Source organism: Pleurodeles waltl, chromosome 9, assembly GCF_031143425.1.
Source record: "Pleurodeles waltl isolate 20211129_DDA chromosome 9, aPleWal1.hap1.20221129, whole genome shotgun sequence".
NCBI classification, from domain to species: Eukaryota; Metazoa; Chordata; class Amphibia; order Caudata; family Salamandridae; genus Pleurodeles; species Pleurodeles waltl.
Window position 1 is genome coordinate 540,010,935 of NC_090448.1, and position 222,159 is coordinate 540,233,093.

At 45.5% G+C, this 222,159-nt stretch overlaps 1 protein-coding gene across 1 annotated transcript; it reads left to right on the forward strand.

The window, feature by feature from the left end:
* The first annotated feature begins 38,250 nt into the window (after positions 1-38,250).
* Positions 38,251-216,503, forward strand: PSMA3 (proteasome 20S subunit alpha 3). Its single transcript, XM_069207452.1, has 11 exons — positions 38,251-38,384; positions 88,692-88,774; positions 89,574-89,697; positions 93,866-93,967; positions 109,577-109,650; positions 110,055-110,127; positions 118,413-118,478; positions 173,304-173,350; positions 180,930-180,997; positions 191,821-191,885; positions 216,340-216,503. The coding sequence occupies exons 1-11, from the start codon at positions 38,364-38,366 to the stop codon at positions 216,382-216,384; spliced, it is 768 nt and encodes a 255-aa protein (XP_069063553.1). The 5' UTR covers positions 38,251-38,363; the 3' UTR covers positions 216,385-216,503.
* Positions 216,504-222,159: the final 5,656 nt, after the last annotated feature.

A 222,159-nucleotide genomic window follows, 5' to 3' on the forward strand; every position in this document is an offset into this window, starting at 1 on the left:
CCCTCACAGGAGGGTCCAGCACCTCTGTAATCACTGAGGATAGCCTCAGTGAAGATGACCTCCTGCTAGCCAGGATGACCAAAAGATTGGCTTTAGAGAGACAGCTCCTAGCCATAGAAAGGGAAACACAAGAGATGGGTTTTGGTCCCATCCATGGTGGCAGCAACATAAATAGGGTCAGAGATTCTCCTGACATGTTGAAACTCCCTAAAGGGATTGTAACTAAATATGAAGACGGTGATGACATCACCAAATGGTTTACAGCTTTTGAGAGGGCTTGTGCAACCAGAAAAGTAAACAGATCTTACTGGGGTGCTCTGCTTTGGGAAATGTTCACTGGAAAGTGTAGGGATAGACTCCTCACACTCTCTGGAAAAGATGCAGAATCCTATGACCTCATGAAGGCTACCCTGATTGAGGGCTTTGGATTCTTCACTAAGGAGTATAGAATTAGGTTCAGGGGGGCTCAAAAATCCTCGAGCCAGACCTGGGTTGATTTTGTAGACTACTCAGTGAAAACACTGGATGGTTGGGTAACTGGAAATGAAGTGCATGAATATGTTGGGCTTTTTAATTTGTTTATGAAAGAACACATTTTAAGTAACTGCTTCAATGAAAAGTTGCATCAGTATCTGGTAGACCTAGGTCCAATTTCTCCCCAATAATTGGGAAAGAAGGCAGACCACTGGGTCAAGACTAGGGTAACCAAAACTTCCACTGGGGGTGACCAAAAGAAAAGGGTTACAAAGCCTCCCCAGGAGAAAGTGGGTAACACTAGAAATAAAGAAAAAGAGTCCTCTGTAGGCCCCCAAAAACCAGACCAGGTGGGTGGGCCCGGAGACACAACCCAAAACAAAGGTGGGTACCAGGGTAAGAACTGGGATGACACTAAGGCATGGTGGCATAACTGTAGACAGACAGGGCACCACACCAAGGACACTTCTTTTCCCAAAAACAAACCCCCTAGCAAAATCCCAGGGGTGACCAGTGTAGCCATTGGGGATGACTCCTCAGATGAGGAGGTCTTCATAGCCTTCAACTGGAAAAAGGGCCCCACAGGTGAGTTGGAGATTCCAGAGGGAAGTAGACACTTCCACCACCTACTGGTGAATGGAATCCCAGCCACTGCCCTGAGAGACACTTGTGCCAGTCACACTATTGTGCATGACAGGCTGGTGTTCTCAAACCAGTACATCCCAGGTGAGACTGCCAGAGTAAGAGTTAGCCCAGACAGGGTCACTGATAGGCCTGTGGCTTTTGTGCCCATAGAAGTGGGTGGGACGTTTAGCTGGAGAAGGGTGGTAGTCAGTACAGACCTCCCCCTTGATTGTCTCCTTGGAAATGACTACCCAGAGGTTAGTCAGAGCCCAAGAGAGGAACTGGTCCAGTGCCAGTCCTCTCCCAAGGATTCTGGAGGTGCTGCCTCTGCAGTAACTGCAAGTAGGCCCCAGAAGAAAAAGAAAAGAAAACAGTGTAGGAAGGGTGGACAACCTTTAGCCAAGGTTTCAGCAAGCCAAGGAGATTCTGCTCCAGTAGGGGAGAACTCCAAAAGTGGCACTGGTAACGTCCAACCTGACCCACAAGAAGTCCTGGCTAGTCAGGCAACTGTTAAGCCTGAGTGGGTGGCTCCTCAGCTAACAGAAGAAAGAGTGGAAGAAGGGTGTTTACTACAAGATGTGGTAACCCCCCACTCTAATACAGCAGACAGGCACCCTGAACCCAAAGAAGCCTGTAACTTAGCTCCTTCCCTTGCAGGTGAAGAGCTAAAGGTGTGGTTCTGGTCACTGACAGCTGTCAGTGGCCCCTGCTGGGTGTTAGCCTTTATGGCTGCACTATCCTTGGCATGGTGGTCTGACCCCATGCCAAATAGCAAGTTAGGCCCCCTGACCCTCTTGGTCATGGTGGGGGTACTCCAGCCCTGGGTAACCTCTTTGGGTAAGTTAGGGGTGACCCTGGCTAAGATAACATTAGTAGAGGTGGATACCTCTAACCCCAAAACAGAGAGAATGGGTGAAGAAATTAAAGGCACAGACAAGAGGCAATTCAGATTAGGTCCTATCACTGTGGAAGTGGGTCAGTTCCCCAGAGGGAATGACCTGAACAGGAGGATGTAAGGCAGAGTAGGCCCTGCAACAAACCAGGCTATTTCCTCTACTCTTACTCGCCTGACAGACTAGGAAGACTCTCCCAGCTTTGGCTGAGTCTCCTGGCCTGTGGGCTGGGGGGGGCTTGTGTAAGGAAATGGCTCCCTGTTGCAGTTACCCCCCACTTTCTGCCTGATACTGATGCTGACTTGACTGAGAAGTGTGCTGGGACCCTGCTAACCAGGCCCCAGCACCAGTGTTCTTTCAACTAAAATGTACCATTGTTTCCACAATTGGCACACCCTGGCACCCAGGTAAGACCCTTGTAACTGGTACCCCTGGTACCAAGGGCCCTGATGCCAGGGAAGGTCTCTACGGGCTGCAGCATATCTTATGCCACCCTGGGGACCCCTCACTCAGCCCAGACACACTGCTTGCCAGCTTGTGTGTGCTAGTGGGGATAAAATGACTAAGTCGACATGGCACTCCCCTCAGGGTGCCATGCCAACCTCACACTGCCTGTGGCATAGGTAAGTCACCCCTCTAGCAGGCCTTACAGCCCTAAGGCAGGGTGCACTATACCACAGGTGAGGGCATAGGAGCATGAGCAGTGTCTAAGCAAAACCTTAGACTTTGTAAGTGCAGGGTAGCCATAAGAGTATTTGGTCTGGGAGTCTGTCAAAAACGAATTCCACAGCTCCATAATGGCTACACTGAATACTGGGAAGTTTAGTATCAAACTTCTCAGAATAATAAACCCACACTGATGCCAGTGTTGGATTTAATAAAACAATGCACACAGAGTGCATCTTAGAGATGCCCCCTGTATTTTACCCAATTGTTCAGTGCAGGACTGACTGGTCTGTGCCAGCCTGCTGCTGAAAGACGAGTTTCTGACCCCATGTGGTGAGGGCCTTTGTGCTCTCTGAGGACAGAAACAAAAGCCTGCTCTGGGTGGAGGTGCTTCACACCTCCCCCCTGCAGGAACTGTAACACCTAGCATTGAGCCTCAAAGGCTCAGGCTTCTTGTTACAATGCGCCAGGGCACTCCAGCTAGTGGAGATGCCCGCCCCCTGGACACAGCCCCCACTTTTGGCGGCAAGTCCAGGAGAGATAATGAGAAAAACAAGGAGGAGTCACTGGCCAGTCAGGACAGCCCCTAAGGTGTCCTTAGCTGAGGTGACTCTGACTTTTAGAAATCCTCCATCTTGCAGATGGAGGATTCCCCCAATAGGATTAGGGATGTGCCCCCCTCCCCTCAGGGAAGAGGCACAAAGAGGGTGTAGCCACCCTCAAGGACAGTAGCCAATGGCTACTGCCCTCCCAGACCTAAACACACCCCTAAATTCAGCATTTAGGGGCAACCCAGAACCTAGGAAATCAGATTCCTGCAACCTAAGAAGAAGAGGACTGCTAAGCTGAAAAACCCTGCAGAGAAGACGGAGACACCAACTGCTTTGGCCCCAGCTCTACCGCCCTGTCTCCTTACTTCTAAAGATACTGCTCCAGGGACGCTTTCCCCAGGGACCAGTGACCTCTGAATCCTCAGAGGACTGCCCTGCTCTAGAAGGACCAAGAACTCCCGAGGACAGCTGCCCTGTTCACCAAAGACTGCAACTTTGAAACAAAGCAGCAACTTTGAAACAACTTGCGTTTCCCGCCGGAAGCGTGAGACTTGCTACTCTGCACCCGACGCTCCCTGCTCGACTTGTGGAGAACAATCACTTCAGGGAGGACTCCCCGGCAACTGCGAGACCGTGAGTAGCCAGAGTTGCCCCCCCTGAGCCCCCACAGTGACGCCTGCAGAGGGAATCCCGAGGCTCCCCCTGACCGCGACTGCCTGCTCCTCAGATCCCGACGCCTGGTAAAGACTTTGTACCCGCAGCCCCCAGGACCTGAAGGATCCGAACTCCAGTGCAGGAGTGACCCCTAGGAGGCCCTCTCCTTTGCCCAGGTGGTGGCTACCCCGAGGAGCCCCCCCTTGCCTGCCTGCATCGCTGAAGAGACCCCTTGGTCTCCCATTGATTTCAATTACAAACCCGACGTGTGTTTGCACACTGCACCCGGCCGCCCCCGCGCTGCTGAGGGTGTACTTTCTGTGTGCACTTGTGTCCCCCCCGGTGCCCTACAAAACCCCCCTGGTCTGCCCTCCGAAGACGCAGGTTCTTACCTGCTGGCAGACTGGAACCGGGGGACCCCCTTCTCCATTGAAGCCTATACGTTTTGGGCACCACTTTGACCTCTGCACCTGACCGGCCCTGAGCTGCTGGTGTGGTAACTTTGGGGTTGCTCTGAACCCCCAACAGTGGGCTACCTTGGACCAAAACTTGAACCCCGTAGGTGGTTTACTTACCTGCAAAAACTAACAAACTCTTACTCCCCCTAGGAACTGTTGAAAATTGCACTGTGTCTAGTTTTAAAATAGCTATATGTGATTTATGTGAAAAGTGTATATGCTATTTTGCTAATTCAAAGTTCCTAAAGTACCTACCTGCAATACCTTTCATTTAAAGTATTACATGTAAATCTTGAACCTGTGGTTCTTAAAATAAACTAAGAAAAGATATTTTTCCATACAAAAACCTATTGGCCTGGAATTGTCTTTCAGTGTGTGTTCCTCATTTATTGCTTGTGTATGTACAACAAATGCTTAACACTACTCCTTTGATAAGCCTACTGCTCGATCACACTACCACAAAATAGAGCATTAGAATTATCTCTTTTTGCCACTATCTTACCTCTAAGGGGAACCCTTGGACTCTGTGCATACTATTCCTTACTTTGAAATAGTGCATACAGAGCCAACTTCCTACATACAATATCTTGGGATCTCTGGTCTGCACTGAATTTCACCACAGCAATCTTTTCAGGTAACTGTAAAGCTTGAAAAAATCATGTATTCTATCACCATTTCTATCTGGCAAACCAGAAGAGGTCAGGAAACCTCTCTGTGAACATAACGGACCGAAATCATGGACTATTCCAAATCCGTACTGGCTGTCTGTATAAATGGTAACTTTAAGCTATGGGGAGACATGGCATGCTCTAGTAAGAGCCACTGATTCAGCAACTTGTGCAGCATACACTCCTCAAAGCCATGAAGCTTTGAGTATACCAGAAAATGTGCACACAGCATACCCTGTTTTCAGTGTTCCCGTGTTATCTCTTAAACTGGAACAATCAACAAAAATAATTTGGTCATTTTCTTCCAGTCGGGTATCTCGAATATCAGGTCTAGGTTTCATGCACAAATCAGTAACTTGCAGGCAGTCATTTTCAACATCTTTCAATTTATAAATTTCAACATTTTCTTTTGGAAGCAAATTTGCTAGGTTAAGCACTGTATACCTTTTCAGAGTAATATTCGAGGAACTCAAAATTATATTTTCACATCGGGTCAATCTTGCATTGGTAAGGTGCTGGGTTTTAGTTTGTGTAAGCAAAACTTCAATGGTGTGAGGGACCCAAATAGTTAATGGATGTCCCATCACAATGCTCTCACTCTGAGTGAGGCTCAATCCAACCACAGCTACTGTTCACAAACAGCCAGGTAACGCTGCTGCAACTTGATCCAAAGTAGCTGAAAAATATGCTACTGGGCGGTTTACACCACCATGTACCTGTGTCAGCAAAGAACATGCGCTCATGACTAAACAACATAAATGGTTTTGTGCAATCAGGTATTCCCAAAGCAGGAGCTTTGCACAGACTTTCTCTCACCTCAGTAATTCAGCATCACATGGGATCTGAAACAATATCACTGCTGGATTTGGCACCACTGGACAACTCTTAATCAGAATATCATTGATTTTCCTTAAATCCTGAACAAACAGAAATTTCCCACAGGGTTTTCGTAAGCCCATGATAGATGAGTTACATGGGCTGCGCAATACTTCTTTTAGAATACCTTGCCTTACACATTCTGCAATTATAGGTGCAATTCCTTCAATAGTATCCTGTGTCATGTGGTATTGGGGAATCTGGGGGAAAATTGCAAGTGGCTTGACTGGGACTTTACCTGGCTCAATTCCTCTAATTAGACCAATGTCTTTCCCTGAAAAAATCCCATACTTTCATCTTAACTGTTTCCTATAAGTCAGAATGAAGATCTTGTACTGTAAAAACAGGAAAGAAACTGATCAAGGGGTACTCTTCATTCACCGAGTCACAATCTATTACCTCTAATTGGTCACCTTCATCATCACTATTTGTCTGAATGGAAATCCCATCATTTGAACAGGTAATTGAACATCTAGTCTTGCATAACAGATCTCTTCCTAGTAAGTAAAACAGACTTGAGTCACAAACTACAAATTTGTGTAAGTCTTTGAAGTTTCCAATTTTAACTGAAACTGGTTCTGTAATCGGGTTTGTTAAATACTGGTTTGCAACTCCTACACTCTGCACTGTTTTTCCTGAAAGGGACAAGTTGGGAACTTCTGCAGTTCTCACTGTAGAGCGTGTAGCTCCTGTGTCAACTAAGGGTGAGACTTTGTGGCCCATCACCTTTCCCTTTACATATGGACCCTTCTGGTCTACTTCTAATGAAGCTGCTAGCACACATTCTTCTTCGTCTGAACTCTCACTCACCCAGTCATCATTCGATTCATCCTCACTGTGTAATGGATATTGGTGTATTGTGTTATCACTCGTAATAAACCTTTGACCTGTGCCTTGCTGAGGAAGCAGCATCTCCTGCTATTCCATCAGGGTTTGAGGTATCTGAATTGGTTGCCTAGGAGCCATTTGGACTTGGGGTTGCATTTGCTGTGACTGGGGCATCTGCAAACATGGCATTTGCATCTGAGGCGTGGGCTGAAGAACTTGCACATGAGTCTCATTATTTTGGAAATAAAAAATTTGACCTCTCATTCTTGGTCTATTCATGTTTGGAAAATAATTGATTTTGTTTGTTTGTGGAACAACACCTTCCTGTCCTAGAATCGGACACTCCTGCTTCCAATGTATGAGGCATCTGCATTCGTAACAAGGTAATGTCCTTTCATAGCCTGCATATCTGGGCAACTATCGTATTCATCTCAACACGACGATTCACATTTTCATTTCCACCACGACCTCTACCTTTCACCTGGTTCTGAAACCACGATTCCCTGTTGCTGCTGCAGAAAACTCCCTTGCATTTGTGATTGTGCCATTTTAATTTGCATCACCATTGCCTTCTCTTTCAATTTTCTTTGCTTCAATTCCATCTCGTCACTACAGTACTTGGCATATTGCAGTACTTCATCAATCGGCTATGCTTGCCAACAAATCAAATGACTCTTAATCATCTGGCTAATTTCAGGTCTCAATCCTTCAACAAACCTGAATACAAAATTAATCATGTCTTTCAGCTCAATTGTTTCTGTACCACTGTAATATTTGAATGGCTGCAACAATCTCTCATAATACACACGTATAGACTCCTTCCTTCCTTGTGCTGTCCGGTCTATCTTCTGCCAATCTATGTTCTTGGGGGAAATTCTCGTTTTCAAAAACTCAACCACCTTATAGTAATATTTCATTACATCAGGAAAGGGTATTCAAATCCTCCCACAGGCATTTTGCAGTTTCACAAACCTATCTGTTGGTGCCATTCCACTGGTTTCTCTCCCAACCTGGGGTAATCATTTGTAAATGATAAAATGTCACTTCTGCTCCAAGGGACATGGACAAAATTCCCTCATGGAATTTCTCTCATTGGGAATATTTTCACTGCGTTATCAGTCTGCTGCACTCTAGCAGTTAAATTCTCAGAATTCCTTTTCTTCTTATCTTGTTTCTTTACCCATTTGCCTTCCCATTTATCTAATGCTCCCCATGTTTGAATGCTCTCAATTAATTCCCTAATGTGAATTTTAATTCCTGTTATTCTCAAGTTCTCAATGTCTTTTGCGTCAAATTCTAACCTGTAACTTCTTCTCAAATGCTTCATTTTCTCAATCTCTATGTCGTATTTCTCTGCCAGATCTGCTAATTTTGGATGTATCAATCCTGCTTTGTTGGTAATTAGTTTGCACAAAAAGCGCAACTCCTCTTCACTATATGAGTCAATTCAGTCTAAGCCGATTGTTCCCTTTATTAATTCTTCTACTTCTAATTTAAGCCTGGTCAAATTCATTGGACTTCCTCCATTTGAATCTACCCGTGGGCTATTCAGCCTTTCCAGTCATTCAGTTAATTGTTGAGCTGTCAAACATTGTAACGAGATATTGTTATTACTTACATTGGGCACTGGGTACTATTAGACACAGAGGGGGTCATTATGAACATGGCGGTATTTAGCACCATGTTCATGCTGGCGGTCATTTCACTCACCGCCAGCCCGCTCCAGACCCCGCCGGCCGCATTAACAACATTCTGCTGGGCCGGAACATTGGCGGCAGCTCCATGCCGCTGTGCGGCGGCTGCAGCAGCACCATTTGCGCAGATCACAGCCCATAAATCGGACAGTGACCTGCGTGACGGGGCACTGCATGGGGGCCCCTGCACTGCCCATGCCAGGTGCATGGGCAGTGCAGGGTCCCGCAGGGGGTGCCGGAGCACTCCTTCCGCCAGCCTTTCCCTGTTAGGGGAGCCAGCAAGGGAAAAGCTGGAGGAAAAGGGATCATTATGTCGCGGTTCTCAACGGTCTTACCCTCGCAGCGGAGAGGCGTAGGGGAACGGTCCTTGTTCCGACGGGTTCTGCTCTGGCCGAGGTAGGGGCGACCCCTTCCGGTAGCCACGGTGCTGTTTGGTATGAGCGAACCACTACAGTCCGTGCCCTCCAGAAGGAGTCCCAGAGGAAAAACCCCAGTAGGGTAAAAAACCTCCACAGGAACTCCCTGAAACGAAAGGAGGACACCAGGGTATTAGGACCGCAGTTCAGGAAGGCAGAAAAACAAAGCAAATCAGGAACAGACAGGATTCGCAGAAGGATATCAAATAGGAGCGTGACTATCACCAAGGAGTGTTGCAACGCAATGAACAGGCAGTTGGAATCCCCTTAAATACCCCTGGACAGGAAACAGGAAACAGGAAGTAGAACACCGCCATCTTGGATTGGGGAAAAGAAAACAGTAATGAATTAGGTATGTGTGTTAGACAATGCATGCTGGGTAGAGAGGAAGTGGTAAGCATGCTGGGAAGAGAAAAAAGGCAAGTATAAAGAACCCCCAGTGTAAGGGTTCGGTTTGTCCTAGGAACATCGGTAAGTGGTGGTGGGCAGGTGAATACATGCAAGAGAAATAAATGTTAAGCGCATAATGCGCTGTGTGCGGCCATGCCTGAAACCTCCTCGGGGTTTCAGGCTCTGCCGCGTCTGCCTTTAAGGCAGAACTTGAAAAAGGGGGAGCGGCGAGCGCCGTGACCCCCAGACCGGCTCCCTGGAGCCTTTATGGCCCTCGCCGGAGCCGCGGCAACCCCCGCGACCTGGGTGTCTGCCTCGGCGTCTACCGCGGCCCGGGCGTCGGCCGCGGCAAAATTAACGTGCCGCGCCGCGGCAACCTGAGCCCGCGGCCGCAGCGAGCGCTGCGGTGTAACAGTATGCCCCCTCCCCGAGGCCCCGGGTTTGTGAGGGAAGAGCCGAAAAAAGCGGCGGATTAAAAGAGGAGCATGGACTGAAGAGGCATCCTCCCAGGAACACTCACTCAAAGGGTACCCCTTCCAATGAATAAGGTATTGGAGGCGCCCATGGAAAAATCGAGAGTCACAGACCTCCTGCACTTCGTATTCAGGCACATTGTCAACCAACAAAGGAGGGGGACAGGGCAACTGCCTATGAAAGAGATCAGGACGGTAAGGTTTCAGTTGCGAGACATGGAATACTGGGTGGATCTTCCATGTCCGAGGTAGGCGAAGACGCATGGACACTGGGTTGATCTTCTTGAGAATGAGAAAGGGACCATAAAAGCGGGGCTTGAATTTGTTTTGGGTGAGTCGGAGAGGTAGGAATCTAGAGGAGAGCCAGACCTTATCATGGACTTGATATAGAGGAGCCGCACAGCGTCTCCTATCTGCTATTGTCTTCATGCGGGACTTGGTGGACACAAGGTTAGAATGGATAATTCGCTGTATACCCCGTAGCTGTCGAACGAAAGAGGAGATGGCGGGAAGGTTGGAGTTGTCTCTCAGGGGAGTTGGGAAGGCCCTGGGATGGAAACCATAGGACCCATAGAAAGGAGAGACTTTAGAGGCACTGTGTAGAGAGTTATTATAGGAGAATTCGGCAAGCGGTAAGTAGGGAGCCCAATTACTTTGTGTAGCGTTACAGAAGCTACGTAAGTACTGCTCGAGACCCTGATTGAGTCGTTCTGTTTGTCCATTGGTTTGAGGGTGGAACCCGGATGACAAGGCCACCTGGATTCCCAAGATCTTGCAGAATTGGTTCCAGAAACGGGAGATATATTGGGGACCTCTGTCTGATATAATAACTTGGGGTAGCCCATGTAGCCTGAAAATTTCTTGAGTAAAGACCTGACTTAACTCCTTTGCCGTGGGTAACTTTCTCAAGGCCGTGAAGTGGGCCATCTTGGTGAAGGAGTCCACAGTTACCATTATGACGTGGTTTCCCATTGAGGAAGGTAAGGCGCACATAAAATCGGTGGATATGGTAAGCCATGGGCCTGGGGGAACAGGTAATGGGCGGAGTAAGCCCACAGGTCTGGTTCGGGGTGTCTTGGCTTGAGCACATGTAGGACAGGATAACACGTATGCCTCAGTGTCAGCCTTGAGAGTTGGCCACCAGAAAGAGCGAAGCAAAAGATCTTGAGTCGCTTTCACTCCTCGATGACCCGCAATAGGAGAATCATGGCACATGTGTAAGGCTTCGATTTGCACTGTTTTAGTGGGTAAAAACAGGGCCTTATCATGATAATAGTAGTCATGATCTATGTGCAGCTGTGGACGTAACCTCTTTAGTTCTGTTTCGTGTAGACGGGCATATTCAGACTTAACTTGATCTAAAAAGGTCTGTGCTACCCCTATGATTTTATTGTTGTCGAATAAGTTTTGAACCGCGGAATCACCGCACCCAGGATAACGTCGGGACAGGGCATCCGCCAGGATGTTCTGAGAACCAGGGATGTAGGTGATATAGAAATCATACTGGCTGAAGAAGAAGGCCCATCGAGCTTGCCGGCTATTTTGGCACTGGAAATTTCTTAAACACTGTAGATTTCTATGATCGGTCCGGGCTTCGAAGGGCTCCTTTGATCCCATCAAAAAGTGTCTCCATTCAGTGCACGCGACCTTTAAGGCGAGTAATTCGCGTTCTAGCACGGAATAGTTTCGCTCAGAATCAGATAGAATGTGGGATAGATAGAATACAGGGTGTTCTAGGTCATCATCGTCTTGTCTTTGTAACAAGGCAGCCCCAATGGCTCTTTCTGAGGCGTCTGTGACAACAATGAATTGTTTGCTAGTGTCTGGGTGTCGAAGAATAGGGGCTTGACTAAAGGCTTTCTTTAAGTCCTGAAAAGCTGACTCAGCGCCTGGTGTCCAACAAAAACCTTTCTTTAGGTGTTCCTTTTTGAGGGTTTGAGTAATGAAGCTGGTTCTCTGGGCAAAGTCTGCTATGAACTGCCGGTAGAAGTTGGCTAGTCCCAGAAAACATTGAGTCTCCTTGATGGAAGAAGGAGATGGCCAGTTCAATATAGCCTGTACTTTGTCTGAGTCCATGGCAATTCCGGTTTGGTCTATACAGTATCCCAAATATTTCACTTCTATCTGATCAAATTCGCATTTTTCAGGCTTACAGAACAAATGATGTTGTCGGAGTCTTACTAAGACTTGGCGGACGTGTTTGGAATGTTCCTCTGGATGAACCGAATAAATTAGGATATCGTCAAGATACACTACCACTGTTTGTTGCAAAAGATCAGAAAAGATAGAATCCATGAATCTTTGAAAGATGGACGGGGCATTAGTGAGTCCGAAGGGCATTACTCTATATTCGTAGTGACCAAAAGGTGTTCTAAAGGCGGTCTTCCACTCATCACCTTCTCTGACTCTTAGCAGATGATAGGCTCCTCGGAGATCCAGCTTAGTGAACCTCTTGGCTCCTCTGACTGCTTCTAAGATGTCTTTGATAAGGGGTAGCGGATACCGGTCTTTGATAGTGATCCTGTTTAACCCTCTGAAGTCGATACAGGGACGCAGGTCTTTGGTTTTCTTTGGTACAAAGAAAAGAGGAGCCCCGGCGGGTGAAGAGGAGGGAGTTATTAACCCACTTTGTAGATTCTCATCTAGGTACTCCTTCAGAATTTGTTTCTCTGGTTTGGTGAGGGAGTACATCCGCCCAAAAGGAACTACAGTGTCTGGCTCTAAAGAAATGGCACAGTCGTATTCTCTGTGGGGTGGCAATTCAGGTCTTTCTGGCTTCTGGAATACATCGATATAGTCCTGATACTGTCTGGGAACTCCCTGTAGAACATTAATGGATCCTCCCACCTGGGCAGGTGCTGTTGAGAGACTTTTTGGGGACCAATAATCCCCGGCCGGATAGCAATGGTGTTGACAAAAATGGGAGGATAACGAAATGTTTTTTGTTTCCCAGTTGATGTAAGGATTGTGCCGTGTAAGCCATGGAATTCCCAGGATCATGACATGGTGTGGTGATGAGATTAAGTCAAACGAGAGAATTTCCTGATGTTTACCGAACTGTAAACAGAAATTAGGGGTGGTGTATTGTACCGGTCCAGAGGCCAAGAGTGACCCATCAACAGTATGTACCTGTTCTGGTATTTCTTTGGGTATTTGTGTTATTTGTTGTTCTTTGGCCCAGGTTTCATCTAAATATAGGCCACTGGCTCCGCAATCCAATAAAGCCAAAGTTCTTGCTTCGCGGCCATCAGTTAAATGGAGGATAACTGGTAAGAGAAAAAGAGCAGTTCCTTCCTCCCTGGAAGAGCAAATAGAAGGTATATCACGATATCCCGTCCTCACCCTTCCTACTGGGGACGGGAGTTGGCGTTTCCCAAGGGCTTGGTTGGACGAATGGGGCAGGCGCGAATTAGGTGACCAGCTGCACCACAATATAGACAAAGCCCCTTCCTTCGTCTATGTTCCCTTTCGCTGGCGGATAGAGGTCCGCGAGCTGTGTCAATCTGCATGGGCTCTTCCTCGGTATTCCCTTTGGATTCAGGGCGGGCTTCCTCGGAACGATGGGCGAAGGGACGAGATGGTGCTGAGTGAAAAGGCAAACGACTCTTCTTTTTCTCCATTCGTCGTTCATTTAACCGATACTCTATAGTTAGTGCTTGGTCCATCAACCCTTTGAGGTTTTCTATCCTGGCAGAATGTACTAGTTCATCTTTGATGTCCTCTCTTAGACCTCTACGGAAGAGTGTCACCAAGGTACGTTCCACCCAGGTTGTTTCTGCAGCTAATTGTCTGAAACGGGTGATGTATTGTAATACATCCTGACTCCCTTGTTGGACTTCGCAAAGAGCCTCTTCTGCTGACGCCTCGAGTCCAGGGCGTTCAAACATCTGTTTAAAAGTAGTGATAAAGGTGGAATAATTAGATAGACAGGGATCGTTTCTGGTTACTAGAGGTGTGGCCCAGGCCAAGGCTGGTCCTGATAAGGCACTAATCAAATACCCCACCTTGGTCTTATCTTGTACAAATTGCGAGGGGCGAAAGGCAAAGTACACCGTTAAGGCATCCAGGAATTCTTTTAATGTGGTGGGATCCCCGGAAAATCGAGGTGTAGAGGCGGCTACTGCAGGGACATCTGTGGTCCTGGAGGCAAAGGTTTGTCGATAAACAGTATTCTCAGTACGCAATTGCTGGAGTTCTTGAGCCTGTTGTTGTATCGTCGCCAGCAGGTCCTGGTTAGTAGGTTCCGTGTTTACCACTGGGTTATCCATAGTTCCGGACTGCAACAGGAATTGTGGGCATTGCAATCTGTCGCGGTTCTCAACGGTCTTACCCTCGCAGCGGAGAGGCGTAGGGGAACGGTCCTTGTTCCGACGGGTTCTGCTCTGGCCGAGGTAGGGGCGACCCCTTCCGGTAGCCACGGTGCTGTTTGGTATGAGCGAACCACTACAGTCCGTGCCCTCCAGAAGGAGTCCCAGAGGAAAAACCCCAGTAGGGTAAAAAACCTCCACAGGAACTCCCTGAAACGAAAGGAGGACACCAGGGTATTAGGACCGCAGTTCAGGAAGGCAGAAAAACAAAGCAAATCAGGAACAGACAGGATTCGCAGAAGGATATCAAATAGGAGCGTGACTATCACCAAGGAGTGTTGCAACGCAATGAACAGGCAGTTGGAATCCCCTTAAATACCCCTGGACAGGAAACAGGAAACAGGAAGTAGAACACCGCCATCTTGGATTGGGGAAAAGAAAACAGTAATGAATGAGGTATGTGTGTTAGACAATGCATGCTGGGTAGAGAGGAAGTGGTAAGCATGCTGGGAAGAGAAAAAAGGCAAGTATAAAGAACCCCCAGTGTAAGGGTTCGGTTTGTCCTAGGAACATCGGTAAGTGGTGGTGGGCAGGTGAATACATGCAAGAGAAATAAATGTTAAGCGCATAATGCGCTGTGTGCGGCCATGCCTGAAACCTCCTCGGGGTTTCAGGCTCTGCCGCGTCTGCCTTTAAGGCAGAACTTGAAAAAGGGGGAGCGGCGAGCGCCGTGACCCCCAGACCGGCTCCCTGGAGCCTTTATGGCCCTCGCCGGAGCCGCGGCGACCCCCGCGACCTGGTTGTCTGCCTCGGCGTCTACCGCGGCCCGGGCGTCGGCCGCGGCAAAATTAACGTGCCGCGCCGCGGCAACCTGAGCCCGCGGCCGCAGCGAGCGCTGCGGTGTAACACATTATCCAGAAAGCAGCACTGCCTGCAGCACTGCCCTGTCGGATAATGAGTTCCACCATCGTCAGGCTGCCTGTCGACGGTAGGCTAGCGGTGGTGGAAGGCCGCCTGTGGCGGTCCCCACAGCCTTCATTATTTGGCAGCGGAGACCAACATGCCGGTGGCAGTCATTACTGCCGCCGCCGGCACGGCGGTCTCAGCCACCAATGTTCATAATGAGGGCCTGAGTCTCGGGTGTCATGCTAATTGGGTTAGGACCTATGTCTGATTTCCCCAGATTATTCACTGGAGATTGAGTCAAATCAATTAACGGACCTGTCATATCAAATGTCTGTTTCATTGGAGTCATCACTCCTGTATGCACATTGAATCTTTCCATTTCTACACCTGAATTCAAAAATTTGTGTTCACTGCTCCTATTGCTTCCCTGGGCAAACAATGGTATAACCAGACCAATAGTAACGGGTACTGACACAGTGTCCAGACTCAGTCAGGCACTGACACAGTGTCCGGACTCAGTCAGGCTTTTAGATCTATAGGGTACATTACTCCTGTATTCTGACTTGTTAATGCAGACATCTCTGTCTGTGACCCTGTTATAGGGGTGTATCTCGGGATTGTCTGTGCTTGCATTAGAGACATTAAATTAGGGGTAGACTCGATCTGGATCAGGGTCAGCTTCTGATAAACCTGTCTCATCTGTGAAACTTCTCCTGTTGGCATCAATAAACCAGTTGCAGTATCTACAAAAAAGTTTCATCTGCCTTCTCAACTAATTACACTTCACGGTTGTCCATCAATCCATTTGCAGCTTTTCTCACCAATCAACCTATCCCAGCACTGCTCTAGTGACATCACACTAACACGTACAGCGGCTGACAAAGCCCCTCGGCTTGTCTTCCCCAATTCAGAGCCACGTCAAACGAGGTGATAATATTGCGAGCACTAAATAAAAAACAACACACAACTTGTCTGTTCACTACAGGTAGCTAACACAATCGCCTCAGAAACCTTACTGAATGTTCAACTGCAGCTTCTACCTTTCACAGATACTCCTTCTATCTCAGTTTCCCTGACTCGCAAGCGAAATTCGACCATCAAACTTTACTCTTAACTGATCATTGGGTCCTCCTGGTGCACGTAGGTCTCACCAAATCTCCATCAAAAACTATCACTCACTTTAACATGCACTCTGAGTTTGTCAACCATGCCCGATTGACCTATTGAACAGACAAATTACAGCATCAACCCAAGTGCCTCATAAACTTGTATAATAAATCAATACTCCGGAGTCTTAGACCACGCAGGGTCCGTGTATAAACAACCACGTGGGCAATTTGTTTTTAGCACAAAGGGCCACACTCATGTGAAATTCGACAACTTCCTTACATACACTCTGTGGAGTAAGCAAACTCCCTAAACAACTTCATTTGAGTATGCAAACTTCTTAACCAACCTCATTTTGAGTACGCCGACTTCCTTTTCACTCACAAACATCACAATTCACCTGCGATTTGCTTAAGCAATGCAAGCACAAAACCTATTCCATTCACACTCTCACTAGGAACGCAGAGAACATCTTCAAACAAGCATTGGCAAACTCCAAGGTTCTGGGAAAAGTCATGGTAGGCTCCTAGGGATATATTGGGCCTTATTACGACCTTGATGGAGGGGTTTCCTCTATTACAAATGTGACGGATATCCCCTCCGTTGTATTACTATCTCCATTGAATATAATGGGATCATAATGCGATGGTCGAGATATTCGCCTCATATGTGATGGAGGAAAACCCCTCCGTCAATGTTGTAATAAGATCATAATATTTAATTTCCCATACCAAAATCTGGAATGCTATAGCTGTTATCTCTGGGAAATCATAGTGGTCTCTTAAGGAGACGCAACAGTCAGTTACCGCTACTGAAATCTGGAAAACTTATGGTGGCCTCTTAAGGAGACGTTACCATTCTATTCCTCTATCAAAAACTGGGATATTATGGTGGCCTCTTAAGGAGAATAGCCATCTAACTCTGCTACCAAAATCTGTGAGCCCGTCTGGCCTTATTTGATCTCTGGTACCTTATTTATAAAGGGACGTGTTAGGGGTTTGATGGAACTTTTGACTACGCTTAGAGTGATTCCACCATGTTCACAATCTTTACACATAAACTAACCAGCAACCACATAACATGTGCAACTAATCAATTATCGGAAGCTTTGAGTCAGTAACCTTTAAGCACCATGACACATCACCATGAATAACCAAGACTTTTAGTAAAATTAGAAAGTTTATTTCCCTATATTAACAATGCTAATATCACGTAAATTAATCTCAAAACCAAATTATAAGCATATACAATCAAGACAGGCTGACCAAAGTGGCGGAACAACCTCAATTTAACTAAAACATTCATTATTAGACATTCAAGAGTTACAGTACAAATTAATAACATCAATAACTGAACAACAGATATAGCATGCATCTAGATTTAACAGGTGGACAAAATAAATCCTTTGTTAATAACATTTGTCAATACCTTGGACATACTAACTAACCCTCCAATTATAACAGCATGTTCAGGCTTCATGCAAAAGCAATTTATTCAAAAATTAATTTGGAAAACATCTAACGAGGGTTCTATCAAAATAGTGGTTGGTACCTAAGAGGAAGAACAAAATCTACAACAGAAACATTAACATCTTGTTATACTTCTCCTCAAAGGATCAGCAAGCTGGGATTTCTTCGTCAGTTGGACATCTGTCTGGTCAGCAATGGGCATTGAAAGGGATTTGCTGAGCCACGGCTGGGCTCTAAGTTAACTGAACCAACGTAGAAAACATTAAACTAAGGAAACAGCATCAACAGCACTAACAGCTAAGCAATAAAGCTAAAGTTAGGAAAGACCCTAGCAACATTTCAGTTCCCTGAAAGGGACTAGAACATCACTAGAATGAAATAATGACTGAACTGACTGAACAAAAGGCAAGGAAAAATGGGCTAGACCTTCTAAGTGTAGTCGGGCTAAGTTAAAACTCCATAAAGTATCTTCTCATGCCATCATTGGTCAGAATATCGTATGTTCACAGTAGGACCAATAAACACTAAAGCCCTCATTATGACCTTGGCGGTCAGGTGACTGGCACGCCGACGATGGCGATAGTACCGTTGCCAGGCCAGCGATAATGACCACCAAATAATGACCATGGTGGTGATCCCTCCCATAGACAGCCAATGTACCACACCAACCGCCAGTGCGGCACAAACACTGAAAACGGCAGTAGCAATTTCCAGGAAGGTGGGAGACAAGAATCCACCCACCATATTATGGCAAAGCACACCGCCAGGATTTCCGGGGCGGTAGCAACGCCACTAAAAGCCTGGCAGAAACACATCATATAAAAGGAGACACTCACCTCCAGGGACACAAAGGAGTCAGCAGCGGCCATGGAACCTGAGCTGCAAGTCTTCCCGGTGCTGTACCATGCCATAGCCGTTCTGGAGCACCAACGCTGACGAAGACGGTGACTACAGCCGCCTAGTACACAGGGGAGGGAGGGAGAGTGATACACACACGCACAACACACACCATACACACACATCACACACCCAAAACCACCTGCAGAGTTAAACGACAGTAACAGAACCCAAGAGCAAAGAAAGCCAGGACACATACCTCTGTTCCAACCACTGTAATCCTGTTGGATGAAGAGCCCAAATCCACAATATATACATCAATGCATATTCACATGCAGGGCCAGTGGCCAATTCAAAGTTTGAATAAGCCCACAGGGCAAAGTCCAAGCCCCAACTTGACTCCTGACAACATCGGGACTCCACTGTGCAGGGGGATCATGTTGGAAATAGGCAGGCAGGCAGCTCAGGGGGTGGGTGGGGGGCTTCTTTTTGGGAGGGGGCTTCTTATGTTTTGGTTTTGGAGGGGGCTCCTTGGGTTTGGCCTTGGGAGGGGTCTCTTTGGGTTTGGCTTTTGGTTTTGGAGGGGGCAGCACTTTACCCTTCCGTTTTGGGGGCGAAAGAGTGGGCTTGGGGTGGGGGCTGGAGTCGCACTCATGTGCCCCTTTAGTGGCAGCTGAAGGCTTTGAGGGTGGAACATGGTCAGACTTGGTGTTGCAGGTACTGGGCTGGAGTGGGTGGGACCTTTCCCTTATGGGCAGGATGGGGTGGAAGAGTAGGGAAGAGGTCAAGGCTGGAAAGGCTTCTTAGGACCAATGGGGTGGGTTGTGGGAGGAGGGATGGCAGTGGAGGTAGAGGAAGTGGTTGTAGAATGAGGAGGTGTGCTGGACTTGGGTGAAGGTGCATGGACAACGTGAGTGTGTGAGGTGGATGGCTGTTGGGGGTCTGAGTGTGAGCGTTTGTGTGTTTTTAGAGGGGGCAGACACGGTGGGGGAGGTCAAACAGGATGTGTGGATGGATGTTGTGGTGGTCTCTGCAAGTGAGGTGGGTGTGCTGCATGACGTGGTGATGGTGGTGGTTGTGACTGCGCATGTGGTATGTGGGGTGCATGTCTGCGGGTTGTTGTTGTCGTGATTGGGCAAGACTGTGCAGGTGGCAGTTTCAGGGACTGTTGATGCAGTGCATGCAGGTGTGACTGTGAGGGAGGAGGAGGAGGGGGAGACAGTGGAGGTAGTGGATGATGTTGTGTGTGCATCTGTGTGTTGGCTGTGTGAGTGCTTGTGGACTGAAGTGAGCTGCCTGTGTTTGTGTGAGTCTTATCTGTTGTTTTGGGTGCATGCTTGTCAGAAAGTGTGCGTGTAATGGGTCTGGGGTGAGGAGACAGGGAGGTGGTAGTTGGGGGTGTGAAAGAAACAAGGACACTGGCTGCCATCAGGGAGGAGGCCAGAGCCTGAAACGATCTCTGTAGGGCCGCCAAGCCACAGTGAATGCACTCCAGGAAGGCATTGCACTGCTGCATCTGGGATGCCAGCCCCTGGATGGCATTCACTATGGTTGACTGCCCTACAGAGATGGATCTCAGGAGGTCAATAGCCTCCTCACTGAGGGCAGCAGGGCTGACTGAGGCACCCTCCTGGGTGAGCAGGCATGGGCAACTCGGTGGGGGGCTACTGGGAGGGCTGTGCTAGTACAGGGCAGTGGTTGCACCTGTAGCTGGGGTGGTCCCAGAGGGGTCCGCCACCACCAGGGAGCTCCCATTGGAGGAGGTATCAGAGTCAGTTGAAAAAGCTCCTGTACCCCCTTGTGGTGCTCCCCTCACCCTCCGTCCCACTGGTCCCCATGGTATCAGTGGACTCTGCCTCCTTGGTTCAGTGGGCTAGTGCCCCTGCTCCTTCGCCAGATGATGCAAATGCACACATGGACAGGAAGACAAAAGGAGAGAGGGGTTGAAGAAAGGGAGCACAGGGTCAATCACAGCAACAACAGCACAGATGGCATACACATCACCATCACACACAGGGACTAATAATGGGCAGTGTGGACCACACTGGCATACCATTGGCAAGGTACCACATCAGGTATGTGACAGACTGACATTTGCACATCAATTGGACCCAACTAAGCCCTGTCTGACATGGAAAGCCTGCTACCTATCCATGTAAAATGTGCATTACACCCCAAATATCTAAGCTGGACCACACTGCAATGGCTAAGCTGCCATATTGGGGCATCCACTGACTAAAACCCTGCACCAAAATCCCATGCCAGGCAACATAGATGGTTGTCACACACACTGTACTCACCTCCTTGTGGCTGCTGTGATGCCCTCAAGCACCCATCCAGCTCTGGGTAGGCCACCGACAGTATGCAGGCCTTCAGGGGGGTCAGGTTCTGACGGGCAGCCCTCCCACGTTGGGAGGCCATCCCCGGCTGGTCCTCGGTGGTCTTCTGGGCCCAGCCCCTCAGGTCTTCCCACCGTTGTCTGCAGTGGGTGCTCTGCCGGCTATGGACCCCCAGGGTCTGCACGTCCTTGGCGATGGCACACCACAACCCCTTCTTCTGATGGGCTCTGACCTGCAGAGGAAACACAGACAAAAGGACACCATTAGCCATACAATCCAGACTATCAAAGAAATGGCTTACATACTGCATTTGCCCCTCATCAAGCACACACATGACTCATACCACTGAACAAACACTGCCACCAGCCATACCTCCCCCAAATTACATACTGCCAGCACACACATCTCCATGCAGCCATGTTGCATGCAACGTACCCATGCTGTACTCACCTGTTGGTCTGGAGGCCCATACAACTGCCCATACAGGGGTAGGACCCCATCCGCGAGCCACTCCAATTCCTCCGACGTAAATGCTGGGACCCTTTCCCCAGCTGCACGGGCCATGGCATGTTCCAGACACAGGTCACAGCAGTACATGCAGTAGAGATTTCGTCCTGTGGAAAGTCAGGAATCATGTGAAGTGGCAGAAAGAAAATGGCGGTCACTGCCGCGGCGGTGAACACCGTCACCACCGGCATTGATCATCATTGGTTCCTATACTCCAGAGAGGCCCATGTTAACCAATGAGGAATTGCACGGCGGTGCAGACCACCTCCCACCATGACGCCTAACGCCGGTGGAGTGAGATCACTTCCACCTCCCTGTATACAGGACAGGCAGTTGCCATTTTCTACTGCTAGTACATATGTACTGATTTAAAAGTGCATCGTTGTTGTTGAATGTACACATCAAGACAATTCCAGTGTCCAACATACAAACATGCAATGTGTACACTGATGTAGTGTGTCCATAGTTCCTGTTGTCACTAACTTCTTACTTTTGGGTCCCTTAAGTACCAACCACTGTGGAGGAACAGGAGGAAGAGGCAAGCACCCGTGTACAGACCCCTTGTGGACTTGGCTACACTGGAGGACAGGAACATCATACTCACCTGTCATCTGGACAGGGCCACAACCACAGAGCTGTGTGCACAATTGGAGCTTGATCTGCTACCTGCTATCTGTTGCACCACAGTAATCCCCCCTCTTGTGCAGGTACTAGCAGTGCTCCATTGTGCTTGCAAGGGTTTTGACTGCCTTGCTCAAACACATGTGCAGCTACATTGCATTCCCCCAGGTAGATGAATTCCCCACTGTGAAGGCTGCATTCTGTGTAATGGGACACATACCACAAGTGATTGGGGCCATTGACGGGACCCATATTGCCTTATTCCCCACCCCAATCTCCCCAGCGAATGAACAGGTGTAGAGGAATAGGAAGAGTTTCCACTCACTCAATGTCTAGATGGTGTGCCTTGCTGACCAGTACATCTCCCACGTTACTGCCAAATATCCTGGGTCGGTGAATGATGCCTTTGTCCTGAGGAATAGCAGCGTCCCACAGCTGATGGCACAATTACAGAGGCACAGAGTGTGGTTTATAGGTGAGTCTGAGTCCCCACCCAATGTATGTCAGTGTATGCCTTAAGGAGTCATACCCCATGCCATTGTGCAAGGCTAATGTTTGTCTCTCACTTCTTCCAGGTGACTCTGGCTACCGAAACCTGTCATGGCTGTTGACTCCTGTAAGGAATTCTAGAAGAGGGGCTGAGAATAGGTACAATGATGCTCATGGGCATACCAGGAGGATTGTCAAAAGGACCTTCATTATCCTGAAGGCCAGGTTCAGGTGCCTCCATCTGACTAGTGGATCCCTATGCTACTCCCCTGAGAAGGTCTGCAAGATTGTTGTGGTGTGCTGCATGCTGCACAATTTAGCCCTCAGATGCCATGTGCCCTATCTGCAGGAGGAGGGGGGGTGACAATGCACCTGTGACAGCAGTGGACACTGAGGAGAGTGAGGCTGAGGGACAGGAGGAGGATGTGGACAACAGGACAGAAATGATACTGCAATACTTCCACTGCCACTCAGGTAAGACTGTGGAACTATATTTTACATCTTTACGTTTTTTGCTTTGTGGCTGTAGCATAACGCCAGTCACTAACTTTGCATCCCACCTGACTGACACCTATGCCTTCCCTTATTGCAGATGTTGGTGTGGTTTTAACAGTGTAATGCAGTGATGTGTACAGACTGCTGAGACACATATGTAGTATGGATCAACATATCACTGCACATTTTTCTCAGGATCATGCAGTTCAATACAGTACAATACATTGTACATTTCCTTCAGATAAAGCACTATTACTCCAGTTGTGTCCAAGGGTGTTTGAAAATTTGGTAAACTATGCAAAGTGCAATGTAGTGGGGTGATGGTTGGGAATAGTCCAGTGTAGTGGGCCAGTCTTTTTGTAGCACAGGTCCAGTATCCAAGGGGCCATAGGAAGGGGAGCAATGGCAGTTCAAAGTGGACAAGGTGACACAGGGGAACACAATGGGGACATTCAGGAGGGGCACATTTCCTGGCGGTGGTCTTGGTCGTGGCAACGGTCTCTGGTGTGTGTATGGGTTGCAGGGAATATTTGCGAGGTAGTTCACCTGCAGGGGGAGGGGTGGTGGTGGTCTGTGGGTCCTGTGGCAGGGCCTCCTGCCCACTAGCTGCAGGAGATGTGGAGGGCTGCTGGGTGAAGTGACTAGTGGAAGTAGCCCACTGGTGTGCTCTGTCCTCTCGCATGGTTTTGGCCATGTCACTCAGCACAGCTACAATGGAGGCTATGTTGGCATTTATGCCCTGCAACTACTGCATGACCTCCTGGTGGTGTACCCCCTGCAGCTTCTGGTTCTCCTGCTTGATGGTGATCACCTGACCCATCCAGTGCTGGGATTGTTGGATTGCCCCCAGGACATCTGTAAGTGTCTCCTGGGCAGTCGGTTACCTGGGTGCAAAGCTGTCCTCCGAGTGTCCCTGGCCCCTTGTGCCTTTGTCCCCTGAAAGGTGTGCCCACCCTCACTGACACCAGGACCCTCATTGGTGTGCCTGTGTGGTATGGACTCAGGTCCCTGTAAAAGTAGACACACTACTGATTGACATGTCCTGGGGACAGAGGTGTGGGGGCATTGGCTGGCTGCTGTGGTGTTAGATTCAAAGGGGGGCCCTGTGGTGTACTGGCTGTGGGATGGGGTAGCCGACTGACCAGTAGTCCCAGATGGGCCAGAGAGTTCATTCAGATCCAGACCTCCTGAGTTGCTGTCATCACTGGGGGCATCTTCTGGTAGCCGGGGCAACTACTCGCCGCCAACATTGGCTTGGGCACCTGTGGGGATGTAAGTGATGTGTTATGGTACATGTCAGTAACATATTTAGCATTAGCTTTCCCTATGTGATTGCTACTGTCCTCCCTACGTTGGTTGTATATGGTGATTAATTGTGGGATTGTTAGTTCTCCATGCTGTGCATGCATTGGTGGTCGGTGTGCATGCAGAGCTGGGAGGGATGTGCATGCAGTGGGTATGGCATGCAGGGCTTGGCATTTAGGTTTGTTAATTGGGGTGGTGCACTGTGTGGGATGGAGTGGGGTGATGGGAGTCAGAGTGAGGGGTCGAGATGGCATGCAAGCATGGGGGGGTGATAGGTAGTAAATGTTGACTCACCAGCATCTAGTCTTCCGGCTGCTCCAGTGAGTCCCTCAGGATTTCCAAGACTTGCTCCTCCCATGCTGTCAACTGTGGGGGAGGAGGTGGGGAAACACCGACAGTCCTCTGGATGGCGAGCTGGTGCCTTGGTGCAATGGAACGCACCTTCCCCCGTAGGTCGTCCCACCTCTTACTTATGTCGTCCCTTGTGCGTGGGTGTAGTCTCACGCCATTCACCCTGTCCACAATCCTCCGCCAAAGCTCCATCTTCCTGGCAATGAATATCTGCTGGACCTGTGTTCCAAACAGCTGTGGCTCTACCCTGACTATTTCCTCAACCACGACCTGCAACTCCTCATCGGTGAACCGGGGTGCCTTTATGGGGACATGGGTGTTGTGTGGTGTGTGTATGTTGTGCAGTGCGTTATGTGTGAAGTGGTGGGGTGTGTGGTGCATGACGGATGATTAGGTAGTTGTGATATGTGTGTGCAGTTCTCTTTAGGATTGGCGTAGCAAAGTGTAACCATATTCTCGTGTTTGCAGAGGATTGTGGGTGATGTAGGGGGGTGTTTTCATAGTGATGTTAGTGGGGGTTTGGGGGGTGTATATTTGTGTCAGGTGTGTTTTTTTGTTCTAGACAATGTTGTCTTGTTTTATATTGGGATGGCCATTTCTTCCATGGCGGTGTGCACCGCCAATGGTTTACCGCCGCTGAATGTCCGCTGTGATGATTCGTGGGTCATTATTTGGAGGGCGTTGTATTGGTGGCATAATGGTATGGGTGGTAGTAAAAACAGTTTATCACTTTCAGTGGGTCTGGCGGATTAGTGGTTGTGGCTGTTTTCTGTCGGTTTTGTATGTATGTGTCATAATCTGGCCGACGGACGTCCGCCTCCGCAGCGGTATGCTGGCGACACTCAGCACTGTGGTATTCGGTATTTACTGCCAATGTCATAAAGAGGGCCTAAATTCTGAATCTAAAATATAACTAGACAGTTTTTCACACGTCGATTGGCTCCTCTTCTCATCACCAGCTTCATCAGGTAACTTTTTTGTTGCTATCCTAGCTCCAGTCAGTGCGGCCATTGTTCAGGCCTGGGAACAGTATCTTCTCATGCATCAAGTCTACAAAGTATCAACTTCTAGTGCAGGAGGTTTCAGCAAGTAGTTCTCATGAGAAAAGTTTAAGACACGGTTCCCATGTGCCGGGGACGAGACCAGCTCGTCCTGCACCCAGCCCACAGGGGAGCGAGGGCCTCCCTCCCACACACCCCAGTCGGGGATGGAATGGGTATTGCTTCCCCTTCCACCTCCATCCCGCCCCAGTGACGTCTGATGACGTCCGCACGCGATTGCGTGCTGACCTCATCAGAGGTTACCTCCCATTGCACTGGAATCATGCTTCCAATGCAATGTGGAAGAGAAATGCTCAGCATTTCTCTTCCGCTCGGGAGGAGGGGCAGGCAGAAGCATGAAAGGAAAGGAAAGGCCAACTAGGCACCAGGGAAATTTTATTTTTTTATATTCATTCATAAGGGGAGCGGCCCCTTGGTCAAGGGCTTCTTCCCGGTGGGGAGGGGCAAAATATTTTTAGGCCTTTTGGGGCAGATCGGCCTATTATAATTAGGCCGATCTGCCCCGGGGGGCAGAAACCCCTAGACACCAGGGATTTTTTTTTTCTGTTTACTTGATATTTTTATGTATGGGGAACAACCCCTTAGGCAAGGGCCCCTCCCCAGGGGGGGGCAAAATATTTTTAGGCATTTTTTGCCCCCCCGGGGCAGATCGGCCTATTATACTTAGGCCGATCTGCCCCCGGGTTGCAGAAACCCCTAGACACCAGGGACATATATTTTTTTATTTACTTTAGGTTTTTATGTATGGGGAGCTACCCCTTAGGCAAGGGTTGTTCCCCTGGGGGACACATTTTATTTTTATTAGGCCAATCTGCCCTCTGGGGCAGAAACTACTAGACACCAGGGAATTCTTATTTTTTTATAATTGCGCATAAAGGGAGCGACTCCTTGGGCAAGGGCCACTCCCCACGGGGGCTAAATATTGTTAGGCCTTTTCAACTCCCCCTGCGGGCACATCAGCCTATTATAATTAGGCTGATCTGCCCCCGGGGGGGCAGAAACCCCTAGACATGAGGGATATATATATATTTTTTTTTTTACTTTATGTTTTTATGTATGGGGAGGGACCCCTTAGGCAAAGGTCGCTCACCTGGGGGGGCAAATTTATTTTAGGCCATTTCTGCTCTCCTTGGGGGGCAGATCGGCCTATTTCTATTAGGCCGATCTGCCCCTTTAGGCACCAGGGTTTGTTGCCCATGGGGGCACATTACTGTTGGCCATATCTGCCCTACTTGGCGGCAGATCGGCCTATTTTTGAAAGGCCCATCTGCCCCCAAGGGAAGCAGAAAGCCAACCAGAGACCAGGATTTTTTTTTTCTCATAATAAGAGGGTGGGGATATGACCATACTCCCACCCCAAATAAATAGGGCCAAAGTTGTTCTCCCACCAGTGGGCAGATGGGGAAATTACCCCTGATCCACACTCCGGGGGGGGGAAGCAGAAAGTCTACTAGATGCCTGGGAATTAAAAAAAAAAAATAGTGTGGTGGTGGCTACCAACCAGTATGGGCATGGTTATGCCCCCAACCCAACTGAAGGGGGTAACTGTCTTTCTGCTCTCCCCCGCACACTAAAACATCTTATCCCACGGCAAAGCAAGAGGACCTTTGATTATTTTGGGTTTTGGTTTTACATTTGGGCCATGAGAGCTTAGCTAACTCTCAAAATCGTCCCACTTGGAATGGCGAGGGTTGCACTTTTTGGACGTTGGGACGCTTCCATGTAGAAAAATCCACAAGACCTGGACACATCTGAAAACTAAACATGTGGGTGAGTCCAGGGTGGTGTGCTTCACATGCATCCTGCACCATTTTCTTACCCACAATGCCATACATTTTTCCTACATTTTTGTATTGGAACCTTCAGGAATCTGCAGGAATCCACAAAATTCCTACCACCCAGCATTGTCTCATCTATACCGATAAAAATTCTGCCCCACTTGTCAGCCTAAAAATGTTTTTTTTTCAAACTGCCCTTTGTGACCCGCTTTGATTCCCCGTCAATTTCGACATGTTTTTGTCTCTTCCCTGTCACAGGCACTTGGCCCAACTACACAAGTGAGGTATCATTTTTACCAGGAGACTGAGGGAAATGTTGGGTGGTAGGAAATGTGTCCTAGTGCGGTGATCCCACACAGAAATGTGGGAAAATTTGATTTTTTTAGTTAAATTGGAGGTTTGTTGAGGATTCTGGGTCAGAAAACATTGGGTGATCCACGCAAGTCACACCTCCCTGGATTCCCTCGGGTGTCTAGTTTTCAGAAATGTTTGGATTTGGTAGGTTTCCCTATATGGCTGCTGCTCCCAGGACCAAAAACACAGGTTCCCCCTCACCCCTCCCCCCCCCCCCCAAAAAAAAAACAGGTAGGTTAGTATTTGATCTTGATCATTTTGATGTGTCCACATAGTGTTTTGGGGCATTTCTTTTTGCAGGCACTAGGCCTACCAACACAAGTGAGGTACCATTTGTATCGGGAGACTTTGGGGAACGCTAGGTGGAAGGAAATTTGTGGCTCCTCTCAGATTCATGAACTTTCTCTCACCGAAATGTGAGGAAAAAGTGTGTTTTGGGCCAAATTTTGAGGTTTGCAAAGGATTCTAGGTAACAGAACCTTGTGAGAGCCCTACAAGTCACCCCATCTTGGATTCCCCTAGGTGTCTAGTTTTTAAAAATGCGCAGGTTTGGTAGGTTTCCCTGAGCTAGAGGCCAAAATCCACAGCTCAGCACTTTGCAAAAAACAGGTCTGTTTTCTTTGGGAAAATGTGATGTGTCCACATTGTGTTTTGGGGCATTTCCTGTCATGGGCGCGAGGCCTACCCACACATGTGAGGTACCATTTTTATCAGGAGACTTGGGGGAACGCTGGGTAGAAGGAAATTTGTGGCTCGTCTCAGATTCCGGAAACTTTCTGTCACCAAAATGTGAGGAAAAAGTGTTTTTTTTAGCCAAATGTTTAGGTTTGCAAAGGATTCTGGGTAACAGAACCTGGTGAGAGCCCCACAAGTCACCCCATCCTGGATTAGCTAGAGGGCAAAATCCACAGCTTGGCACTTTGCAAAAAAAAGCTCTGTTTTCTTTGGGAAAATGGGATGTGTCCATGTTGTGTTTGAGGCATTTCCTGTCACGGGTGCTAGGCCTATCAACACAAGTGAGGTACCATTTTTATCAGGAGACTTGGGGGAAAGAAGGGTGCAGGGAAATTTGTTGCTCCTCTCAGATTCCAGAACTTTCTGCCACAGGAATGTGAGGGAAAAGTGTTTGTTTGGCCAAATTCCAAGGTTTGCAAAGGAATCTGGGTAACAGAACCTAGTTAGAGCCCCACAAGTCACCCCATCTTGGATTCCCCTAAGTGTCTAGTTTTAAAAAATGCATAGGTTTCGTAGGTTTCCCTAGGTGCCGGCTGAGCTAGAGGCCAAAATCTGCAGCTAGGCACTTTGCAAAAAACACGTCACATTTCAATATAAAGATTTGATGTGTCCATGTTGCGTTTCCTGTCGCGAGCATTAGGCCTACCCACACAAGTGGGTACCATTTTTATCGGGAGACTTGGGGGAACACAGAATAGCAAACCAAGTGTAATTGCCCCTTGTCTTTCTCTACATTTTGTCATTCCAAATGAAAGATAGTGTGTAAAAAAGACGTCTATTTGAGAAATGCCCTCTAATTCACATTCTAGTATGGGCACCCCAGAATTCAGAGATGTGCAAATAACCACTGCTTCTCAACACCTTATCTTGTGCTCATTTTGGAAATACAAAGGTTTTCTTGATACCTATTTTTCACTCTTTATATTTCAGCAAGTGAATTGCTGTGTACGCAGTATAGAATGAAAACCCATTGCAAGGTGCAGCTCATTTATTGGCCCTGGGTACCTAGGGTTCTTGATTAACCTACAAGCCCTATATATCCCCGCAACCAGAAGAGTCCTGTAGATGTAAGGGTATGTTGCTTTCAAAAATCTGACATTGCAGGAAAAAGTTACAGAGTAAAACGTGGAAAAAAATTGCTTTTTTTCACCTCAATTTCAATATTTTTTTATTTCAGTTATTTTCTGCAGGAAAGCCTTGTAGGAGCTACACAAATTACCCCTTGCTGAATTCAGAAGTGTGTCTACTTTTCAGAAATGTTTAGCTTTCTGGGAACCAGCATTGGTTTCACATCCATATCTGTCACTAACTGGAAAGAGGCTAAAAGCACAAAAAATAGTAAAAATGGGATATGTCCTAGTAAAATGCCAAAATTGTGTTGCAAAATGGGGTTTTCTGATTCAAGTCTGCCTGTTTCTGAAAGCTTGGAAGATGGTGATTTTAGCACTGCAAACCCTTTGTTGATTCCATTTTCAGGGAAAAAAACACAATCCTTCTTCTGCAGCCCTTTTCTCCCATTTCTTCTATAAAAAAAAAAAAAACATTTTCACTGTATTTTGGCTAATTTCTTGGTCTCCTTCAGGGGAACCCACAAACTCTGGGTACCTCTAGAATCCCTAGGATGTTGGGAAAAAATTACGAAAATTTGGCGTGGGTAGCTTATGTGGACAAAACGTTATGAGGGCCTAAGCGCAAACTGCCCTGAATAGACAAAAAACAGGCCTGGCACCGGAGGGAAAAGGCCTGGCCGCGAAAGGGTTTAGCAAATACATAATACTAATACCTTAACATGATCCACTAATACATTTATTCCATATGTGTACATTATTTAATTTTAAGTGTGAATTCATTATTAATTGTGGTACAAGTCATTGTAGCCACTAGAGTGTGCACATTCTCCAAGACACACCATTTTCTCTGTTATCCTAATTCATGTAAATTCTTAGCTGTTACTCAATGCAAATGTATTAGTAATTAATGCAGATTTTCCTAATTCTTTGACGGAAAGTCTTAATTTTATTAAAGACACGGAGGCGAGTATTATGCGTTTCTTTTCTTACTTTATTAAACAGCAGCAGTCAAGAAACTACAGTTCCCATAAGGCCAGAGGAAAAAGGGCCAATGGGAACAAACAGTGTACAAATATAACCACCAATGGACATATACAAAGGCATTATGACATCACTTGACTGAGAACAGCCCTCTTTTCTTGCGAGAGGTTAGTCAGAGTTAAACAGTGGAAAAATTGCGAAAATAATTAATATAGCCAGAACAGTGGCCAAAAGTTCTGAGCAAAAGTTCAATACTCCATCAAAAGGAGAACGTTTGTTGCGAGAAGGATCCATGCTTCGAAGAACAGTAGCAGGAGAAAGTGAAGATAAGAAGGTGGAACTTCCTGATGTAGTTGGAATTTTATTATGATTGCGGTACCGCCTGTGTTGAGGCTAGGAAACAAAAAAGGGGGGGAAAATTAACAAAGTTAGACCATAGTGGAGGGATAATACTCGCCTCCGTGTCTTTAATAAAATAAAGACTTTCCGTCAAAGAATTAGGAAAATCTGCATTTTATGACAAGACCGGAGGCTCCTATTATGCGAGTTCAAAGCATATTAATTACATTTAATGAAATATTCTCAACAGGTTTACAGTAAAATACTCTAAAAACGTTATCGTTAGACCAGTCTGCAGATTTAAGAATATCCTCGAGGCGGGATCCTGCCCAAAATGCTTTGGAAGCCATCGCGCCTCTGTAGGAATGAGCCCCAAACATGGAAATATCAATACCCGCTAGGGACATAATCCATTTGACCCAGCGTGCTAAGGTAGCTGCCGAAACAGGCTTGAAAGGTCTCCTGAAAGAGATCAAAAGTTGGGAAGCCGAGGACAGGGGTGTGGAATTTATGAAAATATCTACTTGTCCAGGGGACAGGTTGCTTCTCAAATCTACTTGTCCTGTAAAAAGATCTACTTGTCCCTTTGGTGCCATGTAGTGTGGCGACAAATTATGGCAGCAATCTCATTATGTAAGAACTCTGATAATAGCCTCTCTGATTATGCCAGGGCTACTACCATAGTAGGGCTTGAATACTTGCAATTTCAATCCCTACTGTAGCAATTTCCTTATTTTGCCACCTTTCTGCAGATCTCCATACTGGGGCTGGAGGAAGCAGTAAGCAATAGTTCCAGGGCTGGAATGCCTTTGAGTCTGCAAACCTACTAACCTGCATGTTTTAAAGATTTTCACCAGCTTCTCTCTAATATTTTCCCATAATAAGAAAGGTTGGACATTTACTCCTGACAATGGCAGAATTAGAAATTCTTCCAGGGTTGGGAAGAAAGTGGCTGGAGGGAAAATGAACTTGCAAATGCTCAATAGATTTTCACATGAGCAAATCTACACATGCGTATTTACCCATGCTAAAATACAGTTCACAAATATTTTATAGGGGTACGACATATACCATGGGTGCACTTTTGTGACTTTCTTTAAGAATTTGGGGCCACATGTAGGTAGGTTCAGATTTGCGACTCGCAAATTGCGAGTCGCAAATCCGAATGTAGGATGGTGTCCCTGACACCATCTGTGATTCGCAAGGGCTCCGCAAATGCCCACCTAATGAATAATCATGAGGTGGGTCGCAATTTGAAACCCCCTTGCGAATAGCGGACCTCACAGGGATGGTGGCTTGCTGGAGACAGCAGACCACCATGTCTGTGACTGCTTTTCAATAAAGCAGTTTCTTTTTTTTTTTTGTAATGCAGCCCGTTTTCCTTAAAGGAAAACGAGATGCATTACAAAAACGAAAAATGAAACTTTTTCGTTAAATTTTTGCAGAGCAGGCAGTGGTCCGCAGGACCACTGCCGGCTCAGAATTTTTTTTTACAGTGACATTCACAATGGGGAAGGGGTCCCATGGGGACCCCTTCCCTTTTGCGAAAGTGTTAGCACCCATTTGAAATGGGTGCAAACTGCAAATGGTTTGCACCCACTTTCGCGGTCACAAAACAATCCTACATTGCACTTCAAGTCGCAGTTAGGAAGGGAACACCCCTTCCTAATTGCGACAACCCGTTTTGCGATTCAGTAACCAGGTTACCGAATCGCAAAACTGGGTTTGTGCATCGCAATGTGCTTTTTGCACGTCGCAAACAGCGAAAGTCGTTGTTTGTGACATGCAAAAAGCTACCTACATGTGGGTCTTGGTCCCTAATTAGGTCTGATGTTAAAAAAGACATTTTGTTTTTATTAAACTTCTATTTCTCTCTCTTTCGGCTGGCTTTACTGTGAGTGATCGCATTCTGCTCTTCCACAAGGAGCATATTGGCACACAAAGTAGTTTTGTTCAGTGTCAGGAACTACAGTGGCAATCAGTGACGTAACGAAATTGGAGGGTGCCCCTTTGCAAAGAACATGGAGGAGCCCCCTCTCTAGACTCACTCAGGGCAGGTGCTGTGCTGAAGGGGCCCCCTGGAGGGCGGCTGCGGGCCTTTGTTATGCCACTGGTGGAAACGTGTGCTTTTAGAGTTCAAAAACTTTTTTGGGGGGGTTTGCCAGTGTTTGTTACAATGTTGAGGGCCTGGTAGCTCCCACAACAATAAAGTGTTACAAGAGCCATGTCAAAACAAGACACGCATTGATGAAACTAAAAGACTTATAAAAATATGTCAGATCAGTTGGCTTTGTCAGTGTTTGTTTATTTTCATGCTTCCCATATTCGTGTTGAAAATGGTTACACGAATTTCCCATTAGAAATATTTTTGGGAAATACTAGCATGCATCAACACATTTTACTAAATGACACTTCATTTGCATCTAATCAGAGAGCCTTCTGGGAGCATTATACTTAGCCTCATAGCCTAAACTTTTCAAACATGTGTATACACATTTATTTATTTTTTGTACTGGAACCAACGTCAGTAGTGAAGTGTGACCTTAAAACATTTATTTACAGCACTCACCCTAATAATGAAGGCTTTGAAATAATGAACCATAAATACAACTTCGAACAGCCTTATCTTATGAAAACACATTACCTCAACTGCAGAGAGTTCCACTCTCTGTAAACAAGCAGCCAAAGGGTTTGTGCTGCAGAGGGTTGGGCCTACTTGTCCCAAGGACAAAGTAAACATAAAAACTTGTTGCCCTTGACCCCAAACAAGATGTGTCGGGCGATAGGAATTCCACATCCCTGCGAGGAAGTCCTTAAATCTGCAGTTTTTTGTTCATAAACTTTTAAGCATTGTGCGACACATAGTTTGGGATGGTCTGGGAAGTAAGGATAAAAAACAGAAGTTAAATTAGTCTTTGTACGACGAGTCACTGTGAACAAAACACCGGAATGTGTAAATTGGCGATTAGAAATATCTAAAGCTCTAACATCAGAAATACGTTTGATAGAAACAAGACATAAAAGCATAGTTAACTTGGCAGATAAAAATTTTAAGGTAAGCATAGAATTATCAGGCCATGACAATAACAATTTTAAAACAATATTAACGTCCCATAATTGTCTATATTTTGGCATTGGAGGATTAGAAAATTTTACTCCCTTCAATAAACGGCAAACAAGTGGATGCTCACCAACTGGTTTCCCATTGACGAAGGAATGATTAGAGGAAATTGCTGATCTATATAAATTGATGGTACGGAAAGCTTTGCCTTTACTAGCTTCAGCCGCCAGAAAATTTGCAATGAAAATTACATCCGTCGAAGAGGGATCGATACGTTTTCCCAAACACCAGCTATGCCATAAGGACCATGCAGACTTGTATGCCTTCTTGGTGCCTGGGGCCCAAGATTGTGATAAGTGTTGGGAAGCTTCTGTCGAAATGAGAGGGACAGGTTGGTTATACCTGAAATCTTCCAAACAGCAAGGGTCAGCGAGTCGTCCAAGATGAGGGGATAAGGCCGATGACTGGGGTCCAATAAAAGATTCGGGAAAGAAGGAAGGAGGTAAGGGATATCTATTGTGAGTTCTAAGAGAGTTGGGAACCAAATTTGTGACTGCCAAAAAGGGGGTTATGAGAATCACTGTGGCTTGTTGACGCCTGATCTGAGCTAAAACCATGCTGATCATGAGAAAAGGAGGGAAGGCGTAGTTTACAAAACTCGACCAATCCTGAAAGAAAGCGTCGGCTGCTAATGCTAATGGATCCGGACGCCAGCTGTAGAATAAGGGTAGTTGAGAATTGAGACGGGAGGCAAAAAGGTCGATTTGAAAGGGACCCCACATATTCTGGATGCGTTGGAAAATGTCTGAATGGAGTTTCCAGTCGCTGGAATCTCGGAGGTAACGTGAATGCCAGTCTGCAATCGAGTTCAGAGATCCTGGAAGATATTCTGCATGAACCGAAAGATGGTTTGAAAGGCAAAATTCCCAAAAACTCTTGGCCAGTTCTGCAAGAGGTTTGGATTTTGTGCCCCTGAGGTGATTTATATATCTTACTGCCAAAATGTTGTCCATTCTGAGAAGAATGGCGCAACAAACCCTGTTCTTTGCTAGGCTTCTGATTGCAAAGGAGCCGGCAAGCATCTCTAAACAGTTTATTTGCAATCTGGACTCCTCTAAAGACCATGAACCTCCAGTCGAGATTGGTCCACAACGGGCCCCCCAGCCGGAGAGGCTTGCATCTGATTCTAACACAAGATCTGGGGCTGATGGAAAGATAGTTCTTCCGTTCCATGCGTCTAAATGGTCTATCCACCATTGAAGTTCTGTGCGAGAATCGTGATCTAGGGGAATAGTGTCTGAATATGAAAGGCCTTTTCTTAGGTGGCGGATCTTTAATCGTTGAAGAGCCCTGTAATGGAGAGGGCCGGGAAAGATCGCTTGAATGGACGAAGAGAGAAGACCGACTATACGGGCCAGCGATCTTAGAGAAATAAGAGAGCTTTGTAGAATTTGTAAAATTTCTGATTTGATAGATTTGATCTTTGAAGACGGAAGCATAAGGACGGTTGAGACCGAATTTATCTGAAAGCCTAAGAATTCTATAACCTGAGTAGGTGTGAGGAGAGACTTCTCCTTGTTGACGATAAATCCTAGATCCGATAACAGGGAACATGTGAGAGCTAGATGGGACAACAGTAACTGAGGAGACTGGTTCAGTAGGAGGATATCGTCTAAATATATGATGAGTCTCACACCTTGAGTTCTGAGGTAGGCCACAACAGGTCTCATGAGCTTGGTGAAGCATCAGGGGGCAGAAGATAGACCGAAGGGTAGAGAGGTAAAGTGATAGAGATGATCTAACCAATGAAACTGGAGAAACTTCCTGGAATCTGGGTGAATTGGGACAACCAGGTATGCGTCTTGAAGATCTAGACGTACCATCCAATCGTTTTGAAGCAGAATATCTCTTAGATGGAGGATGGTTTCCATTTTGAAGTGTTGGTAAACCAAGAAATGATTGAAATGTTTGAGGTTTATGACAGGACGCATCTTTTTGTTTTTCTTTTGAACCAAAAAGATGGAACTGACAAACCCTGTTGAATCTGGAGTGGTAATAGAGATGGCCTCTTTGTGGATAAGGGACTGGACCTCTGATGTAATGAGATCTGACATTTCTGCAGAGAAATGGGGAATGATAGGAGGGTGGGATTGACTCGGGGTAGAATAAAGATCAATAATGTAACCCTGAACGGTATTGAGGATCCAAGGATCTGAAGTTAATTCTAACCATTTTGAGAGAAAATGACGAAGACGTCCCCCTATAGGTACGCGACCACAAGCAGGGCTTACCTGTTTGATTAGAGGCTCTGGAACCACGATGACTTCTGGAACGGAAACCCCTGGACCTCTGGGGGTAGAATTGTGGTCTGTAATCCTGGTAGGAGGGACCGTTGTAGCCTCTGGAACCTTGGTTATGATAGGAGCGGCCGGCAAAGCGGTTCCTCCCTCTGCCGGCCCTGCCAAAAACACGCTGGTTAAACATTTTCTTCAACGATTGTTGGGCTTTGTCCAGCAAAGTAAAAGTTGCCACATATTTTCCCAACTCCTTGATAAAGGATTCACCAAATAACGTTTCCCAAGAGACACAGGGAACGCTGTACCCAAAGGGTAAGTTCATCTGGGTCTATTATAGAACCCTCCAGTCTGGCCTCCTCAGCAATATCAAAAATCCGGGAAAGGGGACCAAGAATATCTAAAAGCTTATCTTGGCAACCTGACCACGCTTTGTCTACACCTTTGCGAGGGTCCTTGCCGAGTCTTGTAAAAAAGGTGAGGATAGGTTCATCAATGGTGGGAGTTATGGAGGATTTGTGGGGAAGGGAAGGGCGGGGGCATTCGGATTTAAGTTTTGTTCTGGTCTGTTTTTCTAAGGGACAATTTATTTTGGCTGAAATATACTCGGACACATAGTCAGCCGGGGCCCATTCAGTGGAATTAGGATGGTGAATTAAGGAAGGGTCAAACATGGGTAAACCTTCAGGGTCTAGCAAAAGATGGGTTTTGGAATTTTCGGAAAATCTAGGTTTTTTTAGTAGGTGGGGAAGAGAGGGAGACATCATCATCTTTATCAGATACCACGGAATCAGAGTCCGCATCCGGCATGTCATCATCTGTATCTTGAACAGCAGAAATCATCAAGGGGGTTATAATATTATTAGCTTTTCTTTTGTGTTTTAATGATGACTGAGAATTATCCACATTTTTATTCTCCTTGGGGGGAGCCTTTTGAGGAACCACGTCCTCTGCCACATGTGAGGAAACCTCACTTGCCTTTTGCGCCAATTTTTTAGATTAAGATTTAGAAGGGGACAGGCGCTGACTGCCTTCACCCGCAGCCTGGGCCGATAGAGTCTTAGAGATTAAATTAGTAAAGGAAGACTCTAGGTTCTTGGAGAGTTTATTTATGGAAGAGGTAACAGCCTGTTGTACAGAGGATTTAATAAAGGAATTTAATTCCTGTCTAATATCACTAACATCCTCTAAAATGTCTTGTCTGGAAGGAGAATTATCCCTCTCCATATTGAACTGGGATAGAAGGGGTTAATTGTGAAGGAAAATACAAACCAAAAACCTCCCCTGTGGGCGTGTTGTAGGAAATTCTCTGTAAAGGGGAGTGGTCAGGACACAGAAAAAAGCAGTCAAGAAAAAGTAACCTGAGGCGTTGTGGAGGAATGCGGTTGTCAACGGAGGCAGGTAAAGAAAGATGTTGCAAAGTCAGCTGAGGCTGGAAGTAAGTAAATCTAAACGCGCGCCGAGTGACAGGAACGTCCGTTGCTCGAGCGCGTCTTGACAGGACTGAAGCATTTCCTCAGACGCGCTGAATAGAACGCGCGCATCTGAGGAGATGCAACCGGGAGATAAAGAGCGCGCGCGGCGGCGCTCAAGGAATAAATGCGGCGACTCGCGGGCTCGAATAAACGAGCGTCAAGCTACAACATTGAAATAAAGCCAACTCGATAAATAAATACAATAAATATAAGCAAATATGAACAATACGTTAGAGCAATGAAGGAAAGGTACTTAACTTGACTGCGAGCAGCAAGAAAAGAGGGCTGTTCGCAGTCAAGTGATGTCATAATGCCTTTGTATATGTCCATTGGTGGTTATATTTGTACACTGTTTGTTCCCCATTGGCCCTTTTTCTCTGGCCTTATGGGAACTGTAGTTTCTTGACTGCTGCTGTTTAATAAAGTAAGAAAAGAAACGCATAATAGGAGCCTCCGGTCTTGTCATAAAATTCAGCTTTCACACATGCAAAAATCCTCAACCTGTCATAACTGTTAAAATCCTGCGTGAAAAATTGGCCTTCCATCAATTACGTTTTTTAAAATCGCCCTCTGCTTCTTTCTACATTCTACCTTCCGCTACTATTACTCTAAAAATCTATGTTACGGTCGTATTTCACGTTTAACATTGAACGCCTGCATGTCCGCTTTCTGTCTCTACACATAACCTGGTATGAGATTGCGGACTCGTGACATCAGTCGGATTGATTGGTGGATACACTGCCAATGAGCGAGCACGTTATTAGTCTGTCGGTGTGCCGAATCTCTAGTGTGCAGAAAGTGCAAATTCACCACGAACATGAGTTCCATCGGAACCGGGGTAAGAGGGGGCAAATTTTGATTGGGAGCGGTTGGAAAAAAGCCGCAGGTGAAGGCAAAGTGGGGTGGCCGGGCGGGGGAGTAGTGGCGCAGCAATGTTTGTTAGTTAGTCCCTGTGATAACAGTTTTTATTAAACCTAGCCTGTCCGGCCTAATCTTGGGGTTTTTGGTCGATCCTTACTCATCGTCCATAAGGACAAGCAAAAGCATCATTTTCACACTGTTGCACCTTTTCCCCGCGTGCTTATTATTTTGGTTTTGCCAAGACAACGATTTGGGCCAAAGCGACTCTCTTTTGATATTATAATGTATCGAAACAGGTAAGGATGTGATTGGTGAATAATTGCGCCTCTTAAACATTTTACCCTATGTAGTCTGGATGCCCGTCAAAAAAGACGGCATCGTTTAGCAGTTGACTTTGAAAAAGAAAGTGATTCTAAATAGGGAGGAAATGAACTATATCCAAAGTGAAAGTAATGACAAACCAGTGCAGACCAGCCGCTAAATAAGCAACGGAAACTGTTGATTTTAAAGGACAGAGTGACAGTCATCAAGTGGCTTTCAAAGCAAAATCATTAAAAAGTGACTACTGACATGCAGCTTCGAAAGAAATCAATTACACTTTTTTCCCTACTCGCTATATTAATGGATATAGAGCTTTAACTTCCTTATTACTTACATCACAGTTAACACCACCCATATGGTGGCAGTAGTGCCCCGTTTATTAATGCGATGCTTGAAGATTTTATTGCATCCTCGAGACTGCAAATAGAAGCTGGAGTTGGAAGAGGGCAGTCTATAATCTCTATCAGAGTTTCATCACCATAGCAAGCTCAGGCCGCTGTATCGAGCATAATGTTTCCTTCTGGGTAACTATCAAGTATTAAGTCATAAAATTAGAAATATGCACACAATTGGTGTTTGCAAAACAATATAAAGCATACGTTATAATTCGTGTGTTGCTAGCACCAGGGCACCCCCTTAATGCCCATTTTATTTGTGTAACGTGAGGTAGTTTCATTGTACTGTCAAGAGTGCAGGCAGACGCCGGAGTTGAAAGAATTTATAAACGGCCCTGTTCTCACGCTGGATTTGCCTCCCGAGTTAGTGTTCTATTCAGGCGTGTACTGTGCTTACCTCTTTATTTTGCACAAGTAAAACACGTTTCTTTTAGGTGGAAATGTACTTTCTATTTTTTTTTTTGCTCTGTGGATGGTAACTAATGGTATGGTTTCCCAGATAGAAAGCAATGTAGACTACAGATACCATCTGCTTAGATAATGTGTGTCTGTAAGTTTTTTTTGATTGTTGGATAAGTTATAAAATGTACATCACACCTGTTCTGAAAACTACAAAATTACAAGGCCCTACATGCAAAGTGCCGTTGTTTCAAGAACCAGTACTGAAAGCAGGTGCTCTTTGTGACATGAAATCAATCATTGTTTTACTTTTCTAGTATGCAAGAAAAACAGCAGTATGAATTGAAATGCATGCACAAATTTGAGAAAGAGTGCATTTAAAGACCGCTGGCATTTAGCATGACAATGTCCCTGCTTGCTGTACAAGTGTACTTAGTTACTACCTATGTCTGCACTCTTATTAATGTCGCATTACCTTTGAATAACGTTATTGTCATTAAAATTAGTGTCACTAAAGTCCCCAAAGGCTGGTCTAATTTGCTGGGTAAAAGAGGACTCTTTGCACCTGCCACGCCCACCTTCTGATTGGTGGAACACATTTTACTGTAGCTAGTGAATGTGCAGAAACCGTTGTTCCATTTTGTTCTTTGGACTTTTCGTTAATTGCTGGAGAATACTTGGAAGTTGACTAAGGTGATATGCTGTGTACCGCTTTTATGTATAAAAAATATAGACTGAAAAGTACTGTTAACGTTCAGCAAGAAGAATCGCAGTGAAGTTTGTAATAATCGGATGAGTCGTAGGTGGCAGTTCAGCAGTAAGGCGTTTGCATTTATAAAGCACAGAGTCATCATGGTGCTGCAGCAGTGACAGTCACCTAGGCAGAGACACGGGTTTTAACAAAAGAGAATCTTTTAAATGACTTACGAAAAACATCGTACCTAGTTATGGAGTGCAGAAGAAGGGCATTCCACTTTTAGAGCCTAGAGACTCCGAAGGATCCACATTCAACCACAGCACGCCTTCTTGCTTACCCTGCAAAGCCTCATATCAATAGCTGACCGCTAATTGAAATGCTGTGATTGACTAGTTCGTGGGATTATTTTGTAGGATGAAAGTGAAATTGAGTAATTTGCAAATGTGTGCAGCAGTTACAAAACTAGTATGAGCTGTGTAGTTCCTCGGTCATTGTTAAGCCTCTTATTTACAGTGATTCAAAACCTAAAAGTCTCATATAGCAATTCCATAATTAAAAAGTGTATTATTTAAAAACAAATGTATTGCCAGCCAGTTTACCGTAGTTGGTTTTCAATTGATGTACCAATTACTAAACAGTAATCAGGGAAAATTCAGGAAGTAGAAATAGTCAAGTGTAGTACATTCACAACCTCATGAGCATTGATAGTAGAACAACTTACCCACAAGTCCCCCTGATCCTGCCAAGCCTTAGAGTAGGCTAGCAGCACAGGTAGTGTGAGTGGGTTATAGTGATTCTGATGGTACAGCCTAAGGATAATGAAGATTACCAGTAAGAAATTACGACATTATCCCTACATCCTCTCTTCAGTCATTAATGTTGAGGTATCCCAAAGCTCTGCTGGCCACTCAATACCAATAATAACAACATATCACCATCAACTGCAAATAAGTTTAATAATGAAGACAGATTTATGGATATCTAGAAACCAAATTAATAGCATCATTTAGCTTCCAGAATCCAGGGCTTTCAAAACATTCTGACCAAAATTACAATTGGTTATCCTCAACTCGTGAATTTTATAGTAATTCAGAAAAGTGTGAGGATGTTAGTAGAAGCCCATGTGCCAGCTCTGCACGTTTCCGTCAGAGATATCATTCAGTTCAGCCCAGGAATCAGCCTCACTTGTAGTGGTTCTTGTAATACTCTCTGGCAACTGACCTAAGCAATTGCCTAACAGAAGAAAACATTTCTCTAATCCATCTACTGATAGCAACCTTAGAGGCTCTAGTTCCAAAATTAGAGTTACCAAAGGTGATGGGAAGTGATTAGATTCCCTATACATACAGACCTTCATGAGAAAGTATGGATTTGGGATTACCTCATTTCCATCCTCTAAAATTGTGTGATGGGGAGCTTTGGCTATGAAGGCGCCTGACTTTCCAATTCACCTCACAGACATCATTGCAAAAATAACAAAACCTTTAAGGTAAGGAATTTTTGCCTATTGGGCTTTAAACTAGAGACAGCAAAATCCATATGGAACTAATCAAACAAACATGGTAAAACCATATTCATCTTACACTGCACAGGCGATACCAATCTGCCTGATCACCAAGCCTGTAAACTCTTCCAATGCTTAGAGTAAGCTTTCAAAATGGAAGGATGTCCCAATTGTTTAATTAAAAGGGCCAACTAATCAGAATGCCCTTACTTAATAGCCCAATACTTTCATTTTCCTTACCTATGGCACTAGATTCCAAAAAGAAAGGGATCCCCGTGGTAGAATAGGAGAACAAGATAGAGGAATTTTCCAAGGAGGAAATAGAGCCATGGATAGAAAAAGGGGGGACCATAAAGTTCTGAGCTACAATATGGTATGACCACAATAGCTTCTGCTGCCTCTCTTTGGATTCACAGTACAAGCTGAAGAATTAAGGAAAAGGGTAGAAATGCATTAAAAATGAAGAGTAGTCCAAGCAACCATACCCATCTGCTCATATTACAGGCTCTGTCCAACATTATCTTCTCCTATTTAGCATGGAAGCTTTTCCATCTAAAGACTTGGGGCCAGATGTATCAAAGGGTTTTACCCATTCTGTGTCAGTGGGAAAATGTGTTCGTACATTTGGCCCTTGGTTCCAGCCTGGAAGCAAATTTGCCCTGATCTCCACTGTCCTTTATGTGGCCTGTTGAAAGAAAATATTCTACATTTTTTTGTGCATCTGCCCCTTTGAGAAAGAAACTGATAAGTCCCTCTCTTAGAGCTTTACAAATTATATTCTGTCGCCCAGCTGTGATGGCACCTCTAACCCAACATACAGCTAGCCTCTAGAGCCACAAAATTTCTATTGCAAGTCAAAGGGCTACTCACCTGATAAACATTGCACTTCAGTGTGTTTTAACTTTGGGCTTTATAGGGCTTGTTCCGATCGCTTTACCGGCCGACTAGTTATTTAAGGTGTATGGATCCTACGTGGCTTCAATCTCTTGACAATATCTATTTTAACCCTGCAGGGCTGACACATATCATATGATATGCCGTCGCTCTGCAACTCAATCTTATTTGAGTATAATTATTTATTTTAATGATCAGGGGCGCTGTGTCAACGTATTGATTTTAACTATTGATATGTACTTTTAATTGTTGTGTGTACATGTAATGATTTTAATGAATCTGCGATAAAGTATTACTTACTTAGTCCAGACAACAGTTAGAGCACACGCACCCATACACAGCGGATAAACTTCTCACAATTGGAATTGAGAGGAGAGGCAGAGGGGCATATTACTGGGTTCCCAAACCTATGTCAAATCTTCCAAAACACAGGCTGAGTTAGACACGGCTCCTGAGAAGTTGAACATTTTCAGCTTAGAGATTCAGCCATAAGATTTTCCTTTCCCTTTATGCATTTAACAGTTGGAGATGGAAGGTTTTGTTCTGACCAGTTTCCTATCCTCATTGCCACCACATTCTGAGATGAAGACCTTGTCCCGCCCTGCCTGTTCACATAAGACATTGCAGCAGTGCTTAATTAGTAAACAAATAAGTGCCAGGGTGCTCTTAAGAAGGCCACTACAGATAGTACCAGCACCACCACTAACCATCACAGTCTTACAGGTGCAACAACTCAGACTGTTCCAGGCACCCAAAGTCATAAGAATGTATTGGGCGACAGGGAATAGTAATTTTTAATATATATTGAATTCATAAACAGCTGCTGTTGTGCACATTTCTAAATAAGACAATCAGTGCCACCATTTGGCAGACATTCACAAGTGCTGGTGTTGACAAGTGCTGCAGACGAGTACCGGAAACCAACTCAAACTAAGCACTTCATTGGAAACTGATTGTTCTGATCAGGACATTATGTTGAAGTAGAATTTTCTTGAAATGAGTCATCTTTCCATTTAGCAGTCAATCCCTCGAATTTGAGGATTGTTGCTGTTCCTTTTCAGACCATCTCTCTTGTGACATTTTATCTGACAAAGTTGCGCACCAGCCTATCAGACTGTCATCTGTTGTTGCTATGAGTGGAGTAAATAGTGCTAGAAAAAAAAACCTTTTCAGAGATGCCTTCTTCAGCCTACACTGAAGTTCAAGTGAAATGTGATGAGTCACTGGGATCTGTCTCAAGTTCAATTGGTGATGGTCCACTATATTTCAAAATATGAATCAGGGGAAGTCTTACCTGTATGTAGCCTGATCCAAGGTACAAGCAACACACACAAGACTCTGTGATCTCGAACTTTTAACAAGAACCTCGCTGACCCTTGACTCAGAGACAAGAGTAAAATCAGTGCTTTTCTCATTCTCTGTGATTTCCTGCAGAAAGTACACCATTCCCATATCTGTCTTGAAATGTGCACATACGAATACCTGATTGTGTGAAGGTTTAAGATGAGACTTTTTGGGGGGGAGGGGGGAAACCATGCTGGGATAGGCAGTTCACCATCATCTTCACCCCCTTTAGGGCCAGTTAAGTTGAAGGTGATGCCAGGAACCAAATGTTTAGATAGGGAAAGACTAAATAGCATTGAAGGTTAAACCATGAGACTAGAGGAACCATCATCTTTGTGAAGACTCTTGGGGCAGTGTTTTGCTTTCCCTAATGACCAAGCTGACAATCTCTGGAATGCACTTCTTAGTTCAAAGAAGACATTTTATTATTTCTTCACCAAGAGGCTCCTAAAAAAATGAAGGAGATTATTAGGTCGAAGGCACATGTTTAAAAATAGTCACAGCAATGAAACGAAAATTTATCAAAATGATTCTCAACTGAAATGTACACAGCAAATATATGCAATTATATTATAGCATAATTGCAAAGCAAATGATAAAGTAAAAATTCTTCACCGTACTGCCTGCCAAGCTCTTCATCCTTCTCATGCCAGCAAAAAGATGACCCCTGTTCAACTGTGAGAAAGAGATCATCACCGTCACGGGAAAATGTCAGGCATTTGACGTCCAATCCTGACCGAGGCCTCGGAAATTCCCTCACTACTGAGCAGAACCACCTCTTTTATAGCTTAAACAACCATGGAAAGAGCATTCTGAAAGGCCCTCCCCTCTCAGATGGAAATATTCTAACATGCTGGCTACTGTAGGTCAGAGTTGGAAGAAAAACGTTGAAAACTGGCCAGCCTTTCAAGGCTCTCCTTCCAAGGGCGCACCTTTCCCTGCACTGGAGAAAACAAAAAATATGTACTTTCTTATCGTGAACTGTTCATGTTCGGTGAGAGAAATATGAAGAACCAAGCTTAGTTTACCATGTGGAAAAACACAGCTCAACTGCAATGTCTTAACGCCACGATAAAGCCAATAGGCAGCTAAACTGAATACAAAATGTAATCTGCAACTGGTGAACATTGAACAACTAATATGCAACACAAAGTCAGTGGTCAAAAACATCTAATTTTACTACAGGCAGTGTGATCACAAAGGGAATGACCTGGAAATGGTGATGTTTTCTGGAAATGGTAGATATCGGGAGGAACGTTTGAACCACCCCTCTAGGTATATGAAAGTAAGCATCCATCAGATCTAATACCTTCAAAAATGAACCTGGCAGGATAAAATATCCAATCCTCTGCAGTGTCCCTATCTTAAATGGACCCTCTTCATCGACCAGTTGACTCAACTTAGTTCTGTGAGCAACCTGAGTCACCCTCTATTATGAACCGTGGCTCTGTTGATTGTTGGCATTGCTTGTTATAGGTCTTTTCAGAATTTGTGAGAGAATAGCTGATTGAATTGCTTCCAACTTCATAGAATACTAAGGGTCTGATGCAGGACATGTCCCAGTTGAAAAGGGAAGAGATGAGAATTTAACCTAGTAGTCCTCTTTCACCACTCTTTGAATCCAGGAGTCTGAAGAAGACCTTTCCCGTTCCTATAGGTATCTTAGCCTTCTCCTTGCTGGGCACTCCAGGCCAGCTTCAGCATAATCATGATCGTTGTAAATTTATTAAGAGAAGAAGTCTTATTCTCCTCAGCTGGGGAATGTAAATTTCAGGAGGAATATGCCAGTGTGCAAGCGATGGTGTGTGGGGTGTAGCAGGCACTTCATTGGCCTCTAGGATTGTACAGCCCTGGGCTGCAGACTGAATTGTGGGGACTGAGGATCTACATGGGCAAAGCCAATGGGACACCACACAGATCTTGAGTGTGTTCCTAGAATACTTTTGTGAGCTACATGCCACTACTGGGGGAAGTCTGCCTTGCAGGTGGGAGACTGTCTGTAGGGCATGGCTCGTTTGGCTGAATGAGGTCAGGTGCATTTTGTTGCTGCAGCCATTTACTGTGGAGGAGCTAAGGAACAGAGTTGGTGGGCTCCCCACAGGTGAAGCACCGGGGTCAGATGACCTGCTGGCTTTATTTTATAATCAGTAACCTGGCCCAATAATTGTTGGTGATCTTTGAGGAGGTGCGATGAATGCAGTTCTTCTTCTGTCCTATATGTGAGAATTACGCTTCTTAAGCCTGATAAACTGGTGTGTAGGTGCGACTCCTACTGGCCCTTGTCACTCATAAACTGGGATGCACAAAAATCTTGGTGAAACTGATAGCTGGCTGCCTGACCCTGCTCCTGTTTGAGCTGGTGCACCCTGATCAGGCTAGTTTTGTTGCAGGTTGCTCTACGATCCCAATCTGTGTATTTTATTTGATGTTCTCCAAGATATTGACCCTGATTTGTTCGCTGCATTTGTTTTCTTAGATGCCTCCGAGTCGTATGATTCTCTTCAGTGGGACCAACTGTTTGCAGCATTGGGTAGGATGGGCATTCCCAAGGAGCTTTTAGGTTGGCTCCAGCTGCTGTACGCCACCCTATGGAGCGGATATGAATCAATAATGCCTATTCTCCCCCCTCTCTCTTTGGCGATCACCAAGAGCCTGAAGGGAGGGGTGCTCCCTGTCACCCCTACTCTTCGCCGTAGCCGTGGAGCTGCTGGCTGCCAAGATCTGGTAGCAGTTCTCTGTTTGCCCTATGCTACACGAGCAGACCCCTTTTGATTTATCTATGTGTAGATGACATGACTATATTTCAGAGAGCTGCAGTCAAGTCTTCGTGTCATCATGCGGGAATATATCTGTTTTGGTCTGCTACTAGGGGTTACTATTAACTGGTTAAAGTCTTAAATAATGCCCTTCATGTCCAGCATGCCATGCTTCGTGCCTGATTTCCCTCTGACCTGGTGTGATGACTCTCTAAATTATTTGGTGCAGAAAGAGCGAGAGTTGGTGATTAGAGAAAATTATGGGGTTGCTGTCACTCGAATAACGGAGAGAGAGATGCAATGGATATATCTCCGCTTTCTGTGGCGAGGCTCATGAAGATGGTGATTCTGCCCCAAATGTTAAAAATCTTCCCTAACGGTCCTGCATACTGGCAGAGATGTGTGTCCCTGATGTTGTTTTTTTCTTTCCCCACATGTAGTGGTCTTGTACGCGTCTTACCATCTACTGGAGTCCGGTGTCTGACTTGCTTGATGTTGCCATTGGGAAGCCTGGCTTATATACCTCACAATATGGGGTTTGGGCTTATTTAGGAGCCCAGAAACATGCAGGGTGAAGTCTTGGCTGATCAAATCAAGAGTGCACCAATACAGTGGGCGACTGTGAAACAGCAGTTATCATATGCGGAAGAAATAAGAGGGCTACGCAAATAGTGCATAAATGAATGAGCTCCTTGAACAGTTTCAGATCCAATTAACAAACCTCTTTGAGAGCCCACTACCAGAAATTCCCCATATAGCATTCTCCAGATAAAAGATGCACCCTTTAGACATGTGGAAAAAGCTGCAGGAAGGTTGACATATCTGTTGATAATACAGAGAAAATTGGTGGAACAGGAGAGCTTCCTGCTAGGAACACAGAGAACGGGAGGCCCACTTTCTTAGAATATAGACTTACTCATTATGAGTACTCCTTTTAATTGTTCTCCCTCCCCCTTCCTGTGACGCTGGTGCCAACCCTTCTGACCGTCACACTTGACTACTATTTGCCTGTGAGTGTCAGGACTCACACAGCATTTTCTAAAACGCTATTTCACCACAGAATTGGGATATAAGTTTTGTTTTATTGTTTACAGCACATCCCAATAATAATACTATGCTGGATCTCTAGTAAAAAAAAAAAAAAAAAAGTTACATGCTTACGACTAGATCAGTACTCACAAGATGTCTTTGCCTCAACTGACTTGTACATGCTGATGACAATAAAAAAAAAATGTATTAAATAAAAACAATTTGAAGGGCTTGGAGTCATAACTTTTGCAAGGTTTTCATGAAACACTGCCATTCACGTAAAACATGTTGTAAATCACTGCTTTTTTTCTCTTGGCTCTAGTCTGTGGGCCTTGATAGCAAGGTTGGGGGCAAAAGTCAAAAGTTCAGACCAACCGCTTGAATGTAGAGGCCAAATTGGTCCTGGTAAAACTTGTACCTTCACGTTTTCTAGTCAGCTGGCTTGTCGGTGGGGACTTCTGCAGCTTGGATCCAGTGTTGGGTACAGCATCTGCGGGCAGGCAATGTCCAGCTGTCTCATGGGGATCCTTGGTCCTTGACAGATGTTTGAGGCTGCCTACAGACCAACAAAATAGCTGTAGTCTATGAGCCTCAGACTCTGTGCCAAAAACAATTGGTTTTGCTTTAAGCTCACAAGTAGCAGGTCTGTGGGGAGAAAGAGTACCTTCTATCACCAACAAAGGGTCCATGACCCGTGGAGTACCTCGTGGGAGGCTAGGACATGATCTCAAGGGCTGCACCAGCAGAGTCCAGGGCAAGTTCAGTGGTAGTTTGTCAGCTGGGTAATGTGCAGGTGCAAGGATTCTTTAGTCCCTGAAACTTAACAGGAGGGTGTCCAACTAGCCCTTGTAGTCTACTCACTGGTCCTTGGCAAAAGTGAGAGAAGACAGGCCCATGGGCGTCTCTCCATGTTTTCAATAACGTAAGCAGCCCTTCTCTGTTTAAAGTCCTGTCTTGTTCGGGCATGTGCGATCTTTCTTGGTGCAGCCTTTCTTTCTGAGGTTCAGCAGGTGCAGTCCTTTCCAAGTCCATTGGTGTTCGGAGCTTGGGGAGCAGGGGTGCCACTTTTGTGCCAATATCGTTTGTGGTGGTGGGGGAGGATTCCCTATCCAGTGAGAGTAAAATTCCCATGGGGCAAACAGGGGTGTGGAATTTATTAAAATATCTACTTGTTCATGGGGCAGGTTACTTCTTAAATCTATTTGTCCTGTAAAAAATCTACTTGTCCCTTTGGTGCCATGTAGTGCAGCGACAAATTATGGCAGCAATCTCATTATGTAAGAGCTCTGATACTAGCCTCTCTGATTATGTCAGGGCTACTACTATAGTAGGGCTTCAGTACTTGCAATTTTAATCCCTACTATAGCAATTTCCTTATTTTGCCACCTTCCCGAAGAGCTACATACTGGGGCTGGAGGAACCAGTAAGCAATAGTTCCAGGGCTGGAATGCCTTTGAGTCTGCAAACCTACTAACTTGTATGTTTAAGGATTTTCACCAGCTCTTTCTTCTCTAATCTTTTCCCATAATGAGAAAGGTTGGAAATTTACTCCTGACAAGGGCAAAGGTAGAAGTTCTTCTAGGTTTGGAGGAAAAAAAAAAAAAAAAAAAAGGTTGGAGGGAAAGTGAACTTGTAAGCGTTCAATAGATTTTCACATGAACAAGTCTACACATGCATATTAGCTTCTGTAAAATACAATTCACAAATATTTTCTAAGATCTATTTCTGTAAGTTCTTGTGAATTCATGAAAGCCACTAATTCAAAGACATAGACCATGGGTGTACTTTAGTGACATTCCTTAAGAATTGGGTCCGTAATTACTGGCGTTAACGAAGACATTTTGTCCCAGATTCAAGAAAAGTGGTGCGTCACATCGTAAAGGTCCACTTTTCTTGTGCCCCCTCCTAACGCTACTATTTAAGATATGGCGCACCATGGTGGAATTAGGTACAATAGTGTCAAACTTTTTATTTTATTGTGGCCCTTTGCTCCACTAGCGTCAAAACTTTTGATGCTAGTGGAGCAAATTGCAAGGAGGCCTATTCATTCCAAAGGGTGTGTCCTTTTAACGCCTGCATTAAGCAGGCGTTAAAAATGACACCAATAATGGCACAATGAAATCTTGTAGACTTCATAGCGCCATTTTTGCTGGCCTCCTTGTACCAGAACACCCCTTTGTATACATTACGCATGCATAATGTGGCACAAATGGTCACAAAGTGGCGCAGTGCATGCATTGTGCCACTTTGTAGATATGGTTCAGCATTTTTGGCAAAGTAATGGCACATTTAACGTCATAAAAATGACGCTAATGTGGCGTAAGACGGCGCAAGGCCACCCTTAAATTTGAGCCTTTGTTTTTAATAAACATCTATTTTCCTATATATTGTCTGGCTTTACTGTGAGTGATTGCATTCTGCTCTTCCACAAGGAGCATATTGGCACACAAAGTAGTTTTGTGCAGTGCCAGGAACCACTGCGGCAATCAGTGTTGTAATGAAACTGGAGGGGGCCCCCTGCAAAGAATATGGAGGGTCCCTCCCTCCAGACTAACTCAGGGCAGGTGCTGTGATGAGGGGGCCCCCTGGAAGGAGGCTGCGGGGCCTTTGTTACGCCACTAGTGGCAACGTGTGCTTTTTGAGACCAACATTTTTTTTTTTCTTTTTGTCTGTGTTTGTTACCAATGTATGGGCCTGGCAGCTCCCACAACAATAAAGTGTTAAAAAAGCCATGTCAAAACAAGGCAGGCATTGACAAAACCAAAAGACTCCCCCCCCAAAAATTTCAGATTGGTTGGCTGTGCCAGTGCTTGTTTATTGTTATGCTTCTTATAATCTTGTTGAAAATGGTTACACTGACTTTCCATTAGGAATATTTTTGGGAAATACTAGCTTTCATCAACACATTTTACTACATGATGGTTCAAAGAAATAGCATCTTTCTTAGAAGCGAAATGTTTTTTTTTTTTTTTCCTATTTTTGTCAGAACATTGAATTTTGAAAGCGAAAAATCACTCTTACCTACAAGCGGCTGCAAACATTTACATCTAAACCGAGAACATTCTGGGAGCATTATACTTAGTCTCATATTGTTAAACTTTTTAAACAAGTGTGTACACTTTAAAAAAAAAAAATATATATATTTTACTGTAGCCGCTGCCAGTAGTGCAGTGTGACCTTAAAACGTTTATCTACAGCGCTCACCCTAATAATGAAGGCTTTTAGTTAATGAACCATAAATACAAGTTGGAACAGCATTAACTTTTGGACACACATTACCTCCACTGCAGACAATTCTCTTCTCTGTAACCTGGCAGCCAAAGGGTTTGTGCTGCAGTGGGTTGGGCCTACTTGTCCTAAAGACAAAATAAACATGAAAACTTGTGGTCCTTGACCCCAAACAGTATGTCCTGGGCGTCGGGAGATGGGAATTCCACATCCCTGGGCAAATAGCCCTTCTTGCTTAGCTGCCTATGGGGTTGACGCTAAACAATCCTACAGAGCACCTATTTGCCCAAATCCAAGATGTGAGAAGTTTCCATCTAGTAAAATGAGCCACCCTCTTGGAAAACCGTTTCTGCAACATGTTCACTCTTCTGGGAGAGGTGCCAGCTTGTCTACCTGCACAAACTGGGAGGCAAGCTGAAGTGTTACTAGCATTTGCCTACCAGATGTGGGTGCCTCTTTGAAGCTGGGCCATCTGTGACCACAACCCTCTGGCCATCCTGCCAGGAGATCCTACCTCCTCCCAGCAACTGGTCTTTTGCTCCTTTTTCCTGAGAGTGGTTCACACCTCCTGGCAGGAAGGCAGGAAACTGTCTCGGTAAATCAGAAAAGGATGCAAGAGCTTTGGGGGCAAGTAAGTGATGACTTTCTAAATTATAAAAAGTTACCTTAAATCTGACTTCACCACTAAGTTGAGTTTAATATGATAGCTCAAAGTACTGTATTTGGTGGTCCCAAATGGAAGTTAGCACTTAGTGGTTGGGCTAGTGTAACCCTATGTTAGCCAATCGGACTACTTAATTTGCTGCATGTAAAACAAATTGCGAGTTTTCACTTTGAAAACATGTAAAGCATAAAAAAAATGGCCCTGACTTAAGGGATTCTCCTGCCTGCCTTAGGGTTGTAGGATTGTCCTCATAAATATTAGAAAGGAAGGTTTGTACTTGGCAAAAGGGTATTTTTTTTTTTTTTTTTTTTTTTTGGCAGTGTCAGGTTAAACACTGCCCAGCTAGGCTGCAGTGTCAGCGTAGAGCCATGTTTTCACTTTCATACTGCTGAGGTGACACCATTTCTTTTTCTTTTTCTTTTTTCTTCTAGTTATCAAGGTTTTATTAGTTATCTTTTACAGAACAAAGCAGTCAAAGTTGTCTATATACTGCTTTGGCATACAAAGATACTTATACATCGCATTGCTAAAATTAAGTGTTTTTTTAGAGCATTCGGTTATTAACTATAGGTTATCCCTGTATTCATTGGAACCTGGGAAACAAAGATATTACTCAATAAATTGTTCTGTAAAAGTAACTATACATAAATAGAAAGGGTAATCAATTGATTCATACACGTAACAGCAGGAGAGATACATTGAAAAGGTTGCAATTTGTGACATGATGAAACTCATTCAATTATACACATCAATTTAAATTTCAAAGAGAGTGCTTGTTATTAGTGTAAAAAGTGCTCGTGTATAGCATCAACTTTTGTATGATACAAAAAGGAGAAAGAAGTGTGTATTAAAATGTACCCACAACATTTTAGCAATACTCTAACAATATTTTGGCAATAAAACCTGATTCAAACTAAAGTTAATTGGAGTCTCTGCAGTTGGGAACACCTTCAACAATAAAGTCCCTACTGCGGAGACTCTAGTGAACTTTGCGGCCAATGGACCACTTTCTAGATAAGCTGCTCCATCCTTTCTGAGATTTTGTCCGCAATCTTAAGCCACCGGATGTAAGTGGTTACCGCTCCTGTGGTTGTGTGTATGAGTCAGTTAATTACCCATTCTATATCATTCCTAGAGCATTCACCCCATATTAAGCCCACCAATTCCCCCAAATTCTGTTATGTTACTGTGGGCATCTTCTGGATAATGCATATATATGTAGGTTTCTCCAATTTGGAGCAGCAGTCAATCGCTGTTCACCATGCAGCCAGTCTTAAGGGGGCTCGTAGAAGCCCAGTGCTTGGCAGTGTCTTTCTCAGTGAGGAAGGTTACTCATCCCTACCAGATAGCGGTCTCCTCAACTTCCTCCCAGGTCTTCAAGGATATCTAAAATTGCTACTCGTGATGAGTGTTCCCATACCCCCTCCTCCCAGAACCGTTCACAATAGACTGAAGATCTTGCTCCAGTAAGTTACAATAGCAGGGCAACTCCAGAACCTATGGAAGAAGTCTCCAAGTGCCTCTGTATCATGGAAGCATTGTTGAATGGGGCCTTTTCTGCATGCGTGCCACAGGCAGATAGGAACAAGATAAGACACAGGTAAGTAGTTCAACTCAATGATCTGAAGCCTGGAGGAGATGGCCTGGACCGTCAATGACATTTAAGCTTCCTTCCAGTCGCTATCATACAAAGGTGCCACCCAGGTTTTCCATCTCTACTGCATAGCCTCTTCCGGCGAGTGAATTACAAGGGATTTATAGATTTGTGACACTGCTTCCTCCCTGAGTGGCTCTAGCAGGATTTTAGCTTCCAGTGAATTTTATTTAGGTACAGCTTTTCAGGGATTGCGATAGAACCCAAGGGCATGTCATTATTGATTGTAGTGAAAGAATTGGGACCCGTGGAGAGCAAATTCCTGTTGTAACTCTGTAAGGGATTTAATTTTTGATCTTTGCATTCACCACCAAGCTTGGATGTGCCTGTAAGGTTCCAAGTCCTGAATGGTTGTAGGGACCCTGCATGCCTAAGGCAATTACAATGCCACGGGGGATTTACCCAGGGAGTCTCTTGTCCCATCCTACCCATCGTATTGCTGATCACCACGCAAACAAGGCCTTCAAAGTCACGTCAGGAAGAGTGCAGTCCATACAATAATCCTAGCCCATCTCCTTGGCCTACCTGGGAGACCTCAAGGCGAAAGGCCTTATCGCGCTCCTCCTCCCTGCCTCAACTGGGGGGTGGCACAATAAAGTGCTGCTGTCCACCAGTGACATTTAATGTACAAGCCCTGAGTACCATATATTAGGGACTTGCAGGTTAAATATACCAACCAGGTCTTAGCCTATTGAACATACATTTGTGGGATGTCTGAGCACATGCTGTGGGACCTGATCAGTAGGGCCGAGTGCACTTCAGAGTTGAAGAACCAGTAGCACCAGTCCAAAAAAAAAGGTGTGTGATCATACAGAAAGAGGCATTTCCTTACAGGTAATCCTTAGTAATCAGTTATGCGTTTGTAAAACTGGATTAAAGATAATGAAACTTGGATCCTTAAAGTTCTGTTAAAGTGTACACTCATAGCACAATAAGGGGAAAGCAGCTACCTCCCATGTTTTCTTATTACAAGATGCACTAATCTTGTGGGGAATTTGCAAAGCATGGGAAATTAGTCTGCACTATACTTCATTTAATAAAATGTACTTCTCAATTGAAACTTTATTGAACTGTAACAGATTAGGTGTATTGAATTCCTATTTCCCAACTCCCAGTGTATGATATTTGAAGCCAAGTAAAAACAATTCTCATGTTCATTTTGTCCACTGGACATGTAAGCCCAATCATCTGCAGCACAAATCATTAAGCTGACAGTTTACAGTGCCTCAGTACGGATCTATGAAAGAGATTAGACTACTACGTTTAAATACATAAATATAAATTGTTCAGATCTGTATACATGATTTGTTAACACTAATGCCGTTACAGTTAGTGCGAGCACTCAAAGGAAATGCAATGAACTGTGAGCTCATTGTTCCAATATAAGAATGTGTAAAATGTTTAGAAAACATAACAATTTGTGGCTATTTATAACTCCAATACAATGCACATGCAACAATAAGCATGAACGATTGGTGATTGTCTCCAATTATTCTAACTAACCTTCTGCAAAAACTAACACACCACCACTTGCACTAATAATCACACCACATCCTATTAATTCAATCAGCCAAAAAGAAATTTGAGTAAATTTACGGAATTATTTTCTCGAGAGCACAAGATTAATTCCAATAACTACTGGATTAGCCACTGCCATTGGGGCTTTTGGTGCAGCTTGCTGCATGGCAGAAAGTGCTTCGGAAGGAGTATGTGAACTCAATTAACAGTATAATTACTCTAAAACTAAAATATACACAAAAATAATGCAACCTGGTAGAACATTTTGATAAATTCTTATGCAGTTTGTATATGCCATTATTTAGGTGGAAATCAAAATAAAAAGAATTCTGTATGTGGTACACGGAGCAAGGTCTAGCTGTGTCAGAACCCCTCTAGGGAAGCCTCTGTCCTATAAGACAGAGAGAGCATCAACTTTGACAGAATTAAGCATTCGGATGCTGAATTGCAAAAAGATGAGGAAGAGTTCTCTCTTTTAAGCAAAGCAATATAACATCTAATGAAGCCTGTAGCAATTGGCCAGGCTTCTAGATAATTGTAAGTGGTAGCTTTCTCCAGCTCCCTATTTTCATCAAACCATGTGCAAAATATTTGTGCAATATTTATATCTTGTAAAGATTATAATTTTTATTTTACTGATTCTTACATCTAAATTGGTTTTGGTGTAATAGACCTCAAACTCTCCTATTGCTCTCTGTGTGACAACAGTATTGTAAAGTGTCATCGGAAGAGAGTTTACTATAAAAGATCTCTCTCCACACCATCAAAATCAGGCCTACAGTGAATACAATAGGCCAAATGATTTCCTTTGATTTTGTGGACAGAATGGTGACGTATGATTGAATGTTATTCTAAAAATTTCCTCTATTTGCAATTGAGCCAAACTCCAGTTTAAAAAAAGAGGCAAATATTTTTCACCTATAGACATTGTCTTGAGTGGGATTTAGGAACACGCCGTGACCACAATGTTGGCAATGGATTCAAGTATTAAATGTCCATAATCACCAGATTGCTTTTCTTGAAACGGAGTGGATCCTTGATTCCTGACAGGAATTTGGTACTATTATGTTTCAAAGCAAATGGATGGGAAAACAAGATGGCTTGGCTTTGGAGATTGGACTTGAACAAACTGTGGTTCGGCAAATCGAAAGGATTTGGTCTGCCCTCAAAGCTCTGAAAAAGGTTTGTTCATAGCATGGGCAAACCAGTTGTCACCTAAATTGATTATGCGTTTAAGCAAAAGGAGTAGTGTGCATTACACTCTTTCATATGGGGGTAACAAAGTTCTGTATGGGGGTACACTTTTTTATTTATTTTTATACATGAGCAGCATTTGCATTGTGAAGGGTATTGATAATGGAACAAAATGTTGTTTGGTCATTTTGCTGACAAATACTATGCATAGCCACTAACTGTGGTTTAGTGTAATTTCTCTTAAGCTACCAAATTGATTGCCAATATGCCTTTTTTTAATAGTGAGATTGACCAAAGTCCTTTGTTGTTAAATGCTGTAGTTAGTATTCTCGTCTTGGGCATAAACAGCTTTAAAACGCTTTCAAAGCTGGGGTGAACTTGCTGGTATTGATGACAGAGCATTGAGATATATGGGGGTGTGTGTGTGTGATATGTGTGTATATATGTATGTGTGTGTATGTATATATATATATATATATATATATATATATATACACACACACACACACACACACACACAGTGAAGATGTGACCCAATTCCAATAGGAACAGTGCTCTTTGGCTTTAAACACCCTCATTAGTTCTCTAATTATTTTTTAAAAACCAAAATGGATTGTTTTAATACACCACAACATAAAGATACACTTTGCGATCACAGGATCAAGTTCATCCAAGAGCCAATGCACTTCAGCACAGCACATTAACCATCCAATTGACCATCTCAGTCCCACCCTCGGTCCTAAATCTTGCTGTATATAAAATTGGTAGCCTATAGTCTTTAAATGAACTCCTCAGTTTTCACACACATGTCTACTGCTTTCTGCCATTCAGCGATAGAGCAGGGTTAGAAGATGTTCAAAATAAGGCAGTGCCCCTTTTGGCAGTTCTTGTCCCAATACCAACCAAGATAAGCTCTCCTCTGCTTTTCCCCCACCCCCCATGTCATCCAGAATACCTAGGAGGGAAGTGCGGGAGAGAGGTCAATTGGTCTTTCAGTTATTCTGGAGAAAGTGGTATTTTGGAACAGTATTTTGCAAGAACAGTTCAACTCCAAACAACATGAAAAAGTAAGAACGGAATACATGAAAAGCTTCAGGGTAGAGGGTTTTTGCCAGCATGCCATAAATTATTTGGGTGAAATAAGTAGCATGCCAATACTTTAACTGAATGAGGTGCAGCCGCAAGGAAATAAAAGGTTCCTGTTATACCTTAGAGAGGGAGGAGAGAGAAGAGAGAGATATAGAGAGCTATCTCTTATCCATCAGAAGGCATGGCATCATAATGGTTACCTTGCTTACCTATGGGAGTGAGTGTGGGTTAGGGTCCCTGTTGGACCTTGACCTTTATACAGGGTCATTCCCAAACTTTTTGCCTCCTTCCTCCTATTTTTTTCTGACCTGTTTTTATTGGCTTTAGGACTCTGGGCACTTTACCACTGCTTACCAGTGCTAAAATGCGTATGCTTTCTGTCTAAATTGTATTGGTGAATGGTTTATCCATTATTGGCATATTTGATTTACTAGTAAGTCCTTAGTAAAGTGCATTAGAGGCCCAAATCGTCCCTTTTATTACATATACATCACTCCTAAGGTAGGCCCAAGGCAGTCCCATGGATAGGTTTCAATGTATTTAAAAATTAGGACATGCACTAGTCTGTTTTACATGCCCGATAGTGAAATACTGCCAAATTCGTTTTTCACTATTGCAAGGCCTATCTCTCCATTAGGTGAACATTGGGGCTGCCTTTAAATATCTTTTAAGTGCAGTTTCCCATTGGGAGCAGATAGAGATCAGGAGTCTGGGGACTCTGAACTCACAATTTCAAAGTACATCTTTTGGTAGTTTGTTTTTAGATTGTATGTTTGAAAATGCCACTTTTAGAAAGTGTATAAAGAAAATGAGGCAAACCTAGTAACCCCAGGGCCCAGATATATGAATCTTCTAAGAAACATATGCCCCCAAGGGGGTGGGGGTGGCCCTTAACTCCCACGGTAACAATTCCTTTTGAAAGAACCATATAAACCTAAAAGGTCAAAGGAACTTATAAATATATCATTTTATTCAATTATTAACATGATTTAGCAAAATGAGGTGCTCCCAAGATAACGGCGCAGTGAGATGTGATTAGTGTGAAAATATAAAGTGTCAAGTGTTATCTACAATATATACAGCTTGTGGTTAAAAATATAAGAGAAAGAGTGAACTTCTAGGGGACCCCTTCAGTCCAGGTGTCCAGAAGTCACTTATTACACTCTGAAAGTAATTGTTGCCATGGGAGTCAAAGGCCAACCTCTTTTAAAACCCCCACCCCCTTTGGGGCCAAAAATGTCTTAGAGAGTGGGCATTTTATTGCTTAATCATTTTGTGCCTCTGCCTGCCTGTGGAACCCACGTGTGGGTCAGACTGACAGTTGGGCTGTTTGTGAATTCCCTCTAGTCAGTGACACACGGGGAGCTGAGGAGTGTCCTGCATATCCTAATGAGTCTCCTGGGCTGAGTGGGGAGGGAGTAGCTGACACTTGTACCTAAAAGGGCTGTGCCTGCCCTCACACAATGAAGACTCTGACCCCTGGAGGTTTCTGGGGCCAGGCCTGGGCAAGGCAGGATCTTGTGTACATCAGAGACTTTCCTTTGAATTTTTCCTACTTCAAAGGCAGAAATGAGTATAAGTAGTGGACCCAAAACCCCAGACTTTTAGATTACTTCTGGACCAAGAGGAACCTCTGCCAAGGAGAAGAGCTTGATACTTGAGGAGGACCTGGTGCTGGCCTTCTGCTTCTGCCTAAGAGGGAGAGGACTGGACTCTATTTTCTGCAATCCTGCTTGTGAAGTGTCTACAAGGGCTTGAACTGAGCTTGCCTCCTGTTTAGAAGTCTCGGGGACAAAAAAGGCTTCACTCACCAGCCTCTGGGTTCACTTGCTGTGGATCCTAACTTGCCAGATGGTGCCTATTCTAGTCTCTGGGCCCCTTCGAGTGAAAGCTGCCTGAAAAACAAGAAAAGACAGTTACACTTACTCCGGACACTGCCAGGACAGACACTGCTGCCTAATGCCGCAATGCCATTTGTAACTGAAGCCGTGATCCCCGCTGGAGTGCAATGACCCCACTTGACACCGCATGCCTGACACTGCTGCAGCCCCGCTGATATCCTGTGACTTTGTGAGTCCTGAGTGCTGTCATCGATGACCGACACACCGACTCCGCCCCGGCGCTTGCAGCCTTGTGGTGTGACCCAGTGAGGCCGTTCCATTGCTTCTTGACCCGCTGAACATGGACCCCACCCGAGCATAAGTAACGTGCGCCGCATTACCTCCCCTGCTCTGCAGTAAGGAACCGACAGCTGCACTGGATCCAGTGACACCTCACCTCCCCAACCCCCGGCTTGTTTCTTTGTTAACAAAGTTACTGTACCTGGGGATCCGTGTGATTCAGTGACCGGCACCATTGGTGTTGGATTGTTGGGAACAACTCCGTCACAATGCCGTGATAGCACCAAATTGAAGTATTTGGGTTTTCTAAGAGCTATATTGAAGTTTAATCTTTGAAAATTCATAACTTTGCTTGTTTATGTTAGATTGTTGTTGTTTTGGTCTTGTATTACTTAGAAAAAGATTGGCTGTATATCTAAAATGGTGTTGGGTGCTTTTGTGGTGTTTTCACTGTGTAAGTGTGTGTGTGTGTGTGTGTGTGTGTCTGTCTACTTTACACATTGCCTCTCAGATACCTTGTGCCAAGCTACCAAGGGGGTGAGCAGGGGTTATCCTATGTGTGTATCTCCCTTACCCTGACTGGAGTGAGGGTCCCTGCTTGGATAGAGTGCAAAATGACTGCCAACCAGAGACCCCATTCCTAACAGTCCCCATACATTAAGTCCAGAATGTTATCTCGACCAAATAGTGGAAATGTCATTTGGGACTGCTTAGTTATTATATTCCTGTACAGCAATCATTCAGCAACAAAATTTAAGGTCGGGAATAGTCACAGGTAAGCCATACCCATAGTGTCATCATAGATGGATTGGGTCTTTGTCAAATGTAATGTGCAGGGTTTGATTCCAGGTATGTAAACTAACTCTAGGGACTCGCCAGAGGAAAATTCTGTAGAAGATGTATATGAACCTTTGCAAGACAGATTCCTTTTAAAAAGGACTACTCTCCCAAAGATATTGAGTGGAAGATGAGGCAGAGTTGCGTCTTTGTGTGTCCTGGCTAGTAGTGGGGCTAGATTTAGGTTGCATGTGAGTCCAAGTTCTAATGCAATATGTATGCAAAGATATTTGAAACCGAGTTTGCAGCTGCAAAGACGCAATTGCCACTATACTGTTACCGCATTGGCACAAAAAGGACATGAAGCAACATTCTGTCTAGATAACCTTTAGGCTAGAGGCTTAACCATATAGTTCTAGCACGTTGATTAGTCAGGTTCCTGTATCTAGTGGATGACCCATGAATATATAGGACATTTGTCTGCACAGATTTCAATGCAGCCTTCCAAATCCCTTTCCTTGTTTAACCCAGGCTCCTGGGCATCACATCTAATCCATACATTCAGTTCTGTAATCTGTTGAACGGAATTCTAAAACTCTATTCAAGTGAGATTTAAACTCTGCCAGTCAAAAGGAATTTAAAGCTACTTGAACTTATTTAATTTTGGAAGTTGGAGTCTGAACAGCAAGAGTTTCAAAGGAGCCAAGCTTTGGAAGAGTACAGCAGGGGATTTTCACATGTGGAAAATGGTCAATCTGACCTGATGCTTATCTCCTATTCTACGAACTGGTTGAAAAGCTGCAGTCCCTCAAAAGTTTATTTTAAAACTGCCTTCCTTTTAGTACTGTGCATAGCTGCATGAAGAGCTTGAGATAAAGTGCCCTTTTAAAGATCTTATATGAAACGTATGAAGCAACTTTTAACTAAGTATTGGCTAGTGCAGCTGCAAGTCCACTCTGAGGGAACAGCCCAAACTGTGTCCATCAACTCTTCTTCGCCCTGAAGAGATGCGAGTAAAGTGCGACTAAACTCCTCAGTAACAAGAACCTAAAAGTTGCGCTACTCGGCAATAAAAATGTTAGTCTTACTATGGAGGCGTTGCTGACGTGATGGTATAGTTTAAAATGAATATAAATTGGCAACAAAGTGGACTTATTTTAGCTAAGCACACATCCAATGAACTTTAACTTTCATGCAGGCTGAAATGTTTTTTTTTTGTTGTTTTTTTTAAATATATATATTTTTTTTTTAAATCACCGACGCAAAAATGCTTGCAAAGCTACCAACAAGATGTTGCTAGTGGCTAAATATTCCTGAATCCACAGTACATGACTGTTGGAAGCAAGCATTGGCAAATCCAATAGTCCTCGCCTATTGTTGCTTTATCAACTCTTTTTGAAAAAAAAATTAAGTCCTGCATCATGGAAGCTGGCCACTCTGGCTAAAACAAAAAGTAAAAAAGAAAAGGCATGAGGGTGTGCCCACCAGGTCATTTTGTAAGAGTGTGCATGCGTCAAACACACATGGCCTTGCCTACAGAAGCACATGGGCCTTTTTTGCTTTTTACTCATCTTTCAAACATGGATTAGGTTAAAAAAAAAAAAAAAAGAAAGACATTGTTCTTCTTCTTTTTTTTTTTTTTTTTTTTTTTTACAAATATATGAGTGTGTTATGGGATTGGCAAGCAATATGAAAGAGAGAACACAGGATAGAGGGAGAAACAAAGCCAAAAGAGAGAAACGTGGGGAAAGAAGAACGCGAGAGAGGGCAACATGAGCTCAGGTGGGAAAGAAATGTGCATGAGTGAGAGAGCCAAGTGGTGGTGGGGGGGGCGATGCATGAAGGAGATCTCTGGAAAATACATGCAATTTTATGGAATGCTTAAAAAAAGAAAGACGTAGTTTCCTAAAAGTGAGCAGTGTAAGGACACAAGTTAGCCAGTCAAAGAGATGGATACATTGCTATGGGCAGCTCAATGCCCATGTAGGAAATCTAATGAAACTATCATCATCACTAGAAGACAGCTGTATGTTGATTGAAGTATTCAACAGTTGCTTTTAATTTTACTGTAACTAAGTGAGAAAAAATAAAGCTTGCATGGTGGGGGCGATAATAAAGGGGCGCTCTGAATTAAACATCGGCGCCCTCAAGCTAGTCTGTGGTGAACATTCAGTACTGAATGTGGTAGAGTTTGAAATTTTGATAGGGGAAAGCCTGACACCTCTTTGCATGGTGGGGAATTTAATAAAATATCTACTTGTCCATGGGACAGGTTGCTCCTTAAATCTACTTATCATGTACAAAACAATATACTTGTCCCTTTGGCGCCATATCGTGCGGCGACAAATTATGGCAGCAATCTCATTATGTAAGAGCTCTGATAATAGCTTCTCTGATTATGCCAGGGTCCGTACTATGGTAGGGCTTGAATCTAGCAATTTTAAGCCCCACTATAGCAATTTCCTTATTGTGCCACCTTTCTGCAGCTCTACATACGGAGAAAGCAGTAAGTAATAGTTCCAGGGCTGGAATGCCTTTGAGTCTCTGCAAACCTACTAACTTACAACGTTTTAAGGATTTTCACCAGCTCTTCTTAAATCATTTCTCATACTGAAAAAGGTTGGAAATTTATTCTTGACTTGGGCGGAAATAGAAGTTTTTCAAGGGTTGGGGAAAAAGGGGTTCGAGATAAAGTCAACTTGTAATTGCTCAATAGATTTTTGCATGAGCAAATCAACACATACATATTTGCTTGTGCTAAAATACAGTTCTCACATTTTCTAGGAGTACGTTTTCCTGGTCTACTTATATAAATTCTTGTGAATTCATGAAAGCCACTAATGCAAAGACATGTACCATGGGTGCACTATTGTGACTTTCCTTCAGAATTCGGCCCCTAATTAGGTCTGGCATTAACCAAGACATTTTGTTTTGTTAAAATTCTATTTCTCTCGCTATCCATGTATTGGCTGGCTTTACTGTGAGTGTCGGCATTGTGCTCTTCCACCAGTGCTAGGAACTACTGTGGTAAAGTGTGCTTTTTGAGACCAAAACAACACTTTTTTCTTTTTTCCAATGTTTGTTAAAATTGTGAGGGCCTGGCAGCTCCCACAACAATAAAGTGTTACAAAAGCCATGTCAAAACAAGAGACGCATTGACAAAACCAAAAGACTGACAACCAGTATCTGATCTTTTGGCTTTGACAGTGCTTGTTTATTTTCATGTTTCCCATAATCCTGTTGAAAACGGTTACACTGATTTTTCCATTATGATTTTTATTAAATTCTAGCATCCATCAACACATTTTACTAAATGATGCTTCAAAGAAATAGTATCTAAAATTTCACAGTAACTTAGCAAAACGTTTTTTTTCCTCACATGCATTTTTTTTCTGATTATTTTATTTTGAAAGCAAAGAATCATCAATCTTGCTTACAGGCTTCTGCAGACATTTGCATCTAATCAGAGAGTATTCTATGAGCATTATATGTAGCCTCATATTGTTAAACTTTGCAAATGTGTACACTTTTTAAACTAGATCAAATGACAGGAGTGCAGAATGATGTTAAGTTTATTGTTAGCGCTCACCCTAGTAATAAAGGCTTTGCATTAATGAACCATAAGTACAAGTTTGAACAGCATTAACATAAGGACAAGCACATTATCTCAACTGCAGACAGTTCTCTTCCCTGTAAATTGGCAACTAAAGGTTTTGTGCTGCAGGGGATTGGATCTACTTGTCCCAAGGACAAAATAAACATGAAAACGTATCCCTAACCCCAGACATAGGCGTCGGGTATAGGAATTCCACACCCCTGCTTTTATCTCTAAATGTACATGCATGGGATTATTCACAAGATGCTCATTGGCTCTGGATTGAGGATGAAGGTCAGTCAAGGTGTTGGAGCCTGGATATTTTTAGGTGTCACTTACAAACATCTTTTAGCTGTCTTTTTGCGGAGGACCTCTTGGGAACCATACCAGAAACTTGTGATGGTCGTGAAGCCTTCCCATTGCTTAACATTGATTGGCTTTCTTGTTATTCTAATTTGCTTGCCTCTGACTCAGTGGCTTTACTTCTTCTTTTTGTGTTTGTCCTCTCTGTTTGCTTATAGCTTCTTTACCATCCTTCTTAGTTGGATGGGTTGAATCCTTTTACTGCCCACATTCAGGGATTTACTTTTACCTGTTTATTATAGTGCTTCATGAGAAGGCATTTGGTTCCTTCTGCCCACACTCCGAGTTACCCCTTCCTCTCCGCCTCTGTTTTTCCCCATCCACTGCTTTTTTTCACCTTTTTCCTGTCAGTCTTCCAAAGGCTCCATGCCCCCCAACTCCCTGTTGCTTCCTCACAGACCCCCTTCGCGTTGTCTTCTCCTACCTGAACCTCCTTTGCCCCACTGCCCTTCCATCACTTAAAAAAAAAAAAGAAATCATGTTTATTATTTGTTGGGCCAGACAGTAGCATTTTCAATATATTCTGCTGTAAGATTGCCCCCCCCCCCCCCAATCCTGGAATAGTATATGTTTTAAAATGGTAGCCGTGTGACGTTCTACCCATGCAGCCAGTCATACCCTGGATGTTTTTTTTTTACAATCATGCAAAGCCATATGTAGGTTCATTGCTCCCTTTTACCTGGTCCAACAATTTTGCTATCCCGATCAGGTTTATTCTGCATTGCAGGACTCTGCTTTCCAGTAGGATTAGGACCGCTGCCTTTGTTCACTCATGGTATAGACTAGACCACGATATGTTAAGTGCAGTATTTTAGGCACATCCTTCCATCACTAGAAAGAAATGGCAACAGCATTTAATAATATTAATGACCGAATCAAGAAAGCATTTGATATTCTGTCCCCCTTCTGGCTTCCAAAAATACTAAAGGGTCACCCCTGTTTCCCCCTAGGTATTCGGAAGACCTTTGCCAAGCAGAACGGTCATACAAATAACTGGAATGTTCTTGAAGACATAATTATATTGAGGAATTAAAATCTCACTATAAACTGGCCTTACTGGTATATTAAGCATCTATTAAATCCACCTAAGCTTCCTATTATACTGCCCTAATTAGCAGCTCTAAAGATCCATCTTGTGACATTTTTCAGCTAGTCTCAATTGTCCACTCCGGAAACCCGCATTAACTCGTTAGCTCTTCTCAAGAACTTTGCTAACACAGCCACTTTCTTTTCAGAGAAGATTGTGAATATCTTTACTGAGGCTTTCATTACAGTTCTATATCTATGCTCTCTGATTTATTTACTTAAGGCTCTTCTCTGGAAAACATTTCTTTGATTTGAGGTGATTTAGGGGACTGAGCTTCTTCATTCTCTTGAATTGAGATCTCCTTTAGACCCCTCTGTTCTTCACCAGATAGATGTCCCAATTGTCCCTACACTCACTTTTAGCTGCAGTCTCTCTATAACCTCTACTACTGTGCCACCAACCTGGAAAAAGCCATTATCCTTTCTCTCTTGAAGAAGCCTTCAGGGATCTATCGGCTTATCTTGAAACCCACTAACTACTTGACCTTTCCCAAGCAGACTTTAGAACTACGCGCAGCACAGGATTAGCCTTGTTGACTATTGCGGACAATATCAGGCTGACCGTAGACCAAAGTTATTCATGTGCCCTTAGTCTTTTGGACATTTCTGAGGCGTGTGACAGTGTGTTGCACCGTTCTCTTGTTTAGCATAGCCAAGCTCGGTGTATGTAGGAATGTTAAGAAATGGCTCCATTCTTTTCCCTTGGATGAACCTAAGTGGTCAGTATGCCTCCTTTTCAAACAAAGGCCCCTTGACCTTGGGTGAAGCACCCTTTAAAAGTCCTTCTTTGAGCACAGTGGTTTTTAATAACTACATGTCTCCCTTGGATACAAAATCAAAAACCTTGTTTTTTCATTATTATTATTATATACTGATGATAAACAAATCCTCATGACTATTTCTGAAACTACAGCCCCACCATAAGCCACTTTCAACAATATATGGCCACCATTGCTGAGAGAATGAAATTGAGGTGTCTTCATTTATCATTCGCTACGTAAGGTAATCCTGTAGCAGCCATGTGATTTCTTTTGCTGTGTACTCTGTATAAAATCTTTCCACTGCCCCCTATTAACTTTTAAGATGGTTGTCCAGGCTCTCATTGCTTCAAGACTAGACCGTTGTAACTCTTCATAGCTGTGTGCACTGCAGTACATTGTACAATTTTTTCCGATAGTGCAAAACCTGGCAACTTGCTTTAACCTTGACATTCCTGAAACCCAACTGGTGAAATTTCAGAGGCGTCTCCTGCACCGACTTCTGGTTGGAAAAGTTTCTGCTTTAAACTTCTGTCTTAACCACACCACAAAGCCTTATACAGTTTTCTCCTCTTGTATCTTAAAACTAGGCTCACACATCTCCAGCCTACTCCCTCAGATCAGCATCACACTTTTTACTGTTGAAGAGTTAATCATCCAGATATGGTGGACTATCTTTTTCTCACCTGGCTGCACAATCTTGGAACACCTTTCCCTCTTGGGATTTGGTTGAAGACTTGGCTATTTCAGTCTTCTTGGCTCACATGGACATTGTCTTTAGCGACAAGACACCCTTCGGCTATCAGCTCCTCTATGCAATTTTTTTTTCATTCTTTGAGCAGTGACATAAGCCTGTGCACTTCTCAAAATCTCCTTCCTTTGTGACTTTTCTGGCCATATTAACCGTTGTTTTCTTCCCCAGTGTTACATCATGCATCCAATGCACAAAGATGTACCATTTCTTTATTATAATGCACTGCAGAGAGTGACTGCTGATATAATGCGACAGCAGAACACTGAACACAAGCCAAAGCTGCTTTGCAGAGACATCTGGGGAAAGAAGAGTACCTAGGCTATGCTGGCAGGACTCTGGGAGCCTTCAGAGTTCTTCGGCAGTGCTTTGTACAGGCTATGTAATCGCTGGTTCCCTCACTTCCATTTAAATGTTGTTTACAATCCCTATTTTAAAATGCACTTGGCACAACACCCCTGGACCGAGTACAATGTGCCTTTGCGATTTACTGCCAGCCTCTATTTAAGCCACAAAGGCTTGAAGGATCCTGTTACCTGGCATCCTTAGGGTGGTCTTACCACATACCTTTTGCCTTTACCTCAGTTTTGTTGCTGTATCTTTTTGAGGTCCTTAAGACTCTGAGCACTTTACCACTGCTAACCAGTGCATGTGCTTCCCCCCTAAACATGGTAACCTTGGTGTATCCACAATTGGCATTTTAATTTACATGTAAGTCCCTTGTAAAGTGGTATTCCCTATACCTAGGCCTGTAAATTAAAAGCGGCTTGTGGGCCTGCAGCACTAATTGTGCCACCCACTTCAGCTAAACAGGTTTTCTGCCTGCCACTACAGAGCCCGTGTGTGCAGTCTCATTTCCACACCGCCTCAGCATCTAAAGCCTCTTGCCATGCCCTAAACTCCCTTTTTCTTACATATAAGCCACCAGTAAGGTAGGCCATAGGTTTCCCAGAGGGCAGGGTGCCATCTACGCAAATTGCTGGACATGTATTATGTTTTTTTCATGTCCTGGTAATGAAAATCTCCCAAAGTCGTTTTTCATTGCTGTGAGGCCTGCCCCTCTCATAGGCCTGCATTGGGAATTACTTATAATACCTTTAGGCTGTAAATCCTGACAGGATAGGAGCAATCACATTATGTTTAGTACCATTGGAATGATGATAATAAATCCTCTTTACTAGTAAAGTCAGATAAAATGTATAACTATTTTAGAAATGCCACCTTTAAAAAGTGGGTATTTCTCTGCTCTGACTGCCCTGAGTGCTCACAACCTATCTCCTATACACGTCTGCCCTCGGCTGGTTGACAGCTGCACTTGTGCATTCCATCCAGACACCCACAATACGGGATACTCAACTGCATCTTCATTCATCAGCATACTGATGGGTCTTCCTGAGGAGGTGGCTTCCCTTCCTGCCCCGCCCGCACCCGAACTTCGACGCTTTTCCACTTCAGTTGGCCGGCTGCCTCACACGGACTCTGTTGCGAGTCTCCTTCAGGTTGAAACCTGTGCCACCATGTAATCGAGATACGTGGCCTGTGCTTGCCTTGGCTCTGACACCTTCCTGCTCTTTCACAGCGGTGGCTGCCGCGATACAGCCTACCTCCAGCCAGTGGCTGCCGCAGTGCCCTGACAGCTACAGACCTGAACGGTCTGAGGGCTTCTGTTTCGCTCCCTGCAATTAAGGGACAGTCATCATTGTAATGTCAATCAAATGGACCCTTGGGTCAGTCTCGAATGACCTCAACAAGACTTTGCTGCGCTCATCATAGAGCGACACGCAAACTTCCCCGAACTATCATAAAGGCTCTAATAGGAGCCCTGCATACAATTTGCTTATTTGATACTCTTTAAATGTGAATGTCTGTTGGATGTTTCATGGTTTTGGTCATGATTCGTTCGTTCAGATAAAGTATTTCAATTTTATTTTTTTAAATATACAAACCTGTGTGGAGTCTTTTTGTGGTGTTTGTCACTATATTTACTGTTTGAGTGTTCCACAAATACTTTACAAATTGCCTTCTAAGTCAAGCCTGCCTGCTCCGCGCCAAGCTAACAGAGCGTGAGCACAGGCTGATTTATGTTGTGTAATTAATTTACCCTGACTAGGATTGTGGTCCATTCTTGGACAGGCTGTATACCTTTGCCAACTAGAGACCCAATTTTTAACAGAAACACACTATTTTACCTTCACTTTGAATTAAGAAATGACTTAATGAAAATTAATTGCAGCCAGCAACGACAACACATGAGGGTTGGTATGTGGCGACATTTGAACAATAGATGAGTGTGCGTAGACACATTAATTCAATATTCAATTGGGAAACTGCACTTGGAAGGAGCCAACAAGTGTTTTTTAAGTTCTGACTAGAGACAGTTGACCGAGTGCAATGTAGACCGGTGAGACGACGTGGCTATAGTTAATATCTCTGATATATTTTAAAGCATTGTTACCATTTCTGTTGCATACAGTACTGTTATCTACATTATCAGCTGGTGCGCTAAAAGACAAGCCTGTATGTGCCAGTATGTGCCTGAACAGCGCCCAAAGCCACGACCGCTGGTTCTCCCTCCCCCCAGAAGATACACCATTGCCAAATTCTGCACCCTCAAACCTGGACGCCACAAAAAACATTGCCACTGCGCCGACCCACGCTCCACGTTAGGACCTTTCACCTGCACTCACTGACACTTCACCTGCCACAGCGCACGCACCAGCCCACCGACCAGCCCTACCCCGAACACACCACAGACACCACCTGGAAAAAAACACCAACTCGCGTGGGTCCTTTCCAACACACGCTCACTGCGCAAGGATTCCACCGAATTATGGGACCTCATTGCCACCCTTGCACCCGACATCGTCGTTCTCACTGAGACCTGGCTGTAAGAGACTGGCCTGGTTTGTAGTGGGTACACTAGGTACTTATACCATATACCAAGTCCGGTTATCCCTTTATTAGTGAAATGTAGACAGTGTTCTAGCAGCTTAAGCTGACTAGAGGTAGCTGTAGCAGAGCAGCTTAGGCTGAACTAGGAGACATTCAAAGCTCCTGCAGTACCACTGTAGTTATACAGTGCTTATACACAACAAAAGACAATAGTCGGTGTAAAAATAAATGAAGGTATTTTATTTTAGTGACACAAGGCAAAAAATATTTTGGAGGCAATACTCCTTCTGGAGGTAAGTCTTATACACAATATATACACTAGAAACCAAAATCAGGTAAGTAAATAGTCATATAATAGTGCAAACAGTAGAAAATACAATAGAATGCAATAGGCCTGGGGCAACACAAACCATATACTAAGAAAGTGGAATGTGAATCACAAATTCCCCCCTAGGCAAGTGTAGTGTGTAGAGGAGCGCTGGGAGTGTAAGAAAACATCAAAGGTAAGTAAAATACCCCACCCCAGAGCCCAGAAAAGTAGGAGTAAAGCACTGCAAGTTTCCTCAGGACACACTACAAGTTGTGATTAGAGTATTGCAAGAACCAAGCAAGACTGCAAGCAACAAGTGGTGGATTCCCGGACCTGAAGACCTGTGAAGAGAGGAGACCAAGTCCAGATGTCGCAGAATATTCCAGGAAGGACAGGAGCCCCTGCCAACCTAGAAGATGGTGCAAAAGAGGATTCTCCGGTTAGAAGAAGTCTGCAGAAGAGCACCAAAGAAGATGGCTGCGGGTTCCTGCATGGTGCAGGATATGTCCCATTGAGATGTTGGATGCATGCAGTTTGCAATGCTGGATTTTTCCAACAATCCTTGGTTCAAGCAAGGTCGCATTTTGCGTCAAAATGACACTGCCTGGACCCAGGAGGGACCTGGGGGCCTCAACTCTGACTGAGGGGCAGATGGGGCTCCCAACACTGGAGAGAACCCACAGATGACCAGGCAGCACCCACGAGAGTCCCAGGACACTGGGACAAAGAAGGTGCAAATTGCAGTTGGTGCAGCACACCAAAAGAAGGTCCCAAGCCGCCGGAGAACAACCCAGCGAGTTGAACATTGCAAGATGGAGTGCTGGGGACCTGGGCCACACTGTGCACGAAGGATTCTTGCAAAAAGTGCACAGAGGCCCCAGGAGCTAGAGATGACGCAGTGCACAGGGGTACTGTCGCAAACCGGGAAGGCAAGCTCTTACCTCTGCCAAGTTTGGACAGATGGACCTTAGGACAGTCTGGATTGAAGGGGTCCTCTACCTGTATTCCAGAGAGCATGCTAGTCGCCAGGAGAGGTTTCCCAGAGAAACGGTCGTCGTCTTGGAAGGTGCCTTCGGTTCTTCTGGTGCAGGGTGAAGGAAGGGAGTCCTCAGAGCATGCACACCTTGGAAACTGTTGCAGTTGCTGGCTGCAGCTGAAGTTGCAGGGTCACAGTAGCCTTTCTGGATACTTTGTTGCAGTTACAGCGGTTCCTTGAGCAGTCTGCTCTTGATCCGACGGTCAGAAGCTGAAACAGAGGTTGCAGAGTATTCCTGGAGGATTCTGAAGAGAAACCCTCAGGAGAGAACCTAAATAGCCCTGAGAGGGGGATTGGCTACCTACCCAGGTATGCACCTATCAGGAGGGGACTCTGACATCACTTGCTGCACTGGCTACTCCGAGATCCCCAGGGTGTCCCCACACCTTGGAAAACAAGATGGCTAACGCCTGGGACACACTGGAGGAGCTCTGGGCACCACCCCTCGGGTGGTGAAGAACAGGGGAGTGGTCACTCCCCTTTTCTTTGTCCAGTTTCGGACCAGAGCACGGACTGGGGGTCCCTGAACTGGTGCAGACTGCCTTATGCAAGGAGGGCACCATCTGTGCCCTTCAAAGCATTTCCAGAGGCTCTGGTAGGCTACCCCTTCCAAGCCTGTAACACCTATTTCCAAAGGGAGAGGGTGTAACACCCTCGTCCCAAAGAAAATGGTTTGTTCTGCCTTCCTGGGACTGAGCTGCTCAGACCCCAGGAGGGCAGAACCCTGTCTGTGAGGTGGCAGCAGCTGTAGCTGCAGTGCAAGCCTCAGAGCCGGTTTGGCAGTACTGGGGGTCCATCGTGGTGCCCCCAGGATGCACGGGATTGGCCTCCCAATTCCAGATTTGGAATGGGGGGACAATTCCATGATCTTAAACAACTTACATGGCCATATTCTGAGTTACCATTGTGAAGCTACACATAGGTATTGTCCTGTATGTAGGGCACGCGTGTAATGGTATCCCTGCACTCACGAAGTCTGGGGAATTGGCCCTGGACAGCGTGGGACACCTTTGCAAGTGCAAGGGTGCCCTCAAACTTAGTACCTTTTCACCTAGCCTTCCGTAAATAAAGGTTAGACATATAGGTGACTTACAAGTTACTTAAGTGCAACGAAAATGGCTGTGAAATAGTGTGTGCACTATTTCACGCGGGCTGCAGTGGCAGACCTAAAGAAGAGTTTGTCTGAGCTGCTTATGGGTGGCAAAAGAAATGCTGCAGCCCATAAGGATCTCCTGGAACCCCAATGCCCCAGGTACCTAGGTACCATATACTAGAGACTTATAAGGGGGGTCCAGTGTGCCAATTGGAATATGAAGTCACTAAACTATAGTGTCTAATTTGGAAAGAGAGAAAGCATAAGCACTGAAGTTCTGGTTAGCAGAACTTCAGTGACACAGTTAAGCACTACTGACAAGATACACATTAGGCCACAAACTGAGCACTGGGGTCCTGGCTAGCAGGATCCCAGTGAGACAGGCAAACCACACTGACAAATAGGGTTTTAACCATGAGCTCTAGGGTCCTGGCCAGCAGGATCCAAGTGACACAATAAAAAATACTGACATACACTCAAAAACAGGCCAAAAGTGGGGGTAACCATGTATGCTAGAAAGAGGCTACTTTCTCACACTGGCTCAACCCCACATCCGCCCCAGACATTGCCATAGTGATCCCCAACGGATATGAAAGCACTCACCAGGACTGCACCAACAAGCCGGGAGGAGGAACAGCCATCCTCCACAAAGAGACTGTATAGTGCAGCATCCCCGACAACACCACCACCCCCATGGAAAATTCTCAACTTCACGTGGACAACAAAACAACCATCAGAGGCACTCTCGACACCAACCTTGAAAAGGGAGTGAAAAACTTCAGTGCCTGGGTCACCAACTGCACTGACAGAATCATACCCATAAAGAGCAACAACGACAGAAAACCCTCCAGAAAGGCCATTTGGTACACAAGAGCTCAGAACAGCAAAACAAGACAGCAACAGCTGAAGAGGAGATGGTGCGCCAGCAAGGATTCCTCTGACAGAACAGCCTTCAAGTTTCCTCTGCCGACCCCAGTGAACCCAAAAACTACTGGCCAATCTCCCTGCTCCCATTCCCAGCGAAGGACCTGGAAAAGATCATCAATAGCAACTCGTGACATACCTGGAGTAGCACTGTGCTTCCCAATCTGCCTTCTGCAGCAATCTCAGCACCAAAACTGCTCTGATCGCCGCCACCAAGGACATATGAGCCCTTCTCAGCCAAGTAGAAACAGCAGCTTTGATTCTCCTTGACCTCTCGGCAGCCTTAGACACTGTACCCCACTCCACACTGATAGAAAGACTCCACCATGTCCGCATCCAAGAAGACGCGCTCGGATGGATCACTTCCTTCCTCACTGAAAGAACCCAGAGAATCCACCTATCTTGTCTGAATCCAAGGAGATCACCAACGGTGTCCCCCAGGGCTCATCACTTAACCTCATGCTCTTTAGCACGTATGACCCTATAGCCAGCATAGTCCGATTCCACGGTCTCAACATAAAATCTTACGCAGATGACAGACAACTCATCCTCTCACTCACCGATGATCCCCACCACCTAAACAAACTTCAACCGATGCATGACAAGTGTCACTGACTTGATGAAGAACAACTGAACACAGACAAGATGAAAGTACTGATCTTTGGCAATAGCAGCAACACATGGAACAACTCCTGGTGGCCATCAGACCTAGCACCCGCACCCACTCTTTGACCTTGCCAGAAACTTCAGAATCATCAACAACACTCTCACCATGAAATCAGAGATCCATGCCATCTCTTCCGCCTGCTTCCACACTTTGTGCATACTCCATAAGATATTAAAGTGGCTACCACTATACATTAGACGCACCGTGACACAGGCCCTCATCATTAGCCGATTGAACTATGGCAACACCTTTTACGTAGGAATCCCCGCACACCTCCTACAGTGACTGCAGACCATACAGACAATTCTGATGGATACAACTACCTGTGGATTCCTCACCTTATGAATTCACCCTTGCGCCAGCATCCAACGGAAAATCTTCTTCCCAGCTCTCCACGTCGACGAGGACGTCACAATTGCACGGCTCCACGCGACTCCGTCTGACTGTGCCAATAAGAGGTCCTCACCGGCGTGCTGACGTCCGTTCCCTTTTTTCCGTGCCTTCGACGCTAACAGTTTTCTCCTAGCTCTCACTTCTGTTGGAGGTTGCTATCAGAATTGTTAGTTACAGTGTCTTCCCCCTAGGAAGTCTGGTTTCAAGCCAGTGCTGAGAGTGCGGGGTTGCATGTCGGTCATTGACCCTCATGAAGATTGTCTTTGGTGCCTTAGCTCTGAGCATGACGTTGAGGAGTGTGCGTCATGCCAGAGCATGAATCCAAAGGAGTTAAAGGGAAGGGAGGCCAAAGTCTTTTTGGCTAAGGCGAAGAAGGGTCATAGGAGCCATCATAGATCCTTTTCCCATGCTTCTTCGAAGAAGCATAAGAAATTGCGCCGTCATGACTCCCGGCGTCATTTCCCATGCTTCTTCGAAACAGGTTAAGAAATTGCGCTGTCATGACACCCGGCGTCATTCGGCTCGGAGCCGATCGAGATCTCAGTCTTGTCAGCGACGTGGGAGGTGAGTCCGACGATGACTCCATAACCCCAGCGCCCTGAGGCTTCTCCGGCGCCGTCTGTCTTTGAGGTTGTGGCGCCTCCGGACAGTCTTCAATTTTCACCTGCTGCTCAGGAGTCCGATGTTCAGCAAGCACAAGTGCATCAGGGAGACAAGCGGTATCCTGCCTTCCCGGCTCCAGGAGCGGATCCGGCGGCATTTTTTAATGCCATGTTCTCTATGTTCAATGTGATGGCCCTTGCTGGTGCACCGGCTGGTCCCACGAGTCAATTGGCATTTTCGTTGGGCTCCCCTGCTCTGTACAAGGTGGTGCCGTTTATGCCATTCTAACCGGCTGAGAGTACCGGGTCCCATGACGTCACCTTCTAGATCTATGGCTCCCGTTTCATCACCCCGTCAGCAGGCGCCGATGGTGGAAACGCGAGCATCCTTGGCGCCATTAGGATCCGTTCCGGCGCCAGATCCGAGTGATGGATTTGAACAGAGTCAACTTTCCTCTCCTGTTCCACGCCAGGTGTTGAAGCTGGTGTCTTCGACGTCGGCAAATTCCATGTCGACGCCGAGGTTGGAGGCTCGTTTGAGGTCACGCAGGAAGGCCTTCCGTCTCTTAGAGGAGGAAGAGAATCAAAGGCAGTTGTTGGAGGATGGTTGAGCCCTTGGGAGAGTATCAAGGCCTGGAGTCGGCCAGTGGACTGGATACTTCCCCGGAATGGGACTTGTCTTCACAGGGGAATTTACGGAGGAGGCAGCTTCTTTTCACACAGTGATCAGGAAGGCAGCAGACTTTTTGAACTTCCATTGCCTGCTGCGGAAGTTAAGATGAACATTTTAACGTAGGTCCTGCATCCTCCTTCGGCTTCTGCAGACCCTTTGCTTCCATTTAACGAGGCTCTTACGGAGCCCATATTAGAACTTTGAAGGAAGCCTGTATCGTCGCCTGCTGTGAATAGAGCTGTGGCAAGGAGATACAGAGTGGCGCATGGTGATCTGTTTTTTTTTTATCATGACATCCTACCCCGGAGAGTGTGGTTGTTCAGGCCTCTTGCTCTACACGGTCTGCTCCAGGCTCCTTCCCTGTGATTCCATCAGACAGGGAATCCAAGTGGATGGAGCAATCCGCAAAGAAGACTTTCTCGTCTTTCAGCATGGCTCTCAAGGCTGCAGACGCTACCTTTGTGTTGGATAGATATGTCCACGCCCTAATGGACTCCGTGAAGGCCATGGTTCCTGACCTGCCGCAGGATGTACAGAGACCATTTGGAGAACTCCTGTCTGATGTGCAGTCCGTGGCGAAACAAATAATCCAGTCTGGCCTGGACTCTACGGACTCGGTGTCCAGGGCAATGGGTACATCTACTGCTACCAGGAGGCACGCTTGGTGGAGGTCCTCTGGGTTTTCTTCAGATGTACAGACCACTTTGTTGGATTTACCTTTTTGATGGGGAAAAACTGTTTGGAGATAAAGCGGACTCTGCCCTAGAGCCCTTTAAAGATAACCGGGCCATGGCAAAGTCTTTGGGATTGCAAGCCTCCTCTGCTACCCCTTTTAGGTCCTTTCAGAGGTTCAGGGGGTTTGGACGTGGAGCAGCTTATCGAGGGAGACCCCTGTCCTCGGTCCAGCAGCCCACCAGCCTCCCATATCGTTCCTTTAGAGGGTGGGGGAGGGTTAGGAAAAGAGGGGCCACCCAACAGCACCCTACGTCATCCTCTTCTTCAGTAGGACAACAGCAAGGGAAGCAGCCCTAGTTTTCCCCCCTTTATCGACCATACTTCTCCTGTAGGGGGAAGATTACATCTTTTTTTCCACGAGTGGGAGTTAGTTACATCAGACTCATGGGTTCTAAATATTGTGAGAAAATGATATGCTCTCCCTTTTCAGGAGTTTCCTCCTTCCATCCCTCCCCGTCCCTCGTTTTGTTCCGAAGACCATCTCCTGTTGTTAAAATAGGAGGTTCAGACCCTATTGTCAAAAGGTGCGGTGGAGTTTGTTCCAGAGCAGGAAAGGGGTCAGGGTTGTTAATCAAGATACTTCCTGATTCCCCCACCCCCCCAAGAGGGACGGTCGTTTGAGACCAATCCTAGACCTGATGATTTTGAATTGGTTCCTCAAACAGGAGAAATTCAAGATGCTGACTCTAGTGCAGGTACTTCTGGCGTTGAACAAAGCGGATTGGATGGTGTCTGTTGACTTGCAGGATGCGTACTTTCATATCCCTATACTCAAGTCGCACCGGAAGTATCTCTGGTTTGTTGTGAGGTCGCAACACTACCAGTTTGCGGTCCTCCCGTTTGGTCTTACTTCAGCACCTTGAGTTTTCACGAAGGTGATGGCAGTGGTGGCAGCAAGTCTCAGAATGAAGGGTATATCGGTTTTCCCTTACCTGGACGATTGGTTGATCAAAGCCAAGTCTCCAGAGCTTGTGTTGCGTCACTTGCAGATGACAACTCAGTTGTTGTTCAGACTGGGTTTTTCGATAAATGTGCCCAAATCTCACCTGGAGCCCTCTCAACGCATCCTGTTCATAGGGGCTGTACTGGATACAACATTGAATTTGGGCCTATCCTCCGCCTCAGCGGATTCAGGCGTTGATTCCAGTGTTTCAAAATGGAGTGGTTGTTCCAGTCCTCAAGGTCTTACGCCTGCTCGTTCTGTTTGCTTCTTGCATTCTGTTGGTCACTCATGCACGTTGGCACAGGACGGCTCTCCAATGGTGCCTTTGCAGGCAGTGGTTTCAACACAAAGGGGATCTCGGAGTCGATAACAATCTCCAGAGACGCTGCAGCGGATTTACGATGGTGGGCTGTGGATGGCAACCTTTCTCAAGGAAGGCCGTTTTCACTGCTGCCTCCGATGGCCACGGTCACGACGGATGCTTCCACTCTAGGGTGGAGAACTCATCTGGGGGACCTGGAGATCAAGGGTCGTTGGTCTCCAGTGGAACAGACTTTACATATCAATCTGTTGGAATTGCGGGCGATACGTCTGGCTCTCAAGGCCTTCCTCCCGTCCCTTAGCGGTCAGTCAGTTCAGGTCCTGACGGACAACACTATCGCAATGTAGTATATAAACAAGAAGGGAGGAGTAGGGTTGTATCTTCTCAGCAGAGAAGCTCTGCGTCTCTGGTCCTGGCTTCAGGACCATCAGATTTTCTTGATAGCAAATCATCTGGCCGGGGTGCTCAACATGCGTGCGGACTCTCTCAGTCGGCATCTTTCGGCCGATCACGAGTGGCGTCTACATCCGCATCTGGTCCTGCATGTCTTTCAGATGTGGGGTTCTCCGGTGATAGATCTGTTTGCCACTCGGGAGAACGCGCACTGCCCGTCATTCTGCAGTCTCCAGGATCCGGTGCAAAGAGCTTTGGGGGTTGCATTTCAGATCTCTATGTGCAACAAGTTGCTTTACACGTTCCCCCCCCCTCCCCCCCCCCCCCAATACCCTTGATTCCTCAAGTTCTGTTGAAGATTCGCCAAGATAAGGCTCAAGTAATTTTAATAGCCCCGGAATGGCCAAGAAGGGTGTGGTACACGGACCTTCTCCAACTCTGTTTGCCCTCCACTTTGTCTCCCACTCAGGGCAGACCTCCTCTCGCAGTCGCAGGGGCAGGTTCTACACCCCCACCTCCCAGAGCTTGCACCTTCATGCCTGGAGTTTGAACGGGGCAACCGGAGTTCTTTCTCTCTCCTACCAGAGGTAGTGGATGTTATTTTATCAGCCAGGCGACACTCCACTAAGTCAGTTTATGTTGGCAGGTGGGCAAAATTTGTGGCTTGGTGTGGAGAAAAGCAAATTGATCCGTTGAAGGCCCACCTTTCTGTTATTTTATTATTTGCTTTGGACTTAGCACAGAAGGGTTGTGCACTGGCTACGGTTAAAGGTTATTTAGCTGCTCTGTCAGCTTTTCTTTGTCTCCCGGATTAACCCTCATTGTTCAAATCACCTATTGTGGTTAGTTTTCTTAAGGGTTTGCTTAATAAGTTTCCTCCCACTCCTTTTCATGTGACTCCGTGGGACCTAAATCTTGTTTTAACCTTTTTAATGGGGTCACCTTTTGAGCCTGTGCACTCTTGCCCCTTAAGGTTTTTAGTGCTAAAAAACGATTTCTCGTTGCCATAACCTCAGCTAGGCGGGTTAGTAAGCTTCAAGCTCTTTCCGTTAACCCCCCCTTTACCTTGTTTTTCCCAGATAAAGTGGTGTTGAAAACCAGGGCGGCTTTCCTTCCAAAAGTTATCACTCTTTTTCATATAGCGCAGACTATTACCCTTCAATCTTTCTACTGTCCTCCTCACCCCTCAAAGGAGGAAGAAAGGCTTCACCGCTTCGACCCTAAAAGGGCGCTTAGTTTTTACATTGAAAAGATGAAGGACTTTCGCCTGGAAGATCAGCTGTTCGTGGGGTACATTGTATAGAGGAAGGGCAGAGCAGTCCATCAAAGAACAATCTCCAGGTGGGTTATCCTTTGTATCAAGATCTGCTACTCGTTGGCGAAAAAGGTTCCTCCTGAGGGTATCAGAGCCCACTCTACCAGAGCTAAGTCTGCTACTTCGGCCCTGGCAAGGGGGGTTCTGGTGGTGGATATTTGCAAGGCAGCAACTTGGGCATCCCTCCACACCTTCGCAAAGCATTTTTGCTTGGACTCTGGGGTTCGGAGGGATTGCGATTTTGCACGATCTGTGTTGCAGGATTTCTTGGTGTGATCAGGCAGGCACCCACCTCCGAGTGCGGTCCTGCTTTGGGACTCTATTCATAAGGTGAGGAATCCACAGGTAGTTGTATCCATCAGAAGAACAAGTTACTTACCTTCGGTAACGCTGTTTCTGGTGGATACAATAGCTACCTGTGGATTCCTCACAGTCCCACCCGCCTCCCCGTTGCCTCTCTGATTGCACTAGGATATGTGGTTGTAAAGATGTATGTATATATTGATATTTTTACTGTATATATAAATGATGGTTTTGATTATGTTGCATCATGAAGGTTTTGTGTAGATATGTATTTATTGGAGTTATTTTGGAGTCGGTTTTCACCTGTTCGCCTCAAAGGCACGTAAAAAATGGGTGAAACTGTCGTCAGCACGCCGGCGAGGACCTCTTATTGGCACGGTGACGTCAGACGGAGTCGCGTGGAGCTGTGCAATTGTGACGTCCTCGTCGACGTGGAGAGCTGGGAAGAAGATTTTCCGTCCGATTCTGGCACAAGGGTGAATTCATAAGGTGAGGAATCCACAGGTAGCTATTGTATCCACCAGAAAAAGCATTACCAAAGGTAAGTAACTTGTTCTTCATCCTCTGCCTTACCAGATGAATCCACATCACACCCCACTCAGGCAACTCCGCTGGATCTGTGTGTAGAAGAGATGCCAATTCAAGCAGCTGACCCACGCACACAAGGGTCTATACAACCTAGGACCCGCGTACATTAACCACCACCACCTGACCTTCCACCAACTGTCGAAGCCTACGCTCTGCCTCCCTTTTACTTTCCAATACTCCACTCATCTATTGAAGCAGAAGTGGAAAACACTCCTTCTCTCACATCGCAGCTAAAACCTGGAACAGCCTCCCCACTCACCTCTGGACCATCACTTCACTTCCGGAATTCCGAATGGCCTTCAAGAGCTGTCTGTTCAAATAAGTCTCCAGGACGTGCAAGCACCTAGTTAACCTATCAGGTGATTAGCCACACTTTATAAATCCTGATTGATTGATTGATTGACCCCTGTCCCAGGAGTGACTTTCAGGCAGTCCTGGCTTTTCAATCTGCAATACTGTGCACAATGGGAATTGTATTTCATATGGGAATATCAAAGTACAATAATTTGAAGACTCATCCTGTTTAATGCTTTTGTTGACTAAAGTCATCCTCATGACATGCAACCAATTAAAAGCTATCAAATTATTTGATATTTGTAGGAAGTTGGCTCTGTATGCACTATTTCAAAGTAAGGAATAGTATGCACAGAATCTAATGGTTCCCCTTAGAGGTAAGATAGTGGCAAAAAGAGATAATACTAATGCTCTATTTTGTGGTAGTGTGGTCGAGCAGTAGGCTTATCAAAGGAGTAGTGTTAAGCATTTGTTGTACATACACACAGGCAATAAATGAGGAACACACACTCGGAGACAATTCCAGGCCAATAGGTTTTTGTATAGAAAAATATATTTTCTTAGTTTATTTTAAGAACCACAGGTTCAAATTCTACATGTAATACTTTGCATGAAAGGTATTGCAGGTAAGTACTTTAGGAACTTTGAATCATCACAATAGCATATATACTTTTCAAATAAAACACATATAGCTATTTTAAAACTAGACACTTAGTGCAATTTTCACAGTTCCTAGGGGAGGTAAGTAATTGTTAGTTCTTGCAGGTAAGTAAACCACCTACGGGGTTCAAGTTTGGGTCCAAGGTTCAGAGCAACCTCAAAGTAACCACACCAGCAGCTCAGGGCCGGTCAGGTGCAGAGTTCAAAGTGGTGCCCAAAACACTTAGGCTTCAATGGAGAAGGGGGTGCCCCGGTTCCAGTCTGCCAGCAGGTAAGTACCCGCGTCTTTGGAGGGCAGACCAGGGGGGGTTTGTAGGGCACCGGGGGGGACACAAGTTAGCACAGAAAGTACACCCTCAGCAGCACAGGGGCGGCCGGGTGCAGTGTGCAAACACACGCCGGGTTTTCAATTGGAATCAATGGGAGACCAAGGGGTCTCTTCAGCGATGCAGGCAAGGGGGGGGGCTCCTCGGGGTAGCCACCACCTGGGCAAGGGAGAGTGCCTCCTGGGGGTCACTCCTGCACTGGAGTTCCGATCCTTCAGGTCCTGGGGGCTGCGGGTGTAGGGTCTTTTCCAGGCGTCGGGATCTGAGAGTCAGGCAGTCGCGGTCAGGAGGAGCCTCGGGATTCCCTCTGCAGGCGTCGCTGTGGGGGCTCAGGGGGGACAACTTTGGTTACTCACAGTCTCGGAGTCGCCGGAGGGTTCTCCCTGAAGTGTTGTTTCTCCACCAGTCGAGTCGGGGTCGCCGGGTGCAGGGTTGCAAGTCTCACGCTTCTGGCGGGAAACGCTGTTGCCTTTAAGTTGCTCCTTTGGAAACAAAGTTGCAGTCTTGGGTGAACAGGGCCACTGTTCTCTGGAGTTTCTTGGTCCTTTTAGAGCAGGGCAGTTCTCTGAGGATTCAGAGGTCGCTGGTCCTGGGGAAAGCGTCGCTGGAGCAGTTTTCTTCCAAAGGGGGGAGACAGGCCGGTAGAGCTGGGGCCAAGGCAGTTGGCGTCTCCATCTTCTCTGCAGGGTTTTTTCAGCTCAGCTTCCTCTTCTTAGGTTGCAGGAATCTGAGTTCCTAGGTTCTGGGGAGCCCTTAAATACTGAATTTAGTGGTGTGTTTAGGTCTGGGAGGGCAGTAGCCAATGGCTACTGTCCTTGAGGGTGGCTACACCCTCTTTGTGCCTCCTCCCTGAGGGGAGGGGGGCACATCCCTAATCCTATTGGGGGAATCGTCCATCTGCAAGATGGAGGATTTCTAAAAGTCAGTCACCTCAGCTCAGGACACCTTAGGGGCTGTCCTGACTGGCCAGTGACTCCTCCTTGTTTTTCTCATTATCTCTCCTGGACTTGCCGCCAAAAGTGGGGGCTGGGTCCAGGGGGGCGGGCATCTCCACTAGCTGGAGTGCCCTGGGGCATTGTAACACGAAGCTTGAGCCTTTGAAGCTCACTGCTAGGTGTTACAGTTCCTGCAGGGGGGAGGTGTGAAGCACCTCCACCCAGAGCAGGCTTTGTTTCTGTCCTCAGAGAGCACAAAGGCTCTCACCGCATGGGGTCAGAAACTCGTCTCTCAGCAGCAGGCTGGCAGAGACCAGTCAGTCCTGCACTGAACAATTGGGTAAAATACAGGGGGCATCTCTAAGATGCCCTCTGTGTGCATTTTTTTAATAAATCCAACACTGGCATCAGTGTGGGTTTATTATTCTGAGAAGTTTGATACTAAACTTCCCAGTATTCAGTGTAGCCATTATGGAGCTGTGGAGTTCGTTTTTGACAGACTCCCAGACCATATACTCTTATGGCTACTCTGCACTTACAATGTCTAAGGTTTTGCTTAGACACTGTAGGGGCATAGTGCTCATGCACCCATGCCCTCACCTGTGGTATAGTGCACCCTGCCTTAGGGCTGTAAGGCCTGCTCGAGGGGTGACTTACCTATGCCACAGGCAGTGTGAGGTTGGCATGGCACCTTGAGGGGAGTGCCATGTCGACTTAGTCATTTTATCCCCACTAGCACACACAAGCTGGCAAGCAGTGTGTCTGTGCTGAGTAAGGGGTCCCCAGGGTGGCATAAGATATGCTTCAGCCCTTAGAGACCTTCCCTGGCATCAGGGCCCTTGGTACCAGGGGTACCAGTTACAAGGGACTTACCTGGATGCCAGGGTGTGCCAATTGTGGAAACAATGGTACATTTTAGGTGAAAGAACACTGGTGCTGGGGCCTGGTTAGCAGGGTCCCAGCACACTTCTCAGTCAAGTCAGCAACAGTATCAGGCAAAAAGTGGGGGGTAACTGCAACAGGGAGCCATTTCTTTACAATATTCATTTCTAATTTCTACGTCATCCGCATTGCAGTATTACGGAATTAGGCCATGTAAAGTTTTTGCCTTGAATTTTTGTGAAATTGCTCCATTTTGGGCCTAGGTTCAGGGACAGGTGTTTTGGGAGTTCCTAAAGTTTAGCTTTTTATTATTCCTTTCTAAAAAAAAAGGTAATACTCCCCTTTCATCACAGCCTGAAAAGTACTGCTGCTTATTGATTTATGGCTTCTCGGAGTTCCTTTTTACCAATTATACACTGACATCTCTTATATGAAATAACATCCTACCCCCCCCCCCCCCCCCACCCCACATAAGCTGGGTCTCAGAGTGCTGCTGTTTATTGATTATGGCCACACAGTACTACTTCTTACTATTCATCGTGACTAGTGCTGTATCTTCTTAATTTTTGAAAACTGTGCTGCTGCTCCTTAATCATGGTCCAACAGTGCTAAGTATTAATAATACTAATCCACATTGCTCTTTAATAATAGTTATTGCATGCAAAGTGCTTCTCTCAGTCATAAATTACATCCATAATTTGCTGCTTCTTTATTAATCATTTCACACTCAATACGGCTCCTATTTAGATCTCACCTACAAACTCATTGTGTATATTACTAATTGGTTATCAGTGGTTGACTTTATAGTCCATCTTATTTGCTTGCTTCTAATTTAGCGGCTTTCCTTCCCATGGGGTAACTCTTCTTTACCATCCGTTTGATTGCATGACTCCTGTCCTTCCACTGCTTACATTTAGGGAGCTGCTATTTTTCTTTTACGTTCATCACACCATGTGTAAAGAAATGGCTCCCTGTTGCAGTTACCCCCCACTTTTTGCCTGATACTGATGCTGACTTGACTGAGAAGTGTGCTGGGACCCTGCTAACCAGGCCCCAGCACCAGTGTTCTTTCACCTAAAATGTACCATTGTCTCCACAATTGGCACAACCCTGGCACCCAGGTAAGTCCCTTGTAACTGGTACCAAGGGCCCTGATGCCAGGGAAGGTCTCTAAGGGCTGCAGCATGACTTATGCCACCCTAGGGACCCCTCACTCAGCACAGACACACTGCTTGCCAGCTTGTGTGTGCTGGTGGGGAGAAAATGACTAAGTCGACATGGCACTCCCCTCAGGGTGCCATGCCAACCTCACACTGCCTGTGGCATAGGTAAGTCACCCCTCTAGCAGGCCTTACAGCCCTAAGGCAGGGTGCACTATACCACAGGTGAGGGCATATGTGCATGAGTACTATGCCCCTACAGTGTCTAAGCAAAACCTTAGACATTGTAAGTGCAGGGTAGCCATAAGAGTATATGGTCTGGGAGTCTGTCAAAAACGAACTCCACAGCTCCATAATGGCTACACTGAATACTGGGAAGTTTGGTATCAAACTTCTCAGAATAATAATCCCACACTGATGCCAGTGTTGGATTTATTAAAAAATGCACACAGAGAGCATCTTAGAGATGTCCCCTGTATTTTACCCAATTGTTCAGTGCAGGACTGACTGGTCTGTGCCAGCCTGTTGCTGAGAGACGAGTTTCTGACCCCATGCGGTGAGAGCCTTTGTGCTCTCTGAGGACAGAAACAAAGCCTGCTCTGGGTGGAGGTGCTGCACACCTTCCCCCCTGCAGGAACTGTAACACCTAGCAGGGAGCTTCAACGGCTCAAGCTTCGTGTTACAATGCCCCAGGGCACTCCAGCTAGTGGAGATGCCCGCCCCCTGGATCCAACCCCCACTTTTGGAGGCAAGTCCAGGAGAGATAATGAGAAAAACAAGGAGGAGCCACTGGCCAGTCAGGACGGCCCCTAAGGTGCCCCGAGCTGAAGTGACTCTGACTTTTAGAAATCCTCCATCTTGCAGATGGAGGATTGATTCCCCCAATAGGGATAGGAATGTGCCCCCCTCCCCTCAGGGAGGAGGCACAAAGAGGGTGTAGCCACCCCCAGGGCTAGTAGCCATTGGCTACTAACCCCCCCAGACCCAAACACACCCCTAAATTCAGTATTTAGGGGCTCCCCAGAACCAAGGAACTCAGATTCCTGCAACTTAAAGAAGAAGAGGACTGCTGAGCTGAAAAACCCTGCAGAGAAGAAGACGACACCAACTGCTTTGGCCCCAGCCCTACCGGCCTGTCTCCCTCCTTCAGAAGAAAACTGCTCTAGCGACGCGTTCCCCAGGACCAGCGACCTCTGAATCCTCAGAGGACTGCCCTGCTTCCAAAAGACCAAGAAACTCCCGAGGACAGCGGCCCTGTTCAACAAAGACTGCAACTTTGTTTCCAGAGGAGCAGATTTAAAGACCCCTGCAATCCCCGCAAGAAGCGTGAGACTTGCAACACTGCACCCGGCGACCCCGACTCGACTGGTGGAGAAACAACGCTACAGGGAGGACCCCCAGGCGACTCCAAGACTGTGAGTAACCAAAGTTGTCCCCCCTGATCCCCCACAGCGACGCCTGCAGAGGGAATCCCAAGGCCCCCCTGACCGCGACTGTCTGAATCCAAAATCCCGATGGCTGGAAAAGACCCTGCACCGCAGCCCCCAGCACCTAAAGGATCGGAACTCCAGTGCAGGAGTGACCCCCAGGAGGCCCTCTCCCTTGCCCAGGTGGTGGCTACCCCGAGGAGCCCCCCCCTTGCCTGCCTGCACCGCTGAAGAGACCCCTTGGTCTCTCATTGAAACCTATTGCAAACCCAACGCGTGTTTGCACACTGCACCCGGCCACCCCCGTGCTGCTGAGGGTGTACTTTTTGTGTGAACTTGTGTCCCCCCCGGTGCCCTACAAAACCCCCCTGGTCTGCCCTCCGAAGACGCGGGTACTTACCTGCTGGCAGACTGTAACCGGGGCACCCCCTTCTCCATTGAAGCCTATGTGTTTTGGGCACCACTTTGAACTCTGCACCTGACCGGCCCTGAGCTGCTGGTGTGGTGACTTTGGGGTTGCTCTGAACCCCCAACGGTGGGCTACCTTGGACCCCAATTTGAACCCCATAGGTGGTTTACTTACCTGCAAGAACTAACAATAACTTACCTCCCCCAGGAACTGTTGAAAATTGCACTGTGTCCACTTTTGAAATAGCTATATGTGTTTTATGTAAAAAGTATATATGCTATTCTGATTATTCAAAGTTCCTAAAGTACTTACCTGCAATACCTTTCAAATGAGATATTACATGTAGAGTTTGAACCTGTGGTTCTTAAAATAAACTAAGAAAATATATATTTCTATGCAAAAACCTATTGGCCTGGAATTGTCTCGGAGTGTGTGTTCCTCATTTATTGCCTGTGTGTATGTACAACAAATGCTTAACACTACTCCTTTGATAAGCCTACTGCTCGACCACACTACCACAAAATAGAGCATTAGTATTATCTCTTTTTGCCACTATCTTACCTCTAAGGGGAACCCTTGGACTCTGTGCATACTATTCCTTACTTTGAAATAATGCATACAGAGCCAACTTCCTACACCATGTGATTACATATGTTTCCCTGCTTTCCTGCACCACTTTTGCTTCTTCCCCTTTGCACCTCTGCTCTTTATTTTTTTTTATTTTTTTTTTTTAAACACCCACCCCCAAATGATTTGCTACCATTTGGCAGCTTTTTACTTGCTTACCTCTGCTCCTCCAGTGCTTCTTTTATTTTTTTTAATTCAATAATTTTATTAAACTTTGAGGTCACCGCAGTTTCACATTGCTGCTGGGGCACTCCTTTTTTATAAATGTGCTTTCACACAGTTTATTAAAAAAAATGTTTTAACTTTTTTTTTATCTACTGCTCCATGATGGTTGTCAGACACCTTGAAATGGCGATTAGAAGAAATGGTCATACAGCGCTGTAAGTGGTGACACATGCATGCTCATGCTAGGGACACTAGTATTATTATGCATGTGGACACATGCTTGGTGACCGATGATAATGGTCCTGGGATAGGTAATCTGTCTTTTTTTTTATTTTTTTTACTGATTCTGTTCAGTATCAGCAAAACACGTTGTCAAAACCGAAAATTAAACTAATGTGCTTCAAAGATATTCTTTTGGCTTTGCCAATGCTTGTTTTAGTAAAATTAGAGAATAGACTGCAGAAACAGATAAAGATGGAAAACAGCGCTTCAGATGAACAGCTGAATGTTTTTGTTTGATGTTGGAGCCTGAGGTTTGTTCCATATGTAGCCTGAAGGCAGTTAAATGTTTTATCAGATTTATTCAGTCTTTTTAATTTCTTTATGTATGTTTTTCTCGGGGGGCGTGGGGACAAGTGGACAGGGACGAGTGGAAACCAAATGACTCCTCTTTTGAATGACTGTTGGTATACTCCACTGTTATTGCACGATTCTGGCTTTCAAGGAGTGCGAGGTGTGGTGGAGTAGGTGCATGTTAGGGATGACCAGCTGTTTGCTACCAAAAGATCAGCCCTTTATACTAGCCTACCTTGGGTGTAGTCATCAGTTATTGAAATAAGTCAAGCAAAGTACTTAACGTATAGGGAATAAAAGACCAGTTATATTTCTCTGTTAAATTTGAATATGTCTGTTGAACTACTGACAGTACCTAACCATGCGTCATTGAGGCCACATTAAAGACAGTTGCTTGTAACAGCTCAATTTATTACTCCAGTTTATCACATTGCCAGTCGACGGCCACTATAGTTTTGTAAAGAGACAAATTTAAAAAAAACTTAAGAATTTTCGGTGGAGGGCGTTTATTTGCAAAAATCAGATGCAAGATCAGCCTCAGCCAATGGAGAGATTAGTAATATTGGAAAAAGCAGGCAATGTTAAAATGATATTTGATACTTCAGGTACCAATAAAAAGATGACAGGATATTGTACCCTCCCTGCTACTGCTTGGTATGTGGGAAATTACTCCAGGCAAGTGGGGACAGTATGAAACCAATAACAAATCGAAAGAGCAAAGAGATGGGCATTGGAGAACTTAGAAGGTGTTCTTTTTTCATAAATATTGCTTTCTTTTCATTGGTTAACCCGACTGGAAGCTTGAGTGGTCCTCCTCTTGTACTAACTGTAGAAAGTATGCCTTGCAAAGAAGCTCCTTGCCGGCAGGTGTGGGAATAAACCTATAGCATGGGAAGTCCGCTGGCATTACTGCCAGATGGCTTAATAGTACTTTACGTGTGCTACTCTAGCAAGGCTACAAGTTTAACTGAGCCTCTAGTCAATTACAGCAAGGAGCCAGCGGAGGATGGCATCTGATTATTTTGCAATTACACTATGCATTCCTTAGGGTTGGTCTTCATCCATGGGTGAGGGTGCACCATCAATGTGTAGCTATGAAGCTCTTGGTGAGTTTATGAGCTGCCGACAAGCCCACAGCCACATTAAATAGCTTTAACCAAATTTCACATCATCCATGCAGTCATAGTGTTTGTGGCCCTTTCCAGAACTGCCTTTTCTTATGGAGCCAAAACCTCTGATAAATAGATTATTTTTTAGAATATCCTAATATTTTGTGCTGATTCCACTGAAGTAACAGAAGCCTTTTTTAAATTCAAACTTGCAAAAAAAAAAAAATAGTAACGTTTGTTCACACAAAAGCATTTTTGAATTGTAAAGTACATGGGGCTTATTCTCTTCCATCTGTACATTTGGAGTATGTTTATCACATTTTTTTCTGTCAGTTGTATATTTCAGCCTAAAAATGACACTTTTTAAAAAATATATATATTTTTTTTTACAGTATGACCTGTCTGCTTCCACGTTCTCGCCTGATGGCAGAGTGTTTCAAGTTGAATATGCCACAAAAGCAGTAGAGAACAGTAGGTAAGAAGATAATGCGTTTGTTTCTTTACTGTCAGTACTGCATGTGAGACTACAGTAAAAGTTGTCAGTGTTTTCCCCTGTTCACAGTTGCAATCGTTTTGAGTTGGGACTGAGATGAGGTTCCATATACCAAGGTAGAACATTTCAGACATCAGGTTTCCTTTTCACCCGCAACCCTTTCTTCCTTCTTTCTTAATCACTCATGGTGCCTAGACCTTTCAGTGTTGCAAGCACTACAAGACATCTTTCTACTCTCACCTCCTGGTCTGTAGGAAAAGGGCAACTTCAGGGGCATAAAATTGAGTGGATTAGACAGCAAACCCCGTTGCACATGACTGGTGCACTTGGAACATGTTTGAAAAGCTAAGAGCAGAGATCATACAGTGGAGCTGGAAACAGATGATATGCCCTACTTAGCACACCCGTCGGTATAAGAGGATCATATTTGTCCACCTTGCAGAAGGCAGACATCTCCAAGAAAGATTTGTTCATCAGGCTAATGTATTTTCTCGATAGATCTACGTCTAATCTGAATATCCTGGTTTGAGTCTCTGCAAGCTCAAACAACTTCTAATCCTTCATCCCGAGATGAAATGTGTATCTCGGAGTTTAGTAGTATTTTTTGGGACGAAATTTGTCTTCATAATTTGAATTTATAGTGATTGTAGGACTGAAAGCCAAGGAAATATTTATAGTGTTCTTGTTAAAAATGTATGCACTCTGCCATTGGAATTGTCTGCCCCCCTCGTTATATTTAACCTTTCTATGTTCCTAATATACTTTTAATTATATTTTGCAGTACTGCCATTGGCATCAGGTGTAAAGATGGTGTTGTCTTCGGCGTGGAGAAATTGGTTTTGTCCAAACTTTATGAAGAAGGTTCAAACAAACGAATCTTCAATGTAGATCGACATGTAGGAATGGTGAGTAGTTTGTTTTCCACTTGCATTAATAGCTTTTCTACTCTATAGAATAGCAATCAAATTACAATGGAATTCTTTTATTGTAACATTTCATGAAAATATCGTTACTGTGCGGTCTAATTTTATACATTGGTTACTGTTACCTGTTTACAGGAACACAAATTTGGTTTTTAGCCAATCATTATAGTGTGGTGTTTTCTTCTGCTACTTTCGGGAACACATCCTAGACACATTTTATCATTAATGGATTTGTGAGCAACTTGAGTGTAGATGGTAGAGTACAAAGCATTGTATTAATGGCATCCATTTATGTTTGTGTGTGCTGGAAACTGTCAGTCTGGTTGAAAGAGGCCTAACTCCTACACAACACCTTTTTTGAACATTTGCCGGGATAGAAAATGGCTTCTACTACTTTGTGGGTTATATAAATTGGATTTAACTGGTTAAAAAAAAAAACTTTTATATTCTATTTCATAATAATTGTATTCATTTTTGAGATGTAATAACAGTGTTTCATTTAATGATCCATCCGCTCTTCTTTGACCTGTTACCAAAAGTATGCACTATCAGGGACTTCTACCAGGTCCGAGAAACAGGCATTGATTGTATCAATACCCCTGGACTCATGCCAGTACATCAACACATATCTCAAAAATACTTAGCATCTTAGCCAACTAATATTGTATTTCTTTTATGTATCGCTTACCACCCTTGATAACGTGTTGAAGCACTTCATTCTGGCCAACAATCTATTCCAGGACCCAAGGTTCGTGTTTTGTGCCAGTTATCATGATTAGTCTTGTCAGGGAAACCATTTCATGTACGTACTCCAGCTTATTTGTGATAGATTAAATTAATTGAAGTTATATGTGAATATTTGTGTGGGGATATGTATATAATAGGTAGGATTAATAGATGAGCTAGAGGAGAGTTTGTGATCTTTGAAATAGTGTTGGTAATTTGCAGAAGTACATAATCGGAGAGTAAGTCAAACACGCATGTAAGCTTAGTGTAGTTTGAGAGTAGAGGCATGTAAAGGATGAAAAGTGTAAAGAGAGGGTCATTCAGAGATAAAAGGAGAGATGACAATCGGAGAACGGTTAAGGTCAGTTTTTCATGCAGAGTTTTCGGAGTATAGAGCAGGCTTTGTAAATGGCATGAAATCTACTTCAGCAAGGAGAGCTGGTCTGCTCAGAAGTTGGAAGCATAGGGAAGCATAAAGTAATGGCTGTACACATTTATAGAGAAATATCATAGTCTTTAAACTGGGCTCGTCAGAAGCAGTAACACATGAGGTTAGCAAAGTGGGAGAACATACAGAGTAAATAATGCAAACATCAAAAAAGGAGATTCTGCAAAAACGTGTCATACTGTGGGTGAACAGTAAAATGTGTTTGTAGAGCAAATATTTGTTTTCCTTTTAGCGGACTGGATGGGAATGGGGTGTGACTAGACAATTGTAGGATTTAAATAACTGTGTCAGGGAATGGCAATAGGGTGAACAGATGGTGTTGTAATCTTTCCTCCAAGTGAATACCTGCGAATTCCGGGGAGACAGTGAGGATAGAGGAGGAGGAGTTCAGAATGGAGACTTGCCTCAAAAAATTACTTTCATGTCCTCCACATCCCCAAAATAATGAAAGAATAGGGAGAAAAGGCCGGGCATTCAACCTGGTGAATATCATTCATTTAAAAAATGTAATTGATGTGGGTTCAACCCATAAGAGTTGTTAGTCAGTTTTTTATGACAGTATTGTTATGTGCAGATGACAAACACATGTTTATTGTCTCACGTTAGGGTCTGCCTTAGTGCTTGTAAACAGAGGCAGTGCAAGAAATGAGCTTGCTTGTTTAGTACAGACCAATGCAGGTGCTTAGTGTGCTGTAGTTATGGAGGCTGTGATGAAAAGCAGAAATGCCACAATCCCATAATGAAGCTCGTGGGGCAGGCAGCACAAATGTATCTTCGACGTGTGAATATGTATCTCGATCATTAACACTAGATAACTTTATAGAAGAGTGGCACAGTGCTTGGTTTGTCCCAGTGGAAGTTTGAGACTATAATGTTGCAAACCTTGTCTTTACCCAGCTGTGAGCAACATTATCAGCAATGAGGTCACCCATCAGTAGTGACAAAGATCTGAGACAAAATGTGGTGCAGCAGCTCAGCCTATATTTGGAGATCACCCTTTTGGACACAATCGGAAGTTTGCCACTGACATAGAAGGTGATAAGATTATGTTCTGGTGTTTCTTCATGAAAGCAAATTCACCATCTTGAACTGAAGGCTGTACTTTTTTGGGAAGATAGAGGGCTGCGTTAGGACTCCTTAATCAAACGTTTACTTTCTTTAAGTTGACTCTCAATAGAAATGGATAGAGTCCTTTTTTCCCATTCTTTCCCTTATACTTTTCGGAGCTTCGCGTGACACGGCTTTTGTGATGTTCTTTCATTCCTACATAGACCTCCTTTTCTAAATCAAAATTGTTGTGTGAACACAGGCTGCAGAACACAGTAGCCTTCTTGGCAGTTGAGAAGCGTTTGTTTTTCTGTCTTGAAGTTCATGTTTGCTAAAGGGTCATGTGTCTCATGTACATAGGTTATTTTATATTTAGATACCACAGCATATGAGAGACTTCCACCGTTCTTGCCCTCACTTTTGAGTTTGCCTTACCTAAGAAGAGGGTGCAGGTTCCCTGGCTGCCTTTCTCTTAGGAAACTTTGGAAGCCTTCTTTGTTATAGTACTAAGCTACTCACAGTTCAGAATTGTGTTCAGATTGGTTTTCTCTATGACATTTCTCACTTCAGGCACACTTGATTTTCACACTGATGGGACCGCCTTCGTAGAATTCAGATATGAATTGCAGGGAATTAAGTCTGTCAGCCTATTCAATATCCTCCACTTTCACCGCCCGTTAATTTAAATCTCGTCATTTAAATGTATTTTTTCAATTCCAACTGTTGACCATACATCTTGTGCCGTAGAAGAGGAGACAACTAAGCTCAACACTGAGATTCTTCAACGAAGCAGCTGCAAGAGAGTGAAAATATTATGACTCGTTACAATCCCATCCCATTCAGAACATACTGAACTGCCTCCCTTTCTCTGATTGCTTTGCTTGTTTTATTTACTGTTTTCATGAGTTGCAATTTGTTTTCTCTGACAATAATACGGTCGCTTTGTAAACATAGCCTTAGCAGATCGCATACATGGTAAATTATTTTGATTCTGGGGTGAGTAAAAGAATAATTATGTCCTCTTTGTGAAGTAAAAAAGTATTTTTGCATAATGTGCCACGCCAATTTTAGGCTTTTCTTCTACATTTTTAATACCAGAATCAAAATAGACAAGTGTGACTAGGTATGCACTCAGGACGTTAATAGCTACATGTGTAATCTTGGACGGTTAATCCAATGCTGCAGTGCCACATTGAAAGGTATATCACCTACGCGTTTTTTTGTTGATCACTTAAAAGACAGAGGGCCTGATTACAACTTTGGAGGACGGTGTCAGTCCGTCCAAAATGTGACTGATATCCTGCCCACCGTATTACGAGTTCCATAGGATATAATGGACTCGTAATACGGTAGGTGGTATATCCGTCACATTTGGAACGGATTAACACCGTCTTCCAAAGTTGTAATCAGGCCCAGAATGTCTTATTGTCTAAACCTGCACTTAAAGGCTGGTTTTCAACCAAAAAAAACACTCGGAAACCACAGATTGACAGCTACCTTTGGAAATGACCTATTACTCACCCCTAAAGTGAAAGTGCACTACACTTTTCACAGACGATCCATAATCACTACAAAACATGTCTGATTGCTAAAAATATGAGACATGTTTGTCTTTGACCTTCAGTGTAGGTATGTTGTGAGGCATAACAGCCTACAGATTGATGTTATTCTGGGCGGTATTTTTGTTTTGTGGAAATAAAATAAAAAACTGTGTTCTTTGAAATTTTGCACTACCATTCCTTCTTCCTGTTCCTGGATTATAAAATAGAATGCCTAAAAGTGCTATAGCAGACCTTGTGGGATTTGTAAATGAGTGTGTTTTCACACACATCATAAACCAAATTATTTTTGTTCCAACATGTTGTTTGATTGTACATCTCCTGAAAGGCACAATTATAGTGTTACGTGTCGTGTATTGTTTTATTTCAGGCAGTGGCTGGCCTCCTGGCAGATGCTCGTTCTTTGGCTGACATTGCAAGAGAAGAAGCTTCTAACTTTAGATCAAGTTACGGCTATGACATCCCGTTAAAGGTGAGGTGCTGGGGTTTCCACTAGATGGCATGCTTTTCATCGTGCAGCCTTCTTGATGGATAGCAAAGAATTTTATTTCCTATCAAGAGATTGTATATTTCAGGGCATTGACATATTAAGTAACTGTTGTCCAGCAGCTACAATGATGTTTGGTCTTCATAGCCTTTCTGTATTTTAGTATGGATTACACCCAAAGCACAGAGCTCATTCTCCTGGCAGATTTAGACAACCTTATCATGACAGCCCTTGACTGACATGGTAAATCTTTGATACGCTCCATCATTTTGTAGCTCTTGTCACAAGATCACCCATAACGTATGCGAGTTGTTCCTTTTAGACACATGCCAACCATACCGTATTTAACACATTCAAAGTGCTTGAGTTTAGCCATCTTGAATTGCAGAATTCTGATTGCTATACTGAATTTTCCAGATAAGAGTCCGGTTCGGGTCTGCTATGGAGAATGAGCTTATACATTTTTTTATTTTAAGGAAACTATTTCAGTGAGTGCATATGTTAGAACAAAAGGCACATTTTTGGAAAATTTAAATATATTACACCCAACTTTCAAAACTAAGGATTCTAGAAATCCTACATCTCCCCTAGCTTCCACGGGTTCCTTTTCTCCTGCATTTTTGTTGATATATATGTGAAATCTTTCTTCTCCTAATTCCCTTCTTCTAAAGGGTGCCTCACATTCTGTTGACACACAGCTGTACTATTTCAAATCATTTCTACTCTCATTACAAGTGCTCAGTGGCCATTGTCTCGTGGATGAAATCCAACTACCTTCAATAACACTCTGACCAAACAATGAGTATTGTTGGTGATAAAAGCATATCTGCCATGCCTGCTCTGCCCTCAATTCTTTCCCACTCCCAGATCTTCTCTCTTCACTTTGTCATTCCCTTCCTTTGTCCTCTGTGTCAGTATAATTTATTTAGAAACACCTTTTACTGCAAAATTAATTTTGTTACATATTGTTTCAATGATACAGACTAACTTATCTCTTCTTTTGATGGGCTTGGCAACTGGGGTTATTGCAGCACCTGCTGTATTGGTATTCCACCCAACTTCTTAAGAGGCTGATAGAAGAGTGAATTACAACAGTATTATTTGCAGTAGAATCCCAAAGAGTCAGCGGTGCCTGGTCCTATATCAAAGGATGCTTTATTTTAAATTGTGCTCTTTTGAAAGCCGTAATGTAAGGAAATGCCTCCTTGGCATGGTTACCCCCTGACTTTTTGCCTTTGCTGATGCTATGTTTTGAGTTGAAAGTGTGCTGAGGCCTGCTAACCAGGCCCCAGCACCAGTGTTCTTTCCCTAACCTGTACTTTTGATTCCACAATTGGCACACCCTGGCATCCAGGTAAGTCCCTTGTAACTGGTACCTCTGGTACCAAGGGCCCTGATGCCAGGGAAGGTTTCTAAGGGCTGCAGCATATCTTATGCCACCCTAGGGATCCCTCACTCAGCACAGACACACTGCTTGCCAGCTTGTGTGTGCTGATGAGAACAAAACGAGTACGTCGACATGGCACTCCCCTCAGGGTGCCATGCCAACCTCACACTGCCTATGCAGTATAGATAAGTCACCCCTCTAGTAGGCCTTACAGCCCTAAGGCAGGGTGCACTATACCATAGGTGAGGGCACCAGTGCATGAGCACTGTGCCCCTACAGTGTCTAAGCCAAACCTTAGACATTGTAAGTGCAGGATAGCCATAAGAGTATATGGTCTGGGAGTCTGTCAAACACGGACTCCACAGCACCATAATGGCTACACTGAAAACTGGGAAGTTTGGTATCAAACTTCTCAGCACAATAAATGCACACTGATGCCAGTGTACATTTTATTGTAAAATACACCCCAGAGGGCACCTTAGAGGTGCCCCCTGAAACCTAATCCAACTACCCGTGTCGGCTGACTGGTTCTAGCAGCCTGCCACACTCGAGACATGTTGCTGGCCACATGGGGAGAGTGCCTTTGTCACTCTGTGGCCTGTAACAAAGCCTGCACTGGGTGGAGATGCTATCACCTCCCCCAGGCAGGAGCTGTAACACCTGGCGGTGAGCCTCAAAGGCTTACCCCCTTTGTTCCAGCACCGCAGGGCACTCCAGCTAGTGGAGTTGCCCGCCCCCTCCGGCCACGGCCCCACTTTTGGCGGCAAGGCCGGAGGAGATAATGAGAATAACAATGAGTCGTCACTGGCCAGACAGGACAGCCCCTAAGGTGTCCTGAGCTGAAGTGACTCTAACTTTTAGAAACCCTCCATCTTGCAGATGGAGGATTCCCCCAATAGGGATAGGAATGTGACCCCCTCCCCTTGGGAGGAGGCACAAAGAGGGTGTACCCACCCTCAGGGCTAGTAGCCATTGGCTACTAACCCCCCAGACCTAAACACGCCCTTAAATTTAGTATTTAAGGGCTTCCCTGAACCTAAGAATTTAGATTGCTGCAACTTACATAAGAAGAGGACTGCTGAGCTGAAAAACCCCTGCAGAAGAAGAAAGAAGACACCAACTGCTTTGGCCCCAGTCCTACCGGCCTGTCTCCTGTCTTCTAAAGAAACCTACTCCAGCGACGCTTTCCCCAGGACCAGCGACCTCTGAATCCTCAGAGGACTGCCCTGCTTCAAGAGGAACCAGAAACTCCAGAGGACAGCGGCCCTGTTCCAAAAAGACTGCAACTTTGTTTCAGAGGAGCAGATTTAAAGACCCCTGCAAATCCCCGCAAGAAGCGTGAGACTTGCCACACTGCACCCGGCGACCCCGACTCGACTGGTGGAGAACCAACACCTCAGGGAGGACCCTCCGGCGACTCCGAGACCGTGAGTAACCAAAGTTGTCCCCCCTGATCCCCCACAGCGACGCCTGCAGAGGGAATCCCGAGGCTCCCCCTGACCGCGACTGCCTGACTCTAAAATCCCGACGGCTGGAAAAGACCCTGCACCCGCAGCCCCCAGCACCTGAAGGATCGGAACTTCAGTGCAGGAGTGACCCCCAGGAGGCCCTCTCCCTTGCCCAGGTGGTGGCTACCCCGAGGAGCCCCCCTTGCCTGCCTGCGCCGCTGAAGAGACCCTTGGTCTCCCATTGATTTACATTGCGAACCCGACGCTTGTTTGCACACTGCACCCGGCCGCCCCAGTGCCGCTGAGGGTGTACTTTTTGTGTGAGCTTGTGTCCCTCCCGGTGCCCTACAAAACCCCCCTGGTCTGCCCCCCGAAGACGCGGGTACTTACCTGCTGGCAGACTGGAACCGGGGCACCCCCTTCTTTCCATTGAAGCCTATGCGTTTTGGGCACCACTTTGAACTCTGCACTTGACCGGCCCTGAGCTGCTGGTGTGGTGACTTTGGGGTTGCTCTGAACCCCCAACGGTGGGCTACCTTGGACCCCAATCTTAACCCCGTAGATGGTTTACTTACCTGCAAAAACTAACAGTTCGATGGCATGTGTAGCTGCAGATACACATGCTGTGCACAGTCCGCCGTCTGGTGTTGGGCTCGGAGTGTTACAAGTTGTTTTTCTTCGAAGAAGTCTTTTCGAGTTACGAGACCGAGGGACTCCTCCCCTTTCGGTTCCATTGCGCATGGGCGTCGACTCCATCTTAGATTGTTTTTTTTTCCGCCATCGGGTTCGGACGTGTTCCTTTTCGCTCTGTGTTTCGGGTCGCAAAGTTAGTTCGAATCTCGGAAAAAATCGTCGGTATTGTTTCGTTCGGTATCGGGTTAGTTAGAACAAATCGACACCGAATCTTGAAGAGCTCCGGTGGCCCTTCGGGGTAATTTCGATCCCCCGTCGGGGCCTGGTCGGCCCGACCGCGTGCAACTTCAAGACTGATGGAACGGACCCCGTTCCGCTTCTGTCCTAAATGCCATCACAAATATCCGTATACGGATCAGCATCTGGTCTGTAACTTGTGCCTGTCCCCGGAGCACAAGGAGGATACGTGTGAAGCCTGTCGAGCGTTTCGGTCGAGGAAGACGCTCAGAGACCGAAGAGCCAGAAGATTGCAAATGGCGTCCACGCCGACAGGACAACATCGGTTCGAGGACGAAGAGGAAGCGTTCTCCATCCAAGAGTCGGATTCGGGGGAATCCGACGCCGAAGACATAACAACCGTGAGTAAGACGTCGAAAATTAGGACTCACGAAAAGTCCACAAAAGCCCAGGGGACGCCACTGCCAACAGGCCATGGCTTAACCCAAAAAATAGGTGACCGAGCCAAGGCACCGAAAAAGGGCATGCTGGTGTCGAAGTCATCCGACTCCGGTCGTGATACCGCCACACAGCAACCTCGGAGCCGAGACACCGGCTCCGAGACAATTCGGCGCAGAGACAGCGGCACCGAAGATGTTCGGCACCGAGATACCATGCCGAAATCAAAAATCTTCTTCGGAGCCTAAAAAGCCTACCGAAAAGGTTTCGGTACCGAAAAAAGCATCGGAACCGAAAATTAGTTCCTATACAGAGGAACAAGGACTAAACACCCAATTGCATAGATTTGGTGAAGAGCTTCAAACTGTAGAAACTGACTACACTCAAAGGAGGCTTCACATCCAGGAAGACACAGGGAAGATAACCACTCTTCCCCCAATCAGGATGAAAAGGAAACTTGTTTTCCAACAAGGGGACAAGCAACCACAAGCAAAGGTGGTAAAGAAAGTAACACCACCACCTTCTCCACCACAATCAACACATGCATCACCGGCGCAAACTCCACCACTAACGCACTCACCAGCTCATACCACAATGAGCCAGGATGATCCCGATGCATGGGACCTCTACGACGCCCCAGTGTCTGACAATAGTCCAGACTCATATCCAACTAAACCGTCACCACCTGAGGACAGTACATCATATGCACAGGTGGTCGCAAGGGCAGCCGAATTCCACAATGTCTCACTACATTCGGAACCTATTGAGGATGACTTTCTCTTTAACACCCTGTCCTCCACCCATAGCCAGTATCAAAGCCTTCCCATGCTCCCAGGAATGCTAAGGCACTCAAAACAAATATTTCAGGAGCCAGTTAAAGGCAGAGCCATAACTCCAAGGGTGGAGAAAAAATATAAGGCACCTCCCACAGACCCAATATTTATTACAACACAACTAACACCGGACTCAGTAGTTGTGGGGGCAGCTCGTAAAAGAGCCAACTCTCAGACATCAGGCGACGCACCTCCTCCAGACAAGGAGAGCCGCAAATTTGATGCAGCGGGAAAAAGAGTTGCAGCACAAGCAGCAAATCAGTGGCGTATCGCCAACTCGCAAGCACTCTTGGCAAGATACGACAGGGCTCATTGGGATGAAATGCAACATCTCATCGAACACCTTCCCAAGGAGTTCCAAAAAAGAGCACAACAAGTGGTGGAAGAGGGACAAAGTATCTCGAACAATCAGATACGGTCTTCCATGGATGCAGCTGATACAGCTGCAAGGACAATAAACACTGCAGTCACAATACGAAGGCACGCTTGGCTGCGCACTTCTGGGTTCAAACCCGAAATCCAACAGGCTGTGCTCAATATGCCGTTTAATGAACAACAATTGTTTGGGCCGGAGGTAGACACTGCCATTGAAAAACTAAAAAAGGACACCGATACAGCCAAAGCCATGGGCGCACTCTACTCCCCGCAGAGGCACATTTCGGAAGACACCCTTTAGGGGAGGGTTTCAGGGTCAACCCACAGAAACCAACACTTCACAGACAAGACCACCTACCTACCAGGGTCAATATCAAAGGGGAGGTTTTCGGGGACAATATAGAGGAGGCCAATTCCCAAGAAGTCGGGGAAAATTTCAAGATCCCAAAACCCCTCAAAATAAACAGAGACTCACAAGTCACACAACCCCACCACACAACACCAGTGGGGGGAAGACTAAGCCAATTCTACGAATCTTGGGAAGAAATAACAACAGACACTTGGGTCTTAGCAATTATCCAACATGGCTATTGCATAGAATTTCACAAATTCCCTCCAAACGTCCCACCGAAAACACACAATATGTCAAAACAGCATATAGATCTTCTAGGACTAGAAGTTCAAGCATTACTACAAAAGGACGCAATAGAATTAGTACCAAGCCTACAAAAAAACACAGGGGTTTACTCACTGTATTTTCTAATACCAAAGAAGGACAAAACTCTGAGACCAATACTTGATCTCAGAACACTAAATACCTACATCAAATCAGACCACTTTCACATGGTCACATTACAAGACGTTATCCCACTGCTCAAACAGCAAGACTACATGACAACATTAGACCTAAAGGATGCGTATTTCCACATACCGATACATCCTTCCCACAGGAAATACCTAAGGTTTGTATTCAAAGGAATACATTACCAATTCAAAGTGTTGCCATTCGGAATAACAACTGCGCCAAGAGTCTTTACAAAATGCCTGGCAGTAGTAGCTGCACATATCAGAAGGCAGCAAATACACGTGTTCCCTTACTTAGACGATTGGTTAATCAAGACCAACACGCTAACAAGGTGTTCACGTCACACAAAGTATGTCATACAGACCCTTCACAAGCTGGGTTTCTCCATCAACTATGCAAAGTCACACCTTTTGCCGTGTCAAACACAGCAATACTTAGGAGCGACAATCAACACAACAGAAGGGATAGCCACTCCAAGTCCACAAAGGGTCCAAACATTTCACAAGGTGATCCAGGCCATGTATCCAACACAAAAGATACAAGCAAAAATGGTATTAAAACTCCTAGGCATGATGTTTTCATGCATAGCCATTGTCCCAAACACAAGATTGCACATGCGGCCCTTACAACAATGCCTAGCATCACAATGGTCACATGCACAGGGTCAACTTCTAGATCTGGTGTTGATAGACCGCCAAACATACACCTCGCTTCTATGGTGGAACAGTACAAATTTAAACAAAGGGCGGCCTTTCCAAGACCCAGTGCCACAATACGTCATCACAACGGATGCTTCCATGACAGGGTGGGGTGCACACCTCAATCAACACAGCATCCAAGGACAATGGGATATACATCAAAAGAAGTTTCACATAAATCACTTAGAACTGTTAGCAGTATTTCTAGCGTTGAAAGCATTTCAACCCATGATAACCCACAAATACATTCTTGTCAAAACAGACAACATGACAAAAATGTATTATTTAAACAAACAGGGGGGGGGACACTCAACACAGTTGTGTCTCCTAACACAAAAAATATGGCATTGGGCAATTCACAACCACATTCGCCTAATAGCACAATTTATTCCAGGGAGCCAGAACCAGCTAGCAGACAATCTCTCTCGGGATCACCAACAAGTCCACGAATGGGAAATTCACCTCCAAATACTGAACACTTACTTTCAAATTTGGGGAACACCTCAAATAGATCTATTTGCAACAAAAGAAAACGCAAAATGCCAAAACTTCGCATCCAGGTTCCCACACCATCAATCCCAAGGCAATGCTCTATGGATGAATTGGTCAGGGATATTTGCGTACGCTTTTCCCCCTCTCCCTCTCCTTCCATATCTAGTAAACAGATTGAGTCAAAACAAACTCAAACTCCTACTAATAGCACCAACATGGGCAAGACAACCTTGCTATACAACACTACTAGACCTGTCAGTAGTACCTCATATCAAGCTACCCAACAGACCAGATCTGTTAAAACAACACAAACAACAGATCAGGCATCCAAACCCAGCATCGCTGAATCGAGCAATTTGGCTCCTGGAATCCTAGAATTTGGACACTTAGACCTCACACAAGAGTGTATGGAGGTCATAAAACAAGCTAGAAAACCTTCCACTAGACACTGCTATGCAAATAAATGGAAAAGATTTGTTTGTTACTGCCATAATAATCAAATTCAACCATTGCACGCATCTCCAAAAGATGTAGTAGGATATTTACTACATTTGCAAAAATCAAATCTAGCTTTCTCTTCCATAAAGATACATCTCACCGCAATATCTGCTTACCTGCAGATTACTCATTCAACTTCCCTATTTAGAATACCTGTCATTAAAGCGTTTATGGAAGGCCTAAAGAGAATTATACCACCAAGGACACCACCTGTTCCTTCATGGAACCTCAACATTGTCTTAACAAGGCTCATGGGTCTATCTTTCGAACCCATTCATTCTTGTGAAATGCAATACTTAACGTGGAAAGTTGCATTTCTCGTTGCCATCACATCTCTAAGAAGAGTGAGTGAGATTCAGGCATTTACCATACAAGAACCATTTATTAAAATACACAAGAATAAGGTAGTTCTAAGAACAAATCCAAAATTCTTACCAAAGGTTATCTCACCGTTCCACTTGAATCAAACAGTAGAATTACCAGTGTTCTTCCCACAGCCAGATTCCGTAGCTGAAAGAGCACTACATACATTAGACATCAAGAGAGCACTAATGTACTACATTGACAGAACAAAACAAATTAGGAAGACAAAACAACTATTTATTGCCTTTCAAAAACCTCATACAGGAAATCCAATTTCAAAACAAGGCATTGCCAGGTGGATAGTTAAGTGTATTCAAACCTGCTATCTTAAAGCAAAGAGAGAGCTGCCTATTACACCAAAGGCACACTCAACCAGAAAGAAAGGGGCTACCATGGCCTTTCTAGGAAATATTCCAATGAACGAAATATGTAAGGCAGCAACATGGTCTACGCCTCATACATTTACCAAGCACTACTGTGTAGATGTGTTAGCTGCACAACAAGCCACAGTAGGTCAGGCTGTACTAAGAACATTATTTCAAACTACTTCAACTCCTACAGGCTGAACCACCGCTTTTGGGGAGATAACTGCTTACTAGTCTATGCACAGCATATGTATCTGCAGCTACACATGCCATTGAACGGAAAATGTCACTTACCCAGTGTACATCTGTTCGTGGCATGAGTCGCTGCAGATTCACATGCGCCCACCCGCCTCCCCGGGAGCCTGTAGCCGTTTAGAAGTAGATCCTAAACAATTGTACATTTGTAAATATATTACTTTAACCTTTATTATGTACATACGTATTCATTCCATTGCATGGGCACTATGACTAACATACACAACTCCTACCTCACCCTCTGCGGGGAAAACAATCTAAGATGGAGTCGACGCCCATGCGCAATGGAACCGAAAGGGGAGGAGTCCCTCGGTCTCGTGACTCGAAAAGACTTCTTCGAAGAAAAACAACTTGTAAAACTCCGAGCCCAACACCAGACGGCGGACTGTGCACAGCATGTGAATCTGCAGCGACTCATGCCACGAACAGATGTACACTGGGTAAGTGACATTTTCCTTACTTTACCTCCCCCAGGAACTGTGAAAATTGCACACTGTGTCCACTTTTAAAACAGCTAAATGTGTTTTATGTAAAAAGTATATATGCTATTGTGATTATTCAAAGTTCCTAAAGTACTTACCTGCAATACCTTTCAAATGAGATATTACATGTAGAATTTGAACCTGTGGTTCTTAAAATAAACTAAGAAAAGATTTTTCTGTAACAAAACCTATTGGCCTGGATTTGTCTCTGAGTGTGTGTTCCTTATTTATTGCCTGTGTGTATGTACAACAAATGCTTAACACTACTCCTTTGATAAGCCTACTGCTCGACCACACTACCACAAAATAGAGCATTAGTATTATCTCTTTTTGCCACTATCTTACCTCTAAGGGGAACCCTTGGACTCTGTGCATACTATTCCTTACTGTGAAATAGTGCATACAGAGCCAACTTCCTACACGTAATAAAACAACCACTTGGCTTTTATGTCTTTTTGTACTCATTTAAAATTAGATATGCACTATACTTACGTAAAGAGGCCTTTGGCCAGCCCTCTTTCTCCTTTGGTCTGTTATTATGTCATTCACATTTTCCTTCCACCCAGTACAGCATATAGCTTGAGACAAAGGGTCCGCCCCCTTCAGCCATTGGCTGACTTTGCTTCGAGTGATGGCATTCTGCCCTTTCGCTTGGACTGCATCTACACAACAAAATGGTTGTCTTTAGTGGTTGGCACTATTATGACAATGATTTTTCGATTAAAAACAATTTTTTTTTTAGCAAACGTTTTAGTTTTGTTCTCAAATTGATAGGTACCAATGGCTTCCCCAGTAATCATCTATTAAAAAAAAAAATAGAAAAAATGGTTGCCAAAACCAGACAAGAACTATTGGCTTGGCGATTGCCAGAAGTATTGGGCCTCTTTCCTTTGGGAACTCTTCTTTGGTAAATACAGGGATATACTCCTTATATTGAATGAGGCAGATGCTAAGTCCTAGGACCTCATGAAGGATACCCTGATTGAGGGCTTTGAACTCATCACTGAGGAATAAATGATCAGGTTCAGGGAGACTCGAAAAACAAACCAGAGTCAGACCTAGGTACTTGCTATTTTAAGGTTGAGCTTAAGCGTTCGACTTCGTGTATACTTTTAGTATACTTCTTATGGCTTAAAGCGATTTCATTTTGTTAGTTGCAGCGTCCCTTAAACATTCTTGCTCATTAGTGGTCAGTTCTACCTTTTTCTCCCTTCTTTTTCTGTGACCAACTACTGTGTTATTTTACTTTGGTTTCTTTATCTGTTGCTGTAACAGACTACTTTGGCATTTCTTTGGTGCTCCCTTTCACTGTGGGAGATTTAGACTGGTAGCTACCTGCGTTTTATTGCAGCATTCCATTCCTCCCTTGTCGCTGACATTTGTATTGGCACTATTCAAGTGCGATCCTCACCTCTGGCTCCTAAAATAAACTTATTTTACAAAAGAAACACCTGGTCATGAAAGCCACAATATACCCTCCAGGCTAACACTCCGCAGCACTGGCACACCAGTACTAGGTTTCACACATACCATTAACATACCTCACTTCTGACCTTGTGCACCCGTTATTATTCTAGTACTGCAGCCCATATACTACTGCCAGTGCACCTCAACCCTAACCTGCAGTGCCCCATAATTCCAGTATCAGGAATTACACAGCACAACGTTCCTCACCTGCTGCCTTTCTGTTATTCCAGCCCAGGGCGGGGACACAGCTCTGTCTATACCCCCAAATCGGATCTGAAGCACCACAATATTGCTGTATTGGGGTTCACATACATCTCTGCTAATGCACTGCCTGCTGTTCTGCAGTGGCTCTTGCTGTTTCACACTCCGACTTCTGTTTGAGGATGTGGGCAAACCAATTAAATCTATTCTTAGTTGCCATCTTTATTTGGGAGAGTCTGTTCAAACTATCTAGCTAATTTCTTTCCTTTACCCGGTTTACTCTCAATGTTTTCCTCCTCCAAGTTTCTTTTTCCAGCTCCTTAAATCTACACGTTATCAATTTTGCTCTTTCTTTCAAATGTTTATCTCTACTGCTCACCCCCCTTTTTTTTTTTTATTTCTCTCTTCCTGCCTCCTCTTCCAAACTGGCAAAAACTTGGTTATTTCTTTCCCTGTTTTGTTCCTCTTTTTTTCTTCATCAGGCGTTCATTCTTTAGCTATTTTTGCTCTTTCCTTCATTCTTTCTTTGTCTTTTTTATTTGCTATTTCCTTTGACTCTGTATGCGTCCTTTCACTTTTTTTTTTATAGATCTTTCTTCCTTCCTTTCTCTGGTGTTTTTTCTTATATTTACTTGTCAATTCACGTTTTACTATAAACCCCTCTTTTTCCTGTCTGGATGTGGAAGCCACAAGTTACTTGTCAAAACCCAGAATGTCAAAGTGGTTTTCCTATTCTGTGTGTGTGGGAAATGTCAGTACATACATGCCCTGGTTCTTTTGCTACTTGTTTCTCTCACCATTTCTCGTTTTCTCTAATGTTCATTTTTGTCTCTTTTTTTTTCCACACTTTTCATTATTTATTCCTCTTTCGTTCACTAGCTTTCTTCCCTTTTTTCTTTTGTCTCACACGTTTGCTCTATTTCGTCTCTCAGTTGTTTTCATGTTCTCATTCTTTCTTTCCCTTCTTTCTTTTATTTCTTTACAGCCCCTTCTCTTTGTTTTCCTTTGTCTGTTGTATTCCTTTCGCTTCTCTTTTTCTGCCCCATCCTCTTTCTCTCCTGAGGCCTAGTTATCAATGGAGCAACAGTTGCAGTGGCACTGGGGCCCAGAGACCTAGGGACCTCACTCGACTCTAATTACTGCTCTGTTTTCCTACCGAAATTCCAGTCAACCATTTTCCTTTCTTACTCCAGGGCCCAGGACATTGTCACTACGCCACTTGTCCTCTCTGTCTTTACTCCCGAATCCCCTTTTTTTTCTTTCACCCTCCAATCTGTCCAAAATGATATTTTTGGTATGGTGGTTTGATCATTACACTCTAATGCCAAATGTTTATTTCTGATAAAGGTTTATATGATGATTGTATATGTTTTAATATAGAGAAAGAAGGTAAATGAAAGCGCTTTAGTTAAATGCTGGGCCACTGGAATTATATGGCAGGAAAACACAAAATTATGAGGCAGGGTTGACCAGTTTATGTGACAAGAAAAGTCCAGTTATGAATTTACAATGTCAGTAGCTCTAACTCAAGAAAATGCAGGACCTGCTGCATTGCCAATGCTTTTTAATTTTTTTTACTATGAACAATTGCAGAATATGCTTCCTGCAACTCTGTTCTTCTCTCCGAGATCTGCATTCTTGTAGGAAGTTGGCTCTGTATATACTATTTCAAAGTAAGAAATAGTGTGCACGGATTCCCCTTAGAGGTAAGATAGTGGCAAAATTAGATAATTCAAATGCTCTATTTTGTGGTAGTGTGGTCGAACAGTAGGCTTATCAGAGGGTAGTGTTAAGCATTTGTTGTACACACAGAGGCAATAAATGAGGAACAGACACTCAGAGACAATTCCAGGCCAATAGGTTTTTGTATAGAAAAATATATTTTCTTAGTTTATTTTAAGAACCACAGGTTCAAATTTTACATGTAATACTTTAAATGAAATGTATTGCAGGTAGGTACTTTAGGAACTTTGAATAATCAAAATAGCACATACAGTCTTCACATAAAAGACTTACTCAAGGCCAATAGGTTTTTTATATAGAAAAATATATTTTCTTAATTTATTTTAAGAACCACAGGTTTAAGATTTGCAGTAAACACTTTAAGTGCAAGGTACTTCACTTAGATACTTTAGGAACTTTGAATTAAAGCAATATTGCATACATTCTTTGTAAAAATGGCAATAAGCTATTTTCAAAGTGGACACAGTGCAAAAATCAGCAGTTCCTGGGGGAGGTAAGTAAAGGTTAGATTAGGAGGTAAGTAAAACACTTACAAGTCTCCGTTCTGGGGCATAGGCAGCCCACCCTTGGGGGTTCAAGGCAACCCCAAAGTTACCACGCGAGCAGTTCAGAGCTGGTCAGGTGCAGAGGTCAAAGAGATGCCCAAAACAAATAGGCGCCTATGGAGAACAGGGGTGCTCCGGTTCCAGTCTGCCAGCAGGTAAGTACCAGGGGGGTTTTGTGGAGCACTGGGGGGGACACAAGTAGGCACACAAAACACACCCTCAGCAGCACAGGGGCGGCCAGGTGCAGTGTGCAAAGCAGGCGTCAGGTTTCAGGTAGAAAATAGTGGAGGGACCCGGGGGTCACTCTAGTGGTGCAGGCAGGCATGTGGGGGGGGGGGCTTCTCAGTACAGCCACCACCTGGGCTAGGCAGCAGGTCGCCTGGAGGTCACACCTGCGCTGAAGTTCGGTTCCTTCAGGTCCTGGGGGCTGCGAGTGCAGTGTTGGTTCCAGGCGTCGGGTCCCTTGTTACAGGCAGTTGCGGTCAGGGGGAGCCTCTGGATTCTCTCTGCAGGTGTCGCTGTGGGGGCTCAGTGGGGGGGGGGGTCGCGCCTGGTTACTCACGGGCTTGCAGTCGCCGGGGAGTCCTCCCTGAGGTGTTGGTTCTCTGAATCTCGAGCCAATGGCGTTGGGTGCAGAGTGAGAAGTGTCACGCTTCCAGCGGGAAACGTGCAGTCTTTGGAAGTTGCTTCTTTGTTGCAAAGAAGTAGCTGCTTTTGAGCAGGGTCGCTGCTCACGGGAGTTTCTTGGTCCTTTAGTCCAGGGCAGTCCTCTGAGGCTTCAGAGGTCGCTGGTCCCTGTCGATTGCGTTCCTGGTTGCAGGTTTTCTAAGTTGGAGACTGGCCGGTAGGGCTGGGGCCAAAGCAGTTGTCGTCTTCCTCCTTCTCTGCAGGCTTGTGTGTCAGCAGTCCTTCTTGTTTCTACAGGTTGCAGGAATCTACTTTCCTGGGATCTGGGGAGCCCCTAAATTCATGAATTTAGGGGTGTGTTTACGTCTGGAACGGCAGTAGCCAATGGCTACTGCCCTTGAGGGAGGCTACACCCTCTTTGTGCCTCCTCCCTGTGGGGAGGGGGGCATGTCCCTAATCCTATTGGGGATATCCTCCAAACTCAAGATGGAGGATCTCTCAAGGCAGGGGTCACCTCAGCTAAAGACACCTTAGGGGCCCTCCTGACTGGTGGGTGACTCCTCCTTGTTTTTCTCATTATCTCCTCCAGCCTTGCTGCCAAAAGTGGGGGCAGTGGCCAGAGGGGCGGGCATCTCCACTAGCTGGGATGCCCTGGGGCGCTGTAACAAAAGGGGTGAGCCTTTGAGGCTCACCACCAGGTGTTACAGTTCCAGCAGGAGGAGGTGAGAAGCACCTCTACCCAGTACAGGCTTTGTTCCTGGCTATAGAGTGACAAAGACACTCTCCCCATGTGGCCAGCAACATGTCTGGTGTGTGGCAGGCTGGTAGAAACTGGTCAGCCTACACTAGAAGTCGGATTGATATTCAGGGGGCATCTCTAAGATGCCCACTGGGTGTATGTTACAGTGAATTGCACACTGGCATCAGTGTGCATTTATTGTGCGGAGAAGTTTAATACCAAACTTCCCAGTTTTCAGTGTAGCCATTTTGGAGCTGTGGAGTTCGTGTTTGACAAACTCCCAGACCATATACTCTTATGGCTACCCTGCACTTACAGTGTCTAAGGTTTTGCTTAGACACTGTAGGGGCATAGTGCTCATGTACATATGCCCTCACCTGTGGTATAGTGCACCCCGCCTTAGGGGTGTGAGGCCTGCTAGAGGGGTGACTTACCTATGCCACAGGCAGTGTGAGGTTGGCATGGCACTCTGAGGGGAGTGCCATGTCGACTTAGTCTTTTTTTTTTTTTTTCCCACCAGCACACACAAGCTGTGAGGCAGTGTGTATGTGCTGAGTGAGGGGTCCCCAGGGTGGCATAAGACCTGCTGCAGCCCTTAGAGACCTTCCCTGGCATCAGGGCCCTTAGTACCAGGGGTACCAGTTACAAGGGACTTACCTGAGTGCCAAGGTTGGGCAAATTGTGGAGACAAAGGTACAGTTTAGGGAAAGAACACTGGTGCCGGGGCCTGGTTAGCAGGGTCCCAGCACACTTTCAATCAAAACTTAGCATTAGCAAAGGCAAAAAGTTAGAGGGTAACCATGCCAAGGAGGACACTTCCTTAAAATTTTGTTAAAAAAAAAATATATATATAAAAAAAATGAAACACTGTGGTTTTAGTGTAGTTTATGTTCGGTTTCATGCTTTGCTTTTTCAAGTTGTGAAGTAGAAAGTCGTATGATTTTATTTTCTTTCTCTTTACAGCACCTTGCAGACAGAGTGGCTATGTATGTACATGCCTACACATTGTACAGCGCTGTTAGACCGTTTGGATGCAGGTATATGTTTTAATGGGCTTGGCTAGGGGTACAGAGTTGGAGTGGGAAACAGCAGTCATAGTACAATATATCTTACTCGGATTAGTGCTGCACATCTTTCTTTGTTCGGATGTGGTGATTGGTTCTGTTCATGTTAGTCTGTTTATGAAGAAAGTGAACACTTTATAATAGTAAAGTCAGCTTAATACATCCTATATAACCACTGGTGGAAGAGTCTATTACCATGTGAGTCGTGAGAGCTATCCCTTTGAATCATGTCTTTTCAGTTTTAAAGACCTAATACACATGTCTAAATGGAGTTGTAGGTGTCTTTAATGTTAAAACATTATTTTAAAGAATCACAGTTTGTCCTTTTGTAGACCGCTTTTTCAACCACAATTCATTTTCTCTCTGAACTTTTTCAGTTTTATGATGGGATCTTATAATGAAGATGACGGAGCTCAGCTTTATATGATTGATCCATCAGGTATCTCTTATGTAAGTATTGTTATATTTCATTTCTATATTCACAATTTTGGTTTTGTCTCAGCTTAACATTTACCACCTGAAGATTAATTAAGATGACTATGAACCTGTGAGTTCTTGGTGCTGCTGTTCCTTTTCGTTTGTACTTCTTGATATTGCAGTGCAGAGCGCTCCTCATGTACTCCATTTCACAGATATCTTTTTTTTGTTTCATGTTGTAGATGTAGGTCATACTTCTGAAGATACTGTGTTGTTTTTCACTCTTTAATTTGATGCTGTGGAGCATTTTGTTATGAGGAAGGAAAAAAGGGATTGTATAAAACAAATAAGTGCCACAGCTCTCGTCAGGAAGTCACTACAGCTAGCATCACCTATTGCCCCAACCAAGTTGCCAATGATAGTACCAAAATGACTACTAACCATTACACTACAACAAGTGTGGCAATTCGGACTATTCCAGGCCCCCAAAGCTATAAGAATGGCTTGGGCGGCAGGTACTAGTCCTCTTTAATGTATATTGAATAATAATAAACTGTTGTTGTGGTCATCACTAAATTAGCCAGACATTGTCACAAGTGCCGGTGTTTACAATTACAGTTTACAATTAAGTGCACTGGAAACTACTGGCGCAAATTAAGCACTGGTTAGCAGAGAAGAAATAACAGACTTAGATGAGCCATATGCCTGGTGATATGAGTATGTCTTCAGAGCATTGTGGTATGCTCAGATGCCCTCCACAAGGCAGAGAGACAAGGAAGCATTCCAAAGGGGCCTTGATATTACAGAGTTGATCTAACCATTTGTACATAAAAAGGCACAGTATCAGACCATGCCTGAAAGTCGACCTTTCTCCTCTGGCGGTATTGTTTGGAAAGATCAAAAAACTATTTTGAATCTCTACTTTTCAAGGCCATGTGAGTCCCTACAGAGAGTTTTGAATTCAGTATTTTGCTGAAGTGTTTAAAGATGTCCTGTGCAGCTGATAAAACATGGGCCACACCACAAGGTCATTTGAGAGATTAAAGAGAAGGGACTGAACTTTACATCTTGAGTGCAGTTTCTCCAAAGGCTTGGATTGAGCTTACCGCCTGTTAAGAAGTTTCAGGGGCATCAAAAACTTCACCTGCCAGCACCTGGGTAGTCTTGCTGAGGAGCCTGACTTGCCAAGTGGTGCCAATCCAGTTCTGGGCCCTTGGAAGTGAGTTCTGGTGAGAAACAAGTAGATCCAGGCACACACCATCTGCAGACGACTCCAGAACTGGCGCCGGGGGCGACTCCACATCCTTGCCTGCAACCCAAAGCAGTGGTCCCAGCTGGAATGTGAAAACCGCAACCAATGCCGCCGCAACCTTGCTGAAGTCCCACGAGTCCCAGTGTCACTGATGTCTGTGACACCAGACTCTGCTGCGGCACCAGAAGCACTGGGGCATGAACATGATCCCATGAGGTCACCCCCTGTGTCTTGACCCACCAGATTCATCGACCCCGCCCGTTTGTCAGGGACCAATGCCTTGCACCGATGCTGCATCACCTACCCTGCTCTGCAGTAAGGAACCAACGTTGCACCAGATCCAGCGACGTCTCACCTCCCCTACTCCATGCACCAGCTGTTTCTTTGTTACCAAAGGTACTGTACCTGGAGATCTGTGTGACTCTGAAACCGGCACCATTGGCTACGGAATGTTGGGAACGACATAACACCAAATTGCAGCATTTGTGCTGCACACTATTGAAGTGTAATCTTTGAAAAATCATAACTTTGCTTGTGTATGTTGGATTTGTGTTGTTTTGGTCTTATTTTACTCAGATAAATATTGACTATATTTCTAAAGTGTTAAGTGCTTTTGTGGTGTTTTCACTGTGTTAATGTATTTGTTTGTACAAATATTTTACACATTGCCTCTGAGATAAGCTTGACTGCTTGTGCCAAGCTACCAAGGGGGTTAGCAGAGGTTATCTGAGCTGTGTATCTCCTTACCCTGACTAGAGTAAGGGTCCCTGCTTGGACAGAGTGTAAACTGACTGCCATCCATAGACCCCATTTCTAACAAATATCTTGGGCATATTTATCATCTGATAGCATAAAACCTAAAAGGTCACTCATTAAGGTAATCAAGGAAGAAAAGACACCAGTGGACTAAGATTCATTGAGATCGTTCCTGGTTCTTGCTGAATACTATGCATGTTTTGTCCAGGTTATGCACAGGCTGTAGAGTCCATGAGTGTTACTAAGAAAGAGGCAGAAATTCATATGGTCATATAAACTGGAGAAAGACTCTGAGAATGTCTGCAGTCTAATTGTATCAGCTCTAGCGTTACGTGGATTCTGTGTGAATTGCCTATCTGTCATCACGGTGGATGCCAGCACCGGTAGTTTAGGGACTGTGTTGAGTCAACAGGTTGCAGGTAGTGAAAAATCATTGCCTTTGGTCCAAGGAAATTAAGGCTGTACGAGTGTCAGTACTACACCACTGAGCAGCAAACTGTAGCATGCGTATGCGCTGTACATAAATTCAGGATACACATATGGGGTACCAAGCTTGAGTTGAACACAGACCACAAAACACTAGTGCATGTTTTCATCAATTGCTCTGCAATAATATGGTCCGCCAGGCTCGCCAGATGTGTCTCTAAATTGCAGGAGTACAATTTCATCACCATTGCGCATGCTCTTGATGTCGAGGATGATGTTTTGCCAGAAGATATGGAATGTGTAGCGTTGTTAGATGCAGTGGCTAGCGCTTAAGCTGAAGATGGCATCTTGAGTAAGGTGATTGAGTACATTGAGCATGGTTGGCCAGAGTGGAGGTGTTTAAAGGAAGATCTGAAAACCGTTTCCCAGATGGCAGAGGAGTTACCTGTGGTCAGTGGAATCACGCTTGGAGGAGATTGTTTTGTTTCACCTACAAAATTGCACAATGCCATTGTATCTCAGGCACATTTAGGCTATGTAGGGTCCACCAACACATGCATGAAAATCAAGCAGCACTACTGGTGGCCTGCTTTGGACAGTCAGGTCAAGCTTATGATTGACAAATGTCCTGAGTGTCTCCTATCCGACAATCATCCGACAATCATTGGAGGGGTATGCATACACCCCTGCATCTGACACCTTTTCCGAAGAGTGCTTATGGAAAAAGTGCGTCTGGATTTTTCAGGGCTTTTTTTCTCATTACCGAGTAACATGAGGTATACCATATTCATTGATTACTTTTCAAAATGGATGCGTCATTCATTAGTGGAGTCACCAGACACTAAAACGGTTGTCAAATCTTTGGATCATATTTGTGTTTTGGGGGCTACACCCAATATTGTGGTTACGAACAATGGTACACACTGTGCCCGACTGCATGAGAAGATTTTTGGCTAGCATGGATATCATACAACTCAGTCTAACTCTGTATTTGCCTTTCTCAACGGTTCTAGTTGAGCCGGGCAACAGTCATTTAGGAGGGTGTGCAGACTGCTTTGTCTTCTGGGTTGGACGTAGGCACGTTTGTCACGCTTATAGTATGTCTCCACATTGTACCACAGGCCTGACCCCTTTTTTTTTTTTGTATTGTTGAGGGGCAGGAATGTGTACATGCCATTGTTTTCATCCTGGCCGGGTGAGAGAACTCACAATGGCTGGAGTGTGAATAGAGATGATCTAGCTTCAAAGGTGATTTTGCAACAAGCGAGCATGAAGCAAACTTTTGATAGAAAACATGGTCAAACAGTGATAGATCGAATGATAGGTGACTGGGTCATGATTAAAAATCCCATGAGAAATAAGAATGGAGAGTCAAAATTCTCTGTGCCTGTACAAGTGAACAGGGTCAGTAAAAGTGGTGCGCTTGTTTTGGGAACAAGTTGGAGGAACAAGAGGCAGTTAGTGAAATTTGCACCTGAACAAGTGAGTATAGTGCACAAGAGGAAAGGCCCTGGTCAGGATGCTGACTGAGCACATTGGCTACAACCCATAAGTACTCAATTTGATTCTGACAGTGGTGCAGAAGGAAACTTGTGTGTGCTTTGGGGATTTGCCATAGTGGGTTGCACTGCTGAGAGATTGGGTTGGGTATAAGTTCTGTAGGTACCCGCACCAGAAGGTTCCCAAGAGAAGAATGAATTTGTACTCTCATAATCCTTATATGGTATGGTCGCTGGATTGTTAGATATTTACGTTGAATGGTTTGGTGGTGATGCTCCCTGTAATTTTCTATAAAGTTCTCATTCTGTAAGTTTTATTACATCCGTTTGTTATTTTTGTTTTTGTTTCTAAAGGGAGGGGGAGCGGGAGCGGGAGAGAGAAGGTGATGTGGTAAAGTGCATTGTTCAGTGTTCCCTGTAGATTCTATGCACGTGTGGTTATTGTTGCTTGACTTGTCACGCGCTGCACAAACAAAGTGAGGATTCCAGACAGCAGTCAGTTAGCTGTTGGGATCTGCTCTTGCTGGATGTGTTGCATAGTGGGCATACATTTTGCACTGTTTATCTTACTTTGTTTGCTGGACCCTTCTTTGACATTTGTAGCATACATGCACTAAGGCAGGAGACAGTCACACAACACTAGGGCATGAAGCCTCTGTTGCAAACACTTGAGCAGAAAGCTACAAACAGACTCTGGGTTTGAATTAGGTTTTGGCCTGTTTCCTCCACACTGCTCCACACATCATCTCGCTTACTCATACTAACAGCAAATATTGCAGGGGGCAAAAAGGGTCATGTAGGAAGTTGGCTCTGTATGTGCTATTTCAAAGTAAGGAATAGCATGCACAGAGTCCAAGGGTTCCCCTTAGAGGTAAGATAGTGGCAAAAAGAGATAATACTAATGCTCTATTTTGTGGTAGTGTGGTCGAGCAGTAGGCTTATCAAAGGAGTAGTGTTAAACATTTGTTGTACATACACACAGGCAATAAATGAGGAACACACACTCAGAGACAAATCAAGCCAATAGGTTTTGTTATAGAAAAATATATTTTCTTAGTTTATTTTAAGAACCACAGGTTCAAATTCTACATGTAATATCTCATTTGAAAGGTATTGCAGGTAAGTACTTTAGGAACTTTGAATAATTACAGTAGCATATATACTTTTCACATAAAACCCAAATAGCTGTTTTAAAAGTGGACACAGTGCAATTTTCACAGTTCCTGGGGGAGGTAAAGTATTGTTATTTTTATCAGGTAAGTAAGTCACTTACAGGTCTCAGTTTTGGGTCCAAGGTAGCCCACCGTTGGGGGTTCAGAGCAACCCCAAAGTTACCACACCAGCAGCTCAGGGCCGGTCAGGTGCAGGGGTCAAAGAGGTGCCCAAAACACATAGGCTTCAATGGAGAGAAGGGGGTGCCCCGGTTCCAGTCTGCCAGCAGGTAAGTACCCGCGTCTTCGGAGGGCAGACCAGGGGGTACACCTTCAGCAGCGCGGGGGCGGCCGGGTGCAGTGTGCAAACAAGCGTCGGGTTCTCTGTAGATTTCAATGGGAGATCAAGGGATCTCTTCAGCGTTGCAGGCAGGCAAGGGGGGGGCTCCTCGGGGTAGCCACCACCTGGACAAGGGAGAGGGCCTCCTGGGGGTCACTCCTGCACAGGAGTTCCGTTCCTTTAGGTGCTGGGGGCTGCGGGTGCAGGGTCTTTTCCAGCCGTCGGGAAATGGAGTTCAGGCAGTCGCGATCAGGGGGAGCCTGGGGATTCCCTCTGCAGGCGTCGCTGTGCGGGCTCAGGGGGGACAACTTTGGTTACTCACGGTCTCGGAGTCGCCGGAGGGTCCTCCCTGAGGTGTTGGTTCTCCACCAGTCGAGTCGGGGTCCCCGGGTGCAGTGTTGCAAGTCTCACGCTTCTTGCGGGGAGTTGCAGGGGTCTTTAAATCTGCTCCTTGAAACAAAGTTGCAGTTCTTTTGGAGCAGTGCCGCTGTCCTCGGGAGTTTCGTGTCTTTCTTGAAGCAGGGCAGTCCTCAGAGGATTCAGAGGTCGCTGGTCCCTTGGAAAGCGTCGCTGGAGCAGGTTTCTTTGGAAGGCAGGAGACAGGCCGGTAAGTCTGGGGCCAAAGCAGTTGGTGTCTTCTGTTCTTCCTCTGCAGGGGTTTTTCAGCTCAGCAGTCTTCTTCTTCTTCTAGTTTCAGGAATCTAAAGTTTTAGGTTCAGGGAAGCCCTTAAATACTAAATTTAAGGGCGTGTTTAGGTCTGGGGGGTTAGTAGCCAATGGCTACTAGCCCTGAGGGTGGGTACACCCTCTTTGTGCCTCCTCCCAAGGGGAGGGGGGTCACATCCCTAATCCTATTGGGGAATCCTCCATCTGCAAGATGGAGGATTTCTAAAAGTTAGTCACTTCAGCTCAGGACACCTTAGGGGCTGTCCTGACTGGCCAGTGACTCCTCCTTGTTATTCTCATTATTTTCTCCGGCCTTGCCGCCAAAAGTGGGGGCCGTGGCCGGAGGGGGCGGGCAACTCCACTAGCTGGAGTGTCCTGCGGTGCTGGCACAAAGGGGTGAGCCTTTGAGGCTCACCGCCAGGTGTGACAGCTCCTGCCTGGGGGAGGTGTTAGCATCTCCACCCAGTGCAGGCTTTGTTACTGGCCTCAGAGTGACAAAGGCACTCTCCCCATGGGGCCAGCAACATGTCTCGGTTGTGGCAGGCTGCTGGAACCAGTCAGCCTACACAGATAGTCGGTTAAGGTTTCAGGGGGCACATCTAAGGTGCCCTCTGGGGTGTATTTTACAATAAAATGTACACTGGCATCAGTGTGCATTTATTGTGCTGAGAAGTTTGATACCAAACTTCCCAGTTTTCAGTGTAGCCATTATGGTGCTGTGGAGTTCGTGTTTGACAGACTCCCAGACCATATACTCTTATGGCTACCCTGCACTTACAATGTCTAAGGTTTGGCTTAGACACTGTAGGGGCACAGTGCTCATGCACTGGTGCCCTCACCTATGGTATAGTGCACCCTGCCTTAGGGCTGTAAGGTCTGCTAAAGGGGTGTCTTACCTATACTGCATAGGCAGTGAGAGGCTGGCATGGCACCCTGAGGGGAGTGCCGTGTCGACTTACTCATTTTGTTCTCACTAGCACACACAAGCTGGTAAGCAGTGTGTCTGTGCTGAGTGAGGGGTCTCCAGGGTGGCATAAGACATGCTGCAGCCCTTAGAGACCTTCCCTGGCATCAGGGCCCTTGGTACCAGAGGTACCAGTTACAAGGGACTTACCTGGATGCCAGGGTGTGCCAATTGTGGATACAAAAGTACAGGTTAGGGAAAGAACACTGGTGCTGGGGCCTGGTTAGCAGGCCTCAGCACACTTTCAATTCAAAACATAGCATCAGCAAAGGCAAAAAGTCAGGGGGTAACCATGCCAAGGAGGCATTTCCTTACACCCTGTAAGCCAATAAGTGTCTCCTGAACTATCTGCATGGTGTACCCCTATATTGGTCACTACATAGATAGGCAGCTTCCTACAATATGTATTAAAAAAAAAACTGTGACACATGACTACATGATTTTGTTTTAAAAGTTAAACCAGTAGATTGCTTCCATGTCAAGACCTACTTAGCAACATTTCGTTGGGATGAATTTCCTCTGCATGACTTTGGGAAGTTGTACCATCCTCACTTTGTCCTTTACTGGATAACCATGTGCAACTATTTTTCTGTGTGCCTGGCACTCCTGCATCCCAGCTGATGGACCCTGGTTTAAAGGTTATGAGACATCACTCTATATCTCCAGTTTCGAGCTGGCACACAGAGCACATCTCTAGTCAAGGATAAGCACCATTCTCTCTACCCTGACTAAGAGAGAAGGGCAGTGGATACAGCAGTTCTGGTAAGTAAGGGGCACAGACCTGTGTGCTTGTTTCCCATGTAGGGACAGCCTACCGACTCCCTCTGTAAAATTATGAGTGTCTGGATTGAAAATGGTGGGGTCGTGTGACTCCGTGTGCGCACCTCAAGATCGTAGTCTACTTGCTGTGATGCTGCCTAGGGTGCATCTTGGAGCCTGCGCAGTCTCCTGTCCCCCCCACTCCAAAAGAATTTGTTTTTTTTAGGGCGGGTGGGGTAGAAAACCCTTGAGCCCTTTCAATGTAACATTACCTTTCCAGATTGAGAGAATACCCCTCCAGTTTTAGGCTATATTTCAGTTAGTCAGTTCCACATATTAGAGCTGATGTTCTCAATGGGGAGGTCAGCCAAATTGATTGTTCAGACAAAGTATTGATAGTGCGCAAATTTAATTATTACTAGGTTATTTCCCTTTTTTAAAGTAATAACATTTAATTATTTAGAAGCCCTTTGTAAAATGCTGTGCCTTTCCTTATTTCTTTAAGGGCTATTGGGGCTGTTCAGTTGGCAAAGCACGGCAAGCTGCAAAGACAGAGATTGAAAAGCTCCAGGTAAAATGATGTTAATTCTGTATGTTTTTGAGCCATTACCCATTTAACCATTTTGTGGTATGTATAATGCACATATCTATAAAACCACCATTGTATTTAGTAATTTCCCTGAAAACTAAAGTTTAAGGCTGGTCTCTGTGAATCTGCGGGCTACAAACCGGTCCAATACAAATGGAGGAGTCGTATGCAAGGTTTCACTCACAAAACTCTGCCCCCCTCTTTATCTTGGGCTTGCAGGAGAACTTCCAAGATTGCTCCGATCTGCGGTTCGCCATGTGCTATTCAAACTATTAATAAATGTAAGAACCAGTATTGTGCTTTGCTCCTTATCTTAAAGAACTACAATGTTTTACATGGAAGTATAAGCAGTGTCTATTATATCCCTCCTAAACAAATAGTCAGAGAATGAAAAAGTCATACTATCTGCCTCTCCCTCTCTTTCTCTGTTATATATATATATATATATATATATATATATATATATATATATGTTCGATGGCATGTGTAGCTGCAGATACACATGCTTTGCACATCCCGCCATCTAGTGTTGGGCTCGGAGTGTTACAAGTTGTTTTCTTCGAAGAAGTCTTTCGAGTCACGAGATCGAGGGACTCCTCCCCTTTCGGCTCCATTGCGCATGGGCGTCGACTCCATCTTAGATTGTTTTTTTTCCGCCATCGGGTTCGGAAGTGTTCTTTTTCGCTCCGTGGTTAGGTTCGGAAAATTAGTTAGAATCTCGGAAAATTTGACGGTATTGTTTGCGTTCGGTATCGGGTTAGTTACTACAGATCGACACCGACTTTTGAAGAGCTCCGGTGGCCCTTCGGGGTTTTTTCGATCCCCCGTCGGGGCCTGGTCGGCCCGGCCACGTGTCTCTTCAAGGCTGATGGAACGGACCCCATTCCACTTCTGCCCAAAATGTCACAACCAGTATCCTTATACAGATCAGCACCTGGTCTGTAACTTGTGTTTGTCTCCAGAACACCAGGAAGATACTTGTGAAGCCTGTCGAGAGTTTAGGTCGTGGAAGACATTAAGAGACCGAAGAGTGAGAAGACTGCAAATGGCGTCGGCACCGACAGGACAAAGGCTTTTGGAGGAGGAAGAGGAAACCTTCTCCATCCAGGAGTCGGACTTGGACGAGCTCGATCCTGAAGAAACGCCTAAAACCGTGAGTAAGACGTCGAAACATAAAACTCAAGAGAAGACCACAAAAGCACAGGGGACGCCACCGCCAACAGGCCATGGCTTAACCCGTAAAATAGGTGACCGATCATCGGCACCTAAAAAGGGCACGCTTGTGTCTAAGTCATCCGATTCCGGTCGAGATACCAGCACACAGCAATCTCGAGCCCGAGACAGTGGCTCCGAGCAAGTTCGGCACCGAGACAGTGACACCGAAATGGGTCGGCACCGAGAAAGCACTACGCCGAAAATAAAGAAAGTGTCGTCGGAGCCGAAAAAGGCTACCGAAAAGGTTTCCATTCCGAAACATCCAGCCTCGGAACCGAAATCAGGTTCCTACACAGAGGAACAGGGATTGTCCTGCCAAATACAAGGACATAAGTTCGGACAAGAGCTGGAGTCAATGGAGCCAGACTACACTCAAAGGAGGCTCCACATTCAAAAGGACACAGGGAAGATAAGCACTCTTCCCCCAATTAAAATTAAAAGAAGACTTGCCTTTCAAGACAAGGACAAGCAGCCACAGGCGAAGGTGGCAAGACAGACAACTCTGCCACCATCTCTACCACCATCAATGCACACATCACCGGTAGTCACTCCACCACTGATGCAATCCCCAACACATACTGCGATGAGTCAGGACGATCCCGACGCATGGGACCTTTATGATGCGCCAGTATCAGATAACAGCCCAGACTGTTACCCAGCGAGACCGTCCCCACCTGAGGACAGTACATCCTACACGCAGGTGGTCTCTAGGGCAGCGGCTTTTCATAATGTCACCCTGCATGCAGAACCGATTGAGGATGACTTTTTGTTTAATACACTATCCTCCACTCATAGCCAATACCAGAGCTTACCTATGCTACCTGGAATGCTAAAACACTCAACAGGTGTTTCAGGAGCCTGTGAAGGGCAGGGCCATAACTCCAAGGGTGGAGAAAAAGTACAAGCCACCGCCTACAGACCCTGTGTATATCACGCAGCAATTAACACCAGACTCTGTGGTAGTAGGGGCAGCTCGCAAGAGAGCAAACTCTCACACCTCGGGAGACGCACCACCTCCAGACGAGGAGTCGCAAATTTGACGCTGCTGGGAAAAGGGTTGCAGCACAAGCAGCAAACCAATGGCGCATTGCCAACTCACAAGCGCTTCTGGCAAGATATGATAGGGCTCATTGGGACGAAATGCAGCATTTCATAGAACACTTACCCAAAGAGTTCCAAAAAAGGGCACAACAAGTGGTGGAGGAAGGGCAAAGTATCTCAAATAATAAGATACGGTCAGCAATGGATGCAGCAGATACAGCTGCAAGGACAGTAAATACTGCAGTAACAATAAGGAGACACACATGGTTGCGTACGTCAGGATTCAAGCCGGAAATACAACAAGCTGTGCTGAATATGCCTTTTAATGGACAGCAGTTGTTTGGGCGGGAGGTGGACACTGCTATAGAAAAACTTAAAAAAGACACTGATACGGCCAAAGCCATGGGCGCATTCTACTCCCCACAGAGCAGAGGCACATTTCGCAAAACACAGTTTAGAGGGGGGTTTCGAGGACAGGCTACAGAACCCACAACCTCACAAACAAGGCCCACTTATCAAAGTCAATATCAGCGGGGAAGTTTTCGGGGGCAATATAGAGGGGGACAATTCCAAAAGAATAGAGGGAAGTTCCAAAGCCCCAAACCTCCTCACAACAAGCAGTGACTTCCAAGTCACAAATCCCCAACACATAACACCTGGGGGGGGGGGGGGAGACTAAGCAATTTTTACAAACATTGGGAGGGGATAACAACAGACACTTGGGTACTGACATTTATCCAGCATGGTTATTGCATAGAATTTCTCAGATTCCCTCCAAACATTCCACCGAAAACACACAATATGTCAAACCAACACATGGATCTTCTAGGACTAGAAGTCCAGGCATTGCTACAAAAAGGAGCAATAGAATTAGTACCAATTCAACAGAAAGGAACAGGAGTTTACTCTCTGTGCTTTCTCATACCCAAAAAGGACAAAACACTGAGACCTATATTAGATCTCAGAACATTAAATACCTACATCAAATCAGACCATTTTCACATGGTGACATTACAAGACGTAATCCCACTGCTCAAACAACAAGACTACATGACAACACTAGACCTAAAGGATGCATATTTCCATATACCAATACATCCTTCACACAGAAAGTACCTAAGATTTGTATTCCAAGGGGTACATTACCAATTCAAGGTCTTGCCATTCGGAATAACAACTGCGCCAAGAGTTTTTACAAAATGCCTGGCAGTAGTAGCTGCGCATATCAGAAGGCAGCATATACATGTCTTCCCGTACCTGGACGATTGGTTAATCAAAACCAACACACTAAAACGGTGTGTACAACACACAAAGTACGTCATAGAAACCATACACAAACTAGGTTTCTCAATCAACTACACAAAGTCGCACCTTCAGCCGTGCCAAACACAGCAATACTTAGGGGCAACAATCGACACAGCAAAAGCGATTGCCACTCCAAGTCCACAAAGAGTAAATGCATTTCACAATATAATACATGTCATGTATCCAAACCAAAGAATACAAGTCAAAATAGTAATGAAACTTCTAGGCTTGATATCCTCATGCATAGCCATTGTCCCAAACGCAAGATTGTACATGCGGCCCTTACAACAGTGCCTAGCATCACAATGGTCACAGGCACAGGGTCAACTTCTAGATCTAGTGTTGATAGACCGCCAAACATACACCTCGCTTCAATGGTGGAACAATATAAATTTAAACCAAGGGTGGCCTTTTCAAGACCCAGTGCCTCAATACGTAATAACTACAGATGCCTCCATGATAGGGTGGGGAGCACACCTCAATCAACACAGCATTCAGGGGCAATGGGACTCTCGGCAAAGACAGTTTCACATAAATCACTTAGAACTATTGGCAGTATTTCTAGCGTTAAAAGCATTTCGACCAATAATAAGCCACAAACACATTCTTGTCAAAACAGACAACATGACAACAATTTATTACCTAAACAAACAGGGAGGAACACACTCAACACAGATGTGTCTCCTGACACAGAAAATATGGCATTGGGCGATACACAACCACATTCGCTGCATAGCACAGTTCATTCCAGGGATTCAGAATCAATTAGCAGACAATCTCTCGGGATCACCAACAGATCCACGAATGGGAAATTCACCCACAAGTACTACCCACTTACTTCCAAAATTGTGGAACACCACAAATAGACCTGTTTGCAACAAAAGAAAACGCAAAATGCCGAAACTTCGCATCTAGGTACCCACAAAATCAGTCTCTGGGCAATGCGTTATGGATGAGTTGGTCAGGGATATTTGCATACGCTTTTACCCCTCTCCCACTCCTTCCATATCTAGTAAACAAGTTGAGTCAAAACAAACTCATACTCATAGCACCAACTTGGGCAAGACAACCTTGGTACACAACACTACTAGACCTTTCAGTAGTGCCTCATGTCAAACTACCAAACAGACCAGATCTGTTAACTCAACACAATCAACAGATCAGACACCCCAATCCAGCATCGCTGAATCTAGCAATTTGGCTCCTGAAGTCTTAGAGTTCGGACACTTAGACCTTACACAGGAATGTATGGAAGTCATAAAACAGGCTAGAAAACCAACCACTAGACATTGCTATGCAAATAAGTGGAAAAGGTTGGTTTATTATTGCCATAATAACCAAATCCAACCCTTACACGCATCTGCTAAAGACATCGTAAGCTACTTGCTACATTTGCAAAAGTCAAAACTAGCTTTTTCATCCATTAAGATACATCTTTCAGCTTACTTGCAGATTACCCACTCAACTTCACTGTTTAGGGTACCAGTCATAAAAGCCTTTATGGAAGGCCTAAAAAGAATTATACCACCAAGAACACCACCAGTTCCTTCATGGAACCTCAACATTGTCTTAACACGACTCATGGGGCCACCTTTGAGCCCATGCACTCATGTGAAATGCAATATTTAACATGGAAAGTTGCATTTTTAATTGCCATCACATCTCTAAGAAGAGTCAGTGAAATCCAAGCATTTACCATACAAGAACCATTTATTCAAACACACAAGCATAAAGTAGTTCTACGGACAAATCCAAATTTTTTACCAAAAGTCATATCACCGTTCCACTTGAATCAAACAGTAGAACTACCAGTGTTCTTCCCACGGCCAGATTCTGTAGCTGAGAGAGCACTACATACATTGGACATCAAAAGAGCGTTAATGTACTACATTGACAGAACAAAACAAATTCGGAAAACAAAACAATTATTTGTTGCTTTCCAAAAACCTCATACGGGAAATCCAATTTCCAAACAAGGCATTGCTAGATAGTTAAATGCATTCAAACCTGCTATCTCAAAGCAAAAAGAGAACTGCCTATTACACCGAGGGCACACTCAACTAGAAAGAAAGGTGCTACCATGGCCTTTCTAGGAAACATTCCAATGACTGAAATATGTAAGACAGCCACATGGTCTACGCCTCATATGTTTACCAAGCACTACTGCGTGGATGTGTTAACAGCACAACAAGCCACAGTAGGCCAAGCAGTACTACGAACATTGTTTCAAACAACTTCAACTCCTACAGGCTGAACCACCGCTTTTGGGGAGATAACTGCTTACTAGTCTATGCAAAGCATGTGTATCTGCAGCTACACATGCCATTGAACGGAAAATGTCACTTACCCAGTGTACATCTGTTTGTGGCATGAGACGCTGCAGATTCACATGCGCCCACCCGCCTCCCCGGGCACCTGTAGCCATTTGCAGTTGATCTTGAACATGTGTAAATTTGTACATATATCACTTTAAACTACATTATGTACATACATGTTTACTCCATTGCAAGGGGACTATTACTATGATACACAACTCCTATCTCACCCTCTGCGGGGAAAACAATCTAAGATGGAGTCGACGCCCATGCGCATTGGAGCCGAAAGGGGAGGAGTCCCTCGATCTCGTGACTCGAAAGACTTCTTCGAAGAAAACAACTTGTAACACTCCGAGCCCAACACTAGATGGCGGGATGTGCAAAGCATGTGAATCTGCAGCGTCTCATGCCACGAACAGATGTACATTGGGTAAGTGACATTTTCCAAATATATATATATATATATATATATATATATATATATATATATATATATATATATATTGTGTTAGATGGCATGTGTAGCTGCAGATACACATGCTGTGCATACGTCTGCCATCTAGTGTTGGGCTCGGAGTGTTACAAGTTGTTTTTCTTCAAAGAAGTGTTTTTGAGTCACGGGATCGAGTGACTCCTCCTCTTCGGCTCCATTGCGCATGGGCATCAACTCCATGTTAGATTGTTTTCTTTCCACCATCGGGTTCGGACGTGTTTCCTTTCGCCCCGATAGTTTGAGTTGGAAAAGCTTGAAAACTCATTATTTCTCTTTGGTTTCGATCGCGTTCCACCTTCTATCGACACTTCGGTACAGTCGGATCAAACATCTTTACTCGCCCTTCGGGGCGCCAGCACCCAATTCTAGCCTCATGGACAGGACTCCATTCCAATTCGGTCCTCGGTGCCACGCTAAATTTCCTTACACAGACCAACATCTCGTCTGTAATCTATGCCTTTCCCCAGACCATCGGGAAGAAAATTGTTAGGTCTGCAGATCCTTCCGATCCAAGAAAAGGCTCTGAGACAGAAGAGCACAGAGACTCGAGATGGCATCAAAAAACAACGAACGTCTCGACGTCGAAGAGGAGGAGATCATGCAGACTCTGCTGTCTCCGTTCGAGGATCCGACTCCGAGCAGGAATCCGAGGAGGACAGACCAGTCACGGCAGAACAGCACGTGAGTACGCCTGCCCCTGTCCCATCCAAGCCGAAACATAAGGCCTTGGGGACGCCGCTGCCTGAAGGCCATGGCTCGACCTGAAAAAAGACCTTCGGTGACCAACCCACAAATTCGGCACCGAAAAAGGCCACTCCTCTGAAGCCATCTGACTCGAGTCGAGGCTCTGTCTCAGAGACGAGCAAACATCTCTCTTTTGAGGCGAAATCTCGAAAATCGTTTTCGGAGCCGAGGCCATCCTCAACCCCTACTTTTTCGATACCAAAAAAAACAGCTTTGGAGCCGAAAAAGCCTATTTATACTGATGAGCATGGACTTTCACAAGTACTTAAAGAAAGCCACAAAGCTACTGAGGGGGACTCACAAATAGAGGCAATGGATGAAAGGCAAGCTAGGATTCACATCCATAAAGAGACTGGCAGAATTTTAACCGCACCTCCTCCAAAACCAAAGAGAAAATGAGCCTTTCAAGAGGGATTGGACACTACACAGCCTCCAGCTAAAGTGCCAAGAACAAAGGAGAACCCTCCACCTCCTCAATTTTCTCCTCCTCAGTCTCCTCACTCTCCACACTTACAGATTTTTCCGCCTACCAGTCCTACACCTATGCAGTCACCATTACACTCATTTGATTCGCAGCAGGACAATGTGGATCCATGGGATCTTTATGATCCAGACAATAACCCAGATTGCTATCCCTCTAAGCCTTCACCACCACAGGATAGTACAGCCTACACTCAAGTCATAGCTAGGGCGGCATCGTATTACAATGTTGTAGGAAGTTGGCTCTGTATGCACTATTTCAAAGTAAGGAATAGTATGCAAGAGTAAGAGTCCAAGGGTTCCCCTTAGAGGTAAGATAGTGGCAAAAAGAGATAATACTAATGCTCTATTTTGTGGTAGTGTGGTCGAGCAGTAGGCTTATCAAAGGAGTAGTGTTAAGCATTTGTTGTACATACACACAGGCAATAAATGAGGAACACACACTCAGAGACAAATCCAGCCAATAGGTTTTGTTATAGAAAAATATATTTTCTTAGTTTATTTTAAGAACTACAGGTTCAAATTTTACATGTAATATCTCATTTGAAAGGTATGCAGGTAAGTACTTTAGGAACTTTGAATCATTTCATTAGCATGTATACTTTTCACATAAAACACAATAAGCTGTTTTAAAAGTGGACACAGTGCAATTTTCACAGTTCCTGGGGGAGGTAAAGTAATGTTAGTTTTAACAGGTAAGTAAGTCACTTACAGGTTTCAGTTTTTGGTCCAAGGTAGCCCACCGTTGGGGGTTCAGAGCAACCCCAAAGTTACCACACCAGCAGCTCAGGGCCGGTCAGGTGCAAAGGTCAAAGAGGTGCCCAAAACACATAGGCTATAATGGAGAGAAGGGGGGTGCCCCGGTTCCAGTCTGCCAGCAGGTAAGTACCCGCGTCTTCGGAGGGCAGACCAGGGGGATTTGTAGGGCACCGGGGGGGACACAAGTCCACACAGAAAGTACACCCTCAGCAGCGCGGGGGCGGCTGGGTGCAGTGTGCAAACAAGCGTCGGGTTTCCTTTAGTTTTCAATGGGAGACCAAGGGGTCTCTTCAGCGATGCAGGCAAGGGGGGGGCTCCTCGGGGTAGCCACCACCTGGGCAAGGGAGAGGGCCTCCTGGGGGTCACTCCTGCACAGAAGTTCCGTTTCTTTAGGGGCTGGGGGCTGCGGGTGCAGGGTCTTTTCCAGCCGTCGGGAAATGGAGTTCAGACAGTCGCGGTCAGGGGGAGCCTGGGGATTCCCTCTGCAGGCGTCGCTTTGGGGGCTCAGGGGGGACAACTTTGGTTACTCACAGTCGTAGAGTCGCCGGAGGGTCCTCCCTGAGTTGGTTGTTCTTCACCAGTCGAGTCGGGGTCGCCGGGTGCAGTGTTGCAAGCCTCACGCTTCTTGCGGGGAGTTGCAGGGGTCTTTAAATCTGCTCCTTGTAACAAAGTTGCAGTTCTCTTGGAGCAGTGCCGCTGTCCTCGGGAGTTTCTAGTCTTTCTTGAAGCTGGGCAGTCCTCAGAGGATTCAGAGGTCGCTGGTCCCTTGGAAAGCGTCGCTGGAGCAGGTTTCTTTGGAAGGCTGGAGACAGGCCGGTAAGTCTGGAGCCAAGGCAGTTGGTGTCTTCTGTTCTTCCTCTGCAGGGGTTTTTCAGCTCAGCAGTCCTTCTTCTTCCGGTAAGTTGCAGGAATCTAAATTCTTAGGTTCAGGGGAGCCCTTAAATACTAAATTTAAGGGCGTGTTTAGGTCTGGGGGGTTAGTAGCCAATGGCTACTAGCCCTGAGGGTGGGTACACCCTCTTTGTGCCTCCTCCCAAGGGGAGGGGGTCACATTCCTATCCCTATTGGGGGAATCCTCCTTCTACAAGATGGAGGATTTCAAAAAGTCAGAGTCACCTCAGCTCAGGACACCTTAGGGGCTGTCCTGACTGGCCAGTGACTCCTCCTTGTTATTCTCATTATTTCTCCTGGACTTGCCGCCAAAAGTGGGGGCTGTGTCCAGGGGGCGGGCATCTCCACTAGCTGGAGTGCCCTGGGGCATTGTAACACGAAGCTTGAGCCTTTGAAGCTCACTGCTAGGTGTTACAGTTCCTGCAGGGGGGAGGTGTGAAGCACCTCCACCCAGAGCAGGCTTTGTTTCTGTCCTCAGAGAGCACAAAGGCTCTCACCGCATGAGGTCAGACACTCGTCTCTCAGCAGCAGGCTGGCACAGACCAGTCAGTCCTGCACTGAACAATTGGGTAAAATACAGGGGGCATCTCTAAGATGCTCTCTGTGTGCATTTTTTAATAAATCCAACACTGGTATCAGTGTGGGTTTATTAATCTGAGAAGTTTGATACTAAACTTCCCAGTATTCAGTGTAGCCATTATGGAGCTGTGGAGTTCGTTTTTGACAGACTCCCAGACCATATACTCTTATGGCTACCCTGCACTTACAATGTCTAAAGTTTTGCTTAAACACTGTAGGGGCATAGTGCTCATGCACTGGTGCCCTCACCTATGGTGTAGTGCACCCTGCCTTAGGGCTGTAAGGCCTACTAGAGGGGTGACTTATCTATACTGCATAGGCAGTGTGAGGTTGGCATGGCACCCTGAGGGGAGTGCCATGTCGACTTACTCGTTTTGTTCTCATCAGCACACACAAGCTGGCAAGCAGTGTGTCTGTGCTGAGTGAGGGGTCCCCAGGGTGGCATAAGATATGCTGCAGCCCTTAGAGACCTTCCCTGGCATCAGGGCCCTTGGTACCAGGGGTACCAGTTACAAGGGACTTATCTGGATGCCAGGGTGTGCCAATTGTGGAATCAAAAGTATATTTTAGGTGAAAGAACACTGGTGCTGGGGCCTGATTAGCAGGGTCCCAGCACACTTCTCAGTCAAGTCAGCATCAGTATCAGGCAAAAAGTGGGGGGTAACTGCAACAGGGAGCCATTTCTTTACAAATGTCGCCATGCATACTGAGCCATTAGAGGATGATTTTCTATTTAATACACTCTCCTCTACGCATGCAACATATCAGTCGCTTCCTATCCTCCCGGCATGCTAAAACGTGCTGACCAGATATTCAAGGAGCCAGTAAAAGCCAGGATAATTACTCCTAGAGTGGAGAAAAAATATACGCCACCTCCTTCCGATCCTGTCTAGATTACCCAACAGTTACCTCCAGACTCGGTAGTTGTAAGTGCTGACAGGAAGAGCGCAAGTTCGCAGTTGTCAGGTGATGCACCCCCACCAGACAAAGAGAGTAGGAAGTTTGATTCTGCGGGGAAAAGGGTGGCATCTCAGGCAGGCAACCAGTGGAGAATAGCCAACTCTCAGGCATTGTTGGCTAGATATGACATGGCCCACTGGGATGAGATGAAAGACATCATACAACTTCTCCCCAAAGAACAGCAAAAAACGGCACAACAGATAGTAGAGGAAGGGCAAGCCATCACTAATAATCAGATCCTGTCAGCCCTAAACTCTGCAGATACAGCAGCCAGAACCATCAACCCTGCTGTAACCATAAGGAGACATGCATGGCCTAGGTCTTTAGGATTCAAGCCTGAAATCCAACAGGCAGTGCTCAATATGTCGTTCAGCCAAAAGCAATTTTTCGGCCCAGAGGTTGACACTGCAATAGAAAAGATGAAAAAGGATTCAGACACCGCAAAAGCCATGGGTGCACTGTATACCACACAATACAGGGGATACTTTCATAAACCCCAATATAGAGGTGGATTTAGAGCCCAAACTGCTGAGGCATCCGCCTCACAGCCAAAGTCTGCCTACCAACCTCAATACCGACAAGGTGTTTTCAAAAGCACTTACAGAGGCCAGTACCTCAGAGGCAGGGGAAAATATCAAACGTCAAAACAAGCCTCACAACAAACTAAGCAGTGACTTGTGCCATTCCTTCCCAATTCACACCTTACCTGTGGGGGGAAGACTGCAAAAGTTCCACAACAATTGGCTAGGCATTACCACAATCAGCTGGGTATTATCAATTATCCGCAATGGCTATTGCATAGAATTGACACAAACTCCACCAAATATTCCAGCAAAACCACACAAGCTGTCCACAGACCATATCACTCTGTTGCAAGAAGAAGTCAAATCTCCATTACAAGCAATAGAAGCTGTGCCACAAAATCAAATAGGGACGGGAGTTTACTCAATGTATTTCCTTATTCCCAAAAAGGACGGGACCTTAAGACCAATATTAGATCTCAGAACCCTCAGTCTTTACATCCTGTCAGAACACTTTCACATGGTGACACTACGGGATGTTATCCCACTACTTCAACAACACGATTTCATGGCAACATTAGACCTCAAAGATGCGTATTTCCACATACCCATCTATCCAGCGCACAGAAAACATCTCAGGTTTGTCATTCAAGGAAAGCATTATCAGTTCAAAGTGTTACCCTTCGGAATAACAACAGCTCCCAGGGTATTCACAAAATACCTGGCGGTAGTCGCAGCCTACCTAAGAAGACAACAAATTCATGTCTTTCCATATCTAGACGATTGGCTAATAAAATCAAACAGTCATACACAGTGTCAAAACCATGCCCATTAGTTAATACAAACCCTGCACACTCTAGAGTTCTCCATAAACTACCAAAAGTCACAACTACAACCTGCGCAAATTCAACAGTATTTAGAGGCGATACTAAATACTCAAAAAGCGCTTGCTAGCCCAAATCCACAAAGAATACAAGCATTTCACTTTATATTAGCACAAATACAGACAGGCCAACAGTACACTGTCAAATTCGTGATGAAAGTATTGGCCATGATGGCATCCTGTATTACGATTGTTTCACATGCAAGACTAAACATACAGCCCTTGCAACAGTGCCTTGCACAACAATAGTCACAGGCGCAGGGTCAACTTCAAGATCTAGTGTTGATATACCGCCAAACATACATGTCCCTTCAGTGGTGGAATTCCACAAACTTAAACAAAGGGCGGCCATTTCAAGACCCTGTGCCTCAGACCATGCTTACAACAGATGCATCAATGATTGGCTGGGGAGCTCACCTCAACAATCACAACATTCAAGGACAATGGGAGGCCGAACACAAACAGCTACACATAAGTCACTTAGAGTTGTTAGCTGTCTTCCTAGCACTCAAAGCTTTTCAGCCTCTTCTCACTCAGAAGAATATCCTTATCAAAACAGACAACATGACAACCATGTATTACCTAAACAAACAAGGAGGGACACATTCGTCCCAACTCTCACTCCTATCCCAAAAAATTTGGAAATGGGCAATCCACAACCAAATTCACCTGGTAGCACAATACATTCCAGGGATACACAACCAATTGCCAGATGTTCTCAGCAGAAATCAACAAACACACGAGTGGGAGATTCACCCTCAAGTACTTCAAAAATACTTTCAACATTGGGGAACACCAGACATAGATCTGTTTGCCACCAGCGAAAACGCAAAGTGCCAAATATTTGCATCCAGATACCCACATCCCTTATCCAAGTGCAATGCTCTATGGATCAATTGGTCAGGGATATTTGCTTACGCTTTTCCCCCTCTCCCACTCATTCCATTTCTAGTCAACAAACTGCATCAAAACACGCTCAATCTGATACTCATAGCACCAACGTGGACACGTCAACATTACACAATACTATTAGACCTGTCTGTAGTACCACACTCCAAACTCCCAAACAGACCTGATCTGTTGACACAAAACAAAGGGCAGATAAGGCATCCAAATCCCAACACACTCAATCTAGCGATTTGGCTCCTGAGGTCATAGAATGTGGGTATCTACAACTACCAACAGAATGTATGGAAGTAATTAAGCAAGCAAGAAAACCCACTACCGGACAGTGCTATGCCAACAAATGGAAAATATTTGTATATTACTGTCAATCTAAACAAATTGCTCCTCTTTCAGCATCAATACAAGATATTGTATGCTATTTGCTTCATTTGCAAAAATCAAATTTAGCTGCTTCTTCCATAAAAATACATCTCACTGTAATTTCCGCATATTTGCAAAATATACAGCACAGCTCATTATTTAGAGTTTCTGTTATCAAAGCCTTCATGGAAGGGTTAAAACGCATCATCCCCCCCCCTAGAACACCTCCAGTGCCTTCGTGGAATCTAAACATAGTGCTTACGCGACTTATGAGCCCACCATTTGAACCTATGAACTCATGTCAAATACAATTCTTGACATGGAAAGTCGCATTCCTAGTCGCAATTACATCATTGCGAAGAGTTAGTGAAATTCAAGCTTCCACAATTGAAGAACCGTTCATACAAGTACATAAACAAAGTGTTACTACAAACTAACCCTAAGTTTCTTCCTAAAGTAGTATCACCTTTTCATATCAATCAAACAGTGGAACTACCAGTCTTCTTCCCACAGCCAGATTATGTGGCAGAGAGAGCCCTGCATACATTAGATATTAAAAGAGCTCTAATGTATTACTTAGATAGAACAAAATCATTCAGGAAAACTAAACAGTTATTTGTGGCCTTTCAAAAACCTCATACTGGTAACCCCATTTCAAAACAAGGTTTAGCAAGATGGATAGTAAAATGCATCCAAACATGTTACCTTATAGCTAAAAGACAACTCTTAGTTGCACCTAAAGCACATTACACAAGGAAAAAAGGGGCTACAATGGCCTTCTTAGGAAATATACCAATGGCTGAATTATGTAAAGCATCTACTTGGTCAACACCACATACATTTACTAAACATTATTGTGTAGATGTTTTAGCAGCGCAGCAAGCCACAGTAGGTCAAGCTGTACTAAGAACATTCTTTTAACCCCTTTGCTGCCAGGCCTTTTCCCCCTCCTGTGGCAGGCTTTTTTTTGGCTATTTGGGGCAGTTTGCGCTTAGGCCCTCATAACTTTTTTCCACATAAGCTAGCCAAGCCAAATTTGCGTCCTTTTTTTCCAACATCCTAGGGATTCTAGAGGTACCCAGACTTTGTGGGTTCCCCTGAAGGAGGCCAAGAAATTAGCCAAAATACAGTGAAAATTTAGTTTTTTTCAAAAAAATGGGGAAAAGTGGCTGCAGAAGAAGGCTTGTGGTTTTTTCCCTGAAAATGGCATCACAAAGGGTTTGCGGTGCTAAAATCACCAGCTTCCCAGCTTTCAGGAACAGGCAGACTTGAATCAGAAAACCCAATTTTTCAACACAAATTTTGCATTTTACTGGGACATACCCCATTTTTACAATCTTTTGTGCTTTCAGCCTCCTTCCAGTCAGTGACAGTAATGGGCGTGAAACCAATGCTGGATCCCCGAAACCTAAACATTTCTGAAAAGTAGACAAAATTCTGAATTCAGCAAGGGGTCATTGTGTAGATCCTACAAGGGTTTCCTACAGAAAATAACAACTGAAAAAGAAAAATATTGAAATTGAGGTGAAAAAAACAGCAATTTTTCTCTACGTTTTACTCTGTAACTTTTTCCTGCAATGTCAGATTTTCGAAAGCAATATACCGTTACGTCTGCTGGACTCCTCTGGTTGCGGGGATATATAGGGCTTGTAGGTTCATCAAGAACCCTGGGTACCCAGAGCCAATAAATGAGCTGCACCCTGAAAACTTTGTATTTCCAAAATGGGCACAAGATAAGGTGTTGAGGAGCAGTGGTTATTTGCACATCTCTGAATTCCGGGGTGACCATACTAGCATGTGAATTACAGGGCATTTCTCAAATAGATGTCTTTTTTACACACTCTCTTATATTTGGAAGGAAAAAATGTAGAGAAAGACAAGAGGCAATAACACTTGTTTTGCTAATCTATGTTCCCCCCAAGTCTCCCGATAAAAATGATACCTCACTTGTGTGGGTAGGCCTAGCGCCCGCGACAGGAAATGCCCCAAAACGCAACGTGGACACATCACATTTTTTGGAAAGAAAACAGAGGTGTTTTTTGCAAAGTGCCTACCTGTAGATTTTGGACTCTAGCTCAGCCGGCACCTAGGGAAACCTACCAAACCTATGCATTTTTGAAAACTAGAGACCTAGGGGAATCCAAGATGGGGTGACTTGTGGGGCTCTGACCAGGTTTTGTTACCCAGAATCCTTTGCAAACCTCAAAATTTTGCTTAAAAAACAGATTTTCCTCTCATTTCGGTGACAGAAAGTTTTGGAATCTGAGAAGAGCCACAAATTTCCTTCCACCCAGCGTTCCCCTAAGTCTCTCGATAAAAATGGTACCTCACTTGTGTGGGTAGGCCCAAAACACAACGTGGACACAACACATTTTTTCACAGAAAACAGAGGTGTTTTTTGCAAAGTGCCTACCTGTGGATTTTGGCCTCTAGCTCAGCCGGCCCCAGGGGGGGGGGGGGGCAGAAATGGCCTAAATACAATTTTCCCCTCCAGGGGAGCGACCCTTGTCCAAGGGGTCGCTCCCCATCTGTAAAACCAAAAAAACATATCCCCATCTGTAAGAAAACATAAACAAAAAACACAAAAAAAAAATTGCCCTGGTGCCTAGAGGTTTCTGCCCCCCCTAGAAATGGCCTAAAAAAATTGCCCAAGGGGTCGCTCCCTTATGTCTATTTCACACAAAAAAAAACATCCCTGGTGTCTAGTGGGCGTTTCAAAAGCCGGATTGCAAGCAATCTGGCTTTTGAAACGCTTGGAGAGACTTCAAAGGGAAGGAAATACATTTCCTTCCCTTTGAAGCCTCTCCTTGCCTCCTCCACGTGATCGAAAGAGAAATGCAAAGCATTTCTCTTTCGATCGCACTCGAAGCTGTGCTTCAAGCAATAGGGGAGGCCCTGTGACAAATCAGCTCGCGCGCTGACGTCACAGGGGGGGTGGGGGGGTTGTATGTGGAAGGGGAAGGGCTTCCCCTTCCATCCCTGCCTTGTGGGGGTGGGTGGGGAGCACAGGGGGGGAGCGCTAGCGCTCCCCCCAGTTCCTGTGACTTGGACGAGGTGACCTCGTCCAAGGCACACAGGAACTGGTGCCGTGGACGAGGTCACTTCGTCCAAGGCACAGAACCGGTTAAACAACTTCAACTCCTACAGGCTAACCACCGCTTTTATGGGAGGAATAACTGCTTTCTAGTCTATGCACAGCATGTGTATCTGCAGCTACACATGCCATTGAACGGAAAATGTCACTTACACAGTGTACTTCTGTTCATGGCATGTTACGCTTCAGATTCACATGCACCCTTCCACCTCCACGGAAGCCTGTAGCACAGCATGTGAATCTGCAGCGGAACATGCCACGAACAGATGCACACTAGGTAATTGACATTTTTTATATATATATATATATATATATATATATATATATATATATATATATATATATATATATATATACATACATATATGTTCGGTGGCATGTGTAGCTGCAGATACACATGCTGTGCATTATCCTGCCATCTAGTGTTGGGCTCGGAGTGTTACAAGTTGTTTTTCTTTGAGGAAGTCTTTTCGAGTCACGAGACCGAGGGACTCCTCCCTTTCGGCTCCATTGTGCATGGGCGTCGACTCCATCTTAGATTGTTTTCATTCCGCCATCGGGTTCAGACGTGTTCCTCTTCGCTCCATATTTCGAATCGGGAAAGTTAGCTAAATATCAAAAGTTTGACAGTATTGTTCGCTCTCGGTACAGGTTTAGTGTTAGTGTAGCAACACCGATAGTAGAATCGCTCCGGCGGCCCTTCGGGGCTTCCGCTCTTCAGCGGGGCCTGGTCGGCACGACCGCATCCATCAACAAAACTAATGGACCGGACCCCCTTCCGCTTCTGTCCGAAGTGCCACTCGAAGTATCCCTATACAGACCAGCACTTGGTCTGTAATCTGTGTTTATCACCAGAACACAGGGAGGATACTTGTGAGGCCTGTCGGGCGTTTCGATCAAAAAAGACCCTACGTGATCGAAGAGCGAGAAGACTTCAAATGGCGTAGACACCGAGAGAACAACTCGATGTCGAAGGGTAGGAAAGAATTTCCATCCAGGGGACGGACTCTGACGAATCCGGAAGTGAACGACCCACGACGGTGCAGAAAACAGTGAGTAAAACTGCCCCATCCAAAACTCACACAGAGATCGTAAAGGCCAAGGGGATGCCACCGCCAGCACACCATAGCTTAACCCATCGAAAAGAAGGTGACCAAACACCGGCACGGAAAAAGGCCAAAGAATTGCCGAAGACTTCCGACTCCGGTCGAGATTCAGGCACCGAATGATCTCGACACCGAGAGTTCGACTCACCCAAGGTGAGAAAAGTAATGTCGGAACCGAAAAAGACTTTATCGGAAACATTGGTACCGAAAAAAGCGGCTTCAGAGCTGAAAAGAAGCTCTTACACAGAAGAGCAAGGACTTTCCAGCCAAATGCATGAAAAACACAGATTTGAGCAGGAAATAAGTATGGGGGAACCAGACCATACACAAAGGAAATTGCATATCCAGAAAGACTGGAAAAATACAAACTCTTCCTCCAATCAAAACCAAAAGAAAGCTGGCATTTCAGGAGTCAGAAATGCAGCCGAAGGCGAAAGTGGCCAGAGATAAAACCCCACCACCAAGGTTTTCGCCTCAACCTTCCCCACTACACTCACCACAGCTGTCCCCGGTAACAACACCTCCAATGCAGTCACCTACGCATACAGGGATGACACAGGATGATCCGGATGCATAGGACTTATGTGATGCTCCAGTATCAGACAACAGCCCAGATTGTTACCCAACAAGGCCGTCGCCTCCAGAGGACAGTACTGCATATACGCAGGTACTATCAAGGGCAGCTACGTTCCACAATGTAGCAATGCATTCAGAGCCAATAGAGGATGATTTCCTGTTCAACACCTTGGTAACCACCCACACTTCCTACCAGAGTCTGCCAATGCTCCCGGGCATGCTCAAGCACGCAAATTAGGTATTCCAAGAACCAGTTAAAGGAAGGGCTACCACGCCTAGGGTGGAGAAAAAATACAAGCCTCACCCAACGGACCCTGTGCTTATAACACAGCAACTTACACCAGACTCTGTGGTTGTAGGAGCAGCAAGGAAGAGGGCAAACTCTCAATCGTCAGGAGACGCTCCACCGCCTGACAAAGAGAGTAGGAAGTTTGATGCAGCGGGCAAACGAGTGGCAGCACAGGCAGCCAATCAATGGCGGATCGCAAACTCACAAGCCCTACTGGCTCGCTACGACAGGGCACACTGGGACGAGATGCAACACATTATACAGCGCTTGCCCAAAGAACACCAGAAACGTGCCCAACAGGTTGTGGAAGAAGGACAAGCAATCTCCAACAACCAAATAAGGTCCGCATTAGACTCGGCAGACACAGCAGCATGAACAGTCAACACTGCGGTAACCATTTGCAGGCATGCATGGTTACGAAGCTCGGGATTCAAGCCAGAAATCCAACAAGCTGTGTTAAACATGGCTTTTAACCAGGAACAATTGTTTGGGCCGGAAGTGAACACAGCAATTGGAAAAAAAAAAAAAAAAAGAAGGACACGGCCAAAGCCATGGGTGCGCTCTACTCCCCACAGAGCAGAGGCACATTTAGAAAGCCACAATTTAGAGAGGGGTTTTGAATGCAAACACCAGAGCCTTCCACCTCGCAAACCAGACCCACCTATCAGGGACAATACCAGAGAGGAGGGTTTTGTGGCTCATATAGGGGTGGATAATTCCCAAGAGGAAGGGGAAAATTCCAAACACCTAAAACAAGTCAAACCAAACAGTGACTTCAATGTCACAAAACCCCAACACTTAACACCAGTGGGGGGGAGACTTACTGCATACTACCAAAACTGGACACACATAACTACGGACGCATGAGTCCTAGCCATTATCCAACATGGTTATTGCATAGAATTCATAAATTTCCCGCCAGATGTGCCCCCAAGGGCACACAATATGTCCAAACAACACTTAGACCTATTACAACTAGAGGTCCAAGCATTGTTACAAAAACAAGCAAATGAGTTAGTACCCAACCATCAGAAAGGAACAGGTGTCTACTCACTATATTTCCTAATCCCAAAGAAGGACAAAACGTTAAGACCTATATTAGACCTCAGAACACTGAATCTCTTCATCAAGTCGGATCACTTCCACATGGTAACACTTCAAGATGTGGTTGGTTCCCTTATTAAAAAAAGAGGACTACATGTCAACGTTAGATCTCAAGGATGTCTACTTTCACATACCCATACATCCTTCTCACAGAAAATACTTAAGGTTTGTAATACACGGCGTGCACTATCAATTCAAAGTGTTACCGTTCGGGATAACAACAGCCCCAAGGGTATTCACAAAATGCCTTGTAGTAGTAGCCGCTCACATAAGGAGACAGCACATGCACGTATTCCCATACTTAGACGACTGGCTAATAAAAACCAGCACTCAACAACAGTGTCTTCTTCACACGCAATACGTTATAGAAACTCTACACAAACTAGGATTTTCTATAAATTACCAGAAATCACATCTGCAGCCATCCCAAATACAACAATACTTGGGAGCAACACTCAACACACAAAAAGTGATTGCCACTCCAAGTCCACAAAGGGTCCAAGCGTTCCAAAATATAACATCAAACATACAGCCAAACCAACACTACCAAGTAAGGTTTGTAATGAAAGTTCTAGGCATGATGTCTTCATGCATAGCCATTGTCCCAAACGCGAGATTACACATGCAGCCCTTACAACAGTGCCTAGCAAAACAATGGACACAAGCACAGGGTCAACTCCAAGATCTAGTGTTGGTAGACCGCCAGACACACTTCTCGCTTCAATGGTGGAACCCAATAAATTTAAACCAAGGGCGGCCATTCCAGGACCCAGTGCCTCAAGACGTGATCACAACAGATGCTTCCATGATGGGGTGGGAGCACACCTCAACCAGCACAGCATACAGGGACAATGGGACAATCAACAAAAGCAACTACACATAAATCATTTAGAACTGTTGGCAGTGTTTTCTAGCATTAAAAGCATTTCAACCACTGATATCCTACAAACACATTCTTGTCAAAACCGACAACATGACAACAATGTATTATCTCAACAAACAAGGAGGGACACACTTGTCACAACTGTGTCTCTTAGCACAAAAAAATTGGCATTGGGCAATTCACAATCATATTCGCCTAATAGCAAATTACATTCCAGGCATTCAGAACCAGTTGGCCGACAATCTCAGTCGAGATCACCAACAAACACACGAATAGGAAATTCATCCCCAGATCCTACAAGATTACTTCCTACGCTGGGGAACACCACAAATAGACATATTCGCAACAAAAGAAAACGCAAAATGCCAAAACTTCGCGTACAGGTACCCACACCCTCAATCCAAGGGCAATGCGTTATGGATCAGTTGGTCAGGGATATTTGCTTACGCTTTTCCCCCTCTCCCACTCATTCCTTATCTGGTAAACAAACTAAGTCAAAACAAACTCAAACTAATACTTACAGCACCAACCTGGGCTCGCCAACCGTGGTACACAACACTGCTGGACTTATCAGTAGTACCTCACATCAAATTACCAAACAGGCCAGATCTGTTAACGCAACACAAACAACAGATCAGACACCCGAATCCAGCATCGCTCAATCTAGCAATCTGGCTCCTGAAGTCTTAGAATTTGGACATTTAGACCTTACACAAGAATGTATGGAGGTCATTAAACAAGCTAGAAAACCCACTACATGACATTGTTACGCAAACAAATGGAAAAGATTTGTTTACTACTGCCACACTAATCAAATTAAACCAATACATGCTTCCGCAAAGGACATTGTAGGCTACTTATTACACTTACAAAAGTCTAAGTTAGCATTCTCTTCAATTAAAATACATCTCACAGCAATATCTGCCTATCTGCAGATTACACATTCAACATCGCTTTTTAGAATCCCAGTCATCAAGGCATTTATGGAGGGACTAAAAAGAATCATACCCCCAGGAACACCACCAGTACCTTCGTGGAACCTTAATATTGTATTAACACGACTCATGGGACCACCATTCGAACCCATGCACTCTTGTGAAATGCAATACTTAATTTGGAAAGTAGCCTTTCTAATAGCTATCGCATCACTTAGAAGAGTAAGTGAGATACAAGCATTTACCATACAAGAACCCTTTATACAAATACATAAACATAAAGTGGTTCTCCGTACAAATCCCAAATTCCTACCAAAGGTCATATCGCCATTCCACCTAAACCAAACAGTGGAACTCCCAGTCTTCTTTCCACAACCAGACTCAGTAGCCGAAAGAGCCTTACATACATTAGACATAAAAAGAGCACTAATGTATTACATTGACAGAACAAAACAATTTCGTAAAACAAAACAATTGTTTGTAGCCTTCCAGAAACCTCATGCAGGTAATCCTATATCCAAACAAGGCATTGCCAGATGGATAGTTAAATGTATTCAAACTTGCTATATTAAAGCTATAAAAGCTATAGAGCTATAAAAAGAGATCTACCTATCACACCAAGAGCACATTCCACTAGGAAAAAAGGCGCCACAATGGCTTTTCTGGGGAATATACCTATGACTGAAATTTGTAAGGCAGCCACCTGGTCTACGCCTCATACATTCACGAAGCATTACTGTGTAGATGTGTTAACAACACAACAAGCCACAGTAGGACAGGCTGTATTGAGAACATTATTTCAAACAACTTCAACTCCTACAGGCTAAGCCACCGCTTTTTGGGGAGATTACTGCTTATTAGTCTATGCACAGCATGTGTATCTGCAGCTACACATGCCACCGAACGGAAAATGTCACTTACCCAGTGTACATCTGTTCGTGGCATGAGACGCTGCAGATTCACATGCGCCCTCCCACCTCCCCGGGAGCCTGTAGCCGTTGTTAGTTGAATAAGAATTGTAAATTTGTAAATAAATATTATTTTAAGACACATTATGTACATACACACCTACTCCATTGCATGGGTACATATAGTATACTCTCAACTCCTACCTCACCCTCAGCGGGGAAAACAATCTAAGATGGAGTCGATGCCCATGCGAAATGGAGCCGAAAGGGAGGAGTCCCGCGGTCTCGTGACTCAAAGACTTCTTCGAAGAAAAACAACTTGTAACACTCCGAGCCCAACACTAGATGGCAGGATAATGCACAGCTTGTGAATCTGCAGCGTCTCATGCCACGAACAGATGTTGTAGGAAGTTGGCTCTGTATGTGCTATTTCAAAGTAAGGAATAGCATGCACAGAGTCCAAGGGTTCCCCTTAGAGGTAAAATAGTGGTAAAAAGAGATAATACTAATGCTCTATTTTGTGGTAGTGTGGTCGAGCAGTAGGCTTATCCAAGGAGTAGTGTTAAGCATTTGTTGTACATACACATAGACAATAAATGAGGTACACACACTCAGAGACAAATCCAGCCAATAGGTTTTGTTATAGAAAAATATATTTTCTTAGTTTATTTTAAGAACCACAGGTTCAAATTTAACATGTAATATCTTGTTTGAAAGGTATTGCAGGTAAGTACATTAGGAACTTTGAATCATTTCAATTGCATGTAAATGTAGGAAGTTGGCTCTGTATGTGCTATTTCAAAGTAAGGAATAGCATGCACAGAGTCCAAGGGTTCCCCTTAGAGGTAAAATAGTGGTAAAAATAGATAATACTAATGCTCTATTTTGTGGTAGTGTGGTCGAGCAGTAGGCTTATCCAAGGAGTAGTGTTAAGCATTTGTTGTACATACACATAGACAATAAATGAGGTACACACACTCAGAGACAAATCCAGCCAATAGGTTTTTATATAGAAAAATATCTTTTCTTAGTTTATTTTAAGAACCACAGGTTCAAATTCTACATGTAATAGCTCATTTGAAAGGTATTGCAGGTAAGTACTTTAGGAACTTCAAATCATCAAAATTGCATGTATACTTTTCAAGTTATTCACAAATAGCTGTTTTAAAAGTGGACACTTAGTGCAATTTTCACAGTTCCTAGGGGAGGTAAGTATTTGTTAGTTTTACCAGGTAAGTAAGACACTTACAGGGTTCAGTTCTTGGTCCAAGGTAGCCCACCGTTGGGGGTTCAGAGCAACCCCAAAGTCACCACACCAGCAGCTCAGGGCCGGTCAGGTGCAGAGTTCAAAGTGGTGCCCAAAACACATAGGCTAGAATGGAGAGAAGGGGGTGCCCCGGTTCCGGTCTGCTGGCAGGTAAGTACCCGCGTCTTCGGAGGGCAGACCAGGGGGGTTTTGTAGGGCACCGGGGGGGACACAAGCCCACACAGAAATTTCACCCTCAGCAGCGCGGGGGCGGCCGGGTGCAGTGTAGAAACAAGCGTCGGGTTTGTAATGGAAGTCAATGGGAGATCTAGGGATCTCTTCAGCGCTGCAGGCAGGCAAGGGGGGGGTTCCTCGGGGAAACCTCCACTTGGGCAAGGGAGAGGGACTCCTGGGGGTCACTCCTCCAGTGAAAGTCCGGTCCTTCAGGTCCTGGGGGCTGCGGGTGCAGGGTCTCTCCCAGGTGTCGGGACTTTGGGTTCAAAGAGTCGCGGTCAGGGGAAGCCTCGGGATTCCCTCTGCAGGCGGCGCTGTGGGGGCTCAGGGGGGACAGGTTTTTGTACTCACAGTCTTAGAGTAGTCCTGGGGTCCCTCCTGAGGTGTTGGATCGCCACCAGCCGAGTCGGGGTCGCCGGGTGCAGTGTTGCAAGTCTCACGCCTTTTGCGGGGAGCTTGCAGGGTTCTTTAAAGCTGCTGGAAACAAAGTTGCAGCTTTTCTTTGGAGCAGGTCCGCTGTCCTCGGGAGTTTCTTGTCTTTTCGAAGCAGGGGCAGTCCTCAGAGGATGTCGAGGTCGCTGGTCCCTTTGGAAGGCGTCGCTGGAGCAGGATCTTTGGAAGGCAGGAGACAGGCCGGTGAGTTTCTGGAGCCAAGGCAGTTGTCGTCTTCTGGTCTTCCTCTGCAGGGGTTTTCAGCTAGGCAGTCCTTCTTCTTGTAGTTGCAGGAATCTAATTTTCTAGGGTTCAGGGTAGCCCTTAAATACTAAATTTAAAGGCGTGTTTAGGTCTGGGGGGTTAGTAGCCAATGGCTACTAGCCCTGAGGGTGGGTACACCCTCTTTGTGCCTCCTCCCAAGGGGAGGGGGTCACAATCCTAACCCTATTGGGGGAATCCTCCATCTGCAAGATGGAGGATTTCTAAAAGTTAGAGTCACTTCAGCTCAGGACACCTTAGGGGCTGTCCTGACTGGCCAGTGACTCCTCCTTGTTTTTCTCATTATTTTCTCCGGCCTTGCCGCCAAAAGTGGGGCCTGGCCGGAGGGGGCGGGCAACTCCACTAGCTGGAGTGTCCTGCTGGGTTGGCACAAAGGAGGTGAGCCTTTGAGGCTCACCGCCAGGTGTGACAATTCCTGCCTGGGGGAGGTGTTAGCATCTCCACCCAGTGCAGGCTTTGTTACTGGCCTCAGAATGACAAAGGCACTCTCCCCATGGGGCCAGCAACATGTCTCGGTTTGTGGCAGGCTGCTAAAACTAGTCAGCCTACACAGATAGTCGGTTAAGTTTCAGGGGGCACCTCTAAGGTGCCCTCTGGGGTGTATTTTACAATAAAATGTGCACTGGCATCAGTGTGCATTTATTGTGCTGAGAAGTTTGATACCAAACTTCCCAGTTTTCAGTGTAGCCATTATGGTGCTGTGGAGTTCGTGTTTGACAGACTCCCAGACCATATACTCTTATGGCTACCCTGCACTTACAATGTCTAAGGTTTTGTTTAGACACTGTAGGGGTACCATGCTCATGCACTGGTACCCTCACCTATGGTATAGTGCACCCTGCCTTAGGGCTGTAAGGCCTGCTAGAGGGGTGGCTTACCTATACTGCATAGGCAGTGAGAGGCTGGCATGGCACCCTGAGGGGAGTGCCATGTCGACTTACTCGTTTTGTCCTCACTAGCACACACAAGCTGGCAAGCAGTGTGTCTGTGCTGAGTGAGAGGTCTCCAGGGTGGCATAAGACATGCTGCAGCCCTTAGAGACCTTCCTTGGCATCAGGGCCCTTGGTACTAGAAGTACCAGTTACAAGGGACTTATCTGAATGCCAGGGTGTGCCAATTGTGGATACAATGGTACATTTTAGGTGAAGGAACACTGGTGCTGGGGCCTGGTTAGCAGGGTCCCAGCACACTTCTCAGTCAAGTCAGCATCAGTATCAGGCAAAAAGTGGGGGGTAACTGCAACAGGGAGCCATTTCTTTACACAAGCCCCCCCCAGCCCACAGGCCAGGAGACTCAGCCCAAGCTGGGAGAGTCTTCCTAGTCTGTCAGGCGAGGAAGAGTAGGAGAAATAGGCTGGTTAGTTGCAGGGCCTACTCTGCCTTACATCCTTCTGTTCAGGTCATTCCCTTTGGGGAACTGACCCACTTCCACAGTGATAGGACCTAGTCTGAATTGCCTCTTGTCTGCCTCTTCAATGTCTCCACCCATTCTTTTTATTTTGGGTTTAGAGGTATCCACCTCTGCTAATCTTATCTTAGCCAGGGTCATCCCTAGCTTACCCAAAGAGGTTACCCAGAGCTGGAGTAACCCCACCATGACCAACAGGGTCAGGGGGCCTAACTTGCTATTTGGCATGGGGTCTGACCACCATGCCAAGGATAGTGCAGCCATAAAGGCTAACACCCAGCAGAGGCCACTGACAGCTGTCAGTGCCCAGAACCACACCTTTAGCTCTTCACCTACAAGGGAAGGGGCTAAGTTACAGGCTTCTTTGGGTTCAGGGTGCCTGTCTGCTGTATTAGAGTGGGGGGTTACCACATTTTGTAGTAAACACCCTTCTTCCACTCTTTCTTCTGTTAGCTGAGGAGCCACCCACTCAGGTTTAACAGTTGCCTGACTAGCCAGGACTTCTTGTGGGTCAGGTTGGACTTTATCAGGGCCATTTTTGGAGTTCTCCCCTACTGGAGCAGAATCTCCCTGGCTTGCTGTAACCTTGGCTAAAGGTTGTCCACCCTTCCTACTCTGTTTTCTTTTCTTCTTCTTCTGGGGCCTGCTTGCATTTACTGCAGAGGCAGGACTTCCAGAATCCTTGGGAGAGGACTGGCACTGGACCAGTTCCTCTCTTGGGCTCTGACTAACCTCTGGGTAGTCATTTCCAAGGAGACAATCAAGGGGGAGGTCTGTACTGACTACTACCCTTCTCCAGCTAAGAGTGCCACCCACTTCTATGGGTACTAAAGCCACAGGCCTCTTAGTGACCCTGTCTAGGCTAACTCTTACCCTGGCAGTCTCACCTGGGATGTACTGGTTTGAGAGCACCAGCCTGTCATGCACAATAGTGTGACTGGCACAAGTGTCTCTCAGGGCAGTGGTTGGGATTCCATTCACCAGTAGGTGGTGGAAGTGTCTACTTCCCTCTGGAATCTCCAACTCACCTGTTGGGCCCTGTTTCCAGTTGAAGGCTAGGAAGACCTCCTCATCTGAGGAGTCATCTCCCATGGCTACACTGGTTACCCCAGGAATTTTGTTCTGGGGTTTGTTTTTGGGACAAGAAGTGTCCTTGGTGTGGTGCCCAGACTGTTTACAGTTGTGGCACCAGGCCTTAGTGGCATCCCAGTTCTTACCCTGGTACCCACCTTTGTTTTGGGTTGTGTCTTGGGGCCCACCCACCTGTTCTGGTTTTTGGGGGCCTACAGAGGACTCTTTTTCTTTGTTTCTAGTGTCACCCACTTTCTCCTGGGGAGTTTTTGTAACCCCTTTCTTTTGGTCACCACCAGTGGAAGTTTTGGTTACCCTAGTCTTGACCCAGTGGTCTGCCTTCTTTCCCAATTCTTGGGGAGAAATTGGACCTAGGTCTACCAGATACTGATGCAACTTTTCATTGAAGCAGTTACTTAAAATGTGTTCTTTCATAAACAAATTATAAAGCCCAACATAGTCACACACTTCATTTCCAGTTAACCAACCATCCAGTGTTTTTACTGAGTAGTCTACAAAATCAACCCAGGTCTGGCTCGAGGATTTTTGAGCCCCCCTGAATCTAATTCTATACTCCTCAGTGGAGAATCCAAAGCCCTCAATCAGGGTACCCTTCATGAGGTCATAAGATTCTGCATCTTTTCCAGAGAGTGTGAGGAGTCTATCCCTACACTTTCCAGTGAACATTTCCCAAAGGAGAGCACCCCAGTGAGATCTGTTCACTTTTCTGGTTACACAAGCCCTCTCAAAAGCTGTGAACCATTTGGTGATGTCATCACCATCTTCATATTTTGTTACAATCCCTTTGGGGATTTTTAGGATGTCAGGAGAATCTCTGACCCTATTTAAGTTGCTGCCACCATTGATGGGACCTAGGCCCATCTCTTTTCTTTCCCTTTCTATGGCTAGGAGCTGCTTTTCCAAAGCCAATCTTTTGACCATCCTGGCTAACAGGGGGTCATCTTCACTGAGAGCATCCTCAGTGATTTCAGAAATGCTGGACCCTCCTGTGAGGGAAGCAACATTTCTGACTATCATTTTTGGAGACAGGGCTTGAGAGGCCCTGGTCTCCCTATTTAGGACTGGAAGGGGGGAATTGCCCTCCAAGTCACTAATTTCTTCCTCTGTGAAGTCATCCTCAGAGGGGTTGGCTTTTTCAAACTCTGCCAACAGCTCCTGGAGCTGAATTTTGGTAGGTCTGGAGCCAATGGTTATTTTCTTTATATTACAGAGAGACCTTAGCTCCCTCATCTTAAGATGGAGGTAAGGTGTGGTGTCGAGTTCCACCACCTGCATCTCTGTATCAGACATTATTCTGCTAAGAGTTGGAATACTTTTTTAAGAATCTAAAACTGTTTCTAGAATCTAATTCAAACTTTTAACAAACTTTTAAACTCTAAAAAGACAATGCTAAACAGGGACTTAACACACAAGGCCCTAGCAGGACTTTTAAGAATTTAGAAAAATTTCAAATTGCAAAAATGAATTTCTAATGACAATTTTGGAATTTGTCGTGTGATCAGGTATTGGCTGAGTAGTCCAGCAAATGCAAAGTCTTGTACCCCACCGCTGATCCACCAATGTAGGAAGTTGGCTCTGTATGTGCTATTTCAAAGTAAGGAATAGCATGCACAGAGTCCAAGGGTTCCCCTTAGAGGTAAAATAGTGGTAAAAATAGATAATACTAATGCTCTATTTTGTGGTAGTGTGGTCGAGCAGTAGGCTTATCCAAGGAGTAGTGTTAAGCATTTGTTGTACATACACATAGACAATAAATGAGGTACACACACTCAGAGACAAATCCAGCCAATAGGTTTTTATATAGAAAAATATCTTTTCTTAGTTTATTTTAAGAACCACAGGTTCAAATTCTACATGTAATAGCTCATTTGAAAGGTATTGCAGGTAAGTACTTTAGGAACTTCAAATCATCAAAATTGCATGTATACTTTTCAAGTTATTCACAAATAGCTGTTTTAAAAGTGGACACTTAGTGCAATTTTCACAGTTCCTAGGGGAGGTAAGTATTTGTTAGTTTTACCAGGTAAGTAAGACACTTACAGGGTTCAGTTCTTGGTCCAAGGTAGCCCACCGTTGGGGGTTCAGAGCAACCCCAAAGTCACCACACCAGCAGCTCAGGGCCGGTCAGGTGCAGAGTTCAAAGTGGTGCCCAAAACACATAGGCTAGAATGGAGAGAAGGGGGTGCCCCGGTTCCGGTCTGCTGGCAGGTAAGTACCCGCGTCTTCGGAGGGCAGACCAGGGGGGTTTTGTAGGGCACCGGGGGGGACACAAGCCCACACAGAAATTTCACCCTCAGCAGCGCGGGGGCGGCCGGGTGCAGTGTAGAAACAAGCGTCGGGTTTGTAATGGAAGTCAATGGGAGATCTAGGGATCTCTTCAGCGCTGCAGGCAGGCAAGGGGGGGGTTCCTCGGGGAAACCTCCACTTGGGCAAGGGAGAGGGACTCCTGGGGGTCACTCCTCCAGTGAAAGTCCGGTCCTTCAGGTCCTGGGGGCTGCGGGTGCAGGGTCTCTCCCAGGTGTCGGGACTTTGGGTTCAAAGAGTCGCGGTCAGGGGAAGCCTCGGGATTCCCTCTGCAGGCGGCGCTGTGGGGGCTCAGGGGGGACAGGTTTTTGTACTCACAGTCTTAGAGTAGTCCTGGGGTCCCTCCTGAGGTGTTGGATCGCCACCAGCCGAGTCGGGGTCGCCGGGTGCAGTGTTGCAAGTCTCACGCCTTTTGCGGGGAGCTTGCAGGGTTCTTTAAAGCTGCTGGAAACAAAGTTGCAGCTTTTCTTTGGAGCAGGTCCGCTGTCCTCGGGAGTTTCTTGTCTTTTCGAAGCAGGGGCAGTCCTCAGAGGATGTCGAGGTCGCTGGTCCCTTTGGAAGGCGTCGCTGGAGCAGGATCTTTGGAAGGCAGGAGACAGGCCGGTGAGTTTCTGGAGCCAAGGCAGTTGTCGTCTTCTGGTCTTCCTCTGCAGGGGTTTTCAGCTAGGCAGTCCTTCTTCTTGTAGTTGCAGGAATCTAATTTTCTAGGGTTCAGGGTAGCCCTTAAATACTAAATTTAAAGGCGTGTTTAGGTCTGGGGGGTTAGTAGCCAATGGCTACTAGCCCTGAGGGTGGGTACACCCTCTTTGTGCCTCCTCCCAAGGGGAGGGGGTCACAATCCTAACCCTATTGGGGGAATCCTCCATCTGCAAGATGGAGGATTTCTAAAAGTTAGAGTCACTTCAGCTCAGGACACCTTAGGGGCTGTCCTGACTGGCCAGTGACTCCTCCTTGTTTTTCTCATTATTTTCTCCGGCCTTGCCGCCAAAAGTGGGGCCTGGCCGGAGGGGGCGGGCAACTCCACTAGCTGGAGTGTCCTGCTGGGTTGGCACAAAGGAGGTGAGCCTTTGAGGCTCACCGCCAGGTGTGACAATTCCTGCCTGGGGGAGGTGTTAGCATCTCCACCCAGTGCAGGCTTTGTTACTGGCCTCAGAATGACAAAGGCACTCTCCCCATGGGGCCAGCAACATGTCTCGGTTTGTGGCAGGCTGCTAAAACTAGTCAGCCTACACAGATAGTCGGTTAAGTTTCAGGGGGCACCTCTAAGGTGCCCTCTGGGGTGTATTTTACAATAAAATGTGCACTGGCATCAGTGTGCATTTATTGTGCTGAGAAGTTTGATACCAAACTTCCCAGTTTTCAGTGTAGCCATTATGGTGCTGTGGAGTTCGTGTTTGACAGACTCCCAGACCATATACTCTTATGGCTACCCTGCACTTACAATGTCTAAGGTTTTGTTTAGACACTGTAGGGGTACCATGCTCATGCACTGGTACCCTCACCTATGGTATAGTGCACCCTGCCTTAGGGCTGTAAGGCCTGCTAGAGGGGTGGCTTACCTATACTGCATAGGCAGTGAGAGGCTGGCATGGCACCCTGAGGGGAGTGCCATGTCGACTTACTCGTTTTGTCCTCACTAGCACACACAAGCTGGCAAGCAGTGTGTCTGTGCTGAGTGAGAGGTCTCCAGGGTGGCATAAGACATGCTGCAGCCCTTAGAGACCTTCCTTGGCATCAGGGCCCTTGGTACTAGAAGTACCAGTTACAAGGGACTTATCTGAATGCCAGGGTGTGCCAATTGTGGATACAATGGTACATTTTAGGTGAAGGAACACTGGTGCTGGGGCCTGGTTAGCAGGGTCCCAGCACACTTCTCAGTCAAGTCAGCATCAGTATCAGGCAAAAAGTGGGGGGTAACTGCAACAGGGAGCCATTTCTTTACAGTTTTGTTATAGAAAAATATATTTTTTTAGTTTATTTTAAGAACCACAGGTTCAAATTTAACATGTAATATCTTGTTTGAAAGGTATTGCAGGTAAGTACATTAGGAACTTTGAATCATTTCAATTGCATGTATACTTTTCAAGTTATTCACAAATAGCTATTTTAAAAGTGGACACTTAGTGCAATTTTCACAGTTCCTGGGGGAGGTAAGTTTTTGTTAGTTTTACCATGTAAGTACGACACTTACAGGGTTCAGTTCTTGGTCCAAGGTAGCCCACCGTTGGGGGTTCAGAGCAACCCCAAAGTTACCACACCAGCAGCTCAGGGCCGGTCAGGTGCAGAGTTCAAAGTGGTGCCTAAAACGCATAGGCTTCAATGGAGAGAAGGACACAAGCCCACACAGAAATTTCACCCTCAGCGGCGCGGGGGCGGCCGGGTGCAGTGTTAGAACAAGCGTTGGGTTCGCAATGTAAGTCAATGAGAGATCAAGGGATCTCTTCAGCGCTGCAGGCAGGCAAGGGGGGGCTTCCTCGGGGAAACCTCCACTTGGGAAAGGGAGAGGGACTCCTGGGGGTCACTTCTGCAGTGAAAGTCCGGTCCTTCAGGCCCTGGGGGCTGCGGGTGCAGGGTCTTTTCCAGGCGTCGGGACATAGGTTTCAGAGAGTCGCGGTCAGGGGAAGCCTCGGGATTCCCTCTGCAGGCGGCGCTGTGGGGGCTCAGGGGGGACAGGTTTTGGTACTCACAGTCGTAGAGTAGTCCGGGGGTCCTCCCTGAGGTGTTGGTTCTCCACCAGCCGAGTCGGGGTCGCCGGGTGCAGTGTTGCAAGTCTCACGCTTCTTGCGGGGAGATTGCAGGGGTCTTTAAAGCTGCTCCTTTGGATAAAGTTGCAGTCTTTTTGGAGCAGGTCCGCTGTCCTCGGGAGTTTCTTGTCGTCGTCGAAGCAGGGCAGTCCTCAGAGGATTCAGAGGTCGCTGGTCCCTTTGGAAGGCGTCGCTGGAGCAGAGTTCTTTGGAAGGCAGGAGACAGGCCGGTGAGTTTCTGGAGCCAAGGCAGTTGTTGTCTTCTGGTCTTCCTCTGCAGGGGTTTTCAGCTAGGCAGTCCTTCTTCTTGTTGTTGCAGGAATCTAATTTTCTAGGGTTCAGGGTAGCCCTTAAATACTAAATTTAAGGGCGTGTTTAGGTCTGGGGGGTTAGTAGCCAATGGCTACTAGCCCTGAGGGTGGGTACACCCTCTTTGTGCCTCCTCCCAAGGGGAGGGGCTCACATCCCTAATCCTATTGGGGGAATCCTCCATCTGCAAGATGGAGGATTTCTAAAAGTTAGAGTCACCTCAGCTCAGGACACCTTAGGGGCTGTCCTGACTGGCCAGTGACTCCTCCTTGTTATTCTCATTATTTTCTCCGGCCTTGCCGCCAAAAGTGGGGGCCGGGGCCGGAGGGGGCGGGCAACTCCACTAGCTGGAGTGTCCTGCGGTGCTGTGACAAAGGGGTGAGCCTTTGAGGCTCACCGCCAGGTGTTACAGCTCCTGCCTGGGGGAGGTGTTAGCATCTCCACCCAGTGCAGGCTTTGTTACTGGCCTCAGAGTGACAAAGGCACTCCCCCCATGGGGCCAGCAACATGTCTCTAGTGTGGCAGGCTGCTGGAACTTGTCAGCCTACACAGACAGTCGGTTAAGTTTCAGGGGGCACCTCTAAGGTGCCCTCTGGGGTGTATTTTGCAATAAAATGTACACTGGCATCAGTGTGCATTTATTGTGCTGAGAAGTTTGATACCAAACTTCCCAGTTTTCAGTGTAGCCATTATGGTGCTGTGGAGTTCGTGTTTGACAAACTCCCAGACCATATACTCTTATGGCTACCCTGCACTTACAATGTCTAAGGTTTTGTTTAGACACTGTAGGGGTACCATGCTCATGCACTGGTACCCTCACCTATGGTATAGTGCACCCTGCCTTAGGGCTGTAAGGCCTGCTAGAGGGGTGACTGACCTATACTTGCATAGGCAGTGAGAGGCTGGCATGGCACCCTGAGGGGAGTGCCATGTCGACTTACTCGTTTTGTTCTCACTAGCACACACAAGCTGGCAAGCAGTGTGTCTGTGCTGAGTGAGAGGGCTCCAGGGTGGCATAAGACATGCTGCAGCCCTTAGAGACCTTCCTTGGCATCAGGGCCCTTGGTACTAGAAGTACCAGTTACAAGGGACTTATCTGGATGCCAGGGTCTGCCAATTGTGGATACAAAAGTACAGGTTAGGGAAAGAACACTGGTGCTGGGGCCTGGTTAGCAGGCCTCAGCACACTTTCAATTGTAAACATAGCATCAGCAAAGGCAAAAAGTCAGGGGGCAACCATGCCAAGGAGGCATTTCCTTACACAACCCCCCCCCCCCCCCCCCCCCCCCCAAACGAAAGAGGATGAGACTAACCTTTCCCAAGAGAGCCTTCATTTTCTAAGTGGAAGAACCTGGAAAGGCCATCTGCATTGGCATGGGCAGTCCCAGGTCTGTGTTCCACTATAAAGTCCATTCCCTGTAGGGAGATGGACCACCTCAACAGTTTAGGGTTTTCACCTTTCATTTGCATCAGCCATTTGAGAGGTCTGTGGTCAGTTTGAACTAGGAAGTGAGTCCCAAAGAGGTATGGTCTCAGCTTCTTCAGGGACCAAACCACAGCAAAGGCCTCCCTCTCAATGGCACTCCAACGCTGCTCCCTGGGGAGTAACCTCCTGCTAATGAAAGCAACAGGCTGGTCAAGGCCATCATCATTTGTTTGGGACAAAACTGCCCCTATCCCATGTTCAGAGGCATCTGTCTGCACAATGAACTGCTTAGAATAATCTGGAGCTTTTAGAACTGGTGCTGAGCACATTGCTTGTTTCAGGGTGTCAAAGGCCTGTTGGCATTCCACAGTCCAGTTCACTTTCTTGGGCATTTTCTTGGAGGTGAGTTCAGTGAGGGCTGTCACAATGGATCCATATCCCTTCACAAACCTCCTGTAATACCCAGTCAAGCCAAGGAATGCCCTGACTTGAGTCTGGGTTTTTGGAGCTACCCAGTCCAGAATAGTCTGGATCTTGGGTTGGAGTGGCTGAACTTGGCCTCCACCTACAAGGTGGCCCAAGTAAACCACAGTTCCCTGCCCTATCTGGCATTTGGATGCCTTGATAGAGAGGCCTGCAGATTGCAGAGCCTTCAAGACCTTCTTCAGGTGGACCAGGTGATCCTGCCAGGTGGAGCTAAAGACAGCAATATCATCAAGATAAGCTGTGCTAAAGGCCTCCAAACCAGCAAGGACTTGATTCACCAACCTTTGGAAGGTGGCAGGGGCATTCTTTAAACCAAAGGGCATAACAGTAAACTGATAATGCCCATCAGGTGTGGAGAATGCTGTTTTCTCTTTTGCTCCAGGTGCCATTTTTATTTGCCAGTACCCTGCTGTCAAGTCAAAGGTACTTAAGAATTTGGCAGCACCTAATTTGTCTATGAGCTCATCAGCTCTAGGAATTGGATGGGCGTCTGTCTTGGTGACAGAGTTGAGCCCTCTGTAGTCCACACAAAACCTCATCTCTTTCTTTCCATCTTTGGTGTGAGGTTTGGGGACTAAGACCACTGGGCTAGCCCAGGGGCTGTCAGCGCGCTCAATTACTCCCAATTCCAGCATCTTGTGGACTTCCACCTTGATGCTTTCCTTAACATGGTCAGACTGTCTAAAAATTTTGTTTTTGACAGGCATGCTGTCTCCTGTGTCCACATCATGGGTACACAGGTGTGTCTGACCAGGGGTTAGGGAGAAGAGTTCAGGAAACTGTTGTAGGACTCTCCTACAATCAGCTTGCTGTTGGCCAGAGAGGGTGTCTGAGTAGATCACTCCATCTACTGAGCCATCTTTTGGGTCTGATGACAGAAGATCAGGGAGAGGTTCACTCTCTGCCTCCTGATCCTCATCTGTTACCATCAACAGATTTACATCAGCCCTGTCATGGAAGAGCTTAAGGCGGTTCACATGGATCACCCTCTTGGGGCTCCTGCTTGTGCCCAGGTCCACCAGGTAGGTGACCTGACTCTTCCTTTCTAGCACTGGGTAAGGGCCACTCCATTTGTCCTGGAGTGCCCTGGGAGCCACAGGCTCCAGAACCCAGACTTTCTGCCCTGGTTGGAACTCAACCATTGCAGCCTTTTGGTCATACCAAAACTTCTGGAGCTGTTGGCTGGCCTCAAGGTTTTTGCTTGCCTTTTCCATGTACTCTGCCATTCTAGAGCAAAGGCCAAGTACATAGTCCACTATGTCCTGTTTAGGCTCATGAAGAGGTCTCTCCCAGCCTTCTTTAACAAGAGCAAGTGGTCCCCTTACAGGGTGGCCAAACAGAAGTTCAAAGGGTGAGAATCCTACTCCATTCTGTGGCACCTCTCTGTAAGCGAAAAGCAGACATGGCAAGAGGACATCCCATCTCCTTTTGAGCTTTTCTGGGAGCCCCATGATCATGCCTTTTAATGTCTTGTTGAATCTCTCAACTAAGCCATTAGTTTGTGGATGGTATGGTGTAGTGAATTTGTAAGTCACCCCACACTCATTCCACATGTGTTTTAGGTATGCTGACATGAAGTTGGTACCTCTGTCAGACACCACCTCCTTAGGGAAACCCACTCTGGTAAAGATACCAATGAGGGCCTTGGCTACTGCAGGGGCAGTAGTCGACCTAAGGGGAATAGCTTCAGGATACCTAGTAGCATGATCCACTACTACTAGGATATACATATTTCCTGAGGCTGTGGGAGGTTCTAGTGGACCAACTATGTCCACACCCACTCTTTCAAAGGGGACCCCCACCACTGGAAGTGGAATGAGGGGGGCCTTTGGATGCCCACCTGTCTTACCACTGGCTTGACAGGTGGGGCAGGAGAGGCAAAACTCCTTAACCTTGTGGGACATATTGGGCCAGTAGAAGTGGTTGACTAACCTCTCCCACGTCTTGGTTTGTCCCAAATGCCCAGCAAGGGGAATATCATGGGCTAAGGTCAGAATAAACTCTCTGAACGACTGAGGCACTACCACTCTCCTAGTGGCACCAGGTTTGGGGTCTCTGGCCTCAGTGTACAGGAGTCCATCTTCCCAATAGACCCTATGTGTTCCATTTTTCTTGCCCTTGGACTCTTCAGCAGCTTGCTGCCTAAGGCCTTCAAGAGAGGGACAGGTTTCTTGTCCCTTACACAGCTCCTCCCTTGAGGGTCCCCCTGGGCCTAAGAGCTCAACCTGATAAGGTTCAAGCTCCAAAGGCTCAGTTCCCTCAGAGGGCAGAACTTCTTCCTGAGAAGAGAGGTTCTCTTTTTCTGACTGTGTTGCAGTTGGTTTCCCAACTGACTTTCCTTTTCTCTTGGTAGGCTGGGCCTTTCTTCCAGACTCCAGCTCTACTTTTTCACCCTGTGCCTTGCATTGTGCTCTTGTTTTTACACACACCAGTTCAGGGATACCCAGGATGGCTGCATGGGTTTTTAGTTCTACCTCAGCCCATGCTGAGGACTCCAGGTCATTTCCAAGCAGACAGTCTACTGGGATGTTTGAGGAGACCACCACCTGTTTCAGGCCATTGACCCCTCCCCATTCTAAAGTTACCATTGCCATGGGATGTGCTTTAGTCTGATTGTCAGCGTTGGTGACTGTATAGGTTTTTCCAGTCAGGTATTGGCCAGGGGAAACCAGTTTCTCTGTCACCATGGTGACACTGGCACCTGTATCCCTCAGGCCCTCTACACTTGTCCCATTAATAAAGAGCTGCTGCCTGTATTTTTGCATGTTAGGCGGCCAGGCAGCTAGTGTGGCTAAATCCACCCCACCCTCAGAGACTAGAGTAGCTTCAGTGTGGACCCTGATTTGCTCTGGGCACACTGTTGATCCCACTTGGAGACTAGCCATTCCAGTGTTACCTGGATTGGAGTTTGGAGTGGAACCTTTCTTGGGACAGGCCTTGTCTCCAGTTTGGTGTCCAGGCTGATTACAGCTACGACACCAGGCCTTTTTGGGATCAAAGTTTTTACCCTTGTACCCAGGATTGTTTTGTGAAGAGGCTCTGGGCCCACCCTCCTGTGCAGGTTTTTGGGGGCCTGTAGAAGACTCTTTACTATTTTTATTTTTGGCTGTCTCACCACCTTTCCCCTGGGGAGGTTTTGTGACCCCTTTCTTTTGGTCACCCCCTGTGGAAGTTTTGGACACCCTAGTCTTGACCCAATGGTCCGCCTTCTTTCCCAATTCTTGGGGAGAAATTGGTCCTAGGTCTACCAGATGCTGATGCAGTTTGTCATTGAAACAATTACTTAACAGGTGTTCTTTCACAAATAAATTGTACAGCCCATCATAATTACTTACACCACTGCCTTGAATCCAACCATCTAGTGTTTTTACTGAGTAGTCTACAAAGTCAACCCAGGTCTGGCTCGAGGATTTTTGAGCCCCCCTGAATCTAATCCTATACTCCTCAGTGGAGAATCCAAAGCCCTCAATCAGGGTACCCTTCATGAGGTCATAAGATTCTGCATCTTTTCCAGAGAGTGTGAGGAGTCTATCCCTACACTTTCCTGTGAACATTTCCCAGAGAGCACCCCAGTGAGATCTGTTCACTTTTCTGGTTACACAAGCCCTCTCAAAAGCTGTGAACCATTTGGTGATGTCATCACCATCTTCATATTTAGTTACAATCCCTTTAGGGATTTTCAACATGTCAGGAGAATCTCTGACCCTATTTAGGTTGCTGCCACCATTGATGGGTCCTAGGCCCATCTCTTGTCTTTCCCTTTCTATGGCTAGGATCTGTGTTTCCAAAGCCAATCTTTTGGCCATCCTGGCTAACTGGATGTCCTCTTCACTGGAGTTATCCTCAGTGATTTCAGAGTTGTTGGTCCCTCCTGTGAGGGAACCAGCATCTCTGACTATTATTTGTGGAGTCAGGGCTTGAGAAGCCCTGTTCTCCCTAAGTAGGACTGGTAGGGGGGAATTTTCCTCCAAGTCACTATCTTCATCCTCTGTGTTGCCATCCTCAGAGGGGTTGGCCTTTTCAAACTCTGCCAACAGCTCCTGGAGCTGTAGTTTGGAAGGTCTGGGGCCCATTACTATTTTCTTTATTTTACAGAGTGACCTTAGCTCCCTCATCTTAAGATGGAGGTAAGGTGTGGTGTCGAGTTCCACCACATTCATCTCTGCACTAGACATTATGTTTCTAAAAGTTGGAATACTTTTTAAGAATCTAAAACTAGTTCTAGGTTCTAATTCAAACTTTTACCAAACTTTTAAACTCTAAAAGAAATGCTAACAGGATCTAACACAAGGCCCTAGCAGGTCTGTAGGAAGTTGGCTCTGTATGTGCTATTTCAAAGTAAGGAATAGCATGCACAGAGTCCAAGGGTTCCCCTTAGAGGTAAAATAGTGGTAAAAAGAGATAATACTAATGCTCTATTTTGTGGTAGTGTGGTCGAGCAGTAGGCTTATCCAAGGAGTAGTGTTAAGCATTTGTTGTACATACACATAGACAATAAATGAGGTACACACACTCAGAGACAAATCCAGCCAATAGGTTTTGTTATAGAAAAATATCTTTTCTTAGTTTATTTTAAGAACCACAGGTTCAAATTTAACATGTAATATCTTGTTTGAAAGGTATTGCAGGTAAGTACATTAGGAACTTTGAATCATTTCAATTGCATGTATACTTTTCAAGTTATTCACAAATAGCTATTTTAAAAGTGGACACAGTGCAATTTTCACAGTTCCTGGGGGAGGTAAGTTTTTGTTAGTTTTACCAGGTAAGTACGACACTTACAGGGTTCAGTTCTTGGTCCAAGGTAGCCCACCGTTGGGGGTTCAGAGCAACCCCAAAGTTACCACACCAGCAGCTCAGGGCCGGTCAGGTGCAGAGTTCAAAGTGGTGCCTAAAACGCATAGGCTTCAATGGAGAGAAGGGGGTGCCCCGGTTCCAGTCCGCCAGCAGGTAAGTACCCGCGTCTTCGGAGGGCAGACCAGGGGGGTTTTGTAGGGCACCGGGGGGGGGGGACACAAGCCCACACAGAAATTTCACCGTCAGCGGCGCGGGGGCGGCCGGGTGCAGTGTTAGAACAAGCGTCGGGTTCGCAATGTAAGTCAATGAGAGATCAAGGGATCTCTTCAGCGCTGCAGGCAGGCAAGGGGGGGCTTCCTCGGGGAAACCTCCACTTGGGTAAGGGAGAGGGACTCCTGGGGGTCACTTCTGCAGTGAAAGTCCGGTCCTTCAGGCCCTGGGGGCTGCGGGTGCAGGGTCTTTTCCAGGCGTCGGGACTTAGGTTTCAGAGAGTCACGGTCAGGGGAAGCCTCGGGATTCCCTCTGCAGGCGGCGCTGTGGGGGCTCAGAGGGGACAGGTTTTGGTACTCACAGTCGTAGAGTAGTCCGGGGGTCCTCCCTGAGGTGTTGGTTCTCCACCAGCTGAGTCGGGGTCGCCGGGTGCAGTGTTGCAAGTCTCACGCTTCTTGCGGGGAGATTGCAGGGGTCTTTAAAGCTGCTCCTTTGGATAAAGTTGCAGTCTTTTTGGAGCAGGTCCGCTGTCCTCGGGAGTTTCTTGTCGTCATCGAAGCAGGGCAGTCCTCAGAAGATTCAGAGGTCGCTGGTCCCTTTGGAAGGCGTCGCTGGAGCAGAGTTCTTTGGAAGGCAGGAGACAGGCCGGTGAGTTTCTGGAGCCAAGGCAGTTGTTGTCTTCTGGTCTTCCTCTGCAGGGGTTTTCAGCTAGGCAGTCCTTCTTCTTGTTGTTGCAGGAATCTAATTTTCTAGGGTTCAGGGTAGCCCTTAAATACTAAATTTAAGGGCGTGTTTAGGTCTGGGGGGTTAGTAGCCAATGGCTACTAGCCCTGAGGGTGGGTACACCCTCTTTGTGCCTCCTCCCAAGGGGAGGGGCTCACATCCCTAATCCTATTGGGGGAATCCTCCATCTGCAAGATGGAGGATTTCTAAAAGTTAGAGTCACCTCAGCTCAGGACACCTTAGGGGCTGTCCTGACTGGCCAGTGACTCCTCCTTGTTATTCTCATTATTTTCTCCGGCCTTGCCGCCAAAAGTGGGGGCCGGGGCCGGAGGGGGCGGGCAACTCCACTAGCTGGAGTGTCCTGCGGTGCTGTGACAAAGGGGTGAGCCTTTGAGGCTCACAGCCAGGTGTTACAGCTCCTGCCTGGGGGAGGTGTTAGCATCTCCACCCAGTGCAGGCTTTGTTACTGGCCTCAGAGTGACAAAGGCACTCTCCCCATGGGGCCAGCAACATGTCTCTAGTGTGGCAGGCTGCTGGAACTAGTCAGCCTACACAGACAGTCGGTTAAGTTTCAGGGGGCACCTCTAAGGTGCCCTCTGGGGTGTATTTTGCAATAAAATGTACACTGGCATCAGTGTGCATTTATTGTGCTGAGAAGTTTGATACCAAACTTCCCAGTTTTCAGTGTAGCCATTATGGTGCTGTGGAGTTCGTGTTTGACAAACTCCCAGACCATATACTCTTATGGCTACCCTGCACTTACAATGTCTAAGGTTTTGTTTAGACACTGTAGGGGTACCATGCTCATGCACTGGTACCCTCACCTATGGTATAGTGCACCCTGCCTTAGGGCTGTAAGGCCTGCTAGAGGGGTGACTGACCTATACTTGCATAGGCAGTGAGAGGCTGGCATGGCACCCTGAGGGGAGTGCCATGTCGACTTACTCGTTTTGTTCTCACTAGCACACACAAGCTGGCAAGCAGTGTGTCTGTGCTGAGTGAGAGGTCTCCAGGGTGGCATAAGACATGCTGCAGCCCTTAGAGACCTTCCTTGGCATCAGGGCCCTTGGTACTAGAAGTACCAGTTACAAGGGACTTATCTGGATGCCAGGGTCTGCCAATTGTGGATACAAAAGTACAGGTTAGGGAAAGAACACTGGTGCTGGGGCCTGGTTAGCAGGCCTCAGCACACTTTCAATTGTAAACATAGCATCAGCAAAGGCAAAAAGTCAGGGGGCAACCATGCCAAGGAGGCATTTCCTTACAGATGTACACTGGGTAAGTGACATTTTCCATATATGTGTGTATATATATATATTTTACACACGCATTGCCTTTTCACTTCGCCTTTGAACAAACCACCGATGTACACATCAGAGACAATGTACAGCACCTCTTTCCACATATCTATGGCAGGTCAGTAAAGCCAAGCATCAATAAGCAAACTACTTGGTATACCCCTTTATTTCTAGTTGATCATAACATGCCATTCTTGTGTTCTGAGGATGAATATGTAATCGTGCTGTGCCAGGCCTTGGCACCGGCATGGATCAACTAAGTAACTCTGCAGTTCCCTTTTTCATGGTCATTAACTGTGTCTAGGATTGTAATTCATCTGGGAAATACAGCAAATACCAAAAACAGTTAAGGAATAAAGAACATCAGCACCCATACAATCAAGTGCAATTATGGCTTCTTCTTCCCTTACTAATTATATGTCTGAAAAAGAAGTGCCCCATGTTACTGTGCCATGCTTCTGTTTGAATAAAAAATTATTATCCTAAATTTAGGGGTCCTTCTGTGAAGGGATGTACAAACTACCACCTTGCACATCAAGGAACACCCATTGACCTTTCTGTTTCGTACACAGGTGTTACATTTATACAAACAGCTTGCAGAAAATGCTAAGATTTACTATTTTGCTGTTCAAGAAAATAGTGAGCAATGTTTTTCAGCAGGTAAAAATTGTTCTCCTTAGCTGCTGCAAAACATGGCTTATTTAAAAAAAAAAAATAGGACATCCGTTTGATTTCGAAAAGTACCTTTGTTTTGAATAATGATTCAAACTCATGTCATGCTGTTATTAATAAGATTATTTTGCAGCTCACTGCACAATAGTGGTGCATAGATCGTATTTGTTTTTCTTCCCTTGGTCATGCGTTGCATCACATCTGAATTCAGAAGGGCATCCCAAGGTCAACAATTACTGTTATCTTAACCTCTGTTGCATGTTTTTTCTGGGACAGCTGTGCTGTTACTCCAATCCCCGAAAAAAAATATAAAAATGTGTGGGAGGATTTGTTCTCTGCTAATCAATGGCTTATCTACCGTTTATGGCGAATGTGATCTCTTTCCTAAATCATAGTGCAGTTGCACTCCACATGCACTGCTATTTCTTTCATTTAGCCTTAAAGGTGATCATGTTAAAATACAGCATTAATTGATGAAGATCTTGGCTGCGCATATAAACATGTACTATCGGGATAAATGTATAGCAGTATTCAACAGATTTTGAGCACAGATGTCTTGAGTTCAGTTCTACACATTACTACCATTGCACTGTGATACGTCCGCAGTTATAATATCTGCCATGTTGCTATGTAGAGAAAATAGAGACATACGTGTCATACATGTATTTCTTTGTATTCTTTATCTACTTACTAATGGAAGAGCTTGATGGGCGGTTTGTTTTGAGGGGCCAAGTGTGACGTTTTTACCACACTACTAAATACTGTACTAAACTTAAAATGTGAGCTTCCTGCTTAAATTTTTTTTCAAGTAGTTATAATTCAGTAAAAATAAGCTTTTCAGTTTTCAGAAACTGTAGTTGTAAATAGAAATAAGAAACTAATTAAACTGAAAATAAGTTAGTAAATTTATAAAGTAAGTTGTATTTTATATTGTTATGTCTGCTAGAAACATATAGTTGCAGATTCCCATAGAATTTCCCAAGGCACCAGTTTGGATCTGTAGATTTTTCTCGAGCAGGACCCATGCGCGCTGTTAGGTGGTGTTGATCGGCCTTGCGTCCGTCGTCTGTGCTATGATGTTGCAGGACCTATATAGGTGCCACCCCTGTGTGCTAATGTCATTTCTTTTCATTCCGTGCCAGACTAGCACTGAGCCAAAGAAGTTACCCGTCAGTCATTTTTTGACTGATCTTTTTTTACTTTTTGTTGAAGATTTTTGAGTGTCGACACTCCTGGTGTGTCGAGAATGTCTTCATGTAAGACCGAGTTCAAGCCCTGCAGATCCTGCCATCAGGCGATGTCCGTAATGGATTAGCACCTTGTGTGCCTGTGGCGTCTGGAGCTCGACCATGACCCGAAGTCGTGCTCAGAGTGCCGGGCCATAAATCCAAAAGATTGAAGGGATTGGTCCCTAAAGCTCCTTGCAGTCTGGCTCCACTTACGTCTCGGTCTCTTTCGAGAGGAAGATCCCAAGAACAGTTGTGGTACACCCTTCATTGTCATCCCACTTCCAAGTCCTTGGGATGATCGGGTAACTCAAGGTACAAGAAGAAGTTGAAGATCAAGAATTCCTAGACTTAACTCAGTCAGTCGATGAGACAAAGGAAAAGTATTGTTGTTGTTTAGACCTCCATCCTTGGAGCCTACGCCTGGGTCGGCTCCGCTCCTCCCCGAGTTTCCAGGAGCCAGAACAACCCCTGTCCCACTCAAGTTTTATAAGGGCCTGTGCCTCATCTTTGGGCAGTTTGACTCTGCTGGAGCACCTTTGGGCCCGCTGGGTCAGAAAGGGCCACCTTGGGTTCTGTCTCAGTGGCCCTGGCCTCGGCTCCAAAGGGTACCTGTAAGGAAATGCCTCCTTGGCATGGTTACCCCCTGACTTTTTGCCTTTGCTGATGCTATGTTTTGAATTGAAAGTGTGCTGAGGCCTGCTAACCAGGCCCCAGCACCAGTGTTCTTTCCCTAACCTGTACTTTTGATTCCACAATTGGCACACCCTGGCATCCAGATAAGTCCCTTGTAAGTGGTACCCCTGGTACCAAGGGCCCTGATGCCAAGGAAGGTCTCTAAGGGCTGCAGCATGTCTTATGCCACCCTGGAGACCCCTCACTCAGCACAGACACACTGCTTGCCAGCTTGTGTGTGCTGGTGAGAACAAAACGAGTAAGTCGACATGGCACTCCCCTCAGGGTGCCATGCCAGCCTCTCACTGCCTATGCAGGTATAGATAAGTCACCCCTCTAGTAGGCCTTACAGCCCTAAGGCAGGGTGCACTATACCATAGGTGAGGGCACCAGTGCATGAGCACTGTGCCCCTACAGTGTCTAAGCAATACCTTAGGCATTGTAAGTGCAGGGTAGCCATAAGAGTATATGGTCTGGGAGTCTGTTTTACACGAACTCCACAGCACCATAATGGCTACACTGAAAACTGGGAATTTTGGTATCAAACTTCTCAGCACAATAAATGCACACTGATGCCAGTGTACTTTTTATTGTAAACTATACCCCAGAGGGCACCTTAGAGGTGCCCCCTGAAACCTTAACCGACTATCTGTGTAGGCTGACTGGTTCCAGCAGCCTGCCACAACCGAGACATGTTGCTGGCCCCATGGGGAGAGTGCCTTTGTCACTCTGAGGCCAGTAACAAAGCCTGCACTGGGTGGAGATGCTAACACCTCCCCCAGGCAGGAGCTGTCACACCTGGCGGTGAGCCTCAAAGGCTCACCCCTTTGTGCCAGCACAGCAGGACACTCCAGCTAGTGGAGTTGCCCTCCCCCTCCGGCCACGGCCCCCACTTTTGGCGGCAAGGCCGGAGAAAATAATGAGAAAAACAAGGAGGAGTCACTGACCAGTCAGGACAGCCCCTAAGGTGTCCTGAGCTGAAGTGACTCTAACTTTTAGAAATCCTCCATCTTGCAGATGGAGGATTCCCCAATAGGATTAGGGATGTGACCCCCTCCCCTTGGGAGGAGGCACAAAGAGGGTGTACCCACCCTCAGGGCTAGTAGCCATTGGCTACTAACCCCCCAGACCTAAACACGCCCTTAAATTTAGTATTTAAGGGCTCCCCTGAACCTAAGAATTTAGATTCCTGCAACTGACCTGAAGAAGAGGACTGCTGAGCTGAAAGACCCCTGCAGAAGAAGAAAAGAAGACACCAACTGCTTTGGCCCCAGTCCTACCGGCCTGTCTCCTGCCTTCCAAAGAAACCTGCTCCAGCGACGCTTTCCCAAGGACCAGCGACCTCTGAATCCTCAGAGGACTGCCCTGCTTCAAGAAAGACAAGAAACTCCCGAGGACAGCGGCACTGCTCCAAAAGAACTGCAACTTTTTTACAGAGGAGCAGATTTAAAGACCCCTGCAAATCCCCGCAAGAAGCGTGAGACTTGCAACACTGCACCTGGCGACCCCGACTCGACTGGTGGAGAACCAACACCTCAGGGAGGACCCTCCGGCGACTCCGAGACCGTGAGTAACCAAAGTTGTCCCCCCTGAGCCCCCACAGCGACGCCTGCAGTGGGAATCCCGAGGCTCCCCCTGACCGCGACTGCCTGAACCTAAAGTCCCGACGGCTGGAAAAGACCCTGCACCCGCAGCCCCCAGCACCTGAAGGAACGGAACTTCTGTGCAGGAGTGACCCCCAGGAGGCCCTCTCCCTTGCCCAGGTGGTGGCTACCCCGAGGAGCCCCCCCCTTGCCTGCCTGCACCGCTGAAGAGACCCCTTGGTCTCCCATTGAAATCTACAGAGAACCCGACGCTTGTTTGCACACTGCACCCGGCCGCCCCCGCGCTGCTGAGGGTGTACTTTCTGTGTGGACTTGTGTCCCCCCCCGGTGCCCTACAAAACCCCCCTGGTCTGCCCTCCGAAGACGCCAGTACTTACCTGCTGGCAGACTGGAACCGGGGCACCCCCTTCTCTCCATTGAAGCCTGTGTTTTGGGCACCTCTTTGACCTCTGCACCTGACCGGCCCTGAGCTGCTGGTGTGGTAACTTTGGGGTTGCTCTGAACCCCCAACGGTGGGCTACCTTGGACCCAAAACTGAGACCTGTAAGTGATTTACTTACCTGCTAAAAATAACAATACTTTACCTCCCCAGGAACTGTGAAAATTGCACTAAGTGTCCACTTTTAAAACGGCTTATTGTGTTTTATGTAAAAAGTATATATGCTACTGTGATTATTCAAAGTTCCTAAAGTACTTACCTGCAATACCTTTCAAATGAGATATTACATGTAGAATTTGAACCTGTGGTTCTTAAAATAAACTAAGAAAATATATTTTTCTATAACAAAACCTATTGGCTGGATTTGTCTCGGAGTGTGTGTTCCTCATTTATTGCCTGTGTGTATGTACAACAAATGCTTAACACTACTCCTTTGATAAGCCTACTGCTCGACCACACTACCACAAAATAGAGCATTAGTATTATCTCTTTTTGCCACTATCTTACCTCTAAGGGGAACCCTTGGACTCTGTGCATGCTATTCCTTACTTTGAAATAGCACATACAGAGCCAACTTCCTACAGTACCCATAGATCCGTTCCTGGTTCTGAACCGGTGCTGATCGTACAACCTCAACCTTCCCCTGAAGCTGTTTCCGACGTCAACGCTCAGACAACGTCCATGTCCCCTGGTGGCATCGAGTTGATCCCATTCTCATTGCTGACATGGAGCCGGACCAGCGACACAGCATCCAACTTTGAGAAGAGCTCACCCAATGTCAGATCCTGACCTTTATTCTTATGGGTTGGGGTGTGGTGAGGAGTGGGAGGGGTCGCTGGACCCTCCAGAATACCAGCTACAAGAGCCTTTGCACTGGGGTACGGACCTAGGTGAAGCCTGTAGGTCTGGATACTTCCCCGGACACTTGAATGCTTTCTCCCCCTACTGTGGCTACAGAGGAGGGAGTGTCCTATTCCATGGGGGTGCGAAGAGTGGCTGAGGACCTGGGCCTCAAGCTCCCTTGGTGTCAGTCAGGACTAACTTCCTGACAGAGGTGCTTTGACCTCGGGCTTCCTCCTCCTGAACCCCTATTGCCCTTTAAAGAAGCATTTACTGATGAGTTTACCGAAGAAAAGCAGAAAAGTTCACAATCAGATGTAGACTGAACACGGCCAACACACTGGGCCGTTCCATCAGCGGTGGCCCTGAGGCACAACTTCTGGTTGAGGCCGTCTGGCGTTTTAGTGGATGTCCAAGCCAATCTTCTGGACATGCCCTTTGATGGCACACGTGTCTTCGGGAACAAAGCAGACTTGGCGTTCGAGCACTTCAATAATTCTTGTGCTACGGTCAGGTCCCTGGGCCTCACGGCGGCCCCTCGTCCACCTCTGTCTGGTTTTCACCCCTTTTGTGGCTACGGAACGGGTGTCCCACCATGTCCACTCCCTTCCTGCATCCATGCCGCGCCTCTGCATGGCCAAGGACTTGGGATCAACCATCCTTATGGTTCAGGGAGCCAATGTTCTCTCTTCCAAGGACCCAGGACACTGGATGATAGCATTGGACTTGCAGGATGCTTCCTTCCTCATTCCTGTCCTGCCTGCCCACATATGTTTTTTGTGGTTCACAGTAGGCCACAAGCTCTTTCAGTTCACCATTCTCCCCTTTGGCCTTAACAGTGTCCCTCTGGTGTTCACCAATGTGATGGCAGTGGTTGCAGCTCATCCGCGCAGATCAAGGCTGTAGGGAAATGCCTCCTTGGCATGGTTGCCCCCTGACTTTTTGCCTTTGCTGATGCTATGTTTACAATTGAAAGTGTGCTGAGGCCTGCTAACCAGGCCCCAGCACCAGTGTTCTTTCCCTAACCTGTACTTTTGTATCCACAATTGGCAGACCCTGGCATCCAGATAAGTCCCTTGTAACTGGTACTTCTAGTACCAAGGGCCCTGATGCCAAGGAAGGTCTCTAAGGGCTGCAGCATGTCTTATGCCACCCTGGAGACCTCTCACTCAGCACAGACACACTGCTTGCCAGCTTGTGTGTGCTAGTGAGAACAAAACGAGTAAGTCGACATGGCACTCCCCTCAGGGTGCCATGCCAGCCTCTCACTGCCTATGCAAGTATAGGTCAGTCACCCCTCTAGCAGGCCTTACAGCCCTAAGGCAGGGTGCACTATACCATAGGTGAGGGTACCAGTGCATGAGCATGGTACCCCTACAGTGTCTAAACAAAACCTTAGACATTGTAAGTGCAGGGTAGCCATAAGAGTATATGGTCTGGGAGTTTGTCAAACACGAACTCCACAGCACCATAATGGCTACACTGAAAACTGGGAAGTTTGGTATCAAACTTCTCAGCACAATAAATGCACACTGATGCCAGTGTACATTTTATTGTAAACTACACCACAGAGGGCACCTTAGAGGTGCCCCCTGAAACCTTAACCAACTACCTGTGTAGGCTGACTGGTTCTAGCAGCCTGCCACACTCGAGACATGTTGCTGGCCCCATGGGGAGAGTTCCTTTGTCACTCTGAGGCCAGTAACAAAGCCTGCACTGGGTGGAGATGCTAACACCTCCCCCAGGCAGGAGCTGTAACACCTGGCGGTGAGCCTCAAAGGCTCACCCCCTTTGTTCCGGCACCGCAGGGCACTCCAGCTAGTGGAGTTGCCCGCCCCCTCCGGCCACGGCCCCACTTTTGGCGGCAAGGCCGGAGAAAATAATGAGAATAACAAGGAGGAGTCACTGGCCAGTCAGGACAGCCCCTAAGGTGTCCTGAGCTGAAGTGACTCTAACTTTTAGAAATCCTCCATCTTGCAGATGGAGGATTCCCCCAATAGGGATAGGATTGTGACCCCCTCCCCTTGGGAGGAGGCACAAAGAGGGTGTACCCACCCTCAGGGCTAGTAGCCATTGGCTACTAACCCCCCAGACCTAAACACGCCCTTAAATTTAGTATTTAAGGGCTTCCCTGAACCTAAGATTTTAGATTCCTGCAACTACAAGAAGAAGAGGACTGCTGAGCTGAAAACCCCTGCAGAAGAAGAAAGAAGACACCAACTGCTTTGGCCCCAGTCCTACCGGCCTGTCTCCTGCCTTCTAAAGAAACCTGCTCCAGCGACGCTTTCCCCAGGACCAGCGACCTCTGAATCCTCAGAGGACTGCCCTGCTTCAAGAAAGACTAGAAACTCCCGAGGACAGCGGCCCTGTTCCACAAAGACTGCAACTTTGTTTCAGAGGAGCAGATTTAAAGACCCCTGCAATCCCCGCAAGAAGCGTGAGACTTGCAACACTGCACCCGGCGACCCTGACTCGACTGGTGGAGAACTAACACCTCAGGGAGGACCCTCCGGCGACTCCGAGACTGTGAGTAACCAAAGTTGTCCCCCCTGAGCCCCCACAACGACGCCTGCAGAGGGAATCCCCAGGCTCCCCCTGACCGCGACTGCCTGACTCTAAAATCCCGACGGCTGGAAAAGACCCTGCACCCGCAGCCCCCAGCACCTGAAGGATCTGAACTTCAGTGCAGGAGTGACCCCCAGGAGGCCCTCTCCCTTGCCCAGGTGGTGGCTACCCCGAGGAGCCCCCCCCTTGCCTGCCTGCACCGCTGAAGAGACCCCTTGGTCTCCCATTGATTTACATTGCGAACCCGACGCTTGTTTGCACACTGCACCCGGCCGCCCCAGTGCCGCTGAGGGTGTACTTTTTGTGTGAGCTTGTGTCCCCCCCCGGTGCCCTACAAAACCCCCCCTGGTCTGCCCTCCGAAGACGTGGGTACTTACCTGCTGGCAGACTGGAACCGGGGCACCCCCTTTTCCATTGAAGCCTATGTGTTTTGGGCACCACTTTGAACTCTGCACCTGACCGGCCCTGAGCTGCTGGTGTGGTGACTTTGGGGTTGCTCTGAACCCCCAACGGTGGGCTACCTTGGACCCCAATTTGAACCCCGTAGGTGGTTTACTTACCTGCAAGAACTAACATTACTTTACCTCCCCTAGGAACTGTGAAAATTGCACTGTGTCCACTTTTAAAACAGCTAACTGTGTTTTATGTAAAAAGTATATATGCTATTGTGATTATTCAAAGTTCCTAAAGTACTTACCTGCAATACCTTTCAAATGAGATATTACATGTAGAATTTGAACCTGTGGTTCTTAAAATAAACTAAGAAAAGATATTTTCTATAACAAAAACCTATTGGCCTGGAATTGTCTCTGAGTGTGTGTTCCTCATTTATTGCCTGTGTGTATGTACAACAAATGCTTAACACTACTCCTTTGATAAGCCTACTGCTCGACCACACTACCACAAAATAGAGCATTAGAATTATCTCTTTTTGCCACTATCTTACCTCTAAGGGGAACCCTTGGACTCTGTGCATACTATTCCTTACTTTGAAATAGTCATACAGAGCCAACTTCCTACAAAGGCTATCTGATAAAGACTTCTAGTTGCAGATTCCTTACCGTTAAATTTCCCCAGGAGTCAGACTGGATCCAGAGATTTTTGTCTCCGAGCAGTACCCCTGCGAGCCGTTTGGGGGCATCTGTCGACTCCACGTGTGTCGTTGGCGTCGTTGTCACATTGATGACGTCGCTGTCGTATGTAGGCGCCACCCTGGCACGCTGTCGTCAGGTTTTTTTTTTTTTCCAACTTTCCACGCCAGTAGCACGGAGCCATGAAGAACACTGAGAATGGTGTGGCAAAACTAGGGCCCTTAGAGGGAAGTACCTGTTCCTAGAAATCAGTTCGCAGTGCGGGGAGGATGGGTGAGTCAACTAGAATATGTATCTACCAGATTTATCATTACCGAAGGTAAGTAACTTGTACATCTGATATAGACTTCTAGTTGCAAATTCCTTACCTTTGAAAAGATACCTGAGCAATGCCATCCCCGGTGGTGGCCTGCGATCTAAGATCACACCAAAAAGTCCTTCAGGACTGAACGGCCAAAACAGCCGTCCCTACAGGCCTGACTGTCCAGGCAGTAGTGCTTGGTGAACGAATGTAAGGAAGCCCATGTTGCGGCCTGACAGATATCCAGGACTGGAACTCTGCGTGCTAACGCTGTGGTAGCAGCAGTTACTCTGGTTGAATGAGTGCACAAAATCTCAGGGGGTTGCTTTTTTGCCAGAGCGTAGCACATTTTGATGCAGAGGACTACCCATTGTGAGATGGTCCTCTTCTGCACCACCTTCCCTTTCTTCGCACCCCCATATCCCAGAAAGAGTTTATCGTCCACCCAGAAATCTTTGGTCCGATCTAGATAGAACGCCAACGTTCTTTTTGGATTCAAACGGTGGAGTCTCTTTTCCTCATGAGAGGGATGTTGGGGTGAATAAAAAGTAGGCAAGGTGATAGATTGGCCTTCGTAAAAAGGTGTTACCACTTTGGGAAGAAAGGAAGCCCTGGTACGAAACACCACTTTGTCAGGATGCACTGCCTGACGCTCACTTACAAGGTTATTGCTCAAAGAAAAAAATCTCCGGATCCAGTCTGATTCCTGGGGAAATTCAAACGTAAGGAATATGCAACTAGAATATGTCTCTACCAGATATATTGTTACAGAAGGTCAGTAACTTGTACTTCAGTCTTTCCCCCTATCTCGATGACTGGCTGTTGAAGAAGACTTCTCCCCAGACAGTTTTTTCCCACCTCCAGACTACAGTGGATTTCCTGCATTTGCTGGGGGTTCACTATAAACATGTCGAAGTCACACCTGACTTCCTCTTAGATGGTCTCTTTGATTGGAGCTGTTTCTGTGTTTAGCTTTCACTAATGACCGAGCTGACAAAAATCTCTGGAATGCACTTCTCAGTTCAAAGAAGACATTTATTATTATTTCACCATTAGGTTCCTAAAAAGGAGGTTAGTAGATTGAAAGCACACGTTTAAAAATAGTCACAGCAATTAAAGGAAAATATACCAAAATGATACTTAACTGCAATGGACACAGCAAATATATATGTAGTTATGATAATATTATGCAAAGCAGATAAGGAAGTAGAAATTCATCACCGTAGGGCCTGCCAAGCTCTTAATCTTTCTTCTGCCAGCAAAAAGATGACCCCGTTCAACTGCAAGAAAGATCTCCACCCTCACGGGACAAGTGTCAGGCATTTGACGTCTAATCCTGACCGAGGTCCCGGAATTCAACTCTACTGAGCAGGGACGTCTTTTTATATCTAAATGAACCGGAGAAGGGCTTTCTGGAAAAAAAAACTCATTTGGCAATTCAAAACATGCTGGCTAGTTTAGGTCGGCTTTGAAAATAACACATTGGGATTTGGCTACAGTCCCAAGATGCTAAATCAAAACAAAACCGTTCCCTACCGTCTGCCTTATCAACCAAAGCCCTTGGTGAGAAAGAACACGAAAATAAGCACAGTTTACAATGTAGAAAAGCACGTACAACTTTAACATAGCAGTGTCTAATGCTACGATAAAGTCAGTAGGCAGCTAAACTGAATACAAAATGTAGTCTGCAATTGGTGAACACTAAACTACTAATCCAGGTGCAAAGTGGTGCAACGCAAAGTCCGTGGTCAAAAACACATATGTAACTACATCCTGATGCAGTGCAGTTTTGGGCTTATCCTCCTGAGCGGTAAGTCCAGGCTATTCAGGCTATGATTCTGATGTTTCAGTCTCCATCCTGGATTTCGTTGAGAATTACTCCGAGCCTGCTGGGCCTCATGGCGTCCTGCTGGTAACACATGCCACATGGCATATGTGGGCTCTGCAGTGGGACCTGAAATTCCAGTGGGTGCAGCATCAGGGGAATCTTACCAGCATGGTCCATATCTGGGAGGGAACTGTGCAAGATCTGCACTGATGGCTAACAAACTGAGATTGGGTCTGAGGCAGATTCCACTCCCTTCCCCAGCCAGATCTGACAGTAATGACAGATGCATCACTCCTGGAATAGAGCGGCCACCTGAGAGAGGTGGAGGTCAGAGGCATCTGTCTCCAGCAGAGTCTGAACCCTGCGTCAACCTGTTTGAGTTCCGGGCGATCAGACTATCATTGAGAGCTTTTCTTCTCTCTCTCAAAGGGGAGGTAGTGCAGGTGTTCACGGACAACATCACCTCCGTGTGGTACTGCAACAAGCAGGGCAGAATGGTGTTGTGGACCCTTTGTCGGCAGCAGGGGAGGGTTCTCTACCTGAACCTGTCCAGTCTCTGCCTTCTTGCGTGGAGATTGAGGGGCTGCAGTTCACAGCTTTTGACTTTCCGCCCAAAGTCTGTAAGGTTTATCTTGGCAGACAGGCATCCCGCCACCAAAACGGATTAACCCTGTTGTTGAAATAAATTTGTGGTATGGTGCGCAGACAAGTCTGTTGACCCCCTCTCTGCTCCTCTCTCTGAGGTTATATTTGTTGGCCCAGAAGGCTCTGCTTTGGGCACTATCAAAGGTTATTCGTCCGCAAGCTCTGCTTTCTTACGGCTGCTTGAGCAGCCTTTGTTTAAATCTCCTGTTGTAAGTAGGTTCCTTAAAGGCTTTACTTATATATTTCCTCCTTCCCCATTCATTATGGCCCAATGGGACTTGAATCTAGTTCTGATATTCCTGATGTGTGCTCCTTTGAGCCTCTCCACAATTGTCCTCTAAGACTTCTCACTTGGAAAACCGCCTTCCTTGTGGCCATTACATCTGCCCGTAGGGTGAATGTGCTGCAGGCGTTGTCATCTAAGCCGCCCAACCTTTACATCTATCCTGACAAAGTGGTGGTGTTCACACAACGGCCTACTTTCTTCTGAAAGTGGTTATGCCCTTCTGTGTAGGCCAGTCCATCACATTGCCTACTTTGTACGCACCCCCACATCCTTCTAAGGAAGAGGAGAGACCCAAAAAGAGCGTTGACATTCTATCTTAATCGTACCAAGGAGTTTTGGGTGGATGATCAACTCTTTGTTGGTTATGTGGGTGTGAAGAAAGGTCGGGCTGTGCAGATGAGAACCAACTCCAGATGGGTTGTACTCTACATTAAACTGTTCTTTGCTAAAAAGCAGTCCGCCCTGAGGCCTTGCGTGCTCATTCTACCAGAGCTAGAGCTGCAGCCACTGTTAGCACGCAGGGTTCCAGTCCTGAATATTTGTCGGGCTGCATTGTGGGTGTCCCTGCACACGTGTACCAAACACTACTGCCTGGACAGTCCGGTACGTAGGGATGGGCATTTTGCCCGTTTGGTCCTGCAGGACTTTCTGGTGTAATCTTGGTTTGCAGACCCACTTCTGGGGATCGTAGTGCTTGGGTATATATTATGAGGTAAAGAACCTACAACTAGATGGCTCTATCAGATGGGCAAGTTAGTTACCTTCGGTAACGCCTTATCTGGTAGAGACGATATCTAGTTGTAGATTCCTTATCGACCCACCCATCCTCCCCGCTTCGCGAACTGATTTCCAATGATGGGGAATTCCCTTTCAGGACCCTAGTTTTCTCGCATCGTAGTCCATTGTTCTTCATGGCTTTCGCTTCTGACGTGGAAAGTCATTGGAAGCAACTGACATTAGCACACTGGGGTGACACCTATACTGGTCCCGCAATGTCCTGTTTGGTGTCGATGACAAATGGGGAGCTGTTCAACGCCACCTAACTGCATACATTGGTACCTTTCGAAAAAACTATCCAGACTGACGCCTGCTGGAAATTCTAAGGGAAAGAATCAGCAACTAGATATTGCCTCTACAAGATAAGGTGTTACCAAAGGTAAGTAACTTGTCCTTATTGTAGAGTAGTGTAGAAAATGTTTTAGAATTGCCACACATGCTCAGCGTTTTTATGACATTGAACTGTTTGAATTTTAACAAAGGTACAAAGTGACAAAATATTTGTTTTTTTCCTCTATCAGATGAAAGACATGACCTGCCGGGAAGTTGTCAAAGAAGTTGCAAAAATGTAAGTTTTGCCTAATCTGTAAAATTGACTATTCCTTTAAACAAAAATGAAAAAGAAGTAGTGTGAGTATGGATTATGGTATGGATTATGGTATGGAATAGTATACACCCTCACCTGGTAATAATGTCACAATTGTGTATCCGATCTAGTTAGGCTTGTTTGTAAAATCCTAGCTCAGTCCCAGGTAGCTGTAGTACCACTCACTCAGGCTTTATTAAACAAACAAATGTAAAGCATTAATAAGTACCAAAACAGTGACTAAAGAGAAAACACAACGCAATAAAAATCCAACACCAATTTAAAGCAGTGTGTTAAATGTTTATCTAAATAAACCCCTGAATAACAAAAATCAGCCAGAGGGATTGGGAGATTATTTTTAAAAGCAACAACAAACCAACTGCTTTCTCATTCAACGCAATAAAAGACCGCAGTAAGGGTTTAGGCTTGGTCACAACAAGTGTGTTGAAAACAGCTACATGGGCACTCTTGGGGTGCCAACCCTGATAGAGTGACAGTCACAGGGACTAAGTAGGTACAGGGGGACAGTTACCGGTCACTTTCAGAAGTCTATAGTCCAGTTTTTAATCTTTAGGAAAGAGTCTTATTGAAGTCAGGGGAATGCAAAGGATACTGGATGCTAAAGGTGCTGGGCTGGCACTATAGGCTTTCCTGTGGCCATCCATGTCTTTGACCTTAGGGATCAATCTGAGGGTACCAAGGCGAAGTCCGTCGTAGGTCAACAGGGGTGTGGAATTTATTTAAATAACTACTTGTCCATGGGGCAGGTTACTTCTTAAATCTACTTGTCCCTTTGGTGCCATGTAGTGCGGTGAGAAATTATGGCAGCAATCTCATTATGTAAGAGCTCTGATAATAGCCTCTCTCATTATGTCAGGGCTACTACTATAGTAGGGCTTCAGTACTTGCAATTTCAATCCCTACTATAGCAATTTCCTTATTTTGCCACCTTCCCGCAGAGCTACATACTGGGGCTGGAGGAACCAGTAAGCAGTAGTTCCAGGGCTGGAATGCCTTTGAGTCTGCAAACCTACTAACTTGTATGTTTAAGGATTTTCACCAGCTCTTTCTTATCTAATCTTTTCCCATAAACAGAAAGGTCGGAAATGTACTCCTGACCAGGGCAAAAGTAGAAGTTCTTCCAGGTTTGGAGGGAAAAAAAAAAAAAAAAAAAAAAAGAGGTTGGAGGGAAAGTTAACTTTTAAACGCTCAATAGATTTTCACATGAACAAATCTACACATGCATATTAGCTTGAGCTAAAATACAGATCACAAATATTTTCTAAGAGTACGATTTTCTGATCTACTTCTGTAAGTTCTTGTGAATTCATGAAAGCCACTAATTCACGACATAGACCATGGGTGTACTTTAGTGACATTCCTTAAGAATTGGGTCCCTAATTACTGGCGTTAACAAAGACACTTAGTCCCAGATTCAAGAAAAGTGGTGCTTCACATCGTAAAGTGCCACTTTCCTTGTGCCCCCTACTAACGCTACTATTTAAGATATGGCGGTACCATGGTGGAATTAGGTACAATAGTGTCAAACTTTTTATGCTATTGTGGCGCTTTGCTACACTAGCGTCAAAACTTTTGACACTAGTGGAGCAAATTGCAAGGAGGCCTATTCATTCCAAAGGGTGTGTCCTTTTAACGCCTGCGTTAAGCAGGCATTAAAAATGACACCAATAATGGCACAATGAAATCTTGTAGACTTCATTGCGCCATTTTTGCGGGCCTCCTTGTGCCAGAACACCCCTTTGTATACATTATGCATGGCGCATGCATAATGTGGCACAAATGGTCACAAAGTGGCGCAGTTCATGCATTGAGCCACTTTGTAGATATGGTGCAGGGTTTTTGGCAAAGTAATGCCACATTAACGTCAGAAAAATTCCGCTAATGTGGCGTATAATGGCACAAGGCCACCCTTAAATTTGAGCCTTTGTTTTTAATAAACATCTATTTTCCTATATATTGGCTGGCTTTACTGTGAGGGATTGCATTCTGCTCTTCCACAAGGAGCATATTGGCACACAAAGTAGTTTTGTGCAGTGCCAGGAACCACTGCGGCAATCCGTGTCGTAATGAAACTGGAGGGGGCTCCCTTGCAAAGAATATGGAGGGCCCCTCCCTCCAGAATAATTCCGGGCAGGTGCTGTGCTGAGGGGGCCCCCAGGGGGCCCCCTGGAAGGGGGCTGCAGGCCCTTTGTTATGCCACTAGTGGCAACGTGTGCTTTTTGAGACCAAAAACTTTTTTTTCTTTTTGTCAGTGTTTGTTACCAATGTATGGGCCTGGCAGCTCCCACAACAATAAAGTGTTACAAAAGCCATGTCAAAACAAGGCACACATTGACAAAACCAAAAGACTCACAAAACAAATGTCAGATTGGTTGGCTTTGCCAGTGCTTGTTTATTTTTATGCTTCTTATAATCTTGTTGAAAATGGTTACACTGACTTTCCATTAGCAATATTTTTTGGAAATACTAGCATGCATCAACACATTTTACTACATGCTGCTTCAAAGAAATAGCATCTTTCATAGAAGCGAAATGTTTGTTTTTTTCCTATTTTTTCCAGAACATTGAATTTTGAAAGCAAAAATTCACTCTTGCTTACAAGCCGCTGCAAACATTAACATCTAATCAGAGAACATTCTGGGAGCATTACACTTAGTCTCATACTGTTAAACTTTTCAAACAAGTGTGTACACTTTTTCTTTCTTTTTTTTTTTTTTTTACTGTAGCCACTGCCAGTAGTGCAGTGTGACCCTAAAACGTTTATTTACAGTGCTCACCCTAATAATGAAGGCTTTTAGTAAATGAACCATAAATACAAATTGGAACAGCATTAACTTTTGGACACACATATTACTTCAACTGCAGACAATTAACTTCTCACTAAACTGGCAGCCAAAGGGTTTGTGCTGCAGTGGGTTGGGCCTACTTGTCCTAAGGACAAAATAAACATGAAACCTTGTGGTCCTTGACCCCAGACAATATGTCCCGGGCGTCGGGCGATAGGAATTCCACATCCCTGAGCAGTTCCACTCAGATCCTAAGGGTGTCAGTCTTGGAGTCAACTGCTTTGAGGATCCCAATCCCTTCAAGCACAATCTCTAGATTTTCCTCCTCTGCCACTGGCTCAGAGTCTGCGCACTGGGCGCTTGATCTACAAACATGGCATCCGATGTCTTAGCGATAGTTTTCAATTGTATACTTGGCTTGTTACTTGACAACCCTACCCATTGTGCACTGTAGGAAAAAAGTAAAGGACGGTAAAGAATTATTGTTACAGGCTAAAGGGTAGTGGCTTTTTACAAAAATGATCCGCAGCAGCTAAGTGCCTCTGATAATTAGTTTTTTGGAAATATTTGCACAATAGCAATAACACGATAGAAGAATATTGACATGTAGTTGAAACAGACATCATGGCGGGGTGTGGAATTCCTATACCCCGAGGCCTAGGAATATATTGTTTGGGGGTCAAGGGAAACAAGTTTTCATGTTTATTTTGTCCTTGGGACAAGTGGGCACAACCCACCCTGCAGCACAAACCCTTTGGCTGACAGTTTACAGGGAAGGGAGCTGTCTGTGGTTAAGATAATATTTGTGTCCATATGTGAATGCTGTTCAAACTTGAATTTGTGGTTTGTTAATGTAAAGCCTTTATTATTAGGGTGAGCGCCCCAAATAAAGGTAAGTTCACACTGCACTCCTGACAGTGGTTCCAGAAAAAAAAAAAAAAAAAAAAAAAGTGTAGACACGTGTGAAAATTTTTACAATATGAAGCTATGGCTAATGCTCCCTGATTAGATGCAAATGTTTGCAGAGGCGTGTAAGCAAGATTGCGGATTCTTGTAGAGGCACAGAATTGTAAAAGTGGTATTTTCAAACAGACAATCTAAAAACCAACTTTACCAAAAGACCCTAAACTCCATAACACTGTCTTCTTCCAATGGGAAACTGCACTTAAAAGGTATTTAAAGGCAACCCCCCTGTTAACCTACAGGAGAGAGAGGCCTTTCAATAGTGAAAAACAAAGTTAGCAGTATTTCTCTATTGGGGCATGTAAAAGTCACTAGTACATGTCCTATGTTTTAAATACACTGCATCTTGCCCTTGGGGATACATAGGGTCTACCTTAGGGGTGACTTACTGGTAGTAAAAGGGAAGGTTTGGGCCTGGCAAGTGGATAGACTTGCCAGATCGAATGTGCAGTCTACAACTGCACACAGATACTGCAGTGGCAGGTCTGAGACATGTTTACAGGGGTACTCGTGTGGGTGGCACAATCAGTGCTGAAGGCCCACTAGTTGCATTTGATTTACAGGCCCTAGGCACACACACTGCACTTTACTAGGGACTTCCCAGTAAATCAGATATGCCAATCATGGATAAACCAGTCACCAATACAATTTAGACAGACAGCATATGCACTTTAGCACTAGTTAGCAGTGGTAAATTGCCCAGAGTCCCAAAGCCAACAAAAACAGGTCCGAAAAAGGTTTGGGGATGTCCCTGCAAAAAGCCCAGGTCCAACTCTTTCAAAATAAAATGTTTAGGAAAAAAACGTTTTGCCAAATTACTGTGAAATTTTAGCTACTGTTTCTTTGAAGCAGCATTTAGTAATATGTGCTGATACAGGCTAGTATTTCCCAAAAATATTCGTAATGGACAATCGGAGTAACCATTTTAAACAATATTATGGAAACCATGAAAATAAACAAGCACTGGTAAAGCCACCGGTCCGACATTGGTTGTCAGTCTTTTTGTTTTGCCAGTGCTTGTCTTGTTTTGCCATGCCTATTGTATCACCTTAGTGTTGTGGGAGCCACCAGGCCTTCATCATTGTAACAACATTGGTCTCAAAAAGCACACATTGCCACAGTAGTTCCTGGCACTGAATAAAACTTTGTGTGCCAATATGCTCCTTGTGGCCATAATTTGTCGCTGCACCACATGGGACCACAGGGGCAAGCCGATTTCTTTTTACAGGACAAGTACATTTAAGAAGCAACCTGTCCCATGGACAAGTAGATATTTTATTAAATTACACTCCCCTTATGGAAACTGCATATTCTAACATTAGCTAATGTAGGTCCCTGTTTCAAAATGGTTGCTGCTGCAAACATCTTTCAGCATGTATTTTTTTTTTGACTGTTTCTTTCTGCCCACAGACTGTTCGTGCCCAAGCAACTTTGTTTGCACTAGCTTGAGATGGAATGTCACTTACCCATGTTCAGATCGGTGTTTCTTTGTTTTAGTGTCCTGTAGCACAATGTTTCACTGAGTGAATATTCCCAAGGCCTCACCTATTGAGACCACGGTTGTTGAAAACTTGTCACAGTATATTTGTATTAGCAAATTAGGTGTCTAGAGGGTATCTGGGAATGGAAGTGCATTATGTGAATCTGAGGGATAGTGCTGAATGTTGTGATTTCAGAAACTGTATTGTTTTTTTTTTTAAGCTGATTCGTTCAAACCATATGACTTGCACAATTGTACTAAATGAATAACGTCTATTGCAAAATAAAAAAAAACAACAGCCCCTTCTTGGCCGTTGTGGGCTCATTCTCCCTTGACTTTTAGAAGACAGCTCAACGTCAGTCTGAACTCTGATTTATAGCTTTCATTTTATGAGAAGGAGCTGGACTATTGTTGGTTGTGTTTAGTCATTTATTTCATTTTTTGATTTGAACTTTTGATTTCTAATTATTTACTTTGCCTTCTGTAATGATTTAACTTTTAATAAAGCCTACTTATTTTATTTGTAATATTTGCCTAGTTTCCATTGTAAAGCCTAATGTGCTTTACAGTTTGCTTTATAATTTAGTCAACCAGATCCAGTTGAGGAGTAACAAAATCCTTGGGGAGATTAGCATCGCTCCTAGTCGGTAAGGAGCACTTTATAATGACATTTTAGGAAGTTGCCTTCAACTGCTTCTGAGCCTGCTTCAAGTGAATCACAGACAGTCTGTTGTTATAGTCAGTTATTGGGAATCTCATCAGCGACATCACTAGCACGGCATGGATAGAGATCAGTGCTCAGTAGTCTCTCACTGCAGTTTCTCTAATGGTGCTTTTCCTTAGGCACTCTGCCTTAACCCTGCCCCTAACTTCCACATGGAATGTTGTAGGTCTACGCAGGCTCCCAACAGATTTCAGCTGCTCTTCTGCACTCCACCACTGCATATTTCATTTCACAGGGCTCAGCCCTATTGCACTCCCACACATTCTAGAGTGAGCACATGCACAACCCAGGCTTCTCATTAGCACAGCCACCCAGGCCTCTAAGATCGTGCAACTCCAGAAGGCCACCTGCTCTGAGCACTGGGCCCAAGCCTTTCCGGCTTATCTAGGATATTGGTAGGCAAGCAAGACTCCACACAGCAGATAAGCTTCTGCTGGCAAGGGTTGAGCACTGTGATTAGTCAGTCATGCTGGTTGGCTCCTAGCAACGCCCCTCCCATGTCTTTGATGTTAAGCTCATGATGCAATATTTTATATTTAAGACATCCGTTTCAAGGTGCCCTTGTAGTTTATGGTGTACTGATCCAAAAGAAAGTTTGATGTATGTACACAGTTCAAAACGATGGTATCTTGTAGTCCATTTTTGTAACCAAACGAGATATTTATAGATATATATATATATTTTTTTTACTAGAGGTTCATTCCATAAGACGGAGGCTGTCAAACATTGCTTGTGTAAAACATCCATCTGACAGAGTTGTTGAATATCAGATACATAAAATATAAAAGTTCATTTTTCAAGATTAATTATATTCTTATTCTTGAATGGCTGTTTGCATTTGACAAGGAACTCAAATATTTAATTTCATTTTTCGTAAGAAGTTGCCGCTTCAAAATACATTCTTTTCATTTTGGCTTTGCTTATTGTTTTACATTACGTTTAGGAATCTAGGAAGGATTAAATGCTGGAGAAGGAAAAGTTTGATATCTACCACATTGTGTAATTTTGTGTCCCGTCCCATTCAGTCCTGCTTACGGGATATGCAGAAGCACATGTATTGCACTCAATCCCATACAGGGCAAAATTCAAACAGTTCATTGGTGTGCATACAGTAAAGATGCACAGGACCATATTTAGTAAATTACATAATTATGTCATTGATCGAGTTTGCTTAAAACAAATGCCTAGGTTTCGCACAAAGACGACCCATCGCTCCTTTACATGTTTGTAATACACATTTGTGTGAAGACAACCCTCCAGGAACAATCTGGATAATGGGTAATTCATGTTAAATATAAGAATATTACACAGTATTTTGTTTAATTTTTTGTGCCCAGTGTCATTTAGCATTAGGCGTTCAAGCAAAGCCTGGCCTCCTTGTTCCAGTACATCTGGCGTTGTGTGAAAACTTGTGTGTATTTCTGATGTTCCCTCTTTGCATAAATAATAGTGGAGTCTGTGCACCACTATAAATCTAGGGCATAGGTAAATTAAGTTAGATTATATATTTTGGTCAGTGCTGGAAAATTGTGCTGCTGGTTTATGGACATATCCCTACTTTTCACCTAATTATTTCACATTTTTCAGAATCTACATCGTCCATGATGAAGTAAAGGACAAAGCTTTTGAACTTGAACTCAGCTGGGTTGGAGAAAGTAAGAACACATACCGATTCAAAAGGCATTTCTTAGTTTGAATTGCATGTTCTGGTATTGCTTTTCTGGTAATGTGGTTTGTATGTTTATGTCTTATACCTATTTGGGGTGGTGGGTATCCTGGTCAGCTTCATAGTAGTAACAGTCTGCTAAATCACACCAGTCAGATCTTCAGGCACTCGTTCAGTTGTCCCTCTTGAGAATGATAATGTGCTACATTTGGTACACCTGACACCACTAGTAAGAATTCCAACTTGCCGCGTGCGGTGTACTTTTCTAGAATCATTGGGAAAACATTATTTTGTCTGATATTTACTTGCTCACCCAGCCATGAAAGAACGCAGAACCAGGAATACCACATACTAAGTTACAGAGAACACTTCTTTAAGTAATTAGACTTTCTGTAGTTTCATAGCATATCTACTTAACTCGGTCTTACTCGTTTTTCAAAAACGAGTACCACCGTCCTGGACAATATATATATGTGAGTGACGCATTTGGTGTCTAGGTGTTTGATGATCCCAAATCACAGTCTAAGACTAAGCCTAGGCTGTTAGACCTTACTACACCCTGAATGTTAAAGCCTCAAGATTAATTGAGTTTGGCAATGTATCCCTTAGCGATGGTTTCTGGGACAAAGGCAAAACTTGTCACACAAATTGCCTAGTTGTTCCTCAGTCCCACAGGCCCCAGAAAGCTTGCAAAACACTCGGCTTTAGCTTTCTTCTGACAGAGCTGCCTATAGTGAAGATGGGTAATTGGAATTGAGCACATCATTGATTATTGAAATATTAGGACTGGCAATAACGTAAGTCAGTGGTTACTAACCCATGGTCCGGGGCCTCCTCAATGTCTGCGAAGCCCACACATGAAGTATGCAACTGATTATTAATCTGTTAATATTATTTAATTTTGTAAAGTGTAAATAAATACGTAAAGACCAAGTTTAAAACTTTGGGTAAATGTGAAGGCATTTGAAATTAGAGACTAGGAATTAAATTGGTATCCTCAGATTGGATTGTGGGAGGAGTGCACGTGCATCAAACAGAATATAGTGCGGTCTTTGAGTGGCCTCAGTTGAACTTAGAAAAGCTCCAATCTTCCTGTTAATTTATATTTTATAAAAAAAAATTCGTGAATTGAAAAAAAACTAAGAAATATAATTTCTGTATTTGTTTAAATGTTTATTTCTGTATTTTTTGCTGTCCAAATAATTGGAAATGCTTACGCCTGGGACCTGGGCTTCCAGTAATGACTTAGTGAGAGTATCAGGATTCCAGTAATGATCTTTTTGGAGTCCTTGGGTTCCAGTAATGAAAAAGTGGGGGTTCACAAATGTCAAAAGTTTAAGAACCACTGGTCTACGTCAATGTATTACTTCTTTGTAGGCTACAGGCTGACCTGTCCACACTTATCAATCGAGATGATCATATCATAAATAACCCTTCACTGACCGGTTCATGACTTAGTTGATCCAATCTCTGCGCAGAGCAACAGGCTACAGTGGCCTCTGCAGTGCTTGCAAAGGAGCCCAAGAAGCACAGGATACAGCCACATTAAGGCTCATGTTGAGTAATCTAGGAATCTACCTACTTGAGGGGCACCAGCACACCAAGGGAATATTTTGGAAGCCCAAGTTCTACTAAAGTGCACAATAAGCCCATATCCCATTTTCAGTCATCAATCTTGAATTAGCATAATTATTCAGTAGTTTTAAGCTCTAAAGCTGTAGAAGCAAAATGCAAACATGATTCAGATGTAGCAGCCACTTGCATGCAGCTGGGCGCACAAAAGAACGCTCCATACGGAAACTACACTCCGCAGGATACTACACAGCTTCGATACTCCATCATGTTGGTTATTAAGGAGTTCACAACTGTACCAACCTTCATAATAACAAGCTGCAACAAACAACATTAATCAGATTAACCCAGAAATATTCAATAAAACTCAGAGGCACCATATAGTTGGCCCTCACCAAGCTTAGAACAGCATTTCGCTGTTCGCAAAACAATGTACCACTCCATCACACTACACAGAGACAATCACCACAGCTAGTCTGGTATAAATTATTTTACTCTCAGTTACTTCATACCATGCACCAAGCCAGGCAGTGCACATTCAGTCCTCCTGGAGGTCAAATATCCAAATTGGTTAACAATTTAAAAAAAAAACAGTTCTGTACACTGAATATTAATTACTCTTACAAACACACATGTAGGAAAGTACCCCTTTTCTTGGCATGGGTACCACCATTTTCTTCCTGTTGTCAGTGTGTTTGACTGTGTAAACTGGGTTCCTGCTAACAAGGACCCCAGTAGTTTTGCTCTCCTCTAAATTGTACCTTTCTCTTCCCACAATTGGCAGACTGCTCCCTCCATATAAGTCCCTTGTATATGGTACCTAGGTACCCAGGGCATTGGGGTTCCAGGGGATCTCCGTGGGCTGCAGCAGTTTTTCTGCCACCCATAGGGAGCCCATGCAAAGGGTTCTGCAGGCCAACAATTGCAGCCTGCGTGAAACGGGTGCATGCTCCTGTTTTCACTAGACCGGGTCACTATAAACCACCCCTATTGTAGGCTCTCAGCCCAGAGGGCAGGGTGCAAGTACCTGTGTGTGAGGGCACCCTGCAATAGCAAAGGTGCCCCCACAAACTCCAGGCTCATTTTCCTGGAATTTGTGAGTGCGGGGACGCCATTTTACGTGTGTACTGGACATAGGCCACTACCTATGTCCAGCTACATAATGGTAACTCCGAACTTGGGCATGTTTAGTATCAAACATGTCAGAATCATACCCCAATACTGTTGAAAGTATTGAAAGTATGATTCCATGCACTCTGGAGGCTCATTAGAGGACCCCCAGCATTGCTACCATCAGTCTTACAGGGTTTTCCAGGCAGCCCAAGCTGCTGCCACCCCTCAGACAGGTTTCTGCCCTCCTGCTGCTTGATCAGATCAAGCCCAGGAAGGCAGAAGAAAGGATTTCCTTTGGGAGAGGGAAGTAGCAACCTCTACCTTTGAAAAGAGGTGTGACTGGCTTGGGGAATGGTAGCCTCCCCAAGCCACTGGTATGCTTTGAAGGGCACATTTGGTGCCCTCTGTGCATAAACCATTCCACACCGGTTCTGGGACCCCCAGAACCTGTTCTGGTGTGAAACTGGACAGTGGAAAGGGGAGTGACCATCCCCTGTCCATCACCACCCAGAGGTGGTGCTCAGAGCTCCTCCAAATGGTCCCTGGGTTCTGCCGTCTTGTTTCCAAGGTTGGCAGGGAACTCTGGGAGCATCTGAGTGGTCAAGCAGGTGATGTCAGAGCCCCCTCCTGATAGATGCTTACCTGGCTAGGTGATCAAGCCCCCTTTCAGGGCCATTTAGGGTCTCTCGCTTGGGTGAGTCCTCAGATTCGGCTTGTAAGATAAGACTCAAGCAGGATTCCTCTGCAACATCCACTTGGAGTTCTGGCCACTAGAACTGCGACTGGACCCTCCAGGAACTGACAATGCTGCAATCAACGAAGAAGACTCTTCTGCAACTTTGTTTCCACAACTCCTGCCAGCATTGCAACATTTCTCCAGCTGTGCATCCTCAGAAGACAGCAACTCTTCAGCCTGCACAAGACGAAGAAGGAATCTACCTTGGAGTGAAGAAGTCACTCCCTTGCATCCACAGGCACCTGCTGAAAACGACGACCGGCTGCGTGGATCTCCCCTCATCTTGAGCTGCGTGGATCCTGCATCACAGCTGGTGGTCCGGAGTAATCATCTTGGTACTCTTTCAGCTGTCCAACTTTAGTGGAGGAGAGCCCTTGCCTTCCCACGCAGGACAGTACCCCCTGTGCATCGTGTGTCTTGCAGCTGCCAAGGCTTGTTTGCATCTCCTCCAAGGGATCTTCAGGCAACAGGTAGCTCCAGTCCCCAGCATTCCTTCCTATGACGCTCAGCCCTTTGCGTGGTTCTCCTGCGGCATGGGGTCCTTTTCTGTAGTGCTGCGTGGGCTCCTTCTACGACTTCTATGTCCCTATTCTGTGGGTGCTGCCTCTGCTCCTCTGGACTCTCTGCAATGCTGAGGGTCCCCTGTGACTCCTCCTCCTGGGTCTTGCTGGTGCCCGGCAGCATCAGTTTTCCACTAACTGAGAGTTTGCCTTTGCCAAGGCTTGTTGGTGGAATTCCTGCACCGACACTCGCTTGTAATCTTCACTTCAGCGTGGGACATCTTCTGCATCCATCAGGAACTCTTCTCCGGCTCCAGGGCTCCAGTGCTGACCTGTTCTTCCTCACCGTCAACCAAGTTCTGCAAGTACAGCTGGGTGAGTAGTAGCTCCTACTCCTCCTGCACTCTACTGTGACTTTTGGACTTGGTCCCCTCTCTCCACAGGTACTCCTCTTCAAGAATCCACCATTGGTTTCTTGCAGTCTTGTCTGGATCTTCTTTTCTTCTTTTCCCTCCTTTGGATGGTTTGGGGGAAATTCTAGTGATTTACTCCTGCTTCCCAGGTCGCTGAGGGATACTGTTACTTATCATTGTGGTTTTTTAGTACTCCCAGCTCCCCTCTACACATTCTGTGGGGGTCCTGTGTTTGCATTCCATTTTTTGTATATGGGTTTGGCTCACCCTGAGGCAGTGGTTTTCAAACTTGTTAATGCCGCACCCCCCCCCTTATTGGTTATTACTATTTGCACTGTTCTCTAACCTTTTCTATGCCTATTTCTGATTGCTATTTCTGATTGCTATTGTATATATTTAGCGTATTACTTACCTCCTGTTGGAGGGTTGCCCTTCTAGTATTTTGTGATATTGCTTTCCAAAAATAAAGTCCTTTGGAACAAGAATGAGATCCTGGGGAAGTAGGAGACTACCCCCTCCCAACATTGTTTGCACAGTGCAATTCCAGGTGCCTTCATCGTAACCAATAGATTTACTGTGATCCCAAGCTAAGTTATCTGGGGGCGTCTAGGTGCACTGCCTTCATTTTTCATGGTGCTTGCACTGATCTGCATGGAAGAATCACTGTGTGGAGAGATGCCCTTCACAGGGTGATGCAGACTCTTCTCAGACACACCCCATGTCTCTAGTGGCCTCTAATGGTCTTCAAGGGCTCAGGACTCTTCCCTAGATTGCCTAGATGGCTGTTCTAGTGGGGTTGTCCTCACACACTAGAGAGAGCGAGAGGTGTCACTCTGTCCTCGACCAACAGAGGGGATAGCAAGTGGCTAGATGTGAGGCATCGGCACCCTTGAAGAACTTGACTACAGGACAATGCTCCCACTACGTCCCCGGTTTGGAATTTCCAAGGTGGCAAGTAGTGAAACTGGAATAGCCAGAATCATCTGACCAATCATTTACGAATAGATAATGAGGAGAATCTTTGAATGAAACAAAGGGATCTTGAATCCTGAAAAAGATCCATTGACCTGTGCTGGGCGGAAGAAGGGCCGAAATGTGTTGATCTAGGCAGAGAAGGGAACAGGGCATTAATTTCCTGAAGTTGGTGGTCTGTACCTGGACGTTAAAGCGTGCCCGATGATGATGCATGCTGGGTGAGGGCAATTTTTAAAACCCCACACTGGTTCATTACCAACTTGGTAGAGTAGATCCAACTTTTAGACTACCTCTGTATCTTCTTCCTTGGGTGAATTTGCTCCAGTGATGTCCCAGTGCCCTCGGGCTGCTGAAAAGGACTTCGCTCTCCTTTAGGAAATGTTGATGATGAAGGGTGCAGCTCCTTAGCCATCATCTTGAGCATTTCTATGGCACTATGACGAGGGACAGGTCTCAGACTTCTTTTGACATGGATTTTACCTATGTACTTCATACCACCTCCCTATTAAGAAACACTCCTCCCTTTATGATTATTTATACATCTCCATGCTTTTTCACAAAGCTGGACATTCTTCAGGACATGCATTTGGTGCATTGTGTTATTATCCAGGAGCTGCTCAAAATATAGAAGCATATCAGCTGTGCACCTAACAAGAGTATTAGAAAGCTGGTTTCAGTGGACATTAAGGGGGTCAGGAGAGTAGGCATGGCTGGTGCCATAATAAACAACCAGCAAGGCCTGAGGGAAGGGCCTCTCTATGACCTGGGAATGTAAAACTGCTAGATGATAGCTAGGTTTTGGTGGGAACAGAGTAGAAAGTACATTTCTTTGTCCCTGGTAGTGAGATTTAACAAGAAAAGGTGACGAGGCAGGGTGGGGGAGATTAACGCTTATTCTCTGGGAAACACCTAGCACTAAATGTTAAGTACATATATATTTAGAGAGAGAGAGAAGCACACAGGCTTGTTTTGGTACTCTTGGGAGCGTTTTTGTAGAATCACTATGGTCCAGTTCGATGTTGGTGTTGGACATCTAATTATAACTTCCTTGAGCAGCATCAGTTTACTGACAAAAAGGCATGACATTGAAGAGATGCCTGGAGCCTCTCCAGTTACAGGAATGCTCATGTCGTCCTGGTAGACCAGCCTTTGCTTTTCTGGTTACATTTCACTTGTTTCAACATTTGTATTGGTCACAGTCGATAAAAATTATATCCTCCCCATAGCTTAGTTGAGCACTACCCTGAGCATTATTTCTTGCCTGCTTTTTCCCCCCAGTAAATTCTAAAGTGTGCCTGCATCATGCCCCAAGAGTGACCTGGAGATATTTTTCATTACAACTGTGCCCTTTTGGCTATAGTTGGTCACCGTGATTCTGGTGCCAGAGATGATGTAATTTGATGTTTGCATTGTGACCCTCTTCTAGATTGACATCCTAATTTATTCCGTTATCTAATGCTTGGGTCTAGAAATATATTTGTAAGTTTAAAGTTTAGTTTAATTTTAAGCATCAGCACAGGCAGAGCCAGAATGACTCGCTGTGAAATTGCATTTTGCAATTAGGACTAGTTCCAATGATGTCCACGGTCATGTGGGTGCCCTCTCAACTGGAACATTTTTGACAGTGATGGTCTGTTTCATGGTATGGGCCCCAAATGTTTAGTAGACCTAGTCTTCAAAGTGAATGCTGCCCCACAGCTAGATAATTAGAAAGCAGATGGCCTAATAACTGCCTTTGCCTGACTGTGCACATACATCAAAAGAAAAGAAGTCCTGAAGACTTCTGACAACACCAAATGTTTGCCAGTTTGATAACATTGGTGTAGGAAGTTGGCTCTGTATGTGCTATTTCAAAGTAAGGAATAGCATGCACAGAGTCCAAGGGTTCCCCTTAGAGGTAAAATAGTGGTAAAAAGAGAATACTAATGCTCTATTTTGTGGTAGTGTGGTCGAGCAGTAGGCTTATCCAAGGAGTAGTGTTAAGCATTTGTTGTACATACACATAGACAATAAATGAGGTACACACACTCAGAGACAAATCCAGCCAATAGGTTTTTATATAGAAAAATATATTTTCTTAGTTTATTTTAAGAACCACAGGTTCAAATTCTACATGTAATATCTCATTCGAAAGGTATTGCAGGTAAGTACTTTAGGAACTTCAAATCATCAAAATTGCATGTATACTTTTCAAGTTATTGACAAATAGCTGTTTTAAAAGTGGACACTTAGTGCAATTTTCACAGTTCCTAGGGGAGGTAAGTATTTGTTAGATTAACCAGGTAAGTAAGACACTTACAGGGCTCAGTTCTTGGTCCAAGGTAGCCCACCGCTGGGGGTTCAGAGCAACCCCAAAGTCACCACACCAGCAGCTCAGGGCCGGTCAGGTGCAGAGTCCAAAGTGGTGCCCAAAACACATAGGCTAGAATGGAGAGAAGGGGGTGCCCCGGTTCCGGTCTGCTTGCAGGTAAGTACCCGCGTCTTCGGAGGGCAGACCAGGGGGGTTTTGTAGGGCACCGGGGGGGACACCAGTCCACACAGAAATTTCACCCTCAGCGGCGCGGGGGCGGCCGGGTGCAGTGTAGAAACAAGCGTCGGGTTCGCAATGTTAGTCTATGAGAGATCTCGGGATCTCTTCAGCGCTGCAGGCAGGCAAGGGGGGGATTCCTCGGGGTAGCCCCCACCTGGGCAAGGGAGAGGGCCTCCTGGGGGTCACTCCTGCACAGAAGTTCCGTTTCTTTAGGGGCTGGGGGCTGCGGGTGCAGGGTCTTTTCCAGCCGTCGGGAAATGGAGTTCAGACAGTCGCGGTCAGGGGGGAGCCTGGGGATTCCCTCTGCAGGCGTCGCTGTGGGGGCTCAGGGGGGACAACTTTGGTTACTCACAGTCGTAGAGTCGCCGGAGGGTCCTCCCTGAGTTGGTTGTTCTCCACCAGTCGAGTCGGGGTCGCCGGGTGCAGTGTTGCAAGTCTCACGCTTCTTGCGGGGAGTTGCAGGGGTCTTTAAATCTGCTCCTTGTAACAAAGTTGCAGTTCTTTTGGAGCAGTGCCGCTGTCCTCTGGAGTTTCTTCTCTTTTTCGAAGCAGGGCAGTCCTCAGAGGATTCAGAGGTCGCTGGTCCCTTGGAAAGCATCGCAGGAGCAGGTTTCTTTGGAAGGCAGGAGACAGGCCGGTAAGTCTGGGGCCAAGGCAGTTGGTGTCTTCTGTTCTTCCTCTGCAGGGGTTTTTCAGCTCAGCAGTCCTTCTTCTTGTTAGTTGCAGGAATCTAAATTTTTAGGTTCAGGGAAGCCCTTAAATACTAAATTTAAGGGCGTGTTTAGGTCTGGGGGGTTAGTAGCCAATGGCTACTAGCCCTGAGGGTGAGTACACCCTCTTTGTGCCTCCTCTCAAGGGGAGGGGGTCACATCCCTAATCCTATTGGGGGAATCCTCCATCTGCAAGATGGAGGATTTCTAAAAGTTAGTCACTTCAGCTCAGGACACCTTGGGGGCTGTCCTGACTGGCCAGTGACTCCTCCTTGTTGCTTTCTTTGTTCCCTCCAGCCTTGCCGCCAAAAGTGGGGGCCGTGGCCGGAGGGGGCGGGCAACTCCACTAAGCTGGAGTGCCCTGCTGTGCTGTGACAAAGGGGTGAGCCTTTGAGGCTCACCGCCAGGTGTTACAGCTCCTGCCTGGGGGAGGTGTTAGCATCTCCACCCAGTGCAGGCTTTGTTACTGGCCTCAGAGTGACAAAGGCACTCTCCCCATGGGGCCAGCAACATGTCTCTAGTGTGGCAGGCTGCTGGAACCAGTCAGCCTACACAGATAGTCGGTTAAGTTTCAGGGGGCAGCTCTAAGGTGCCCTCTGTGGTGTATTTTACAATAAAATGTACACTGGCATCAGTGTGCATTTATTGTGCTGAGAAGTTTGATACCAAACTTCCCAGTTTTCAGTGTAGCCATTATGGTGCTGTGGAGTTCGTGTTTGACAGACTCCCAGACCATATACTCTTATGGCTACCCTGCACTTACAATGTCTAAGGTTTTGTTTAGACACTGTAGGGGCACAGTGCTCATGCACTGGTACCCTCACCTATGGTATAGTGCACCCTGCCTTAGGGCTGTAAGGCCTGCTAGAGGGGTGTCTTACCTATACTGCATAGGCAGTGAGAGGCTGGCAGCATGGCACCCTGAGGGGAGTGCCATGTCGACTTACTCATTTTGTTCTCACTAGCACACACAAGCTGGTAAGCAGTGTGTCTGTGCTGAGTGAGGGGTCTCCAGGGTGGCATAATACATGCTGCAGCCCTTAGAGACCTTCTCTGGCATCAGGGCCCTTGGTACCAGAGGTACCAGTTACAAGGGACTTATCTGGATGCCAGGGTGTGCCAATTGTGGAATCAAAAGTACAGGTTAGGGAAAGAACATTGGTGCTGGGGCCTGGTTAGCAGGCCTCAGCACACTTTCAATTCAAAACATAGCATCAGCAAAGGCAAAAAGTCAGGGGGTAACCATGCCAAGGAGGCATTTCCTTACAATTGGTTACTGGGAACAATGGTATTTCAAACTGTATTACCTAGTGCACAAATGCATATGGTTGAATCCACATACTAGCACCTTTTAATTGTTTTATACAAATAACTGCTGTAGTTTATTTCACGCTTAAAGCCCTATTTGTCTTTGCTATTAAAGTACTACCTGGACATTTTTGTGTTTACTTACTGTATCTCCATGCAGTATTTGAGTTTGTAACTCCTGCCACCATGAGTAATCCTCGAATGCTTGCCTTTACAACACCCTGGGGTGTCAAATGACGTAGTTATCCAGGGTAGTGGCCTGAGACACTGGTGATAAATTACTCCTGTAGGATACTGCACAGTCCCTACTAAGGAACCAAAAGAAAGAAGCCTTGCAGCAACTTCTTCAGACGCAAAACCCACGCCATTTCATCTTAATATGAATTTGAAGCCATATACTAGCATGGATGTAGGGGCCAAACTTTGTCTTCTCAAGCTACAATGTAGCACAATGCAATGTCAGAACAGATCTCAGTTTGTCTGCTGTGATGATGATCATTAAGGTCATAACACTCTGTTATCTTTGCTTAAACGGTATCATCCAAGTGACCTAACTGAGGTAATGATGAAAGTGTTTACCTCTAGGTTGTGGGTGAGGGTATCTACGGCATGGATTGGCATAACTTTGGGCATTAAATGAAGCACCATTTCAAGTGGAAAATGTTTCCAGCGCAGCCTCCATGGGTACGTTACATGGAGCTACACTATTTTGTAGATTTAGATTACCTTGGTAAAGGAAACTGCAAACCCTTTTAAACCTAGGGGACACTCAGCTGTGCAACATTTTTATAGGAAAAGAATACCCACTCCCTAGAGGTTTGTTGGTGTATGGCAGTTTATAGAGCATGCAATTCCTTCTAAATCCCTATCTTTGCGCGTTCATCGTTTGTTAGACATGTGAGAGTTGCCTTGGAGATTCATTACAGTAGTACATTATTTGTTGTTGTGTTCATAGTAACCAAAGGCAAGCATGAAATTGTTCCAAAGGATATCAGAGAAGAAGCTGAGAAATATGCAAAGGTAAGCAAAATAGTATTTTTGCTTTGCTTGAAAATAGCAGTGTTTGATTATATGTGCAGTCTTTAGTTCAAAGCCCAGTTAAAAGCTATGTCTGCCTATTGAAATTCTACAATAATTTGGTATGTTTATTAAATCACCTTTTATGGTTTTATCATTTATCCTGAAAATGTGATGCGTTTTGTGCTGATAATAATCACACGGTTTCCACCCAATCTCAATGCAAAATTTATTTTTCATGATAAGATGCTTTTCTAATGCACAACGTGGCTTGTCAGATACACCCTCAAAGGCCCATGAGAAATGCCAGCACCAGTCACTTGTACGGGGTGGAAAGGGGTGGGGCATTTCTGAAAAATAAAAGTTGGTGGTCCCTTATTTCTCGTACAAATTGCCATGAATTTCAGGAAAGTATTGACTAACCAAACGTCTTCTCTGTTGGACTCCAGTGCTTGTGGAATGTTTATAGACCATGAGTTGGCAAGTGAATATTATATTTCTGAAGATATTCCTTAAGTAGTCCAGACTGTGGACTGAGCTTATCAAGCCTCTGGACTTGTGAAAGATTTTATGATCTTTATTAGTCTTTTTTGGTGGGTATAGAGAAATGATCTCTTTTGAATTACTAGCCTTTCCTATTGTTACGGTCATTTTTAAAAATACCTTGGTGTTAAAAAATGTGCCCGTTCTGCAGGGCCACCCTGGATATTTTGCTGAAGCCTATTTTTGTTGGCCATAGAACTCTGCACACTTTACTCCTGCTAACCAGAAGTAAAGTGCTTGTGTTCCCTCCTTTTTGCATGATGAAATTCAAATACACCTGACTGACATATTTAACTTACCTATAGGTTCATAGAATATGGTACAATATACCCAGGGCATGTAAATTAAATGTTACTAGGGGACTGCAGCACCTATTGTGCCACCCACCTCAGTTACCTAGCAAACATGTCTCCAGGCCTCCCAATGTAGCCTTGCTATGCAGTTGTAAACTGTCATTTTGACCTGTTAAACCATTCTTGACAGGTCAAAATCTTCCTTTTAAATATTAATACACCCGTAGAAGGCTTTGTTGTCCTTAAGGTAGGGTAGATTATATTTAAAATTAAAGCTTATAAACGTTTACTATTCTACATCTTGGAATTGAAAAAGGCTCTAAAGCTACTTTCACTGTACCAAGACTGACTGCTATGACTATTAACTATCATTGGCACCTTGTGCTTTTTGGCTCCTATTCCTACTTAAAACTTTAAAAATCTGTGTCTCCCGTTCCTTTTATTGGATTTTTGTCATTTTAGTGTCATAGCGTTCATTGATTGTACCTCTGTTTTTCCAACTTTGTGGATTTGCTATTGTTTGGCATTTCGACCTCATTGCTGTATTGGTACTCATAAATACTTTATGCATTCATTGCCCCAAGTTAAGCCTATCTACTCTGTGCCATAGCTAACAGGGAGATGAGCTTAGGTTAATTTAGTGAAGGAGAGTTTACCCTAAAAAGGATTGATAATTACTTGTGCTAATGCCCCCCTCAACTAATACTCCAATTTTTTAGACTAGGCTAAAGCAGCACAATCATTCAAACTGGGTCACTGCAACAATTTCATTATCATTGCAGTTCTCTCCTGACGACTGATGTACTTCCAGAAGTTACTGGTCACCAGTAGATAATAAAACTAAGACCATGCGTAGCTTAAAAGTGGCCAGTCTGCTAAACAGAGGGCTCCATTAACACACATTTTCTACAGTTTTTCTTTAACTTCAAGCTTATTCCTTTTTCATCACCAGGAAGGTGATTGTTGTGTTTCTCCTAAAGCAGGAACCATTGTTCATTTCAAATGAATTTACTCTCTGTACGAAAAAAGGGGTTCTCAAAGCCTATCTCCAACAAAATGTGCAACATGGACTCACTGTACTTTTTTCTTCACCAGCAGTTACACATCTCGTTTTGTTATAAAGGAAGATCACAATCTCAGTATTATGTATTTCATATAGAGGGTTAAATGAATTCACCGTTAAGGAGAGATACTCGCTACCTCTCACTAAAGTCATCCTGCTGTCAGTATAAGGGAAACAAGTGTTCATCAAGTTAGATCTGCGTGGTGCTTAGCTGTTACGCCTAAAAAAAAAGGTGATGAGTGGATACCCGCTTTTTGTGTGCAAAACACGTTGATTTCCAGCATTTCATGGATTATGTGCTTGCAGACATTTTGAATCCATTTTTTACTGATTTATTTGGCTGACATGCTCATATCCTTCAAGGATCTCATCCAATTCTTTGAACATGACTCCTTCGTTTTATCCAGGTTAAAGCAATGTCAAATTTCAAGCCAGAAAAATGTGAACTTTGGGGGGTGGTGGGGGGGTACTGAATATCTAGGATTTACTTTTTCTACCAGGCGATCAGTAGATCCTTAGATTTGAGCCTTATGAAATGAGCTGTCCTGCTACAACTTCAGAAAGATAATGGACTGTAACATTCAGTTTTCCTATCTGTCTCTCGTATTGTCGGAACGTAAACAGAATTGGCTATAAAGATGGCTATTATCAAAAGCAGATCTCAGCTAATGAGTACTAAAGAACCTTCTGAAATCTGAACATCTATAGAAACCTGTGGTGTCTGGTAGAGACTTTTCCTTCCCTTATAACTTTCCCCAGGCGTCAGACTGGATCCAGAGATTTTCATGAGCAGTACCCTGGACTGACCCTCGACTCGGCAAGTCTAGAAGTCCAGTGGAGAGGAAGATCCTGGGATTGGTCGTGGAGTCCTCCTTTGTTGTCGGCCAACTCCAAGTCCTCAAAGCGATTGGGTTCTTCATTCTTCAATTTTTTTCCTTGTCCGTTTGCCAACGAAAAAGCTTCAGCGTTCTAGGCCTTTAGGCCCTGCGGAGTCTGAAGGGGTTGATTAGGATTTCCAGCAGCTTCGGCGCAGAGGGGCACACAGGGATCCAGTCCTGATCCAGACTGGCATTGGGCGTACCACCCGATCTCCCATGATGCCAGATCAGATACTCCCAGCGCCGACCGCACCCACCGGGGGGTACCATCCCCATTATAATCCCAAACTCAGTCAGTTACTGAGCCCTTTTCCTGAGGTGTCGCTGGACCCTTTAGAATACCAGCTGTATGAAGAACTTATGGACTGGCGTACAGACTTGGGTGAAGCCAGCGCATAGGGTACTTCTTCAGATACTGGCATGCTTTCTCCCCCTACCGTGGCTACTGAGGAGGGAGCTTTGTATTCTGTTGGTTAGGAGGGCAGCTGGACCTTGAGTTTCTGGACCTTGAGTTGCCCTTGGTGGTCGTTAGGACTAATCTCCTTACAGAGATGCTACAACCGAGAGCTTCCGCCTCAGAACCCCTGCTCCTGTTTATCCTACCCAGGCTACTGGATTCTGGTGGCAGAACTACCTGAGTTGTGGGGAACTGAGTCCAATCCCACACCATGTGACAACTGTCGGCTCAATCCGGGTTTTCCGTATAACTTGCAGCACCTCATATTTGCACAAGAGCAGGGATGATTGTGGCAACCAGGCGCATTACAAGATTGACTCCTCTGGGGAATCGTGGTTGATCAGATCTTATCCTTTTCTCTCAGTTACATTAGTCTCACATATGCAAAGACAAACAGAGGCAGAGAATGGTTCAGTAAGGTTTATTGAATTAACTGCATCTTAGAAAAATGGCATGAATTGCAATAACTTGGATGATAAAACACACTAGAAGCAAAATGGTGACAAGAAGATTGAAACACCGGAAAAGTCCCACCGTACCGTCACTATACGTAATATATGGTTCCTACCTAAGCTATGTTAGAGCACAGCATGATAAGCCCTAATCCGCCCTTCCGGTTCCCCCCTGGGAAGACATCAACCCCCCCGTAACTGAGCAAGGAAGCCTGTTCTCTAGAAAGACACCATCCACATATAGACCAGGGATCCAGTATTCTAAGCAAGTAGCTATAGTGAAGGCAATCAGCATGCAGCCGTGGTCATCTGGCTGGAATCTCCCTCGAACATGTATGGGACAGAGAAGTATTTTTTATAATAAGACAGCTGATGTTCTGAGAAAATGCCCCCATGTAAGGATGTGTATGTTTCTGTGGATGTTGGAGACAGCATACCATTTTGCCGGCAACTCTCTCGCTGCAGCCTTGAGGAAGCACAAAGTGAAAAGAATGTCTTGCTTAGAAACACAATGCTTTCCTAAGTGAAAGAACAACTAGATAATGAAAATAAAACAGCACCGCAAATGAGGCCTTTGCTAAAATAATAAAATGAAGCCGAATAATTTGTAACTGGGCTAAAGTGTACAAACGTCGGGCCTATTCGCTAAAATAATGTGTATAAAAACATAACTAAAATAGCTGTACAACAGGGTACCTGGTCCAAACCCAGCACAAGAGCTCCAGTGAACAGGGCAACTGCCTGCCGCCATCGCCTCGCTCCTGGGTACCCAAGTTTTGACGCAACACCCCAGCCCTGAGAGTGTTGGTTATCCAAGCCTCTACCTCCTAGGGTGCGTTCCCTTCGGCTTCCCCGGTTAGGAAATCCAAAAGATTGGACTCACATGGGAAGAATATGTTTTCTTCTGCCTGCCTTGCATTGCAGTTCTTGAACACCACATGCCTTTTGGGCCATTATTCTCATACACTGTAGGATACGGTTGTGCAAGAGCTATCACAGGGCCCAGTGGAGGCCTGGGCTGTACTCTCTCTGGCTGTTGCAGCAAAGTTCACAATCTTCGGAGACCAGTCCGACTCTGCTCGACACTTAAAGAATTCTTGGGCTACAGCCAGGGCCTTGGCAGCGGCCCCACATACCCCTCCCAGTCTGCCTTTCGACCCTTTTTTTGGCTACAGAAGGGGCCTCCAACAGTGTCCATTCCCGGCCAGCCACCATGCCGTGCAAGGTGGCCAGCGTTCTGGTCAGTCCTCCATCCCCCCCCCCACCACCCGCTTACGCAAAAGCCTGTAAACCTTCCTCATCTGAATCTTCCCCCACCAAGGGCCAGTTAGAGGCAGGATTTGCCATCACCTGCTCCGCTGGCAATCCATCACATTATGTGGGGATTGCAGATAGTTCCAAGGGGTTACTCCCTTCCCTTCAAAGCTACCCCTCCGTCTATGCCACCATCTTATGATCAGATGACAAAGGATCACTTGGCACTTGTCTGACAGAATGTTAAGGCTGTCTTGGTCAAGGGAGCCATAGAGAGGGTTACTGCCAGAAGTAGGTTTTGGTTGCTATTCCGGCTACTTTCTGGTCCCAAAAAAGGACAAGGGCCTCCGCCCTATCACAGACCTTTGGTCCCTCAATCTTCCTCAAGAAAGAGAAGTTCAAGATGCTTTCTCTGCCTCAGGGTCTATCTGCCCTGGACCTAGGAGACTGGATGGTAGTGTTGGACTTGCAGGAGCTTATTTTCATATCCTTGTCCTGCCTGCCCACAGGTGTTACCTGCAGTTCACGGTAGGCCATAAGCACTTTGTTTACCATACACCCCTTTGGCCTTATCTGCGCTCCTCAGGTGTTCTTCAAGGTGATGAAAGTGGTTGCAGCTCATCTGCGGAGATCAGGGGTTTCAGTCTTCCCCTATCCCGAAGGTGGGCTTGTCCCAGGCTGTTGTGTCTCACCTCCAGACTACAGTGGACCTTCTGCATTTGCTGAGGTTCACTATAAACGCGTCGAACACACACCTGACTCTCTCTCTGATGCTCCTTTTTATCTGAGCTGTTCTGAACACAGTGCAGTTTCGGGCTTATTCCCCCACGTGAGGAGAGTCCAGGATATTCAGGCTATGATGCCGATGTTTCGGCCTCTATCCTGGATTTTGGTGAGAATGACTGAGGTTGCTGGGCCTCATGGCCTCCTGCATCCTGCTGGTGACTCATGGCAGGTGGCATATGCGGGCTCTGCAGTGGAACCTGAAGCTCCAGTGGGCGCAGAATCAGGGGAATCCCTCCGACAAGTATCATATCTTCCAAGCAAATGCAAAAGATTTGCAGTGGTGGTTAAGGAATCACGATAGGGACAGAGGCAGATCCCTCTCCCTTTGTTACCCAGATCCGACAACCTGTTGGAGCTGTGTGTGATCCGGCTAGCATCAAAACCATTTCTTTCCTCTATCAAGAGAAAGCTGGTGCAGGCTTCATGGACACCGCCACCACCAGGTGGTACTGCATCAAGCAGGCGAAGTGGGATCATGAGCCTTTTTCAACAGTCTCTGAGCCTCTGGACGTGACTGGAACAGCAAGGCATGTCCTGGGTGGTTCAACATCTGGTGGAATTGCTGAATGCCAGAGCAGATGAACTCAGCCAAAGATGTCTAGTGGATCAAGAAATGGCGTCCATCCAGAGGTTGCGCAAGGAAAGAATTTGGGATAGCCTTGGTTAGATCTGTTTGCCTCAGCAGAGAAATCGCAATGTCAGTAGTTTTGCTTGTTGGAGTTTCCAAGGCAGCAATCGCTCTAAGACACTTTCCGGCCATACCACTTGTGCCCAGAGTTCTCAAGAAGTTAAAGAACAACAAGGCACAAGTAATCCTTGTGGCTCCAAACTGGGCACGTAGATTCCTGTATCCCGAGCTGCTGAGCAGATCCATCGATCCTCCGATTAGACTGCCTTTTTGGGAGGATCTTCTGTCGCAACAGCTGGGGAGGGTTCCACCCAAACTGTTCATTCCCCCTCCCCCAGACGTCTGAAACATAATCTTGGCAGCAGGCATCTCTGCACCTAAACGGTATAAGCCTGTTGTTGGAAGAAATTAGTGGCATGGTGCACAGACGAGTCAGTTTACCCTCTTTCTGCCCCTCTCTCTGAGGTCCTGTTGTTTATCCTTTCCCAGGCCCAGCAGAGCTCTGCTATGGGCACTCTTAAAGGGTATTTGTTTGCTATTTCTGCTTTTTTGAGGTTGGCTGGTCAACCTTTTGTGTCTGTCACCTGTTGTACATAGGTTCCTTAAAGGTTCTGCACAACTTTTTCCTCCATCCCCTTTCATTATACCCCCAGTGGAATATGAATTTGCTTTTGACATGTCTGATGTGCGTTCCACAATTATCCTCTTAGGCTTCTCACTTTGAAAACAGCCTTCCTTGTGGCTGTTACATCTTGTCATTCAAGCCACTCCATTCCGACAAAGTGGTGCTTTGGACGAGTTTCTTCTATCTGCCAAAAAGTGGTTACAACCTTTCATGTAAGCCAGTCCATCACCTTTCCTACTTTTTACGCGCCCTCACATCCTTCTAAGTAACAAGATAGACTCCACTGCCTGGACCCGAAAAGTGTGTTGGTGTTCTATATTGAGTGTACAAAACAGTTCTGGGTGGAACATTAACTTTTTGGCGGTATGTGGCTGCCAAAAAAGGTCAGGCAGTGCAGAAGCAGACCATCGCCAGATGGGGCGTTATCTGTATTAAGATCTGCTACGCACTGGCCAAGAACCAATACCCTGAGTGTTTGTGCGTTCATTCTCCCCGAGCTAAACCTGCAACCACTGTGTTAGCACACTGAGTTCCAGTCTTTGACAGCTGTCAGACAGCAACTTGGCCATCTTTGCACACGTTTACCAAACACTACTACCTGGACATCCAGGGCTATAGGGACTTGCACTTTGCCTGTTCGCTCCTGCAGGACTTTCTAGTATGAACTTAGTTTGCAGACCCACCTTGGAGATGGTATTTCTTGGGTATCTATTCAATGGTAAGGAATCTGCAATTAGAAGTCTTTATCAGATGAACAAGTTACTTACCTTCAGTAACGCCTTATCTGGTAGAGACAATATCTGGTTGCAGACTGCTTACCGACCCACCCATCCTCCCTGCTCTGCAAACTGATTTCCAGGGGCATGGACTCCCCATTTTAGGGCCTTAGTTTTGATGCATCAATAGTCAGTTTCTTTATGGCTCTGTGATTCTGGTGTGGAAAATCGTGAAAAGAAACCTTTGTCAGCGTGCGAGGGTGATGCATAAATAGAATCGCGCTGACCTGTCCAGCCCATCGATGCGTGCGTCTGACGTAGAACCAATCGAAGCCACCAAATGGCACGCAGGACTACTGCTCACGAAAATGTCCAGATCCGGTCTGACACCTTCGGAAAATTAAAAGGTAAGGAATCGTCAACTATTTATTGTCTCTGCCAGATAAGGCGTTACTGAATGTAAGTAACTTGTTAACCTACAGTATCTATGGAACTTGCACTGTAAGAATTGCTGTAAAGCCAGGTTGGCGCCTTTTCTTGCCACAATGCTGCTGTACTATAACTTCTGCTCATGAGTAAAAAAATCGAGCAGATGTTTTGTTACATTGATATCCTTATTATCACCAACCTACAACTAGCCCTTTATACGACTAATCCATTAAACAATAACAATGAGTAGTGCAAGTTATCCAGTCTTGTCTAGAAAGGGCAAAGGAACTCCGGAACAACTGAGTCCTAAATAAAATAAAAAAATACTTTCTTATTAGGACTTCTTTTACATGGCAACAAACAACAAGCCTTATTTATTTCTTGAACTCCCAACTTAATGTGTGTGTGTGCCATGATTCAGCTGTTTCAGTTCACGCTGATATAGAACACCCTATATCTGGGTTTACATTCCTTTGGGTGGCCCACAATATCCATTGTCACGTCCAACACTGCTTCAGCTTGTCCTGTTTGTACCCATAGGTCACTGGACTCAAAGCCTTTTTATGATTAGTGGTGGCTTTTGAACCTCGGCATGCTAGTTCCACAAACTTCCTTGTTGGACTTCCTGTTGAGAGTAATCCTGGTTACAATAGAAAATATCTCCAAGATAACTCATGTCATACCCCTCCCGAATTTTATCCTCAGCTGCTGAAATGGCCAAATAATTTTTTAGCTGATTTTTGTGTCCTGATGGCCTGCTTCACGCAACTATTTCTGACACGGGAACACAATATGCATCTCTTTTTTGGGAGACTCACTGCAAATTTCTTAGCCTTGAATACCATCCCCAGTCCAGTGGGCAAAGAGTGATCCGGTGCCTGGATCATACTTTTGCTATCACTGTAATGCCTTTCGAGACAACTGGACGTCCTACTTGGCACTGGCTGAATTTTCTTACAGCAAAGCCACCATTGGATCCCCCTTCTTCTTACAGGCTTTCCATCCAAGGGTTATCTCTTCTTAGCCTCGTTTGACCCGTTCATTCCAAATGCCTATAAACCTTTTCCCTCTGCCCCCATCATCATTCCCAACTCTGACATGGAGCCGGACGGGTGTCGTCCAACACCTATTTGGCACTGACCGGGCCCAAATCCTCCTCACACTCCCCCCCCACCCCCAAACCAATGTTGGAGGCAATGCTTTATTTATATGACAGGCCTGGACTGGGTGATGAACAGGAATGGTCTGAGGACCCTTATGGTTACCAGCCCTTAGAAGACCCTGAGTACACAAGGTATGAGGATGTGGTGGATGCAAGAGGGCTAGACACCTCATCAAACACTGGGCTGGTCTCTCCCACCTTGGCTGCGGAGGATGCGTCATTTGTTATGATAGTGAGGAGAGTAGCTAGGCCTTGAACCATTGGTAGCCCTCAGTGGAAACTAAGACTAATGTCTTGATAGATGCTTCAACCGGAAGTCACCCCGTCTGAACCACTTCCCTCTTCCAGTGAAGCCCTCACTGACATCCTGGTTGGGATCTGGTCCAAGCACTGCATAGGGGCCTCTGTGCACATGACAATTTCCTGCCGCCCACCCCGGAGAGCTTGGTGGTCCAGGCTCCCCCCTACAAAGTCAACCTTGGCGCGTTACCTACCTATCCATCTGATAGGGAATCCAAGAGACTGAATTCTTTCTGGAAGAAGATGTTATCTTCTGTCTGCCTAGCACTGCAATCAGTGAATACTGCGTGCCTCTTGGGCCAATACTCCCATAAAATCTGGGATGATATTGTGCAAGTGTTGCCTATGGTCTTGGAAGAAGCCAGAGCCGTACTCTCTCAAGCGACTGCATATGGGAGAGGCGGAGCCAGGTTCGCCTTACAATGTAGGCTGGACACAACAGGCCGTTTAGGCAGAGCAATTTCATTGTTGATGGCCCTTGGGCGCCACGGTGGTTGAGAACCACTGGCTTTTCAGGGAATGTCTAGTCTTGCCCATGGACATGCACTTTAGATGGCTTTCTTTGTTTGGAGAGAAGGTGGACTCAGGACTGGTGCGTTTAACAGCAGGCCTGCGGGCAGGTCCTTGGGCCTTTTTCCTGGCCCCTTGCCAACCCAAGTCCGCCTTATGCCATATTTGTGGCCACGGAAGGGCTTCCAACTGTGTCTCTATGGTCCCAGCCGTTGTGGCCAGCAGATTTCCCAAACTGTTCCAGAATGAGGACACTGTTCCCACAGACTACATGGGACACGTAACCTACAAACTGCTTTAGTCTCCCCCCCCACCCCCCCCCCTCCAAAATCATGGGCATCCGGGAGATCTGCCATCACTGCACCACTGGAGGTGAGTAACATCCGACTGTTGGGTTTTGCAGATCATCCAAAGGGGTTATTCCCTCCCCTTTGAGTCCACCTATCCACCCACTGATGAAATGCTGACTGAGAACCACCTCTCCTTGCTCCATCAGGAAGTGCTGGCTCTCTTGGCCAAGGGAACAATAGAGAGGTTACCAGCATCAGAGATACGTCAAGTCTGCTGTTCCTACAACTTTCAAGTGCCAAGGACGGAGGCCTTCATTCTAATCTAAACCTGCACTTTATCAATCTTTTTTCAAAATGCTCACACTCGATCTGGACCCGGGAGACTGGATGGTAGTGTTGGACTTGCAGGATGCATATTCGCACATTCCCATCCTGCTTGCCCATAGACTTTACTTGCGGTTCACGGTGGGCCAAGAGCACTTCCAATTTCCCATCTTCCCCATCAGTCTTACCAGCACCTCTCTGGTATTCACAAAAGTGATGGCAGTGGTTGCAGCTCATCTGCGAAGGTCAGAAATTCCAGTCTTTCCCTACCTCAATGATTGGCAGTTAAAGGCGGGCTAACCCCAGGCAGCTCTCCTGTCTGCAGACTACTGAGAACCTTCCACATTTGCTGAGGTAGACTATCCACGTGCCAAAGTTACACTTGTCTCTCTCTCAGACACCCCTTTTCATTGGAGCTGTTCTGAACATAGTGCCGTTTTGGGCTTATCCTCTTGATCGGGGAGTCCAGGATATTCAGGCTATGATCCTGATGTTTCAGCCTCTATCCTGGATTTTTTTTTAGTATGACCCTGATGTTGTTGGGGCTCATGGCTCCAGCATCTAGCTTGTAACTCATGCCTGTTGGCATATGCAGGCTCTTCTGTGGGCCCTGAAGTCCCACTGGGCGCAGCATAAGGAGAATCTCTGACATGATCTGGATCTCAAGGAGGGACTGTAAAAAATCTGCAGATCCAGTCTGACGAACCACCAGAGGCAGACCCCTCTGCCTTTCCCAAACAGAGCTGACTATAGTGACAGGTGGAGATCAGAGGGCTCTGGTCTCTGGCGGAATCGGGGCTCCAAATCAACCTTTTGCAGCTTTGGGCGAACCGTTTAGTATTGAAAGCCTTTCTTTCTTCAGTCAAAGGAAGGCTTTTACATTTGTTCATGACAATACCACCTCCCTGTGGATACTGCAACAAACAGGGCGGGTGGGGTTGTGGACACTTGTTAAGAGGCACTGTGCCTCAGGACATGACTGGAACATCAGGGCACAGACCTAGTGGTTCAACATCTAGGGGTCTCTCTGAACGCCAGTGCGGACAAACTTAGCTGTTGCGGCCTAGCGGATCGCTAATAGTGTCTCCTTCCAAAGGTGGCACGGGGCCTCTTTCAGGAGTGGGTAGCAACTTAGTTAGGAATCGTGCAATGTCAGCAGTTTTACACGCTAGAGTTTCCAAGGAAGTTCTCGCTCTCAGATGCTTTTGGCATTGAGTGAAGAACAAGCCTTCTTCTAGCCTTTCTGCCAGTATCACTCCTGCCCAGAGTTCTCAAGAAGATCAGGAATGACAAGGCTCAAGTTATTATTGTGGCTCCAGATTGGGCATGTAACGTCTGGTATACTGAGCTGCTGAGCTTGAGTATCGGTCCTCCAATCAGGCTGCCTCTTCTGGAGGATCTTCTGTCACAGCACCAGGGCAGGGTTCTGAACCTGCACTTAGTAACGATTTAACTTTATCGCGGACATTGAGCGGCAACAGTTAACAACATTTGACCTTATATCCGTAGTCTGCAATTTTATTTTGGTAGCCATGTCCCTTCACTAGAATGGTATATGTCTGCCGCTGGAGCAAGTTTATGGCATGGTGTACAGATAAACATGTTGATCCTGCATCTGCACCCCTTTCCCAGGCTCTTCTGTTAATTATTTACTTGGCCAGCCGGGCTTTGTGGACATTAAAAGGTTATATTTCTGCAGTTGTCAGGCCAGTCATCAGTTTTCAAATCCTGTGTTGTAAATTGGTTCCAGAAAGTTCTCAAGCATATGTTCCCACCAGTGCCTTTTATTATGCCCTTGTGGGATCTAAATCTGGTTCTTACATTTCTGATGTGTGCCTCCTTTGAGCCACTCCAAAACCACCCACTCAGACTTCTCACCATCAAAATGGCCTTTCCAGTGGTGATAACATCTGCCAGTAGTATCTGATAGAGACATCTAGTTGCACATTTCTTACCTTACAATTTCCCCCAGGTGTCAGTCTGGGTGTGGAGATTTTTCTCGAGCAGTACCCCTGTGCACCATTAGGTGGAGTAGATCGGCTCCATGTCGGTCGTCTGTGTCCTCCACGCCAGATATGACGTCATGGGTCCCATGTAAACTCCACCCTGGCACGCGTATGTCAATTAATTTCTTTCCATGCAAGAAAGAGCTACCCCTCAGTCACTTTCTGACCGGTCTTTTTCGACTTTTGTCGCAGCTTTTTTAAGTGTTTCCACTACTGGTACATCCATGGATGTCTTTGCTCCTGTGGATCCTGCGTTGGACGATGTCCGTGAGGGATACGTACCTTGTGTGCCTTTGGTGTCTGGAGCTTGACCACGACCCAAAGTTATGCTCAGAGTGCCGGGTCAGTGAATCCGAAGGCTTTGAAGGAGCAGTCCCGAAAGCTGATGGCTGCTCGGCTCTGCTTAAGTCTCGATCTCTGGGTGTGTCGCGCAGCACCCTCCTCTTCATTGTCCCACTCCAAGTCCTCGGGATGATTGGGTTAGTCTTGGCATAAAAATTGAAGAAAGCAAAACGTTCTTGCTACTTCACCTCATCAGTTGGCTGACGAGATGAGGGAGCAGGAGTGTTGTTGTCGAGTCTCCATCGGCAGAGCCTATGTCTGGGCCGACTTTGCATTTCACTGAGTTTCCAGGAGCTGAAGCTGCCCAGCCTCTGCGGTGCCAAGGTCATGGTATCCACCAACCTCGTGGATCTGGTGGCCAGCGTTCTGGTCAGTCCCCCAGCCCCCCACCCTCTTGCGCAAAAGCCTGTAAACCTTCCTTGTCTGACTCTTCCCCCACCAAGGGCCAGTTAGAGGCAGGATTCACCATCACCTGCTCCTCTGGCAGTCCAGCACATCAGACAGGTGGGTTTTGCAGATAGTCAGAAGGGGTTACTCCCTTCCCTTCAACACAACCCCTACATCCATGCACCATCCTATGATCGGATCACAGAGGATCCCTTGGGACTTGTCCAAGCAGAGGTTAACGGCAGGCTTGGCCAAGGGAGCCATAGAGAGGGGTCCTGTGCCAGAAGTAAGTTGTGATTGCTTTCCCTCTATTTTCCCAAAAAGGACAAGTGCCTCCAACCTCTCCTAGACCTTCGGTCACTCAGTCTCTTTGTCAAGAAGAAGTTAAAAAAAAAAAAAAAAAAAAAACGCTCTCTCTGCCCTGGAACGAGGAGACTGGATGGTAGCATTAGGCTCGTAGGATGCCTAGTTTCATTTTTCCGTCCTGCCTGCCACAGATGTTACTTGCGCTTCACGATAGGCCACAAGCCCTTTCCAGTGCTACTCTTTGCCCTTTTTAGCACGCCTCAGGTGTTCACCAAAGTTATGGCAGTGGTTGCAGCTCGTCTGCATAGAGCAGAGGTTTCAGTCCTCCCTTATCTCGACAACTGGCTGTTAAAGGAGGGCCCACCCCAAACTGTAGTCTCCCACCTCCAGACTATGGCGGACTTTCTGCATTTGGGTTCACTATAAATATGCCAAAGTCACACCTGACTCTCTCTCAGAGACTTTCTTTGGAGCTGTTCTGAACACAGTGCATTTTCAGGCTTATCCTCCTGAGCGGCGAGTCCAGGATATTCTGGATATGATACCTATGTTTCAGCCTCTTTCCTAGATTTCGGTGAGAACGACTGATGCTGCTGGGCCTCATGGCCTCTTGCATCCTGCTGGTGAAAAATGCCTTGTAGCATTATGCGGACTCTGCAGTGGGACTTGAAGTTCCAGTGGGCGCAGCATCAGGGGAATGTCTCCGACAAGGTCCAGATCTCAGAGGGAACTGCACAAGATCTGCAGTTGTGACTAGCACACTGGGATTGGGTCAGAGGAACATCCTTCTCCCTTCCCCAACCACATTTGACAATAGTGACAGATGTGCCCCTCTTGGGAGGGCAGCCACCTGGGAGAGGCGAGGATCATAGCCATCTGGTCTCTGGCAAAGTCCAGACTCCACCACAACCCGTTGGAGCTCTGGGGGATCAGCCTAGCATTAAAAGTATTTTTTCCCTCTCTCAAAGGGAAGGTAGTGCAAGTATTCACGGACAAACCCACCTCCATGTGGTACTGCAACAAGCAGATCAGTGTGTGGACCCTTTGTCAAGAGGCTTTGCGCCTCTGACATGGCTGGAACCACAGAGACCCTGGTGGTTCAACATCTGGCAGGCTCTCCGAATGTCAGAGCAGACTCAATAGAGTTGATCACGAATGGCGTCTACATTCGGAGGTGGTGCAATGTCTCTTTTCAGCAGTAGGGAGAGCCTTGGTTAGATCTGTTTGCCTCCGTAGAGAACGCTCAATGTCAGTAGTACTGCGGCTTGGAGTTTCCAAGGTGGCACTCACTCGACAACGCTTTTCTTCTCAAGTGGAACTCAAACCTCCTGTATCCCTTTCCGCCCATACCACTTCGTCCCTGAATTCTCAAGAAGATCAAGAATGGCCGGGCCCAAATAATCCTTGTGACTCGGGAGTGGGCATGTAGATTTTGGTATCCCAAGCTATTGAGCATGGCCGTTTATCAGCAGATCAGTTTTCCCCTTTGGAGGATCTTCTGTCGCAGCAATGCAGGGGGGTGGCGGGGGTTGGGGCTCCCCCTGAACCTGTCAAGTCTCTGCCTTCTTGCGTGGAGATTGAACAGCGACAGTTGCCAGCTTTAGACATTCTGCCGGAAGTCTGTAAGGTAATCTTGTCAGCCACACATATCTCTCTACCAAAACAGTATACGCATGTCGTTAGAAGACATTTGTGGCATAGTGTGCAGACAAGTCTGTGACTCCCTTCCTACCCCTCTATCTGAGGTTCTATTGTTTATCTTTTCTCCAGCCCAGCAGTGGTCTGCTGTGGGTACTCTCAAAGATTGTCTGCTATTTCTGCTTTTTTGTGGTTGCCTGATCAACCTTCATTGTTTAAATCTTCAAATGTAAATAGGTTACTTAAAGGTCTTACTTATGTTTCCTCCTTCTCCACTCATTATGCTCCCAATGGGATTTGAATTTAGTTTTGATGTTTTTGATGTGCACTTCTTTTGAGGCTCTCCATAATTGTCCTCTCAGGCTTCTCACTTAGAAAACACCTTTCCTTGTAGCCATTATATCTGCTGGAAGGGTGAGTGAGCTGCAGCATTTGCATTTAAGCCGCACCACCTTTCCATCCATCCTGACACAGTGGTGCTTTGCGCTAGGGCCTCCTTTTTGCCAAAAGTGGTTACGTTCTCCCGTGAAGGGCAATCCATCACTTTGCCTACTTTACATGCACCCCCACATCCTTATAAAGAAGAGAAGAGGATCCACTGCCAGGACCCAAAAAGAGCGTTTGCGTTCTACCTTGATCATACCAAAGAGTTCCATGTGGATGAACAACTTTTTATTGGTTATATGGGTGCAAAGAAAGGTTGGGCAGTGCAGAAGAGAACCATATCCAGATGGGTCGCACTCTGCATTAAGATGTGCTACGCATTGGCTAAAAAACAAATCTCTGAGGGTTTGCGTGCTCATTCTGCCAGAGCTAAAGCTGCGACCACTGCGTTAGCATGCAGAGTTCCAGTCCTTGACATGTGAGGTGGCAACATGGGCATCAATGCACTTTTACCAAACACTACTGCCTGGACAGTCAGATCTGTAGGAATAGGCACTTTGCTCGTTTGGTCCTGCAGGAATTTCTAGTATGATCTCAGTTCGCAGACCCACCTTGGGGCATGTTATTGCTTGGTTATCTATTTTAGGGTAAAGACTCTGCAACTAGATGTCTCTATCAGATGGACCAGTTACTTACCTTCGGTAACGTCTTATCTGGTAGGAACAATATCTAGATGCAGATTTCTTATCGAGCCACCCATCTTCCCTGCTCTGCAAACTGATTTCTAGGGACAGGGACTCCCTTTTAGGGCCCTAGTTTTGACACACCAGTGGTCAGTGTACTTCATGGCTCTGCACTTCTGGTCTGGAAAGTCGTGTAAAGAAACTGACGTCAGCACGCCGGTGTGGCACCTATATAGGACCTGCGTCGTCGTATCCAGCACGGACGACACTGACCGATGCAGCACCGATCTACGGCACCTAACGGCACGTAGGGGTACCACTTTAGAAGAATCTGCAGATCCAGACTAACACAGAGTAAACTCTAAAGTAAGGAATCTGCAACTATATATTGTCTCTACCAGATAAGGCATTACCAAAGATAAGTAACTTGCCTGTCAGTGAGTTCAAGCACTGTCAGCAAGTCCTCCATACCTTTCCTACTACCCAGACAAGCTGGTCCTTTGGACTTAAGCATTGTTTTTACTGAGGGTGGGAACTCTTTTCCGAGTAGCCAGTTCATCATTCTGCCTACTTTTTACGTTGTGCGTCATCCCTCTGGAAAAAGACTCAACAGGTTGGACCCAAAAACAACATTGTTGTCCAACCTTGATCATACTCGTGAGTTTGGGTGGACAGTCAACTCTTCGGTGGGTATGTCAAGGCTAAGAAAGGGAATGTGGTACAGAAGCAGTTAATCTCATTATGGATAGTGCTCTGCATCAAAATCTGCTACACACTGGCCAAAACGCAACTCCAGAGGGTTTGCAAGACCACTCTACCATAGCCAAGGCTGCGACCACTGCATTGGCTCATGGAGTCCCTGTCCTGGATATATGTTAGGCAGCAACGTGGGCTTCTTTGCACATGTTTGCAAAACACTTCTGTCTGGACAGTAAGGTCTGGCACGACCGTTAAGTTGCCCATTCATCCTACAAAACCTTTTGTCTAATTCATTTCACAGCCCCACCTCTGGGGAGGTATTACCTGGGTATCTATTTAAAGATAAGAAATCTGCAGCTAGAAGTCTCATCAGTTGAAGAGGTTACTTACATGCAGTAATGCCTTATCTGGTAGAGACTCTAAATGCAGATTCCTTACTGACCCTCCCATCCTTCCCACTCTGCGAACGGTTTACAGTGTAATGGGTTAAGTCTTTTAAAGACCCTAGTTAGACATACCAGGTGTCAGTGTTCCTCATGGCTCCGTGCGTCTAGTGTAGAATATCGGGTAAAGAAACTGACGTTAGCTGGCTGGGGTGGAACCTATATAGACACCCGCATGTACTTTCCAGCGCGGATGACGCCACGTGGAGCTGACCACCTACCGGCGCACAGGGGTACAGCTCGCCAAAGCTATCTGGATCCAGTCTGATACCTGGGGGATATTCTAAGGTAAACAAATCTATGGCTAGCTCATCACTACTAGATAAGATGCACAGAAGAGTAAGTAACTTGTTCTTTGAATGCCTTTAAGGACAAAAAGTGGCCGACTGGTTAGGGGAAGTAGAAACTTCAGTACAGGTGGGAGTCATCAGTGCAGTACATAGTTCTTGCGTGCTATATATGGAAAATGTCACTTACCCAGTGTACATCTGTTCGTGGCATGAGTCGCTGCAGATTCACATGCTGTGCACAGTCCGCCGTCTGGTGTTGGGCTCGGAGTGTTACAAGTTGTTTTTCTTCGAAGAAGTCTTTTCGAGTCACGAGACCGAGGGACTCCTCCTACTTCGATTCCATTGCGCATGGGCGTCGACTCCATCTTAGATTGTTTTCCCCGCAGAGGGTGAGGTAGGAGTTGTGTATATTAGTAATAGTGCCCATGCAATGGAATGAATACGTATGTACATAATAAAGGTTAAAGTAATATATTTACAAATGTTCAAGATCTACTTCTAAACGGCTACAGGCTCCCGGGGAGTCGGGTGAGCGCATGTGAATCTGCAGCGACTCATGCCACGAACAGATGTACACTGGGTAAGTGACATTTTCCGTTCGATGGCATGTGTAGCTGCAGATACACATGCTGTGCACCGACTAGTAAGCAGTTATCTCCCCAAAAGCGGTGGTTCAGCCTGTAGGAGTTGAAGTAGTTTGAAATAATGTTCTTAGTACAGCCTGACCTACTGTGGCTTGTTGTGCAGTTAACACATCTACACAGTAGTGCTTGGTAAATGTATGAGGCGTAGACCATGTTGCTGCCTTACATATTTCGTTCATTGGAATATTTCCTAGAAAGGCCATGGTAGCCCCTTTCTTTCTGGTTGAGTGTGCCTTTGGTGTAATAGGTAGCTCTCTTTTTGCTTTAAGATAGCAGGTTTGAATACACTTAACTATCCACCTAGCAATGCCTTGTTTTGAAATTGGATTTCCTGTATGAGGTTTTTGAAAGGCAATAAATAGTTGTTTTGTTTTTCTAATTAGTTTCGTTCTGTCAATGTAGTACATTAGTGCTCTTTTGATGTCTAATGTATGTAGTGCTCTTTCAGCTACAGAATCTGGTTGTGGGAAGAACACTGGTAATTCTACTGTTTGATTTAAGTGGAACAGTGAGATAACCTTTGGTAAAAAAAGTTTGGATTTGTTCTTAGAACTACTTTATTTTTATGTATCTGAATAAATGGTTCTTGTATGGTAAATGCTTGAATCTCGCTCACTCTTCTTAGAGATGTGATGGCAATCAAAAATGCAACTTTCCACGTTAAGTATTGCATTTCACAAGAATGCATGGGCTCGAAAGGTGGACCCATGAGTCTTGTTAAGACAATGTTGAGGTTCCATGAAGGAACAGGTGGTGTCCTTGGTGGTATGATTCTCTTTAAGCCTTCCATAAACGCTTTAATGACTGGTATTCTAAATAGTGAAGTTGAATGAGTAATTTGTAGGTAAGCTGATAATGCGGTGAGATGTATTTTTATGGAAGAGAAAGCTAGATTTGATTTTTGCAAATGTAGTAAATATCCAACTATATCTTTTGGAGATGCGGTTAAGGGCTGAATTTGATTATTCTGGCAGTAATGCACGAATCTTTTCCACTTGTTTGCGTAGCAGTGTCTAGTGGTAGGCTTCCTAGCTTGTTTTATGACCTCCATACATTCTTGTGTGAGGTGCAAGTGTCCGAATTCTAGGATTTCAGGAGCCAAATTGCTAGATTCAAAGATGCTGGATTTGGATGTCTGATCTGTTGGTTGTGTTAACAGATCTGGTTTGTTGGGTAGTTTGACATGAGGTACTACTGACAGGTCTAGTAGTGTCGTGTACCAAGGTTGCCTTGCCCATGTTGGCGCTATTATTATGAGTTTGAGTTTGTTTTGACTCAACCTGTTTACTACATATGGAAGGAGAGGGAGAGGGGGGAAAAGCGTATGCAAAGATCCCTGACCAGTTCATCCATAGAGCATTGCCTTGGGATTGATCTTGTGGGTATCTGGGTGCGAAGTTTGGGCATTTTGAGTTTTCCTTTGTTGCAAATAGATCTATTTGAGGTGTTCCCCAAATTTGAAAGTAATTGTTTAGTATTTGGGGGTGAATTTCCCATTCGTGGGTTTGTTGGTGATCTCGAGAGAGATTGTCTGCCAACTGGTTCTGAATCCCTGGAATAAATTGTGCTATTAGGCGAATGTGGTTGTGAATCGCCCAATGCCATATTTTCTGTGTTAGGAGGCACAACTGTGTCGAGTGTGTCCCTCCTTGTTTGTTTAGATAATACATTGTTGTTATGTTGTCTGTTTTGACAAGAATGTATTTTTGGGTTATTATGGGTTGAAATGCTTTCAGTGCTAGAAATACTGCTAACATTTCCAAGTGATTTATGTGAAACTGTCTCTGATGTATGTCCCATTGTCCTTGGATGCTGTGTTGATTGAGGTGTGCTCCCCACCCTGTCATGGAAGCATCTGTTGTTATGACGTATTGTGGCACTGGGTCTTGGAAAGGCCGCCCTCGGTTTAAATTTGTACTGTTCCACCATAGAAGCGAGATGTATGTTTGGCTGTCTATCAACACCAGATCTAGAAGTTGACCCTGTGCTTGTGACCATTGTGATGCTAGGCACTGTTGTAAGGGCCGCATGTGCAATCTTGCGTTTGGGACAATGGCTATGCATGAAGACATCATGCCTAGTAGTTTCATTACCATTCTGACTTGTATCTTTTGTGTTGGATACATGGCCTGTATTACTTTGTGAAATGTTTGAACCCGTTGTGGTCTTGGAGTGGCAATCCCTTTTGCTGTGTTGATTGTCGCTCCTAAGTATTGCTGCGTTTGACACGGCAGAAGGTGTGACTTCGCGTAGTTGATGGAGAAACCTAGCCTGTGAAGGGTTTGTATGACATATTTTGTGTGCTGTGAACACTGTTTTAACGTGTTGGTTTTGATTAGCCAGTCGTCTAAGTACGGGAACACATGTATTTGCTGCCTTCTGATATGTGCAGCTACTACTGCCAGGCATTTTGTAAAAACACTTGGCGCAGTTGTTATTCCGAATGGCAACACTTTGAATTGGTAATGTATTTCTTGGAATACGAACCTTAGGTATTTCCTGTGTGAAGGATGTATTGGTATATGGAAATACGCATCTTTTACATCTAATGTTGTCATGTAGTCTTGCTGTTTGAGCAGTGGTATTACGTCTTGTAACGTGACCATGTGAAAGTGGTCTGATTTTATGTAGGTATTTAGTGTTCTGAGATCTAGTATTGGTCTCAGAGTTTTGTCCTTCTTGGGTATTAGAAAGTACAGTGAGTAAACTCCTGTGTTTTTTTGTTGAGTTGGTACTAATTCTATTGCGTCCTTTTGTAGCAATGCTTGAACTTCAAGTCCTAGAAGATCTATATGTTGTTTTGACGTATTGTGTGTTTTCGGTGGGACGTTTGGAGGGAATTGGTGAAATTCTATGCAATAACCATGCTGGATAATTGCTAAGACCCAAGTGTCTGTTGTTATTTCCTCCCAGAGTTTGTAAAATTGGCTTAGTCTTCCCCCCACAGGTGTTATGTGATGGGGGTGTGTGACTTGTGAGTCACTGCTTATTTTGAGGGGTTTTGGGGCCTTGGAATTTTCCTCGATTTTTTGGGAATTGGCCCCTTCTAAATTGCCCCCGAAAACCTCCCCTCTGGTATTGACCCTGGTAGGTAGGCCTTGTTTGTGAGGTTGTGGTTTCTGTGGGTTGACCTCGAAACCCTCCCCTAAAAGGTGTTTTCCGAAATCTGCCTCTGCTCTGCGGGGAGTAGAGTGCGCCCATGGCTTTGGCTGTATCGGTGTCCTCCTTGAGTTTTTCGATGGCAGTGTCTACCTCCGGCCCAAACAATTGCTGTTCATTAAACGGCATATTGAGCACAGCCTGCTGGATTTCCGGTTTGAACCCAGAAGTGCGCAGCCATGTGTGCCTTTGTATTGTGACTGCAGTGTTTATTGTCCTTGCAGCTGTATCTGCTGCATCCATGGAAGACCGTATCTGATTATTTGAGATACTTTGTCCCTCTTCCACCACCTGTTGCGCTCTTTTTTGGAACTCCTTGGGTAAGTGTTCGATGAAATGTTGCATTTCATCCCAATGAGCCCTGTCGTATCTTGCCAATAGTGCTTGTGAATTGGCGATACGCTACTGATTTGCTGCTTGTGCTGCAACCCTTTTTCCCGCAGCATCAAATTTGCGGCTCTCCTTGTCTGGAGGTGGTGCGTCGCCTGAGGTGTGAGAGTTGGCTCTCTTACGAGCTGCCCCCACAACTACTGAGTCTGGTGTTAGTTGTGTTGTAATATATATTGGATCAGTGGGCGGTGGCTTATATTTTTTCTCCACCCTTGGAGTTACGGCACTGCCTTTAACTGGATCCTGAAATATTTGTTTTGAATGTCTTAGCATTCCTGGGAGCATGGGAAGGCTTTGAAATTGGCTATGGGTGGAGGATAGGGTGTTAAAGAGAAAGTCATCCTCAATTGGTTCCAAATGTAAGGACACATTGTGAAACTCGGCTGCCCTTGCGACCACCTGTGTATAGGATGTACTGCCTCAGGTGGTGACGGTTTTGTAGGATAAGAGTCTGGGCTATTGTCAGACACTGGAGCATCGTAGAGGTCCCATGCATCGGGATCATTCTGACTCATTGTGGTATGAGCTGGTGAGTGCATCAGTGGTGGAGTTGTTGTTGCTGGTGATGCATGTATTGATGGTGGTGGAGACGGTGGTGGGGTTGTTTTCTTTGCCACCTTTGCCTGTGGTTGCTTGTCCTTTTGTTGAAAGGCAAGTTTCCTTTTTATTTTGATTGGGGGAAGAGTGGTTATCTTCCCTGTGTCCTCATGAATATGAAGCCTTCTTTGTGTGTAGTCAGGCTCTGCAGATTGAAGCTCCTCTCCAAATCGATGTAATTGGGAGGTTAGTCCTTGTTCCTCTGTATAGGAACTAGTTTTCGGCTCCGAGGCTGGCTGTTTCGGAACCGAAACCTTTTCGGAAGTCTTTTTAGGCTCCGAAGAAACCTTCTTTGTTTTCGGCGTGTCTCTGTGCCGAAATTCTTCGGTGCCGCTGTCTCTGTGCCGAAGTTTCTCGAAGCCGCCGTCTCGGCTCCGAGGTTGCTGTGTGGCGGTATCTCGACCGGAGTCGGATGACTTCGACACCAGCATGCCCTTTTTCGGTGCCTTGGATGGGTCACCTATTTTTCGGGTTAAGCCATGGCCTGTTGGCGGTGGCGTCCCCTGGGCTTTTGTAGACTTCTTGTGAGTCTTGATTTTCGACGTCTTACTCACGGTTTTGGTTGTTTCTTCGGCGTCGAGTTCTTCCGAATCCGACTCGCGGACGGAGAAAGCTTCTTCTTCCTCCTCGAAACGATCTTGACCTGTCGGCGTGGACGCCATTTGTAGTCTCCTGGCTCTTCGGTCTCTCAGCGTCTTCCTCGACCGAAACGATCGACAGGCTTCACAAGTATCCTCCTTGTGCTCGGGGGACAAGCACAAGTTACAGACCAGATGGTGATCCGTATACGGATACTTGTGATGGCATTTTGGGCAGAAACGGAATGGGGTCCGTTCCATGAGCCTTGAAGTCTCACGTGGCCGGGCCGACCAGGCCCCGACGGGGGATCGAAGAAACCCCGAAGGGCCACCGGAGCTCTTCAAAATTCGGTGTCGATTTGTTCTAACTAACACGATACCGAACGCAAACAATACTGACGTTTTTTTCCGAGATTCTAACTAACTTTCCAACCCGAAACACGGAGCGAAAAGGAACACGTCCGAACCCGATGGCGGAAAAAAAAAAAATCTAAGATGGAGTCGACGCCCATGCGCAATGGAATCGAAGTAGGAGGAGTCCCTCGGTCTCATGACTCGAAAAGACTTCTTCGAAGAAAAACAACTTGTAACACTCCGAGCCCAACACCAGACGGCGGACTGTGCACAGCATGTGTATCTGCAGCTACACATGCCATCGAACATATATATATATGTTTTTAAAGTCAGGTGTATTGAAAATGCAATGATCCCAAGAAATTTTAAGATGTAAAATAGTCCCTCATTCATTGCAAAAAAATAATTCCTTGAGAAGCAGAATGATACACCAGATAGTGAATAGCATGCAGTGACAGAAATACTCCTCTCGGTAGAGCTAAGTTACACTGGGTATATTTTAAAGAAATAGTAATAGTAAGACCAGCAGATAGCTGCACTCTTGCAAGCTAGACCCAAACAAAAGACACACTCCAGAAGTAACGAGGTATATGTATGCAGTTATTTCTCACTGAATAATTATTGTATAGTAGTTTTCTGTAAAATCCAAATGTTGTGCAGGAGGACAAATACGCATATTGCAGAACAATATCCAGATCTATATAGCTGTCAAATATTGAAATATTTGTCATTCATTGAGACTAAAAGGTGAATTCCTAAATCCCAACCAGCCCCATTCATGCATTTGGTTGAGTATTGCATGTTTATTGGCACAATTCTACTTAATATTTAATGTTTTGTTTTACAGGAATCTTTAGAAGAAGAGGATGACTCTGATGATGACAATATGTAACATCTACATGCATTATTTAGATCAACTGCAAAACCTCCAGGCGCCTCCCGTTTTTCTGTACATGTTGCTTAAATTGTTTTTGAAGGACCACCTTGCAATAAAATTATTTACAAGTAAAATATGTATTTTTTTGTTTTGTTTTACTTTCACGCTGTCAGTAAACAACACATCAACACTGAATAATATATTGATGTGTAAATGAATTAAGATTCACTTATTTAGCAACATTAGGATACACCTGTTTTAGATATGTACCTTAAAATGAAAACTTATTGATGATTCCAGTGACGTTACTGCTCATCATTTGTTTAGGATATATATAGACAAACAATGTTTCTGACTGGCAAATTACTGTGACTTGGAATACAGCTAAAATATCATGCGCCTAAATAAACCCTAAGTGTTTATTCCTGCTGGTCTTTAGATCACAGTTATGACAGTTACCAGTGGCCAACATTGAACCATCTTATTCTAGAACTTGTTACGTCCAAGATTCTTCAGTAACATTGATTTAAAAATATTTTTTTCCTCCTTTCAGAAGGCTGTAACGGCCAAATCTAATTTAGAAAAAGTAAGATGCCAATTGCATCTTTAAAATACTGCTAACTAAACAGTGACAAGAAAAAGGGTTTCATTAACTTTTTTGTTTTTAAGAAAACCAGGGCAATGCAGCCAGGTTCTTAACAGCCTATAAAGACGGTAAAACAAACACTGCACATATAAGGGAGTGCCTTCTATCTGTGTTTCATCATGCCCTATCAAAGGCAACATATCAGTTCCTTGTAATGGATATGAAGGATCCACAATTTGTTCATTCCTCCAGGGAGGAAGGGGTGTTACTTATGATTGTAAGATTCCCCTGGAGGAGAACTAGGGCTATAGCCCAGTATATTTCCTTCTATATCATAGTTTCTCCATTGAAGTCATATGCCTGGAATATTCCTGCAAGCTTGAACGTATCCTGAATTCAAACATCACCATGTAGGGGGTGTAAGCTTAACAGGCTAATTTCTCTATGATTTGTTTTCTTTTCAGGTTAGTAAAACACAAGCCGACACTTCAGCATGAAACCAAACGTGCAGACTAGACAACTGTGTGCAAGAGCACATGATGAAAGAGGCTAGACTTATGTGACTTAACTAGAGAAGAAAGTAATGCACTGTCGCTGTAAGAAACCAGCAGCTTCCATCTCCCAGCATGCTTTGTACTAGAAGTTGTGACTCAGTTATTTTTTAGGAACCATGTTGAATTTGCTAACGTTACATTTTCCGTTCAAAATAAGGGAGACCGGGGAGGAGAGGTGGTTGTTTACTTCAGTGAAGATACTTATGACGCAGAACTAGGACTACAAGTAACATTTTGTTCTGCATCATGCTATTTTCACTGCATCATAAACGTAGAAGAGAATAGCTAGCCCGTCCCAAACTAATGGTGGTCTCGTATTTTGAATAGTAGTAGATATTGAAGGCGTGCTATTAACCAGAAGGATCTCATGGCATTAGGTTCCTGACATAATATCTGCTCAGAATCTTCATCTGGACAACGTTTGGTGACAGTGTGGGCAGGTTTCCATATAGCTGTCCTACATATATCTAAAATAGAAATTGTTCTCAGCCAGACTGAAGTGGCAGCTTTTCTTCATGTGGAGTGTTATTGAGATTTACCAGGTATGCTGTGCACATTAGTGCATAGTATAAGGAAATAAAGGAAACTATCTAATTGGAAATTACTTGTTTGGCTATTGCCACACAAGAATGGATAGACCCATAGTTGAGAGACAGTTGATTAGACCTCCGTATAGGGTCTTTTTCCATCCAAGTAAAATAATAGGACACATATTACATTAAGGGATATTTCTACCTTGAGTATAAGAACAACCAAAACAATCTGATAATTATATGAATAATAATATGAAAATCAAACAAGTTTCGGAAGTAAGCATGGGTGTGTTCTTATAACTAACCTATTGTGATGAAAGGTTTGTAAGGATGCACTGCAAGACAGCTTGAAGCCTGCAGACGCTGTAAGCAGAGATGGTGGCTACTTTCCAAGTGATATGCTGCAATGCCTCCTTTATGTATAGGCTCAAAAACAGGAGGCATCAATTTTGATAGTAACAGATTAAGCTCCCATGGTGGAGATGGTGGTCGCTTACGAGAGTAGATCTTCTTTAAACCTTTAAAAGTTTTTTTTTTAGGATTCCAATTGTGAAGAATATTTGAAAAGGAATTTTCTGTACACTGTAATTGCAAGGAAGTGTATATTTATTAAGCACATTGTCACTCTGACTGCACCAAATGATCACCTTCCTTTCGCAGGACAGTGGATTATGGTCATGATGTAAACACCTTAATTAGAATCTCTTCCGTTTAAAGGCATAGGAAGCCCTTGATGTTGGTCTTTTAGTCTATTTTAGAATGACCATTCTTGTGGTAAGTTTCAGTATTGTACTATTTCAGAAGACAATGCTCCAAATCCAAGGACAACTGTTGAGATAGTGCAACTGCCTCTGCGTCGTGGGTTGGTGATTTCTGTTTGCATGTCTGCTTCCTCTGCGGTTTTAAAGACATGGATTTTTTTTTTTTTAAATGTCTGAATTTAAGCTGGACAGTTGGATTGGCAGAGAAACGTAAACAAGTCTCTATAGCCAGTCACCTACAAGCCTTTGCGCAGTGATCCCGATGCCAACATTATAGAGGTAAAGTTTGCCCATTTAGTGTTTTCTGAAGTTACAAAAAGACCTATTTGAGGAATACCCTAGGATGCATTCTAGCATATCATCATGAACACGTGTTTTTTATGAAAAATCTGCTTGATAGTTTTGCAAGCCTGGCAGCTGAACAGTCCGAATGGAGAGGTTTCATGCTAAAAATAAATGAACTTCTGGGTCCGGTCTTGTCTGATTGACCTGGGATAGACTACTCTCAATTCCAACACATTGATGTGAAACAGGCATTTTCTCTCCAACCTACCAGACAATCTGGCAGCAATAGTCTTTGAAGTTACATCCTTATGGGATGGGACTCCGTTCAGAAGATTTGACCTTTTGCAATACCATGGAAGAGACTCTTTTGCTAGTATAAGAGGTGCAGTTTTTTTCCAGTTGCCCGTCCACTGAGATCAGTGATCTCTCAAACCTTATTGCAGGGTTCTCCTGTGTAGCCTTGTATTTGATACACTGAAAATACACGAGGTCAGCAATCCCAGGAGGGAAGATAGTTTAGGACCTGTGAGGAGTACTGAGAATTTGCTGGCATTTAAGGATTATGTAAGACACACTCTCCTCAGAATGATTCACTTCTCCTTTCTCTGTATTCAAGATGGATTCCATATAGGTGACATTTATTATGGAGGATAACATTGATTTCAACAAGTTGGCCTGAAGGTGTAGGTGATGAAAGTGAGCAGTGGTCATTTTAGAATTCTGAAGGAGACATTGCAGTGTGAGCTTTTATCAGCCAATCATTTCTGTACAGGTAGACTAAGATCTTCCATCTGCAAGAGGTAATATGCCACCATTGCCGTACATTTTAAAAATATATATATTTTATTTCAGTCTGAAGGGTGGCATCTTGTCATGGGAATGCTCACAAGAAGTACAGGAGATTCCTGACATTCAAAGACATTGGGATTTGAAAGTAGGCATCATGTAGATCTGTTGCACACATCTAATCCCCTATGGTAATATGTCCCCAAACATCCACACCCCCACCCATAAACATTGCAGTTCTGGATCATTGCTCTTCACATATGTTCACTCATTCATTTGACTAGTCTTTGTCTTTTCATAGAAATATTTTTGGTGCAGTGCTGGGTTGTCACCTCCCTCAAATGTTCAGGTTTTGAATCCTTCAGGGACTGTGATGGACAAATGTCCATCGCAAGCCCACACAACATAAATGGGTATGTATCCCAAGGCCATCAAAGAAAAGGGAAACTTTTTAGCCTGATACAACCTAAGGATTAGAAGAAAATTACACTCCAGGACAACGTTGCCATAGTCGGTGTCCTGGCGAAAGCCCAAGTGGTGCTGATTGTCGAAGGGTAAGTCACTGAACGTTCTCCTACCCCCACAGAACTCTTTCTGAGAGCTAAGCAATTGTTGTTCTTCAAGAAGAACCGGAGTCTGTGGCTCCTTCAGCTCCAAATCCAGTTCCCAGGTGTTTGATATCGTTGGCCCCTCGCCGAGGTCTTCACCAGGGCAGCCCTATCTGGAGTTTCCTGCTCCTGGTGCAGACCCTGCTTATTTCCTGAACGCAATGTTTGATGTCTTTTGCAGGGCATAGTCCCTTCTAGGGCACCTTTGGGAACCACAAGTCCTACAGGCTTGCCTTTCAGGCTGACACTGGCAGGTTTGTTACCCCAGGTACCTTTACCCCTTATCTCCCATTGTTTTCTATCACTGTAGCTATGATTCTGTACAGACACCGGTTAAGACTTCGGCCCCTTGGTATCTTAAATGGAGGTGACGTCAGCCAAAAGGCTTGTCAACAACGGTGCCTTAATCTTCACCAATAAAATGACTGATGCCTTGCCAGAATCTGCAGGTAACAAACCCTTACTGTAACTTCCTGTCACTGTGCATATGTCAAGGCAAGAAGCACAACAGTTGGTGGAAGAAAGTTAGTTCTCTCGTAGAGGATTTCCATGTATAGTCTTAAGCACTGAATAGTTCCGCCTGCCTGCAGGGACCCTGGAGCATTTCTCTGAAAATATCTTGTGTTGATGTTTGTCTTTCTTCAGGCAGGCCTGCTAAGTCACTTAGGAATGTCATTATGCAGCCTAAAGGAGAGGCTACAAAGGCCAAAATTCTTCATCCTGTTTGGTTGGAAAAAGGTCCTGCCAGGCAGATATGCATTCAAATGCATGAATATTTTGAATGTTTTACAGAAAAAATCTTTCATAAACCTTTTTGCAATATTACATAAGGGTGAAGAAGTGCATGGCAGTGTAGCCCACAGGCTGCTATTATACAGACTAAAAAGTAAAGCTGTGCCTTTAAGAACAGGTGGTCCTCCCATATCCCATCATGCTCAGCAAAAGGCATTTATCTCTGTTCTTTTTTCCAGCTCCTTCTGACAGGACCCTACAGCTTGAGCTCCACCTATTTAGAGGTTTTTTTCTCAAATGTCTTCACTCAACGTTTTTCATCTTGCCTTACCATTTTCTGTCATTTTTTTAAACATTGACAGAAATGTAAGGTATTTTACCATCCAAATGCCTTAACTTTTTGATAATTGCCCTTGTTGCAGCAGGAAAAGGCCAAAACAGACCCACATGATGTCTGTATTATCTGTCTTCCGCCTTCACACATACCTGATGCCTGTGATATATGTAAAAACTTCTCCAGGTGCACTCTGCATGACAGAGAGAAAATTTGTCTCCAGGCCAGAGAGGACAGCAGATGAAGAAAGCAGCCTACCGGTAGGACCCTAGAGCGAGGGGAAGGCCAATCTTCCACCAGGGCTCTCACTTCATCATTCAGTGGACACTGAACATCTCAGAGATGTAGTTCTGGCCAGAAATGATGTAGGTCCCGGTCGACGTAGAGAAAATTGACGTCGAGGCAAGTAACAGCGTCGACATGTTCTCCGTTAAGAGCAACTTCGACGGCGAGGAAGCGACTCCGCAAGTTGTCTTGACGTTGACAGTTAACACGCTGTCGAAGAGGCATGGTCATCCGATGCCGATTACTACTTCTTGGTCGAGGTCGCCTTCGGCACGGCGTGGACGGTCCACATCGAGGGATACCCGCCGTCATGAAGGATCGACATC

Excerpts from the sequence above, each read along its gene's own strand:
- PSMA3 (XM_069207452.1), top strand. The coding sequence starts at position 38,364 with ATGAGTTCCATCGGAACCGGG. Across the intron at positions 89,698-93,865 it reads TAGATCGACATGTAGGAATG|GCAGTGGCTGGCCTCCTGGC; the intron begins GTGAGTAGTTTG and ends GTTTTATTTCAG. Across the intron at positions 173,351-180,929 it reads GTCAAAGAAGTTGCAAAAAT|AATCTACATCGTCCATGATG; the intron begins GTAAGTTTTGCC and ends CACATTTTTCAG.